At 53.2% G+C, this 267,165-nt stretch overlaps 5 protein-coding genes, 1 long non-coding RNA gene and 1 other non-coding gene across 17 annotated transcripts; 2 read left to right on the forward strand and 5 right to left on the reverse strand.

The window, feature by feature from the left end:
* Positions 1–458: 458 nt before the first annotated feature.
* Positions 459–137,956, reverse strand: SEPTIN9 (septin 9). Of its 8 annotated transcripts, XM_086762155.1 has the most exons (12): positions 137,890–137,956; positions 112,612–112,668; positions 54,773–55,432; positions 19,027–19,218; positions 15,232–15,360; positions 14,745–14,826; positions 13,763–13,900; positions 7,999–8,116; positions 5,821–5,916; positions 4,908–5,004; positions 3,425–3,476; positions 459–2,587 (listed from the first exon to the last, which is right to left on the reverse strand). In XM_086762155.1, exons 1-12 carry the CDS (start codon positions 137,909–137,911, stop codon positions 2,452–2,454), a joined length of 1,779 nt encoding a protein of 592 aa, XP_086618281.1. In that variant the 5' UTR covers positions 137,912–137,956; the 3' UTR covers positions 459–2,451. The 8 variants fall into 8 exon arrangements, with proteins under 8 accessions (XP_086618281.1, XP_086618283.1, XP_086618280.1 ...); XM_086762157.1 differs by lacking the exons at positions 112,612–112,668; positions 137,890–137,956 and adding an exon at positions 99,355–99,439; XM_086762154.1 differs by lacking the exons at positions 112,612–112,668; positions 137,890–137,956 and adding an exon at positions 98,890–99,004.
* A 30,476-nt stretch (positions 137,957–168,432) lies between these two features.
* On the reverse strand, positions 168,433–176,592 carry CD7 (CD7 molecule). The gene is made up of 5 exons (XM_010120463.2): positions 176,325–176,592; positions 174,379–174,717; positions 172,525–172,872; positions 171,080–171,186; positions 168,433–170,085 (listed from the first exon to the last, which is right to left on the reverse strand). The coding sequence occupies exons 1-5, from the start codon at positions 176,395–176,397 to the stop codon at positions 169,990–169,992; spliced, it is 963 nt and encodes a 320-aa protein (XP_010118765.2). The 5' UTR covers positions 176,398–176,592; the 3' UTR covers positions 168,433–169,989.
* A 2,463-nt stretch (positions 176,593–179,055) lies between these two features.
* LOC147598515 (uncharacterized) lies at positions 179,056–190,609 on the reverse strand. 2 transcript variants are annotated; one of them, XM_086762391.1, is made up of 6 exons: positions 190,380–190,609; positions 185,260–185,425; positions 184,324–184,641; positions 182,799–182,954; positions 181,447–181,569; positions 179,056–180,037 (listed from the first exon to the last, which is right to left on the reverse strand). In XM_086762391.1, exons 1-6 carry the CDS (start codon positions 190,395–190,397, stop codon positions 179,973–179,975), a joined length of 846 nt encoding a protein of 281 aa, XP_086618517.1. In that variant the 5' UTR covers positions 190,398–190,609; the 3' UTR covers positions 179,056–179,972. The 2 variants fall into 2 exon arrangements, with proteins under 2 accessions (XP_086618517.1, XP_086618518.1); XM_086762392.1 differs by having other exon boundaries at positions 179,056–180,203; positions 190,380–190,607.
* A 33,952-nt stretch (positions 190,610–224,561) lies between these two features.
* Positions 224,562–237,939, forward strand: ST6GALNAC1 (ST6 N-acetylgalactosaminide alpha-2,6-sialyltransferase 1). The gene is given in 9 exon segments (XM_086762651.1): positions 224,562–224,692; positions 227,845–228,478; positions 232,481–232,649; positions 233,282–233,447; positions 233,825–233,963; positions 234,346–234,449; positions 235,033–235,122; positions 236,232–236,331; positions 236,750–237,939. Coding segments are annotated over 9 exon segments (1,704 nt in total). The 3' UTR covers positions 236,921–237,939.
* A 7,408-nt stretch (positions 237,940–245,347) lies between these two features.
* ST6GALNAC2 (ST6 N-acetylgalactosaminide alpha-2,6-sialyltransferase 2) lies at positions 245,348–255,039 on the forward strand. 3 transcript variants are annotated; one of them, XM_086762295.1, is made up of 10 exons: positions 245,348–245,746; positions 250,159–250,251; positions 250,362–250,425; positions 250,994–251,168; positions 251,928–252,093; positions 252,169–252,307; positions 252,455–252,558; positions 252,713–252,796; positions 253,395–253,494; positions 253,744–255,039. In XM_086762295.1, the coding sequence occupies exons 1-10, from the start codon at positions 245,622–245,624 to the stop codon at positions 253,909–253,911; spliced, it is 1,218 nt and encodes a 405-aa protein (XP_086618421.1). In that variant the 5' UTR covers positions 245,348–245,621; the 3' UTR covers positions 253,912–255,039. The 3 variants fall into 3 exon arrangements, with proteins under 3 accessions (XP_086618421.1, XP_086618422.1, XP_086618423.1); XM_086762296.1 differs by having other exon boundaries at positions 250,362–250,419; XM_086762297.1 differs by lacking the exons at positions 253,395–253,494; positions 253,744–255,039 and adding an exon at positions 252,883–253,086.
* A 1,639-nt stretch (positions 255,040–256,678) lies between these two features.
* Positions 256,679–259,590, reverse strand: LOC147598516 (uncharacterized). The gene is made up of 4 exons (XR_015260560.1): positions 259,459–259,590; positions 258,325–258,496; positions 256,924–257,400; positions 256,679–256,768 (listed from the first exon to the last, which is right to left on the reverse strand). It is a non-coding gene; the product is annotated as an uncharacterized LOC147598516 (long non-coding RNA).
* A 26-nt stretch (positions 259,591–259,616) lies between these two features.
* Positions 259,617–259,691, reverse strand: LOC147598517 (small nucleolar RNA R38). The gene has a single exon (XR_015260581.1). It is a non-coding gene; the product is annotated as a small nucleolar RNA R38 (small nucleolar RNA).
* Positions 259,692–267,165: the final 7,474 nt, after the last annotated feature.

The following is a 267,165-nucleotide window of genomic DNA, read 5'->3' on the forward strand; positions in this document are numbered from 1 at the left end:
CCCCAGGGCATCCCCAGGGCGCGGGCACGAAGGGTTTTGATGACCATCGGCCTGCGAAGCCAAAGCCACACTCATGTGAAAGGCAAACTGGTGCCTGTCCTCGAACTGGGCGCAACCCACCTCAAACTGGGCGCAACCAAAACCACCAGCAACTGCAGGGGAAACGGCTTCACCATGAAAGCAGAGGGAGGGGACCCGCCTGATTCCCGGGGGATTCGCAAGGACAGGGGCCGTGCTGGCCCGGCCCCAGGCGCTCAGCACCAGCAGCTCCAGCACCGCAGTGCCTGGGGCAGACACCCGAGGCAGGAGGAGTTGAGGGAGACGGGAGTAAACCAAACCTCCGCCCCAAAGCGGCAGCGCAGAGCAGCTCTGGAGCTGGACGCTCCCCTCATCCCGACGAGATCCGTGCAGCAGCGGCCGTGCCGCGGCAGGGAACAGACATTTCCAAAGCAGTCTCCTTCGATTTGCATTCGAAACATTTATTTTGGGAAATACATATTAAACACTATTATTTATACAAAAATGGACTAAATTTGCCGTAATGCTTATAACCCCCCAAAGGCCGTTTTAATAGATCTGGATGAAGGTTTTTTTATTGTATTATTTTTTTTTCTTCAAAAAAAATACTCAGGTTACAAAGGAGAAAGCGGTGTGTCTTGCTTGGCCCAGCTCGAGATACCGACTAGAGGAAAAAAAAAAAAGTTTAAGATGACATTTGCAGAAGTGCCTCGCACAGGAGATTTTCCTCCCTTTCCTAGTCTCTTTTTGAACACTTGCAATATATATTTTTTTCAGTGAATACACTTTTTTGGGCTTTGTTTTTGCTAAAATATAGCAAGTCGGCAAGTAAATAGCTGTTCTTCCCCAGCAGCTCCGGCGTGCTGCTGCAGGGGGGAACACGAGTGTGGGGGCAGAGCAGTCTCCCGGCGATGCACCCCCACGGCTGCTGGGGCGGGGGGGACCCAAGTGGGGAGCCCCCGCAAAGCCTCTGCTGAGCAACGCCATCCGGGCATCCTCACCATGATCCCAACCTCCGCCTTCCCCGTGCTGAAGGCGGCTCTGGCCTGTGGACCCCATGGGGTGGGCTCTGCTGAGGCCTTCCAGCGCCCGGGGATGGGACACGCCGCCATCTGAGCACGTCCCCCTCCAAAAAAGGGCGATTTGCAGAAAGTTTTATCCCTTGGAGAGGATACGGAGACTGACGGAGCGGGCAGGGAAAGGCAAGCGGGGCCGGGGTGGGCGGCCGGACTGCAGAGATCTGCTCCAGGACCACCCAGGTGTTATTTAACCACCGACACCCTTGCAGGATCTTTTTTTTTTTTACTGGAGACTCACGGAAACGGGAGATGGATCGCGGCAGAGCCGAAGGAGCAGGGGCGGAGCGGGGGGACCGTGGGCGCAGCACCTGCCAGCGCCGCCCCAGCCTCCCCACGGCGGCAGGGCTCGGGCCGCGCAGGGACAGCAGAACAGGAGTGTGCTACGTACACACGTGTCACAGGGGATCCAAAAATAAAATTTAAAAAAAAAATAAAATAAAAATACCCAACAGCCTCCTCTGACGGAGGGAACAGCCTGATCTTCACAAGGGTCAGACGGGACAACCTGCCGCCTCCCGCCACCGCTCTGCAGAGGTTCCGCTCTCAGCCCCCTCCAGACAAACCCACTCTGAGCCTCCAGCAGAAAAACCCCACCGCACTGAGTGAGAAATAAATACACACGCGTTCCCAGGACAGCCGCCACATCTGCGGTGCAAGTGAGAGGGAAAAGGAGTCTCCACAAAGCACTGCAGACCTTTTGCGGGCTGCAAAGACAACCAAGGCCAGCCCCCGCCCATGGCAGGGTCAGTCTGAAAAGGCACTTCTCCCAAAGCAGGCGGCTCTGCCTGGCTGGGGCTCGGTGACAGGAGAGGTGACACCTAAACACTCCCAGTTTCTTGCACACAGGCAGGGTAGAGGGGTTGGGTTGGGGGCTGGCGGGCCCCGGAGGGCTGCAGCGGGCTCGGAGGAGGCAGCAGGAGACAAGGATGGCGCCGTCTTGCTCTCTTCACACCACCCGTACCTCGCTTCCAAAGGCTACGTTCACCCGAGGAACCCTTGCCTTCAACGGACGGAGAAGAGCCCCTGCACAGCGGGGCAGGTGGGGCTCCCGAGGGCACCCCGACCCCGCCAGCCCGCGGATCAGCTCCCCCGAGCTCTGCGTGGGGATGGACCCCAGCCCGGGGAGGCTGGAGCGGGGGCTGAGGAGAAAACCCGTGCCACAGAGCGGAGAGGATGAGCGGTCGCCCCGCTGCGCACGACAGAGACGGCGTCTGGTTATTTGGTCAGTTAACATTGGCAGGGGGCTGGGGGTGGGAAGAGGGACAGTGGCAGGGGATTTATATAAAAATAGAGGGGGGAGAGGGGAGAAAGAGCGAGCGTGAGCGAGCAAGGTCCTGGCTACGGAGCGAGACGGTTACATTTCGTTAGCCACCAGCTCTTTGTCGGCCACGCCATTGGAGAGCGAGCTCTGGCCCTCGTTCAGCCTCTTGACCCTGTAGGCCTCGAAGTGGATGTTGCTGGTAATATCCTTTATGTTCTGCATGTGCGTCCTGTGGGAAAGGGAGAGGGGGCGATCGCACCTCGCCGCGCATCAGCCAGCCCAGCCTCCGCCACTCCAACCCTTGCACCCCCCAACCTCTGCCTTCAAACACCCCCCCAGCCCACATTCCGCCTCCTGCTTTAACTGGTTAACGAGATCTTTGGGGGACGGGAGGGAAGCAAAGGCAGTTACGGGCAGCCAGGAGCAGAAGCCTTCGCTGGTACCAACAGCCTCTGCCTGGGTACGCGGGAGTCTCGTAACACCCACTCGTCCCGCAAACCCCTGGGAGCAGGTTTTGCAGCCCCACACAGCTCTGCCCGGAGCAGCTCGCATGTGCAGTTTATCTTACAGCCAAATTTAGGAAGAGCCCAACGTCCCCCCCCCCCCAGCAAGCCAAGGGGGCTCAGCCCCCCGTCCCCCTGTGGCAGGGACACCTCTTTGAAGAGGGACGGTGACCACTCAGACCCCCCACAGCACGATCCTGGGATGCAGGAGGGCGATGTCGTCAGACTGGGGGTAGGACCCGGGGCTGCGGAGGGATCACTGATGCCAGGAGGCCTCCCAGCGACTCGCAGGCGAGCGGGTGCCACATTGCAAGCTGCCAGCAATCCTGACCCGTCCGCAGCTCCTCTCCTCTCTTCACCCAGCACCGCAGCTCATAAAAGCCCCCTGAAGCCACGTCCTGAGTGGGGCCGCTCCTCGCAGCGGGGCTGCAGTGCTGAAGGAGGGGATGGAGGGAGGGACGGAGGAGCAGAGCGAAGTGGCTTCAAGAAGGCAGGGCTCTGCCGGTTCTCTGGGTGCCACCTGGTGCCCAAAGCCAAGAGGGCGATGGCACAGCCCCACCCACCTGATGAGGAGGTCCCGCAGGTAGGCAAACTCACAGTGTGTCGTGTTCTCCACTGGCAGGAAGAGAGAGAAACCATCAGCGTGCACCCACGGTGTGGGCATGGCGACCGCGCAGGGTACGGAGGGACCTGGGGGCTTCGCTGGCCCACTGAGGGCTGAGAGGGGGACCCACTCCCTGGGGCTACAGCGTGCAGGACGCAAGAGTCCTCTTTGCTGCTGTGAGGCTGGTGATTCCCCCAGGTACCTGCCCCAGCTCAGCATTCCCAGTCGCTTCCCACCATCTCCAACCGAACAAGGGAGCTCCCAGCAGCATCTCCCACCGTGACCCCCTCTTTGGACCAACGCAGACTTAAGGGGGCCCCAGACGGTGCAGGGAAAGGGACGGGGTGAGCTCTGCAGCGAGCGCCGGGCATGGCTCCACAGAAGTATTTCAACTGTAGCTTCGCCGCAAGCATCCTGCGACACCCCAGGCACGTCGGTGACTGCTGCCCGGGCTGCCGGTGCCGCCGAACGCCACGAGCTCTTGCTGACAACGGCTACTGTGGCTTAGCAGGGCTTGGAGCAGGCAGGAGGGAAACACCAAGGGGTGCTGCTCCACCACAATTAGTCTGACAGCTCGCAGTTTACCAGGCGTTTGTCTTTAGAGGACCAACTCACTTTGTGGTTGTTTTCCCCACCCAGCCAGGCCGTATCTGGGTCCCGGGCCCCCAAGCTGACAGCAGATGGCACACCAGAAGGTGCGCGGTTTAATGAAGCCCATTGAACGCAGTGTTCCCAAGGAGAGAGCACAAGAGGGCAGCAGAGCTTTAAAATGCAACCATGTTCCTGGCATCTTCGTTAGGCCATCCCTCAACACTGTTTTCTTATTAAAAAGATTTGTAAACAAGAGAAACCTATGAAATGAAGGGGAAGAAGACAAGAGGGGTGGCACTGGAGACCTGGCTGTCAGGGCCAGGGAAATGTGTACATGCACTGGAGCCTGGAGCCTTCATCTAACCTTTAAACCAGGAGTTAAAATGGGGGATAAAAAAGGAAGATGCCGATGGGCTGAAGATGGAAGAAGGAAGAGGTCCCACAAGGGCACCAGCCAAACGCATGGGGCAGGGTGCAGAGACCTACAGATGCCAGGGGAAAGGCTCTAATCTGGGCTCGAGACACAGAGGTGTCAGCACCACACTCGTGTGCCCTCAGACCCAGCCATCAGGCACTGAACTGTGCAACAGCAGAAGCCAGGCCACAAGAGACCCCAAGGTGTCCCCACTGGCACTCAGCAGCCCCCCCCAAGGTGCACAGAGGCCCAGGAACTCAGCGCAGGAGCATCAGTCAAGGTGTTTCCAGTCCCCAGACACCAGGGAAGGGATTTTCTTTGGAGGGGCAGGGAAGCACTACATCCACCTCAACATCTGCTGCTGGTTTTGGACCCCACCACCTTCTGCCAGGGCAGGGAAACGGGCTCAAGAGGCAGGGAAACAGGGACAAGGTACCTTCAATGGTGCCCCACTTGGTCTTCCTTCCAAGGATTCTTCTCCCATTAACCTGGTACTCCTGGTCACTGCCCACCACTGCAAACGGGATCATTTCCTGAGGAAAGAGGGAAAAAAATGATTACGTTTTCCTCCTAAAAACCAGTCAGGAAAGCAAGCTGGCCAGCAAAGTCCCCCGTCAAGCTGTTTTCAGGAGAGTTTCATGGGATGAGCTGGTGTGTCCCTGATGTTCCTGAGCACCACTGCCTGCCAAGGACTGCAGGCTACCCAGGACCGGGGCAGCAGCATCTCTCACACACGTGCCCAGTTCAAAACCACTCTAAAACCAGCCCAAAACCAGTCTGGCCCAGCACCTTGTTGGCAGGCACCAGCACGCAGCCAGGGCACAGCTATCATGGTGCTTCTCTGGGAATCACCCCCAGCACCTAGCAACCTGTGGCTCAGTCATGTCCTGACCCAAGGTGGTGTCCTGTACTTAGGAGTCCCTAAAAGACATTTTTCTTCCTTGAATTTGTCCAATCCACTCTTCTGAGCCAAAAAACTGTTAGCAAGGAATTGACAGCCAGGAAAGCAGAGCAGCCTACAGGCAAGTTCCCTCCAGTGCCGGGAGGGGGGCTGCCCCAGCCAGGGATGGGCAGGCACCGGCACTCCCTGCCCTGGGGAAGGGCAGGGGAGCACAGGAGCTCCCTGTCTGCTGGTTGCTGAGGGCACCTTTGAGGAACGGAGCTGGGGGAAGGAGCAGCGACATGGATGGGAGAGAACACCTTCCCCAGGTACTTTCCTCACCCTCCTGTCCCTGTTCCGAGCTCCAAAAATGGAGGCATTGTGCAAGAGATCCCCTCCAGGACACCACCAGCACCCAGAGCTGCAGCACCCACCCAAGCCCACCCGACCCGCAAGCCCGTGCACTAACCCTGAATTTCTCATTCACTAGCCGATCTTCAGAGTCTTCATCAAACTCCTTCTGAGGATACACGTCGATCCCATTGGCAAGAAGATCGGCCATTATCTAGGAGAGAAGAGCACAGGAACACGTCAAGGAGACACGGGCAGAGGAGCTGCACTCCCACCATGGCAGCAGCTCCCAGAGAACCCAAGAGGCTCTTGTGAGCAATGCCCAGCAGCAACATCTTCCCTCTCCATCCTGAACACTGCCCATCCTGGGGAGAGATCCATCTTTACCTGCTGCACACTACCGAGCGCTTGCTCTGGAGTCTCTGCAAGAACCTGGTGCCAAGACACGGCTCAGGCTGAGGGTGAGATGGAGTTACCTGAGCTGGGCGTTGCTTTGGGATTGAAAAAGACACTAAGAAACAGAAGCTGCACCAAGCAGCTGCCAGGCACGTAACCCAAAGTTAAGAAGCTGCTTTCTGGTGTCTGCTTAAGCTCCTTGGAAAAGGAGTCCCTGGTCCGAGGAGACAGGGACACAGACAGCTCGGAAGAGCGGCCTCTAAGGATGTTGCCTCTGTGCAAGGGGAAGAGATGCTGAAATCTGATTGCTGGGTGGAGGCTCAGCTCATGGGGAGGGTCAGCCTCCTCCAAGAAAGCTGCAGACCCAAACCCAGCCTGCGCGCCCGCTCCCATCGCTTCCCACGGCCATAAACTCCCCCACGTCAGCCCTACGTTGCAGGCTGGCCAAGGAAGCGGATCCAGCCCAGAGAACCCCCCAGCCAGCCTCCCGCTCCCCCAGCCAAACTTGCACACCGTTTTTAGGGGAACAACCCACCACAGCCGACCTCCGCAGGGCACCGGAGCCCGTTCCACCAACAGCACAGTGCTGGTGTCGACCTCGGCAGCCTGCAGCCGGCCTGGTGCTTCACCATCACCTGCCCACCCCGATCCAAACCCCAAAACCTATCCCCTCTCTGAACCAGCTACACCCGCCGACGCAGACAGGGCTCTGCTTTTTGGCAGCACGCAGGCAGGTTTCCCATTTGCACCAGCGGATCCGGAGCCGTGAGCGTAAGGAGGGTGAGCCTCCTGCAGAAGGGGCACAGCAAACGCCACGTGGCTACGCGTTCTCCCTCCGTCCGGAAGGATCTGGGGCTCTGGTTACAATCAGGAACGTAATCAGAGCTGGGGCGAGCTCGTCCCGCGCCGAGCCGGTGCAGAGCCGGCGAGCCAGGCTGTCTCCCTGTGGTCTTTCATCACGCAAGGATGGGATCAGCGGCTGAGTGCCCAGGTGACATTTTAGGTCCCAGACTGACGTGGCAGTCACAGAGCCAGCCAGCCCCCCGCAGCCACCTGGACACATGCACCTGTAACCTCTGAACGGAGCCAGCAGCCTGCAAAAGCCACTGCAGAGCGCAGATGCGGTACCACGGACTCACACCCCCAGCCTCCCGCACCGGCTCCTCACAGATCTCCGTGCAAGCAGGCCGACGCAAGGATCAGCCCAGGCTGGGTGACCTCTCGGCTCCATTTCCAGCCATCCTCTCACTCGCTGCAAAGGGAATTGCTTGCAGACTTCAGATTCAGCCCCCCAAACCCGACTGGTATTTCAGTGTCAGATCCTCCTCACAGATTTATAGCCCCTCACCGACCCCCCAAGCAGGGCATCTCCACCTCTCAGCAGCACCAGCCATACGCGCGCGGAGGAAAGCCCACGGCTCGCTGTGGATCCAGACAGCCCCTCCTCTGCTCCCCACCACGGGAATTTCGTGCCTTGCTTCCCCCATAAATCTTGCCCACACATTTTTCTCCCTGCTGCCTGCATCAGCGCATGATGCTGCACAGGATGGGTGTCCCAGCACCATCCACCTCCCAAAATAACAGCCTGAAAATAACAACAACAACAACAACAACAACAAAGGAGGCAGGAGAAACAGGCCCCAAGACTCAGAACTCGAAACTTATCCTGCACTGACAAAGATCCAAGAGAAACAGAAGGAACTGCTTGGAGCGCAGGCCTTTCCTCCGGCCACGTGGGATCGCTCCGAGCTGCAGCCGGAGGAATGTGCTGGGCTCCCGGCCAGGCGCTCGCCGTCCCGGCCCTGCCAGGGGAAGGCAGGGGAGCTGGGGAGGGGGAACGGGGCAGGAGGGGAGCGGGGACGAGAGACGGGAGCCCGGAGAAGAGCCGCCGGCCCCTTACCCTTTGCTTGAAGTAGTCCCTCTCCTCCAGCGTTAACGTGTCAGCTTTTGCGATCACGGGGACGATGTTGACCACTTTGCTCAGGCGTTTCATGAACTCGATGTCCAGCGGTCGGAGCCTGAAAAATACAGCAGAAAAAAGGGGACTCGTGCACCGCTGGCGAGGTGGGGGCTGCTGCATTCCCGGCAGAGAGGGGGCATTCGGGGACCAGACACCGAGGGGAAATCGCCTCCTTTCAGATACTACAATTAAAGACATTTTCTCAAAAGCACAACAGCACGCGCCGTCTCGGAGGCAGTTTGCAGACAAACTCTTAAACATTCCCCTTTCAGAGCACCCCGCTGTCACATGCGAACCCTCGCAACGCCCGTGAAGCGGGAGAAGGCTTTTAGCTCTGCAGGGATGCTGGGCCACAGAGGACTGTGGGAACCCGCCCGAAGCTACACGCGTCCTTGGCGAAGCCGGGATGAGAGCAGGGACGATGCCGGCTGCGGGGCCAGCCTGCCCGCGATGTACAAATCCAGCCGGGGAGAGGCCAGGGTGTGCAATCTCCTCCAGCCCCACCCCAGCTGTCACCCGTTGTCCCGGGACAGCACGACCCTCCCGTGCGGAGCCCCAGCGCAAGGCAGCACTGCAGCTTGCATCCACCGGTTGGGGTTAAACAAGGGTCTGCTAATTCTGCAGGGGCTCGCACAGCACAGAGGAGATGCTGCTGGTTCCAGAGGGCAAAAATGTCAGAAAATCTCTACGACAAAAGTCTTGGCAGAGGAAAGCCGCCGAGATTGCATAACCCCAATGATCAGCCCTCTGGGAAATCCCTCCCTGCCAAACGCTCCCGCTGACAGCACGGCTGTGACCTCCGGTGCCACGCTGCTGTGCGTCCGAGGGCTGCGGTCCAGCGGCAGACAGCGATGAGGGCGCCCAGCCGTGACCCCCCCTCGCTCCTCTGTCCTCTCCAAAGGTGTTTGTACCGCTGGGGGGTCCAAAGCCAGCTGGAGAAAACCCTCCTGGGGACACCTCCGCTTGCTGCAGGGCCCCCTCGGTGGCTCTGGAGGCGACGGGGACACGCACCCGTGCAGGACAGCGAGCAAATGTTGCCCTGAAAAGGGAACGCTGGGGGTCCCAGGGGAGGCCTGGGTACAGGAATGGCTTCAGGGCGCTCATGCAGTAAGGAGCCCTTCCCTCCGTGAAGACACAGGGATGGGGCAGGAAGGTCAACAGCAGAGCCTCAGAAGCAAAGGGACACGTCTGGCGTTCATACATCCTCACGACCAGTGGTGGCACGTGCCAGCAGAACACAACCCAACTCACCTTTGGTGAAACGGGGGCAGAGAGAGGTGACGTCACCTTTTGGAGAAGCTGTAGGCTTCAGCAGCAGAGCTGGGGCCAAGAACAAGACTTCCCCAAGGGCAGACCAGCCCTGCGCCACAAACCAGAGGCCCATGGCAACAGGGAAGAAACCAAACTAAACGGGATGGTGACTTAAAATGCCCAGGGGCAAGTAGGCACCCAGCAGCAGCCCTGCGTGGGAGAACTCGGAGCAGAGCGCTTGGGGAGAACATGGCCAAGAGAGCACCTACTGCCAACACACTCAAGCCGAACACCACCATGGTCTTCTCCAGCACTACGAAGGGCCCAGAGAACAGCGCAGAGCCAGCATGGCTCCTGCCAACCCAGCAAGAGTGACACGAGTGCCACGGGGAAGGGGCTGACCCTGCTCCTCGGCAGTCACCAGGCAGCGTCGCCATCCCACGAGGCCACCTCCGCCCAGCCCCAGCGCCAAGGGAGGGAAGTCCAGCCTTGAGACCCCCACTCAGCTCTGGCTGATCCGACATCGGCAGCCCGAGGTTGCTCCGGCGCAGCCAGCGGTAGTGGCCCAGCTGAGCCCTTCCCTGGTCAAACCCACTGCTCTCCCAGAGATCGGGCTGGAGCATGCCAGATGGACCTTCTCCTCACACGCTAACGGCACACACAGCTCAGAGCACATCATTAGCACGCAGACAAATGAGTTCCTAACAGAAACTCAGGACTCACAGATCACCATGGGCTGCAGGAAAAAAAAAAAGTTTGGCTATTAAGAAAAAAAAACACCAGAAAAGAAAAGAAAAAAAAAAAAACCACCAGGAAACCCCCATGGACACATCTAAGCAGACTCGCTGCTGGCAAACATTGTTTGGAGCTCTGCATAATGTATTTCCCAGACCTCCAAGGAAGTCATGCAGCTATGCTCCTTTCCCAGCAGACTTCTTCCCCCTCCTCTCTCTTTGCTATTTTTCAAACAATTTTTCCCCTTTAAAAGCCTCTTCCCTACTGAGACCGTGTTCCTGCCTCTCTCATCAGCTTTTCCTTCAGAGCGAAGACCAGGACGCAGATGCAGCTAACGCAGATGAATTCCCACTCAGCCAGACGTTTGAGTTCCAGCTCGACTGACCCGCAGGAGCCCCGTCCCCGAGCCCTCACCGATACTGGGAGGGTACCTGGGAGCAGGAGGCAGCACCAGAGCCAGCCCGCACGCCTGCCCGCGTCCACCAGCACCCACGCAGGCGTAGATGGGCCAGGAGAGCCCAAGGCACCTTCCACACAACTTTCTGCCCCCGTGAGCTTTGCAATCACCTCCTCTATGGTGGTCACCTCCCCTGGGCACTTCTCAGCACCATCCTGAAGAAAGGAAGCGAACCAAGGGACTGCCCAGAAGAGCAAACTGTATGTTTGTAGGGCATTGTGCAAGTTTCTAGATATTCTACCAATTCCTGCTGGTTAGTCCCCCAAAAACCTGAAGTAGTTAAAAGAAAGTGATTCTTCTCACTAATAACAAGACCTGTCGCTAGACGTCACGTTCATGAGAAGACATCAAAGGAGAATAAACGGCTTAAGGCACTCACGAGCGCAAAGGGCGTCATAACGGCCCTGCGCAGGCCCAGCCAGACACGGCCAAGGTCACCACAGGGCAGGCCCAGACCTAACTCCTCTTAAACTCCAGCTGCGATGCACAGCCCAGGACAGCAGGGATTGCTGCTCGTACCTGCGGGGACCAGTTTGGGTGTTCAACCAAGAGCAGAGTGGCGGGGCACAGGTTATCACGGCTGGGCACGTGTTACCTCTGCATCGCCTGCAGCCCCCACGCACGGACAGGATCTAAACAGAGGATTATTCCTGCAGGTTCCCTGGAAATGCTGTTACAGGAATCAAAATGCACGGCGAGCTGTGGTTATTTCCTTTTGGTCGTGTCCCAGATCAAACCAGCAGCGAGAACTTGAGCAGTGCGTTAAGCAAAGGGCAGCGAGTGCCCAGCAGCAACCCAACCCCATCACCAGGACCCGCCGGCCTGCGCGAGGGACGGCTCGCGGAGACGGCGGCGCTGGGCGCAGTCCCTCAGCCAGCAGCTCTGGTACCGGCCGAAAAGGGGCTGCGGAGGCCAGGGCGGCGTTTGAGGGTCCCCTTTCAGAGGCGAGCGGTGCTTCACAGGGCTCAGAGCTGAGATATTTATTGGGTGGCAAAGAGCCGGGCCTGCACAGCTGCAGCCAGGAGCCCGGGCCAGCACGTTACTTAGCCTACGCAAACAGGGTTTTACAGGAGTGTTACAAGAAGGACAGGGTGTGTGCGAAGGAGATGCCTGCAAAGCCTGCCCCAGCTCCCCACAAAGGGAGGCCGCAGCAGAAACTTCGCTTATTAACCCTTGAGCTGCCTGGCCGGGAGGGCCAGACTAAAACAGAGCTATGCAAAGCTCCACTCCCACTGCACTTGGTTAACTTTGCTTTTTATCTCCTCTCCTTCCCTTTTTTGCTGAAGAAAAAGCAAGCTCTCACCCAGTGACCTGTGCGGCTGCGCCACGGCTGCCTGCAGCGGCCACGCACCAGGGAAGGGACCTGGTGGGACCACGGACCACCTGCCTCGCTGGAGGCACAAACCTGCCACCAGCACTGTGTGACAGCCCCATGGCATGGCCTCCCAAACCCTTGTCCTCCAAAATGAGCACAAACCCCTGCTACCAGTGCCGCCACAGCAGCTCCACCCCGCAGGAGAGGTGGCCGCGCCATCCATTCGTCTTCACAACCACGGGCAGCACTGGGGAAAGCCCAGCCACGACGATGAGAAACATAACTTGGGCTTCACGAGGGAGCAGAAAGGAAACCCAAAGCCTGCTCGAGCTCTTGGAGAAGCAAAACTTCCCACCAACTTCTCTCTCCCCAGTGGGGTTTGTCCCCTCTCACTCACTCCTCGGCTTATCTCCATCCCGCGGCGGGAGGGGATGTGCGAGCCAGAGGCCGACTCTGACACCGGGGCAGGAAAGCGCAGCCCCCCGAGCCACAGCCGAGGAGCGAGCGCCGGCCCCAGCCGGGCTATCAGGCTACGGGGAAGGATCAGCACGGGGCTCAGCAACAATGGCCTCGCCTGGATATTGGAAACACATGTTGGTTGGAGAGAAAGAAAAAAAGCAGCTGAACTTCCACAGAATTGCTGTTAGCCAGCGGGTGAGAGAAACCAGAGCGCGCGGCAGGAGAGGCTCCGGAGGGGGACACGGGGATGGGGCTCCGCACCACCGCCACCCAGGAAGGGCGGCTGCTGCCACCCAAAACCTACACCCTCTGTGCAGGTCAGGGTTTAAGCATCAGAGGTGCTTTTGAGAGTTAAACAGCGAAAGCAATGAGAAAAAGCTGGAGAGTAGCTAATGCTGCAACACTGGGAACTGTGAGGCAGATCACGGCTGAGATAAGCGGGACCAACACGCTAGACTCACCCAAAAATGTCATCTCCCTTCAAAATGTTCTCTGCTTTATCACATTAAACCACAAACGTTTCGTCGGCCCCTCTGCTCCCAGCTGACAGCCGGTTACACAAGAAAAGCATAACTGGCCCATGCAGTCATTTTATTCCAGTGAAGGATGCATTTTTGGTCTACCCACTGACAGAAGCAAAACAAAGTCTTTTCTATTGGAATGAATCTCCACATGGGGAAGAGGAAAAGGCTGACATTAATACAGTGCTGGCGGCTTAGGTTTACTTTTGAAAACTGACCCAAAAAAATCCCTCTGCAGACAGCCAGAAGGAGAAGGAACTGACACGAGTAAAAAGGAAACTGAGGTCTCATTTTATGCTGTGATACTTTAAGTCACATTTTTCAGACACTTTAAGCGCCCCAGATATTCACTGCGGGCTACAGGACTAGGGGGAAAAAAAAAAAAAGGGAAAAAAATAGAGCAAGATCTGGGCCTTTGATGCTGACACTTGAGAAGTGCCAGAGCCAGAAGTGCTCTGCGCTGAATAAACTGAATCCCACTTGCAGACCAGTCAAACAACCTGCAAAATACCCTGAAAGGGCGAGGGCGCTTGCTCCCTTGGTAGCATGAGGAAAACCAGCTTCTCCCCTAACAACGGCAGAGGCACAGTAAAAAAAAATTCATATTCTGTTTGCAAAGGCAGCCTTTCTGTGCAATTTGAGAGCTCAGCAACTAGCATCCATCCTGGGTTGAGCACCCAAGGTGACCAAAGCAAAGCAGGCAGCTAACCAGAGCCAGGCGGGCTGTGACGGCCCCGCAGAAGAGGAAACGTCACGTTTCTCTGGGGCACAGCACCTCTGCTGCGTTACCGTGAGGGCTCCAGGCGCTACAGCCCTAGGAGGACAGCTTCATGCTCTCCTCGGGCTCCTCAGGTCCCCGGGAAACACACAGGGATCCCAAGGAGAACCCTGATGGCAGAGCTGCCCACCACCGAAGGCAGGAGAGAGAGGCCTCGAGGGTCTGCGTGAGGACGGCAAGGTACGTACGAGTGGCCCGTGGCTGGGATGAAGTATATACAGCAGTGCACCCGCGTGTCAGGGATCCGCTTCTTCCGGTTAATGTTGATTTCCTCCTGCAGGTACTTCTCGTACTGGTCGTTGATGAACTTCATGATGGGCTGCCAGCTATAGAGAGAGGAACACAGGACAGTGCGTTTGTATGAGGGATCTGGGCCACCCTGAACCTCCCACCTGGCCTGACTCTGTGAAGCAGAGCTGGCTGAGCCAGGGATGCTCAGCATCTTACAGAATCCCATAAAACAAACAAACCAACCAAAACACACTCACACGGGGAACGTTTTAGTTCCTGTCAGCTCCCATTCAGACAGCACCTGCAGGCAGCAGGGAAATCACAAGCCTCACATGCTCACCGCTTGGGAACTGCACGCACCGCAGCAGGAGGGATTTACTGGCCGGTTTAGACAAGCAAGTGCCTGAAAATCCTCTCCTCTCTCCTCCTGGACCTGGCTGCTGAGTAGGGCAGGGCCGGGAGCATCCCCTGGCTCCTCGCACGATGTCACGGCACAGGAACGAGCGGCACCAAACCCCGCGAGCCCAGCCCAGCTCGTGATGAGAAGGCTCCTGCCATAAGCCAGCCCTGCCCCGGCCCAGGGACCATCCCACACCGCCAGCCACCGTCCCGGGACGCCTGGCAGAGCTCAGCCTCCAGAGCCGCATGAGCGAGGCCCAGGGACCGGCCACGCCGGCACACAGCTGCTCCCGGCCGCAAACAAAGGTTGTCTCATGACCGGAACAGCAGGATGTTTGTGGGCTCTCACAAGGTCCAGGAGCAGCCCCGGGGAGGATGGCACCGCGCTGTCACCCACAACAACCCTGTCCCCTGCTCCCCACGGAGCATGGGTGGCACAGGACCAGGCTACGGCCCTTGGCACCAGCTCTGGGTCACGGTGCCCCAGGGCTTGGCCGCCTTCCGTCTGCACCGGTCCCTGCGGCAGCGCGTCCCGCTCACCAGTTCTCGTTGTTGATGTGGTCTCCAAAGCCCGGGGTGTCGATGACCGTCAGCTTCATGCGAACCCCCTTCTCTTCAATCTCTGAAACAAAGAGGAAAGCCCGTGCATAAGGCAAGCGTTGATGGGCACTCTGGCCAAGCCCACCCTCCCAAAATCTGCTGGAGGACTGGAGCTTGCTCCCAGAAAAGAAATGCACCTTCACAGCATCTAACAGGCACACGTGGGCCCTCCGAAGAGATGCAGCACCACATCTGCCCCGAAATGCCACCCCACTTGTCCCCTTCCCTCATAATTAAGTCAGTGCTGGTGAATAAAGAAAAAATAGCTGTTTTCTCAGCCCTGCAAGCATCTCTGGATGGTAAAAGCCCCTTCAGAGAGACGAGAGTGGAGATTTAGTGGAGGTCCATAACCCCTGCGAGCCCCTGGAGACAAACAGCAGAGCAGGACCAAAAGCCAAAGCACCAGGTGGGATCTGCAGAGCCTCACCGTGAGTGATGGATTTGATTTCAATGGTCTTGGGGATCCGCTCTTCAGAAGTCGGCTGTACAGATTTCCGGCTGATTTTGGATTTGAAGAGGGTGTTGATTAACGTGGATTTCCCCAAGCCACTCTGACCTGGAAAAGAGCAGGATAAACCAGTCAGCACTCCCTCCTTTCCGGGCTGTTTTTTCAGGGGCCAGAGGATGGGGATGCTGGCGGACTCGGCCGGCACCGGATCTGTGGGAGGGAGGGAGGGAGGGAGGAGATGCAGCTGCTCCCCTGCAGCCTCCCCAGCTCAAGGAGCTCGGGTCCATCCCAGGCAGGAGGATGCTGTGGGCAGCTGGGAGCGGGATCCAGCCGAAATCCCAGCACCCCCACAGCCAGGCAGACACTGTCGGAGACGTTTTAAGGGCTGCAGTGACGCTCAGCAGCCCTGAAGAAGGGCGCGGGGACCAGGGAACCCCAGGAAGGAGCATCCTGACACATCTGTGCCTTTGCCCTCCTGCAGCCTCCCCTCTCCAGCTCCACAGGGAAGACTTAGGAGTCTTGGCAAGCCCCGAGCCAGACAGGATGAACAGCAGCCCTGCCTCCCAGACCTCAGCCCTGGAGCATCCTCTGCCGCTTCCCGGCCGGACCGGCTTTTGCAATCGGAGCAGTTGGCTGCAAGGACCCTTTTAGGCAGGTTCAGGCCAGGAGCTCATCCGAGTCCCACAAACATCCCAGGAAGCACATCAGATTCCATAACTTCAGGAAAAAAAAAGCTTTTACAGAGAAGCGTTTTTGTGCTTTATATCCCAGATCCAAGGTTAATCCACGCAGACAGGACACCAGCATCTCTTGACGCTCCAGAGCAGGTGTCCCACAAGCTTGAAGAATCATTTTTCCAGAGCAAAGAAAACAGAGAAAGTCCTCAAAACCCAGGGAGCAGACACTTGCAGAGCAGATGGCTCACGCCTCCCGCAATCCCTGCGGAGCTCCTGCACGCACCGCGGGGGCCTCTTTGGCTCCGCTCTGCAGAGTCACGTGGCAGCCAGCTATCGCGGCGCTGCCGCCAGCACACCCCTGGCAACAGGGAGCATCTTGAAACATGAAGTCAGCAAGGATTTCACCTACGTTGTCCAGGGCCCTGACCCGTCCAGGCTGCCAAAGGCACCTGCGCATCACCTCCCGGCCAGCCCGCTCCCCGCTCAAACAGCATTTTGGAGCTGAGCTTGCAACACCACTGACAGCACGCTGCAGTCCAGGAAAGGAAAACCCCGTTCACCAGCCACTGTCACGGCTGGGCTGCAGAAGAAACACATGGATTAGGGTGGGGTCTGGCGCTCCCGGTCCTCTGCTGCCTGAAAACACATGGGGCCAAGCACAAACGGGTCTGGAGCTGCAAGCGCAGGGAGCCGAAGCGAAGCTCTCGTTGCACCGCTCATCGTGAAATGCAGCATGCGGGGAGAGGGGGAAAGCGAGGCGACACGCTGCTAGAGATCCTGGCAGCCGGTCTCTGCGCCCGTGCCTGGCCAGGCCGCTGGAGTTGGGCTGTCTGGAAAGGGAGCAGAGGTGAGAGCCGCTGGCAGCCAGGGATGCAGCGTGGCTCTGAACCGCGGCCGCAGGCTCACCTTGCCCAGCGACGGATGCGACCCGACGGCCAAACGCAGGGCAGACCCGCTCCCACCCGCCCTGGTTTGCAGCCCAGCACGTTTCCCTGGGCTGAAATCAGGCAGGGAAAGAGCAGCTGAGCCCTGCCGTGCCCAGCCAGCTCTGCTCTCCTTCTGTTCTGCACCAAACACCGAACACAGATGTGCTTTCCCATCTCCACAGCCTTAGACAGCATGGGGCTAAGCTGAGCTCAGCCTGCAGCCTCGTCTCAGAGCTCCGGTTAGGCTGGCATAACCCTTCTGAACTGGGGACCCTGATCCCCAGCGCAGAGGATTTTCAAAAAGCCCCACGGCAAGGACACGGCGCGGGCACACACCGGCAGTGGTGCCAGTTCCCAGCTCCCGTGCAGAAGCCACCTCCCTCCCTGCATTCCCCACCGGTAAAACACGGATTGCAACAATTCCAATGCAAGGACGTGTGGCTTAGACTGGATGGGAATAAAGGAGCCAAATTACTCCCCAGAAGCCTGCCCATTCCCTGGAGAAAGGCAGCAGGACGAGGGCTGGCTGCCACCTTCCAGCCTCGGCGGAGCATCCCCTCCCTGCGGGCACCCTCCCGCATCCCTCCCTGCATCTGCTGGGAGGGCCAGAGCCCGACTTGTTTATGCTGCCACGAATTCCCCAGCCTGTAAACAGTCAGCCCAGAGCCTGCCAAGGGAAAAACAATGTTTTCCAGCCGCGCTGCAGCGCAGGCTTTCATACCACACACAGCGTGCCAAGGCAGAGCTGGGCCCTCTCCTGCACATCCCTCCACATCTGCAGAGCAGAGAGCCGAGGTGCTGCTGCGGAGATCAGTGTGTGTATGAAAATGGGCAAGGCAGAGCATCAGCAGATCTCACTGGGAAGTTACAGCACATTAAGCTCTTTTACAGAATTAGCAAACTCAGGATCAGGCCCCCCCATAGCCCCAGGAAGCCCCCCAGGGCTGTGGGGGCTCCTGCCCCATGGGCATCCCCGCACAAACCTGCAGCCCTCCACAGCTCCTCGCAGGAGGGAGCAGGATGGCAAGACCCCCCACCACACACCACAGCGGTGGCCTGGCCTTTACTCTGCTCACCCCCCTGCACCTCCCCTGGGAGATCTGGGCAGGGAGAGCTGCTGCCTGCACAGCCCAGCCCCAGGCAGCACAGCCCAGTTCATGCAAGGGGCTCCACAGGGCCAGGCCAGACACTGATAGCTAGAAAAATGCAGAAAAGGCTAATTTATTTTCCCTTTTCCCCACTCTCATGGCCTCCCACGGTGCTCGCCCAGCTTTCCAGTATACGCAACATCTTGCTGGCGAGCAGCTGGTGCCATCCCTCGCACTGGGCGCGCGGACCCCCACGGCAGAGGCTGCAGCCGGAGCAGTGGCGATGCAGCCAGTGGCCTCGAGCTGAAATAGAGCTCCTTCATCCCATCCACCCTGCAGCCTCGGAAAGATAACAAGCAGAAGCTTGCAGGCAGCGGGATGTAGACGCACAGCCTTCCAGCCTTTCCTCCCTGCAGGCAGACACGCTCTGGGATGCTCTCATTCCCCCTGTGCCACACTGCACGTCCCCAAAGAAGCCACCAGTAGCAGAAGCCACTCAAGCCCAATGACCCAGCTACGCAAACCCCTCTTGCTGGTCTTTATTCCCACCAGTAAATCACACACGGCGTTTCTTCCCTGGTACTGGGTGGCGTCTGCTGTCTGAGCTGCTCAGCACAATCTCTTCAACAGAAGAAAACTCACAGGCAGGAATTTTACCCCAATTGCTGGAAATGCTAGCAGAGACCGGGGCTCTGCTATACCAGCAGCGGTGCAAACCCCTGAGCCCTGCTCAGACAGCACAGGGCTCTCAGGAGAGGGGGTAAGGGAGCTCTCTGCAAGGCTTCGGGGAGTCCCGACACCCCTCAGGACGTTCCCCTCCAGGACATGCCTATGGCAACGCGCCCCGAGGCGCAGGGAGGTGCGTGGAACCACGGGCCACGTCGCACCGCCAGCTTTAACCACAGCTGAGGGCAAGCCAGCTCCCTGGAAGAGGGGTTTGCTGATGCCTGAGGCAAGCGCCCCAGTGCTGAGTCCGAGCTGCTGCCCCTGAGGAGACTCCTGAGAGGACAAGCAGCATCCCCAGAAGAAGGAAACCAACTCGCCGAACACGCTGCGGGCAGCTGGCGCGGCAGGAGAACTCACCCACAACCATGATGTTGAACTCGAACCCCTGCTTCATGGCTTTCCGTCTCATCTGTTCCAGGATGGCGTCTATCCCCACGTAGCCGAAGTCTGCAGCCGGTTTCTCCGGCCGCGTTGGCATGGCCTGCTTGGAGGCAGCATCCCGCGGAGCGTCCGTCATGCCGGGTGCGTGGCTGGGAACTGCTTCTGGACCTGCAGAGGCAAGGAGAGGGCGGTCACGGGTGGCAGGCAGTGCCGAGCACGCCGGGATGCCGATCCGGGCACAGAATGAAAGGAGCTGCCCGTCGCACCCAAGCTGGCATAAAGCACACGTGGGCACTCAGGGCACCGGGAGGCTAAGAGGAAGGAAGCACGCAGGATCTTCCTTCACTTGTAATTACTTTAAATTTGAGAATCCCCTTTTTGACTTACTGGATTCACCCTGATCCCTGCCCACATCACCAAGCCTGCCACAGCACAGGGATGCTGCTATGGGGGAAGCAGGCACGCCAGGTCCCAGGAGCAGCCCATCTGCCACCGCGGAGCGGGACCCAGCGCTGAGAAAGTCCTCGGCACAAGTCCAGGAGTTTATTTAGCGAGTGACGAAGGCTTTTAGCAACACGGCCCTGCGCCCAGGCGCTGCCGTTAAAGGCTCACAGACCCACGCAGCCTGCCCGCTCCGTACCGCTGTAATTACAGCGCTATGCAGATTGCTGGTGGGAACGCCTCGCGGCCACGTTTCGGGGAACTGGATGGCTCCGCAGACACAGAAAAGTCCTCAGTGTCTGCTGACACGTGCCCTCCTTGAGCTCCAGCTGACGCGGCGCAGAGGCTGCTGGCCCCAGCTCGCTTCTCACCGAAAAACCAAAACCAACACGTCTGCATCAAAACGGGTCGCGCCAGACAACACCCACGCGCCCACAGAGCTCTCATGGTGCTGCTCCGATTCTGCCGACATCCGCCCCACGAACCCAAACCCTCTGACTTCCCAGAGACAGCACGCTCCTCTCTCCTGCAAGACGGCTCCAGGTCAGCAAAGCCCTTCAGGAGAAGCAAACGTACCCCTACTGCCCTGTTTAACACCTTCGTCACAAAAATTGGGGAACCATCCACTCCTCCAGATGCCAGGCAGGAGCATCGGCTGCCAGGAAGGACAAACTGCCCCCGACACGCTACCAGGCGACGCAGTCTGCTCCCACCCCGCCCCAGCTGCTCCACATTGTCCGCAGCAGATGCGGCAAATATCCACAAGGGCAGCCTGGTCCTGGCGAGCTCCCGGAGGTATCAGCTCCTCTGGCACAGGCACGGAGCGGCAGGTTTTGGCTGCAGGAACATGGCTGGTCCAAAGGGGCTCCTCCAAACACCAGCCCATCATCCTGCAGCAGCGGCAGCAGCAGCGTCAGACCGGAGCCTGCCGCGGTCTGCAAGGCGGAAGCGCTCACTTCCTGCGAGAGCAGTGCGCTTCCACATGCTCAAATACAGGCCGAGCAGAAAAAACTTATAAAAATATAAAAAGCAAACTCAGAACTGATCCCAAAGACTGTTGGGTCACTTTGAGCACTTTTTTCCAGCCCTCAATCCCGGGCTGTGCGGACCAGCATTACTCACAGAGAGCAAACGCGTCGTCGCCGGCACACACGCTGCTCCCGGGACACGCAGGGATCCAGGCTGCTGCACAGCCGGCACCGCGCTGCCACGCTGGCCTCGCAACGCCGACCGGCCCGGCGTGCCCAAGGCCTCGCCGCAGATCCCAAACTAGCCCCGTTCCAAAACGGCAGGGCCAAAAGTGGAAAAAAAAATCTCTACATACCACTAGAAAAAAAAAAAAATAATAATACTAAATGACACGGAAAATGTGCTGCCACTGGCAGCAGCGCTGGGTTATGCAATGGGTTTGACTCCTGCAGGCACCGCTTGCACGTGCGGGAGAGAACCCAAAGTTAATTTCTTTGTTAAGAAATTAAACAAATTATAGAGTCACGGAAGGGTTTGGGTGGGAAGGGACCGTTAAAGCCCACCCAGTCCAACCCCCCTGCCAGGAGCAGGGACATCTCCAACCAGATCAGGTTGCTCAGAGCCCCGGCCAACCTGGCCTTGGATGTGTCCGGGGAAATGGAGCAGAAAGCCACCTTCCCCTTGTGATAAAGGCCAGGAGCATCTCGAGCGGCCAGCAGCACGTGCAGGCACGGGCAGGGGGACGTGCAGGCAAACCTGTCCCCAGCACAGGGAGCAGATGCTACGTGCTGCCTCACCACGTTGCCTTCAGCGCGAGGAGGAGGGCTCGGGCTCCCCAGCCCCCAGCACGACAAAAGCCACAGGAAGCACGGAGCCACGGCAGGCAGCGGTTTGTCACCGGAGCACGCAGACACGCTGCCACCCAGGGTGCCACCTGGCAGCACAGCCGCTTCGGTTCACCCGCAGGGAAAAAGTGATTCAAAGGACATTTTCTTCTAGCACCTGGCTCCTGTTTGGGGAAAAATAAAATAAAAATGAATAGATTACACCTAGGAGCGTCTGCAGGACAGCAGGGACGCAGAGACACAACTGTCCCAGTGGCACCAGCAGACTCCCAAGAGAAATGCTGCAACCCAGACCTTCACTTTTCTTTCTAGCATCCCAGCACTGAACTGGTCTTTTCCTAGCAAGGACTCCAGCACCCCGCTTGGCTCCAGGGGGTTTGTGCCAGCAGAGGCAGGATGCAGCCGAGCCGCAGGAGCACAGGCACACGGGGATGCTGGGCCAGGTGGCAGGGAGCACTCCCAGCACTCGCTTGTCTAAAATAGAAAGATCCTAGAAAAAACCTGGAGCAGAAGCGGTAGCTGCCTGGGACGCGCCACGGGCGGATCCTGGACTTGTTTGACCCATCGTCCCCGTGTGGGAACGGCACCAAACCTGCGGCGCTCCCAGTGCCGGCATCGCCGAGCCGACCCTTCCAGGGGAGAGATGGATTAATAAACACCCAATACTGTCAGAAATTCCCGACTGCCACCGAGGCCCTGGCAAGAGCAGGATCAGACCTCACACACCATTGCTTCCCCAGTGCCACCGTAACGCGGCTGCTGGTCCCTCCTCCGGGGAGCACGGCTGGGGAACGCGCGGGCTGCTGACAGGGGCGGAGAGCCCGGCACCTGCAGCTCCCTCCGGCTCGCGTGTTCCTGGATAAACACGAAGCACGCGGAAACACGTGCTTGTGCCATATTTACACCCCCTCTGCCAGGGAAACCCTCTCCACGCGGGCACGGGAGGTGTTGAGACCATCAGGGCAGCACTGTGCCGAGCGGGAACAGCCCCACGGCTCCAGCCTGGCTGCCAGGCTGACTCACGACAGCTGCTCCAAAGTTGATTTTGCCAAAAACTCCGGGCTGTTGCGCTGTTAATTGATGCGCGTCAGACGAGAGCCAAATCCAACATCTGCGAAACAGCAGACGAAAGGCACCCCGCGGGGAGGGGAGCCCCGGGGAGCCCCCCGGGAGCCCCCTGCTCCTCCAGCCAGCTGGACGCCCTGCGCGGGGGCCGAGGGCTGCACTTGGCCAAACGCTGCTGGCGAGGAGCTGCCAGTGGCTTCGAAATGCTGCGATGCCACGCAGCTGCAACAACCCGGCTCGGCTGCAGGCTGGGGATGCAAACGCAGGCCGCGGGCTCGCCCGAAACCCTGAACCCTGGTGGGGTCCCTGCAGAAGACCAGGACGGGTGGGAATAACTCCCCTTCCCTCCACGCAGCAGAGGCTGGAAACACCGCGGGCTTCCAGATCTGTTGGACAGGTTCACGCGAACACGGAGAGAAGACTCGCAGCAGCAAACAGCGGCGTGTCAGGTGTGAAAACACAACTGCGTCCAAGGCAGCTGAGCATCCACAGATGTCTCCGAGGGAGCAGTGCGGCCCAGCTAACCTTTCAACTTTTGTGAACAGCAGACTTACAAACCCGTGCCTGTAGGGCGTAACAGAGACGTTTTTAGAACCGAAGAGCAAGTTTATAGTTCCTGGGTAACTACAGCCAGCGCGCGCAGCCTGCGGGCCTCTCCCCTTTGCACACCAAGCCGGTGACCACAGCTGCGGAAACAGATCCAACAAAAGCCACAGCTTTCCCTTCCGAGGGGACAGGAGGAGCCGGGAGGGAGCGAGGCAGCAAAGCCAGGCTGGACGCAAAGCCATGGTGGCCCAGGCACCGCTGCTTTCCTCGGGTGGCCAGTCAGAGCCACCGAGGGGTCGCCCGGCGCTGCAAGCAGCGGGTCCAGGCTGGTCTCGCAGGGATGCGCGGGTGCCATGAGGCACAGCTCAGTCTGAACTGGGGAGGCAGCCAGCGCCCCAGAGGGCTCAGCCTGGCACGCAGAGCCACCGCTGCAGACCCCGCAGCGCCAAACCGTACCCAGGGGATGTTTCTGTTACCCAGCTGCAACCACCTGCGCCCGGCAGGCCCAAGCTGGAGCCGGTCCCTCGCATCCCTGGGCACCAGGCTACGGTTTCAGGCGGGCTGCCAGCCCAGGCCCACCTACCAGCTGGTTACATTTCCTCCTCAGCTCGCGTTTCTACCCGAGCGCCGAAACAGCCAAGGATGCTTAACTGCACTTTGTTAGACCAAATCCACCCAGGAGCTGTCAGAGGGGCGGCCAGGTGCCTCCTGACATGCAAGATGCTCCAGGCTTTATTCACGCGGGGGGATAAATCCATTGTCAGAGATCAAACAAGGCACAGCGCAGAGCCAGGGGCACGAGCCACGGGCACGCACCACACGCAGCCGTCCCCGCTTGTCGCGTGCGCTTCCGTCCTCACCCACTGCACGCTTCCCCCTCCCCGCTCCGGAAACGGTCTGCAGCTCACAGCTCACCCCTCACTCGCTCTTTCATTTACAAGAGATGGATGCTCCAAGGCTCACCATTGCTGTTTCCCTTCCCGGCTTAACCCTTCAGCTGCTGCAGGCTCCGGCCGTGGGCGTTTCTGGGCTGGGATGCAGCGAGCTCGTCCCAGACGCCAAAGCGAGGTGCCAGCTCCGCCGGGACACAACCTCGAGCGCTCGCAAGCTGCTGCCTGCGAGCTGAGGTGCGAGTCCCTGTGCTGTGCCCCAGGTACGGCGTGAGGCCGACCACCGCCCTTCCCCGCTCAGCCACGTGCCAGCCCTTGCAGCGCAGCCGGCAGCCGTACATCCTCATTTCTGCAGCCACGTGAGGCAGCGGCTCTAAACCGCTTACAGAGACCTGCGGGGAGTTGTTACGCTGTTCTCCCCGTCTGCTCAAAAAAGTTTAAAAAGGAGGAGATGGTCATAAACAACCCCGAGTTTTGCCTGCTCTGGTCTTGCAAGCCGAGCCTCGGGCACGCGGAGGTCTCTGGCCACGCGGAGGTCTCTGGCCACGCAGCCGCAACGGTCTCCCCTCTGTAAGCGGCGTCCCTGGGAGACAGAGCGAGAGCTGACCCCACGACCAGCCCTGCCTCGCCGGGGACAGCCCTGTCACAGGGGATCTCTCCTGCACACCAACACCAGCAAAAGCTGCTCCATCAACCAGCCCTGCGCAGCAAAACCCTGACTTGGGGTGCCCACGCCCAGGGGGGTCCCAGAGCCCACCCAAAGCTGATTCCCCGGCGGGTCTTGGGGGGGGGACCCCCTCCCAACACCCTGTCCACCCTGGGCGAGGGTGTTCAGCACAGGAGGGATGTGGAGACCCTTCCCAGCCCCTGCGTGAGAGAAAGCACGGCTCGCCCCGTCACTGCTTCTCTGCAGGCCTGTGAGCTTTGAAAACAAAGGGGCAGGCAGCGCCCCGCAAACTCCGCTCGCCCAGAAAGCGCTGCAGGAGGACGGCGTCCTTCGGCAGGGCACCCGGCACGGCTGCGCGGGCCCACGCCGTGCCCCAAGCCCACGCCTGACCGGGTACCGGCTTCTGCAGCTACGGGGAAAAAAGCAAAAAATAAAAAGCACCCAGTGGCACCAGGGCTGCCAGCACCCCGAGGTACGGGGGTAACCAGTGCTCAGGGGGGACTTACATCCCGGGGATTTTAGGTTAGCTTTTTCTTTATTGGTGTTTTCTTTTCTTCACTTCTTTGGTTTTTTTTTCCTCTTTTTTCTTTTGTTTTGTTTTTGGAGGGGTAAAGAGGGGTGGGGGTTTTTTTTGTTGGTTGGTTTCTGGTTGTTTGTTTGGTTTTTTTTACGAAGGGCACCCGCGTCCCAGCCGCCCCCAGCCCCCGTTTCCGGGGGGCGGGGGCTGCCCCCCGGCCGCAGCCCGCGTTCATCCCCGCACAATGCCGGCAGCGCGGCCAGGCGCCCGCCCAACAACGGCCCCTCTCGTGGGGTGCGGGGCCGGGCGGGGGCTGCGGGACGAGCCCCCCACCCCCCGGCGCCTGGGGCCCTCCGTGGGAAGCAGCGGGACCCTCCCGCGCTCTCAGCCCCCCCCCCCCCCCCCGCAATAACTCACCCCCCAAAACGCTGCTGCCCCCTCTTTCCCTCCGCGCAGCCCCCGCCCCGCCCGCCCCCCCCAGCAACTCACCCGCGGCGGCGGCTCCGGCAGCCGGTAGCTCCCCGCCTCCTCCCGCGCTGCCCTGCGCCTCCTCCCCCATCGCCCTTCCTCCTCCTCCTCCTCCTCCTCTCGGCCCCGCCCCGGGGGGATGCCGCCTCTTCCCGGGAAGTTTGTTTCGCCCCGGGGCGGTCTCCATCCCCCAGCCGGGGGGACCCCACTCGCGGTCATTCCCGGGCCCACGCAGGAGGTGCGGGGGGGGTCGGTGCCGGGGAGTTCCGCGGGGAGTGAGCGAGGCTGGGCCCGGCCCTGCAGCCCCCCGCCATGCCAGGGCTCCGGGGTCACAGGGCCACGGCCCCTCTTGGCACCGGCCTTTTGCTTTCCAGCATCCCGAAATCCCGCGGTGGGGATGGAAGCCCGTCTCCCGTGGGCATTCACGCCGCTCTGCAGCCGTTTGACGACCCCCGGGCCGCACCTCGCATCTGCCAGCGACGAGATGGCCGCCTACGCGCCCCAGCCTGGCTGCTTTTTAAAATCACATCAATTAAGCCGAATAAAGCTATTATCCGCCTCCACCAGCCCCTCCCGCCTTCTGTCCTGACACCAGGGCTCCCCCGCCACCCCTCTCCCACCAGCGGGAAGAAGGGCCCGGCCGCAGCGGGGACGCGTGGGGGCCCAGGCCCCGGCCGGTCCTGGTGCGGGCCAAGCCCCCTCGGTGATGTTCGGTGGTGATGGCGAGAGCCCAGCAACGCCTGCACGGCCCAGGCTGCAGGGCCAAGCGCATCGGGGCTCTCCCCCCACTTCGCAGCCCCGATGTGGAGCCAGCCTGCCTCTCTGGGACCCCTGGCTCTGAGATGTCGCTGTCCCATCCTGGGATCCAGGATATTTTTTCCCCAGCTCCCTGCAGCAATCAGATCTGCATTCCCAGAGAAACGCCTGCAGGGTTAAGATGGATTTGCACATTTGCAGCTCTCAGTACCCCGAGGACTCAGTTTCCCATGCACAGCCCACAAGCCAGGGGCTACTACTGGCCCATCCTTTTTGACCTGTTATCAGCGTCACCGGCCACTGTCAGACTCCTGCTCCAGAGGCAAACCCCGCCACTGGCACCACAGCCGCCCATCCCACCGCCCATGGCTCTCACATGGCTGTCACCGTCCTTCTCCCCCTCCGGACCACCACCGGCAGCGGCAGCTCTGGTCCACCCAGCGCAGCCGCCACACGCGGGGCTGGCAGCATCCTGTCCCTGCGACGCCCAGCAAGGCTGGCACGGGCTGCTCTGGGAACGACGGGTGCTCAGGGGGGTGAGACTCGCGCCCCCCCACTTTGGCAAGTGCCACAAACACCGATTTCTGAGAAACCCCCACCCCAGCACCCAGGCAGGAAACCCAGCCTCGATCTGCTCCCGCTGCAGCTGTGCGTAGCTTTCTGCTGGATTACACCGCTTTTTATGACTTAATAAAGCTTTAACCCCTATCACTGGGCATTAGTGTTTTAATCTCCCTAATCTCCAGGAAAATCCAACTCTGGATGCCAAACTGGGCTTGCCTGAGTAGCAGCTGGGTCTGTTTGCAAGTCGCTCGCATTAGCTGGAAAAAGGCAGGGGCAGAGCCGGAAAGCAGCTCTGCAAACCTCCGTCCTGCTCGCTCAGGTGCTGTGAGTGAGAGGGAGATCTCATGCATGTGGGCTTTGCAGATGCAACCCACTCTCCTGTCCCCGTGGTTAAATTAACCACATCTGCAACGTGGCGCAGGTGCTGAGCATCCAGGACAGGGTTCACTTCACCCAAATCAAGGGGTGAACACGGGGCGCTCAGCCACGTGAACCAACGCCTCGCTCCTCGGTGTTATTTTTTCACATTGAATCATGGATGTATTTCAGTCCTGCCTGCGAACAGGATTAAAAAAAACCCAAAACAACCCTGTAGGAAAGTTCCCCCCTTGGTCACTGAAGCTCTAGAAAGACAGTTGTAGCAGGATGGGAGCTCACACTGTGTGCAAGTTGTTTTTCTGATTAATTCATAGAAAATATTTTGTTTTCAACTCATATCTCATCCTTCCCAGAAACAACCCGAGGTGGGGGAGCCAGCAGCTCCGAAGGACGATAAAGTGACATCCCTGCCCGCAAAGCAAATGACTTTGCTAACCATGCTCGTCCCTGTGAAGGCTCTCGGTGGCTTTGGGGCTCTTTGCGCAGAGCAGGCACTCACGGCGTGACAAACTGGGATCTGTTACTACAGGAGCATCTCTCCATTCCTGCCAGGAGAGCAGGGCCCTGCTGCGCTTCTTCCCCCACTGCTGGTTCCTGGCGGCAGGAGCTCGCCGGCACACGGGCAGGACCGGCCGGCGGAGGGGAAAGCAGCGTACCCCTACGGGGCAGCTCAGCAGGGGAAGGATTAAGCGACTCGCCCAGGGTCACGCAGAAAACTTACAACCGAGCCACAAACTGGATCCAATCCGCTGCTCGGAGTTTTACAAGGGGAGGTCCAGCACCAGTGCTCAGGAAGGGCTGGGAGGCAGCGGAAGGCGCAGATCACCAGTGATGGGTTCCATGGTACCGGAGTTTTGGGGAAAATCCCTGCCTCTGTCCTCTACCTTGCACCAGAAAACTGCCAGACAGCGGGGCTGCTCTCCGGCCACGCCAGCCCCGCAGCTCTCCCCACGCCGGGCTACGCTCGGCCCCTGGCCAGCACGTGCTCCAACTCCAACCACGGACCCCCGGCTTTGAGGAACAACTGAGATCTGCAGACAAAGAGCTCCACCACGACTAGCCAGCCTGGGAGGAGACTGCAGGGCTGCCACCAAACGTGTTTCACCCTAAGCTGCCCAACTCTACGAAAAATTCAAATACCTGGAGCACAGGGAGTGTGAGCAGGACGTCTTCTCTCGCAGGAATGCTGGAGGGACACTTCCAGCCTGTACTGCACCACATCAATCCCCGGCTCAAAGTGCACCGTTAGGGCTTGGTAAATAATTTTTATTGTTTTAATAGTGCAGCAGTGCTGACCACCTGCAAGTCCCCAGTGCCTGTGACGGACAGCTGGCAATCCTGCCAGCTACATTTATAATCACAGATCAATAGAAGGAAAAGCACATCCAGAGAGCTCGGCAAACCACCAGCAAGCTCGGATCTTCAGCGTCTGCTCACTTGCGCAGGGAAGGCAGGAGGCTCCTCGCTGTGCTTGAGCAATCCATCATTTTCCAGAAGGGAACGAGCTTACCTAGGAAGCCACTCCGGGGTCAGGAATATTTGCAAAAAGCAAGAAAAAACCCCACTCCTCCCAACACGCCCCCCACCTTGCAGGGGTTTGGCTGGGACAGACGCAAAGCACGCTCAGCACCTTCTAGGCAGCTCCCCCACGCCGCAGCTCCGAGCGCAGGTTTTGCTCAGCAGGGACCGTTCTGCCTTGGCACCGAAACGCTGCGGCTCCAGCGTCACCGGGGCAGCTCGGCAGATGGCCCAGCTCGGCCCTGCCGGAGGAAACGCACTTCGGCGCTGCGGCTGCTGCCTTTTCCTTCGGAGCGATCCTCATCCCTCCTCCTCAAGGGCAGGATCCGCTCCCCCAGCACCCAGACCATCGCAAAGCACAAATTGCCTTCAAAAGGGCAAAGCAAAATCCCTGTACGGCACCGTGCTGCCAGCATCCCAGAGCCCCACTCCACCCAACCCCCGTATCCCGCCCTACGAGGGCAGGGGACAGACAGGCCTTCCGTGGGGTCTTGCACACCAAGGGGCACGTCGCAGGCATCCAGCGCTCCTCCAGCGCTGCCTCTGCTTCTCCCAACCCACAGCATAGGCAAAGCGGGCTCAGCAGCAGTGGCAGAGGATGAGTTTGGTAATGGGGAATGGCACGGAGCGAAAAATTCGGCTGCCTGGGTCACCCCACAGCTCCAGCAAAGGTGCTCGCGTAGTTTAAACGCTATTTTGCCCCAAAGTGGCACCTCCCCTCCAGATGAGGAGATGCCCTGGCAATGGGAAGGGGATGCTCCAGCGCTGCCCAGGCAGTGACATCCCTGGGGGTCACAGCATCTGCTGGGGTGTCCCCAGGGTCCCAGCAGAGCTGCCGCACACAGGCTCATCGCCAGCCGGGCGATGGACAGGCGTCCGTGCACGCCGCGCATAAAGGGCCCTTCTCCGTCCTTTGTGTGCTTCCCCTTTTAAACCCACAAATTCCCTTTGGAGGTAGAGAAGAAAGAATTTAGGGCACCCTACCCTTGAAAAGAAGGAAAACTCCATTCAAGCGGCCAAGCTGCTGGGCTGTCTCCCGCAGCTTAATTAATAGCAACCCATCCCCAGCGCGCTGCTTGCAGTGCCAGCTGTCTCCTCTGATGGAGGTGCTTCTCCAGGAATAATGGTGCTTTGTGTTTTGATGGGAAAAGGTCAGGAGGATGAGGGGGAGGAGTAGGACGAGAGGGAGGGAAACGCGTTGCTTCCCAGCAGCTCCATGAGCGAGTCCCCCTCGGTCCCCATCTGTTCCTGGGGTCAGATCTGGGAGACGGTGGCACCCGGCCATCAGCCTTGGGGGGATCACATCCCAGCCCTCAGTGGAGCTGGGCAGCGAGGGGAGAATTCGGACCTGCGTTCTGCGAGCCCACAGCTGCCAGAGGCCCGGCGACCTCCTGGGGCCGGTTTGATGTGATCCAGGACCCCCGCAGGAAAATCCCTGCTCCGCTCTTATCAGGAGCCGCCCCGATAACAGCACAGCACCCACGCCGCAGGGAGCCAGCCTCAGGTCAGCCAGATCACCAGGAAGGGATGGTCCCTGCTGCAATTTGGCTTTTGCGTAAGTGAATAAGCCTCCCCGAGGCCGAGAGCCACGGGGATGAATCCAAGGTGATGCAGCAACACAGCACAGCGGAGAAAAAAAGTGAAAGGGACCCAAGCCCTGGGTGTGCGGCATGAGATGCCAGCGGCCACCAGTGCCTAGGGCACGGCAGTGAGGTCACCTTCACTTCTGCTGGGCCCTGGCAGATTGGAGCCAAGCACCAGTACCACACCAGTCTGCCTCCTCACACCCCAGGCAAAGGGACCAGCAGCTTCCCTGGAGCCACACCGGTGCCTTCAGCCTGCAATCACCCCGCCGCAGGCCGGTGGCTGAGTCCTCCAGCTCCCCTGACAAAAGGATGCTCCTGCCCCCAGCCCAGTGCCAGCGCCTGGCTGGGCACCAGCCCCCAGCGTGGCACCCCCAGCCCAGGAACATCACCGGCGCGGTCACTGCTCTCCGGGGAGCGCACAGGCAGCTCGCAGCTCTCGCCAGCTGGCCCGGCCTCTGCACTGGCTGTGATTTTTGTCCCCTCCCTGTCCTACCCACGTCTCCGCGTTCCTCCGTGCCAGCCAGGCAGCCTGGGGCTGGTCCGGCATGGAGAGGGCTCTGGTCCCAGGGCAGAACTGAGGCACATCTCCCCTTCCACCAGTTTGTCTGGGGGAATAGACAAAAAATACCAACGAAGAGCAGAAAGCAGCGTTAAGGCAGGACCTGTCCCACGTGCGTGCCAACACAGTCCCCCACCCAAGAACCAAGGCTTTGCCATTTTAGCCGGGAGTGACGCCGCTTCCACCCACAGCCGCCCGGAGAAAAGGTCCCGGTTGCTTAGCAAAGGGCCATTCATGACCAGGGTTGTGTGGGACAGGAAAGGGTTAACCCGCTGCAGCTGGGCCAGAAATATCCTCTGGGACAAAGAGAGACTTCATGTCACCCAGCGCAGAAGAAGGGGCCTTAATCCGATTCACAAAGCAAATGTGGCTTTTACAGCCCCACTCGAGCAGGCCCCTCCAGCGAGTTTCGCATCCGCAGCAAGCGTTAACCCAGTTTGGGAGGAGGCCAGGAAATGGGAAGAGAAATCACTTTTCCCAAAGCTTGTGAGAAGGGAGAGCCGGGTGGAGGCGGCAGGACCCAGGCAGTGTCCCTGCAGCAGGACACGGGGGATGCGGATGTCTCAGCCTGGCAAGGTCCCACGGCCCCAAGGCGCCCCGCTGCCAAATTCCCGTCAGGTGATGCCCGGCTGCACCCTGTGACCACTGATGGCAACGAGGGCTCAGGGGAGCCACCCGTGAGCATCCCGACGCTGCCCGGCAGTTTGGGGACCACGTCTCAGGATGACGAGGGTGAGCCAGCACAAGCCGGAGAGCTTCAGGGCGTTAACGGCAGAGCTCTGCCTCTTCCCCGCAAGGACGAGGACCCCAGGGACAAAGCCAGGGGTGCTGCTGGGAAGCAGAGGGTGCTCACACCCACTACGGATGCGGAGGAACCATCTTCGCCTTCATCTCCCAGCTGACACCCGGGCACACGTCCCACGGCGCTTTGTCCCTCCCACGGTACAGCCCCACCAGCTACGCCCCCGCAGCAAACGGGGTTTGCCAGCCTGGCCCCCCTGGCACGGCTCGTCCACCTCCCCAGCCCCACGCCATCCTGTCACCTTGAAACGCCACGCGCCCAGGCCCCATGGGGTTTTTGGACAGGCACTCCTAGGATGCCACTGAGCTGTACTTGCCACATTAACTCTTTCAGTCCAGTTTTTGTTATTATTTTTTAACAAACGGTCTAGCTTCACCCTGTACTTCTCCACAAAGCGCCTACCAAATTCTCGAGATAAATGAAATACAGTTGTACTCAGACATAAAGTCACAGCACGCAGCAGGCGTAGCCCCAGGAGAGCTGTCCTTGCCCTTCCGCGTTCCGGAGCGAAGCTCCCACACGTTACCCAAGGACCAGCATCTCCAGCCCAGGTCTCGCCCGGCCCCAGCGCAGCTTCGGCAGGGCTGGATGCGGCGTTAGGGCCACACGGAAATGGCAGTGTTTAAACCACAGGCTATAAAAATTCCACTGCGCTCAGAGAGGGGAAGTCTGGATTCCCCACGGAGCGGCATCCAGGAACTGCCGCTGCCGGGTTATTAGCCGCCACGCCATTACCCCGCCGCATCTGCACACCTCCAGTTACGGCTAGCGCATACAAGCGAGAATATACGTGCTAACGGCTGCGAGGGCAAACAGACCCAGCCCACCATCACCAAGTACCCACCAGGCCCACAGCCAGACTGGTGTTTCGCTCTCAACATGGAAAATCGCGGACCACAACTACAAAAGCACGGAAGGGTCAGGGCTCCCAGGGCCATCGCAGTCCTCCACGCACTCCAAACATGTTCTTTCTATCCTGACATGGCCTTATCCGCACTTGGGATGCCCTTACGGCAGGGCTCCTCCTGGATCCTGTATCCCACAATCTGGAGTCACACCTGGATGGCGCTTAGGGGTTCACATGTAATTGCAGTTCTTGGGGTTTTTTTTTTTTGTTTTTTTTTTTTTAAAGAGCAGTGCGTGAGCTGCCATCCATCTCGAAACCAAAGCTCAGCTGAGTGGTGCCGGCCCATGCAAATCCCCCCTCACCCAGCACAGGCCCACCCACCTCACACGGGAACTCGGTCAAGCCAACCAACGGTCGTTCACACCAGGGACCCTCAACCAGCGGCGCAAAATCTCCCACCCCAGAGCCGCACCACCGGTCTGCGCCATCTGCCGCACTCACCATCCGCGGCAGCCAGAATTCAATAAAATCCAGCAACTTGCTTAACACGAGGGATACAGACAGCCCAAGCTTGCCTGCCGCTGTAACAGGACGTTCTCGCGCTCCTCTGCTCCGTGCAAGCCCACCCTTGAAAGCAGTGGGAGTCAGCCCAGCGCGTCGCGCAGGGCACGCGGCTTCTCAGCTCACAGAGGGCTGGACGTCCGTGGCTCCACAGAGAGGTTTGGGAGCGAGACGGAGAGACCTGGGATTTACGGAAGGGCAGACGCAACACTCCGTCAGTGCCCTGCGGCCCTAAACAACGAAATCTCCGAGAAACCTCTGGGTGTATGCTGAGTACCGGCCCCGCTGCAGCCCCAGCTGCTCCCCCAGCCGGAGCTAGGTCTCAGTCCCGAAGGCGCCAGCGCAGCTCCAGCGCAGCTCCAGCGCAGCTCCAGCCGGATGCTCCTTTCCCGAACGAAGCGTGGCCGCGCCAGGGATGGATATGAAAAGCCCGCTCCCAAACCCGCCGGCACGGAGCCTCTCCCCTCGCACAGGGCCCAGCGGGTCGCGGCGCAGGAGGAGCGGAACCCCCCCGGGTTGGCTCCGTGGGGTGCGAAGCTGCGGGTGGCACGAGGGGAAGGGGGCGAGTCCCGCGGGCCCACCCCGCACACGGCCCACGCCCCACGGCGGCACGCGAGGAAAACCCCGCACCCGGCAGCTCCTGAGGATCCTCAGCCTGTGACTGAAACACGCGTGTTCCCAGTGTTCACCACCACCGTGCAAACTGCCGTCACGGGTGGCGAGAGAAGGGGAAAATAATAATAATTTTAAAAAGGGTAGGGGGGAAGCAGGCTTCCCACTGCCCGGGCGCAACGGTTTGCATGGCTACATGGCTCCGGCACGGCCACACAGCACGGGGCAAAACTGCCCACGGCACCCACGCGAGACCGGAGCGCGGCGTCACCCGGCCGCCCCCGGCCCCGCCCCGGCCCCGCCGAGCCCCCGCCGAGCCCCGCTTCCCCTCCTCCCGCCGCGGGGCCGGCCCCTGCGCGCACCCGGGACCCCCCACCCCGGGACCCCCCAGCCCCGTCCCCACGCACTCACCCGGAGCGGCCGCAGCTCCGCGCGGGGCCGGGCCGGGGCCGGAGGCGGGGGGCGGTGGGAGAGGGAGGGAGGGGGTTGGACCGGGCTGGTTCAAAAGAGCCAATTAAAGAGAAAAGCCGGGGGAGAGGCGAGTCCCGCTCCTCGTGGGCTGTCCCACGCGTGAGCACTCGCGGCGCTGCTGGGTACACCGAGCTGCCGACCCCCCCTCCAATCCCACCCCGGTGCGTGGGGGTCCCGGGGGCAAGAGCCCGGACATCTCCCCCCTGGAAGGGATCGGCCCTCCCCTGGCAGGCCCCTGGGCATCCTCAGCCCCTGCTTGGTTTGGTTTTTTTTTTGGGTGGGGGTGTCTCCAGCGCACCCCCTGCCCAGGCGGGGACACGCTGGGGCAGGAGGGGAGAGCAGGAGGCCACTTTTGGGGAGAGCAAAAGTGGGCACCGAGAGCTCAGGAACGGGTGAAGGGAGAGGAGGGTCCCCCCGTGCCCCCCATCACCCGCCGGCCCTCCTCAGTGCTCAGCAGGACAAGGGGCCATCAAAACCAGGAGGTTCCTTCCCCGGCACTTCACAACCCAGGTCCAGAGCAGGAAGGGGGGAGAGGGCCGATGCGCGCCGTCAGCCCTCCCTTACGTCACAGAAACGCGTGTCCCAGGGGAAGCGATGCAAGGGCATCTCCAGCAAAGCCCCCTCAGCCCCGCGTGTGCCGGGCCGCAGCAGCCCCTTCCCACTGCCTGCACCCCTCCGGCTGGGCCAGGGCTCCCAAATGCAGTACGGACGCTCTCTGCGGTAGCACTCTCACCCTTGCCTGGCGCGGCCAGCACCCAGGATCCCTTTCCAATGCCGGGCTGCGGGAGCTGGGCCAGGGCAGCCTGCCGACCCCCATTGTCCGGAGCACCCCGGGGCTGCTGCTGCCCCGTTTCGCTCCCGGGACCCAGCGCCGGCCGCCGTGACACCCTCTCCAGCTCCCGGCCTGCTCAGGCCCTGGCACCGACACACAGCCCAGTGCATTCCCATCCCACAGCAAACCGGAGCGGGCGGCACAGCCAGCTCGGCCTCCTCCCTTAGCGCAGGCCCCGACAAAGCGTTTCCCCGCACCGATGCCTGCATCACGCCCCTGGTATTTCTCCCTCGCTTCCTCCCCCTGCTAAGCCACCGCTCTATTTTTTCCCCTCCTCACCCTCCAAGCTCCCTCGCACCCATCACACAACACGGCTCCCAGCTCACGGGCTCCGCAACTCCCCCCTGGCAGGGCCGTGGAGACCCCAGCACAGCCCCTGCCGCGGCTTTTTACTGCCCAGAGCCGGGCAGAGCTCAGGGGGAGACTCACCCAGCCAAGGACGGGAGGAGGACAACGCACGTCGCCCCGCGTCTGCAAGAGCCAAGGATGCTTCAGCGCCTACTTCGGCTGCCGCCCCAGCACGTCTCTCCACCAGCTTCTGAAAAGTTTTGCTCAGTTCTCTTTGTAAAGGTCTCGCAGAGCGAACCCCTCCTGGCTTTCTGCCTCCCTCGCCACCGGAGATGAAAAGCAGTGGAGTTTCTCCCCGGGTAACGCGGGGAAAAGCCTCCGACATCAAAGGCACCACACGAGTTACCCCCCCCCGTCCCTCCCGTGCAGCAGCTCCCGCGGAAGCGTGGCTTAAGGAGCCAACTGCACTCAAGGCACAGTTTGGACTGTTTTTGGTCTTTTTTTAATTCTTTTTTTTTTCTTTTTTTTAAACTCTGCCACAAACTGGGGGTCGTGGGGCAAACCTGAGCCAGGCTTTGCGCTGGGGGCAACGCGAATAGCGTGGTGCCGACGGGGGCTCGCGCGCGGTCACCCGCGGAAAAGGGGGATAAAAATATTCCTTGTGTCAATCCCGTCTGCTCCTCGCCCAGCACTAAAGGAAGCCGCTCAGCATCCCGGAGCACAGACACAAGCGCCCTCCCAGATTCACAGGCGTTTCTCCGCAGCTCCGTTCCTCCGGCTGCGAAACAGAAACACCACCTCCCCCCTTGGCGAAGCTCTTTGAGATCCCCGCAGCAAAGCAGGGCGAGGGAGGGGTGTTTACCTTCCCGGGAACAGGGAGCAGCATTTACACCCAAAAGAACAGCACCGCGGCGCGAAGGGGAGAGGGAGCAGTTGCAGACGCAGCGGGAACGGCCGTGGAGTCAGACGATGAGGAGGGACCAGAAAACAACTTCAAACGCCGCAGGGATTTCAGAAAGGCAGAGGACCACATGGTTTCTTGGCCCATTTAAGAGCGTTCCTCATCCCTGCATCCCACACAGCGGTTGTTCCTGCCAGATCACCGCCTGCCCGGGCCGCCGGGTGAATTTTATTGCTGGAAGACTGAAATAAGCTTCGTTTGTGGGGGGGGCGGGAGGGCTCTGCCGGTTTACACTTGGCCGCCCTCACGCTGTGATTAATATCACCCGACGCACAGATAGCAGATGTTCGCGGGGCAGGCTGGAGCATATCCTAAATTGCACCAAGATGGAATTTTGGGGCAATTTTCAGGGAGTGCTGAGCACAGGCACTAATGGGAGAGCAGAGATTTAAACAGATATGCAAAAAAAAACCAACCCAAGAAAAAAGCAGTGGGGTTACGGTGCCGGTCACAACCCCTGGGCTGGCTGCAGTGCCAGGCGCTGCACTTGTGGTCAACAGCTCGTCTGTCATTGTGGGGGCAACTACTCCAATTCCTGTTCCTCACTGGGTCACCAGCCTCTGATTTCCACGTGTTCACGGCAAAAAACACTTCAGTTTTGCCCCTGCCTCTGCTGCTCCCCCGGAGCTGGCACCGCAACAGCGAACACCGGTAAGGCTGGACCTCGCCGTGCTGCTTCCCCAGGGTCCCGCCGCGAGCCCGCCGCAGAGCAAAGCCCCCCAGCCACGCGCCTCGCTCCATCGGCAGCTTCTCCCCACCCTACCGGGAGGAGCGCCCCGGGACATCCATTTAATTCCAACCAAATCCCACTGCGCTGGAGACGGGGCCATTCCAGCATTTTGGAAGCCACGCAGTGCCCTGCCGTAGAGCTGATCTTGATCAAGGTGACTTCTCCTGGGACGGGGAGCATCTGCGAGCAGAGCCGAGCGCGGCGGCCTGTCCATCTCCAGCGCGACACCATTCAGTGCTCTCAGAAGGGGAGCGCCTCACCATGCCGGGCGGCCGCGGGGAAGCCTCTCTGCAGCTCACCGTGGCTGCGAGCACGGCGGGGCTCCACCGCCAAATACCGAGGTCCAAGTCAGGAGGGAACGTGCTGGAGCATCTTCAGCACGGCACAGCTATGTGACGCCCAAAAACCTCACCACGGGATTTCAGAGACCTCTCTGCATGGCTTCTTCCTGCTCTGCGCCCTTCCCGCTGATCCCACACGTGGGCCACGGCTGACGTCCTCGGAAAACCAGTTCAGGCCCAGGACCTGCTGGTTTCTTCTTTCCTCCTTCGCCCAGGTTTGAGAGCTTGGAGGGGAGGTTTGGGTCGTGCTCAGGTTCCCCAGACCAGGCCACCCCCACACCTAACCACACAGAGGTGGCTGGGCTGTGGGTCACACACCAGTTCGACAGCGCTGGCTGCCGATTATGTGACTGGTGCCAGTCACCAGCACCAGTGCCACCAGGGCTGGTACCACAGGAGACAAACCAGAGGATAAACAGAGGGTCCAAGGCAGAAAAAACCAACGCTAGCCCTGCCTTCTGCCCTAGGCATGAGAAGAAGCAACGACAAAGAGCACTTCCCCTCCCTGAAGCTCCGTCATTCTCCGCTGCCGGCAGGGAAAGCGTGGGAGCGCGTGCATGTCCCTGCGTCCGGGCAGGACCCGCAGCGGCCACAAGCGTGAGAAATCCCGCGTCCTGCGGGGCTGCCTTGCTGTTTCCGCTGGAACGGTAAGGCCTGGCTGACACCTAGCGCCGGCCTGGGGGGTTCGGTAGGGCAGGAAGGAAGGGTCATCGCCCTGCCGGCTCCCAGACCCCGCTAGAAAGGATTCCACCCAAGTGAAGCCTCTCTCTGTCTCAGCGAGGCCTTTCCCACCGCAGAATCATGGTGTGCATACAAAACCATCGCTGAATCGTGAGTTTCCACTCAGAAACCAAAAGTAAAAGATCTGTTATTCACTTCTTTGAGCAAAGGTTAAATCCAGCCAAATACATCAGCTTTGGTGGACAGGACAAGCGTTTGGCAGCCAGCAGGAAGGAACGGGAACGTGGGAATTCCTCCCACGACTTGGCAACGGGCTCCTCCCCGGCACGGCAGCCCTCCGGGGTCTGCTCGCCTCCGCCAAGCTAAGAAAGCCCCTCATTCAAGCGCTCGGTAACCTCACAGGACATCCTGGAGCTCGAGGAGGAGTTTGGATGAGGGGCTGGATGGATTCAAGCTGCCTCAGTGCTGGAGAGAGAACCAGGGGAGGTGGGGCGGCAGACCTGGAGGGGAGACATCCTAACCCGCTGCCTGGAGAAACATCTCTCTTCCTACCAAACACAGAGGGTGTCCACAGCAAACCAGCTACCAAGTTGGCCGTGCTAAGCTGTAACACAACATCTGCCTGTGACGGGCTCCGTCGTGAGGTGACAGAAGAGGTGACGTTCCCAAGTCCCTCCTTTCGTACCTGGAGGCGTTAAACGAGGGAACGAGTGCGTGACGGCCCACAGCCTGTGCGTGGTCCTCTCCAGGCAGAGGCTCTCCTCAGCGCGTGTTTCTGCCCCTGCCCACGTGTACGCGGCAAGGGGACGTGCCCGGCCTCGCCCCCGCGTGCTCCCGGGAGCGGCAGGACTCGGGCAAGCTGCGGCAAGCCAAGCTCTGCGGAAGGACAGCGGGGTTTTGGGTGCAGCCACTGACGGTGTTGGACGTGCAGTGCCAGCTTCTGCCCCAGGTCCAAAACGATCACACTGGGCACCTTCAGCCAGCACCACCCCAGCACCAAGACAGGGCCTGAGGCTCTCTGAAGACCAGTAATGCCACTCAACTCCACCGGAGCTGCCAGGCCCCCAACACGGCATCCAGCCCCTTCCTCCCCTGCCCCAGTTCTCCCATTATCCCACTCCCCGTGGCAGGGCACACCTTGGGTTCTGGCGCTCTGCCAGCAGCAGGGTGATGGGGCAGTGTTGTGTTCAGAGGCACAGATGACCCAGGACATACATCCTCAAAGGTATTTAGGCACCTAATTCCAATCAGGCTGCAATGCTCTCCAAGAGACTGCAGCACACGTATCGAAGCACCAACCTGTGAGAGATGTTTAGGGGCAGACCTGCATGACCAGCGTACCAAGTGGGGGTGTCCACATACGCGTGACAGAGGCCAGGAAGGAGATGGTTGCATGTTTTGGGGAAGTGGAGATGCTGGTACCGAGTAAGCTCTCAGTGGATCATCAGGAACCATCACAGGAACTGGCGGGGAGACCGTTATCTCTAAGAAAGCACAGCTTGGCTTTAGGTGGGAACAGGAGAAACATTTATTCAGATCTGCCGTGCACGCTTGGCACGGGGTTTGTTTTTGGGGTCCATTTGTACCTGTCTGGCTTGTTATACCTAATGGCCACAGACCCGACATTGTCAGAGCAGGTCATAGTTTTTGGTCCAGTGGAAGGAGATCCCCTCACAGGACGTATTCAGAGCAACTCCCCTGGACACAAACCTGCAGGACAGTGTCCCCCCAGCCTTGTCCCCATTTCCTACAGGAACTGGAGAAGGTGGCCAGCAGATGCTCCAGACCGCAAGTCCCACCGGGTCCCCCACGAGCACCCCAGGAGAGGTGGCAGCCCCCGCTGACCCACAGCAACACGTGTCCCTGGCCCCCATGCACCGGCTGCCCCGCTCTCCACCAGCTTCCCAAACCCTCGTCTCTACACGGCCGGCACAAAGCGGGCGCCCAGCTGAGCCCCATCGCCCCGCGGAAGCAGAACGGCCCCGCCGTGAGCCAGGCACCGCGCAGAGCCGCCCTCCTCCCCAGGTGCGATCTGCAGATAAGGGCAGCGGCTTCGCTCTGAGACGCTTGCGGCCTCTTAAAGGTCACGGGCCCCGTTGGGTTTGAGGGTGTCGGTTCCGCAGGATACAGCTCTGGTTTCTGACATCCTCTCGCAGCCAAGAGCGGAGAGCGCTGCTGATCACAACACGTCCCGAGGGGCCCAGGCCCCCACTGTCCCCCCACGTCCCCGCAGCACTGGGAGCGCTCCTGGGGCACTAACCACCAGCCACGTTTTTGGTCCTGAAGGAAAAGCATCACTGAGGGCTCCAAGAACAGATCCCAGATTCAGAACTTGCGATCACTCAAGCAAGGCCTGGGGTGCAAACTTATTTGTTGGGCAAAGACCAACGGGGAAACCAGCTGTGCCTCCAGCCTCACCAGGGGAAAGCCTTCCACCGAAGAAAAGCCACGTCCTGCCAGGACACTGGGCAACTCAAGCTCCTCCAACCCCCACTATAAATCAGCTCCATCATCTAAGGGGAGGGAATTTTAGGAAACAACCCTGCTGGAGAGAAGGGCTGAGAGAAGAAGCCACCAAAACGCTCCTGTGGTCCTTTGTGGCCCTAGTGACTCATTTGCCAGCACGACCTCCACCCAAACGATGCATGAAGGACCCTGGCTCCAGCGAGGGCTCCCTGTGGGCAGGAGTAGGAGAGCGGTTATGCACTAGATGTTGCTGTGTCTACCAGAAAAGTCAGAACCCCCACAGTTCAGCACCCCGTCTTTGCCCTGTGTGCTAGTGAACAGGGACCTGCAGCCATGTCCCACCAGACTCCTCCTGGAGCCCCAGCACACAGACCCGAAGCTTCTGGAAAGCATCCTTAAAATAACCCCTCTAACAGCGCTGCAGGCTGCCAGGACCAGCAAACAGGTGAAGCTTAAGGCACAAAAAACAAGAACGCAAAGTCAAGCCATGAAAATACCCGTTTCTTCTCTTCGTCTCACAGGTTTGGTGTTTGAGGACCGAGTACCAACTTCTGACAGCTTGGCCAGGCCAACCTCTCTTGGTCTTTGCCCTTTTGAGGGCAAAGGCTGGGTGCTGGGTTTAGCCCTCGAGGGCCAGGGGCAGGTCCAGCGCAGCCGTACTCTACCTCACACGGGACAAGTGTCCCTGCCCTCTCCATCCCATCCTGTCCTCCCTGCGGGGCAGCGCACACAACGTCTGGGCAAGGCAGGATCCCAGGGTCCCACAGAGACTTCCTAAAATCCGCTCCTCGGGCCCCAGATTGCCCATTCATGTCAGATTTAAGACAAGCTGAGCGATCAGCTCTGGCCTCCCTACGGAGCCGTGGTCAGGCGAGACGAGCGCTGCCCTCTGCCCCGCACGGAGCCGTTCAATGAGCCGTGTCCAAACCTCTTCCCAAACCTCTCCCACCGCTGTGGCCCTGAGGCTCCACGTCCCTCTGTGGGAGCCGTGGGAAGGACACGTCCCGCGCGGGGACACGCTGGCCCGCGGTCGCACGGAGGGAAGGGCTGGGAGGGGGACCCTGGGGGTCAGCCAACAAGAAGAAGAAAAATAAATCAACTGCGCAGCAATTTACACAGCGGCACTCCCTCCTTCCTGCACAGCCACGTTTTCACCACAGCTGCTCGGCAGAGGCTGGGGACGCTGAATCGCCTGAAGGGCTCCAGGACACTTCTGTAGAAGGATGCTTCCTCTTCCGATGAACTCCCCATCACCTGCGCTCCCCAAGGGCACTGGGAGCGCCACGGACCCGAGGACGTTGTGTGGGTATCAGCTTCCCCGGCTCTGTCGCGAAGTTCTGCTCCAGGACGGGGCGAGCAGGACAGGGGCTCCCACCCAGCACCACCTGGGCCAGCAAAGCCTTCTCCTCCCCTCCCTGCCCTGTGCCACCCCCCTCCTGGGCCCTGCACGGTGCTGAAGCCACGCAGGCAAACGGGGATGGCTCGGAGGCAAAAAACCGTATTTCTGCCCCAAAACAGTCCCAGCATCCGCCCCTCCGGTCCTGCAGCCTCGGCGCAGCCCGACCAGCGCAGCAAGGCCAGGGCCGGGGCCGACTCGCGTGCCCCGAGCTCTGCCCAGCCCCAGAACGTTGCACAGGAGCAGCGGGCACCGCCGACACAGCGCAGGGCTGCACACGCAGCTTTCAGCCGGCTGGAACCGCGCTGGGGGTTTACACCAGCACCACCTGCCCCTTCTCCAAGTTTGCTGGCCAAGGCCTTCCCAGGGAAAAGCACCCCATGGAAAATCCTGGGTGTGCCCAGCCAAACTCCAGGCCCCACAGGCTGAGCTGCTGGGGCTTTAGAGGGGGTTACGTGCCACGGTGAAAGGCGAACACCAGCGATCGGCGTTACCGACCTCCCCGGGCACGGAGCCCCTCGCTGAGGACGGCACATCCCCGCTCCCGCCGCCCCACGCGAAGCCGTGCAGGGAGGAGACGTTTGGAGCGCAGCTTCGTGCTCCCTTCGCGGTAAACCCACCCGAGAGGGCACCCACACGCTCTGCTCCTGCTCCTGGAGCCGGAACAACGCCTCCCACAGAGACCCAGGTCCCGGCGCAGGTGTGAGGGGTCTGATTTTTCTTCCGTTACGAGGAATTTTAGGATCCTCAGTGGCTGTTAGGGGGAAGTCGGTGTGAGTGAGCTCAGACCAGCCCTGCCTGCAGCTCCGGCCTCGTCCCCCCACTGCCACCGTGGGCTCCAGCCACATGGCACAAGTACTTTTTAGGCAATTGATAACATTTTGAATACAATTACCTAAAATCTCCATGCTCCAGCCAAGAAACTGGGGTTTGGAGAAGCTTTCCATAACGGAGCAGCAACCCACAGCGAGCCGAACTACATCTGGAGATGCTACATCCAACAGTGAGCTCCGGCGAGGAGCACCCCGCTCCGCAGAACCGCTGCCCTCCCTTCCCCCTCCCTTCCCCGTACCCCCTGCACACAAACACTTGCATTTTCCTCCCACCCCTGTGCATCTGTCCCGGGCAGAGCACCAGCTGCTGTTCCCTGCCTGGCCAGGTAGATGGTGCTCAGCCGGCACAAAGCGGGAAATCATCCGCGCTGGAGGAATGCAGTTGCCTCTGACAACGGCAATAACTCAACGTGGTTTCCACCGACAGATGCCGGAGGTCCCGCTCCAGCCCCAAACAAGCGGGAGCGACTCGGATCCTGATCGTCCACTTTAGCCTTTCACCTTTCTCTTCGGGCTGGCAGGTGGTGGATAAACTGGGAGCAAACATTTCACCCAGGCCAATGCTTTCCCAGCTCTCGTTTTCTCCTGGAAATCCACTCCTCTGACACTTTGCCCCCGACACGTTTCCCACAAAACCAAAACACAGCAGAGCCCAGTGGAGCAGGAAACAATTCACCCATTTTTTTTCCCCTACAAAGCTTGGGGGAGCCTGGAGGGGCACGGGCTGCCCACCGCCTCGCCCCGGGTCGCTCTCCTCCGCGTGCCGGATGGAGGATGTCTGGCATTGCTCTGGTTCTGTTTTAATGCTCACACCGTCGCGGGAGCAGGAAGCTGAAGCCATTTCCTGCGAGGCACCGCTCTGCCCGTCAAACGTTTCCAGCCTCAGCGCAAGCCCTTCCAAAAGCAAGCCCGGCAGCTGGACATGCGAAATCAGAGGAGGAGCTTGTCACAGGAAAATTCGAGTTGTGAAACCTACCCAGCCCCGCTGCCGCAGGCAGTAGAGATACAAATTCATTTTGCACGTCTGAAATGGAGCAGAAAAAGACTCAAGACAACGTTCCCCGTGTCCCTCCCCAGGGACGCAGGCCTGCTCCCCAGCAGACGCCACAGCCACGTCCCCTTTGTCCCTGCAGCCTGTGATCCGAAGGCTTCGGCAAGCTGTCCCTGCTCCGCGCTTCCAGCGGAGCCCAAACCACGGCTTGCGTTTGCTCGCTCCTCAACCGGCCGTCCCATAGACCGCCTGCCCCACAAACAGGCTGAAATAACCCCCACGAGACCCTTCCCGCCCTTCCAAGCGGAGGGAAGCCAGACGCTCATTCCCTGAAGCTCCGCAGAACGACTCCGGGCCGTGCCAGGGCCGAGCTGGGAACCCCGCAGACCCCGGTGAGCGGAGCTCGGCCCAGCCCCACGTCACCCGCCCAGCACGGAGCAGCCACCGCTCAGCCCCATCCCTTCTCCCCCCGCCCGAGGTCTGCGGGAGGAAGGGTCCAGCCCCGCACCCCATCCCAGGGAGCCCCTTTTCCAGAGAGGACGAACCCGGCCACGCTGCCCAGGGGTGTTTGGACAGAGCAGGACCAAGGCTGAAGACTTTGGATGGAGCTGGTGCTGAGCAAGGAGCAGCCAGGACGAGGAGGGTGGCAGCGCTCTCCGTTGCACTGGCTCTGCAGGTACGGGCAGACGCAGCCGGGGATGGGGCCAGGAGGGCAGCAGAGCCAGAAGCTCTCGCTTCTTCCTCCTCTGCTCCTCTCCCTCACAACCCACGCTCCTTACCGCTTTCCTCTCCAGCCAAGCGGGAATTTGAACAAGGAGCTGGTTCCGCTGCACCGTCTGAGCTCCAGGGAGGCGCCCAGGCGTCGCCGGGAGGGGACGGCAGGGAGGTGCCACGTGGGAATGGAGCCTTGGGGCAGGAGGAGCAGGGTACACCGCTGCTGGTGACACCAGGACAGGCTTCACCACAAGAAAACCAGTCTCCCAGGGCCTGGGGAAGATGCTGGATGATGGTGGCCAAGGGGGGAGCAGACACATGGTGGCCCATCCCCTGCTGCTGTCCCTGGCTGCTCCAGCCCACGTGTCACACGTGGTTACCTACTCCCAGCTCGTCTTCTCCAGGTGACACACTCGGACACGCGGCCTTGCTACAGGGCAACAAAGCCAAGCTCCAGGGCCCACGCAAAGGCTTCTGCTTCACCGAGCTCCCACCCACGGAGCTGCTCCTTTGCAAGACTCTTCTGCCCGGGAACCAAAGCCACGAAGCAGAGAGGAAACCCCAGAGCTCCTTCGGGGCCATGCAGGAACCCTTCACCTCCCACCCTCGGGGTGCGCGTTCCTGGGCTGTAAATAAACTTCTATTTGCTACACAAAGTAGGGCAAGGAGGACCGTTTCCCCGAGGGATGGTGGGAGGAACATCAGCCTTACGGCAGGATCTCAGATTTCATCTGACTCCACAACGTGACTCCTGGAGACCTCAGTAGGAGCCACACAGGGCATGACAGCACCTCTCCTCCGGCCACATCCCACCCAAGTCCTGCTCATCTCGTTGCTTCCAGTCCCAACAGGAATCTCTCCAGGGCACAGCTCTGCCCAGCCACCCTGCACCAGGGACCACAAGGTTTGGAAAGAGCACAGCCACAGCAAATTCACATCCCACATCCCACAGAGCAACACACAACCGAGGTCCACCCTCTGCAGATAAACCATCATGGACCTAACGCTGCCCTCCAGGACCACCCGCGTCTCCCTGCTCCCCGCACTGATGCGATGCGTTACCAAAGTCTCCTCCACATTTCAGAGCGCTGAACTACCTAAAGCCTGGGCAGCGTCCCCAGCACTCAACTGCGTCCTCTTGTCTTCTCCAAGGTCACCAAAATGGGTGGGCAGGGGACCTCAGGGGCAGCACGACCCCAGGGAGGGCCTGAGCAGCCTGTGAACTCGGCCTCCCACTCCCACCCCCTTTATCTGCTCATTGGGCTGCAGGAGGAAGCGAGTTCAGCCAGAGTTTGTCTAAACAATTATGTTTCAGCAGAAAAGCTGCTCAGATCTACTCCTTTTTCCCAGGACAAATCTGGAGAACCCCAAGGTAATCTCCACTCTCCTTCTATCTGCACAAGACAGAAGGCGGGGAGAAGAACACGAGGCGAAGAGCATCCAAACACCCCACCAGTGCCTGCTCTACCCCACCAGTGCCTGCTCCACCTCCCTCAGTGTCAGCGGTCTCCACCACTCATAAATCAGGAGGCAGCGTCCATCCCCACATCTGCTCCCCACACATCCAAAGTTTGTCTTCCAAATCCTTCCCCTCCAAACCACAGATTTTTCAAATTTAGGAAGACACAGACTGAAGAGCAGAGTAGACCGGAGAAGGTTTTGATGCAGAAACCATTTGGTACCCCCCTCTCCTCCCGGACACCTGAGGACCTCTCTCTTAGCAGAGCCACTCCCGTAGGCTGGGCAGAGCAGCTTCTCCCATCCTGCACAACCCCGCTGACCAGCAATTTCCTGACCACCAGCTGAACCTGGAAGAAGAAAGGACTTGATGCAAGGACAGATCCTGAGGCATCTTGCCAAGTTGACCAGCTCCTTGTAACAGAAGAAGAAACTGGAGAGTGTAGAGGGATTCACCCAGGATGACAAGCAAGTGAAGAGCGAAGGCAGGATCCTGACCAGGCTCTCCTGCCATCCAACTTCTTGTCATCTTCTCAGTGTTCTTCTGGCTCTTGGTCCCTGAACTTACTTCCACTACAGGTGGGACTGAGTTGCCAGTGAATGCCCCAAGAAGGTCACGCAGGCAATGGAGGACAGCAACCCCTATGCCGTAACAGCCGGAGCCTGTGTTTCCGCGTACCAGAGCTGCAGAGAAGGGCTCAGAGGACACCACCACTTTGGTGCCCCAGCAGAAACCAGCACAGGCTCCCAGATCAGAGCAAACAACATGCAGAGTAAACAAAAATCCCCACCCAGGAAGCAAACACCGGCAGGGGCTCCAGGCCGAGCTGGGCAGGGCCGTTCCTGTGGTGTCCCCTTCAGATCTGCTTGTCACACACGAAACGCCCCAGGTGCGCTCATGCTGGAGGTGAAAGCAATGCCCTGCAATTTAAGGCTCGTGAGCTACTGCAAAGCTGTAGCCGTGAAAGCGCCTCTCAAGAGCTCACATACCGTTAGCTTTCACCACCGCCCCTCCTCCTGGGCACCAGGCCCTTTTGGATTCCCAACTAATTGTCCTTCCCCGAGATGTCCCCAAACTGAGCTTGTCTTTCAGAGAGGGGAGGAACATCTGTCCCATTCCACGCGCAGCAAGAGAGGAGAGGGGAGGAACAGAGCCACCATAAAAAGTTAAAGTGCCATCGACAATCATCAAAGACAGTCTGACCCACGTGCTTCAGCAGACCATCGTCCACCGTGAGCACTTTGCAGAACAGCCCGACACACGGGGAGCAGGTCTGCTGGGGGCTGCCAGGCACTCCTGACAACCAGGGGTTAGCGGCTTGCACGGCTCTGTCCTGCTGCACCGGCCCTTTTCATCTCCACCTCTGCCTCTGAAATAGCACGAGAGGGGAAAATCTGTCTCGCACAAATGGAGACACCTCAGCTGAACTGATTGCACAGGCTCTCCTTACATCCAGCAGAGAAAAACAAACCCTTTGAGGACACAGCTCACGCCAGCCTAAGGGAGACGTCCAGATGATCAGCTCAGGTGCAGACAGCTCAAGCGAACAGGGTGAACACCATGCAGGACCCATGGATGAGTCATAGAAAAAGTCCTGAAGGTTGGAAAAGGCCAACCATCGAGTCCAACCATCCACCTAACACCACCGTGCCCACTAAGCCACGTGCAAGGGATTCACCGGGGGCACTCCCTGGAAAGGTCGTTCTCACAGATGGACAAAGGTTGCCCTCACAAAGAGACAAAAGGAGGTGTGCAGCTCCCACTGAATACTTTTGTACTCTGGGAAACACCAGCCAGGGATCACGCTAGAGCTGCACCACGGAAAGCCTCTGCAGACCCACGGGCTGGTAAGGCCACCCAATTCAGATGTAACCTGGACACCACCTCTTGGGTTGAAAAGCTAAACGTAAATCCAAGGTCACGCTCACATTTGGTAGAGCATCAATACTCTTTAAACTCCAAGGTGTTGAAAGATGCTTCGTTTCAGTTATTCTTCATCCCTGTCATACAAATTGCCTCTGCTGTGCAAAAACCAACCCACTGCCTCCACACAGAAGAAACTGCAGAGAACACAAGTCAAGGAGGAGCCAAGAAACAGAGAATTCCCATGCTGTCACTCCTAAGCTGGCACAGCAACCTTGGATGGCTTGTTAAAATCATTTGCTTTTCATAAACGCAGAGACATCTGCAAAGATTTGTGGTGTGCAAAATGTTTTGGACCAACCCTTCAGTCCAGCTTGGTCTCTCAGTGTGTCCGGTACTATCGTCATGCCAAGATAAAACAGAACAACTCCAGAGAGTGAAATACTTCTGCGTGTGACCACACAGAAATCCAGGGAACTTCTATACGCAGCGACCCGTTCAGAGGACCAACAAAATGAATTGCCCAAATTCAACCAACCTGGAGGAAAGCTGCTCTCTCCCTGAGCCTGTCCTTCAAAACCTCCAACAGATGGAAGGAAAACCAGGCCCAAAGCAGCCCGAGCACAGGCTGCGGTCCAAGACCAGCTGCTTCTTCCATTTATAGCCACACTGACTCCAGCTCCGTCGCAGCGTCCTGGACAATACAAGAGTGCCTGTGCGCCTGTTTGTTTGCCGGAGGAGTAAAGAACACAACTGGCTTGCTGTCAAGTTATCTTTTTTGCTCACAACAACGTTTGATCTCCTCAAAACAAAGTTATCTCTCCAGAATCTCAATTCAGCTCCTCAAGTCCTCGCACAGTTTACAGAGCTGGCACCGCACCCAGCCTGTGGTGGCCCTTCAGCCGCTGGCCAACAGAAACATCTCAGGCAGGGACAGAGGTCTAGAAATAGTTTAGAAGAAAATGATTTCTTAACTCCAGAAGGTTCATCACCACTGCCATCGCTTCCCTCCCCCGGCAGACAGCAGAGAAGTCACAAAACGAGCGGCCAGGCCTTATGGCGGGAGATCAAAGCAAAAGCTCTGTTTTATCTTGGTCAAGATAATGAGTTTTATTTGCCTTATCAGCCTGGAGGAAGATTAACCCAAATGTAAGAAAGTCTGAAGATGCCAAAGGAGCTGATAGGAGCTGGGAGCGTGTTCCGCAGCACGACCGCCACGGGCTCCAGACGCGCAGATACCACAAGGGAAACGGAGAAACTCTTGGGTCAGGTTTGTAGACGTCACCTTTAGCCAGGGCCGCATCTCCCACCGCCTTCCAGTGTCACTCACACGGATGCAAACCCAGCGGCAGCGGGAGTGCTCACCCATGTCTCTCAGCGCGGTGAAGGCCTGGAAGGCGGTGGCTGCCCAGGTTCACAGGCACGGAGATGCAGAGCCAGGAGGGTCCCACAGCTGCACAGAGCTTGCGCCTACCACGACCAGCACAGACCCCACGAGCCTGCAGAGCCCCAACGCTCCCGGCGCCGCATGCTTGGTCACCTTCTGTCTGGAAGAGGAGGCTTTGACCTCGACAAAGACAGGTCCAGCCTCAGATGTCTCCTTCGAGGCTCAGGAAGCAGTGACACCACGCACAGCCCAGCCCACAGACCCAGCCAGTGCCAGAAGGGACCTGCCAGGCCGCTCAGCCCAGCGCCAGGAGGACTCCGCAAGCTCAGCATCCACGGGTTTGCCCTCTCCTGGTCTCAGATGACGTGGGGAGGGAAGCGGGAATCGTAACGTTTCCTATGGGAAACTGTTCCTTCACATCACGAGGCTCCACTGGGGAGATCGCTGTTTTCCTACGCGCCCTTGGGGACTTCCGACGGGGCACACGAATTCTCCATGTGACCGCACCCGGGTCTGGCTGCCCGCGCTGGGGACCCACGCGGAAGTGTGATGGTATCCGTACAAACCGTGCCCGCGCAGCCGCAGAGAGGGGGACAGGTGGATGGCACGGTGACTGGAGCTGAACGCGATGGAATGAGCTTGGGAACAGCATTCCTGTGGGGTAAAGATGTGCAGCAAAGATGTGCATCACGTTTGCACCACCTGGCCTCCGTCCCAACACCCTCAGTGCCCAAAATACACCCCAAAACGAACTGGGGGGCCTGGCAGCTCCCTGCACAGCCAGGGACAGAGCACACGGTGGGAGGAGGCAGCAGAGAGCGCCCGGCCCCCCCGCTGCCCTCCTTACGCGGGCAGAGGGCCACGCACGCAGCGTTGCGGACCAGGCGATGCGATTGCCTCCCCCGCGCACGCTCTCGCTCCTTCGTTCCAAGGGGCTGGCGCTGCAGCTCTCCGTTTTTCCAGATTATCTCATTTTTGGCACCCGAGCTCACAAGCTGGGACTCCGCGTTTCCCACTCAGCCCCTCCATTCGGGTTCTCGGGCTGTAGGGACTTTCCCGTTAAAAATCATAACGACGACGATGACCCGTAAGCCAGCCCAAACATGCCAGCTGGTTGTGAGGACCTGTTTCCCTCCAGCTCCGGTCGCTGTACAGTTACACCGCAGCGCGGCTCGGAGAGCTGGAAACCATTACTCACCGCGTCTCCTCTCAGCCCTGGCCTCCTCATCGCGGGGAGCGGCGCTGCGCTAACGGTCATCCAAATCCCTCCAAACCCCCAGCCCCACCCTCGCCGTTACCCTGGCAGGACAGCACAGAAGAAAAGTCTCCCCAAGGCTTGGGTGGCTTTGGTTCTCCATCCCTGGGTGTCCGTGGCAGGACGTAGGCCTGAAGGTGGCTGTGGGGGGGGCACTGGGCTGCAGCCCCCACCGCAGCTTCCCCAGCGCACAGCACCGGGGCCCTGGTTTCCGGATACGGCCTTTGCAAAGAGCTCGGTGGATCTGAAAGTCTTTTTTTTTTTTTTAATTTTAGCTCAACTCTAAGGGAGCCTCTAAAACAGCAAGTTCTAAAGAAAAGGCTTTCCGTAGAGCTCCAAGGCTGGAAAAAAACGAGTCAAAAAGCTGAATTGCTTCACTCTGCTGATGTCATCCTGCTTGTTCTGCAGCAAAACAGGAGGGAGGACCCTGCTGCTTTTCCCAGGGCTCGGGGCACCCTGCGTGGCCAGCCCAAAGACGGGCACCAGGCCGCAACGGGACAAAGGCTCCACAGATGCTGAAAGCTCATGGATGGTTCAGACGACTTTGCACAGCACCATGGTGGGACACGGCTGTTGAAGGGGAGGTCCAGTTTTAGCTGAAGGCTCCCATTATCCATTGTATCTGCTTTGATTTATCTAACCAAGCTCCACAGCATCCCCACAAGAAAGGGCCATGGGCAAGGAGAACCATGGCCTTACCAGTTGCCAAGAGCAGGAAAAGGAGATGAAGGCTGGAGCAGGCAGCAGAGCCACGGTGAAGAATGTGGCCTGATGGCAGCACGCCGTCCCCGAGGCCCCGGGCAATGTGATCACAGCAGCTTGTGCCAGAGACAAAAAACAATCATCAGATCAAACCGGCTTTCACTTCTCATCCCGGATCACTTCTAATCCATCGCCTGAGATCCCAGAACTGAGCCTCCACCCAAACACACACAGGTTCAGATTTGAGGGGAGCAGAGACAGGAATTACATCCACGTGGAGAATGTAAACTGTTCTGGGACCAAGGATGCCTTCCTCCCTCACCCCGACCACCACCGGGTTGGAAGGAACAAGAACAAGACGTTCAACCACACATGCACAATGCCAGTGCTGGCAACAGGAGGCACCAGAGGAAGGGGATGCTCAGGCAGGAGGTCGCAGCAGAATCAGCCACGATGGACAACGTGGCTCTATCCGAGGATCTGCCTGTCCCACGGCCAGCCTGGGATCCCTCCTGTGCAAAGGGCCGGTAGATGCCTCCAGATGGTTCATCCTCCCACAGCGATTCCCCTTGCCTCTCCTGGACAGCCTGGCTCAGCCATGGTGGAAAGGAGACCGGTGGGGCTGATCCCATGCCCACGGCTGTGGGGAATATCCCAGGCAAAGCTGCTGCTCCCGAACGAGGAAGAGGAGGGCCTGAAGCAGAAGATGTCAAGCAGCCAGGTGAGCCAGCACCCCGCCGGCTGCAGCACCAACGAGGGTCCTGGGGGCAGGACCCCGGCACCAGGTAGAGGCAGTGGGACGGCAGCCGGGGCACAGCCACCCGTCCCAGCCCCCTCCAGCGCGGCGCTACGGGGAGGAACCAGCGCCGGCCGGGCTGGCCTGGGCACCACGCACCCTGCTCACGCCTGCCCCACCAGCGCGGGGGAGGAGCGGCCCTGGCTGCCAGCTCCAACCCGGGCCCGCGCCCCACGGCCGGAGAGAACCGCTGCCCACGGCGGGACCTGGGGAGAGGGTACCCCCGCCCACAGGTGGTCATGTCTGGATGTGAAGGTTTGGTAGGTCCTATGTGGTCTCCAAGGCTGCAGGTTCACAAACAGCACTTCCCCTTACCTTTTTTTAACGTTTATTTTTAACTGCTGGGCCTCTTTCTGCCCGTTGCACATTCTCCCCTTGCTGACGCCCATGGCACAGCCCTGCTCGCGTTTCTCCGGACACTCCAACCACAGCAATCCACACCACCCGGTCACCCCACTGCACCTCCTTGTCCTAGCCGGGCAGCACAGGCCACCCCGGGGACACGACGTCCAGCCCTGCCCAGGCTGCTGGTGCGGTGGCACATCGCACCCGTGACGCGCACCCCCGTCCCATCACCAAGCGCCCGACAGCGTTAAACCCTGCGGGTATGCAGCCAACACTCCCCAGGGCACGGGGGAGGGCGGGAGAAGGACTCGCAGAGGGAGAACAGGGATGGGGAGGAACATTTCTGGCTTTTCTGCCCCACAAAGGCACCTCCCGCCCTCCTCCCACCTTGAGAGCTGCGGCTCCGGAGCAGGCTCGGCCCACGCCGCCAGCCCTGCCGCCCTCGCGAAGCTCAGCGCTGTAACCACTCCTTTCCTTTGCGATTTGCTCCCAACTGCCGAGCTCTCGGCGATCGCCCTTCTCCTCCCACCGGTCCCTTCCCGCCCAGCACGTTCTCCCGCGTGCCTTTGGCAGCGGGACGGGGGTTAAGGGCACGGCAGCTGAGCTCGGGCAGGCGGGGACTGCACGTCCCAGCACCGGGCTGAGGGCAGCTGGAGGCAGCTGCCTGCGTCCCGGCTCAGCTGTTTGCGCCAGAGAGCCACCGCACAACGGGATGGAGGGGCGTCCCGTCCCACGGGAGCATCTCTCGGGTGCCCCACGCCCCAGGAACAGCGGGAGGGAGCGGGACTTCGCCCCGCGCGTTGTCTCTGCTGCAGACATCAGGGAGCCGATGTTTTCACTTGGGGGGCTGTGGTGGGGCCAGAGCCGCAGCAGAGCTGGCGAGGTCGGCAGCACGCCTGCGCCCACCCGCAGGGCTCCCGGAGCCTCCCCAAAACTCCTCCACGGGCTTACACCACAGACAAGCAGAGATACTATCCGCCCGCCCAGCATCACCCCGGGCGGGTGTCACGGACCAAAGGGAGCAGTGCCCTGAAACGGGGTCCTGCGTGAGAGCGGCCCCGGGCCACCCCGCGTCACGGAGATGGAGGAGGCTGGAGGCAGCCAGGAAGGGGACACGGGCTCCGGCAGCGGCTCCCGGACGTCCCCTCATGCTGACACTGAGGGGGAAGGAGCCAGAGCCCTCCCTGTCCCTTCTGCGCTGTCTCCCAGCTCTCGTTCAGACTGAAAGCCCCTTTTGTCCCAGGGCAGACCCCAGACAGCTGGGCTCTCGGGTAAAACCCACTCCAGCAGCTGTCCCGGGCTCCTGGAGTCCTTCGCGACGCAGAGCCCTCCCTCTCTCTGCCGGCAGCTGGGGGATTCAGCAGCTCAGACCACCTTCTGCTCCTCATGTGCCCCATCACCCACGGCGCAGAGCTCGGGAAGAAGCCCAGAGCAGCCCAAACCCAGCCGGGTGAAGCTGAGCACCCACCCACGGGAGAAGATGGGGCTCCTGTGCACCAGGCAGCTGGGGACAGACCCAGGCTGTACCCGTCACTGGGCTGGGCCTTAGAGCTCAGCCATGCCCAGCTGGGGAGGGACTGCTCCCTGCCAGAAACACTGGTCTGCTCTTAAAACCCAGCTCAGAAACGCCACGCCTAAGCCAAGCACCACTCAGATCTTACGGGTCCAATATCAGCTCCACCACCAGCTCCTGACTTGATTTTAGGGGATGCACACGCCAAAACCCAGCCTCTGCGCAGACCCCGTCACTGCGCGTGGGGAGAGGAGATGGAGCAGAGGACCGTCGCGCGGTGGGGAGAGACGGGGGCGCGTGGTCCAGCGTCGGGACGCGCGCACCTCCCAGGTCCTGCGTTGGCCACCGCATGCCAGCCCACAACACCCGGGGAGAGAAACAGGGTGGGGCGGGGAGGTGGCGGCCTCTGACCAAGCACTGCATCCCTGGCCAGAGAGATGTGGGTGATGGGGAATGGAAAAACAGCTACAGGCCAGAAGAGGGGAAAAAAAAAAAAAAACAAACCTCCAAAACATTAGGGAGAATAAATGATGGCTGGCGGGGGAGGGAGGCTGGCTTTAATACGGGATTAATGGAAAACGAGATAGAGCTAATATAAGCCAGGGCTCCAGTTTAATAGTGGCGCTGGTCCATGATGTTATTAGACTTTGGCTCCAAGGCCAAAAAACCCTGACTCCTGCTAACGAAGAGGCGGTTTCTGCCCCACAGCCATACACACCGCCACTGAACAACAGCCCGCCACGCCACAGCCTCTCCAGCGCCTTGGGGGCTTTTCTAGATGCCACATGGGTGGGTGGGCCCGCGCACGAGGCCCGAGCTGTCAGAAGTGTTGTTTTCTGCAAGCGCTCAGGCTTTTGGCAGTTTCTTTTTATTCCCTTACAGGCTGGATGGCTGTTTTTATCCAAGCCGACAGCTCCTCCAGCCAGGATAAACCTGAGGGTAACGGCCGAGTATGCAGACACGCCTGAGCACGGGTCCCACACCGGCCTCAAAAGGCATCACCCCCGGAGCCGAAAGAGCAGCGTCCCCGCACAGGCTCCGAGCCTGCAGCGAGGGACACCAGGCACCGGCCAGCACCTCACCCAGGCAGCCCACAGCTGTACTCACCTTCTTCTCTCTTTGGTGGGCTCTCCATCAGCGTCGGCTGCGGTTTTGGCTCTGCCTGGGGAGGCTGAGGGGCCAGGGGAGGCTCCAAACTCTCCACCGGCCGTGCTGGTGGGACTGGGACCTCGGCAGCCTTGGCTACCTGAATTTCCACGCGCTTGGTGGCCACGTCGGGCACGGGAGCGTTGGCCGTCTCGGCTCTTCGCTGGGGCATCTCGGGGATCTTTGATGCCGGCGCCTCCACCCTCCGGAGAGCCGGCTCCTGGGGCTTGCCGAGGGTGATCTCAGTCCTCCTTGGGGTGGGCTCGGGGGGTTTGTGGCCCAGCACATCTGCTCTTTTGAGGCCAAACCTCGACAACCCTGAGGTGGAGTTCTCCACCTGCTTGGACGAGATGTCAATGGAGATTTCTGTTCTTCTGGACACTGGCTCAGGCAGTTTGGGTCCAGAGAGCTCCACTCTCCTCAGAGAGGGCTTGGGTGATCTTTGCCCCGTGGGGTCCGCATGTCGGGCGGGTGGCTCCAAATTTCTGGCGCCGAGTTCCTGAAACTTCTGCGTGGAGCTGGACACGGTGGACCTAAGGAGAGGGTTTGGGGTCCGTCTTTGTGGGGTGGAGGAATTTGAAGACTGATCTACCTCCTCAACCTCAAAAGATCTTTTCAGAGCTGAAAAACAAGAAAAGGAGTCCAGAATTTAGTTACCATCCACCTCAACTTCTCAACAGAGGCTTCCAGACACCGCCTGAGGCTCGTAACCCCACCCCTGCTCCTCCGCCTGGGGCTTCACAACCCTGTTTCATGCTGGTGGGGACCAAGGGCCAGGCTCTGCCTCTTCAGACACGTTACAAACCCACTAATCCGTGGAGCACGACACAGGACCCGGCAGCAGCCCGACTCCCAACGCCTCCCTTTCCCTCCTGCATCCGAAGGATGTGCAGATAAACACAGGCTTCCCGGCACCTGCTGCCAGCAAAATTCGAGTCAGGAACGTGCAAACAATCCCAGGAGAGCACCAAATCCATACACATACAGGAACAGAAACCAAGGTGGCAGCCACAGAAGCTCATATCCTTGAAAACAATCCTAGGGATCACCTGAGCCAAAGCCTGGAGTGTCTTGGAAACACTGACACGGGTCCCCGAGGCAAGGACGGGGCCAACGCGAGGCCTGAGGGACGTCCTAAAATCTAAACATCAGCATTCCCGTTTTGCCGAGAGGGAAGTCAGGAGGCAAAGAGAGACAGATGCAACACAGGACTGGACGCTCCGATTTAGGCAGGGTCCCACCTTCACTGAGCCCCGGCACCGCGCAGGACCTGCCCCCGCGCCCCCAGCTGCCGGAGAGCAGAGGCACGGGTCACCCCTGCACAACTCCAACACGTGCCCGTCATTCAGCTCTGCCCGTCCCCCTCCGCACACAGAGCTCCCTGGCCAGGCAGGCCACAGAGGAACGAAACCCCCAAATCCCCGGAGCGTGTCTAAGGAAACCTGAGACTTGTGGTTTTGTTTGGTGAAGAGGGGCCTAAGGTGGCAGCTTCTGTAGGAAACTGCTGGAAGTTTCCCCTTTGTTCAGTGGACTCGGCCGGGCCTGGGGCGGACCCGCTGCTGGCCAAGGCCGAGCCGATTGGTAGCAGAACGTTCCCTGATAACGCCTCTCCTGTAACGTATTTAAGAAGGGGAAAACAGAAGGAGAAAAAAAAAAAAAAAAAAAAAGAGAAGAGAAGAGAAGATGTGAAGACACTGAGCGGGGGCAGAGAGGGGGAAGCGCGAGCCTTGTGGGCCTTGCACCCCTCACCCTCTGGCCTCTCGCCAGGGGCCGACCGGGCCCGACTCGGCCCGGCCCGGCTGAGAGAAGTGGAGAGGAGATGAGCTGGATGATGTGAAGAGATTCTGAGAGGTGTCTGCCAGCCTGTTGTGAAGAACTTTTCTTGTGAGAGAAACGGCTGCAGACGTCGAGGTCAGTGAAGAAGGAGTGAGAGAGAGACTGCGTAGTCTGGTCCTGATCGGGGCTGAACTACGACACTGAGGGACGCTGGTGTCAGACCCCTCAGCCTGGGAGCACAAAGCATCGCCAAAAGAAGCCTCCATCTGCGCAGCGATGCTCCCGTGCCAGCTCCCTGACAATGTCCTGGCTCACGCCCGGCCGGCCACATGTCCCCCATGCAGCCCGAAGCCCAGCAGATCCCCTGCTCCGCACAGGAGCCAGCCAGGTGGAAATAAAGGCTGAACTTCACGTGAAGGGAGGGAAACCCGGAGAACTGCTGCTGGATCACATCCTGCCCACACGCCCCGTGTCCCCCTGCACCCAGGGGTGTCGGTCAGCACAGCGCTGGGGTCCCAAAGGAGCCCCCAGGAGGTGAGGCTGACCCAGCATGGTGACAGCCCCAGTGCAGTGACAGCCACGCTGCTAACAACCAGCACAAGCCTCAGTAACGAGTCCGCTCATCCTTTACATCAGCAGGACAGTATCGGCGGGATCTATCCTTTAAAGCCCGGGCTTGAGATCACACACGATACCAGGAGCCGGGGAGAGACCACAGCCTTCCCTCGTCTCCGGACGTCTGCCCACCCCAGCGTGGAGCTGGAGAAGAGCCACCACGTGGGAAGCATCTCCCCCGCTCCTCAGGGCTGCTCCAACCCCAGGGCAGGACCAGGGGGCTGGGGACCCTCCATCCCTCAGACGCATCCGTTCGGAGAGCAGCCATCTGGCGCAGCCGGCGGGACGCGGTCGGGGGGTTGTCCGCGTGGCAGGCGTCCCAGCTCCGCTCTGCCGGCAGAGCGCAAAGGCGGCCGCTGACCCCCACCACCCCCGGCTCCAGGCAGGGCAGGCAGCAGGGGCTGGGGCCAGCGGTGGCCTCGGCAGCTCCGAGGGCTCCCAGAGGGGACGGTGAGGACAGCGAGACCTTCGGGGCTGGGGACAAGCCACGCAACGGGGAGGCACGCAGGGGCCAAAGCATTAGGATTCAGGCTTTGGGCTGCTTTCCTTTTTGGGGGAAACACCAAAAACTGCTAAATACGAATGCCAGGCGGCAAAAGCCGGCAGAACCGGCGCCACAGAGGCTGGCACTGGTACCCTCCCCTGGATGCTCTGGAGCAGTGACCCAGCAAAAGCCCCTCGATGCTTGGAGACAGACACGCACCCTCGTCCCCCAGCTCCGGTGCAGACCCCGGCACGGGAACTGCCTGGAAGCAACAGGCTCGCAGCGAGGGTGTCCCGGCTGGCGTGGGCGGGGGGACACACGAGGTGATTCACTCTCGGCATGAACCGGATGGAAACGGCACCGCGGCTTCGAAAAGAGGAAAGCACCAAAGCGTGAAGTGAAACATGCACCACGTAAAACGCAGCAAGGGCTCTGCAAGGCCACTTAGCAGTGACAAAATGGTCCATTCTGCACCTCGAAATAACCAGATGCTGAGGGAAGGAGGGAGGAAGGCAGCAAAGAGAAGCAAAGATTATTTTCCTTCACGTTATCTGCTTCATCTGCCCTCCCAGCCGGGTCACCACTGGCTTGCAGAGGTGAGATGCTCTCTGCGGCAACCTCTGCCCCACGGCTGCGCTTCCACATCTCACGCACTGCGTGTCTACGACTACGTCTCAAACATCAGCACCCCCAGAACAACAAGTTTTTTTAAAAAGTGCCAAACTTGAGAGCTGTTCCAACGTGTCCGTAACTCTCAGCTCTCCAAAACAGAGCTGGAGCTCAAACTCTCCAGCACAGAATTTCTATCCTTTTCCTTCTCCATCACACCCTTAATCCAAAAAACAACAACAAAAAATAACATTTTAGTTCTTTTTTCCCCAAATTTCCAAGTTTAAAACAAGGCACCAGTCAAGCCCAGTTTGCATTTTGCAGAAAAACAAAGGCAGCAGAAGGGACAACCGGACAGGGAGCCGTTCCCCAGCCCCGAGCAAAGCCAGGAGAGATACGGGAGGACACGGCCGGGCCAGACATTGCCAGCTCCCTGAAGAACAGGATCTCCGTTTTGTCCACGTCAGGCTTGTAAAACCCGCTCGTTGCTCCTCCAGCCAGCCAGCCCAGCCTCACTTTATTCCCTTCAGCAAAGCAGCCTAACAACCTCGTGACAGGAGTGTCTGGAGGAGCAGTCCGAAAGCAAACGCTCTCAAGGAACCCGGCAGCAGGAAACACTGGTGAGCATCCTTCCATAAGGAACAGCACTCTGGAAATTTCTCAGTGCCAGGTGGTTTGGGGATTTCTTGTTGGCCCGACAACGAGCTTTGGGTACAACCAGCCCCACTGACCTCCGGGGTTCATTGCGTGAACCACCTCCATCATCCCAGCTGAGTCCCCCGCCACCTGCCGCTGCCAAAGAAATGGTGGCGCTGGTGACCAGGCGGCGGGTCACTCGACGGCAATGCTGGAGCTGCCGCACGTGGCCCGTTCTTGTCACCTCAAACCCCTCGAAGTGCCCCAAGCCCAGGGTAAATCTGCCCAACACCACCAGCATGGTCTTTCTGGAGCGCAGCCATCCCCTGCCCTTATCGAAGGGCTGGACTGCATACAACACCCAAAAACGGCTTTTCTCCAGGTCCTTCTGGGCCTCGCTGCAGAAAGGAGAAAAAGGTCAAAGCCCAGACACAAAGGGCTTCATAAAGCCTACAGCAGAGCTGCAAAACCACGGCTACAGCTGCAGGAGCCTCAAGCCATCCAGTAACACCCCTCCTGCCGGCACATTTGGCCACTGCCCTGAGTCCACCGTGGCCTGGAGACAGCCAAACAACCCACGCCCGAGAAAGGAGAGGGACAGTGCCCCACACGTCTGTGTGTCCACTCCCAAGACAGGGACCTGCAGCATGATCCGCAGGGATGCCACCTTCAGCGACGGTGGCTCCGCGTGGGACAGAGCACGGCTGCAGCTCCCCTGCCCAGCATCACCTCTCCTGCTCCCTGCACAGAGAAAAGGACCTCAGGAAGCAAAACAACTCAAAAAATAAAAAAAAAAAAAAAGGAAAGAAAAAGCTTAAAAATAGCCTGTTCTGCCCAGAGCCAAGAAAGGAAAGTAAACAGCCTCTGCTCCAGATGACACTCCTCCCGGCTTCCCGTGGGGAAGCTGCCGTATTCCTTACGGTGACGGAAGCCGAAGGCAGGGCAGCGCCGCAGGGCCCCGCACCCGCTCCCACCCACAGTGTGGGGGTCCCACACCAGCGGCCGTGGCTAACGCTCCGGGTCCCCGCACTGCTCCAGGTCCCCGTGTCCCCAGCACCCTGAGCCGAGGCATCCCTGTCCCGAGCAGCACCCGGGACCGCTGTGCTGCAGGGTTATCCCCGACAAGATGTTTTCCAGGGGATTTTCAGCGCTAGCAGGGCTTCCCCAGCCCCACCAGCAGCACCCAGTCTGCTGGCCGACGTCGGAGGCAGCTGGCAGGGAGAGGCGGAGGTGCGGAGCATCGCCCTTCCTCTTCCTCCTCTGGAGGTGGCTGAGCCCGTGGGGTGTGAGCACAAACCGGTGTCACCATCCACAAACGCTTCCTTTTAACCGATTCCCGACCAAATTGGGCAGCTCTGGGTCAATCCACCACCGCTGAGGGCAGCAGGGAAAGCCCACAGCAGGGAAAGCCCAAAATTCCCTAAAATGTGATTTCCAAGCACTTCCTTCCAGATGCGACCTCCACCCTGCCAGCCGCTGCCCACGACCCTCGCGCAGGGGCTGGGGACCACTCCCGAGGGTGCCCCTTTGGGGACCAGACCCCTGCAAAGCTCTCAAGGCAGCGGCGTTCTGTTCAGCATCACCACGCTGCGGCCTCGCTCCCCGGGGCCAGCCAGGCAGGACCAGCTTGAAAAAACACCAACGCTGATCCCGGCAGAGGAAGGAGGCACGGGCTTTCCGAGACAGCCCAACGCAGGCAGCTCTGCCGGCTGCGCGCCGCGGCGGCAGCTCCTGCAAACCTGCAGTCTTGACCCGAGCGTGGTCCCTGCTCCGGGGCAGGGAACGCACGCCTCCATCCCCGGCTCGAACAGCGCCCAAGCAAGCACAGGGCCTGAGAAGCAGCAAGATATTTACGTGCCTTCCTCTTTCGTGCTGCGGCGCTGAGGATGCCTGCTCAGCACGGCCGCTTCGTCCTCCCGGTCACTCCCCGGCCAGGCACCAGCAGGTCACACGCCACCAGTTCAAGCTGCTCTTTAGGGATCTCGCAAATTGGGAAGAGGGGGCAGAGGTCTGCATCGAATCCCAGCAGCTCATACGACAGCCAAAATTTTTTCCAGAGAAGTTGCAAGCAAGCGGCACGGCCATGGCCTCATATCTCCACGCTCCTATCCCAGACGGCAAGTCCCTCCCCGGGGGTCCCAGCCACGCCGAGGGCGCCCAGGAGGGCACTGGCTCCTGCCCAGTGGCTCCACATCTCCCAGCGGGAAGCACCGGGGTTACATGGCATGCCGTCCGCCGTCGCTCATCCCGCTCCGCAGTCCAGCTCTGGGCACCCTGTGGGACCCGGGGGGGTCAACAAGGGAACATCTGCTCCTTCCTTCTTCCCTTTTTGAACAGAACACCCCAAGTAAGAGTCGAGGGGATGCTTTAGACAAGGAAACCTCTATGCACAGAGCTCAGGAGCCCAAAATAAACAGTGAGGGACACTGGCTCTTCCAGGACCCGCTTCACAACCAGAGCCTTGGGCTCTGCCGCGGCCGCAGAGCCCAACTGCTTCCCATTAAACACCCCCTGCCTCTCACGCGGTGTCGGTAACCCGGGGGTTACATTTGCTTGCTTGCTTAAGCAGGGAAAGCTTTTCTTGGGCTTTTGGACACGTAAGAGCCGTGTGGGAGCAGGGCAGGCAGGCGCCCCGTTATCCACACCATACAATGGCACCGTTTGAGAACGCTGACTTTCCCTAAACTGCTACCAGATGGTCACCTCCTGTTCCCGGGGAGGAAAGAGGGGGAGGCTGTAAGTCTCATCTTTCAAGGAGCCCTTGGAAACCCAACACAGCATTAACCACTCACGGCCCCTAAAGCTTCCCAGACCCCTGTCACCAGGCAGCAGGATGCTCACAGCAATTTTCCGGTCCAACTCAAGTGCAAAGAGTGCATTAGCCCACGGTACCGCGGGGCCACCTGGGCTTGGCTTACCCGAACCCACCATCTGTGAGAGGGGGATGCATTTTAGTGCCCCAAAAGCTCAGTTTCAGGGACAAGCAGGATGCTCTTCATGTATCTATAGGGTGTATACACACTGTACACGAAATCTAAAGGTCCCGCAGCAGAAAGAGAAGGGAGTTACATCCCTGCTACAGGGCCAAAGCAGGAAATCTCCCTCCCCTCCTCAGCAGCAAGGTGCTCCCGACTGCAGCAAGCCCCTCCGGAGGGGCTGAGACGGGAAATTCACTGGCAGTGCGGGCAGCAAGCGATGCCACACACACTGGCAGGGCTTTGCGAGTACGCTGACAGCTCCAAAACAGCCTGGGAAATTCAGATCCTCTCTTACATCTCGGGAAATGAAGGCAGGGAACTCTAAAAGCATCTTTCCCAAAGCTGTGGATCATCCAATGTAAGAGAGAAGAGGACTCAGGATTGCCAATCCCAGCCCTGTGCTCGCACGTGGAGCCAATAAACCAATCTCACTGCACTAAACACACACACATACAGATACACGTGATGCTGATCTGCTCTTGTAGGATGACTCTCGCCAGCCCGGATCAGGCTATGAACGGTTCATGCACACAGAAATCCTTTTCTCTGACGTTACAAGCAGCATGCAAAAGGAGTTGCGATAGACTGTGTGGTCTGACACACGAATCACACGTAGAAGATGACACTGGCAGCGTGTGGTGCCTTCCCGGACCAAACAGCACCAAGAGCTGCGTTACGGAAGAAATCTGGGGATGAATGCAAGTCCAGAGCTCGGACACTAGCCAAAGCTTTTCACTCACGCACAAGTCACACAGACAGCCTGAGACCAATGCAGCAAACCCCTCACTGACCAGAAATGAACAGGCAAAAGCAAAGTCAGGACCAAGAATAGAAAAAAATAAAATCCACGTTCAGATTAATCCAAAATCCCAGCTTTCCAGTCCCTATAATGCACTTCTAGAAAGGTTTTAGCTTTGATTCTCCATTACTCTCGGGTTTATATAACCATTAACCCTCAGCAAAACGCTTCCAGATCAGACCAGTCTACTTTACATCCCTTCTACTCATTTCATACTCGCACAGAAAATCACACAGTACAGGGTTCGCAGCCCAGCAGATTGCATTACTGCTCTGCCACAGGCTCTCCGCAGCTTTCGCCTTCGGTCTGCGCTCCAGTTTCCTGTCATACGGGGAGGAGGAAGGGCAGAAATAAATCCTCTGCACCTCCCGGGGGACTGCAGATTTGGTTTGGCTCACTAATATTTCTAAAATGCCTCAAAATTATTACCCAGAAGGCAAAAGGACGACGCAGACGGTCTTGCAGACCCTGGACCAGGCTGTACCGCCCACTTTGGCGCTGGCTTGGCAGGCGCCGGAGCTGCAGCCCCCCAAAGCGGGTGCGGGAAGCTGTGCGCCGCCAGACGCCGTCCCCGTGAGTCAGGGCTCCCGACGCCCGCGCGGGGCACCTCCAACGTGACTCAGGTGGGCAACCAGCCTGGGCGACTGGGGACTCTGTGATTGAATCACAAAGTGATTACGTCTCCGCTGGAGAAGACTCGCTCAGACGGGCGGTGTTGCAACACGTTGGTTAAAAAGCTACAAAACCTGGTAAATTAGTAAAAGTGGCTACAGGAGGGACCCCGGAGCCACTCAGGTGCTGCCCACAGACTGCTGGTCTCTCTCCTGGAGGGGACCCCCAGCACCGCAATGTCAGCAGTTGCCCCAACGTCCTGACGGCTGGCAGAGAGCAGAACCCTCCTCCTTCCTCCTCCCTGTTAAACTAAGCATGCTTTAACAAAAAAAAAAAAAACAAAAAACAACCAACCAACCAACCAAAGACAAAACCCCATCCTTTTCACATTTCCCCATATTTGTACCCCCAATGACCAGCCCGAAGAAAGGCTCAAGTCCCAGCCGCAGTCCTCACCATGCTTCTCCTCTCCCAAACCAGTCCAGGTGGCCAGTGCCAGCACAATGCTGTGTGCCGATGCCCTCACCGCTAACCCTGCCGAGACTCCCGGCACTGGGACAAACTGGAGAGGACCGAACTCACCAGAAGCAAGGGGCCATACAATTTTGCGATGCTTATTCAAACTGCCACCTCTGCCGCCAGGAGGACGGCAGCACAGACTAACGTGGTCACAGTGTCCCCTGCGCTGCAGGCACGCCTGGTGTTGGTGGTACCCATGGCCAGCGTATGGCCCCAGAACTGTCTGAGGAACAGCAGCACCACATGGGGACGTCTCCACCTGAGGATGGATGCAGGTGGACAGATCACCCTGACACCCATGACGTCCCACCGTTTGGCATGCAAACCAGCCAAGAGCCAGCTGGGATGGACCCTGCGCCTGGGTCACCGCTCTGAAGATGTCCCCAGGAGCCCCAGGTGCTGAGCTCCATCCAGCAACCTCACAAAAGCAATCGCAGTAAAAGCCTGAGTCACAGCCATCAGGAGGCAAGAGCTCTCGTTAATCTGCAGGCAGCAATTCAGCCCTGTGCTGAAGGGCCCGGCAGCCCACGCCGTCCCACAAAGAACTCTCCGGATGGACCCTGGCCCTCACCAAACAGGCACATCCCCACCAGGAGCTGGGCTCAGACCCACCGACTCATTTTACAGGCTTCAAACAAGTGGAACCAGGATTTAGGGTCACCTAGCTGGTTGCCTCTGTGTCCCACCTCTAAAGGCCAAGAAGGTGCCAAAGCCACCACAGCAGCAGGAAGGAGGTCAGGAGAGGGAAAGAGCCTGGGCAATGGTCCTGCAGAAAGACATTGCCTTCAATATCAAATATCAGAGTTAGAAACATGAATATCGGCAGTGATTACGGGCTTCGAAGTCTCCGTTATTGCCCTTGGATTTATGACAAGCCCCAGCCCAGGCTTTCGCGGCTGCTGTCTGGGTCCTGGCTCCTGGGAAACCGGGCCAAGCACCTCCCTGCAAGGAAGGGCTGCAGAACAGAAAATAAACCAGCACCCAGAGAGGACACCCAGAGGGGCCAGCGCTCTCGCTGAGCAGGTTTGCTGGCATTTATTGGCCAAGAGGTGCAGACACGGTCACTCAAATGTATTGGGCATGGCCCAAAGTGTTCTAGAGCTGCTTCCTACGCATTCCAGTGCCATAAACTGCCAACAGGCAATGAGTGAAGAGTAAAGCTGGAGAACTATTATACTGTAGGTGGGCTTCTTACTAAGGGGAAGATGCTACCAAGATCCCAGAGACTGGCAAGTACTTGGAAGAGCCAGCACGGTGTACATGCTCCAAACCTTGACTCACCTCCAGGCACCAGCAGTAGTTGGCAAGGTCAAAGTAGCTGCCCCAGCCTTGGCGCAAAGACTCATCCTCTCTGTCCCTTCCCATCCAGCCACTTTTGAAAGGTTTCTTTATGATTAGTGCAGCGCCAGGCTTGCTTTGCCCAAGACTGAGCTCAGATGGACAGCAAGGGCTCGCCCATGCCAGCCAGCACTGGAAGCCCTCCATGCTGACACAGAGCCAAGGACACGCTGCTCCACACCGCAGTCGTTGCCCGTCCCCAAGGACACGCAGCCCAGCCCTCCTTGCATAAGACAACTCTAAACAACGACCTTTGGATGATCCTACATCCTAACTGGGGCCAGAGGCTATCCCCAAAGCCCAGCTCACGTGAACGGAGAGATCCACGTCCTGTTCTTCCCTTTCCCACTCCCTCAAAACCTTTTTATTCCCAAGGAACTAAATATACATAAGGAAAAAACCAACCCGCAACGGCAGGTCTCCACCGCTGCAATCAGGCAGATGAAATTTTTCCACTCTGTGCATGAAAGGCCAGTTCCGCAGGGGAAGATACAAATTCTGTTGGGGATGACACAACTCCTGCCTTCCCACCGGCACCTTTCCCTGGCTCCTGCCTCTCCCACCACACGCTGACTTGGCACAAAACTCCCAGCCACCCCATCCTGTTGTCTCAGATTCAGAAACACAGATAGGAAGAGGCGGAAAGAAAGAAAACTCTCCAAAGTGCCCGTAAAGCTCATATTTGAGGACATCAGAGGTGACCAGCTGTCACAGAGCAGCACACTACATCCACCAGCGTTGGCTCTACCCACGCTGGGCTGGTAAGAGCACCGGAAGAGATGAGGGGTCATGGTTTTAAAATAGAGGGAGGTGGATTCAGACTGGATATAAGGAAAAAATTCTTTACACTGAGGGTGGTGGAACCCTGTCCCAGGCTGCCCAGAGAGGCGGTGGATGCCCCGTCCCTGGAAACATTCCAGGCCAGGTTGGCCGGGGCTCTGAGCAACCTGATCCGGTTGGAGATGTCCCTGCTCCTTGCAGGGGGGTTGGACTGGGTGGGCTTTAATGGTCCCTTTCCACCCAAACCCTTCTGTCATTCTGTGAGTCTAAGAGACGAGCTGCAGTATAATTTCTAGGGGACAGCCCAGGAAATCCAACAATTGACGTTCAGGAGCTGTGCTTCACTCCTAGAGTGGAGATGATCCAAGAGATAATCTGAAAGATGTTTCTGCGTTTCCTTTTCCAGGCATTGAACCTCCGCACACATGGGACCGTTAGTCACAGCGCACTCATCCTGCAAACTCACAGCAGGGCTTACAGGAGGGACCCTGGATCCAAGCGAGACACTTACACAAACATGGAGCACGTCCCCTCTCCGGGGCTGTCCACCATGTTGAACTCGAGCCACATCACCCACATAACATCGCGACCATCCCTCCAGCGCAGTCCTGCTAATATTAGCAGCAGGGCTGAGTCCCAGCATCCGCAGCAGGCGGGCAGCAGCTGCTCCCGCGGCAGCAGGCACGCCAGCCCCGAGCAGCCCGGGGGACGCACCGCAGCCACGTGTCCCAGAGACATCCCGGGCATGTGCTCAAGTAAATTTTAAGGACAAGCTCATGAGATTGACGCATGTAGAAAAGCTTCTTTCTAACACAGCCCCCTCCTGAAAACAACCTGGCTGGTGGTTTTTTGGGGCTTTAATGTCCCTTAAAACCACAACACAACTTAGCACAACTCTGTACCTCCGTGAGACAAAGCCTTTGCTTGAAATACCAGAAACACCATGCGTTGAGCAGTGCAATAATTGTATGTCTGTAGGGCAAGTATCCAGTGCTGGGGAAGGAAAAAATAAAAATAAAATAACCAGAGAAGCTTTCCTATCAGCACGGCCATGTCCTAGCAGGGCTGGAGGCTCCCTGCCCTCAGCGCCCAGCTCCAGGCGACGCACAACCGCTCCGGCCAGAGCACCGCCGAGGCTCACCCACCGGCGAGCACGCACTCCCGAGGGCGCTGGGCTACGGGGAACGGGTAAATCAGGGATCAGAACCACCAAGGGAGGCTGTTTCGTGGTTTCTGCCAGAGCAAAGCTGCAAGCCCGTGTCCCCCCCAGGCCACCACGTCAAACCCCAGCACACCAGCCAGCTCCGCCTCCTACCGTCATTCACAGCTTGCACCCGCTATGACATTTTGTGTTTCAACATTACGAAGAAACGAGTCTGGCGTTGACTGACAGCACTGGCAAAGCGCGCTCCGCACCACTGCTGCCAGCTCCCCACCAGCGACTGCCAGCAAAGACACGCCTCAGTTACCCCGGGACCCTGCTCAGCAGCAGCCGCATCCCAGCGGGATGAGGGGCCGGATGGATCTCCTCTGCCTTACAACCAGGGAGCAGATCACAAGCACACCATGCTCTAAATCCTCAGCAGGAAGATGAGTAACACGTTGCGGAGTTATCTTTGGGCATCAGCACAACCAAGCAAAGCTGCGCGCAGGAACATCCGCCCTCTCCGCAGCCGAACGTCACAGACACCGACACTCCCGCATCACCCAACCCGAACAGGATCGGGATGGTTTGGGGTTTACACAACATAAACACACTGCACAAGCATCCCTCCACCAAGGCTGATTTACTGCTACAGCTTCTCTTCCCTGCTGCTCAGGGGTCTGTCTGAGACGCCGAGGAGCCGAGCGACCCACAGCCCCCTCCAAGCTTGGGAAGCGCTGCTGCAACCGCAGCCGAACCAGTCACACTTCCAAAATCCTGCCAAAATCTATAAACCCAGGAGCAGAGCTGTTATGCCCTACAAATCCTGGCAAACCACAGACCTAATCGTACTCTCCCCCGTTAGAGACGAGGAAGCTCTTGCCAGTCGAATAAATGGGATTAGTGCCCTCCCCATGGGACCTGCTGCCTTGGTATGAGGTGGACACACATATCTGGGTGCGACCATCCCCATCGCATCATCGGGCGCAAGGAAGAACGCACTCTGCTGCACTGTGTTTCCCTCTCACACATTCCTTTGACTTGGAACCCAAACTGCAACCGAGTATCTCGTACTCCTTCCCCTCCCAAAGGGCCCTGGCATTCTCCTCAGGTTCACGCAGGCTGGCAGCTCCCACGCCTTCCACAACCCAGCGGGTACAAGAAACCTGTCGGGCCCACGTCAGGGAGGGATGCTGCGAGGAAACGAGGAATGACCAGGGTGATTGGGGAGGGCAGGCGGCGTGCAAGCGGCAAGAACAAAGAGGGCTCTGGCTGCTGGGTGAGCTGGCGTTCCTGCTCCGTGGTATTTCTGGCCGATCTTTCCTGCCTGGCCGAGGGCTGCCTGGGCCTGGGATACCCACCCAGCAGACACCACCACTGCATCTCCTGCCCTACAGGCTAGAAATTAATTGCCTTGTTCTTGGGAAGCTGCTATGCAACCCAGAAAAACTAATTAAGTTGTGAAAGAGTAGCCCGGATCCCTGCTCAAGGGCAAGGCCAGACCTTCTGGCTGCAGATGCACAGAGCTTTCCCCAGCCTCTTCCTCTGCACAGGCAGGAACTGTAAAGCTCTCCATGGACTGAAAAAAAAAATAAAATATCGCACTGCAGAGTGGCTGGGTGCCACTGAGGAGCATACACAGCCCGAACAGACAGCCCGGGGGCTCACAGCGAAGTCTTTATCATATCCAAGTAGGGAATTACTCATTCTCCAGAGATCTAAATGCAGTTGGGGCAGGCGAGAGGAAAGGCTGTAATTACATCAGCACCGGGGAGCCCCGCGGTGGGGCGGCTCACCAGCCCCAAAGGACAGCGACAAAGGCGCCGTCGAACCCCGAGTGCCAAACTGGGTGTATTCGGGTCACTCTGTGTCCCAACACGCATTAGTCCCACTCTTCCTGCAGGACGTGACTCCCTGCAGCCTCCTGCTAAGCCCTCCGCTCCCAACTTCAGCCGAAGGGGCTGGGAAAAGAGGACACGGATGCAGCTAACGCTCGGGGCGAGGCCTGCAGAGACCCCGGCTCTGCCACCCGTTTCCTGCCTGACCTGGAAGGAGAACCCTCACGCTCTCAGCTTCCTCAGCTACCCAGCAGGAAAAACAGCACGGCGCTCCTTCCCAAAGGCAAGGCTGGCTTTGCCGCGAGGCGGTGAAGGCGTCCCAGCCTATAGCTGCACGCGCAGCCCCCGGATAAGCTTCCACCCCAGCCCCCAGATCGCCACTATTGCTCGGGTTTTGGTTTGTTGTTTTTTTTTTTTTAGAAACCGCTGCACGAAGCTCAGCTTGGGCGGCTGCCAGCACGCCAGAGTGCGCATTAGATGGAGCCGCTCGTCCAAAACTCGGCTGAGGAAGATGAGCTCCCCCGAGCCGATCCCTTCAGACGCAACCCCCCGCCCCTCTTCTGCCCGTCTTCAACTCTCGTACCCACCCGGCAGCAGCACGCTCCTCTTCTAGCCGCTAGCTTATCCTCTCGCCTGCAAAAGCCAGCAAAGCCAGCACACAGGGCGAAGAGCCGCAGACGCCGTGGAGAAGGCATCCCGGCCCACGCCATGGAGATGCTCCATCGCAGAGCGAGGCCGTGCTGGAGCTGGAGCTCTGCCATGGGACAACTGCAAAGCTCGCTGGGGCGAGCCGCTCCCGCCACCGACATACCCGCACCTCGGGCTCGCTACCCGCTACCCAGCTACGCCACGGTTGTGTTCGCATCCAAAATCCGGGAGTGGACAGAAGGGCCGGTGCCTGGGGTTTTCCCAGACTTTTAGTCGCGTCAGGCATAAAAACCTACACCAAGCAACTTGGGAAAGGCAGGAAAGGAAAAACATCCCATAGGATCCTGCCTTAGCGGGTAACTCCGGGGAGCAACGCTGCTCCGAACAAAAGACTCCACCGACAGCGACCGGTCCCGGGCTCCGGGGCTGCGGGCTGGCACCCCCGCCCCGTCCAGCCCTCCCCAGCCGGGCGGCCGCGACCCGCGGCCGGGCCCCGGCAGAGGCCAGGGGTCCCCCGAGCAGGGACCGGACCCCTGGGTGTGTGGGGGGGAGGGGGGGGCGGGTGTCGGATACCGGGCGGGGGGGCTCAGCCCCGCTCCGCCGCGGTGCCGGCGAGGGGCGCGGGCGGCTCGGCGCTGCCCCCCCCCCGCCATGGCGGGAACTTCTCCCGCTTTTTCCGCGGTTTAGCCCAAAAGCACACCACCCCCTCCGCCTCCCCGGGCTTAACCCCGCGGGCCACCCACCTTCGAAGTCGGAGATGATGCCCTCCAGGTGGGCGTTGACGGCCGGGTCGGCCATAGCGGGGCGCGGGGCGCTGCCCCCCGGCTCTGCGGGGCGCGGGCGGGCGGGTGCGCGCAGCCGCCGCCGCCTCCGGCCGAATGAATGGCGGAGGGCGAGCGGCTGCGGCCGCCCCCCGCCCCGGCGGGCAGCCTGCCATGCCGCCCGGCCCGGCCCAGCCCGGCCCAGCCCAACCCGGCCCGGCCCCCTCGCCGCGCACTGGCTGCTCCCCACGCCCGTCACGGCCCCCCCCCCCGCCCCGCCAGAGCCGGCCCCTCCGCGGGGCGGGGGGGAGTGGAAGGGGGCAGCCGCCGAGCCGGGCACTGTCCCCCCCGGGGCAAACGGGACGGTACAGACCCGAGCTTGTCCCGCATCCCTCCCCCCAGCACAGCGGAAAGCGGAGGCTGAGCCCCGCGCCCTGTGCCCGCGGTGAGGGGCAACAGTCCCCGAAAGGGACTGCAGCGGCGGGGTGGCACCGGCGGTGGCACCAGCACCGGTAACCCGGTCAATTTGCCCTTGTTTGGAAAGGAGCAACTCAGCCACCCTCTTCTGGTTTGGAATTTCTCAAAATCAAGCCACAGCACGAGCTGGCAGCACTGGCCCTTCGCTACCAAATCCAAGCCGCTTCTGCAGCCAGCTCCGGAAAACCACCACCCAAGCAGCCAACAGGCCGCAGAACCTGCCCCAAAGCCGAGCATGCGGCCGGGCAGGCTGGCGCTGCGCCCCACGCTGCCGCAGCTCGCTCCTCTCCGGCCAGGGCCAGCCAAGCGGGCACCAGCTCCGGCACGGACACCAGGCGAGCCCCATGGACACCAGGCGAGCCCCATAGATGCCAAGTGAGTACCAGCTCCGGCATGGATGCCAGGCAGGCACCAGCTCTGGCATCGACGCCAAGAGGGCACCAGCTCCAGCATCGATGCCAGGCAAGCACCAGCTCCAGGCATGGATGCCAGGCGAGCACCAACTCTGGGCTTCAATGCCAGATGAGCACCAGCTCCGGGCTTTGATGCCAGGTGAGCACCAACTCCAGCATCGACGCCAAGCAAACACCAGCTCCGGGCATCAACGCCAGGCAAGCACCAGCCCTGGGTATTGACGCCAGCCCCTTCCACGGCTCTGCTGCCTCCGCCCCTCTCACACCCTCTCCCTTTGTGCACCTCTCCGCTCCCTATCTGATGTTTCTCCCTTCCCGTGTTGATTCAGATCCTGCCCTCTTGACCCTCTTTTTATCCTCCCCGCCCTGTGTTTTAGTAGCATCGTTTAAAAAGCCATGATACCCGCTGAAACGTGTCCAGGCACATCAACAGGAAAAGAAGAATTAATGGGCTGGGGTTTTAGTCCACTCTGGGTGAACCATAAAGAAAAATTAAGCAAACCAGTAGTATTGTTACTGTCTGCTACTGCAGAAAGTACATGCTTCATCACTGATGTCACACTTTTAATTTTACACCTCAAAGTCTGCAAACACCACAGACTCCCCAAGAGTGTATGTGAACCAGAAAATGAAAGCAACAGCACCAATTTCCCAGAGTCAAGAAATTCCAGGTTCAAAAAAAAAAAAGTAGACTAGAAATCACTGCTGAGCTAGGGTTTCCATACTGTTAATGGCTTGAGGTTTTAACTCAAGGTAAGGCACTGCTTTAAAACACGAGAACTGCCCAAACAGTCTTGAGAATGCACCTTTACAATGGAAGTATGGTATTTTAAGGTAGATGACAGTGGTTTTCCTCCCCTTTCACAGACAGCAGGGCTCAGCTCTTTCATTTCTTGCACTCCTAGCCCTGTCAGAAACCAACACACCACAACCGTGCGGTGGGTTGCCTCGCACCTCTGCAATCGCAACACGGAAACATAAATGCCTCCTCACACGATACGCTGTCTGGAAAGCCAGCGGTGCACATCTGCCTGGCAGCCCCGTTGCCTGAACGCCACTGCCGGTTCCCAACGCCTCAGAGGAGAAGAGGAACAAACGCGGAGCTGCGGCTCTCATGCCACTGGTAGCAGGTTCCTGCCGTCCCCACATCCACGCGTGCTCCGCAGGGAGCGGTGGTGACGGCCACATTGCACAGCCTCGCACACTGGCTGACCCCCGCCGGTGGCACTGATTTTTGAAAGCAAGTGGCTTTACTTTTCTCAAGTGCTTGTATGCAGGTCACAGCCACAATCCATTTCAAGCAGGTAAAAATGTGGCTGTCAATAATTAACCAGAGTTACTGAGTGAAAAAAAAAAGCTATTTTGTTAAAAACTGGCGATGACTCCCTTGCCGGAGGAGCAGAACCCAGATCAGCCTTCTGCGAAGGCGGTTAAGCATCCTGACTCCCTGGGCACTCATCCCAAGCTGGAGAACAGGTGTAAAAGGGAACAAAATGAACCAAGCAAGACAAACTAGAAATCAATATTGTAAAAAATATGTTAAAAAGCAATAGGGTCAACCTGAGGAAGGACCGAACATCTTTTGATGTTCAGTCTCTTCAAACCCCATAAGATTCGGTGCCAGACCCCCTGCTGGGAGCTTGGTGGCACTCTCTGAACTGGGTCCCAGTGGGCGGCACTGTGATGAGGATTCTGGTTTTAGGTCAACCGGAGGCAAGATGCAGTAAACCACTAGAAAAAATCCTATTGTCTGACGGATTGCGAGTATCGAGCATCACCACGACATCCGCCGGTCTCATGAAGCTGGTGAAGAAGCTCAAAGCTCTCCAGCAGAAAGGTTTGAGGTGATCTGACTTCTTCCCAGTTCCTTGGGTCTCTCTGCATTCCCTAAGCAAAGCCGATGTTATCATCCTGGATCTAATAACAGTTTAGCAAATCAACAGGCCTAGAGGAGAGCCCTAAGAAGTGCGAAATAAAATATCCGGACTACAAGTAGGAGTTCATTTTCATTAAAACCAGCTGGTTAATATTGCACCCATGCGCACCTAAGGCAGCGAGAGGGGGAGAGGAAGGTCGAAAATCATGGCAACTAAAGAATAACAAGAACATCCAGAGCTCTAATAGTAAACATTTAAAGTAGGAAGGTATGTAAACACATAACCCAAGTGCCTGCTACGCAGAGGAGGAGCAAGCTTTCCTCCGGGGAGATAAGCCCAGACTCTCCTCTCTTGGACACTTTCTTGCACCTTCACAAGAGGTGAGACCAAGGAATAATAACAAGGAATAACACCTCCAGTCTGCACATAACAACTAAACACCAGTTCACCTGGTTTAGAAAAGGCGGGAAACTCCGCAGAGGGACACCTCCAGCCCAGAGGGATGGACAATCCCCCATCTCCCCTGGAATTTGTTTCTGGGGCTCCCCATCAGCAAGCACAGCGTGTCGTACTGCTCACCCAAATGCAGCTTCAGCATAGGCCCTGCTTTGCCCTTGTCTGATAGATGGAGGAGATGACGGACCCTGAGCCTTCTCCTGATGAAAGATCTCCCACGCTGATCACATCACCTACACTCCCTTTGATGAACTAATCAGGTTCTGCTCCTTCCCTCCTTTGTGTCAGGTATTTTCTTCCATCCTTAGTCACTTATCTGGCTTTCCTGCTCCTTTCTCCCAACTTTCCACAAGTGTTGTTGTGGGATATTTTTTTTTAAGTAAAGAGAGAGAAGTCACTTTTTGAAAGAAAGAGAGCCGATCACGTCTCTTCTATTGCTTGCCGTGCCCTTGCTTACACACCCAAGGGGCTCCCTAGCTATTTTTATTGTACCAGAGGACTCACCCTGAGCTCCTGGTTGGCTGGGACTTTCAGGATCCTGTACACAGCAACTGCTGTCCAGGACACAACCCCTGTTCCACAAACCACAGGCTGCAGGAGGATTTTAAGTAAATGACTCTCCTTGCTGTATTACAAGGAAAATATTTCTTGTTTCCTTACGAACCCCGGCCACCGAGGGCACTGACTGCCCAGCTTTTCTTCCTTCACCATCGCTGCTCTTCAGATGAGCAATAAACTTCCTGCAAAGCTGTTTTCTTGGCCTAGAAGTGATTTCCTGCCCCCGAAAAGGCAGACTGTAAAATCTGCTGATCACTTGGTGACAGATACCAAACTAAAATTAGCTTGATGCCCTGACAGCCGGCAGATGCACGAAACCTTGACTCTTGTTCCCTGGGTGCCTGCAGGCTGTGATGTACCTCTAGGGCTTCTCCAGATCCTCCACAACCTCCTCCAGCAGCAGCCAGTGCTCGTCACTGCCTCTGCCCTGACACCAGCAGCCCAAGGAAGTCATTTCAAGGAGAAAAAAAACATAAGAGAGGAAAAAAACCCAAGGAGATGGTAGGTACCGGTGTTAGAAGCTCCCTTACCGAGACAGGCTAAGGCAGAAGAGGGACTTTCCTATCCACACTCATTTTACACAGCACCGTGCAGTTTCCTTGCAAGCTGCTAAGAATGCAGTTTTTCAGGCAGATTTTCTGCCTCCCACAATCAAGGTTCTTCTGAACCCGCACAGCTCTTATCGCTCGCATGATCTGCTGCAGTCATGAGAGTCAGGCTCTGTTAGACTGGGTGGCATGAGTCACTGTGGCTACTTGAATCTTAAATTATCTCGTACACAACAGCAGGTTATTCACCCACAGCATATTCCCTTTCCTCCTCCTATTTTAATTAAAAAACAAAACTCCTTATTGATTCTGGCCTCTTCTAGAAAATGCTTTGAGACTTACTGACCAAAAGTACCACGTAGGAGCAGCTAAATATCATTATTAACCACCTCATGTGTCTACTGAGAGTCCAAACGTCTTCTCTTCCTGCTGATCACCAATGAACCATCCTTCCCAGCCTTTGCAAGTAGGAGCAGCTCGTGGGTGGAGGCTCTTGCACCATGCGATACCAACCCCCAGCATCTGCCGTGGTCCAGCATCCCCAGGGCATTGCTTCAAGCCGGAGCACAGGGCAGCATGGGCTGCACCGTCCCCTCGGCTGTTGTCAGAGGGGCAGCACCAGCGCAGGGTAAGAGGTGGTAAGAGACGCAGAACGACCCAGAGAAGGCAGACTTTGAAGGTGAAGGAATGGCGAGTCACACCTCTTCTTCCTCAGCCAAAAAAAAAAAGGCTGTTGCAATTACCTTCCCTTCAGCTCCCTGCACCTTCTGAGCTCTTGTGCTTCTGCTCCAAAAACATTTCTGCTTCCGAATCCACCAGGAAGAGGTGCAATGATCTCCACGTTACAAGTGGGGAAACCGAGGCGCGTAACAGCAATCACTCAGAAACGGGGAGGTGGCAGGGAACGAGACCAGAGCCGGCTGCGGTGCTGAGCAGTGCCGAATCTGGTCCTCGGCTCCTTGGGAAGGGCCAGGGTTAGTGGCTGGGGTCTCTGGAAGGAAAACCAGAGACACAGTTCCCATCACCTCCGCCCATGCTTTCATGTAGATGACGGAATGAATCCAGCCCTGCTGATTACTCAGGAATTGTCACAAAAGAAGGCTCTCTCCCAAGACTTTGAGCTCTTCCTGCTTCCAAAGAAGTAGGAAATGCAGTGAGGACAGCTGCACTGCACTGCTAGTCACACTTCCCCTGATTTGCAAGGAAACTAAGATCATGGGAAAAGTTAAAAAAAAAAATCAAAATAAGTTTGCTGATTTGAGATTTCTGGAAAATTAGCTGTTTTTCTTGATCAAGGAAATGTGGCCAGCTCTCATCCCATCGTAGCCGCAGAGCTACGCAGCCCCTGTTACAGATGCAGAGCCAGGCACTGTGCAGAAAGGCTCAGGTAACTTTGAAGACTGGATAAGAGAAATAGAATGAAATCTGGAAGAACAATGGAAGATCAGTACCTAAAGGGCTTTTAATAAAGCCTTTGCTCATGAAAAGTGCATCAGCACGAAGGACCTCGCCGCATCGGTGGGTCCCAGCATGACCGTGAGCCAGGGACACCATGTAGTTAACGCGAGCGTCCTCCTAAGACGTAGTAAATGAGACACTTTGAGCAGCAAAGCAGAAATCACTGGTGCTTCATCTTGAGTCATCCTGGCTGCCCAGCATCAGTCAAAGCGAGCAGAACTGAAGGTGGAGATGGGATGGGAAGAAGCACTGCACGCAGACGTGTCACAGGAGAGAGCTGCTGCGGGCAAAGAGCACCGTTGCCGAGGGAACAAAAAAACCCCAAACCAAACCCAAACGTGGTTATGGTACAAACAGGTCAATAAGAGCTGGAAATGAGAAGAAGACTTTAACAGCTAGTGATGGGAGATATAAAGGGACCACTGTGAAATCAAGGGAGCAAAAAGCCAAACAGGTTTCAAGGCGGGGCATGGCTGCTTGTAGGAAATGCAATGGGACGTGGGAAGGAATGGTCCCCAAGCCTACAGCTTCTGAGATATTCACTGCACAAACAGGGGAAACAGCAGACGTGGTGATCTGGGACAACCCTGGAGCTGAGAGGCCCCACGAGATCAAGGCTGAACTTCTCCTTAGGTTTAACTCCGTTAAGTCAGCGTGCAGAGTAGGTACCGGCTTGTTCTTGAACAGGAGAAGACAACAGGACAAGGGACTGCATCTCACGTGGTTACGCTGAGCAGGGCAAGTGGAGGACCAACATCTATCCTCTCACCCTGCTAAACTGAAAACAGAGCTGAGTCTTTCCTGCTCCTCACGCATCCAAGTTCTTCTCCCCTGCTGCCCAATGAAGCCACCTTGGGTTTATACCAGCGCTAAGGTGGGATTCAAACCAGGCACCCGGTCCCACTGCCTGCAGCAGGAAGGATGCTGCAGACTGGCACCCACCGCGCTCGGATCCAGGGGCACATGGTTGGGTGGGAGGGCACATCTCTGCCCCCTACAAACACCCTCCCACACACCCCGGGCCTCATCGACTCTGACAGGCAATTTGCTCGTTTACCCGGTGATCTGTACGCACGGGACAAGCTCACTGCAGGCCACACCGACCTCACGCCAACACCAGAGCCCGGCTTGAAACGTTTCACACCGTGCTGGTGATTCCGGCTATCGTATGCGCCAAGGGCTTGGAAAGGGAAACGCCATCTCAAGCCCGGGCCGAGCGCAAGCTCAGCCGCTGCGGTCCTGCCGGGAGGGCGGGGGGCCGGGGGTCCCCACCGCACAGGCAGAGCGGGCTGGCAGCCCCCATGCCTGGGAAGGGAAGGGAAGCACAACTCCCTGGTGTTGATGAAACAGCGGGGGATGCTCGCGGGGGAAGGAAATGGAAAGAGGATGAGGACCTGCTTCTGCCTGAACCTCACTGAGTTCACAAACCCAGTCTCATGCCCTTGTTCTTCTCATTTAGTTTCAGGAAAGTCTTTCAGACTTTCTTAAGAAACTGGGAGGTACAGTTTAGGATCCAAGCAGAAAACCAACTTAATTACTTTAATTATTTTTAAAAATATTAACTGCTAATTACTGCATTTTAATACTAAGACCAAACAGGCACAAAAGCCAGCACCGCGTGACAGTACAGATGGTTTAGTAGAAACGAGAGGCTTCAGGAACCTTGCTCCTCCGCTGATGAGTTTAACACACATGGCACAGCACGTTTCCATTGCACATCCCGTGCGGCTGGGGGTGCGTCCGACGCCAGAAAAAACCGCAGTGCCTGGACCTCGAGGCAGGGAAGGCCCCATTTCCACAGCCTGCACGCCGATGGTAGTTGCAGGGGGGAAAAAAGGGAGGCAAGGGTCAGGCAGAACGTTGAACCCCTCGGAAAGAGGCCGTTTCCATTACTGCAGACTTCCCAGCAGTCCCTAACTGGGGAGAATTTGCAGGAATAAATAAACTGGCAGCGCTACACGCATGCACTGCACTTCCAGATGTGCATGTCTCATTTCCGCGTGATGGCCGAGGCAGGGCTGGAAACTCCATCCCCGCACCGCGAGGGGAGGAGGCAGCCGCAGCACGGGCTCCCCACGCCGAGCCCACTGCCACGGGTGCAAATCCCACTCCGTCCTGCCACCCCACACGTGCACCCCCTGCACTGGGCGCTGTCCTTCACCCCTCCGGTGCTCCCATCCCTCTCCCATCACACGGGGCCGCCGGACCGCCATGGGACCCTCCCGTCCTTGCTGCAGAGCGGGGCACAAGCCGGGAGAGTGGTTTCTACAGCCGCTGCCTCCGCTGCTCTCTCAGCTGCCTGCTCACGACCTTTTCAACCCAAAACTTTCCAGTCATAAATATACCAGCTCATGGCAGAAAACTTGCTTTTCTTCTACTTCTCCCCTGCTTCTCAGAGCTGCTCCCTGCGCCAGCCCCCAGTTGTTTCTCCCCGCTCCTCCGAGATATTTCAGGCACGCAACAAAATCCGCCGCAGCACAAAGACCCCAAAACCCCGGGGAAAGGCTCGGGAAGGACCACGAGCTGCAGGTCAGGCCTCGGGAGCAGCTGTACCTCCTGATCTCCCTGCTTGCCATCAGGGGTTTTATTATTATTATTATTATTTCTTTTTGACAGAAAGCAGTTTGATAAGAACAGTTCCCACATGGAGCCGCAACCCCACACCCACTCAGCTTCCTCCCGGCAGCACGGCCGCGGCGCGGGAGCTCAGCGCTCAGCGGGAGCGGGACACAAGGGCAGGCGGAAAGGAAGGAGAGGAAGAACGAACACAATTTTCCTTTCTTTTTAAAGGCTTTGGCAAACGCCAGGGAAACTGCCAGCAGGGACGCTGAGGTGTCGGCGCAGCACCGAGCACTGCCGGCGGCTTCCCCTCGGGCTCCAGTCATCTCTCCCACTGGGAAACCAGAGCAGGGCAAAGGGGTCCACAGAAGGGTCCATGGGCACACCGGCCCTTGCTCCCCCTGACATCTCGGGTACCCAGCACCGCTGACACCGACTCAGCCTCTTCTACAGATGCAGAAGTTGCACAATTGACTTAAAAATCTGGACTTAAAAAAAAACAACCCTGATTCAATAGGAGGTTTAGGGGAATTTCCTTCCACTCCCCCTCCCTTGCACACGCTCAGCCACTTCTGCCTGCCCCAGCTCTCGCCCGTGCCCAGCCCCGCGCCCGCGGGCTCCCCGCTGCGGGGCACGTGTTCATGCTGAGGTTAAATCATGACTGCAGGAGGGACCTGACGCTGTCACTGCCGTCCTCAGGATCACCCCGCCTGCTAGAAGAGGCTGTCAACACCAAGCCTCATCGAGGGCAGGACAACACCTGGGCTTCCCCCCCATCCCTGCACCGCTTTCCAAGGGCCATCTCTCGGCACCAGCCGCAGCCAGCGCATGCAGCTGGGGGACTCTGGGGATTTCAGCCTCCAGAAACGAAAGAGGATCCAAAAAAAGAAAAAAAAATCATCTGGGAGATGTGCTGCAAGCTGGCCAAAAGCAGGGGCTGTCCAGTGTTTCCCTAAATGGGAAAGGGGCCCGTGAGCATGCCGGGGGCAGAGCACCAGCCACAGAGAGAGACGGCACCAAGCCAGGAGGGAGAGGAGGAGGTTTCCAGCGAGAAGTACGAGGGGGAGAGAAATTCCCCGCTGGCAATCCCCCAACGAACAGGACAGTAAACCGCTGGGGATGGGCTGAGTTCAGGGGTCCTGCAATCGGGTGAAACTCAGAGATGCTCCAGCAGCACCCGCGTTGCCAGCTGCTGCGGGACACACCCCTTCCCTAGGCAGTCATACAAAGCATCTCGCTGCAGGCTGCCAGGCAATTAGCTCTGCCACTCACGTTTCTAAACGAGGACAGCGGAGTCCAAATGTCCTGAACGAGCAGCGCTGGGTCTGCTCCCTCGTACTGACATGCTGGGCTGGGCTAACCCCGCTCGCACGCAGCCTGTCCTCTGCGTGCACCCATACCCCTGCCGCCAAGGGAAAGGGGAAGTGGCCAAACTCTCCTTCCGACAAGACGTGGCCGCTGCCGTTGCACCAAGCCACGCCACAGTAAGAAGTTCGCATGGTGTTCATTGCCGTTATCGCTTCTGCCATCTCCAGACTCCAGGCAGGCTGTCTCCGCTCGCCACCCCACCTTGCACGCTCCCCGGTGAGCTCAGCCTCACCCCGCTGACTTTTTGTTAATAACCCATCTTAATTTGCAGTGCTAGCACCTATAGTAACCACATCAGGTCAGGGAGCGTTGGACTAGATGTTCCACCAGTGGAATTCAACGGCCTTTGTTTAGGAGAAGTTAAAATAAGGTAGAAACACAATCTGAAGTGTTTTTCCTTATAAAGGAACGACAGGAGGTAAGTGCTGCGTGTGTTAACATCAGCCTTTCTCCTTCTGCAGGGACTGGCAGTGTCTGTAAGCTCCAGGGATATTGTTATTCCAGCCAAGAAATCCCAGGGCAGACCAACACAGCCGTGTTTATGTTAGCACAGGGGAGTAAACTGCCAGACCTGAGCTCTGCCTTCTACCTCCAGCCTCCAGTACTCCCAGTTTGGTTGCTTTAAGGACCAGACAGCATTCCTGAGAGCCAAATAAAACTGCCCTGCCGCCTCCATCTAGTGCCCGGGTCCCGAGGGAGCAGAAACACGTGCCTCCACGTATCACCAACACCCTCCCACAAGAAGGACCCTTAGCCACTTTGCAGACGCATGCCGTTGCCACCAGCCCCAGCCCTCCGGCTGCAGGCCTGCGCATCCGGGGGCATCTCATCTGCAGCTTCGGCTCCACTTCTCTAGGCGGTTTCCAAACAAGTCTTCTCCGCAACACTCGCTTGTAACTCGATAGAGCGTTGCCTGCCAGCTGGAGGACGGACAGCTATTTCACACACCGCAGAGACGTGCTAACAGCCCGAGCAGCGCTGGGCGCTCGCCCAGACCCAAGGACTGCGACCCGATGCAGAAGCAGGGCTGGGCTGTCCCCGTCCTTGCCATCCCTGCCACAGCCCGGGCACCCAGCGAGGTCTGCGAGCGCGATGGCAGAGGCATGCTTTCCTGCAGCTCTGGTGAGCTAGGCATCGTGAAAGCAGCTAGAGGATGCTTTGCACGTAAGCAGTCAATTACTTGGAGAAAGAGGTGCCCACTTGATTGCTTGCCAGCCTGCAGACAGATTTAAGACACACAGGAATTGAACCTCCGGTCCAGATATCACTGCGGCCAAGCAGGCCACCTCCTTTCCTGGCCTCAGGGAGAGCCCCTGGCAGCACAATAAAAGGAGTATTTAGTAAAGCTACACACTGGCTTGAAAAAAAAACTGGAGGATGATGAGCCATTTTGCAGCCAAGCTTCACATAAACACGTTGATAATGATGTTCGCATCAGAGCTGCAGACGAATGGGGCTGCGCGGCAACAGCAGGCCTCTCTGTCTGCCTCAAGAAAGCCCCTTTCTTGCAACGCACATGTTTAATCCCCGATCTGTGTCTGCTGCCAGCCACGTTCATACCAAAATCTGCTCACCTCATCTATCTTCTGTATATCCACAGATCGAGGTGAAGCGGGAGCACAGGCACAATTGCAGGGCTCACTCGCAAATTCCCCTCTGTTCTCTGCTGTCCTGCTCTTCGGTGAAACCTCCGTCCTGCCTTCGTTAAACACCTTCAACAGAGCTTAACCCACAGATGGGGGCCAATGGGTCACACAGCCACAGCACCCTCACGTCAGATGTGGCTAAAAGCATCAGCATTTCGTAGCTTAGATGAGGCCCATCTGAATCAAACCCTTGCACACAAAGACCCATTTTTCCACCCTCTCCAGGGGACACATCTGTGCCCCGCTGTCTCTCAGGGCAGAGAGGCTGGGGGACATCCTAGCACTGACAGCGTTGCCCCATGCTCACAGAGACCCTCCTGCACACCACATCCCCTCTGCGCCTCTTGGAGAAAGGCTGTCCCAGCTCTGCTCTGCAGACCAGGAACAGCCTCACCAACCCCGCCAAGCTGCTCATTCCCTGAGATACGAACACAACGGCATGAGATCATCCTTGGTCTGCTGAGGATGACATTCGGTTCGGGACACTTGGATTCACTTTTAGTCATGTTGGTGCAGGCCCAGAATAAAGCCTGCAGCCTTGTCTCTGTTGGATCCATCCTGACTTGGCTGTCACTTCGATTTGCATCGCTCAGCAGCTTTGCTGATCGCTTGAGAAAATGCAGGTTTGTGTGGCTCATCTCCACAGCCATCCTGACTGAAGATTGATGAGCTCCTGGTCCCTGAGCTCAGTCAACTGTGTGTTGCCTACAGTCAGCATCACAACTGCACAAGAACATAGACACGCTCGCCCTGGCCGAGGAGATGACAACGTCAGCAGAAGTCAAACTCCTGTAAATGCCCTTGTGAAGACACTCCACTGAATTCAAAGAAACAACCCTTGCTCCTCAGTTATTGCTGCCACTGCTGGCCAGCTACAACCTGCCAGGATTTTTACGGCCATTGCTGTGCAATAACAAACATTTTATTAAAACTACGGAGCGAGCACTCCACAGCCGCCTTCCACAGCGATGAGCTGGGATCCCGGCACAGTACAAGCTCTGCAAAGCCTTCCCTTCTCGCTTGCAAGGCACAGAAGCGTGGGAGTTGAACAAGGATCAGTATTATCCACTAAACCACAGGATCAGCTTGCAGGAACTGGCAGACTGGATTGCTTCCAGTCTCTAAAGAAGGCAAAAAGTCCAGCCCAGTTCTCGCATGCCAGATATCTTGAGCATCTGCAGACTTGAGAATGCGAAGACAACCCATGCCCGTCCGCAAAACCGGGCGGTCTCCCTCTGCGCATCCTTAGCAATGCGTATTACTCACAGACAGAGTGGTTCTATCAAACAATTCTCTTTATTTTCCTGAATTAGGCATTAAAAAAGCATTTTGAATGCAGTGCTTTCTTTCTGCTTCTAGCTAATAGAGAGAAAAGCTGGCAAAACTCAAGGAAGGCTCACAAAAGAACAAAGTGAAGTAAAAACTTCATCTTATAAGGAATCAGGGACTGGAACCAGCCGCAGCCTCTCCCCATAAGGCACAGCCCAAGGTTTGCCAGGGAAGGTCTGACTGGAGGTTGCATTACGTGGCGGAACGGTGGTCAGCAGCAGATGAACTGGGCATCTCCGAGGGGGAAACACCCCGAGCCAGACATGGGTCTAGATGCCTCACACCATCTTGGGCTTCCTGAAAAGTTTCCCATCCCAAACACAGGGACTTCTTTGCATCCCATTACCGCTCTTGATCTTCTACTTGATGATAACTCTTCTGTTCCCCCACATCCAAAGAGAGACTGGATGGCTGTCTGTCTTCTATCGCAAGGGATCCCCCAGCCCACACCAGACACCAAGGGTGAATTTCCAGCCCCAGCAGTTAGACCTGTTAGGCATTTACAGAATTACTGGGTCTGTGTTTCCTGAGGGAGCTGCGCAGCTCTCCTGGAGCTGCGGCACTGGAAGGTCCCGTAGGAGCAGCTGCAGCATCATTCAGCAAGCTTCCCAGAGCTCAGTTCTGAGGACAACAGAATGTCCTGGCCTGGCAGTGGAAGAGCCCCACCATGCATTATCTGTGCTTTTGCTTCCGCTCCCCTCTGACCTTCACACCCCAAGCTGGAGGCTCCTTGCAGCCAAGCCTGCAGCGAGCGCTTTCGCAGCTTGAGCCAAGAGAAGTCCCTGTGGATCACAGCCCGTTGCTGCATTTGTTGTCAGAAAAGCAGAGTGTGTCAGAAATCAGTAGAAGGGCAACGGACTGTTATTTATGATCCAGATTTATTGCTGCTCTCCTTCACCAGAGCCCCTGGAAATCCCAAGTGCCCTGGGTTCAAGGCAAACCCACTACACACAGCTCCCCAAATCCCCCCCTTCTGCCTCTCCGCTGTCCCGCTCCACCCGGTCCTCAGGAGCTCCCAGAGGTGTGGCATCCTCCTGTGCCTGCCAGCACGGAAATAAACCTCAACTCCTCCGCCTTCCTAGAGAGAAAAACCCGATCGTGGTGCTGCAGGCCGTGCAGGTCCAGCTCCTGCTACGGAACCTGTGGAAAGTTGCGTCTGCAGGAGGGGGTTAGGAAGGCACAAGGAGGTGAGGAACTTCAGCAGAGCCACACAAGCAAGTCAAAACTCCTGAGGATGACCTTCGCTGTGCAGGCACCCCAGCCTTGCTGGCTTGAGCCTCTCGCTGTGCCTGAATCGGCTCCCAACAACTTCTTCAGCAGCAGGCACCGGGCTGACCTGCAGCCACAGCACGCGCCCCACAGCGGGATCCCCACGGCTTCGCTCTGCCCGAGGTGGCTCCCATCCCGCCCCGCCATCGCGGGGCTGGCGAAGCTCGTGGTGCAGCCCCGCGGCTTGCGAGGGGCTGTCAGCAGTTTGCGGATGGCATGTCCCGGCCCCATCTGTGAAACGGGGATGTTTATGTAACCCAAGTAAAACGCCAGCGCAGCAGGATTGCGAGGGAATACGCTCTTGGCTGCTGGAGTTCGTGGAGTTCGCAGACCATGTGACTCGAGAATCTGCCCTTAACTCTTAAAACCCAGAGGGCAACTTCCTATCTAAGGGAAAACAGCAAAGTCCTTGCAATGTCAGATATTCCTGTTCACAACAACAGATCCAGCTGATGAGCGAGGTATTCCATCCAAATGGCTGCTTCCAGCGCTTCCGGAGAAAGACCAGCTCCCTGCAGAGCAAACGCTGCGTCTCTGCTGGAAACACCAGGTTTGTCGGTTGTTTTTGAAGCCGTTTCTTTTCCAGGCCAGGAAAAGGACTGAAAAGCAGCCTGGCTTTATTGTTTAGGTTCATGCAATGTGAATGAGAGGGCTATGAAAGGATGCTTTTGATGGGTTATTTTGATGATGGATCTGACGTATCTGCTCAAAAAAAATATCATGCTCACTTGTGAGCAGAGTCAGCCTCAGCGAGCAGCTTCACAGATACCAGCAGCCCTTGACGTTCATTCGCCTTCCTAAAGACAAGAAAAAGACTCATGCCACCCGAGAGGCAACGAAGGGACAAGTCAGGGACCTGGAGGCCAAAATCTGAAGTGATCACAGGAAAACACGTGGCAGTCCCCAGAAGCTGAGGACCTCGCAGAGAGGAGGCACACAGGGTCCAGGTGGAGCTGGTGCCCCCGAGCTTCCTGCACCATCTCCGCTCAGGCTGCCACACTCCGTGCATCCCACAGGTACCGCTCACCTACAGGGTTTAACTGATTCCTATTTCCTGTTCAAGCAGAGGAGGAAGCGTGAGAGACAGCTCCATTAACTCAAACGGCTTCTCCCAGGCAGCCAGAGGCAGTGAGGGAATGGTCCTGCTTCTGCCGGTCCTTCCCGGCCATGCGGGACCACGCATCGGCTCCCGAGGGATGCAGGTATGGAGCTTGGAGAAGCAGCAACCTGAATTTCAACTCCAAACACAGTGTGAACTTCTGCTAACGTTCTGGTAACTTCTGCCCCCTAAAGCTGTTACACTGCCTCTGGATTTTAAGCCAGCAGCAGCGAAATTTGACGGTAAAAGTTTATGCTTCGGATACATTTGTATGTCAACGGCTAGCACTTTTTATTTCATGGGAAATCTGTCAGCAGAACGTCCTGAGCACAGCCAAGGTGCCTTCGAGCAGTACGTCTGGCACAGAACCGGATTTCCCACCATTTATGCTGTGCAACGCTCGCTGCTGCCAGGGCACCAAGGGCGCAGAGCAGAAACGGGGCTGGTGGCCACCGGGAGAATGCGCAGCCTGGTACAAGGGGAGTTTATCCAAGAAAAGGAGTAAGTTGCTCACAGGGTCTGGCAGATGAGCAAGGCCTGGGCGAGCAGGCAAGCCTGGGCTTCACCAGAGATGGAGCGGGGTCTGGTCTCTGCTCTCCTGCAAGAGGAAACACCGTACGCAGCGAGAGGAGGGGGAGGAAGGCATGGAGCCAAGGAAGGGAGAGCTCAGACTGAATCCCCACCCCTTCTGCTGCAAAGCCCTCCCAGTATCCCTCCCTCTGCCTCCCAGGTCCTTTTCTCCAAAAGGCTCCATCTTCTCTTCCCCCAGGCCTGCACTGCTCCTGCCCATGAAGTTGCCTTGCAGCCCTTCAGCCTCCTCAACTGAAGCACCGCTGCATCGCCTGCCCTTGCACATCCCCTTCCTCCACCCCTCGGTCCCCGCACCGCTGGCCGTCCCCTTCTTGCCTTCGTGCAGGGCAAGAGTACGTTTCCTCTCCAGATGCACACCAAGGACCCCCTCTCCGGGCAGCCTTGAGACAGCGAGGGGGCTGCAGAGCAGCACCAGAAGCAAGTAGAGGACACCAGAGGTGGCTCTGAACCAGTCTGGGGATGAACTATGAGAGAAAAGGCCAGGTTTAGCAACCAGCTTCAGAACAGCGCCAGGCGCACGGGTGGATCCGAGCCAAACAAAGGCCAATGCCACGACACACCTCTTTGGAGCAAAGCATCCAAACCAGGTATCTCAGCCAACACCAAGGGCACTACCCAAGATCCAGCAACGCGTCCCATGTTCTCACAGCACCACCAGCAAGTAGCCCAAGCACAGAGCCCAGCACCACCAGTTACACCAGTCTGCTGGAAAAAAAAAGCTGATGAGCAATGGGGAGAGCGCCCTGGAGCCCAACCGGCACTTGAACAGGTTGCTCCAGTGGGCGTCCCAAAGGGTGAAGAGGTACAAGAGGAGGAACCAGGAACAGTCTTTCCACACGGAAACGACGCCTGCGGCACTTAGCTCTCACCGCAGAGGGAGCGGGGAGGGAAGGGTTTCCTGGTTCGTGGCCAGTGCTGCTGTTCCTCTTGTGGAGGATGTGCCTTCCCCAGGGTGTGTTTCAACTGAGAGCACGAGACACACCATTTCCACAGTTCACTTTCCCTCTCCACCCACTGGGAATTTTTCACAGTTTCTGGGAAAAATAAAAAAAAAAACCTCACACCTCAAAACACAACCAACCAACTGCTCACCTGCCATTTCCAGCAGGGCCCCCTTCCCTGGAGAGCAGCTGGCAATGCAGATGTCCACCAGCCCTTTTTATGCAGCTGAAGTTGGGTTCAGTCAATTCTCCACTTGAACCTTTGGAAATCCAAGGGAGGAATGACATGGTAAATATTTTAGGTGCTGAAGACCACCTCTTCCCTGGCCCAACGGTTCATCTGCCCTCAGGGTTAGCTGCTTTGCCTCTCTCTTGATAAATCAGCGAACACAAACACCAGCCCTCCTGGTGAGCCTTTCCGTAGCAGCGGCTCTCGCCCTGTTGCTCCAAGTGCCATCAATCTTGCGGAGCCCAGAGAAGCCACAGGGGAGAAGGAAAGCAATAAAGCAAAACCGCTAAATGCTTCATGGTCGGAGAGGGGAATCAAGGGGACAAACTGGGGGAAACGGCAGGCCCACACCACGAGAGCATCGTCGTCTCAGGGGTAGAGGGGGCAATGTTTGAGGGCTTTGATTGGCTGAGAGAGCTGGGGCTGTTCAGCCTGGAGAAGAGGAGGCTCCGGGGAGACCTGAGAGCGGCTCCCAGTGCCCAAAGGGGGCTGCAGGAAAGGTGGGGAGAGACTCTTCAGCAGGGCCTGGTGTGACAGGACAAGGGGCAATGGTTTTAAAATAGAGGGAGGTAGATTTAGATTAGATATGAGGAAAAAATTTTTTACACTGAGGGTGGTGGAGCCCTGTCCCAGGTTGCCCAGAGAGGTGGTGGATGCCCCATCCCTGGAAACATTCCAGGCCAGGTTGGACGGGGCTCTGAGCAACCAGATCTGGTTGGACTAGATGACCTTTGAAGGTCCCTTCCAACCCAAACCATTCAGTGTTTCTATGATTCTATGATCTAGCTGAAGGTCATCAGCAGAAGACAGCAGGGCAGGAGGAGCAGGTTTATGTCCCCTTCGCTCTCCCTGGGGAACAGAGGAGAATCAGATGGCTCTTGGTACTGAGCAGAGCAGGGAGGAGCCCCCTCCAGAGAAAGCTGCCTGCACTTGCCAGGCCTGCGGTGACTAAGGGCTGGACATCCCGGCCTGGGAATAAATCCCATATTCTCACTCTCTGGCTTGTGCTCCCCAGCAGAGATGGATCCAGTGAGAACGATTCGTGTCTCCAGCCTGATGTTCAGCTATTCCCCAGCCCCACGTCTCGGATCAACACCAGCCATTTCCTCCACCCCACCGGAAGCCTCATCCCACCCCATCCCATCCCATCCCATCCCATCCCATCCCATCCCATCCCATCCCATCCCATCCCATCCCATCCCTGCCCCGCACGGCACTGCTACTGTCTCAAAGGGGTCGAATTCCCGGCTTTGTCATGACAAACCCCTCGCAAGCAGAGGATCCCGAGGTGCCTATGAAAAGCGGAAAGTATCTGCCTCATTTTCCATATAGGAAGTCAGAGCACACGTGTTAAATGATTTACGCAAGAATACAGAGCGATTTAGTGGAAGAGCAGGAAAAGGCCTCCAGCAGCCCAGCTTCTCACTGCCACAATCATTCCCTCCCAGCGCCGCTTAAATCCTGACTCACTGGTAAATACAAGCTGTGCCAAAAAGCGGATCTGTTTAGGAGAGGGGCACCCAGATGCTTTTAGCAACGTAGTGAGAAATACCTAACCATTTTCCCCTGAATAAAATCCCTCCATACACGCACGTATCGGAATTTACTGACATCCTCAGCAGTTATTTGCCTTTTTATGGCAGCCCCTTGCCTGCTTTTGGAGGTGAAATCCAAGCCAGTGGGCACAGGAAGCTCCCTGGGAGATCAGCCCGTGCTGGGCAGGGGGTGGGCGATGGGACCGCGGGCAGAGGTTTGGGGCAGGGGACACCATCACCTCCCAGCACCAGCTGGCCGCCTCCAGTCCCCCTGAGCCAGGGTTTGGCAGGGAAAGAGGCAGCACCCAGTGCATCCCCTCCCCTCCTGCCCGGGGTGGGAGCCGGCGGACAGCCCCCTGCCCCTGGGAGCACGGCACACATCCAGGCATCTCAGCTTCCAAAGGCTCTGCATCCCTGCCCTGTCCTGGATCCAGGGGTCCCACAGGCTGTCACATCCCTGCCTGGCCCAGGGGCACCCCGTTCCCAGCCCTGATGCACCCCTGGGGACAGGGATGAGTCACTGGGAGTCAAAGAGATGTAAGACTGAAGCCTCTGGGGATGATGACATCCATCCTTAGCCCACTGGAAACTGGTGACCAAGATCACTGGGATACAGCTGCTGACAACCTGACTGGAAACGTGGGATTTGCAAAGTCAGTCCAGGGGCCCCTATCATGCAGCCCCAGCAGGTACATACTTCTCAGAGGCATTCAGGTGGTCAGTGGAGACAGCCAAGATGCTTTTTATGCAGGGATCCCCTCCACATATGTGCTAAAAAAGCATCAAGGAGTTCCTGGAGCTCTCTTTACAGTGTATGGGCTTGCAAAGGCCAGCTGAAGCGCTTTAAAAAGCCTCTTCTCTCTCCTTTACAGGCAGTGTAGTCAAGGAAACAGGTCTCCGGACTGGGAACTGGGAGATGTGAGGCTGATGACTTGTCCAGTCCCAGGCATTCACTCCATCTCTGTACAAGTCATCAGGACCTCAGCTCCAGCTACACTCACAGCAGGCATCGCCCAAAAACGCTGACCGGAGCTGGGGTCCCTACAGCGCTGCCACAGCAACATCAGTGACAGGGCGGTCCACACAAAGCACTCCTGGGCAGGAGAAAGCACCACCATGGTCTGGGACGAGCCTCCCAAGCCAGGATTCCCGCTAGGCCAGGCAGCAGGGGACCGGCAGTATGATGCTCTGTGTTTCCAGCACTGCTTGGATGAGAAGATCTTGAAAGCTCTTTGCTTACAGACTGAGCAGAGCCAGGGACCAGCTGGTGCAACAGCTGATGGACTGGTCAGCACCAGATGCTTCTAAGGAAGGTGCAGAGATACAGACCTTCACATGGGGCCAGGCTGCTCCCCTGATCTCCAGTAGGGACCTGCCCAAACCTCAAAGTCCATGTGAATATCTCAGAGACAGCAAAATGGAAGGAGCCCATGCCTTGCTGTAGCACAGCACAGGGACAAAATCCCAGACCCGGGCACCGTAAGCAGCCTTACTCGCACCACTGTGCGGCTCTGCCCAGCACAGTCTGATGGTGAAGCAGAAACAGGCCCTGGGCTCAGAGCCTGGGGCTTAGTCCTGATCCAGGCTTCTCAACCTGCAGTTTCACACCACTGATTCCTCAGTAGCTGCTTTCCAGCTTCCTAGGTGTTCCTCAAAGCAAGCATCCCTGCCAAGCACTCAGGACTTTAACTCTTTCAATTCATCCTGCTAAACCACCCAGAGGGACTCAAACGCACACTGCCCTTGACCAAGGCTCCGGATTCATCACAGATGCTCAGCCACTGCGTCCCTCCACCCCCTGTATGCTGGGCAGGTCCCACCACTGCAAGGGATCAGCCGTTCAAAAAAACACCCAGCACCTACCGAGCGCATGCCCTGGCCCCGAAAACCCCCACATCAGCCTCCCTCCTCATCTTCAAGTCTTGCCCACATCACCAAAGCCCCTGCTCCAGCACCATGACTAAGGACTTGAAGCACGTAGCCCTGGAAAGAAAAAGCATCTGAAACTAATAAAAAAAAGCACATCTTGCACTCATCAGGACGGAGAGCAGAGCATTGCATGCAGGCAAGCAACGCCAGCTGGCAGGGGGTGGGCTGCCAGCACGGGGCTGTCAGAGGCCTATGCAGATGCTGCCCCAGGTTGGGGAGCCGTGGAGGGGGAGTCCAGCATGCGGGGAGTCAAGCGGAGAGGAATTTCTGAACATATGGACCAGCACCTCCATCAGCAGCCACGCCAGAGGGTGCCCACGCTGCTGTGCCTTGACCCCACTTCTCCAAACCCAGCGGGATTTTTGAAGAATCAACATTTCCAACAACAAGAGAATCAAAATATGAGTATTTCTCCGCTCCAGTGCTCCAGAGATCAAACTTGGTTGTCTTGATGGTATGATTTAATTTTCCAGATCAGACAGCCAGGAGAGGAACGCAAACAAACCTTTACTTCCACAGCTTCAAGCGACAATGTTCCTGCCAGTTCGTGGTCAAAGCAGCGACCTGGAGATGCTGCAGAGCTAACGGCGAGCTCCCCCACAAATCCTGCATCAAAGCTATCACACTTATCACTCCTCAGATTGGTTTCACCGGAAGTCAGAATGTGCCCCAAGAACGACTGCTTTAGTTTAAGGTGTCTGGTAACAACGTAACCACAGAATTCATACAGACCTGTTTGTGTAGAGCCAATGTCACGTGGACGCAGACCACGCCAAGGAAGAGGAAAAAAAAATTACATCTTCATTTTGATAAAATAAAGACTTTTTTACAGCGAGATCAATCACTGGAACAGCCTCCCCAGGGACATGGTAGAGTCCCCATCACTGAAGTTTTCAAGATGCCATTGAACATAGCGCAAGATAATCTCATCCAGGCTCCCTTTGAAAGGGATTCCCTTTTGAAAGGCTGGACCAGGTGATCTTTGGAGGTCCCTTCCACCCTGGGCTCTTCTACGATTCTATGAAAAAACGCACTTTCAGGTTTATTGCCTGCTTATTCCTTGTAAAACAAATGCATTTTATTCACCTGTAAAATCATCCTCCCCCAAGCCACAGACCAGAGCTGTTTATAGGTCTCTAGCAACACTCTTGGCGTCAGCGTCCCATCGCTCTTTGGAACGTTACACTGAAGGGCTATGTCACCCCACCTGCCCCTCAAACAGCAGCTCCCTCCAGCAGCAACGGCTCACGTGTCAGGGACACCACACCCGGGTGCCAGCGCAGGACAAAAATACAACAGCAGCCACCTGAGGTGCTAGAGGAGAGGCAGAGAGGGAACCACATCCCACCCAGAGGCCACCTCGGGGAAATCAATTTTCAGTGTTGGTGCTTAGGAAGGAAGCTGCCCTCGCAAATAGCAGTCGTTGGGAAGAAGCAGCAGGCACAGCCCAAGAAACTCAGTGTAAAGGGGTTGTTGTCCACGGACATCAGCTAAGCGTGTACGTAAAGGACGCTGTCTCCATCGGCTGTTCAGAGCAGCCATCACACACTAGTAGTCTGGGTGGAACAGCTTCAGATCCCACACACACACATCTGTTTTAGAATCACAGAATGGTTTGGGTGGGAAGGTGTAAGGGTCGGTCAGAAAACCAGTATCGAAAACCAGTATTGTCTCAACCTTGTCATCGAGGACTTCCAGGCGGACTATGGACTTGATCTGGCCTAAAAGTTAGGCTCACAACTTGACATGAGTTGCTGTGAGCAGCCTGCCTGAGATGCAGTTGTTTTTTTTTTCCTCCTGGGAACAAAACGGAGCGGTTATGGACAAGGCCGACTCTGGCCTAACAACAAAATGTACAACATCCTTGAAGCGGCAGACAGAGTGGCGCAGAGGTGCCACGGCTCATCCCTGTTGTCAAAACTGGCAGAGATAACCGTGCAGCTGCTATCGAGGAGGATGAATCACAACTGCTGTCTCAAAAACAACGGTGAGAAAGTGTCCTTTAACGGAACTTTGCTAATTATAATGTACAAAAAAAAAATACTTCTATCCTAAGGGCCGAGAGCAGGCGGAGATCCCCGAAGTAAGGAGGAGCAAGGTTTGCCACTTGGCATAAAAGGTCGACCCCTAACAACGAGACCCCCGAAGAGCTCTCCCCACCAAGGATCGACATCGACATCAATCGTGAGGACCGGCAGGACGCTGCCTGGACCTGGGACCATAGGGACGCCTTGGACCCGCGGTGGTAGCTATTATCTTCTTTTTTTTTCCCCTTCCCTATCTTTACTTTTCCTTTTCACTCCCTTTCACCTATTGCACGCCGCTTTACGGGCAAAATAATAAAGTTTGTGCTGTTTGATTGAAACCAACCCCTTTGGCGTGTTCACCGTAATTTTGCACTTCGAGATCGCATTAAAAGGACCATCACGAGTCCCGAGTGGGCCGTGACAGAAGGGACCGTTAAAGCCCACCTAGTCCAACCCCCCTGCCAGGAGCAGGGACATCTCCAACCAGATCAGGTTGCTCAGAGCCCCGGCCAACCTGGCCTGGAATGTTTCCAGGGATGGGGCATCCACCACCTCTCTGGGCAACCTGGGCCAGTGCTCCACCACCCTCAGTGTAAAACATTTCTTCCTTATGTCCAGTCTGAATCTCCCTCCCTCTATTTTAAAACCATGACCCCTCGTCCTGTCACAGCAGGCCCTGCTGAAGAGTCTCTCCCCACCTTCCCTGCAGCCCCCTTTGGGCACTGGGAGCCGCTCTCAGGTCTCCCCGGAGCCTCCTCTTCTCCAGGCTGAACAGCCCCAGCTCTCTCAGCCTGGCCTCACAGCAGAGCTGCTCCAGCCCTCTCAGCATCTGCGTGGCCTCCTCTGGACCCTCCCCAACAGCTCCACGTCCTTCTGATGTTGGGGGCTCCAGAGCTGGACACAGCGCTGCAGGGGGGTCTCACCAGAGCAGAGCAGAGGGGCAGGATCCCCTCCCTCGACTGCTGCCACGCTGCTGGAGATGCAGCCCAGGATGCCGTTGGCCTTCTGGGCCGCAAGGGCACATTGCCGGCTCATGTTGAGCTTCTCATCCACCATCACCCCCAAGTCCTCCCCCTCAGGGCTGCTCTCCATCCATTCTCCACCCAGCCTGGATTTGTGCCTGGGATTGCCACAACCCAGGTGCAGGACCTTGCACTTGGCCTGGTTGAACTTCATGAGGTTGGCACGGGCCCACCTCTCCAGCCTGTCCAGGTCCCTCTGGATGCCATCCCTCCCCTCCAGCGTGTCGATGGCACCACACAGCTTGGTGTCATCGGTGAACTTGCTGAGGGTGCACTCTATCCCACTGTCCATGTCGCTGACTGAGACGTTTAGAGACTCACAACTCCCTTTGCTGCAGTGTCAGAACAGCTTCGCGTTCCCAGCTCCACCTCTGAGCTCCCCCACGCAGGCAGGCACTGCTGCGATCCCCGCTTTGCCTACGGACAGCCTCAGTGCAGAGACCCGAACACCAAAAATCCAAAAATCAAAGGGGATGGGAGCACAAATGCCTTTTCCCAAAACCTTACACAAAATCTGGGGCAGAGCAAGAAATTTCACCTCAATTTTCTTCGGTGTAAGTCTGCTCCTAAAGCGGGACTCGCTGCCCGTCAGGACCTGCCCAACCGCCCGTACGGTGCCAGGGTCGGGCCACAGAGCCCTGAGCCCGACTACAGCGCGCGCAGCATCAGGCATGGCTGCTCTCTAACCAAACACTCTGTCCATCAGTTACAGCTGCAAGTACCGCGTGGAGAAGCCAACGGGACATCAATATTGGGCTTCTGAGGTCATTAAGGCAACAGAAGACATGTGTTGACCCAGACATACTTCCCTAACTACGTACTTGCTCCTAGTCAGCATTATGGTATGCTGGACCTTGGAAGTGCCCTGACTTGCATGAGAAACGTCCTCCCTCACCCCAGCAGCATGGGAATGGGAGGCTCCGAGCCGTCCGGCAAAGCACAAAGCAGGAGAGCAGGCAGCAAAGGAGCTCCTGCCACGGGGTTAGCCAAGCTCAGGAGAGTGGTGTCGAGACGCGTTACCTGTGCTGTCAGGCGAGAGATGAGTTGTGCCTCAGCGGGGTTGTATTTAATGGGGATGAGCAGAAATTCCAGCAGGTTTAAGAGCAGACGTCAGGAAATGGATAATGCTTCATACCTCAACATGGCTCAGACAACTGCGGGAATGCATCCGCTGGCCAGGCAGCCGAGAGCGGGCTGGGAGCCGCACGGAGCACGCTGCGAACGCAGCCAACTGAGAGGCAACCGCGCAGCCTCGGGAAACCCAAACCCTTCCCTGGTAGGGGGCCTGCGCGGACCTACTGTTAAATGAGCCAAAACCCACCGCCGCAACGGATCACTACAGGGCACCTCGGATGAAGGTAAACGCTCGGGCAAGAAACTCGGGTGAGAAACTGCGGGCAGTTTCTACAGCGCATAGCACTCCAGCCCACGGCCTCACGGAACAGGGCATCGCACGCTGCAGCAACGACGGGGGTCAGCACCAGGCAGGGACATGGACAGCAGAAGCGGAGCTAAGGACAGGCCAACAGCCACCAGCAAAGGCAGGACGGGCGGGAAGGTGTCCCGGGTGCCAGGGCTGGATGGACGCAGTGGGATGGAACAGGATGCAGAACCATCCAGACTATAAGTGCCCCATCTGATGTGCCATGCGAGCGATGTGCTGCCAGCCAGAGAAAAAAGAAAAATGCCTAGTAAAAGGTGTCTAGCTGTGAGAACACCACTGGAGAGAAACATGGCAGGCTTTCATCTGCCATTTCCTCGGAATAACAGGGACACTGAGAGACCTGGGACAGAAAAAATAGCTGGAGCGACTGGAAACAACCCCAACCCCTCTGCCCTGCTACAGCCATTTTAAAGATGAACTTCTGTGAAGAAAAGTGAAGAAACAAGCACTTTGCCTCCCAGAAACCCTTCACACCTCCAGCATTCACCTAAAGGGTCCCTGCTGTCCTTTCCCGCTGCCCAGCGGTGCTTCCCGGGCGGCTGAGGACCCTGCGGATGCGCTGCCTCCACGCAGCCACTCCCTGCGCAGGCTCCCAGAGCTGCACACCGCGAACAGGGGCCATCTCCTCGCTGCTCCAGTCGTGTAGGCGCGCAGATGTACAAAACCATGTTACGCTCTGTACGAATACGCACACACAAACATAGCCAGAGTGGATTTAAATCTAACTGAAAAATTACGAATGATCGCCGACGGGTTAATAAATGATTCATCCTTCTGCTGGAGCTGAGCAGCTTGCCTTCCAGCACCCACAGCACTCAGCTGCCCGCTGCTGGGCCCTGCCTAACACATGCCACTCATCCCAGTCAGGTGTTACAGCTACGACTCATCATTTGTTAACTCAAAAAAATCTCATTTCACAGTGCAATTTTAAAGGTGACGTTAATAATCTACCTGGCAGATCAGACCTCCTCACCCGTCAGGGTTGCACCCATCCTGTCACCCCATCATCACCATAACAGAACCCCCACTGCCCAGGGTGCTGTGGGCCCGTCCTTTCCTTTTAACAAGAGGTGAAGGGCCCCATGGCATCAGGGATTAAAGCTTTGTGGAAAGATCTGGACGAGCCAAGAGAGGCGATTGCTGGGGAAAGAAAGACAGGAGAGCCATCTCCAGGCCGCTGCCACCAAAGCAAGCAGAGCAGAGCAGAGCAGCAGAGGTGAGGAACACAGCAGCCCCAAAAACAGCTCCCTGGCCCCAGAACCGTGGGGGAAGGATCCCTGGAAACAAAATAATTTAGAGCTAAGGCTTTTCTTTTTGTGTGGTATTAGGTTGCAGAAATCTGTGGGAGATGGTTTAACCAGACGAAAAGGGACCAGCAGATGATATGAGATTGTGTTTCTTGTACCAGCACCCACAGGCACCCCTGAGACTGGTACCTCGTTACAGAGACCAAGGAAGACCCTCACTGCCGGCAGTGATCCAGTCGCAGAGCTCCAGCATCACCTCGCACCTCTGACGCCTTCCCCCGAAGCACGAGGTGCCTGTCATCCTCAGAGAGAGGATCCCGCAGCGGGGACACCGCTCTGCACAGGAACGCCTGAGCTCCCCCCAGGCAGAGGAGACCCCGTGGGACATGCCGAGCTCCAGCAGCTGTGGGGAAGAAGCCCTCCAAGAAGAGGCCAGGCCCAATTCCCACCAGCCCTGGGGTGCCCTCGCCCCATATGGCAGCCCCACACTCCGCTCGGAGTCAGCCATTCCCACCCACAGCAGACTATTAATTAAAAGCATGTTTAGGGCCAGAGCAGTGACGGGATGTGGCCCCCAGCGCTGCACGGATCTGCTTTCATCTGAGTCATCTTTCGGTTAGTCACCAAAGCCAGGGCCCTGCGGCCGCTGCCCCGTCCCATCACTGGCTGCAGCAGGGCGGGGGGCCTGGGCCAGGCTGAGCTCTGCCCCGGCTCCTCTCCTCCACCAGCGTGGCAGCGCCAGCACCCGCGACCCCGTGAGACCCCCAGGGACACCGGCTGGCACAGCATGCACGTGCCGGCAGCCGCAGGACCACTGTGAGTCGAGCGGCTCGCCCTGTGAATCCGTGCGGGACCTGGGAGGCGACGGCGTGACCCAGCGATGTGGTCACTGTTGTGCACAGAATGTCCTGGAGCCCAGTTTTCCTCTGCCCCCACGCAGGGGTTTTGCATCCCCTCTGCCGCTGCCCCGCTGAGCGGCTTACCCTGCCTGCACTGACCCTTCCAAGCCAGGGTCTGAGGGGAAGACTCAACACCAGCCCTTCTACCACCTACTCCTCCATCCCAGATTTCATGCCGGAGCCGCGGATCAGAAACGCTGCAGAGCTGGCATGCACAGCTCCGGGGTCCCGTGGAGCACACAGCCCACCCTGTGCTCACGCGAGGGCAGGGTGGGTTGTGCTCAGCATCCCACACCAAGCCCCAGCACCGCTGGTCGCCTGCACTCTTCTTCCCCATTACGCGTCCCTGGGTGCTGCGCGCCTCGGGAGCAGGCGATGGTCAGCCTGGGTATGAGGGCTCTGGGCTTCTCACAGCAGCTGAAGGCAATGTGCAGCTCAAAGGCTGAGAAAAACCCACCTTTGAGACTCTTCCAGAACAAAGAGCCGCGGATCACACCACTAGGGAGTCCCCTGGCTCACCAGTGACCCTCTGCAGAGCCCCCCATCACCTCTGTGCGGAGGACGGCGGATGTAACAGGAGATGTGAACGGCCGAGCCACAGTGGGACCAAGCTGTCCCTGCGCAGCGGAGGCCTGCATGCAGCAGCAGAGGCCATCCAGCCCCAAGCCCTGCACCGCTGAAACACCCACCGGGCTCTGAGCTTCCAGTGGCTCTCAGGAACGCCTGGAAGTGGCTCAAACCTGAGGAGAAAGCAGGGATGAGAAGATGCCATCTGTGCTCTTCAGAGATCTGAGGAGCAAAGGATGCTCCTGCAGGTAAGCCCTCGCCCAGGGCACCGGGTGCTCCCAGCACGTCCCCAGACGGGGCCCTGCAGGTCTGGCATGGGCCAACCATGGGAGCAGCTTTCTCTGGCCGCGGTTTCGCTCCACCCTGGCTTGAGCGTTTCCTCTCATCCCTGTGGTTTCTCTCCCAGAGCCAATGCCCAGCAGCCGGCTGGGAACACCCAGGAGAAGAGGCCTGGCACTGCCCGGGGCTGTGTGCCGGAGGGCAGCGAGCTGCACCGCGCCACGCGGGGCGGGAGGAGGGAAACCACCGTGGGGCTGCAGCATGATTTCGGCACAGACACCCCCTCCCTCACCTTCCCTCTTTGATCCGGGCTGTCCGGTTCACGCATGCAGAGAGCGAGCCTCGCGGGCGATGCCACGCCGCCTGTCCCCTCTCCCCACAAACAGCCGCGGTCGCAGCCATCCCAGATGCAGCTTGCTCCCACATCGCTCCCCGATGGCTCGGCGTACGTGGGAGCAGCTTTGGGAACCGCTCAGACATGCACCATTAGCCAGGATTTGCAGGGAAGCTGGGGAATTAAATGGAGTTATTCATTCCTCCGCTTACCACCCTCCATCCTCCCCCCAACCCGAAGGCCCCGACGCGTGGCCAGCGAGGCGAAGCACACGCTGGGTCACCGGCCACCGGCTCCGGTATTCCGTGAGGAACGGCGGCGGGACACGCAGGCAGCTCCTGCCCAGCCAGGCAGGATGGGAGGGCAGAAGCCAGGGGAAGATACTTTGGCAAGCAGAGCAAGCTCAACCACAACACACACACGCGAACTCAGGAGCCAACCTTCAGAGCTGAAATGCGTCTCCATGCCAAGAGCTCGGCTGTTTTCCTCCCTCTTCCCGGCTCGCAGCTCTGAGCTAACAGGCTCAGCATTCATCCCCTCGCGCCGCGCGGCACATGGGAGCAGAGGCGGGGGGAGAGAGGCTCAAATGAAATCCAGACCTAGAAAGCAGTTTCTTTTTCCCCCCTGCTTCCCCCTTCACGCCCCCCCCCAAACCCCCTCCCCCGCCCCGGCTTCTGCTGGAACCACCTTCTGTCTAGAGGGCTCAGGAGGATGGGAAAGGAAAAAAAAAAGAAAAAGTAATGCAGAAAGGAAGTGTTGCAAAAAAAAAAAAAAAAAGAAAGAAATAAAGGAATCAGCTGAAATCCACCCGGAGCGGGGCTGTTTCTCCTCTTAAAGTGCAGAAGCTGCTGGAAAGGTAGGAGGGCAGAGGCAGAACAGAACATACGAAAAGATCAACAGCCTACCTGAAATCCGGTCCCTCTCCATTACTACGGGATATATTTAGCATCCGCGTGTCACGGCCGTCCCTTTTTTCGGTGGCGTCCCCTTCTTTCCCCCACTCTCCCTCCCTCCTTGCCTCCTCCTCCTCCTCTTCCAAAAAAAGCTCTTTGTCTGGTCTAATTTCTTCAATCTGTTGCAATCATGAATGCATCCAAATTACCACATTTCCATGTGCTGATCATATGTTTGTGCCCCAAACTGAAGTAGCTTTGTCTCTTTGAAATGAGAAGGAAGAGCGAGAGAGGAATAGAAAGGAGGAAGAAAAAAGAAAAAGGGGGTGCATGACCCAAAAAATCCCGTAACTCCCCAAAATGCTCCAGCAGGCACAGGGAAACTGGAAATCCCGAGTCCTCTGTAAAGCAGTCTTAAAGCTACAGCACGCGAGTGTCCAGGGGAACGCTCCAGCCTCCACAGCTCCCTCTTAACATCCACAGGAGATGCTGAAGGAACTTGGCTCCTCGCAACGACAGAGCGAACAACTCATCCAGCTTCTCAAATCTCTCCCTGCTTCCCCAGTCCTATTTTCCTGCTATTTCCTCTATCCCCTCCTCCTTTCTTGGCTCCGGCATTTTAAAAGCGCACAGATCCCGCGTGTTTCCCCCACCCTGCCAGGTCTGAAGTTTCGATTCATGCATAAACTATTCGGGCTGATGAAGGCTGACTTCATTCCCAGCACAGCATCATGGGCCGCCGCTGCCGCTGCGATGAGGCGGGACCCCAGCGCCGTGCGTGTTTACTCGCCCCGCGCAACTCGCCGGAGAGCTTCACCGCCGGCCCTGGCACCAAGCCCCCGCCTCGCCTTCCTCCCCTCCGGAAAGCGGCGATAAGGGGAGGATTTCTGCAGCCAGCTGGAAAGCGATAGTGAAAGTCTCTGCCCCGGGCAGAATCCCTTGGTCTCCTCCTTGGCTGCGGAGTGGAGGTGGGACTGGAGAGCCGTTTTCCTTTCCCGCGATGCCAGGGCACAGGGGTACAGAGGGAGCGGGGCAGCCCTGCAGAGCCGGTTGTCAGATCCTCCTCTCCCCGGCCGGGACGGAGGGATGCGCGGCTGCAGCTGGGCCGGCCCATTCGGAAACTTCCACTTGGCCGAGGGCCAGGGCAGGCAGCAGGGACGCCATGTTAGCACCTCCGCCGAGACGCTGCCCGCGCCGCCCCGCACGACCCTCCCGCCTCATCGGCTGCCGGTTCCCATTGACGGCGCGGAGCCCGAGTGGCCCAGCCGGCCGCGGGGGCACGGCCTCCGTCCCCAGAGCTGGCCCACGAGCTGTTCCTCCCACCGACAGACGCTAGCCCGGCAGGCACGGCTGCTGCGCAGGCCAGGTGCGCTGGCAGGGCCCTCGCGTGCTCAGCACGGCACGCGTGATGCTTTTTGCCCCAAAATGCTCACAGTTCACGTGGAAAATCACAAGTGTGATAGCTGTGAAGGAGCCTGGCACTTCCCCCCACGGCACGGGCAGGAGGAGGTGATGTTTCCCATCTGGATGAATGAACTTCCAAGGAAAGACTCCAGGCGCTGCTGGGACCTTTGGACAGCTGGGACCTACCTTGCATTGCTTCTCAACATGAAAAATCCCAGCAAACGTGCGCATTTCCCCATCCAGTGGCTGATGGGGAGTCACTGGCACCAAAGCAGAGGGAGGGACATCGCTAACGCCAAGCGACGGGGTCAGGTCACCACTCCCACTGCACCAGAGATGGTGGTGGGAGGCAGTTCAAGGATGGTTCATCCGTTAGGGAAGCTTCTCTCCCATTCCCAGTGGGCTATTCCCTGGGCAGGCAGGTTTAGATTCCTTCCCAAATTCCTGTTCTTTCTCTGTTTGCCATTAAAGCTCTGTATGTTCCCGCTGCCAGTGCCCAAGGCACTAGAGAGGAGACAATAAGCAATGTTTTCCCAGGCTCAGACCAAAACCACGTTTCCTGCCCGAGACCTCGAAGGTGCTGAGCACAAAGCAAGGACCCAGGGGAGCTGCACAGCCCCACGCAGTGCGAAACCCAGTCCCCTACCTCCACCAAGCAGCCTTTATTGCCACGCTCCTCACGCTGGAGAGGAAGGGAAAAGCTCAGGGGAAGTGTCAAGAAAGGAAGAAGGTGAATAGAAAGGAAGAAGGGATGGGGACAGCACAAGTTTGCAGACTTTAACCCATGAGGATCCAGGTGATCAGGAGGGACAAAGCAAAGGCATCATTTCTCTTAGGGCAGATCACCACGGGGGACTCCGGGAAGTGAATCCAAACAGTGATTAATGCAATCGAACTTTACATTCATAAAACCTCCAGGCAGATGCTCTCATTCAGACTTCAAGTCCTCAAGCAGATGTTAATGGATTCACTTCGAAGGTGCAGTTGCGTGCACTGCACGCGTTCGAAGCAGTGCTCAGAAAGTGCTCCTGCCATCGCCCCCAGTAGCAGTGGCACTGGGGCGTCTGCGTTTGAGAGGGATGGGTGCTCGGCCGCGCCGTGCCCGGGATGCCAACACCGAAGTCTGGTCCCTTCGGAGGTGCGGTTCCAGAGACCTGCATGCTACAGGGCTGGGGTCCCCCATCCTCCTTGGGTTTTGAGCAGCTCACCAGGCGCCTGTTTAAATGGGTACTTGGCAGTCTGTGCACCGTGCAAGTCTACAGAGAAAGAGAAAACAAATTGCACTTGCTAATACCCCCATTAAAAGGGCTGGGGGGGTAGCCAAGCACATCTAGGGTTTGGGAAGGGGACAAAGGAGACTCTCCCCTGGCTGGGGCTGTTTGCTGGAGGTTCAAGACCCCCCCAGGGCTGCCTTTTGGCAGAGCCAGGAGGAGAGGGAAGAGACAAGAGTACCTTTTAGGAAACCCCCGCTATCTGCTGTAAAGATAAACCCCATTTCCATTTGCAAACAAGAAGCCGGAACAAAACAGGGGCCTTGCTCCGCCGCTGCCCCGCTGGCACGGGGGTGCACCCGCTCTCCCTCGCCCCACCTTGCAGGTTTAAACATTCCCGGGAGCGGCAGCCAGCAGGAAGCACTGCCAGGTGCAGAGAAAGCTAGGAAGGAAATCACAAAAAAAAGAAAGTAAACCAAAGCCTGCTCCAGGCTCAGTTTGAATTTTCTCTCTCCCTCCTCTTTCCTAGGCTGACCCGGCAATGGCCAAGCCCTTTGCTGAGCAACAAGCTGCTTGCTGCGCATGAACACGTAGATGAGCAGGGAAGGTGCTGTGAAAACAGCAGAAGCTCACCCCTGACCGTGGACACGTCAGAGCCTGGGACACCGGTGGGCAGCCGGGAGGGGACTCAGGCCTATGGCACCATCGCAGCCGCAGTGCCTGCATGCATTCAGGTCGATGCCATTTGCAATTCCTCATCTCTAGGTTTACGCTGCGATTGCGTTCCTGTGGCATTGCATCTGACAGAACTGTTATTTTCTTTTCTCCCAGGTTCCCAGAGCCACAGCTGGCCACTTCCACCACGCTTTTAGCAAACCAGCCAGGTATCACCTCACAACCCCAGCCCTGCCGCGGAGCGAGCTGGAAGGGATGAACGCTGCAAGCCCGTGCAGGGATCAGAGGTTCAAAGTGCGTTGACAAAGGTGCTGGGAAGCAGCCAGAGCAGCCAAAGCCCTCCAGGGCCTGGAGAGGCAGGAAAAATGGGGATTCAACTGGTTCTTTCACCAGCTCAGCTATGTGCAGCGCTGGCGAGCTGGGAGGAGGGTGCAAAGGGGAGTGCAGCGCGGCGGAGCGGAGCATACCTACATCACATTGTGTGCAGTGAGACATTTTCACATGGGGAAATACAGGCCCAAACGCAAACAGTGCCATCCATTATATTCCCTCTGTGCCATTTACCTCCAAGCTGGCCCAGCCAGCAGCTGACAGTATCCGAGGCTCCGCTGACTGCCCCGAGAACCTTTCATTTACATTTATATGAGCTTTGAGGATGGGGAAGAAAGAAAATGCTGCTAAAATTCTCCTTTTCATTTAAAAAAAAAAAAAACAACAAAAACTCCAAACAAGCCAGGGAGATGCCCCTCTGTTCAAGGGAGGTATTTATCCTCTGAATGCCGCTGCCCTGCTCTTTGCCAGCTACTTTTTCTTTGCCTCCCCACTCCTCCATCCCCCTCCCCCAGCTGGGCAGGCATGGAGCTGCCCTGCCCTGGACCGCAGCTCATGGTTGCTCCACATCTGCTGCCAAGCGCTATTTTGACCCTTCCTGATCATTTCTTATGAAAACCTGTGTTTGTTCAACACAGGGGAACACAGATCCTCCCGAGCTACTCCTGTTCCCAAGCCAAAGACCGTGCCCAGGCCGCAGGGCTCATCGCAGCCCAGAGCGTGTATGGCAGCTGCCACAGGGGATGGCTGAGACAGCAGCAGCGCATCTCCCCTCACGCCCCGAGCCCTCACAGTGCCCTGAGATGATGCCCACGAGTCTCCCTCTGTTCACCCTGTCCCGTGGAGGGATGTATCTTTAAGGAGAGCCCCTGTCCAGGCTGTCCTCCACGCTGGCTCTCAACCTCTCTGCCTGAAAGCCTCAAACTGCCGGAAATCCCTTGCATATCCTCCCCAGGCTTTCTGCTGGCGCTTTCACACTCATGTGCTGCAGTACGAATAGCAGCTGGCAGCGCAAAGCGAAAGGCGAGGCAGGAGGACTGGATGCTCGCCCTCCCGGGAGAGCACAAGGCGTCTCAGATAAACCTTAACTCTTCCACCATCCTGCACTTACGTTTTCCTTCCCGGACTCCTCCCTGCCATCAGTTTTGCCTTCTCAACGTGTTGTCTCCCCCAGCTCACTTCTCGAGTCCCCAAAACAGGGGGGTTATCCTGTACCGGGAGGTCTGTGGTCCTTCCCCACCCAGCAGTTGCTGGGGGAAAGCCGAGTTCCCGGTGGCATTACTGCATTTGCTCTTCTTTCGAACGCCAGCCCTTTGCTCTGCGCCTCGGCAGGTCACTGCAACAGCTCCCACCTGGCAGAAGGAGCCATCGAGGAGCAAAGTCTTCAAGAGAGCGACCACCCCAGGTCTCAGCAGGCAGGTTAAAGGAAGGAAGATCGCACCAAGCCCTGCAAACACCTTTGGGAGGTGTCTGTCTTTTTCTTCTGGGCTTATTAAATAAGATGGGGCATAGTTTGCATTGCACACCGCTCCCCTCCACCGTCCTCAGACCACCTTGCCCCAAGGAGCTGCAGACCCACCCCAGCAAGTCCAGCTCCCGGCACCTCGCTGGTGCTACAGCCGGCTGAAAAGCTGCACGGCTTCTGGGCACGTTACACCTGGGCAGTGCGGGCTTGTGGAAAGCAACGCTCTGCTCCTGCGTGTTGAAGCAGCTTCCCTGGTGCTGAGGGCAGACCTCATCCCATGACAGACCTGCTGAGATCTTTGTTTCACCTTCCTTAGGAAAGCAGCGCGTAAACACAGGGACTTTCAAAATATTGCTGTCTGTGGAGCAATGACAGGCAAGGGGCTCTCTTGCACGGATTTCACTCTGTTACTGTGCTGCGACCCAACGGAGAGATGCTGCCTTGGTGTGATGCAGCTGGAGGACACCCCTGTTGCCTCCTGATTGCTGAAGAAGGGCCAGTCCACTGAGGGAGAGAAAACGCTCCAGAACTGGGTAGCAGATTCTATTTGCATTTAGCAGCAGAATCATTCAGACCTGGACGCTTCTGAACATCATGACATGCTTTGACCAGAAATTAAACTACAAAAAATGCAAGCCCAGCAGGGACTGCTCCACAGAGTCAGTCAATCGAGAACACCTCTTGCTACTGGTGCTTTCCTTTGACTTCGTGCATTGCTTTCATGGCTACCAAAATTTAGGCAGAGAGGCTTCACGCTTTGCAGGTCAGCCCTGAACATCTACAATGCTTTATCCACTAGCCCAGCCGCAGAGTTGCCTCACAAAGAAGTCATCTCTCTGCAACAAAGGGCATGAAAAGCTGAGCTCCTGTCTCTCTTGCAGTTCCAGACACAAGATAAATATAGCAAGGAGTAAATCGGTGCTCTCTGCCTAAGGTACAATTAGGGGGTTTGGTAAACACTAGCCACCGCCGGATGCGCCGGCCTCGCAGGCTCAGAGGATGCCTGTGGTGGGCAGCCGGGGCTCGGGAATTTGCCTCTGTCCACGTGATGAGGGACACCAGACTCGGAGGGGAAGAGGGAAAGTTGAGCAGCCACAAGCTGCTCTGCCAACAAGCCCAAGAGCAATTTGCAAACTGACATTTCAGCAACAAAAAGATGGAGAAAATAAACAGTCATGGATTCAACCAAGAGAAATGTGACCACACACAGCTGCTGAGGTAACCACCACTGCGTGAGCTAGCACATACAGACCAGGTCGAGACACACCAGCCCTCCTTCCTCCATCGTTTTGTTTTTCCCCTGTTCCTGAGAGGAAGGGTGCCAGACCCCCACTCACACTTCCATAGCTGTCCCACTCCTCCAGTGCCCGTTGACGCTTTGGCTGGAAGCGTGTCCTTTCACTCCCACCAGCCCCAGGAGGGCTCCTCCCCACCTGCTCCATCAGCTCCTGTGTGGGCACCTCGGGTCAGCCCCATCCCAGCACAGCCATTGCCCTCGCAGGATGCGGCTGGGGCTGCAGAGGTGATAACAAATATATTTCTCTCTCTTCCTCCACACTCTTCTAGAGGACTGTTTTGTTGTTTGTTTTTTTTCCCTCCATCCTTCACAATGTGCTGAGACAAATTAGATAAAACCATCTTCCACTGTCATTGCCCTTCCCTGCTTTCCTGCCTCCTCTCAGCTGTGGCTGACATGAGTCTCTCTTGAAAGGGCCTCAGAAGCTTACTCCAGAGACGGCTGGTCCCAAGGCGATAACCGACCTCGCTCAAGGACCAGGATCACTGCTCCTGTCCTGGAGGAGCTGCACTCCGCACTTCTCCATCTCCTTTCCTCTGGGGAACCCTGTGGATTTCATCAGCACTTATTGTAGAATCACAGAAGGGTTTGGGTGGGAAGGGACCATTAAAGCCCACCCAGTCCAACCCCCCTGCCAGGAGCAGGGACATCTCCAACCAGATCAGGTTGCTCACAGCCCCGGCCAACCTGGCCTGGAATGTTTCCAGGGATGGGGCATCCACCGCCTCTCTGGGCAACCTGGGACAGTGCTCCACCACCCTCAGGGTAAAAAATTTCTTCCTTATGTCCAGTCTGGATCCACCTCCCTCTATTTTAAAACCATGACCCCTCGTCCTGTCACACCAGGCCCTGCTGAAGAGTTTCTCCCCACCTTTCCTGCAGCCCAATTTAGGCACTGGGAGGCTGCTCTCAGGTCTCCCCGGAGCCTCCTCTTCTCCAGGCTGAACCAGAACAAGCCCCAGCTCTCTCAGCTGGTCACAGGTATTGTAAAGCCACAGGCTGACAAGCCAGTGCTCAGCACATCCCCTCCACAGCGAACAGGCCCACGGCACCTATCACTATTATTTAATTTCATGGCTGTGCACACAAGTGCCTGCGCTCCCTCATTCGCTGCAAGTAATGCGCATCTCTGCTCGAAGCACGTGGGAGCCCACAGGACGCTCCCAGGCAGCCTGAAGTCCACGTGTCCGCGTTATGCAAGCGCCGTCCTCATGCGTCCCTGCAGAAAACCGAGCACCTGAACTGAGAGCAGCCTTGTCCCGTTAACTTCTTGTTGCCTGGAGTTGGGATTTCCTGCAGAGCTGCAATTGTGGACCCGCGCTGCTGCAGAGGGGACCCTCCAGGCTGGCTGGTGACCAAGCCTCACCCTTTGCTGCTTCGCCCTCATGATGAGAATGATCAAGAGGACCCATGTTGAACAAGGGCTTGTCACGAGGGAGCCCAAGAAGAGCGGTGTGCATGCATGGGGATGCTCGCTGGCACGGAGGTCCACGCAGCTGGGGTGACTGGTGTGGTGCTTGAAACAAAGGGGAATAGAGGCTGCCCAAATAAATTCCAATGACCTCATCCAAGGACACATCCAAAGCAATGAGGCTGCAACCACAAGTCTCTCGTTAACCATTCCACTGCTCCACCAAGGTGAAAGGCATCGTCTGTGCTAAAAACATTGCGCTGCAAAGAGGAGATGTGCATCCCCACAGCTTCCAGCTGGACCAGAAGTGACTGCATCCCAGTGCGCCAACAGGAAGCTAAAACAGGATGCAGTAAAAGTCAGGATAATCTGAAGGACTGGACCAAGGTTTACAGGAGGGGTTCTCAAACTCTGTTTCCTCAGATATCACAACTGCACGCAGAGGGCTGTGCTGCGGTGGGGGTACCCGTGCCTGAGCTGCAGACATGTGACAGTTCTGGCAGCACTTCCCTAGGGGAAAAAACCTCAAAAACCTAATGGAGCCTATAGCACTGGGAATTAGCTTATGTAACAGCGATCATGTACGCTCAACTTGGCTTTTGACATTTCTTTTGTTTATTTCCACTGTTCTGGTTAACCTGCAACTTCACATAAACCAGTTTCTAAAGTTGTTCTCTTACAGACTCCAGGCAGGAGAGGGTCCTCAGGACAAGGTACTAAACAGATGGAAACAGCAAGATCCACTGCCTCACCTACCTTTAACTCACTGCACTAATTTGGAGCATCCCAAACCAGTGAGCCCCGCTGAAATCCTGTTGACCTTGTTGAAGTGATATGCCCAAAGCTGCATGTGCTCAGCTCTTCCACCCACCCGGCCACATGTCTTTCCAGTTCAGTGTCCATGGGGAAGGATCCCCAGATTCACAGGCAATGCACAGCTCTCAGGTTCTCTGCTGCTCTGTCTTCCCCGACTGTGAAATGGGAACATCAAGAGCTATTAAAGGGAAAATGCAAGGCTTAACAAGGGAAAAGCAAAATAAGACAAGAACTATCTCTGCACATCTTGTTGAAATTTTCATGTAAGACTCTATTCTCCCCACTTTTATTAACCCCAGCTACCAGCTCTGACAGAGACCTGGTGGCAACACAGTGCCACGATGGCCAATGTGGTCCTAGAGCTCGTGTCCTGAGCAAAAGCTCACGGGCCCACACCACGACCAGCATCTTTGAACCATCTCACTTGCCCTACACCTCCAGCCCATGCCTGTCCACTCGCTGTGGCTTCTGGCCTCTCTGTCTACCGCTGTCAACCTAGATAGTGGACAAGGGGCTGAAGCTGGCACAAACACCAAACAGCTGGGTATGGGACTCCCTCCGCTTTACACCCAAGAGTATTTGGGCAGTACAAGACAAACTGCCTTGACAAAGGCTTCGTTATGTCACTGAGTGCCCCTTTCTAATGCAGCCCAGAGAGCTGGCCTTCAGCTTCATGCCTCTCTAAATTATGCCCTACGCTTCCAAAAAGCACCGAGACAAGTTGTGGTTGATCCTCCGCCAACTGCTGATGATGCAGAAGCGGGGCCGCTCGCACCCTGTCTTTTTTGGATGGAAAAGCAGCGCCTGCCCCGGGCTGCCGCCGGCCCTGGCAGCCTGCCCCTGCTGCGCTCGGGCCGGCTCCAGGCAGCCGTGCGGCTGGACAAAGGCTGGAACGGGAAAGCTGAGGCACCTGCTCCCCTCCCACCCCTTTGGGAGCTCTCAGGAACAAAGCACCTGACCCACTAACAGCACTGGCGCAGGAGCAGTTCTACTGCGACACAACTGGAAGGCATCCTCCTCCCTGCGTTCACTAACACAGAAAAAAACGTGCTGGTGTAGCTACATTAGCGAACTCTACCTTTTTTCTGGACCCTCCTACATTATCCCTGCCAGGGAAGTTCCTTCCTCTTAGCAAAATCTGAGTTGTAGGCTGGAAACAAATCAAAGCGCAGAGCGCAGCTGGCTGCCCGAGAGGAATACGATGCTGGTTTCTTCCACTCCAACTGCTCTGGGGCTGTTTTCTGGCCGGCTCGGGAACACCTCGCTGCTGCGGATGGCGGATGTCAGCACATATTTCTCTCTTTCAAATTCACCAGGTACAGTTGTAGGAAAATGAAGTGGGAGTAACTTCCCTGACACGCTCTTCTTAACTCTGCAAAAATATTGCCCTAGGCTACCCACAGCAGGTGGTGGTGACACGTTAGGGGCCACGGTCCCGAACTGCAGCCTTTTATAAAGGGCTTCCTCCCACTCCCCTCCTCTTCTCTGCCTGTGTCCAACGGCATATTGAACAGAGCCTCCAAACCTCCAAACTCGATCTCATGGGCAGGGTCTCACGTCCTAACTGAGAGGGGATGGTGCCAAGCCCCAGACATCTTCTTTGTCTTTCCAGCCCGCCAGACAAGGCCCTTCCAGCCCCCAATCTCAGGCTGCGCCCCAGGACGGTGCTGCTGTCCAGGGAGCCACAGCCCCCAGCCCGCTCGCTGCCGATCTGTGATGGGTGAGGACCAATAGCACCAGCGATGCTGCGGAAAGGGAGCCAGCGGTGAGCCCAGCACCCCGTGTCTTCCACTGAATGGGTGCTGGTGACGTTTAGCTCAGCACCTCCAGGGTGCTGGACATCAGAAGTGGCTTCTGCACCCATCATTGTGGCATCTCCTCATGCAGCCAGAGCCCCGCTGTGAGATGCTTGGACGCTGTCACAATCTGACATCTCCCAACTTCCCAGGGCACTCCTCAGGTATGCATGATCTTAACTCCACTTCTGCAGCCAAAGAAAACCAAACTGAGACAAAGCATAGGATCCACATATCCCTAAACATAGCTACCTAAAGAAATCATGGTCCTCGATAATCCTATGGGGACATGGGTTCCTCCAAGAAGCTTACTATTCCCATCCTCAATAAGTGCTCTCAGACATTTCTGATAGACTCCAGCTCTCTCCATTTACCAGTCCAGATGAGTCCCACCTCACTGGCGTACCTGGGACTAGGCAGCAGGCCTGTATGAAACAAAAACTGAAGCTCCAAAGCCTCAGAGTTGCTGCTCACCGAGCGATGCTGGGTGCCGCTGCCATATAACCACTTTCAAGGGGACAAGAAAAATAGAGAGGAGTCACAGAATAAGGTTTCCAAAAGAGGCCAACCTCAGATCTCCAGGTTCCTGCCATCACCACATGCCCCAGGCCAGTATGTAGTGTGCAGACGATTGCGTAGCTCCCAAGATTTGGTGGCTGTGGAAATGCATGTCATCCCCTTCTGTGTTTAGGGTGGCAGAGAGCCCAAAGCAACCCCCTTCTGCAATGCTTCACTTACAACCACTGCTCAGTCATCCCAGTCCCAATTTGTCTTTTACAGGAGTAAAAGCTTCTGGATGCAAGGCCAGATGTGCAGACGGCAAAATTTGGCCCTGAAACGAGGGGAAATCGAGCTCCAGTTATATGGAGCCATAAATATTTACTGCAATGTAAACCCGAGCACTGAGCTGTCCATTTGATTTTAACTTGAAAAAAAAATATTAAAATTTAAAAGGTCTCTCACCAGCAAAGTGGAAAAGTATATAATTAGAGTCTAAAGAAAACAAGCTTCAACAAACGTGCCGTGTCTTTCCATAGCCATTCTCTACATGCCAGTTACCTTTGGCGCTGCACCAGTTCCCCTTTCTGTCCTCCCACACACGTACATGCAAGCGCGCGGTGCCAGGGCTGAGGCCGCGGCTTTGTTTTTGCACATGCAGAAGGTAAACACGCACTTCGGTTCAAAACTACCAGCTCTGCGCTGGTGGCCGGGTTCTGCAGCATCACTTTTGAAACGCAGCTCAGTTCTTCCAGGCCGAACGATCGCTGCCACCAGGCTTTCGTGCTCAGACCAATGCTGCGAGACCCCACGCTAAACTATCACTCAGCACATTTTTCCTGCCATCCGACGTTAGCTGGCGGTGCAGTGGCCCCTCTGACCACGCTGACATCCTCCCACCGATACCTCACAGCGTCAGGGTAGGAGATGGCGACTGCGAAGCTCCAGATGCAAAGTGGCAAGTGTCGCAGCGGCAGGACAGCGTCACGGCGTGCCACGTCCCCCGATATCCTTGTCCGTGCCGTAAGGTGAATACCTGTCCCCGCGCCCACCGCTAGCGTCTGACGGGAGCCGGGCAGGCCGTGTCGCAGCTCCCAGGCGCACCGAGGCGCACGCTTAACCGGATGCCTGTGACTAATCCCTATTCCACATGTGCTGATGCCTCGGGACAGCACAACGCTGAGGCCACCGCTGCAGGAAGGCACTCCGAGGGTGGCTTTCTGCTCCCACCCACGCAGAGGGAAAAGCTGAACGCAACTGTTTTGATAAGGACATCTGGGAGCTGGGACAGGATCCGAGGACTGAGAAGATGAATTGAAATAGCAAATCCAGCCCGGAGGGAGCGACTATGAGTGACAGAGAGACAAGGAGACGGCAGCGGGTGAAACCCAGCGTGGCCAGAACAGCGTGTCGAGGGGGCAAGCGGGGTTCTTGGGGGTACAGGCGGACTGCAGCAAGCAGCACAACTGTCACATCCCAGAGAGCAAGGAGGCAGTGCTAAGGGAAGGTCACGCAGCTGCTTCCCACAGGGGTTAGGGCCGCAGGGCAGCACAGGTCCATCGGCGGGGCTAGCAGAGCCAACAAAGGACCACCAAAGGGAAAAGCCCAGAAACAGGCTGTCTCAGCTTCCTTTTGAGTATTTTGGATGAGAAAAGTGAAATTTTCTACTCCCGGGGGACAATTAGGGTCAGGCCAATGCAGGTAGGCACCAGGGACGTGTCCCTGTCCCTGGGCAGACCTGAGCAGAGTCGCGCAGACACAAGCAGAGTGCAGGGGCTTGGGTACTCACAAGAGATTTCTACTTCCCGAGGCTGGAAAACACCTTTTTTGAGAAAGAAACCCTCCCACCTGCTTCCTTCCGAATCAGAAACAGCTTCAGAAACATTAAGCTGCAATTAGGAGTGTAAATTCAGTCACAAGCACACATAATCCATAAATCTCCACATCCAATAAAAAATAATAGCTAAGGAGAGTACGAAAGAGCTGCTAATTACTAAAGCTGTATTTCAACCTCAGGCTGCTTTCTGCCGCCCTGTGTGAGACCCCTGGAACTGAGATGGGGCTTTCTAATTATTCTCTCTGGGTCCATTATTCAGTAAGTAATTAATCTTTGATTTTATATTGCTCTTTTTTTTTTTAATAACATATATACTGCTATCTTTTTTTATATATACTGCTCACTCTCTACAGCAGAGAGAGCTCTGCAATGATCAGCAGCCAGCTTTGCCTTCCCAACCATGGCCACTGGACAGCAGGCAGGAGATGTTATTTCTGAGAGCTATGTCTTGCATTCTCTCTTTTTTTTTTTTTCCTTAATTTTTTTTATTGGATGAGAAGTTTCAAAGAGAGAAATTGATGCAACTTACTTGGACTTGTCTGGTCACTGAGTCTCCGAAGTCTCCCGCTGGAGGTCCGGGTGATTCCTAAAGCAAGCAGAAGACAGGAATGGGCCAAGGGAGTTCATGTGAATACGGCGTATGTGGAGCAATCTCCCAGCTATGACTCCACACCTGCTATGCTCAATCATCTCTGCGACTGAGGGAATAACACGTTATTTTAAACAGAAAAACACCTGAAGAAAGACCTCCATCATTCCCTGAAGCTGTCAAACGTTATTATTCAAATGTCTCAAACCCACAAATGTATTTAGGGTTTCCAGAAACACCAGAGAGAACTTTTGATGTCATTAAGTGGGACATGCACCTTCACCTCTTGCTCCAGGATATTTTATCCTAGAAAGAAGTGCAGCACTTCCCGAGACAGGTTTCCTCGCTGAGAGAGGAAAACAGAGGAATTGAAGGACAAGCACATGCCCTGCACTGGCAAAGAGCTCAGCATAAAGGCTCCTGCAAAGAAACCGCTTCCCAGAGGTGCCTGGCCTCTCCTGCCAGCTCAGCCACGAGGCCAGCGGTGCCTCCTCCATCCCGCATCACAGGACAGCAAAGCGTCACCACTTTCTGGGTAGATGGCACACGGCATCCTGGGAACACGTTGTATACAAGAACACTGCCACAGGGTTAGGCTGAAACACGGGATGCATCGCGGGTTCTAGGCATGTGCTAAGCCAGAACACAGCCATCCAGATGTTGGGCTAATGGTGCTGCATCTTTTTTTGTAATGAAAAAGTATTCACCATACTCATTGGGGTAGCACACTGGTAATTCACATGCACTGTGCTGGAGAAAGATATGTGGACATCTGTCCTGGTTTCAGCTGGGATGGAGCTAATTTTCTTCCTGGTAGCTGCTGTGTTTGGGATTTAGTATGTGATTTAGTATGTGAAGAATGTTGATAATGCACTGATGTTGTTAGTTGTTGCCAAGAGATGAAGGACTTTTCCAGCTTCCCAGGTTTTGCTAACATTCAGGTGCAAGAAGCTGGGAGGGTTATAGCCAGTACAGTTGGCCCAAACTGGCCAGAGGAAGTATTCCATACCACGGAGGTCATGCTCAGTAGATAAGGGGGGTTGGCTGGTGAGCAGTGCGCTCTCTCTGTCTCTCGCTGCTTGGGATCGTTCCGAGATCACTCAGTTCCATTCAGTGATTGCTGCTTGGGAGGGGCTGTATCGGTCACTGACTGGTGAGAAATGGTGCTGTCCTAGTAAACTATCTTTATTTTGACTCAAGGGTTTTTGTTTCTTTCTGATTCTCTCCCTCATCCCCTCTGGGATGGGAAGGGTGAGCAAGCAGCTGCGTGGTACTCGGTTGCTGACTGGAGTTAAACCACAACAACATCTCAACCCACTCTACATCATACGTTACTTTGAAAGACAAAACCCAGACAGACTTGTCTCCTCCATTCCCATACCCATTTCAGAAAGTAATCAGTAACTCCCAGCTGCCTGCCTTCCTCCCAGACTCCAGGCAACATTTCTAATCCATCAGTAACTCATTTAATTTCTCCGCTGTCCCAGTTGCCTATTTGTGAAGTGGTGATTGCCACAACATTCATTTCCCAGGGATGCTGAAAAACTCAGCAAGAACCAGAATTCACCTCAGCAAGCCTTTGGTTAAAACCTAGCCATAGGCAGTTTAGTCGGTTAGTGCCTCGGTTTCTCTTTTCTCAGTAAAATAAAAGCGGACACGCTAAACGCAGTGAACAGCCTCATGTGGCATGCTGCACTTTGAAACCACCCCAAATGCCACAATTTCCCAACACAGGGATTCCGGCAGCTCCTCAGTCTCTGGCGGGTCCTGCTGGAGGAACAACAGCTCCAGGATGGACCATTGCCTCAGACACAAGATGTTGGAACTGCCAAGCTCCAGAATGGAACCACAGAGGCTCCTCAGCTCAATACAAACCCTGCCTGAGCACACCAGTATTTTGAACTGGGATTTCTACCCTGGAACAGGTAAAAAACTCTTAGATTTGGGGAGTGATGATTTTGTTTAATTATATTGCTTAAACTATTTTATCATCATCTACCAGATCTCTGTTGGACAATAAGCAAAGGGTTAGCACCAATTTAAGCTGCAGAACATGCCCAAACTGTGATTTGTAACATAGCTGCAACCTTACAAACCTTCTCAGCTGGAAGAGTGCATCATGCAAAAAAAAGAAAAAAAAAAAGGAAAACATATAAAAGGCAAGAAAGTTTTCATACCAGTGAGCCCTGGGATGGAGGGAGGGAAAGGAAAAAACCTGCCTGGCAACTTGTCATGGAAAAAGTGTCTCACGCAGAAGCCTCTGCCTACATACGCATGTGTGTGTGCATTTCTCTCTCCCTTTCCTTTTCCGATATAAAAAGCCTCTGTGCCTACACCATTATGTGGCTGAACCACGGGGCTGGTCCCAGGGAGACGACGGTGCTGCCGGACCAGGGCAGGGCAGCGCAGCCAGAGCCCCGGCCAGCACCGCCCCGCACCATCCCCAAGAGAAGGGCTGATGTTTCTCGGAGCTTGTGCACTATAACCAGCACTATAACCAGCACTATAAATTTTAAACATATTGTTTTTTCTATTAAACGCAGTCCCTGATTTTTTTCCATAATTATTTTCTCCCCTCCAAATGTCAACTGTTTCTTTGGACACTACCAAAGCACGAAAAGGCGTATTTCCTCCGCTCTGAGTTTCACGTCGCACTTCTTCAGCCGCAAGAGCAGGCGGGTCCTGGCCGGGCTCCTTGCACAGAACCAACACCTCTGCCCTGCCTGCGTGCGAGCATTGTGCGGTGTTGACATCTGCCTTTCATAATTGCTCAAAACCCAGAGAAAAACGTCCCTTATGGGTGGCACACTGCAGATATGCAGCCATGCTGAGCCAGTTAAACACATCCTTTAATGTTCAAAGCCTTCATTCAGTCTGCGGCAAAGCGGCGGAAGCAGAGCAAGGAGCGTACAAGCTTGGACAGGATCGCATGTAGGAAATCGCCTTTATTCCCTTCAGAGACGGCTCCGGCGGAAAAACACACACAGGGCTTGGAATATCCAACGCGGCACGGCCATCGGAGCGTTCCCGTCCTGGCTGAGCCCATACCTTCTACGCAAACATTTTGGAGAATTTGCTTATCTGTCCTGCCTCAAAGGTTTTCTCTGGGGATCTATAATTATTATTCACAGCCAAGGTAACGCCAACAGTGGACAAGCTGCATTGATCTGCTCTGTATTGGAGAAAGGAATTTTTTCTGACGGCTGTTGCTTTGAGCCCTGTTAACAACATTAATAATACATAATAACGCTGTTATCCCCTTTCAACAAAAGGGAAAATAAGGCGCAAACAAGCAGTTTGCACAGGCTGCCCAACCCCATAACAGCAAATCTGGAAGGAGAAGGGAACGCTGTGGAGTCCAAGCCAAGCTTGCTGGCCGTGATGCCCCACTGCCCGCCACCAAGGGAGGATCCAGACACAGTCCTGGAAAGCAGATAACCGGCAGGGAAAGCTGGCAGCCTGGCAAGACAGAAGGGAAGATCTGTCAAAAGAAAAAAAAAAACAAAACAAAACAAACAAAAAAAAAACCCGAGAAAGCAACAGCTAAAAATATGCTGCTCTGAACACGCTGCCAGGAAGTCAACAGTGTGGGCAGGAGCAGAGAGCATCGGCACGCTGAGCGCGTTCTGGGGTTACCTCTATTTATAGCCTGGAAGCAGCAGGGTGAGCCCCAGCTTTGGGCTGTGAAATGAAAATCAAAGGTTTCCACCCCAGACACGGTGTCTGTGAGTCCTCCCTCTTAACGCAGCTCAGATGCCCTCAAGCCATGCCATAAATTTGTTGTGGTGCACTGGACTAAGAAACATAATGAAATATGCTTTATTTAGCTGAAACTAGGAATGCTTCCCGGCATCCCCAGCGGAATGACTGCAAAATGGAAGAGTCCAACAGTTAAAACCAGTCAATCCAAGAACAGTTCATTCAGCCCAGCGGATGTGCCGCAGCAGGACAAAGTTATGGCATTCCCAGAGCTCGCCCTCACCTTGGCTCGCTGGTCGAGCAATATTTTTCACGTTTCATAATCAACGACTAATTCTCTCCAGATCCACAGGTCGGGGCCATATGGCGCAGCAGAAAGGCAGCAGCACCGAAGGCACGGGAGACTTGACTGGGGTCTCCTTCGCAGCTGCTGCAGCCAAGAATTGCTCCAGCCGGGTTGTGTCAGTGCAAGCGAGATCCCGGCCAGGCTCACATCTAAATCACTCCCTCCAGATCATATTGGGCCAAATGTTCTACTATTTTGTGCTTCTTGTAGCTGCTGATACAACACACCATGGATGTAAAATATTCCAGTATTGAAACAGGAGTGTTTTCCAGCCACTTGCCGTGATGCAGAGGATGCAGACGTGGTGCAGGACAGCAGGAAGAATGAATCCATCGTGCCTCGAGAAACCATCCTTGCTACAGGGTGACTCTTCCGGTTGACTTTTGGTGAATCTGAACCTCGGGCTAACAAGGGAACCACCAGAGATGTTCAACTCCAATACAGTCAACATGTACGTTCTCCACAACACATCAGAGTTTTTGCATGATACACCCCAAACGTTTTATGTATGCATATAACAGCAATGAGACAGGCCACTTAAGATTTATTTTCTCCTCACAGTAAGCAGTCCATGCCACTACACTCATACCACGTAAAAATCAAAAGAACAAATAAGCAATTTCCATTATCAAGAGAAACCATGTGGTGATGACAAACAATGGAGGATGTAACCCAGGAACTTGCTGTCTCTACACAGTCCAGAAAAAACAAACAAACAAACAAAAAACCCAAACCAAACAAAGGTCTTATTGGAAAGGGACGGGCCAAAACCAGCAGGAGACATCCCACACTGTGCTGCAGTCAGCAAAGCAGCACCAGCTCATCCGAGCAGCCAGCGTGACCCTTGCTTCTGTTAAACATTTACTAGTGGGTCCGAGATCAGATCATTCAGCTTCCCTCTTCACCCAGCACGAAGGCAGCAGGGTGTTCAGACAGCTCTGGAGACACGTCTCCATCCAAGACCAGTTTTCTCCTACGGACATTTCCGCACTCCTGGCTCCCCAGAGCTCTCTCCTGGAGCATACAGGTCTGGGCCACGTCACGGAGCCATCCCCAGACTCCACCAACTTTGGCACTGGGATGGTGGAAGACCTCCCAGCAAAACAACACTTGGGAGGTATCGACAGCACCTAAACAACACCGGCATTTTAGAGCTGGCTCCAGGACCTGCACCAGCAGCCAGTCCTACCCCCTCTCATCCATCCTGCCCTCTCTGTCTCCTCAGGCCATCCCCGCTGTCTGCTATGGAGGACATACGATGGAGGATGTCACTTTGTTTGCCCTGCAGGAGATGCAGAGCTGGCACAGGTACCAGTGCAGGCTCCTGGGACAGGGGTTTCCATTCCCTTTTAGGACGTGCATGTCCATCGCAACGCTCTTAGGACCTCTTCAAGACCAGACAGGGTGTGAAAACCATCTCACTTTATCTGCTTCACAGGTAACATTCTGAGAGTGGGCAAGAGAACCACCTTCCCTGGCAGCCATATCTCATCCTGCTCCACACAGATGAGCTAAAAGCTCCCTAGATAAAACGGCTGGAGAAGACTTCATCAGCAGCAAGGCCTGGAGCTGCTAACAGAGGCAGGATAACCCACACACGGTTTGATCACAACCACCGCCTCGGTGGCTTCTCCAACACACCAGGCCAGCTGCCAGAGACCGAACTGCCAAGTTTTAACGCTGACATAGGACATCACCTTCAGAGGCAGAGCCCTGCACGCGGAGCTGTGGGTAGCGCTGGAGACAGCTGGGGCACAGGGGCTCTGGAGAAGGCGAGGACAGCAAGGGAGAGACACCTCTTTGCAGAGCAGCAAAGGAAGAAGAATCTCTATTGCTTCAAGCCCAAGTCCAATGAACCGCACAATTACAACTTCACTTCCATTGACTTGAAATCCACTTGCAACATTAACCTCAAAAGGAATATGTTAAAAAAAAAATTTAAAAAAGGAAAAAAATCATGTTCACTTCCAGCACTAATGAGAAACACGCATTGAAGAATAAAAGATACTTTTCCAGATTCTGTGTAACAGAGACTCTTTACAAAGAGGGAGAAAAAAAACAAACCTTCAACCCGTGTGCATGTTTCATTCCAGATCAAATACCTCTGGCAGCAAAGTGAGCTTTCACTGGGATGGAGGGATGCTGACGGAATGGAGGGATGCTGTTCCCAAGAGGCACCGATTATGGACTCGGGAGCAGGCCGCTGCCTTCTCCAACACAGCTACCACCACACGGGTGGACCAACAAGCTGGACGTGTCTACGTGGAAGGCTAAGCGTAGACCATACAGCCTAAGCAACACCAACCATTTCACTTGTGTGGGAGCTGCACCAGACAACACCGCCAATCAGCACAGCACGACTCACACGAGTGGAGCCACGAGTTCACACACAGAAAGAACCCAGCCTCAGCCTGGATTACAGATAACCCTCGAGAAAACCACAGGAAAATCGGCATTAGCAAGACGTATATATTCCTACCACAATGTTACACTTCCAGTAGGTGCCAAATGCATTTTACACTAAAAAAAATGCTCCAGAAGATTGTGCTAACAATAAGAGGCAGCAAGAATAAAGTCTTGATTTTTCCAACGTTAGAAAGGCTTCCCCAAGCCAAGCAGTGCCCTGCCCAGAGCTCCTGGCCACAGCACAGGGCTGAGTAAGGCAGAGGGACCCACCTTGCATATGGTTGTGGAAGACAACGGGGGACCCAGCACCATAAACTTTGCTCAACTTCAGGCTTTGATTCAAGATTTTAAGTCAAATTAAATCACAGTAACTTTCAGGAAATCAGGTGGTGCATTCATAGAGTTCAAGGCCAGAAAATTGCCTTGACTGACCTGCAAAACCCTCACCACACATTTTTATCTGTCATCCTGAATTCAAGCTTGTGCTTGAACAAAGTCTTGGCTTTTCAGAGACATTCAATGTCAAGATTAAAACATTGCAGTGACCTCAAGCGCTTTGGCAAGTTGCTCAGTAGTTCAAATGGCCTTCAAAGAGGGCAGAGACCTGTGTGTTTATTCTGAGGTGAGACAACTCAATGCTCAGATCTTCACTTGATAGAAATAACAAGATCATTTCACCGCTCTTTGTGATCGTCTGTTCTTTACTGCCCACAAATTCCTCACAGCTGATAGTCATTCCGAGATACGCTGGACAATCATGAAAGCACACCAAAAAAAAATTAGCACAAGCAGTTTTTCACATGAAAAAGCATGTTAGTCATCATCTGTGATCCTTCTGGTTAGAGTTTCAGTAATGTGGCCGGGCAGCGGAGGGGACGCCACGTCACCACGCTGACACATCGGATGACTCGTACAAACCAGTATTTATAATGCAAGCATCCCCACAAATTGGAAGGGACTGGAAAAACAGACCTTTTGTACGCACTGTCAGTTTTGGTGGTTTATGCGATTCTTTCCCTTAGCAGCAGGAGGGAAGGGAAAAGAATTTATAAAGGAACAGAAAACGGTTCCTGTGAGGCTGTACTGATGGCGAACGGGCCTGGTAACTACTGTCAAGTCTAAAATCACTTCCAGTTCACTGTGGAGGCTAAGCAGATTTCCAGAGAGATTTTGTCCCTCTATGTTTACCCTGTCTTCACCACACTCCTCGTTTGCTCACAGGCCTGAGCTTCTGAAATCCAAGAGAGAAGCAGCAGGATCTAAGAGGGACAATGAGCAGTGTCCTCGTGGCTTTTTCACTGACCAACGGGGTTCTTCAAGGATATGCCACAGAGGACAGAAAGCCACCGTGACAGCAGCTTGGATCTGTTCCCATCTGCTTCTGCAGAACCTGCGGCGTCCCAGCCGAGACGGACAGGAGGGAAGGCATCTGAACTCATCCGAGCTGTGGCCTTGCTCAGAGAAGGAAATAACCAAACCCTTACATTAACCAGCTGCCACAAGAACTTCAGCAAGCTAGAAATGTGTTAGTTAATCATTAATGGCACAAGAGTCCCCAGGAGCCAGGATGGACACGCGAGCAGGCTCAGCATGCAGAGCACTATGCAAACAAAGAACAAAACTGGTCACTGCTCATCCTTTGCCTTCCAAAAACCCCAAACGTTTCCAGCATCCAGACTCACGAGCGCACCTAACTGTCCCAGGTTCATCTGGCAACGGCCGCGGCTTAGTTGGAGAAAACCACTGTCAGATTTGAAGGAGGGGAAAGGAATTTTAAAACTGCAATGTGGTATTTCCATATGGATCAAATACTCCCCAAACACCCGCGGCTCCGCTCCCCGCAGGCCTGTAATGCTCTGGCTCTGACCACACCGGAGAACTCCTGGTGCAAACTTCCCAGCCCAGCATCTGGCTCTCTGCTGCACTCTGACACGCGGCACAGCTTCAGCACACCAAGCAGCAATGTGTTACTTCAGAGAAAAAAAATAGAAATCATCCTTAGTTAGATTTTAAATCCATTCCTTGCCGCCTTCTCGTAACCTCAATGCAATCCAAATTTTATTTTTCCACCACAGCGTTTGCTCAGTGACCACTCACCGCTCCCCGGCTCGTTCCGGATACGCAGAACTCCCAAACCCCTGTTTCAGAGGGTCCCCCCGCAACAAACACCACTGGATTTATCACCATCCCCCGCAAGCCTGGGGCTGCCACCAGGATGTAACACAGACCCCTTCTGCTTGCCAGGCTCTGAAAGGCAAATGTTGATTTTTCCCAGAGAGGGATGGGGATGTGTAAAGAAAAAAAGCTGAGAAAAACAAGGCAGAGGCTCACTAGGCAAAGGGCTGTGGGTGACAAAGGGCTGTGGGTGACAAAGGGCAGAGGTTGAGGGTCCTCCCAAGCCTGGGTGACCCACCAGGCTCCTTGGTGGAGGTGAGCCAGCGCCTGTAGCACCCAGGACACCCAGAACAGACCTGGCCTCTTCAGACTCCCCAGCCTGAGCAAGCAACTCCTCATCCACAGCTGGAGGAGATAAGGGGCAGTCTTTGGTTTTGAGACCACTGTCTGACTCTGAAGAGACTGCGAAGGGAAAAATTCAGCCAGTGATTTTCCTTAGATGCAAACATGCAAGTCCAATCTCACGCCAGACTCCTGACAAAGCACCCTTTTCCTCCACTCCGTACGACAGATGATCCACTGCAGCCACATAACATCCGGTCGAGGGAACCAGCAGCAGGTAAAGAGGCAGCCAAGTGACCACACTTGCTAAATCCCATTCCCTCCCTAGCCAGAAACTCAGACACACAGGGCCAAAATTCACAGACTGGCCATTTGATTGAGAATAGATAATCCTGGAGAAGCATTAAGCTCAAGGAGATGATGGTCACTTCTCTCTCTGCATCGAACCTCCACACAAATGTACTTTGGGCTACAAACACCACCTGGAGCCCTTCAATCTGAGCATCCCTAGTGTGGCGGCAACCTGAACATGCACACTTTGCAGTCATCTGTTCGTACAACGATGAGTCTGAATGGCTTTAGGAGCAGCCCTGTGACCCTGGTATTTTGCAGAATTGCCCAGAAGTCAGAAAGCCCAAGGTCCAAGCTGCAGTTCAGAAACCTGCTCCCTGGGCAGCCCTACACAAGAAATTTAAGCTCGGAATCGCAGCTGCCCCCTCGGGACATCAAACATCCACGTTCTAACATTTGTCATTACCCCCGGTTCCAGGCACACCCTGACTCTCCGCTCATTTGGGGCTAACCCGCCCTGCGAAGCCGCTGCGCTGGGCAGCTGGGGAGGACCGGCTCGGCGGTGGGCGCAAAGCCATCTGCGGATGGAGGAGCCAGGAACTGCTCAGCTGCCACCACAGTTCAACCACAACTCACAGCACGTAACTCCCCTCCTCCACATATCCTTCTCTCTGCCTGTAAATGAGGTGCTAAGCACTTCCCCTCTTACAGGAGCAGGAGGGATGTATTATTTAATGTTTCTACATATTAGCTGTACTGTAAGGAATGATGCAGGCACTATCTATAGATTACTGAGATAATGTCTGCTGTCCTTAAACATCAGGAAAGAAGGGAAGCTACAATTTGAGACTACGATGAAGCCCTAGACCCATGCAATTGAGAGTTTTCTCCTGTGAAGTCTGCCCCAGAAGTAGCCAAGGCAATCCAGTTCCATAAGCTAGTAACATTCCTTGAATGTTTTTCCTTGCATCTTACAATTATATTTAATAGTGGCTGCAGCAGGGAAATTGGAATAGAAGAGAACTTCAGCCAATTTTTAGGACGTATTTGAGTGCCTAACATTGCAGACCAGCTCACACTAGTTTGCAAAAGTGCCTCTGCAAACTGCAGTGTAAATCTCTTTAGCCATCTCTATCTTGAGAGGGCCTAAATACATCTCAAAAACATCGATTCCACACTTACCGTTCTCTTCCATCTCCAAGTCAGAGGGACTGCCCACAATCCCAAAGCCAGCTACACAAGCAGCTTAGGGCTGTATCTACAATTGACACTAATATTAAATTTCCTGTGAGCGTCCCCTCTCTCCCATGAGGCATTTAAAGACATTTAAAGGAGGACCAGGTTCTCAGAAGCACCCACTGCCCGTGCTGAGCCCCAGAATGTCTGCTGTGTCCTGCTCCTGCACATCAGAGGAGTAAGGCATCCAGCACAACAGCACTAAATTAATTTAAAAACGAGATGTAGAACCAACACAAGCGGTAATATCTTATTGCCTTACCCTTTTCAGTCTTTGTGAGGGACAAAATAATTCTAGACCCAACACCTACCTTTCTGCCAAACTATGCTCTCAACAGTCAGCTCTGCAGAGGGGCAGCAGGAAAATTAAGAATAGATTCATTTTAACAAGCCCCAGCTGCAGGAACCACCACTACTTGTTACTACTCCATGATTACATGCTCTTCTCCCTGGGTACCAGGCTGTCCCAGCGCAGCTCGTTCCTCTGATGGGCTTCTGCAGCTGCCAGCACAGGAAAGGTGAAGCACCTGGCAGCACCAGACAGCCGGCCCTGGCTAAAGGCGGAGTGAAATCACTCCTGGCACAGGTGAGAACCATCCCAAAGCAGGGAGCACTGCCTGCAGCCTCTGAGGAAGCTTTCCTCTCTCAAAAGAGGGCTCACACAAGGAGACAAAGCCTATTCTGTCGGTCTGGCTGAAAGGCGGCATTGTACGTGGGACACGGCACGCTCGGTTCTGGCCCAATCCAGAACCCCTCCCTCGAGTCACTCACCCCAAATACAAAAGGTCAACCACCACTAAGAAAATCCTTGCAAAAAAAAAAAAAGGCAATTGCTGCTGTTTCTGTAACAAACACCCAGGTACGCACAGGACTGAGACCTGCTGTGTGCTAGTGTGGGTTCTCCCTGGGAAGCTCAGCCTGCGACTGCTGAGCAACCCAAACCTCCGTGCACCGACCCCAGCACCGCACGAGAAAAAATGCCCAACACGGTGAAGCTGACTGACCTGCACCTTACGCTGTAACGAACCACACCGTGTGTGACCTGCCACAGGCACAAACAGGCCACACCTGAAAGGTTTTCCTCCATCTGGAGGCTCAGGTCACTTCTGATGACCCCTACACCACCATCAGAGCTTATCAGACAAGCTGACCTTTTGTGAATGGCATCTTTCATGGTCAGAGCACTCCAAGACCTCTTGTCCAGAGGGGATCAGTGACACTGCCATGTCCCTCCAGCCCAAACCTGCCCCGACCCTTTGTTCCCCCATCAGGAGCATCCCCCAGGCAGGAACCTCCCTCCCCTGTCTAGAGCTGTGGGATCCACGAGGGGCCAAGGGAGGACGCCTTGGGGGGTGCCAAAATTCCAGCCTTATCTCCAGAGGCTGAGATCATGGGCAGAAAATGTTTCTGTGTTGTCTCAGCAAGCTTCCTGCTGGCACTCCTCTTCCTCCCCACAAAAGCACCTCCGTGAACAGTTTTGGAGCCAGAGAAGAATGTTCACTGGTGCAGACTAAATGTATTTACTGCTTCTGAGACATCGGACCTGCAACGGTGCCTGTCCTCAGGGTGACCCAGCTGTGTCCCGAGCGGGTCAGGGGAGGCAGCCCCAGCCGCGCAGAGGGATGCTGCCACTTCTGAAAGCTGCCAGTGCACCCAGCAGTCGCTCGCTCACCGCTGCTGCAAACTGGAGGCTGCCTGCTTTAGCACCTGTGAAGGAAGGATGCCCACTATTTTGGAGACCTCTGGTTATTGTCCTAAGGCCTGGATTTGACTCTGCTCTGCCACAGATACCCACCAGCCTCAAGGCAGCACCCGCCCGAGCGTTGGCACATTTGAAGTCCGTGCAGGAGCCCCAGACACCCTCCACAGGCCCTGCAGCATCCTGAGATGGAGGTGGGAGACAGGGTGACTCATCTGCCAGCTCCTGGCTGGAGAGAGGCTGCAGGGACCAGATCTCGCTCAAAGAGCTGCTTTTAGATGGCTCAGCTTAGGCAAAATTAAATTCCACCTTGTTTCTCCAGGCCTCAGTCCTCTGTCGAAGGTGACATTAGCTCTCTCCAAGCTCAAAGATCAATGTCTGAAAGGCTGAAGATGCTTACAGGAACAGGAAGCGCTTTGGTTATCTGCACGGCCGTTAGACACGGAGCAGGAGTCGGGATATCTGATTATATCCCAGCCTGGCCGCACAAACTGAATGAAGCAGCTTGTTCCTCTGCAGATCAGTTTCCCCAGGCAAAAAAAAAGGCATAAGTGTATGTCTTTCAGAGAGAATTTCACTTGGGAAGGCTTTGGGAGCACAGGAGAAAAGGTGATGTTTATCCACAAAGTGCATGCCCTGGAGAAGTCCAAAGCCCCTCCGCAGGGCACTGCATGGAGGGGAGGCACGGCCAGGCAGCCCCGTGCTCTGGGGGAGGTGAGAAACGTCTATGTCCCTCTCCAGAGGGAGTTGTCACCACTCATGCCAAGCTTCCTGAACGTAAACAAAGCATTGACCTCCAGGGCTCCTGGGCATCTGTCACCATCAGGCTATTCCACAGGAAAGTGAAATTAAAAAAAAAAAACCCAGAGCTGAAACAGTGTATAATCTTGCAAAGATTATGATTGCATGATTTGAAAAGCAGAAGAGGCTGTTAAGCCCCCAAAGCAGAGGTCTCTGCTTGGTTTAGAGTCTTATTTTGCCCATAATCTACAGGCAACAGGGCTTGGACGCTTCCAGGATGTTTTGAGGGACTACGCCAAGGCAGGTTTTAATCCAAAGCCGGATCTCCCAGCTGTTTTGACCTAAGGATACATCATTCATTAACCATCAGAAATGGGAAATAGAGAAGTTATAAAAGATGAAGATGAACTCAAATGGCAATGAAATGCCAGTATGTTACAGAATATTAGAATTCAAATTAATCCTGATACACTGGAAATGAGCAATAAATGAACAGCAAACCTGAATAGGATGCAATGCGGTTCAGCAAGGACCAGTGCAAAGGTCTAATCTATGTACGAGACTCCCTCAAGTCAGTGGTTGCAGGAGGTTCATATCCTGTGTGGGCTGAATCACCACATTTTACCACCATTGACTATGGAAATAGCTCAGGGTGACAGCTGCTCCAGGCAGGTGCTTGCAGAGAGGTGGGATGGAGCTGACTGCAAATGGAGGTGTGGAAGGCCCGCTGTCAGAGCCCTGTAAATGAGACTGCCAGCGGCACCCAGGCTCAGCCCCGGGAGAAGCTCACCTGGTAGAAGATGTGGATTAGACCATTCCCTTTGCAAAGCTGTGCACTGCATCCTCGGCGTGAAAAGCCAGCAGGTGCCAGGCAGAGCAGCTCTGCTTCGAAAGCCTGTTTGCACTGAACTAGCTTATCTACCTGGGGTCCCACCGTGCCCTCAGGATGCCCTCCTGCGTAAGGAGCCAGGACAGACCAGCTACATGACAAAAGCCAGAAAACCTTCCCAGGCACGGCCAGCCTCGCAGACAGCCTCGCAGACAGCAGTGCTCCCATCGGATCTGCGCAGCCGACTGCTGCGAGCGCAGAGGGAGCAGCAGAGCTGCGCGGGAACACCCGGAGAACCCCCACCTCTCCGGGTCAACAGGAGGTTTTCCAGGCTGGGTTAACGAGCCATGACCATGCCTTGAAGCTGTGCGTACCTTGGAACAGGGCAAGGCGCTGCACACCACCTGCTCCAGCCCCACACGACAGCCAGGTATTTGCTGAGAGAGAAATGCAAACAAACCCACCCTGGCAAGCGCCATTCTCTCCTAGAAATTCAAACAAGGTCATCTCCAGAGAGAGCGCAGGAGAGCACGGAGCAGTCCTGGGTACAGTCGCTGCCCCAGTGCCTACGCGGGCATCCCACGAGGAGCTGCTGAGGTGGAAGAAGAAAAGTCAGTGGGTATCTGAGCAGCCTACTCTCCACATGCAGTCACAGTTTATCGCCGTACCGAGCACGGGATGAGTATTTTTAACACTGCCTCTTCTCCTTTTCTGACCTGCTGCTCTATATCTGGTGACGCCTTTTGCAACAAACTACATAGATTTTAAAAGAATATGCAACTTCTGGTCCTGAGTGCACCTGACCGGAGAAACCAGTGTGGTTTTTCCCTGTGGTCATCATTTCTGCTGTCCCGCTGAGAGGAGCTAAAACCCCACATGCACTGAGGTGCTCTGAAGGAGGTACGATTCCACGCAATAGGGGCTGGGGTCTGACTGACGAGTACAGAGCCCTGTGCCCTCTACCTATGCTGTGATCACACAAGGGAAGCTGCGAAGGCTGCAAACTGTTTGCGGCTGCTGCGCCGTTTGTGGGACAGGTGAGTTCCTATGCAGATGTCGGCCCTCACTGTGAAGCATTCACAGAGCAGAAATTATCAATAAAAATTTCTTTCTGTAGTCATGAGAACTCATACTACCCCTCAGACTATTTATAACAACATTTATAAAGAAATGCAATTGTAAAATAATTCAAGGTTACTTGTACAGCTCTTACCTTCTCAGAGTCTATCACAGCTCTCTTCCAGCGTACCTCCCAGTATGCACCAGCACAACTTCCGGCTATTCTAACTCATCCTAGCACATAACCCTCTGAAGAAATTGTTTCCTGTCTTGACGTTTTCTCTTGCATCCTTACAAGATTTGATGCTTTATACCCTTCCCCGTCCAGAGCTGACCAGCTTTGGCCCAGAAGCACGTGGAACCTGGTTCACCTCCTGCCCCCATCTTCCTCATCTTCTGTGCGTGTTGGGAGAGCACTGCAGAAATGCTCAAAATATCTTCTGGGGTGTCTGAGGAGGAAACATGCTCAGTTTATCAGCCCTTGCTCTTGCTTTTCCATGTTCCTGTACTGGTCTCTTCCCACCAGTCTCCACCCGTGCACGTGCTCTGCCAGCACAGCTTCTGTTTTCCCACCCGCTGACCCACGCTCCCGTGTACCCCTGACCTGCAGGAAACACTTCTCACCCCTCTATGCCTCCCAGTAGCAGTCTATCCATCAGAGGGAGGGGCGCTGGACACAGAAACGACTCCCCAGGGTCAGGAACGAGGACATGCTTTACTTTTACCCAGGCCCAAGGTCCCACCTTGCCAGGGCTGCGTGACTCTGCCCTGCTCCAGCCATACAGCTCCTTGCTTCCCGGTGTCCGGAGCCGCTAACACTTCTCCCGTGTTACAAACTCACTCTGCCAACAGCAGCCGAGCTGTCCACCAAGGAACAGGAGCAGCCTGTAAAAGGGTCTAACACGGATCCTGCAATAATAAGTACCCAGCACATTGACACAGGAGGCTTTTCTGGCCTCTATGCATTCCCAGGGGCTCCCATACTCATATATTCACAGCCCAAAGGACATAAAAGGCGCAGTAAGATCTGAACGTTAATCCAGACACATATTATGAAACAACTTTTTACTATTCCCCCTCCACTACGGCTCAACCGCAAGGCTCTGACTTTTCCCACAATGCTTAAAAACTTATCAAAGTCAAACAAAACCAAACCAAAACAAAAACCTTCGGTCACAGACATCCTCCTCCCCTCTCCCCACTGCATACACACTATCCGAAAAGCCTGACATGTATTTTAGAACATTGATGCTCGATGCCGATTTCCTAGAGAGCAACTGGTAGGCGAAGGAGCATGGGGAGCAGAGCAGCGGAGTCAGGTCTGCAACCTCCGCAGATGGATCAGCCTCACAAGGGCTGAGCTCATCTTCCCCGAGATTAAATCATCACTCCCAACATCAACTGCAGGAATCAGCTGTCAGATTATTTCACATCATTGTTGGGAGGTTTATCCGACAAAAAAACCACTCCGGAAAATAAATCACAGCCTCATGCCGCAGCTGGCGAGCAGGACGGGAGAGACCACCCAAGCCATGACAATCCCAACAACCCGCAGCACGAACCACCTCTCCAGCACCCAGATGTGGGACTTGCCAACTGCAGCATCTCACAGCAATTTGGAAAAGCGTTTACAGATGCAGATGTAGTTGAATGACAATTAACATCAAAGGGCAATTAGCTACAGCAACGTTAGTCCTTCAGGCTGCGTAAGTCTGAACTGTCCAGTAAATACTCCACAGCTCTGAGTCATCATCTATCTGCTAAAAAAAATATTTCAAAAGAGGCATTTGAAATCCAAGGGTAGGATGTGGTGGGTTTGATACAGTTTGGGCACAACTCAAACTCATGTTTCTCAGTATCATGCCCAATTCGATAAAACACGCTCTTAAACACAAAGGCAGGGCACCAAAGCGGAAAAGGCCCTTCACGTGGCAGGTAGGGCTGCAGGAGCACGGAATAAAGGTCTCATTTTCAGGATTTCCTGGTGCTTCTAGCAATTGACCTTAGATAAAAGCAACACAGCATACGTGACTTCTTTTATCACTAAGATATTGAAAACCAGCGAGGTTGGAGACATTCCCAGAAGCAAATCCTGGGGCGAGGAGGATTACAGGACTGGCAACAATCTCGATTTTCAGTGCTTCAACTTAAATTCTGTGCGGGCAATGAAACAGGTTTCATCCTCAGTTCTACTGATTTTAAAATACATATATTTTGCTTTTAAGTTTAAAAATTAAGTGAAAGTCCTCTTGGAAGGAGAACGGAAGCTGACTATTAGGAGAAGAAGGCAGCTGCAGAGTGCTGGTGGCTGGCAGCCCCCAGTCACAGAACTGGGCAGACTGGGAGCTCCCTGCCAGCCAGTGGGCAACACTTGGTCTTCTGCATCCCAGAGCTGAACAAACAAACCCTCCAGCCTCACTAACCCAGTTCTTCATCGACCTTAAACTCACTGGAACAAACCCCTGCCACCTCCCTGCTCCGTCATGCACACGGCCTTTGTCCTGACTTGTAACGCGCCCAGATCTGCTCTTTTTCTTGGTAGTTTTTCTTGGTGCGTGTCCAGGCACTTACAGCTCAGCCACTGAGTCATTTGGCTCGGTAGTAACTGCTGAGGGCACCTTGTCCTCGGTGCCTTTGTTCTGGCCGTTATGTAAAGCTGCAGGCAATCCCCATCTCCCTCGATAACACCAAAACGCAAGCAAACTCGCACCCAGGGGCTGCTCTTGAGGATCAGGACTAGGACGTGCTCCCCAGGTACACGCACTCAGAGTTTCCCTGCCACCACTGCCATAGCCTGCGGACTCCGGACGAGCTGAGGGAACGACCGAGTGTCAGGGACCCTCTGCGTCCCCAGCAGCTGCTTTGGGTTCAGCCCCACAAGTCCCTGGGTGCTGAGCTCTTCCAAAAAGGAGCGGGTTCCTCTGCAGAGCATCCCTTGGCAAGTGCTCTCTCCCTCTGGGAATCGGAGCCCAGGCTCCATCACTCCCTCGCTCCCTAGAATAGCAATACTCCCACACCAGGAAATCGTGGACTTTCTGGAGCATTACTGTGACCTTTTTGATTTCCATTATGCCTTTAGCTGTCTCCTCCCTCTACACTCCTTCTCTAAACAAATCTCAGAGTGTTTCCTGTAAATAATACTCATCTGGCATGGACAAAGGAAAAAAAAAAAATAGAAAAAAAAAAAACAACCCTTTTGCTACTAGTTCCAGCTTGCAGTCATCCCCCCAGTTCAACTCCCAACTGCTTGACCTGGGAGCCTCAAAAGCAGCAGACTTTTGTGTGTTTGAGGGAAATGAAGGGGACAGGTACTACATGCCCTGGGCACCAGATTCAAACCTGCCCTCACTGAAATAAAAAGTTGTGGAGGTAACTTATATCATGCCTCAGACCGCTGTAACGCGGTGATCAGGGTTAAAGCTTGGGCAAGAACTTCACCACGAGCCCCTTCCTGCCCAGCACCGCCAGCTATTTGCACAAACATCACCAGACGAAACTCGCCCATCCTCCTGGTGCTGTCCCACGCTGGTGCCAGCCTCTGCTCTAGAGACACCAGAATCCCACCAAGCTCTGCGAGAGGCCGTTTCACCTCTGACGGTGGAAGCGGCCTTACAAGCACAAAGCTGGGATTCCCTTTTGGGCTCTGACAGAGGGGGTGCCCCATCTCACCGCAGCTGCAAAGAAGGTCTGCAAGCTTGCGCTATTACCTGAATAACGAGTTACGCAGAAGGAAGCCGCTTCCCAAGCAGCAGGGGACCCTCCTCTTAAACATAACCCTTTAAAGGGTGCTTCGAACTGTCCTTGTCACTGGTAAGTCATCGCAGGCCAGTGTGGGAACAGGCTGACTCACCAGTGACTGTGCCGCCACTCTCCCACCGCTTGCAGCGTGCGATTTCCATGGGGAACGAGGGCTGCGCGAGCACAGCTGCTCTTCCTCAGGACACTGGGACCGGAGGGAGGGAAGCTCCCTGATGTGTTGTTAGAACACTGCCACGGCCAGTTAGCACCCCTCCTAGGAACAGGTGGGTCCCAGCCTCTCCCACATGCCAACGGGGACCGTACACAAAGCAAGCAAGGACTTCGCATGTCTCTCTGACAAGTTAAATCTTCACAAATGGCTGCAATACAAAGTCCCCTCCTCTTCTTTGTCCTGGATTTGGATCCCACCTTATGCTGAAAAACCCACAGCACCTCATGATTCTGAGCCCACAGCAGAAACCCACAGCAAAACCCACAGCATCGTGATTCTGGCCCCTCTGCTCCGCTCTGGTGAGACCCCCCCCTGCAACGCTGTGTCCAGCTCTGGAGCCCCCAACATCAGGAGGACGTGGAGCTGTTGGAGAGGGTCCAGAGGAGGCCACGCAGATGCTCAGAGGGCTGGAGCAGCTCTGCTGTGAGGCCAGGCTGAGAGAGCTGGGGCTGTTCAGCCTGGAGAAGAGGAGGCTCCGGGGAGACCTGAGAGCGGCTCCCAGTGCCCAAAGGGGGCTGCAGGGAAGGTGGGGAGAGACTCTTCAGCAGGGCCTGGTGTGACAGGACGAGGGACAATGGTTTTAAAATAGAGGGAGGGAGATTCAGACTGGACATAAGGAAGAAATTTTTTACCCTGAGGGTGGTGGAGCACTGTCCCAGGTTGCCCAGAGAGGCGGTGGATGCCCCATCCCTGGAAACATTCCAGGCCAGGCTGGCCGGGGCTGTGAGCAACCTGATCTGGTTGGAGATGTCCCTGCTCCTGGCAGGGGGGTTGGACTGGGTGGGCTTTAACAGTCCCTTCCCATCCAAACCCTTCTGTGACTCTATGACTCTTGTCTAGAAGGGGACAGGTTAGCCTCTCGCAAAAAAAACCCCACACCCGCTCTCTGGTAACCCGCAGCACCGCTTCCGGGAGGAATCTCCCCACCTCACAGCAAGCGGGCAGGCAGTTCTTCTCAGTGGCACGTGGCACCACTTCTCCTTGCTCACCCCAGGTTTTGGGGGAGTGGATAATCACCCTGCCGGGCCCCACATGGCTTTTGGTTATTTTCTGCATATGTCTGCATGTTGCGGTTTCTTATTTGGCTTTCTCCACAGGCTGGATTCCCTTGCTTCTCCAAACTATTTCCTAACACATGTTGGGATGTTTTGCTACCTGAAGCAAAGCTCTACCACTGCCCGCACACGCCAGCCAAACCTGGCAACGGCAGAGCACCCAACAAACTCATCACGCAGATCCTGCCACCCCAGCACACCGTGGCACTGCTACAGGAGAAATTTTCGTGTAACAAGATTCCATCAATCATCATGAGCCATCAGAAACATGTGACGGCAGCATGCGTTGACATCCATGGCAATATATTCTGTCAGCAGGCAAGTAAAATATAACAATTGTGCCTTTTGATTGGACATCCCACGGTCCCACCTCATTTTTTGCAGCAAGGAAGCACAGAGGTAAGCTTGCCAGGACTGATGCCAGCAGCCATCAACAACTCTTGAGATCTGCTAAGCCAGAGAAGCAGACTGTGAGGCTCTGAAGGCAGCTGGGAACGACTGGTCTAAGGAGCAGGGTGCTTTCATCCATCAAAAACTCCAACAATTTGTAGCACTCTAGGAAAATTACAGGCTTTGCTACTACAGGAGAGGTCAGGAATGTTAAATCTAATTCTCCAAAGCACACCTTTTTCATTTTAAAAGTAATGTACAGAATTTTGAAAGGTTTTCAGCTGTTAACCACACAGCACAAGCCTGGGCAATGCTGCCTCTCGGGCGCGGCATTGGCCTGGGAGCACGGTCTGCGACGCTGCCCAGAGGCCTTCTCCTCTGCCACCCATCATACACCAGGCATCAAGAAATTCAGAGACGTGGCAAGGGAAGGACGTGCATATTTTCACTCTGCATCCCTGCAGCACGCAGGGCAATGGTACCCAGTCCCTCTGGGAACAGCTCAAACAACAGATCCGGGGCAGCAGCCAGCTGGAATGTCGAAGGCCGCATCCAGTCGTGCATGCAGCGACGGGGAGGTGACTCGGACAGAGCAGGGAACAGCATGATGCGATAGACCTTGCCATGGACTTTTGCTATCAAGCAGCTTTCACGTGGATCCAAATGGTGCAGGTCATCCATGCAGCTGGCCAAGCCAACCTGCAGCCCTTTCCGCACGTTGAAAACAAGACGCAGAGCCCTTTGTCCGCACACCAGCCTCCTGCTATTCTTGGATCACCAAGAAACAAGTTCATTTTGCAGTCCTTGTTATTTTCCTTCCTGCTACTTCAATAACAGCAGGTAACACAATGCCAACACAAAACCACATCGTGCAAAACTCCCACAGCCTCGGGCAAGGTACTGGGGCAGTTCACCCCACAAGGGCACGGCCAGCACCGTCATTCCTCCTCTTCCCTCTACCCCGGGTTCCATCCCCGTGGCTCCGGTGACAGCTCCGTCCCACCAAACAGTGAGGGCACGGGGTGAAACAGAAACCTGCCACTTCTGGGTACAGTAGATTTTTCTATTTTTTTCTGCCCTGCTGTTTTGCAGAAGCCTTCCTGAAGGCTGATGCCTTTCCTTACTCCACCACCTCCTTGCACAAGCACTGCACGGCTGTGCCGGGACTGCTGCATCTCTTCATTGACCCGTTTGTTATGGCAAAACTGCCGAGCGCTTCGGTCTCAAGCCGCAGAGGCCAAAACTGACTTGCAGCAGAGACACCGTGGCCACGCGTTGGCACATCAGGCACAGGCAGGGCTGTTTCACATGGAGACAGCCAGCGGAGATGGGGCAGTGGGAGAGGTCACTGGTCTGAGCTGGCGGAGGCATTGCATGCACTGAATTCAGGTTTTGAGCAATGGGTTTGAACAGTCACAGGCTGAGGATCCAGCTTCTTGTGGTTGATTGCAAATCAGTACAATAATTTATTTTTTTTTTAATGACAGCTTGTTGGCCCAGCAATACAAGCTTTGGGGAATAAGAGCTAGCTGCGATTTTGAGCTGAAAAAAATTGACTTTTTTATTTCAAAACAAACTATTTTTAATTTCTGTTCAAAACTACAAGCTAAAATTAAATGAATATTTTTGTTGTATCTGAGTAATATTTTTTCCTTGATCCTGCCATTTGGCCAGTGAACTAAATACTAAAAATAAAATTTTAAAAGTCAACTCTGTTCATTTTTCCACAGCTTAGACCAACACAATGCCAGCTAACTGACAGGAGATAAGTCCGGTTCAGGAGAGGACAACGGGGCTCTGCAAACACCAGGTCATCTCCGCCTCACCCAGCCACGCTTACGACAGCGAGGTTAAAAGCCACGGAGGGAATCACCCTGGGCCTCTCTCGCGCAGCATCACCCTGAAAAAGATTGAGTCTCAGTTTTTTCAGGCCATCTCAGAAAATCAGGGATGTCCCGTAGCCCCCTCAACGGGCAGTGCCCATCCAGATGAGCCCTCGATCCTCATGTTGTTTCTCCCTACTTGCCTAAGCGATAAATTAGGAGTCCACGGTTTAGGTAAGGGTGGCTCACACACAACCACGGCGCAGGTACGGTAATTAGGGCAATCCTTACTTCAGGGCATGCCAACATCTTACCACCTAAACCTGAAACTGCAAATGGTCCCCCAGCCAGAACAATTTGCACCATCCTCTAAAATACCTATAAATCATCCTGTCATTTATCACAAATCCTGCCTATTGCTACTTTGGCCCTGCAATTGTGCTTGAGTAGTGGAAAACAAGAATTGAAAAATCCTTAAAAAAACAGTATTCCAGGAGAAGTAAAACATCTGAGAAAAAAGAAAAACAAAAAAAAACTTTCCTTGCCTTAAGCATCTGAAATAATAGACATCCCTAAAGCAAACACGTAAGAGCTGGCTCCAATAGCGGTTATTGCTCATGTTTAACTTGCTGTGTAAAATCCCCTTTTCACTCTCTCCCCTCCTCCTACCACACTGTGCCAGGAAGTTCCAGGAAAAAAAAAAATAAATAAAAAAAATTGGTACTGGGCTGAGCCACATGTGCCCATGGCTACGGCACAAAGGTCTGGGCCTCTGTGCTGGTAAGAGGTAAAGCATCCCATGGCAAACTCTTCATCCCCACCACACCTACTGGCACGCACTCAAAAGTCAGAGCAGATGGGTAATGATTTCCCTGAAGTGCTTTAAAAAAGGTAAATCCTGCCTGAGGTGGGGAGCAGCCTGGAACAGGAGAGCAATACGGCAGTGTCGCTGTGTTCACGGCGTGGGGAGCTGGAGCTTCAGCCCCCGGATGTCAAGCGGGACCCCCCAGCTGGGCTCAGCAGGACCCCAGCCCATAGGACAGATCCAGAACACACCAGGGAGGAGCAAACGAGGCCAGCAACAAGGGATGCTCCTTAACCTCAAAAAGGGCTCAGAAGATGCTTATTGTTTCCTTTTGTCATCATTTTTGGGAGATCCTCAGCCAAGCCCTGTGCTTCCAGGCCATCGGAGGCTGTCAGCAACGCACCTGGGAAGCGCCGTCTTTGCAAAGCCATTTTGTCACCCCACCAGTTTCTCGGGCAGCAGACAGCTCAGAGGCTCTGCAGCGCTCTGTACATCTTACTCATGCCTTGGAGAAGTGATTCGGATTCCCAGTAGAATTCCCCAGCACAAGTTACCATCGCTGTCCTCCAATCTGTAAACCCACCACGTTTGTGGGACAAGGAGGGCCGGCCCTGCCCCGTGCAGAGGCGGCAGCTCTCCGAAGGCAGTCTCCCCGGCGCGGGGGTGATTCATCCAGCGCCTTTCTGCCCGATGAATCAGCGAGAGGCCAGGCCAGGCGCAGCCCAGCCCGTCCGGGAGCTGCAACGCTGGCAGCCAAGCCTTTGCCAACGAGAGCTGCTCAGAAGGGCTGCCCGCACGTTCTGCGAGCTTAGGGGTGCTCACAGCACAATTATCCTGTTGCTTCAGTGTAGTGCATCCCAGCTAGTGTAATTCTGTTCATTTTCCTTAAATAACTGCCCCATCCCAAGGGAAATCTCAAGGCAAACCAAGTGTTTCCAAAATACAACTGCAGTTCATTTTGAACTAAAGGTACTGACCAGTACCGCAAAGGGAAGGCGGGTTTGGACGCTGACCAGACACATCCACCACGTCAGGCACTTCGCAGTGCCACAGCTTCGCTCCAGCGCAAGGAAGGCAATTAAGGACCACTCGGCCTCGTTGTCAAAAGTCATAATCGCAGGTCACGCAGAACTGCCAGCTCTGCCTGAGGACAGCCGGTTAGCTCCAGACCCGTTCTTGCACCGCTCCTGTCTGCTCCAGGGCTGTTTTAGCAACGGTCTGCAGCTCAGGAGGCCTGTACAAATAACAGGCTTCCCTACGCACAACATTAATGGCCACTTTAATCCATTACAACGTGCTAATAATCATGCTTAGGGCTTTCTCAGGTTCCCAACACATAAGCCCTAAATAAAACCTCCCTGGCAGTCCATTTAGCAACAGTAATGAGAGAAGAGAAATGGGCAAGAGAGAAATGTTCCTAATTAATTTTAACAATAAACAGACAGCAGCATCATGCGGGGAATTTTCCGAGGGAAGATCAGCCCTCAGCTCCTGTGGCTCATGAGCTCAGGCAGAGTCCAGTTGGCCATGACGTGGCTCGAGCGACTCGCGGCACGGCAACTGCCCTCACCACCCCGGCGGCGCAGCCAGACGCGTGACTCGGGACGCGAGGAGGGGGCCAGCAGGATGACACCACGTCCCTGGAGCTGCGAGGGTGAAGAGAGGGCAGAAACCAGGCTTACATGGGGTCAGGAGCTGGAGCTGAGCAGAAGTCAGCTGGGGAGCAAAGCCACACACCTGGAGCAGCTGCCAGAGGCACCAGGGCTTTACAGGGCGAGAAATGGACCTTTTGTGGGAGCCGTGTCTGTTCTATCATGCGCCAGGCACTTCTCGGGACCGCTGGCAGGATTTCACAGCTCGGAGGAATTACTTCAGTCACGGCTGCCTGCTCCCTCGTTAGCTGGGGAGGAAGGAGCCTGCGGGAGCCTGCGAGAACGGAGGGCACAGAGCCCTCGCCCCGAGATAGGACCAGGAAAGCCAGGGCAGGGAGCAGGGAGAGGGGAGCCCCGCAGCGTTAGAGGATCCCCTCTTCCAGCCCTGATTTGGAAGCCCCTCCACCCGACGGCAATCGGTGTCGCACACACCACTGTTTTGTTTTAATTTCAAGCTGCCGCTCAGCACTGCACTCACCCCGTGCCGGCACAGGTACCTTCTGAAAAACAAGCTCCGTGCCACCAGCACCAAGTTTCGCCTGGAACAAGCTGCCTTCCTGGATTTGTTTTGCTTTTCAGCCTTTTCCACTGATCATCAGGGTTTGTTTATGCGCAGGGAAACAGCCGCTCAGAGCCGCTTGGAGGGAGAAGTTGTGCAAGTTGTACTTTGGGGGTTTTATAACCTTTTTCTGTTCCCAGTACAGACACACAGGGAGAGAGCCAAGAGGAGAGAGAGGCAGCGGGGCAGCCGCTTGCTCACCTGAATACGAGGATTTCTTCATGCCGCCGCTTTGAGCCGGGACATGAGCGGGACCAGCTGGGCGAGGCGTCGGGGCAAGCTGTCCCTGGGGTGCCGTGCCGTGGGCGCGATCCTTTTGTTGGTGCGAGCACAGACGGGGAGGGGACGCACGCTCTCCACATCCACACGCGTGGCTCCGAGCGAGGGGCAGCCCAGCGCTCCCATTAATTAGCGCACACCTTTCCTCATCTCACACACGGTTATGGGCTGTTCCAACTCTCCGGGAGCTGGCAGGGGTTGAGCGAGGCTCAGCCTTCCCGCCGGCGGCACATTATCCCCTCGGAAAACAAACAGTCCCCGAGGATTACTGCTGCTAACTCCCAGCCCTGGAAATCCCAGTGTATCTAGCCAGAGAGGCAGAGGGAAGGGAAGGAATTTCTTCCCTCCATCCCAGCTCACCCCACAGCTTTGATACAGCCCTTCGCTGCCCAAGCGGCTCAGGTCAGGCAGTTTCCAGTTCAAAGTGCGTTACCGGCCCGCCAGCAGCCCGCAGTGCAAACACCCCTCTCCTCTTCAAACCCACACGTAAAGGGCTCTCTCAAGGCTGCAAGTTGAGCAAAATGCTTGTGCAGGCTCACAGCACCGGGAGAGCCACTTGAGAGCGGTTACGCGCTGCTCGGGGAGGATGTGGGGAGCCACGTCCCCCATAACCAGTGCCCCCAAAGCACCAGGATCGGGCATCTCCCCCAGGTTACTGGGAAGAGGATGCTCCATTTTAATATTCCTTACGTGCCCCGGCACGTGGGTCTGCCGGGAGAGCAGACGTGCTCCTGATCACCCCCTCGTGAAACGCACACGGGACACTGAGTTATGCAAAAGCAATAAGCTGGGGGGCATTATGAACACAGAGAGGAGGAAAGGGCAGGGGAAGCCCAGCTGTGGCTGAAGGCAGCGAAGCACAGGAGCCTGACCTGCTGCAGGAAGGACCGGGCTGATGGCTGGAAAGGTTTCCAAGCCACTCGGGCGAGTCGCCCACGTGAAGGTGCAGAGCGCAAGCCCCGTCCACATGAGAAACTTCCGCCAGCTCAACAGCGCGAGTGCAGTCAGCAAGGGTTTGTTTGCTTTTGGCCTTTTAGACTTTTCCACAGCAGGAGAAATAGGGTCTGCCCGCCCCCCCAGCCTGGCATCGCACGGGGACAGAGGGTGAGAGAAGATGAGCTGGATTAAGATGATACAGCCCCATCGTATTTGTTACCATTTCTCAGCCTTCGATTATCGCCTCTGCAAAAGATATGGAAAAAAGGATTGTCTGAGCCTCTCTCAGGCTTTAGTGCAAAATTTGACGAGCTAGCTGAAGTGGCGGGGGGATTCAGTGCTAAGCAGCCAGACTTTGCACTGGAATGGCGCAGGAGCACCCGTGTGTTCCCAGGTTCGTAGCAGCAACAATTCCACCCACTGCCGCCCGACCACGCTGCGGTCTCGGGCACAGAGGTGTTCGCAAAAAACTCTGTCATTGAGAAAACTCCTGAACCACCAAAGCTTTGTTGCTTCAGCAAACACGCACCTAAGCCCACAGTAACAAAGCATTACGCTTCCCACAAGTGCTTTCGAGATCATTAGTCACAATTGATGGAGGAGAAACAATAGCACAAGGGCTTGCCCCACCTCGTACACCAAGCAAGGGCAAAGTCAGGAGCAGGACCCGCTCCCGAACGCTAATCCCCCGGCTCTGCTCTCACCCGCATCTCTGATGGGCACAACAGGGATACACTTTACAGAAGATCAAAAAACAACTTTCTGTTCTCACATATGGCTATATGAGCATGTGTGCCTGATTAAGTGTGTGCTCACATGTGCACATGTGTGTGATTCTTGGTACAGATCCGCATGTCTGCATGATTACGTGTGCCAAGCGTGCCTGCGCCTTTGCAGGGCTGCGGGTGAGCAGCATGTTGGGAGCCATGGCCAGGGGACAGCCATCTGATCAGCTTGACTACACAAATACAGACAGCAAATTGTGGAGCCGGCTTTCTACCGCAGGGCCAAACAAACACGATGAGACAGAAAATGGCTGAAGGGATTTTTTTTTTTCTGAAATGCTGTCTGACAAAGAATCCTTTTCTTTGGCTGCCCAGCCTCAGAATTACCCAGAGAATCAGTCTCTTGGCTCAGAAGGGCAGGTTAATGTTTAATACAATACAGAGCCCACAGGCTGCAAATAGGTAAGGCATTTATAGCTTTTTTTTTTTTCCCCTCTTTCATAAGATTACTGAGGGACTTCATTGTTCCTGAAACTGAGGGATTCAGGCTGCTGGCTCAGCCCAGCCGCAGCACAGGCAGGCACCGTGTGAGCCTCATGCAGCCAGCCCTGCCAAAACGGCTCAGCTCTGACCCGCCGCACGCACCCGTCCTGCCACAGCCTGGCCATCCCCTCTGCCAAGCGCATCCCTCCCCAGCAGCACGGTGCTGGCAGAGGAGCAGAGCCAGCCTCTTTTCAGACAGGCCGTGTCAACCTCGCTTGTCTCCATCTCACGATGCCCAACCCCATGCGCACAGCAGTGATCTTTTTCGAGGGGCGAGCGTGGTAGGCTCCTCTGAGCCCACCAAGGCTGCAGATGCTGCAGCTCCCAGCCATGATGCCCTCAGCAGCTGGTTCTTCACAGCTTAGCCCGCAACACGTGTTGGAGTTTCATGGCAGGCATGAAAAGCATCTTCTGCAAGTGGTATGTGCTGCCTCTGCCCCAGCAGCATCCTCCAGGCAAGCACGTTCCCCAGCATGTGGGGGTGCTGCACAGAGATACACAGTCTCTCAGAATAAACACAATACAGCAATCAGAGGAGCAAGAGGGATGAGCACCACCAGCTACGTACAGTGGGCTGGGGCAGGGAGCCAGAGGCCCAGGAAAGGATCAAGGTGAGGGAGAGACTTGGGGAGAGAGCAGCACCAAGTACTGCAGTAAGGCGGGGGATGAGCCTCCTGGGGAAAAAAAAAAAAACAAAAAAAAAAACCACCCCACAAAACAAAAACCAAAACATACACTCTTATGGACTAGCACAAAGCTAGACATTCAGGTATGCCAAGCTGTGTAATTGCATCTCTCAACTGACGCATTCAACCTCTCAGACCAAGTTTCTTGTCTTGCAAGAGGGGAGGAAGGCTGAGCTCTCCCAGGGAGAGGTGTGGGGAGGCTGGAAGTTACTCAGCGCCTGGTAGGCAAACCTGGCTGTTAAGGCAGAGAGCAGAGCTCCCCAGGTGACCAGAAACAAGGATAAGCAGGAATTTATGCTGCAAAGACCTGCCAGTAAGCAACAGAGCCGGCCTGAGCCTCCTCTTCAGGGAACAGTCTCTCTGACTGATTTAGGGGAAGAAACTCGGGTGTCAGGACTATAAACCACCCACATCCCTCTCTGCAGCTCTGTTTGGTTTACATAGGATCCTCCAGGCTCCTGTTCCCTGACCAAATGCTCTTTTGTGGCTGCAAGGCTGGAGAGAGGATGCAAAGTTTTCCACCCTGCTCTGCACCAGCAACGTCCTGCCCAGCACGGGGAGGCAGCGGCCAAACTGGGCATGAGGCGAGTGGTGGCACTGCACCCCAGCCAGAGAGATCGCTGCGAAAACCCTGCCAAACCCAGCTTGGAGAACCTCTGGATTCAAGGAAAAGGAAGCAGGAGGGGAAGGAGATCACATAGAAGATGAGACCTTTTGGCCAAGAAAGGGCTACCCTCACTGCCCAGCGCCTGTGATCACCTGGGCAGGCACAAAGGGTGGCTTCTGGTGCTGCTGCATGCGCAGCGGGGCCTGACTCACCCTGCATGCTTTGAGAAGTCCAACAGCTGGGATGCCCTAAGTCAGCAGGGAGAGCCGGGCGGTTCAGCCAGCCCACTGACTCCATCCACCGCAGCAGGCAGGGCTCTGCGCCAGCGGGCTGGGTCAAGGCAAAGTTCAGTCCGTGCTCCGCGCCCTTTGCTGGGCACAATTCCCATCGTTGGTGCCCAGGACAGCAAGCTGCTTTGCGAGAAAGGACAAGAGCCAATCAACCAGCACTGGACGCTTGCAGCACTGGCAGAATCTGCCCCCCTTTCTGCCACCCTCTTGAGGAAATCAAAATATGACAGCCCCTCTGATCGCTCTCCCTTTCCCCTGCAGCTCACACAATGTGCTGGCTGTGCCACAGTTAATCCTCACAATGCCCTGGTTACTTAAGTTCATCATTATCCTCATTTAGTTATTAAAAAAAATAAACAGATTTTTATTTTTAATGGCTCTGAGAAAGGGCCGCCCAAGCTGGAATTAAAACTCAGGGCTGTCAAACTCGTTACTCCTAACTACACAGCTGCAGACGTGTTGGGTCAGCCAGCTCTGAGCTCGGTGGAGCCTGCCTTGTACAAACATACCTGCTGAGATCTTGGAGAGGGAGATGGAAATCAGTTGGATGATCAAAGTTCCTGATGAGGTTCCTGGATAATACAGGCTTTGCAGAGGGCTGGAGGACGGATGGGCAGTGACCTGGAACCACTTCCCCCAGCACTTGGGGCAGATTCAGCAGAATTTACATCCAAGGAGCCTCCGGGCCCTGACTTTGTCAGTAGGCACGCATAAATCCTGCAGCTGCTTTTACGGAGCAGCCTGGTTCTCCAGCTTGCAGTGAGGAAATACGGGCTAAGTTTATGAAACACATTTGGGGTGATCTGTTATTCACAAGCAACAAAATCAGTGAATCACGGAGATGTGGCAGTCAGGTGTGCATGAGAAGAGCTCAGATCCACATTGACAGAGAATCTCCTATTTGAAATTATGGCTGAGATCTCAATTAAATCCATGTAACTTAACAATTTACCTGTCCCCAGTGTCCCTGGGGCAGTGTGTTCACTGGTGAGTCCCTGTGTGGCCCAATGCACGTGCAAACCTGCTTGCCAAACCCAGGAAGACGAAACGCAAAGCACAGCAGTGACATCAGCCATCACCACAGCGACGATTCACCATATTCCAGTCCAGAGCCACATTCTTCTTGCCTCTGGCCAGGATTTAATGCAGCTCTCCTCTTCCCTGCTGCACAATAGGCAAACACAGATGTTCACTCTCTCAGCATCAATTCACAATGCTCAGATACAGGAGGCAAGGCAGCTGTGTTGATCTGAAGCCTCATACATTAGCTTTCTGCTTTTTCCGGGGACTGATTCACTTGGTGAGGACACAGCACAGCTACCAACTGCCAGACGCTCTCTGTGGTCTTAGGTGCATACGGTTAAGAGGTAAATTATTTAGCAGTGTGTTTCCTCACTCCTTTCCCTGTGATTCCATCTGACAATGAAGCACCAAAGACCCACAGCATTACAGTATCATCATAGATGGTCTGATGGTCCTGCTGTTCTCTTCTTTGGGCTGGTGGTTATGGTGAGGAAGCAAATAACTTAATGAAGCAATTACTCAAATGAAATCAGCAGGTTTTGTTCTTTTCTTCTGCCTTAATTACGAGGAACCAGGAAGAATGTGCAATTACTCAAGGCAGATTTTCATTTCCAAAGAAGATAACATCTGCTCAACCACAAGGTACATCAGATGGCCATTTTCTTAGAAGAGCCTCTCCCATGGTTAGAGAAGGGAATGCTTCAGCCTGAAATTAAAGTTGAAAAGTGTGTGAGCAGACAATAAAAGAAAAATTAAAGGTAGTAGTCAATGCCCATTCAATAGAAGGGCAATCCCTGAATGTAAGGGAAGTTTGAATGAAAGGTCATAAGTGTTTTCCATTTTGAACAGTTCCAGTCTCTGAAAACAAAACTCTTCAAGGTGCTTCATGAGCTGACCCACATGAATACCCCCCTTTAACAATCATTGTAAAATCCTTGGGCTACTTTCAGAAATGCCAGCTTAGCACTTCTGAAACTAGCTGCAAGTTTGAAAACCAAAAACAGGTCAAAGTCAAACTCTCAACTCCCTCAAAGCTTAATCCATTTTTCCCAAATATCCAACCCTGTTTTATGGCTTTTATGGTCTCAGTTTTAGCTGAAATTACAGGAATGAAGCAACAACCACAGCTTTGCATCAACCATGTCCTTCCAAAGTGGCATGGAAGACATCCGAATCTCACTTGCAACCAAGTGGGAATATCACTGTTTTTTATCCAAACATCATACTCCAAGTGCCTGCCCTTGGCCAGACTGGATTGTCAGGTCCATTTGCACAAGTGCAATTCAGAGAAGTGAACAGACATCCGTGGGGAGGGAGAAAAGATGGAACGGAGGCAGAGTGCTGGAGCTCCAAACAGCCAGGCTTACTGGTCCTGCCGCACTGGAGGGAGGCACAGAAAGTGTGGGACGACGCTGCTGCAGCAGAGAGGGACAGCACGGCGCCTATCCTGACCCCTCCGCAACAGCAGCCAGCCTGCCTGCAGACTCGAGCATGTGCCAAGCAATCAGCCAAGCGCGACTGTTTTGCTGCTGTTGTAACTGCTTGTGTTTAGAGACATCCATGGGTACCTGGGGAACTGTACAACCGCGCTTAAAGCTATGCTTAACTCTGCCTGCCGCGATTTCCAAATCCATCTCTGAATGCAATTCCCAGTCCTGCAAGCGTGATTCAGAGCATATTTGCAAATGCATGAACTTACACGTTTGCTTCCCGTATTTCCGAGCGTGTAAGAGGCACACGGTGCCCCTTCCCCCTGACAGCTCGTAAGGGAAAGGCAGACTCGGATGCAGAGGGGGCTCTGCCTGTTGCTGGGGGGAAGACACTGGACTGGAGCCATGGGGCCTGCTGGAACTGCAAAAGGGGAGCAAGGAACTGGAAAAAAGAATCTACAACAATAAAAGAACCCACAGAAAATGTGGATAAAGGAAAACCACACAAGGATCAACAAGAGTCTGCCTATAATCACTACCAAAGCAATTACAGAATTAGGGAAGATTTATAACAGACTGAAGAGCTGGATACTTGGCACATGAAATGGAAAAGCTGTAAGGAGGGAATTCTGTATGCTGGCACTGGGCTCAGGAGCCACGAGTGGTGCAGCCTCAGCAATTCTGCCCTATACAGAGCAAACGGAGCAGTGTTTTGGACATCTTTTCTTGTACCTCTCAACTTCCAGCTATAATTTAGTCCAGCCATCAACTCCAAGTTTTAAAAACCAAAACAAACAAAATTTATTTATGGAGAATGTTGAAAAAAGATGAAGAGTGATTAATAATAGCCACCGTTTCCTTAGTGTTCTAACACAGTGCAGCTTCTAGCCAGCACTGGCAGCTCTTCTGGGAGGAAATTACTATTATCCCACTTTACAGGTGGGGAAACTGAGACACAAAAGGGCTACAGAAAGCAGCTGGTTTAACCCAGATCCAGAGTTATAGTCCTGGATTATTATTATTATTATACAGATAACTCCCAGTATTCCTGGAAACTGATGCAGGTTTATCTGTGACACGCTGCCAGCGAGCGTTAGCCATCACTTGTTTCTCCACCTTGCTTGCTAAGGGCAGAATTCCACTGTTATTTTCTCTTTTCTTTCACTGGCATGGCTTCATTTCTTATTGTTCTTTATCTTCCATCTATATCATTTACTTCTGAATTTAAAAGGATGATTTTGCCGTTAGCTAGCAGCAACTAAAATACCTGTACAATACTTAGGGCAGCAGACAGAGCAGCCTCTCAAAACCCGTACACTCATTTCCAGTCAACTCACACCTGAACAAGCCCTAAGCCTAGAAGTCCAAGATTTCCAAATGAGTTAGGTACAAATACCTTTGGAAATCTCCAGAAAGGCCCAGGAGATTTTTCCCATTGGCAGCAAAAGGTGCAAATTTAACAGGCAGGGGAGCTGCAACAGGCAGTGGCTTTAAAAGGTAAAAAAAAATCAGCTTCACCCAAAGCTGAGCAGTGCCAGTACTGAAGCAGCCAGGGCTGCTCCAAGCTGATCAATCACAATGAATCATCGCTTCAAGAGACAAGCACGGAGCTCATTAAACAGTGAAACAAGCCTGCTGCAGTTCAGCAGGTAGCAGCATGACTGGGCTGTGTAACGTACCCACCTCAACGAGGGAGGCTCGGGAGGGAGCGCGTATCGGCCACGGTCGGCAAGAGCCTCGTGCTGCCCGGGTCCGCCAAGTCCCCCCCGGGACAGTCGCAGGCTCACTGCAGGGAATCATTCTAGAGCCTAAATACGTATTTTCACCTTACATGTTTCTTAAAAATACTGTAACTTTTACAAACTGTGGCAATTTTTTAGTGCTGACACTTACATTTTGCAGGCAGTTCCTGTAATGGCAGCACCGGTGATAAATTAAGTAAAAACAGTTGTGCTGTGCAAAGCTGCCTTTCTTCTTACTGAGAAAGGGACAAGGATAGCGTTAAGAGCAACTAAGAAAAGAGCTGGAGTTTGATTTTAGTCCTGTACAAACGCGCAGGAGGTGCAAAGCGGCATTGGGAAATTGCTGCCCCAGAACAGCGCAGGACTCGGGCCTCCCTGCAGCCGAAACCAGCCAGGCAGCATCAGCAGCTCCTGACTGCTGTCAGTGTTTTAGTGCTTTTTGGAGCTTTAAAGAGTCATCTAGGGCTCTCGCTAGAGCATGAATGGTTTCCTAATAGAAGTGATTTCAGAGTCTGGAGCGGTTTCAGGAGGAGCTTGCTGAGCCGGCTGTGCCAGGAGCTATGCGAATGTAGCAGCAAGGAATGCGCTCTCCCTCCTCAGCCCCCCGCACAGCTCCGCTGCTCCCGAGACCAGGCCATGCCAAACGGATCAGAAAAGTCAGTTGTCATCCAGAAACCCCAGGGGGATCTGGCCTCTGTTTCCATACAGGATGCAAAGGGAAACTCTGCAGAGCAGCTGGAGAACTGGTCACCTGCTGACAGGGTCGCAGCACAAGCAAACCCTCGTCTCACCCGTGGCCGAAGGAACACATCTCTGCTCCAAGGAGAAGGAAAAACCAGGAACTATAAAAGGGATATGGTATAAGCCCTAGTGCAAAAGCCTTCCTGCTGTTGTTACATTTTAATAACTCATACTTCCGAGCAGAGCGGGGCTGAGCGCTGCCTGCCAGGACTGCGAACAATGGCACCAGCCAGCCCCCGCGGAGGTTCCTCATTCATCGCTCGCCCAGCAAGCTCCCAGCCTGGCCCACGGCCCCGCTCTCCTCCCAGGCTCGGCAGTCTGGCACAGCAGCCGCCTTCATGCAATTGTTCCCCTGCCTGACAGATTAATTTTCGCTCAGGTTTTTGTTACTGCCTTGCCCTCTCGTGGCTGGCCCGTAGATCAGACACATGAACTGTGGTCTCCATCCCCAACAGAGCCAGAGCTTTAATCCTTTTAACTCTGCAGCCAGTATTGCACGCTCCTCCTCCTCTGATGAGGGGGTGTGTGTGTTGAAGTCAACTACAAATGTTGATTTTTTTGTCTTTGCTTTTCCTTCCTTATTAAGAGAAAAAGTTCAGAAAGTAACAAGACATGCATTCACCTGGCAACAGCCTTCAGCCATCGCTTTTCTGAGCGTATTACATCTGAATCCTGAGGATAAACGCTTTCTTGGTGTGGAGAAGAGTAGTGGAAAGGAACAGTTTAAATAAACTGCTCAACTTCAGGGTACCGCACATTTCAATATTTACTCGCTGATCTGAGCCCCAATGGATACAATTATCCTTTCCCCTGCCTTCAGGCAATTCAAGAGTAGCGAAAATAAAGATCTGCTAGGTAAATAATTCCTTCTGAGGCACTCATCAGATTCTGATCTCACCAGGATGTACCTACAGCCATCTGCTGTGGCAGACACCACAATTCTTACCCGTGCTGGTTTGTCTTTGTGGCCACATGAGTTTTCCCAAGGAGTCAAACCTTGGGTTGTTCATTCTGACCCAAAATACAGGCTTTTGTGCAAATTTTTTACCAGTCGATAAATGGAGCTATTGCTGATAATATTTCCATTTCTATAGGCACTTAAATCATGCAGAAATATGGGAAAGTCAGCTAGCAGTGTGGTGCCTGTCTTTACAGAGGTTGAGCGTAAATCTGGCTGATCACTGTCCACAAATCTGAAGCTATGCACAAGGAAAGAATACGTGGTGTAAACATATTGCTTCTTCCACTAAAGCCAAAGCATTTAAAAATTATTCTGACCAGCAGCATATGTCCAGTGCCTCACAGCTCACCACTCTGACTCAAGTACGAGAGCCCCGTTCTTTCAGCAACACGGTGGCAATCCATTCCTTTCGGATTTCAAGGAGTAAAATTGTCTTGCTGCTGAGCCATGCCCATTTCATTGACACTTCAACTTATCTAACCACAAAAGCAGCTTGGGCAATGACAAATTACACTGTTTATACAAATATCATTTCTGGAAAAGCCTATTTCTTCCAAGAAACCACGAGCGCTTGCAGACCTGTTCTTTTACAGAGAGGAAGAAAGCCAATGCAAAAGCGGCGCACGTGGCTACCAGTTATAATTGAAATCATTTTAATAATTCATGCCTCATTACCTTGCCACATGGCAGTTCAAAGACCATCTCCTAATCCTTTAACCCTTTTTTCCTGTGTCCTTTGGTTTCGTTTCTTAGTTTAATCAGTGAAGAAACAAAATGGGGAATGCTCATCAGCACTTGCCCATGGGAACGAAGCCCAAAGGGGGCTGGTGCATCTTAATCCCTTTCCTCCTGCCCTTCTAGTTTTTCTGATGTGATCCATCACTGTCAGCTGAAACAGCAAAGAACTCAGTAAACTACCCATTATATACCCCAAACTGTTGGCTGGAGCTGGATTTGCTTTATGATGTGTCTAGGTACCATAGCGCTAAGGGCAGCGGGACTCGTTATTTAGCAGCTTTATGGCCAGTTAAGAATTGCTGGAAGCTGCAGAGTTCACATTGCATCCTTTATCCTGGGAGAGCTCTTTTTCCAGCTCTAAATTGTCCTCTGGATAGTCAGTCCCACGGCTGTGCCCTTTCTCATTAGGCAGAATTAAATTTTGTAAGTCATAGGAAAAAAGGAGTATTTTTTTTAATGGTTTTGAAGGCTTCTTGTTGCTCCCTTCACCATTTAGGGAGCTAACACCTGATATCTATCGACTCTTTCTGTCCTGCATGGGGAGATTGCAAACAAGAAAGTAAGGCATAAATTATTTATGGCTGCAAGTACAGTCCTGTTCACTTAAGGAAATAACCTTGTAAAAACACACTGATTTTAAGCACAGTGTGTATTTACACACAGGAGGTGTCCCTCCTTCGGAAGCTTATGTGTATGAGGGAGACCAAACTGTATATGCAAACATGCATCAACACGTGCAAAATAATAGCACCAACCTAAGATTTCAACACCAGAAATGCCAACAACAGCAGAGACTATCATTTATAACTCGTTACTCAATATGTTCCAGCAAGCAGATACATGGAGCTATAGATAACTGACTGATAGCCTCACAAAAGCTGTAACGCAGGGAACACTGCAATCTCTGTGCCCTTAGCACCTCACCTACAGCACACTCCACCCAGCCCACTCCAGTCTGCCTGCTGCAGAACCATGTGCCTCCCAGCACAGTATAGAATCATAGAATGGTTAGAGTGGGAAGGGACCTTCAAAGGTCATCTAGTCCAACCCCCCTGCAAGGAGCAGGGACATTTCCGACTAGATCAGGTTGCTCAGAGCCTCATCCAACCCGGCCTTGAACGTTTCATAAACCCTGTCTCGTTAGCAGCTAGCCAGCAGACAAGTTCCTCTCTGCCCCAGGTCCCATCCGCATCTCCACAAAGGCACGTGGCAGGCTTCAGAAGAGCCAATGGCACAGAAGGTGACAGTGCCCTCAAACTCCAGCAGAAGGAAAAGCATTTGTGCTCACTGATTTTGAGATAGCACAGTCTCCTGAGACACAAATCTTGGTCAGCTGGCAGCCAAGCCAAAGCAAGGTCACCTGGTCACCTTGGGGGACTTTTCAAATAAACACAGAACTTGAGCCTCAGGTGATGGGAGCCTGCAGAGCTCTAGTGACACTAGAAGAGGAGATTTACACCAGCTGATCCATGGTATTTTAAGCCTATCCCTGTTTGTCTGTTGAGCATACAGCTGTTCCCAAGTCCTTGCTGCACAAGGTAGAAGGTGGTTGACCATCCTACTTCCTCTTTCTATGAAGAGAAGTTGCTGTGCCTTTGGGTGGTCTGGATTTGAGTGGGTCGGGAGTCCCCCATGCCTTTTCCCAGGATGGATGAATACCTACCAAGCAAAGTGACCTTTACAAGGAACTTATTAGGCAGCCTGAGCAGCACTCCAGAAGCTACGTTACCTGTGGAGCCCTGAAACAAGATCTACTGACATATCGCTCTACCTGCAGGGTGGGGACAAAGGTGATCAAACACAGGTTTCTTTCATGAATAAGCTTTGAGCTGAAGCAATCTCTCTTCACTTAACAGGAAAATTATGAGTACAATTAGTGTGACCCATGAAAAGCTGCTTTGGTAAGGTGCTGCCCACAGGCAGGATGCTCAGCTGAAGAGGCCACTTCAACCTTTAGACCCCATCCAACATGTCACACTCCTCTTCTCAAATGTTGCAGAACCAAGATGATCAGGTGGGTATTTGCCTTCAGAGTACTAACAAGAATTCTTAATTCCCCTTTTTATCACTACTCACAATAACAAGCACTGCCCAGTGACAAAAATATGTTAAGATTTTCAAGCACCATCAAGTTGGATTTTCCAGTTTGTAGAAAAGTAAAACTAAAGGTCACAGTCATCATTCCAGCTGTCTCCTTACTCAAAGCAGAGTGCTTTGTAGTAGAGTTTGGCCCCATTTCTAATCAGCATTCAGTACTGGAGAGCCTGGGGATCTTCTGGTCTGGGCAAAGGGCCAGAAAGTGATTCTGAACAGAAAAAGTAAGCAAAGTCCATTCTAATTTCACTGAGCAAACCAGGTGGAATACAAAAATAAGTCAATTAAAACACAAAGCCCTAGTTCAGTTCTATAGCATTCTTTCCACTGTAACAACACTAGCAATTAGTTACAGTAAAACAGGCGAGAGAACTGATCTTTACTTTGGTTGTGTTCTTTTAAGAAGGATATTAAGAAGTTTCTCTGTGTCTCAGAGAAACTGTTTCCAACATGTAGCATAACTCACACAGAGGATGAAAAAGGAGTTGTAGATCACGGAAGGGATCGCAGCAGAAGTCCCTCTCTGCATGCATGGGGAGGTGCCAAAGCCCTTTTCTGAACTGCCGTGAAAGATTATCTGCTCCCAAATTCACCCTCCCTCTCAGAGCTGGCTGCTGATCTCTTCTCACAACTCCCAGGCACATCGCACCCTTCATCCAGCTCTCTGTAGCTGAATCACCTCCAGCTCGTCCCTTCCAAAACCACGTTTGTCTTTTAAAGGACCCCAAGCATTATCCAGTTCAACGTGAAGACAAAGCTGACCATTTCTCTCCTCCCTCCCTGGCTACCCCAGCCAGCTACACTGCCAACTTCCAACACATCCTGACCATATATTTAGTCTCCTGTAATTTGCTTCGCATTGCCTCATGCGGGTTCCAAGAGCAGGGATTACATACCCAGTGAGGCGTCCAGCGCTCTCTGTAAAAGCCTGGGCTTTCAGAGATTTGACTCATCACGCTGCTGCTGCCAGAGGTTGAGACCGCCTGGTCTGGGACACCACTGCAAGTCAGAGCAGCCCAACAGCAACTCAGAGGGACAAAAATCCACATCTGTCTGTACTGACAGGGTGTACAGAGCAGGGTAAGAATGAACATTTTCCTTGTTCAAGGATGGGACCGATGCTGTGAGCACACTGCCCTTGGCAGCCATACTTGCTGTCCTCCAAAATGAATGCCCTGAACAGGGCACAGTCATGGGCCCTTTGTGGCATAGGGTCTGAGACACGAGGAGTCACCAGAAAGTCCTTAAGATAGCAACAAAAGCCTCCCCAAAACCCCCAGATTTTCAACTCAGGCTCCTTCACTGGTGTTAGTTTATAAGGAAAGATTGGATTGGGGTACATGGTTGGACAGAAAATGGTTGGAGGCAAATGGCTGTCACTGGTGTCAGGCACCTTCTCCTAAGAGATCCAACTCCTTTCATTTCTTCTCCTAAGGGATCCAGCCCCTCTCATTTCTTCACCTATAAAGGGGCCAGAACCTGGCTGTAACTGAACATCTGATAATTATCCCAAAGGACTCCTATTCTGCTTCTGGGACAACCAATGTCTCCAGTCCAAGCATGGAGGTAAAACCGCTTAGACCAAAGCTAGACCAAAGCAGATCAGTAGTCTTGAAGAATCACCTGCAGTGACCCACCACAGAGTAGATGTGCACCATGGCTTGAGAGCAGGCCCTGGGAGATGGGCGGATGGCAGACCAGGGTGGTGGTCCACCAGCATTTGGCATTCCCTTTCTGGATACTTCAGAGCAGCAGACAGGATTTAACACACACCTCCAAAGCTGGGCATGAGTCACTTCCCAAGAAGTGACTGTTTCAGAGCTGTATCCTCTCTCCAAGATACAAATGGACTGGAATTCAGAAGCAGAGCCATCATTGCTCCCGGAACCAGCACACCACAGATGAGACTGGCTTGGGGAAAGCAGGATCTGATGTGCAGGAGCAGGATGCGATATGCTGAAGTTAGCTCTTCTCTCAACAATGCTCCATACGCTACCAGGAATTGCAGTCCCTGCCTGGGGCTGGAACAGTTTCATTTGCTCTGTGCTTCTCAGGCATTGAAAGGTGGCGCAGTCCGCGACGGGGATTCAGGCGTTGGTGCACTGCAGGCAAAAGACGTACGCGCTGTAGAAATGGCTACGACCCAACAGAGGAATGGCAACAGCTTGCAACTGTGAAAGTACGTGAGGGAAGGGGCCTTCACAAGGGTCTTGGCCATGCGAGGAAACCCTGGAATAATTGCTATCGGTTGGATTGAGTTCTGCAGTTCCCAGGCTGAGGGTCCGCTCAGAGATGAGCAGTAGCTCAGAGGCAGCATGTCCTAGCGTACCCCTGCTCCAGAGCGTCCTCCAGCACCAGCCCACCGTGTCAGGCAGAGCAAGGCCAGCCCCGCCAGATGAGAAGAAAACCGAACACGGTTATTTCCTCTCTGGAGCACCTTCCCCGGCGAGCCTGCTCGCCCCACCGCACCGGCAGACAGATAACCGAGGAAATACCTCCCTCTCGTGTCCGAGCCGGAGGCAGCACAAAATGCTTCCAACGGGGAAGGAGGGATTTGTGTTCAGAGTCTACAAGTTGTAAGAGGTGAAAAACACCGATTCCGCGGAGCCAAGTCAAATACCATGGAAATTAAGCAACCTTGCACATGAGCCCAGCACAGAGATCTTCAGAGTTGATGTTTGCTCCTGCCAGGCGCCCAGCACCGGTCATGACTGTGGGAAAGAATCAGTGCAGAGGAAATAAATACCAATCGCTCTGTCATTACCAGTTAGGCTGTTACCGAAATCTGTTAGTCTGGTGTGTCTCCCACCTGCTACATTTCTGTGCTTTGCTTCCAACAACCCAAGACTCTGCGTGTGCCAGGTAGAAGCTGCACAAGAGGTGAACGCACAGGGGAACTTGTCAAGCTGCAGCCCACTAACCGATCCTTGGTTAAAACTGTTCATCTGCCACTCACCTCTCCCTTCGGATATGAGCTGTCATCGCTAACCACAGCTTCCGCTCCTTCACATTCTTACTCCATCCTTCACCCTTGGCAAATGGCTGTCCGCATCCATGATTTGAGTGAGGTGAACCTTTGAGAAGGTGTTCCTGCTCTGTAGGCCCAGGGCTGTTCCTCGTGGGCTTTGCAGGGGGATGGCATCTCTCCAGCAACAACTGCCACCAGCCACCGGACTCACCTTGCGCTGGTTCCTAGGTAACACTGGCACTGTTCATGCACATCTCACACGATCATGAAGGCTTCTGCCTGTGGTTTTATTTTTTTTTGGTTTGAGGTTTTTCATTTTCCTTTTGTCCATGGACACTTCTATATGCTTTTTCTATCACACTAAGTATGACAGTGACACTTCAGGGAGAGTTACCACACCTTCCGATGTGCTGGGCTGCTTCTTTTGGTTTAGTCTGCTTGCTAGTAGCCAGTGTAAAAATATTTCCTACTGCCCCATCCAGGATAGCTTTCTAATTCCAGGAATGCACAAGATGCCATCTCCATTTCACCTCAAGATGCCATCTCCACTTCACTTCACCTCCCCTCGGCATAATTCTGTCCATCTCCTACAACTACTTACAAAGCAACAAACACACAAGCAGTTTAGCTTGGAAAAAAGTGATAAATAGCAGTAAAATGGCCTACTGCCGGAGTGAGATCTGCAACACGTATGTCGTTCAGATTTAATCAGAATGTTAATATGCATTAAATGGTGTTTGGGAATTGCAGATGTATTTAATACAAGGGGATTTGCATATCTACCACTGAGTTTTTAATCCTTGATAAATGTGTAGAATAATCAATTATTCAATGAACATACAAGAGTGTGCTGATTAAATCTCAATTATAAAGGCAAGTCTTACCCACTCTATTTATTATGACTGTTCTCCCAGCATGCCCTAATTAAGCCATATTTGATTATAGGGTGAAAAACATTTATTGCAGATATTGTGGCTCTGTAATTGATGCATATCTGTGTCCTGGCTGTTAAGCTCTAATAAACACATTTTAAACAGCTAATTATTTAATTAACAACAGTCTCTTCCAATCTCAGTGTAAAGCAGACTGGAGTCCTTTCATGGAAGCCCTAATAGGGATGAAACCACAGGAAGCTGCTGCTTTGTTTTCACCCCTCTCCCCCACGTGCTGGTGTTGCTGGGATGCTTCCAGCTCCACCACCACCACTTTCAGAAGAGACTCTGCTGCCTGGGCTGGGATCCCCCAGTCCGAACTGGGATCTGCAGCATGGACATCTACATCTGAACTGATTGTTGGTCTGTTACAGTCCAGGGAAAGGCATGAACTGTAGGAGGGGATGCTGTGTTTTATTCTGTTAGAGACATCCAGCTCCTAGGGGTTTTTTTGTTGCAAGCATCCTGCTGCTTCTGCAGGCTCTGAAAGCAGCCTGAGATGTGCACTTCTCCATGGTAGACAACTGAAGGTCAGCAAGATGAGGCCTGCCTGAAGTGTTTTTATATCACTTGTTTAGTCATGGTTTTGAACTCTATGTTTTTTCACCCATTTCTTGAAAGGTTGTCAAAACACCCTAGGTCAAGCTACTTCTAGCCACTAATTGGCCCATGGCATAATCAGCAGGGGTGTGCTGTTCCCCACCTCCAGCATAGATCAAGACAGATGAAAGCAAGGAGCATTTCTAACTCTTCCATGGCAGGAGCCCTGTTGCATGCGGAAGCTTTGGCAGCTTTTGGACATCACCACATCACGTGTCTTAAGGTTAGTTTCAGCCCTCAGTACAACAACTTGAAACGTTGCTCAAAAGTGAAAACTTCCGCAGTGCGCCCAGGATTTGTTTGTTTTCCTCCAACTATGAGAGTTGAACTCTTTTTCCTTGCTGAGACCCTTGTACCAGAAAAGCTACTACATAACCAGTTATAGAAAATGGAAAGGAAGTAATCCGGACAAACTTTCCCTACATATACACACCTATCCACACCACCAGCTCCCAACCAAATACCCGCACAGGGCAGACACATTGTAAGGGGAGATTAAATGACAGCTGCTGAAGCTCAGCAGCTCTGACTCTGGTGCTTGTCTGCAAGACTTGAAGATTTGTAGTTCAGTCTGCTAAGCTGCTGTCTTTTGCTTTGGGTTTAAAATAAGCATGGCTCTAATAGTTTTCATTTTTTTCAGATCAAAACATTCAACCTGCTCTAACTACCCAATGTTAAAAGCACTTGAGTAGCTCATACTTCAGTTTACCAAATGCATCAATAAGGTAAGATTTGCTCATGCAAAACCAGTGGGCTACAATTGCAGGAAATTCAAACATAAACAGATGAAGTTAGAAAATTTTTTGCTAAGAACCAAGGAAACAACCCAAGGGCTCCTCAGAGCAGTCTGCAAAGCAAGTCTGCCTGCCTTTCCCAGGTGGGATTCCTCATAACAAGTGATATTTGAAAGTATTTAATAATCCATCTGTCTCCTACCAGAGAATTATCTGCTTCAGTTTTTTTTTTTTTTTCCCCTCCCCTAGAAGCCAGAAATGGTGAATGTTTGCAAGAAACTTCTGAAAAGGAGGGTGTCAAGCACCTTGCGCAGTCCCAGCCGAAGCCAGTCTATGTCCTCCAGAACCAGCCTGCCCAGGCTGCGTTCAGAACAGGGGCTGGGTCTCTCATTTGGTGTGTTCAGTAACAAGCGCTGATAACCCTGATACAACGCTGTCTTACTCCACCAAATTCAGCACATAGGATCTGCACACAAGTCTATACATTGCTCAAAGATACCGTTCCAGCCACGTTGTGCCACAGAGAACACAAGAGAGATAACAACAGCCTGAGCTGCTTGGATATATGGGTGCTCTAGCTGTTTCTCCTCATGTCAGACATCCTGGTGTGGCTGCTAATAAGTAATCAAGCATGACAGGTGAGTTAACCTCTTCAGGAACTCTGTAAAGTATCAAAACTAACTGTATTATCATGTTCTCAATACCTTTGGGGTCATCTGCTGTCTGCCCCTAAATCCAAGTTTTGGGGCAGCTAACAGCACATGTACCTTTCAAAGGAAGGGAAGCATCCTCAGTCTGTTTGAGCAGCAAGTCAGGTGCTTCACAACCTCTGAAAAATCAGGCACTGTAACATATCAAACCAAAATTTTGTGTGTAAAACAAAGGACTGAATGCTAATAGTTTAAAAATCTATTCAAATTGACTCAATATTGTCTGTTTTGTTACAGTATTTCAGAAAGAATTACTCAAAGGAGAACACTCTCACATTTTTACCCTGTGGGAGTATACAGAAGCAGCAACAATCTATTACACACTGGGATTCAATGCAGGCCCTTTGGGGTAAGGCAAATATTGAAAAGAAATTCAGCTACCTGCATCACCCACTCATGACTGATGGTCAAACCGCAGAGATTTCTCTTGAGTGGGTTCATCTGTTTTCAGTTGTGAGGATATTTTTCCTGGGAGGAAGACTCCAAGTTAAAGATCTATCATTAAGACTAATCTTCAAAAGAATTTTAATGAAGCAGAAATCCTAAATGTAGAAAATTAAAGAGACTTCTGGTTTATCCCTGGTATCTAAATCCTGCAGGCAACATGAAAGTCACTGAAATACTTCTAAGCCTGAATAATGCAAAATGTACAGATGAAAATCTTCCTCTGATGAATATTTGATAGGAACAGGCTCAGGACAGAAGGTGGAGAACACGCCTTTGCACCCACATGGGTCTGTATGTACAGGCAGAGGGCTCTAGAGATTTAGACGCTGCCGCTGATGCACAGGAGCACAACTGTCAGCTGCTGTTTGCATTGCCTGGCCCTCCTCCTCACTGTGGTGTTCACTGGCGGGTGAATTGGGCTGTCCCTCAACCCTGTTTGCCTATCCAGCCCTTCCACGGGATGCATTTACCTGCTCTATCTTAAACTGCTTTAGGAATTACATTTTCTCATTAAGCACAAATTGCACATCAATAATATCCCTCTCAGAAGAACTATTTTGTGTGGCTACCAGCCCTACACAAGATTTATTATGAGTCTCTCTCCTCAGGCAGCAGTAGCTTCAAGGTCCCCTGTTCTGGGCCAAACCCTACCACTGTCGGGTTTATCACTGTAGGGTTTTAGGGTAGTAGCACCTACTACTCAGAGCAGAGTAGTTTTGTTTGCCTGGCACTCCTAGTTACATGCTCTATCTTGAGCACAGCTCAATATCAGCTCAGACAAGTGACAAGGAAATTGAGCTCAGCATAGACTTTATGAATTATGCCACCAGCAGGAGCCTTCAGGAACAGGCTGGGCACTTTCCTCCTGGGATGGTCCAGCCCTAGACACAGCTAGTTAATTCTTGTAGTAGAGATGGACTAGGTGACCTCTGGGAGTCCTTTCTAGCCCTACACTTCTGCTTTAGCATCCTTCAAGATGCCTCTTCCCATGCTTTACTAACACCCAATGTCTTTCTCCTTATGGAGAGAGGACATATTCTTAACATATGTCCACGTTCTTAACAAGCCAGAGGGATCCCTCCCTCAGTAATGGGCAAGCCCAGAGAGGGGGCAAGTGGTGTCTCAAGCCAAGCATAGGAACAGATATTAATAAAAATCTTTGTACTGTTATACCCTCAAACACCAATATGTGATCAAGGGTTTTCCTGTTAAGTACTGATGCCAACTCCTACTGTAATATTCACCATTTAAAGTTTTTTAAACATGCTTTCACAGATCGGAAAAAAAAAAGCAAAAAGTGAAACCATTTGAGACCACAGAGTATTAAATATGGATTTCCTTCTCATAGCCTCTGGTATTTCCTTTTCCTCACAGCAATAACCTCGTCCTCCTTTCTCCTCAGCTGGCCAGGCTTTTTGACAGTGTTAAAGGCGGCTTTAACTGCACATTTTGTAGTAAATTGAAGCATGTCAGAACTGAAACTTGTTGTTCTTGTGGTTCTTGAAGACATATCCTGTTTTGTTTGCAAAGGAAATGAGGACCACAAAAGCAAGGAGGGAAAGATTAAAGAATAAAAACGCAGCTTCCAACTTTCATGAACTGAACTAGCTGCTGAGGAAATACATTGCCAACACAAACATGGAAGAATTCACAACGCGGTGTCTAGTTGCTCAGGCACTGCGAGTCCCTGCCTTTTTGGTCACAGGCTTGCAGCTTAGTTTAAAAAGGGTAAAATGATCTTGGGGGCTAATTTAGACACCCGTTAGACAAAGGACAGTCACAGAGAATCAGCACATGCATCAGGGAGGGGATGACAGCCGATATGCTGGATGCAAATTGCCGCATCTAAGGCAGCAGCTAAGCCGCAGCAGAGCTGCAGAAGGTTATGGTGTCACCTCATTCCCTCGCAGCCTGGCTGAGACCCCTGCCAGGGTAAACAGGACGCAGGCTCAGACCCACACGGGCTGCTGGGGTTGCTGGAGACAATGGGCAAGTACAGCACCGTCTTCCAACCAGCACCACGCTGGTACCCCTTCCTCGGGATGAACGGCACCTTCATTCGCTGCCTTCTCCATGCAGCTCAGGGACGGCAGCTATAAACATCTCTCACTCTTTCCAGGATGTCTTTGCACTAGCAAACTATCACAATTAATTCAGCCTCAAAATTTAATTGTATATCTGCTCACATGAGCTCATTTCGCACATCGTTTAACACAGCAGATTAGCACACAGAGCTTGGCTGTTTCTCTGAGACCAAGCTTCCACTGGAATACAGCTACAGAGCTTCACGCACCTCTCTAATCGGGCTGTGCCCCATAACCACCACAGCCTGCCCCAAGGGTACAAGAAGTCAGCTATTTTCATAGAATCATAGAATGGTTAGTGTTGGAAAGGACCATTAAAGCCCATCCAGTCCAACCCCCCTGCCAGGAGCAGGGACATCTCCAACCAGATCAGGTTGCTCAGAGCCCCGGCCAACCTGGCCTGGAATGTTTCCAGGGATGGGGCATCCACCACCTCTCTGGGCAACCTGGGACAGTGCTTTACAAACCTCATAGTAAAAAATTTTTTCCTAATATCCAATCTAAATCTACCTCCCTCTATTTTAAAACCATCACCCCTCATCCTGTCACAACAGGCCCTGCTGAACAGTCTCCCCCGACTCTACCACTATTTCTAACCTAGAGTTATGGGACCTGTGCTTCCTAGAAAGCTATCCAAAACCACAGAAGGAAACATAGGACAGGACTAGAGGACATTTTTCTGAAACTTTTATAGTGTAGCTGTAGAACCAACAAGAACAACACAGCACTTACCTAAAAATCCTGGCTACTAGCTCAAACAAAGCAGCCCCTTCCCCTTCTGCCCCTCTTTTGTTCTGTGAATCCCTGTGCCCCTAAGGAAGCCTCAGCTGCACCTCATTACCTGGCCAGTTAAACTGCAAGGAACCTTAATGGGGAATTATTTCCTGCCTCCTGCTGCTCTGGAATGGGCTCTGTACCCAGCTGTGTAGTGCAGGGAAATGAGGGGCGCTTAAAGGGGAATAGATGTACAGCTGAGCACGCTTAAAATTGACTATGAAACAGTTACTTCACCCAGCAACGGACCTTTCAAAACTGATAATGTGTTGACCAAGCAGATACAAATATGAGCACGTTGGTCCTTATATAACTCAGGCTGAACAGAATTCAAGAATTTCTTTCATATGAGTGTGTTAGCCTGAACCTCGGGATGAGCAACCAGCTGGGCGAGTTGACAGCTGGCAGAATTCCCCCCAAACCATGAGTGTCACATCACAGCTCAGAGTGACTGGTACAGTCTGTGGTCAGCAGAAGTCCAGGGCTGGCAGGCAGAAAGCACAGCAGATCAATGCACAAGTGTAGCTGCAGAAAAGTTAATTGCAAAGCTTTTAAATGAACTGAGTATTGGATGACATTTTCCATCTCAGATTATTCATCTACTGAGTTGTGGGCTTGTACCTGAAAGTACCCAGCACTGCAATGAACATCCCTACTTCCCATATAACCCTTCAAACTTAATTGTTGAATATCTTTGAGTCTAGCAGATGGACAGCTATTCCTGTAGGAGCATGAGTACCTGAAGCAAGTCTATCTAGACTTGTGCAAGGCATTTGACACTGTCCTGCACAACATCCTTCTCTCGAAACTGGAGAGACGTGGATTTGACAGATGGACCACTCAGTGGATAAGAAATTGGCTGATGGCTGCACTCAAAGAGTTGTGGTCAATGGCTTGATGTCCAGATGGTGACTGATGACGAGTAGTGTTCCTGAGGTATTGGAACCAGCGCTGTTCAACATCTTTGTCAGGACATGGACAGTGGGATAGAGTCACCCTCAGCAAGTTCGCTGATGACATCAAGCTGTGTGGTGCGGTCAACACACTGGAGAGGAGGAATGGCATCCAGAGGGATCTGGACAGGCTAGAGAGGTGGGCCCGTGCCAACCTCATGGAGTTCAACCAGGCCAAGTGCAAGGTCCTGCACGTGGGTCGTGGCAATCCCAGGCACAAATCCAGGCTGGGGAATGGATGAGAGCAGCCCTGAGGGGAAGGACTTGGGGATGCTGAGGGATGAGAAGCTCAACATGAGCCGGCAATGCGCCCTTGCAGCCCACAAAGTCAACCCCATCCTGGGCTGCATCCACAGCAGCGTGGCAGCAGTTGAGGGAGGGGATTCTGCCCCTCTGCTCTGCTCTGGTGAGACCTCACCTGCAGTGCTGCGTCCAGCTCTGAAGCCCCCAACATCAGAAGGATGTGGACCTGCTGGAGCAAGACCAGACTGGGATCTCATGGTTCTGCATCATGCAGAGTGCATCTGCACAGCACTTGAGACACATGGCTTTAACCTAGCCAGCTCAGGCACTGATAACAACACAGATGGGGCATGCTGGAGCTCAGCGCATCCAGCTGCCAGTGGATTTATGCAGGATCTGTACAAATGCCAAGCCTTGTGAAAGGCACCACTGCTGTGTCAGCAGTAGAGCACTTCTAACCGACATGTCTACATGAACTTCATGCTGCAATGCTGAGATACCCTGCAGTACCCTGCCTGCCATACCCACATAAGCCCTAAGCACAATAATGTTTGGGAAGTGGTCTAACTGGGCAGTCTCCGAGCCCAGAAGGAAGCTGGGGCTGCGGCAGCCAGACTGCTGCTAACATCTGACCTTGCAGTACACAGAGCAGAGATGTACAAGTGTAATGTAGAAATGCCCAAATAAAGTGATGTGGCCTGGGAGCTGAAAGGCTCTTTCTCTTGGCAGGATACATCAGTGTCATAAATACCATATGGCAGATCTCCATTCAAATACTGGAGGTGTTATTTGGGGTAAAGAAATCACATCAAAAGAGAAAAATCTCAGATCAGATCATTTGTGACAGACATTGCAAGGTCTCCACCTGATGATACCTTTTGGAGACAGATTTTACAGTCTCCAGTCAGCCACTTACAGCATGCCACTGGCACACGCGGGAAGTTCTGCTGCAAAAAAAAAAAAAAAAAAAAAAACAGGCACAGTGTAAATCAGGAGGTGCTTTCTCATTCCTGGTCTTTGTGCTAGGACGATGAGCTCAAAGATTGAAAATCAAACCCTTTAAATGTGAAGAGATTAAAGTGATGCCAGCTCACAGTTGAACAGGTTTGGTTGTCACATCATCCTCCTCTACTTCATTCCGTATAATAACAGAACAGAAATATGAAGTATGTGTTCATGTTGGTAGGTTTGCATGATATACAGAAAGGAAAACTCCTTTACTGCCTGATTCAGCCTCTGACTTGCTGCGTGGCCTTGGTGCAGTTGCATCAGCTATCGAGTGCCTCAGCTTCTCTTCTTTAAACTGGAAAAAGAAGACAACTCAATTGGTTAATGAATGCATAACCATAGAATCACAGAAGGGTTTGGGTGGGAAGGGACTGTTAAAGCCCACCCAGTTCAACCCCCCTGCCAGGAGCATGGACATCTCCAACCAGATCAGGTTGCTCACAGCCCCGGCCAACCTGGCCTGGAATGTTTCCAGGGATGGGGCATCCACCACCTCTCTGGGCAACCTGGGACAGTGCTCCACCACCCTCAGCGTAAAAAAATTTTTGCTAATATCCAGTATCTGGATCTACCTCCCTCTATTTTAAAACGATTACCCCTTGTCCTGTCACACCAGGCCCTGCTGAAGAGTTTCTCCCCACCTTTCCTGCAGCCCCCTTGAGGCACTGGGAGGCCGCTCTAAGGTCTCCCCGGAGCCTACTCTTCTCCAGGCTGAACAGCCCCAGCTCTCTCAGCCTGTCCTCACAGGAGCGGTGCTCCAGGCCCCTTATATCATCTTTGTGGCCTCCTCTGAACCCTCTCCAACTGGTCCATGTCCTTCTGATGTTGAGGGCTCCAGAACTGGATCCAGTGCTGCAGGTGGGGTCTCACCAGAGCGGAGCAGAGGGGCAGAATCCCCTCCCTCGACCTGCTGCCACGCTGCTGGGGATGCAGCCCAGGATGCCGTTGGCCTTCTGGGCTGCCAGCACGCATCGTCGGCTCATATTGAGCTTCCCATCCACCATCACTCCCAAGTCCTTCTCCTCAGGGCTGCTCTTGATCCATTCTCCACCCAACCTGGATTTGTGCCTGGGATTGCCACGACCCACGAGCAGGACCTTGCACGTAATGCTCTAGGCAGATCAAGCCCTACTCAAATACTGGCCATTGGCAGTAGGACTCCAGCTCTGCCCGAACTGCAGGAGCTATCAGAGCTGAATGTGGCTGTGGTAGGCCTGCGAGGCCTGTTAGTATGTTCATGAAGTTCTTTATTACAATCTGAACCCTGTGCTTGATATATGTTAGTAAACCACAAGGAGAACATTGTCGATGCAGGCTGGTCTTGGGCCAGCAAGGAACTGTTTCCACTGGCTAACTAACTGACCTAACGGCCACAGCCAGCTGTAACACCCGGCATAACGTGGGACAGTGACAGCGAGGGACTGCAGGCCAGGTCACTGGCTGATGACGGTTCGCAGAAGGACTAGGGAGGCTGTGTTCCATGAGCTTATGCACCTGAGTCTTTCTGCTCTGCAGAAGCAGACAGCCCTTCCTACCACAAAGGAACCACAGTCTTCTGCCACAGTGGCATCACGAGTCCATCTCTCAGGACGGTGATAAGCCAGACCATTGAGCAGCCTGCTCGCTAGCAGTGCTGAGCGGCAGATAGAAAGATAACACCTCTAGCGTCCCTGCAGCAGCCAGACTTCTGTGTCTTTACCACAAAGACCAGAACTATTTTTTGGAGGTGTGAGAGCAGCCTAAGAGAAGCTAGCTGAAGAAAGCATGCTATTAATCAATGTAATTATTTTTATTATGATTATTTCTTCCTCTCTTTCTGTCCCACCACATTGGTGCCCTAAGGTCCAAGCGTTAGAGCTTGCCATTGAATAACTAGCACTGAAAGAACAGCTCATCTCTGCCTCGAGCCAAAGGTGACCATAATGGTGAGATTTACCAACAAAAGAACCCGAAGGACAACACGCATCCTTTTGAGGATGGATCCCTCCTGGTTCTCCTAATTCTGAACAAGTCCAAAAGTTGCAAAGCCTCAGCTCAGGCTGTTCATTTGGGTTTGTCTGTGAGCAGAAAACCTCCTAGAAGCTCTCCTGTATTTCCTGTTTTGGTTGAAATATAAATATAATTATCTATTTCTGCGTGCAACAACTTTATTTCCAAAACAACCTCTGCAAGGGAGGAGCACGTAGCTCTCTGAAGAAGGCCTCTGTTTTTAATTTTAGCCTTGGCAGTTATCAAGAATGGTAGTTTCCTCACCTGCAGTGTAGACACGTACATGCAGTTTTTGTCAATGGCTTTTTTGAAACCCTGAACTGGTTTTCATTTTCAAAAGTAAGTTTTGCTTCCAAAAGCTGTTCTAGTTTAGTCGCTGACTGCCACTACCTTCAGGAGACTCTCTACAAAAGCTTGCAGGACGAGCATCACAGTGTATGAGAAGCAGAGAGGCAGCGAAACCCACAGGGATGTTATAAAGTGTTGCTGAAATAAGTCTGTTTTCACAGAAGTCACAGACATTTGGGCAAAATGCCATCTCACCAGCAACGCTTAAAAACCAGATGAGAGCACAGCTATAGACCTTAAATGTCATTCACCCACAAGCTTGCTGTCAATTATGGCTCTGACCAAAGAGACCAAAGATAATATAGTGCAGGTACAAACCATGAGCAGAAACCTGGCCTTTGTTGTTTCTCAGAAGGCTGGTGTAAGAGTTGTAAAGCAGGATGTGTAAAGAAAGAGCACCCCAAAAACCAAAGCGCTGTCTTTTTTTTTTTTTTTTGTCATATCAGGGCAGAGTAATAAATTCTGCCATCTGAGAACAAAATGATTACTCCTATTGATAAAGCATTACGTGTACAAGTAGCCCCAGAGTAAGCTTTTACAACCTGTATGGGAAAGGCCTGTGTAATTTAGCCTTCCATGTCTTAACGGATTTGTGGATGCAATACTGGCTCCTGAACCCCAGAGCTCAGCCAGATTCCTTGAAGAAACAAACATAGAGTTTTCTGTTGTGTTAAGAGATGGACCAAATGTCTCAGGGTGGCATGAACTGCTGAGAGAAGTTATCTTAGAGGCTTCCCAGAGAGTTACTAATTACTGTTACTAATTCACACAAAGAATAAGAAAGCATCTTCGACTCAGCATCTGCAATGTTTAGATATTATTCTCATCACCGTCAGGTGTACCAGAATATAGCAGTCCATTTCTAACACTTCAGGTGTTTATCTTCTCTGGGGACATGGACATCTTCTCTGGGGAGAGTTTCAGAAATATTCAGAAATATGCAGCCAATTGTTGCAATCAAATACTGCCCAAAAGCAAAATAATGGTTTTTGTGAAGCAGCTGCACAGGAAGCTATTAGCATGATCCAGAGAGTTCATTCAGCCCCAGCAGCAGTTTATTTATACATAGTGGAGTCACCTCTCATCCTCAAGCTGGATAGATAATCTACTCGTACAAGATAAATGATGACAACACTGTAAAATTTTAATGTTAGGAAAAAGTGTTTTATTCACTCTGATCAATATTTAGGCTAGTTGCTTTATTTCACTTTCTTGAATTAAAAAAAAAAGTGTCATTTAGAATCATAGAATGGTTAGGGTTGGAAGGGACCTTCTAAGGTCATCTAGTCCAACCCCCTGCAAGGAGCAGGGACAATTTCTTAATATTAAGCCACTTTTCTGCATGTGAGGATATTGTAGACAAGGTAGGATGCTCTGGCTGTATGCTGGAGTTAAGACCAGTAATGTTCTATCAGTGACTTACCAAAAAGTAAGTTAAAACCTGTTGAGATTTCAAGGGGAATTTGGAAGATTTCTTCCCTGCTGCACGTAGCCGGTATCCAGTCATTACTGAAGCATTGAAAATAGTGTTAAAACCGTGCAGGAGAACACAAATATTCTTAAAATTAGATGTTGAGCAGAATTCATTAACTAGAGCAGAAGCATATTAGCTAAAGATGTCAGATTTTAAAAAAGCACCAAGAAGGGATTTTCAGCACTTCAGAGCTCCAAACTGTGTGAGAACCAAACCTTTGAACTACCGGAAAAAAACCTGCATGTTTTCAACTTGACTGTAAGCTGACTGCTAATGATGCAATGATGCATGATTCCGAGTTGAGTTTACAAAACATTCAAAAAGAAACTAAATGCCTTGAAAAACAAGTCCTTACAAAAGATTGTATGCTGTGAATGGAAATTTTTTTTTCACTAACACAGGGACCTTGAGAAATCACCAGTCAGTAGCTTGTCTTCACCAGAACCAGCAATGCTTGCAAGTCTCATACATGAGTTATATGCTGGCTGGTCTCCTCACTTTTGCAAATAACCAAAAATAATTTCTTATGAGTCCTCCCAAGAACTCAGCCCAGACCACTCCATAGAGCCTTGGCACCCCAAGTCACTTCTGACATGGCTTGTACCTTGCTGCCATGTTTTCTCAGCTTCTGACACACGGTCCTTGCTCGGCTGCCTCGGCTTTCTCCATCCCTGTTCAGTAAACCCTGACACTAGAGCTGCAGTTCTGCTCCCTGGCCCAAGGCTGCTTTGCTCCCAGCTGCAGTTTCTGTCATTTAGCCCTTGAAACAGGGCAGGGGAGCTTGCTAATACCTTGACACCGTTCTCACTGCTGGGGGTCCTGGTCCTGTCTTGAAGCCTTATAATGTGCTTTCCACCTCTCCTCGAAAATTGTGTCCCTTCCCCTTGCAGGGAGAGGAGACAGACGAGCAGCAAAGGCAACAGGACAAGCCTCAAGCACTTCTGTCCTCAGGTCTGGAGATGAAAAGTTCCTTTTGCTTGCCTTTCAGGGAAGCTCTGAGGCCATGCTGCATCTTAGAACTCCCCCTGACCCCCTCGAACACCCAAATATCGAACCCCTTCCTCTGACACTCTTGAGCTAATTCCCCCAGCAGTTCTCTTCAAGAAGTCCATTCACCACTGCTTGGGTTAATTGTGGGGTCGATTCTCTAGCCCTCTACTACACAGCTACAACTCATAAAATGTCTCACTATATGTAATTTTCCTCAGCTAGGCGGCTTTTTTTTAACGCCAAGCCAAAACCACCTCCACTACTGTTTCCTCTCATAGCTTGGGGGTTTTTTCCACACTTGTGCTCATGTTTGCACAGTACTATTGCTACAGAAAGCCGAACACCAGTTTGCTCACCTCAGACCTCGGTACAACATCTCTTTGGGAGTATTGCCCTTTCCTACTAAACCTGCACCATTTTTCAGAAATGAAATCGTGACCAAAAGTTGAGTGCCAACACTTTAGTTCCTAGATCAGGATCTAATTTGTCAGATCTTCTCTGGCTCTGCATCCGCCCCTGAGCCGGGCTTGTCCAGGGACAAAGGCAGAAATGGCCCAGATGCTGTGGGGGACATTCAGACGCAGTCTGCTCAGTCCTGCTGCCATCACTTGGCAAAGGGTCAGTGCTGCCTTGCCCGGGAAGGGACCAGTGTGGCTGTAGCTTCACACCCTGGCCTGCCCCAGCAGAAGTGGACGCTGTGGTGACAACATGGCCACGAGCTGCCCCTGGCCGCCCCTCCTGCAGTGGGTCTGTGCAGCCCCGGGCCTGCAGGCACCATGCCGGCTCTGGTGGGATGTCCTCCCTGCATCATGCTGTGAGGAAAGCTGTTCCTCAGTGAAGAGCGGCCCTGGAAGGATCCTGAGCAGCTCTGGGGCATTGAGGAGAGGGTCCTGAGATGCATCTTAACAAGAGGCTGCAAATCATCCCTCAGGGTCTGCTCTGGTCCAGTCTCTTCAGAGCCAGGGACTCCCACCCGACCCCAGGTGGCATTGTCCTCCTCTCCAGGGATCTCCTGGGGGGAAGCCCTACACAGCCAGGGGAGCAGCGGGGCTGGTGATGCTCCCAGGGCACCCAGTCTGTGGCCTGCCCATGCCATGGCTGCGACAGGGCCTCCCATTACCACGGCAACAGGGCCTGCTGCAAGTGCATGAGGGGATGTGGGACCCCAACGAAGGGACATGGGCCCCACTGGGGCCATGCTGATGGGGACGTTAGACAGCTGCAACAGTGGTGAGGTGCCGTCTCCTGCTCCAGATTTGGTGAGCCCCATGGCTCACAGTCCTTGTGACAATCCTTGTGACAGCAAGGTGCTATTTGAAGGATGGGCCAAGCTTCACCTGCGTCGCCTGCTTCTTACTCATCTCCATTTGAGTATTCCCATTCTTCAGGAATTTTATCTTAGCCAGTCCTGATCTGGTTGAAGATATTCCTGCTCCTTGCAGGGGGCTTAGACTGGATGGGCTTTAACAGTCCATTCCCACCCAAACCATCCGGTGACTATGATTCTATATACATCATTTGAAGCGTTCTTTGATATTTTCTTCAGTGATTAGGTTTAAAACAAACAAAAAAAAAACAAAACACCCACATGTAGATTATGTAAATAAAGTGGAAAATAGCTATTGTGTTGTCTATTGAGGTGCTGTTAGGAGCAAGTCATACTGCATTTTGCACAAAGCCTTTGAATCACTTTATTTAAAAAATAACAGCAACAAAGCGGTAAAAGAAACAGCCCGTTCCATAACTAGCATGCATTTACAAGATTCATGAAATAGCCTTTAATACATGTATAAAAATATCGAGCAACTGTACAAAGACTGGATCACAAACATCATTTTATCCAGGTACAGCCATGTGAAGATTGCAGGGCCTGCAATCAACAGGCACCTCTCTGCTCAGCGGGTAAGCCCACCCCTCCACCAGCCACCCAAGGCTGGCGCACAGCATTTCGCCAGCGACGTGTGCGGGGAAACGGCCTCTCCCAAGTGGCAGGCTTGGCTCGGCAAGCTGAGACCTGGGCCTAATCCCTTAAAAAACTAAACAAATACATCAGTAAAGAAAAGTTCTAGTCTCAGCCTGTCCCCAGAAACCACAGCCGGCCCCATCAGTCCTGCCTCGTAACAGGGCCAGCTGATAATCCTCTGAGTATGCAGGATTGCTGACTTTCCACAGCAGACCCAGCTCTGCAAAACCAAAACACCTCTAGAGGAAGCTGAAGCCCTTCTTTAGCTAGGGGAGGGTTAAGTTCATCATAGCAACCTCTTCTAAGCCATTACTAAACCAAATTTATTTTCTACTTGACTGATGTGAGTTTTTCTCCCTCATTAAGAGTGATTTTGGATCAGACTCACTCCTGCCCTGACTGGAATGCAGGCTTTATCCCACATTAGCTCACCTTGTACTGTACAGTGTAGAGTTGTTGACTCGGAGAAAAGCATTCTCCTATGTAGACATCTGGAGTCTGAGACAACACCGGCATGTCACAAATATTCCTGCTGGCCGACAAAGCCATCACGCCCCCAGTTGAGTTATTTTGCATGTCAGCCACGTCCATACGCACACCAGTCATGCCAGCATCTCTGTCAAAGGCAGGAATTTAACATCTAGACTTGGTTGCATTTTTGTGGGACCATTATGGTCTTTGAATAGGTAAGCCCATACATATCTAGCACTTCACTTGTAATGCAGCCTGCCACAAAGTTTCTGAATCCTCTTCAGAAGAGATTTCTTTGTTGGAACTATTGAGGAGCTTTATCTACCTGAGCTCTTAGGCAGACCCACGAGGATTCATAAGAGAACATGCAAGCACATACAGATCTATTGCATATTATTAAATATGCCTGATGCAGTCTTTCTGAGCACTTACAGAAGTTCAGAACCAGACCTTTCAATCTATCCCACCTTCTCTGAAAGTGTTATTTATCTATCAAAGAAATGAGCCCATACTTTGCATCTAGCCAAATGTATAGTCCAAGAATACTACTTTCCACACTACACTGCTACCACACGGGCTGGGGACTTGCATTTCTCTATATTTTCTATACAATAAGAAAAAAAAAAGATATTTCACAAGTGATCAAAAAAGCAGAAACAGCTTTGGAAATTAAGCAGGTTTTTTCTTTCCACTGAAGAAGGTGGATGACCGTATTTTCAGCTCAGCTACTGCATCAGGTTGCTAAGGCAGCTCTCAGAGACCTGCAAAGGACTGGTTGAGCTATGCACGGTCCCAGCTGGCAGAAGCTTAGTTGACAATTAACTGTTGTCTTTGCTCAAGGTCTTACGTATAGAACTGTAAGACATATCTTCATATATGGTAGTTGGGGCTTTTTTCATGAAATATTTCTTTATCTGCAAAGCAAAGCAAATAATCGTTCAGAACAGAGCTTGGAAAGACCTCGGCCAAAGCAGGAGTCAATTTACGTCCATCTGTTTGAAGTGGAAATGTTTTTAAAATTCCTCTCATAACCCAATTAGGTCTAAGAAGATTAGGTGGAAATTGTCCTATTATTTAACTTATTTAACCTATTTGTTTAACTTTCTATTGTCAGTCTGATGTAATTTCACTGAAAGCTCTTTCGAGTTGGATGTAACTGTGGCCCCAACATAAATGATGCTTATCCTTAGTTTGTTACTGATAACACAAGGGACCGGTTCCCACAGGGGCTGCCTGGTTTTGCCAGAATGGTGTTATACTGCCAGTTTTCAGCAGTACTGAAGCCATATGTGGAGAGAGCCTGGCCTGTGAACCATACATTGTTAATTTTGAGTAATCTGTATGGAGCAGAAGGATCTATCAGAGACAAATAGTTTCTGAGCACTGAATGTAAATAATCCCAATAAAGGAAAAATTTATTGGTCATCTTTTTTTTCTAGGCCAGGACAAAATTGTCCTACAGCTACTTTCAGACGTTAGGCTATTTCATGATGTTTTGTTGTCCTTGCGTCCCCCTCCAAACATTCTCTTACATTTATTACAAGATTAGTGTATACAGCTCCATTCCCAATTGACAAAAAACAGCAACAACAAAAAAAAAAGAACCAAGACAGAATAGTGAGGTGCTCTGTTCAGAAAATACATGCAATGCATGGCTGTGTTGTTGGCTGCGAGGCTTCCTTGAGGTTTGTTATCATAAAACAAACAATATCTCATTTACTAAGAGTTCCAGAAACATCAGAAGACAGTCTTCGCTGCCAAGAGTTTACAACTGCGAGACATTAAACGAGGGCAAAGAGGAGACAACAAAAAGCCGTAATTCCTTAGGTTTATCAAATGCTTGCCTGACTCAGTCACTGTTTACAAATAATCTCAAAGGCAGCTTTGGCACAGTGACCGCATACTTACATTGACACAGCGGAAGGCGCAGCAGACCAGCGCGGCAAACAGTAGCACTGCCACGGTGGTAAGAGCATAGATGCCCCAGGAACTATTCCTGCAATCTTCCTCCACTTCTGCATGTGAAATGATATCATTATTATTATTAACATGAAGAGGTAGAATTCTATTTTTATTATGAAAAAAATTATTTACTGGTCAGAAGGAAATCAGCTATCAAGAGTGTGCCACGCAGCCCCATTGGCCATCCCGTGAGTATTCTCACTCTCACTGGCATTCCCTGTGCTCTTCTGGAGGCTGGTGATGGCCGCGGGTGGCACGCAAAGGGTCAGCGAGGAGCACTCTGCAAGGGCGATAGCTTCCATACCACTGGTCAGAAGTAGGACTACATGCTCATAATGGAACAGAAAAAGTTCTACTGCTGTCCTACAGCAATACAGAGGGCTTCGTATAACGGCTCGGTTTATCAGGCTGTAAGCAGCACAGATGGAAACAGGTGGCTGCTGCGATCTGAAGTACATACACCAAGCAGAAGGGTGCTAGCTGAAGGAGTTTCTGTTCTCTAAAACCTCAATGCATCCATATCTGAGCAACACAGCATCTGGTAATCACCCTGCTGCTTCCATGTGCAGCTGTCATTTTCCCCAGCTCAGGTCACTGGGTTGTTGCACCAGTTATGGCTAGCGGAACAGAACGAAACCAGTCTTCTTTGCAGACTGCAGATGGATCCTTTGAAACTCTTAAGGCCTGTGTAAACCTTAATTACCCAAAGATCTCATCAAAGCCTGATGCACAGGGCTAAATTGCACTGCTAAGATCAAAATCAAGCACTCTATCGCAGGTTTTTTTCTTCATCTTAGCAAATCGTTACAACATCATCCTGCAGGAAAAAAAACCCAAAAAACTGTCTTTGGAACATATGCTCATGGTGTGCTGTGTATAATAACGGTGTGTGAGATCATGTCTGTTACTATCTGTAGTGCTTTAAGTGAACGCCTGAGGACTTGTTCTGCACTCCCCATCGTTGCCTATTTTTAAACACAAAGACTATAGGGAATGGTTTCTAAAAAACATTTATGTCACATTAAGGTCAAAGAACTGATGCTAAAAGTACTGATTGATTTCCTAAAACTCTCAGATTACTCAGAGATGCACTGAAGTGTTTGTTGTCTGATTTTTGACCTTTTTTTTTTTTTTTTTTTTAAAGTTTTCTCTTTTAGAATTCCCCTCTGGTTGCACAAGGCAGGTGGAAACACGGTGCCTGTGTCTGTGCCCCAGTACAACACAGTGCAGAGGCAGCTGACTACCCTCTCCAAACTTTCCCAGACAACAGAAGTCTAGCCGTGGATTAGTGCTCTACCTGTCCTGACTGAAGGTCTGCAAGCTTTTAGCCCACCTTTTGTTTTAGCATATGCCTATAGTTATTTATGATTAAACAAGCAAGAGGATTGTACCTTTAACCAGCATCATGGTGCCATTTCTGTTCGCAGAGAGGAAAGTGGCATTTTTCACCACCCCAGCACAAACATATATACCACTGTCGTTTTTCTGTAGGTTATGTAGAGTTATCACTATTCTCTTTTCTTCCTTGGAATACTCCAAGCGGTTAGCAAACGCAGGAGAAATAGTTGAAGCATTCTGACTTGAAACATGTAACACTCTCTCTGGTTGCACGTGAGTCTTGAGCAAGAAGATCCCATCATCTCCATGTGAGCCTTTCAATGCACAGGTGATGGTGACAGACTGACCCTGCTGAGGGTTCGCATAGAGTGGTGACTGTTCAACCACACCATTGGTTTTTCCTAAAAACAAGAGAGATTAATGGCTGCCACATACTTAAGACAGTGCATTTTCACTGGAAAGCAAATGCAGACGTCAAAGACAGAAAGAATAGATCATAGAAATTTAGATTAAATGATTTTTTGAAAAGGCTAACTTTATGGGCGCCTTGAGAAGAAAGATACATGTCAGTACACCCTGGCACGTTTTCCTGCCCCAGGATCAGAAAGCAGGACTGACCAAACAGGTTTATCTGGCTCCACCTGCCAAAAAAATACATATACTGAACTCTTCTAAAGGAATACAGCTTCATCAGTTTGTCCTTGAGACATGGATCATTGCTTGCTTTCTCAAGCGAGATTAAGCCATGGAAAGATCTGGGAACTATTGGTCTGCAGGAAATCACACAACGCAGGTGCCATCAGTGTTGGAAATGGTCTTCAAAAAGTAGTTATTACCTGCTTGCTGTCCAGCTGGGAAGACATTTCACTGAGCTCCTCTGAGAACAGGCCCTGTTCCTTTTGATATTATCATTAACATGAATGAGGGAATGAAGACAGAGCTTTTCACATTTGTACAAAAGATAATCCTGGGAAGGCTGCAAGCATTTCAGAGAAGAGGATCAGAGTCGGAGTTATAAGGTAATTTAATAAAATAATTTGGAGAAACGTACATAACAAGATGGAATTCATTTGAGAAAAGACAGTAAAGAAGTTTGAAAAGAGAAGCCTAAGAAAAGACATGATAAGTCTTCGTAGCTATAAATGACCATTACTGACCCAGCTATCAATGAGGTTTTGCATGCCTTGGGGACAGGAAAGGAAGAAAACTGTAATTTTTGGTAAAGATGTTTCAGGTTAGATGGTCTCATCAGAAGGGTAGGTACATAGAGGAATAAGCTGCCAAAGAATATTGTGAACTCAACCATCTTCTTATAAAAAAAAAAAAAAAAGACAGAAAAATTATTCTTCCCATAAACAGAAATGACTGCCAAAAGGAGCAACTCTGCCTGTTCATCAACTGTTTGTTAAGAGAAAAAAACCCCACATCACTTTATCCACTGATGCCCAACTTGCAAACCCTGCCTAGCATCCGTTTCCCAATTATTATCAATTTGTCATTTAAGATTAAATAGGAAAAAAAAAAGAGAGAGAGATTTGCAAAAACCACTACAAAAAGAGGCTCATTGCGTTGCTAGTTATTGATAAAGATTTGACTGTTTTGGAAAGAGCCCTCACTGTTTCCAAACTGCTGCAGCATCCTGTGAATCATGTGAAAAGCTGTAGCTAGAATTAAGTTAGTCATGAAGCGATGTACCAGGGGTTTTCTTGGTACTGTTCTATCTAACGTGTTTTCTTCATCTTTTCAGGGAACAGTCCCACACCTTCCTTCAAATCAGTTCATCACCGGAGCAGACATGAGTAAAGCCCTGTCAGACTCTCCCTCCCATCGTGCTTTCTTCCAGCCTTTGATTTAAAATACATATCAGTATTTATTAATTCATGACATGAAAGGGGGAATTGCAGTACCTTTCACCAATACTATGGTTGTCGTCCCATTCAGCTTTGCGTGATGGCCTTTGTGTTTAACAAACTTAGTGCACAGGTAGATATTGGAATCAGATTCCCGTACATTGTGCAGGGTTATCCTGAGATCCCCTCCTTTCTCTGAATAGTTGATGCGATTAGCCAAAGCAGGAAGGATATATGAAGTATTCTGCTTGGAAACATATATCACATTGACCAGCCGTATGGTAGCTGTCAAGTACATTCCCAGTTCATGTTCTGAACTTTTAATTGAGCAAGTTATGCTGATGGAGTCTCCTTCCCAAACACTGATAATGTCTGTTGACTGTTCATTTTCTTCACCTAAAAATAAGAAATGCAATTGAAATTATAATATCAGAGTTCTTGATCTGTTATCAAAATAGTTTTCAAAAATCACCACTCCATCAACAGAACAGCTCTGTAAGATTGGACCTTAGTCTTGCTATCCTGCATAAATCATCTCTTGGCTGTCCTGAAACCTATGGTGCCTTTTATTCCCATTGACCTGTGCAATTCAACGCCTCCCCAAAGCTTAAAAGGCCTTGGCAAAAAAAGTGGCTTCTGTCACTCATACAAAAAGTTCAGTCTGCCCTGCATATTCCTATTAGTTCTCAAAACACAAGCTTCATGGAACTCAGCCCCATAATTGGAGCTGGTTGAGGATCGAAATCTGGAATTCAAAGGGATCAAAAAAATGGCAGAGAATGGAAAAAAAAAAGAATACAGACTTTTTTAAAAAGGAGGTTTTAGCAATATCAAGAAAATGGATAATGTAGCCTCTTCAGAAGAGAACTGCAGTGGTGTAACTGCAGCCTATACTAGGAAACAAAGGCATAAAAATATATAATGAGACCCTCTGAGTTCTCTGCCAAACTCAAAGTGAAAAGAAACTGAACAGTAAGTACTTATGTAATGAGTAGCAAGGAATAGAGGTATAAAATGGGGAACACCTAAAATAAATCACATTACAAGCAAGGGAAGAAAAATTCAGTATAGAGTATTGCATATCTAGGACAAACATAGTATAGAAAGAAGATGGAGAAGCACAGAGCACTCAGCCTCTAGAAGCAGGGAAGGAAAGCCCAGGAAATTCATTGGCATCAGCCTAAAATCAGTATTTCTAAGCTAACCCACACTTATGTGTTCTAAGAACTCAAGCAGCTAATGAGAAGCAGCCACAGCCCATCAATTGTTTTCTCCAAAAGATCAGGATAGAAGTTCAAGAGTTAAACTATATTTGCAGAAATCAGTATTGACTCCGTAACAGCCACTAACTGAAGAATCACAAAAACACTCAAAATAAATACTCCTACCAGCTTCACTGCATCTTCCTTTTAGATATATCAAGTTACGGAAAATATTTTTCCATTCTCCAATTTATGGAAAATATTTTTTTCTCAAGTCACCATCCTTTCTAGTTATTGCCAATGGTCATGGGGGAATAAAGGGCTGACTGTTCGGAGACATCTCTTTCCTCAGAGATTCACACTTTTCTTCAAGTGTGCCTCCAGCTTTTACTCTCAATAGCTACAACAATATTCAGCAATAGGTATTTAGAGTAAGGTTTTATTACACTTTCAATAATTATATCCCTAGTAAATATCAATATTCAATTTCATTTTTCATATTCATGTCAGCCTTAAAGATACAGATACAGTTCATGTTGAATTACGCAGAAGACAACTGACACTCTTTCTACAGAGTGTGATTTCTGTGTAGAAAAGTTCTGAGCACAATAATTTTTCTTTTTTTTTTTTTTTTCTAAAAACCCATTCTGTCATTTCAGAGAATGTTTATCAAAGTTGCATCTGATTTTGTTAATGGTGAACTTGCTAGGAACCCGTTTGAGACAATAGACTAAGGGAGAAAAAGAGAAAGGAAAGAAAATATTGATACGTGAAATGTAAGAGCATCTATGTTGTACGTACCATTCTGGCCAGGGAAGCACGGGAGAAGCAGAAGAAAAAGACATGCAGCTGGGAGATTTGATATCCACAGCATTTTCAAAGGTCTTTGGAGTTGTTCTTTATGAATTAAAGACCTGAAGAAAGGGTTGTATGCCACAAGTTGGCCTGTTTTCTTCCAGCTACATCAGTTGTCTACTAACAGAAGTTACCAGCTTACTTCTTTTGCCTTAGTGTAACAAAGAATTTGACAGAGGGAGAAAAGAGATTTCTTTGAGAGGTGTATCTTCGTTTTGACTTCACACTTGCAACGCCCATGGTTTCCTACTACTGAACAACCCCCAACCTCGAGGGCAGAATTAGAAATAGTCTCTGTGGTAAGCACCTACCTTTGCTTTACAGTCAGCTGAGAAAAGGTAGGCTCACAGTTGCTCTTTACAGTGCCAAAGTCAGGCAATTATCTTCCTGTTGTGGCCTTAGTGGAAACGTAGGCGCTCGGTACAATCAATTCAGTCTGTGAGCGTTCCCACAGGCTCAGCAGGCTGCCTGGTTGGTGGCTGCAAATGCAAAAGTCTTGGCTTTGTGAGGAGCAAGTGGATGAGAGATGCTCCATTACTTCAGGTAAACCTTAATTTATTATACAAAGCCTGCTGCCAAAACTGCAGGTTTGATCTGCATCTTGGCCATGATAATGTGCATAATTCCAAGCAACAGCATGGTATGTTCCTCTCACCTGCCTCCTGGCTTCACATTTAGTATGACATTGTGTAGAGGCTGTGGTACACAAGAGCTGCTCACCACCAGCTAAAGGGAATCTCAGCTACAATTCACATGTAGCTCCTGCTCCCTCCCTGGCTTGATGAAAAACTCTTCTTGCAGGCACTGATCTCTGTGTGAATACACAGGGAGAGGGGGTGCTCCCAAAGAGTTTCCTCAATGCTTGAAAGCTTAGAAATTCCATCAATTATTGTAAAGAAAGTGGAGCTCAGGCAGGTTGTGAAATGAGCTTCCACTTAGCCCCCCAAAGGCTCGCTGCTGGATACAAAAGGAGATGCCAGGAGAGATCTCTTATTCCCTGCCTGTGCTTTTGCAATGTTTAAGAAGTGAATCATGACAACGCTACTGGATTATAAGCTTGGGAATTCTGTGATGGTTAAGGAGATGAACATACCAAATAACAATATGATCAACCCAGGGTCACCTAACAAATAGCCACTTTTTAAGTTGATGTTTTATTGTGATGAGTACAATAACACAAAATGAAAAAAAAAATCATTAAAATGAAATGAGAGCTCTCAAATTATGGCATCTGGTGATTCAGACTGCTTAGTATCTTTGGTCATTTTCTAGTTCATAAAGAAATATTTGCCTCTATTTGTATATTGCAAATAAACACAATCCAGTTGCTTAGATTAAATACTGTAGATTTCCAAAGCTATTTATTAGTTTTTCCTGAGATGTCAGCTGATTGGCATCTACCACCACAACATAACTCAGGAGGAGCAAAGTGAAGCTTTTATACCGAAAACACAGTGCCAGACATTGATTTGAACGCTATACACACAGATTTCTCCACACATATACATAGATACATTTGTTTTTCTCATTAAAAGACCACACTTGTGTGAACTGCCATGGCTTTCAGTTTTAAGACAGTATTTTTGTAGGTGTAGGAAAACAACGGGTACATCCCTGGGAGTCTCCAGGAGCACAGCATCCAGCTTGATTGCACAAACTGGAGCATGTGGCGCTTCCTCAAAGGCGCCCACAGCAGTGACTTCTAACAGAGAAAGAGAACCAAAAGCAACACCAGTGGGGTCAAAGAGCAAAAGGTCCATGCCCGATCCAAGTGCTCTGTTCCCAGGCTATAGCAGCAGACATTTTATTGCCTCAAAAATAGATGGCTTTTATCCCAAACAAACGTCTTCCTCTCTCCTTTCAAACAATGCTCTACTCTATTTAAAGCTTACAGACGTCCCGTTCTGGGAAAAAAAAAAAACAAACCAGGAACTGCAATTGTGCTAAGGCAGTGTAGGAAAAGGAAAAGTCTTTTTCCTTCTCCCCTAAATCCTTGCACAGTCTGGACTCTTTACAGGTAACCTTAGCTTTGGCTTAGTGAATAAACATATTACAACATTCATCATGATATAACAAAGTTCACAACGGGACCAGTCAAAATGAGATACTCAGTAAATACCTAAAAGCCTTTGAATCGCTGGGGATTGCCATCCCTTAACGAAGTTTTGACTGCATTCCACCACATTAAAATGGAAAAGACAAAATTCAACATATCAGCTGAGAGAAACAGCTGTCTTAGATCTCCATGAGTGTAAAGCCCTCACTGGGGAGGGGGAAGAAAAACAAAATAAAGAAAAAAAAATAATAATAATGCCATAACAGCACTAGTCTCCTATGCCAAACAAGAGCCAAATGTAAGCTCAGAGGCTTTTCTGTATTTCTAAAATAATTTAATAACATTTTTGGCTGTCTTTCATGATGGACTTTTCCCTTTAGATTTGATTGTAGCAAATTTCACAAGTCCCACAGCATCATACACCCTTTGATATTTCCTGCTGAAAGTTTCAGCTACATGTTTACAGGTAATTCAACCATACAAAAATGATTCAGCAAATATTCATCCCGTTTAATGGATCCACTTTTGCAATTGTGCTGCTGATGACTGATTTTTGCTCCAAAGCCTGATATTACTTTACATCTAATGCAAACTTTGGAGGATTTCTTCAAATCAAGTATGAATGATAAATCATTTGACGTGCCACCTGCAAACTATCAGCTGGGGATCCCTGAAGTGCTGCAGTCACAGACTGTTGACATGCAGGATACCCAAACCTGTCTTCAGATGCAGAAATGTTGCAGTCTTTTCCAGTAAGGAAACAGAGCAGGTACATTAATATGCTTTCCTGTCCACTGCAGTTACTGTGTCCCACACTAAGATTGCCAGTTTTATGACCTAGTTTGTCAGGGAGATTGATATAATACCTCTGTTCATCCTGGGAAGTGGCGCAATGCCATTTCGAAGGGAGCTGGATAGAGCCCTCTCGTCCACCCTTGCACAGCAGCAAGCACGCAGAGGAGATGCCCTCAACCCACAGATGGATGCAGAATCAAATGTCTGCTCAAAAGGCCAAACCCCTCTAACTTAACAAAGCACTCACCCATACAAAGTGCTTTTCTGGATCTAGAGACCACCTGGGAGTTTAAAAAAAAAAGAACTATGGCTGTGCTATTGCATTACAAAATGGAAGACATGCAGAGAGCATCTGCCTCAGGGTTCAGCACATCCTTCCTGAGCACACATACTGTTCTCTGAAGAGTTTCAGATGAACTGATAGTTTTAATCATGAAAACTGTTGAAAGAATTCAGCCAGTTTAAACCTGTGCTGCTGAGCCAGCCCCACATCTTGCAATGACTGCTGTCCTCAGCGAAGAACCAGGAGAGGATGGGAGATCCACGGAGCTTCTCATGTTGCTCGTGAGCACCTGGAGCTGGATGACTGTGGCAATCACAGTCCTCAGTGAACACATGGATTTGGTGAAGGTACATCTGTGAAAACTACCACAAGGTCTCGTATAAAATGAGTGCTGTTTCTTCAGCTGAGCGCTGTGCATCATCGCTGAGGAATATGCCGCTGGCATAGAGGCCTGGTTTTCTCATTTATAGATTTTTTTTCCAAAGAGGTGTGAGGTTTTCCATGTCAGGAGCTCCTCTGGTTTTTCTAACAGTTGCAGAATTGAAAGAAAAATATCTGTGAGGCCACAAAAGGCACAGATTGCTTCAAATTAGAATTATAATCCAACTGCTTGTACTGAGGCTTGGAGATCTGGAGCGTGAAGTCCTCAGGGCAGCTATGATGTCCCATCTGCTACTGGACTACTCTTGCTCTGAAAGGTGAAAGGATTACAGCTTCACTGCCCATCCAGCTCATGGCGCCTTTGTGGAAACGCTGCCCTGGCTGCTGTGGCCCATCAGCCTTTGCTGTAGAGGGGCTCCAGGACAGACCCAAACCATCCCCGAGCAGTACACCACAGGGCAGGACCTCAGGAGAGCCACTGATGGGGATTTTTTTTACTTCTCACACCAATATATCTATGAATGTGTCTTAATTACACAGCTGCAGTGAGACTACTGTTGTGCTGTTTCTACTGAGTTTTGCAACCACTTGTGCAGCTCATTTTTCAGAGGCAGCTTTGTGTTTTATCTAACTGTAGGTGTTCAAACATCTCTGCTTGTTAACATGGGTCTCCTTCAGAGTTACCAGAGAGAAACTGGCAGCTTCGCATGGTAATTCATCTGTTTCATCTCAGAACCACTTTAAGGTGAGATGAATCATCTTCTCAAGACAGCTATTTCTCTCCATTCTAGAGAGTGTTTTGTCCACAAATCCCCACCACACATGGCAGGTGTGATACTCTGCCACGTGACAGCACAGTTCCACTCAAAGTTCTATATTCTGTTGTAGTACAACTATTTCTGAAGTTAAGAGGTGGCTTAATATTATCAGACTTTAAGAACACTGCACCGGGCTGTCAAGGAGGAGGGAATTGCAGAGAGCGATACCAAGGAAGCGATATTTCCAGAAGATTTTATATACATGGCTCCCTATTTATTCCATAAGTCTATCCCAGCCCTTTCCATGTATATTAGTTTGCAAAACAAACTTCCTCCTTGGATGTATTTAGGAAAATATTCTTTCTTAAATTAAAACTTGCTTTTTAGTGGGCAGAGCTGTGAGTGGGGACCATCCACCTCTGCGGCGGTTGTTCAGCAGTCTCCTGGGCTGGGATATGTCTCTGCAGTCTTACAGCCTGGACTATTCCAAGGAACTGGATCCCACTGAGTGTGGGATTGCACAGTACTTGGCTGTACCACTGTAGCAGCGAGGAAATTTATTCTGTGCTTATTTTTCATAATAAAAAATAAAAAGCTGACTAGGGACAATGCCATGGCACGAAATGCAGAGGTGGAGTTCATATGAGCTGTTAGCCCAGCCTATTACTTAGCCACCTCACAAACCGCATTATGGAAATGAGATCCAGAAACAAAACCCTGTACGCTTTTTCGACTACCAGCACAGCCTGTAAGGCATGTTACCCATAGGAAATATAACGTTTTGTCAGACCGTACCTTGACCATTTTGTTTCCGTCGAACATAATACATGGTCAGCACTACTACACAGACCACCAACATCAGTAGTGGGATCAGGAAGCCAAGGCTGCTCTTTTTGCTGATCAAAAATTGAGGATTATCTGCAGAGTAGAAAATTAAAGAGTCCAAGTGAATCAAACAGGTGTGCCAAGAAATAAACCCGCCTCACAAGCACCAGCTAGGAAGAATTGTGCCTTGTGCTTCTGCAATGTACCCTGCAAAAGCTGATAATGAGAGAGGGAACTGATGAACGAGAGAGTAGCCTCTGGTTTAGGATATCTTGATGAAGATACCTGTAACCAAAAAAATGACTATCAGTGTTTGAAGCTAATCCTGGACTCTCCACCACAACAGATTCCTTTGAATATCTATCTCATCTGAAATAACCACAACAAGAGGCGAGAGACCTTTTATCCTGAAAATGGAAGACTGTCAATAGTTCTAGAAAGTCTTCTAGTGACCTTACTATTTTTAGCCAGTTTTTCTGCTAGAACTAGACATGCAGTAAGCAGAAAATAAAAGCTGGAAGAATGTTTTTGAGAGCAGGATCATGGTGTCTGAATAGTGTACATTTCAGAAACAAGGATCTGGTAAGGACAAGACATTCCGATAGGTAATATATCCTTAATGAAGGGTTCAAAGGCCACTAAGGAAATCCACTTTGACCATTTTTTAAATACCTCAATGCACAGGAATTTAAACATACAAAGATCTAGAAAGGTTATTTTGATACTGGTCCAATTTGGAAGAGAAATAATAGAATCGTCTAGCACAAATTCAAAAATTACCGAAGAAAAATCTCAAAAAGTCCCAAACAACACAGCAAAAAGTGAAGAGCCATACCCCTACTGAGGACTCTCCCAGAAAAGGATAAATAGCCCTTACTTGACTCAAGCAAAGACAGTCTTGTTTGTCCACAACCTAAGGAAGATGACAGGGATGTCTACAGTGAAAAAAAAAGTGGATATAAAAATAACTGTGTGTGACAAACACTCCTCTTAGACTGGAGGTAAAGTCTCATTTATAATGTACTGGGAAGTGGAATTCTTGGAGACTTGTTGCCCACCCATTACGTACTGCCTTCTCTCAGCATCCCCGTGTCTACAGCTATATAGCTACAGTTATGGAACCTGTACCTATATATTTCCAGGACTTGGCACTTGCGCTGGCTAGGGGAAAGTCTGAGCTTGGCTGGCTACAGCATGTGTGGGTCCAAGGTATGAAGGTACAGTACATGCACCCCCCTCCATATAAAATTCTGTTCACATCTGGGCTGCATGGGTAAAACTCTCTCAAAGCAAAGGGCAAGCAAACACACAAAGAGATTAACCTGGATTTCCCTCCTCAGTGATGTCGGCCGTTGATTTTCCAGTTTTCTCATCTGGCATTTTAGTGTAGCACTTCAGGGGGAGTTTGGTCACTGAGAGGTTTATCTCTGCTGCACAGCAAGTATTCGTGATGTTACCCCTCACATTTTCTGAGGAAGCTGAAAGATAAAAGTTTTATTAATAAATGTGTCATTTATAAGATCTTCAGTCAATGGTTAAAGGGGTTAATATGTTAAAAAAGTAGATCCTTCATGTACCAAAAAAAAAAATTGAGATTGCCAGAGTCATATTTAATTCACCAACTGTTCAAATCAACCAGTCATCATTTAGATTTTCTTCTCACTAAAGCTGATGAACTGTTCTATGAACCAGTAATGGAAATCTTCACATTTGAAGAAGGTAAAACAAGTTTTCATGCGTAATTAAGAACACCAAAACATTTGTAAAAAGCTTATTACCTTTTTGCATTTAAATGCTATTCAAATAATAATTATGACAACATTTTGCACCTTCCATTTACCCACATGAACCAAAGACGAGGAACAAGCAAGACCAGCAGCTGTATAAATCTCAGAGACCCCAGTGTGCATCTCCCGCCTAGTCTGGATGCTGCTGTGCCATTATATAACTTATTCCTCTTCTAAGAAGTGGGAAATGTAAACGCCATTATTTTGAAAACTCCTTCCTACCTACACATCCCACACTCAGCACATCCACCTGTTGCCGTCTCAAGGGTAACCCCTCCAGACATCTATGTCTACAGCTATTTCCAGTTTTCACTATGGACATTTCGGTGTCGTTCAGGCTTTACACAGTGGTAACAGCATGTAGATATTTTGCAGCGGTAAGCATAAATTCAGGAGAGAAATGGTTTACAGTGGTCAGAAATTAAATACACAAGAAATTGTTAGGCTGAACAAAAGCATATGTAGGTTGAGGATTTTTTCTTGTTTTCTTTTGTCAGCAACAAGATTAGAAATGCTGCTCTAAGTCTAACAAGAGGGGTGATGAAAGCTGCTCTCAGAGAATCATCCACAGCCAGGAGGGCAAAGCCAAATATATATTCAGTTGGATGTTAGCTGGTGAAATGTCATTGACTTGGATGGAGTTGAACTAAGTTACACCACTGCAACTTGATCCATCATGAAGATTTGCCCTCTTGGAGCCACTTGCTACATGTACTGACAGGCATTTTTCCCTCTGAGTTTGACAGTATTATGAGAAAGCTGGAAGGCTTTCCTGGTTATTTACTGAATTGTAGAGAAGAGCAGCACAGAATGGCTCTTCAGGATCAGAATAACAAATTTATCTGAATCTCTACTAGGGTAGTTTTAAGTAGTGTTTGACTTAACAGAATTTAATTTATTTTTGTGAACGACTTAATAACACTTATTCACAAAATAAACTCATTTTGACAAGTTAATTTACTCTTTAACCTCACTGTCTGCCCAAATATACAACAGTTCAGTTGCATAACCAGAAACACGTTTTCCATACACTGATGGCCAGGCTCCCAGTAGAGCATACCTCCAGAATTCACGATGCCACATGATTCTCCTATTCCCGTGGCTTTCTCCCAGACGATGCCATAAATTCCTTCAGGAAAAGTATTTTCTTGATGAAGGCACATAATGATGTGCGTTTCATTGTTCGCCAACTGAATTATTTTACTTGAAAGTATCACCTTCTCCTCTTGTATTTCAAGAATTTTTTCAAAGCCTGTGTAACTGGATGATTCACATATGTTGCTCTTACAGCCTTTACAGTGGTAGACGGACACATTTATTTTGCCAAAGGAAGAGCCTTGTGTTCCCTCAGCAGGGTAGCCACTAGGCAGGGCAATATCTAAATGAGAAAACAAAGAAAAATTATTTTCTACCAGTTCTCTCCCCAGACTTTTAGTGTTAGAGAATGGGATGAGTTTTGGTGGTGAGCCATCCATTCTTATTTTCTTTCCTTCCAAAACTCCTTGGCACAATCCTATCAGGTATATCTCCAGCAGACACCCAAACCCCAGGACAAATGAAGTTAACAGCTGAGCTGCCAGACTACATGCAGCTGGACGCAGTGTCCCAGGTCACCGCCACTGATTCAGTCCAGCATTCCTGCGGGCAACAGCTTTACAGCCAAGCCAAAACACACCAGCAGCCTGGCCGGAGCATGCTAGGGCTGAGAGCTGACAAAGGGGGTTTACTCTTTCCGACTGCTCTGGTAAAGAGCCAGTCGTTTGAAGGGGACTTGCCCCATCTGGCTTCAGACAGATCCAAAAAGTCACCCCTCCCAGGTTCAGCAATTGTAACAGGTCAAATGAACCAACCTTTGCCTTCTTAATTTCTTTTCTCACCTTAGTAGTTTTGTGGTCTTAGTTTTAACTGGACACAACTGAGCTTTCTAATATCAGTTTCAAAGTTTTTAGCTACTGACATGCAGTGAAAAGCAATGAGATCAAATGAGAAGACTCACTTGGATGGGGAGCTGCAACAGTCAGAAGCAGGACACATAACTGCTTGAAGTGGGGAGAGTCCATCGGGCTGCCCCGGGCGCTCAGCTCCAGCAGTGTTGGATGCTCTCTCCTCGAACCTCCACGATCCCAGGACAGGCTCACCAGGCTCCTCCCTCCCTCATCTCCCTGTTTGCACACAACATGCAGCATTCAGCATACATTATCTCTTTCTTATTATCTTTCTCCAGTCAAAAAGAAAACAACTTCCAAGCCAAGTGCTACAAAGCTGCTTCTAGCCAAGATAGCTGGAATACAGGCGAAGAAACATTCATACTGCTCAGCTGCTACTGCACTCTGAGATGGCTTTTCACATGCCAGACTCTCACTCCTTTCCATCTCTGGGCAATCACAGCAGCAGAAGACGCATGGTCTTTCTGCAGGGAAAGGGAAATCCCTCCTCAGGCTGTTGGGCAGGAGGCTCCATGCCCAGGTCCTCCAGAATCCTCAAAGCAGTGGCCCTGCACACATCACTCTGCAGTACATGCAACAAATAACATCTTGACTCACTGTCACGTCCAAAACACACAAAAAAATAGACAAGGAAGATGTTTTGAGCTGAATGAGTGTTTTGCTTGACCAAAGATGAAATATTTGCTGTCAAATTGAATTATCTTTTTAATTTAGAAGACTTGATGGAAAACATCTGCTCAAATTAAACAAACAAACAAAAAAAAATTAGTATTTCTTTTCAAAAAATGCCTTAGGTTTAGTCAGAAATTCAGCTTCAATCATTTCAATGAAACTGTCATGAATTTGTGAAATATGTTTTAGTTTCACTTTCCAAAGGAGAAAAAAAAAAATCTGGAAAATTCACCTAACTTTTCTCACTAGTCTAGCTCTGGAAAACACAGACTGCTTTGGCCTTCAGAGCTTTTCCTTCAGAGCTTTCATTAAAACAACTTTTTTTTTTTGGTATGTCACTATCTGAGAAGTGCCTTGAGGAAGTTTCCAAATGCATTAACTCTTCAGCGGAAGTTCACAATTACACGGCTCTCATGATCCGTGCTAGTCTAGAGCTGCTGAGAGTCCCAGTCCGATTCCCAGAAATAGATGAGACAAGAGGAACACAACTCGCCAAGGGAGCCCGTTCCAGCTGCTGACAGGAGGCAATCTTTGAGACCATCTGCAAAATTTCGTGTGGAATAAAATTTGAGGCCCCTCCACAGTGGCCCAAATTCTCAACACCCCACGCAGGGCCCAAGCCCAGTAGATACCGGATGGAGCAGAGGTCCTGGAGCTGCTCCATGTGCACCCACAAAGGTGTGATCCCTCCACTCCCACTTCACACCACACAAGGGACCAATTCTTCCATTTTATGCACAGTGCTCCTTCTCACCTATACCATCTTGCAAGAATTTCTTCATGCCTCACCAAGTATAACACCACTCAGAGCATCAAATGAGCACACCATCTTTTCTTATCCTCTTTCCATACATCTAAAAATAGTTCCTATATTTTTTATTTTGGGTGCGTGGGTTTTTTTCAAAAACAGATCAATCAGGACTATTTCACACATCACTTTACCCTGTTAGCAAAGCACCAGCTAACAATGTCTTTCCTCCACTCCTCTCCAGGTGAGCAGAGTGCCAAGGGACTGCCGTCAGCCTTAGAATCACAGAATTATTTAGGCTAGAAGAGACCCTTAAAATCAAGTCCAACCCTTAACCTAACACTGCCACTAAACTATGTCTCTAAGTGCCACATCTACATGTCTTTTAAATACCTCCAGAGTATTATCATAGAATGGTTTGGGTGGGAAGGGAGCATTAAAGCCCACCCAGTCCAACCCCCTGCCAGGAGCAGGGACATCTCCAACCACATCAGGTTGCTCAGAGCCCCGGCCAACCTGGCCTGGAATGTTTCCAGGGATGGGGCATCCACCACCTCTCTGGGCAACCTGGGACAGTGCTCCACCACCCTCAGAGTAAAAAATTTCTTCCTTATGTCCAGTCTGAATCTGCCTCCCTCTATTTTAAACCCATGTCCTGTCACACCAGGCCCTGCTGAAGAGTTTCTCCCCATCTTTCCTGCACCCCCCTTTAGGCACTGGGAGCCGCTCTCAGGTCTCCCCGGAGCCTCCTCTTCTCCAGGCTGAACAGCCCCAGCTCTCCCAGCCTGGCCTCACAGCAGAGCTGCTCCAGCCCTCTCAGCATCTGCGTGGCCTCCTCTGGACCCTCTCCAACAGCTCCACGTCCTCCTGATGTTGGGGGCTCCAGAGCTGGACGCAGCGCTGCAGGTGGGGTCTCACCAGAGCGGAGCAGAGGGGGAGAATCCCCTCCCTCGACTGCTGGCCACGCTTCTCTTGATGCAGCCCAGGATGCCGTTGGCTTTCTGGGCACAAGGGCGCATTGCTGGCTCATGTTGAGCTTCTCGTCCACCAGCACCACCAAGTCCCTCTTCTCAGGGCTGCTCTCGATCCATTCTCTGCCCAGCCTGGATTTCTGCCTGTATATACACCTCCTTGTCCTCCGCAGAGTGTGTTCAGCAGCATGATGTAGTCCTCACAGACCAGCTGCAGCACATCTGGCAGTTATTTGCCCAGAGGTTAAGGACAATAACTGTTTGGGTTTTTTTTTTCCCCAGTAGTTTTCAGCCTGAGTGACTGTCCTCATTCATTCTGACTTCTCTTCTCTTTTGTAGTCTTCTTGCCTCATCTCATTCTACTCAAAGGACATCTCCCTTCCTCTTCTCTCTGGTGACATTCCTTCCCACTGTGTGAGGGATTTCAGTGCTGGTCCGTGTAGGGCCACAGTGGGAAATTACAAGCTGCACACAGCTGTGAGAACGTGACCTTGGAGAGGGGGCCAGGAGGGCTGTTATTGAGTAGGATGTTGCTGCTATCTGGGAACCGCTGTTAGCCAGCGGGACACGTACTTGGCAGCCTTGCTGCATGCGCTGGCCCCGCGTGGACCGACACCGGGTCAGTACTCTGCCACTGAATCTGCTGAGGGGATAAACAGAGGCGGCTCGGAGCGGAGGGAGAGAGAAAGAACCCAGCGCTCACTCTACGAACAACAGGGGAGGCCCTGAAGGTGCTGCGCCTGCCTCCCTTCTCTGCTCTGACCCCGCTGATCATCATCCTCCTGCTCGGCAGTGTCTCCAGCTTAGTTGGGGTGGTGAGACTCTCACAAAGGGAAAACAATACGCTGGTAACTGCTTGTGCTAGGAGCTGTAACTGCTTATGCAAGGCTATAACAGAGCAATAAATACTGTTGTGCTTTCAAATATCATATGCTGGGTGAAGTTTGTGCATAGGAATCCTACGAACCAGTTACACCCACTCCCCACCTTCTCTTAATTTTGAAGAGCCAGAACACGTCCACCAGATCTCTGCCCCCATCCACTGGGTCTTACAATCCTCTTTTTTGGCAGGTTTCCGAGAGCTGTCTTGGCCACCTGCCATCATACTTCAACAATAAAACACTTACATCAAAAATGAAACATGCTCTTTGAATAGAAAAATATTTTTTCATCAGGTTTTTTTGCCTGCTTGCCTTTCTTTTCAAGGCAATACAAACCTCCACTTTTCAGAGCTACAGAAGTTGTCCACACAGCTGTAACAAAGCAAAGTCAGGCCCTTAGAGAGGACCAGCTGCAAGTAGAAGATGAGTAAAGTAGCAACCAAGAGGATCTGGAGCTCCTTCACAAAGCACCAATCATTCACACCCAGCTAAAGAGCCTTTCCCCAGGTCAGACCTGACCCAACAAACAAGCCAACCTGAGATCACTGGCAGGAGGAAGTGGATTTACCCAGAAATGGAAAGTTGTAGAGCCCTAACAAGGGCTTTTGGTTTTGTTTTTGAAAGGAACTGTTTGAGTAAAAATCACAACCTGAAACTCTCCTGCTTTTCCTTCTCCCATAACGTCATAGCAATCACAACACAATAAACAACTCCAGTGTTCACCAAGACAAGAACATAAGGCAGTCATGAACACAACAGCATCATTTCCACCAGAGGAGAGGTCCTCTCTCAAAGTGAAAAGCCAACGAGCTGGAATATTCTGGTTAGACACCTGCTTTTTCCTCCTCCAGCACACTTAAACCAGCTGCCTCCCTTTCCAGTGCACATCCTCAGGCTCAGGGACCCCCTGCTCCAGCACAGCTCAGCTGAGGCTGCCACTGCAGTGGGGACCCCCATGGGGACAAGTGCAGAGCGGCGGCAGGGAGGTCACCCAATGTCCCAGCCAGAGAGCAGGGCTGCTGCCTTGGGATTTAGACGTGCTTCCCTCTGAAGAAAATACTGTTGGAGGAAGTAAAGAGGCACCAAAACAAAAACCAAAGAACTTCAGAAGATCCTACAGATTTTTATTTTCTACTCTAAGTTCTTTGCTGGAAAAGGAGTAGAATTTATGTGAGAGCTAATTTTTGGTTTACTTTCAGTAATGGTTTCACCTTGGTCTGCTGAATATCACTCAACAAGCTTTTGCAATTTAAAATAAATAAATGAAGTCATGGGAGATGATAAAGCAGAGCAGTAGCCACAGAGAAAATAACACACAATCAGCTCCAGCATGGGTGACAACTTCTCATTGCGAAGGAAGAGAGCTGCCAAGATTTCCACCACAACCCTCCTGGCAAATGATCCTTTATTTGCAAATACAACAGGATGGCAATTTTGGAAAAGGAGATATTAGCAAAAGATGCTAAGGAGCTATGGGGGGGGGGGGGTAATTAGATGTGGAAAAAATTATTTGGGAATTACGTGAAGATGAAAACGTTGTAAAAAGATTTATTCTGTTGCTTCTGTGGTCACTCACACTTTTCTATAAGTGCACCGCGCAATGAAGCTGCGGGGTTTTTGCATTCACACGAGCAAGGTGAAAGCTGCGCAGAACGGCATGCGAGTTTGCAGTCAGGGCTGTAAAAGGTGACGGTGTTTATTTGGCAAGATCACGCGCACAAGTAACACACATTCTTCCTTACAGAGAAAATGTGAAATGTGCTACTCATTTCCCTTCTGCCGCAGGCTTTCTTAGCGCCCGATTCGAAACATCTACTTAAAAAGAGGAAACTGCAACAATTTGTAAGAGAAAAGACTGGCTGTAAGACAGGACACCTTAACGAATACAGCGCCAGTACCTCAAAAGCTGTTTGCATCCGAGGAAGCCTCCGTGCCCCTTCCCTTCTCCGTGCGCCCCAGCAGCCTTCCCAGCTCCCCGTTCATTCAGCGCCTCTTCGAGCCCTGCACAGGCGATGGAGGAGCCAGACAGATCCCAGAGAAAGACAAACACTGGCTTCTCCCTTCTTTAAAAAGCAACTGGATTTTCACTTTCACTTCTCATGGAGCACAGAGCACATAACACAAACAAGGTAATTCCGCACTGCTGCACATGAGTCCACAGCTGGAAAGCTGTGGGGGGAAAAAAAATTAAAAAAAAAAAAAATCACACAGGGATCAGTGCTGCAAGCTACTCTGCCAAACACATGTGCTTCAGCAGCACTTCTGCTGTCTGACTGACTTTGTGCCCACCACGTAACCCGGCACGAGCAGCCAGGGCCAGACGGCGAAGAGCCTGCACAGCCCTCCGTACAAAGAAACCCAATTCCCAGACTTTGCTACCCGGGTAAAACAACGCTCGTTGACCTTCACAGAGCACTTTGAGATTGACACTACAGGTATTCATTTTTCAATGGGGCACTTCTACATTTGCCCTTTAATAGAGAAAGTGTTATTTATTAGCTCTGACCACGGCATGAAGGCTTCAAGGACCTGTTCTGCAGTACTTTACACACCTGGGGTCTGCTGTGCTTCAGTTTCTCTCATCTGCAGGGACTCAGAGGGCTGGTGGGAGGCTCCTTCAAACAGTGCCTTCCTTATTTCCCTTACCTTGTACCCTTCCTACAGGTAGGGCCCACGACAGGCTCCGAGGATCACCTCCAGCACGTGTATAAGACTTCTAGAGCTCTGGAGGAGAAGCTGAATATTGACATCAGCCAGTCAAGCTGTGTACGCATCACTTTTCCGGAATGAAACACAAGGTGATGCAGCCACTCTCTCAGTAGATCCCAGAACTGTAATTTTTTCATTACATTTTTTCGTGTGACACCCTGGCTCTCAGCACTGGTTTAACAGCTATTTCACAGTGAGCTTGTGTTAAAAACAAATGTTTGTGGCATTCACAAATAGTCCAGACTGCCAAATTCACACATACTAAAAGAAAACAGGATTTAAAAAAAAAAAGCCACTATCTGTGGCTAGCCACAGCCATTTCTTGCCTGTCCTTCTATTTACAGGGGGGAGTTTTGCAATGCTGGAAGACATCTGTAGGCTCAGCAGGGAGCACCCTATTCCAAGTAAATATGAGGGTGAGGAGCGGGAACATTCCTTATCCCTACGCTGTCTGCTTGGAGGCTGCAGCTGGAAGTAGATGCTCCAGTGATCAGGCTCAGGGAAAAGCAAAGGAAGGTCCCAGCTGATGGGGCTCAGCACGGACACAATGCAAGAGCATCCTCAAAGCTGCGTTATCATGGCAGCTGCAAGATTTCCCTTTCTGTGTTCCCCTTCACCTACCTGCTCTCCAATCCCAGGAGAAGAACCTTGCCCAGACTTCCTCTCATCTGATTCATTTTCATAGTTTTTCCTTCATCAGGGATGCATCTACCTGAGCTCTCACATTTTGTGTCTGCACAGGCTCGATTCGGGTTTTCCAGAAGGCCTTTCCCTTTCTGACACGACAAGCATTTACCCCAAGCCCATTCATGATGCTTTTTACACTACTTGCTAAGGTGCTTGGCAAATTATGTTCTTCTTCCTCAGACATTTTAAAGACAGGAGAAAAGTGTAGGATTTTTTTAGGGGGAAAAAAATAGGATTTCAGTATTCAAATTGCTCCGAGGTGGATGGCTAAATATGTCACTGAATGTGCAACAGACTTATTCAAAAGCTGTGAACAGATCAGTAAATAAGATTTGCTGTTTATTGGAAAAGTGGAAAGACACTGACTCCAGTATAATCCCTATGCCACCAAAGTCTTTCCAAAGTGAAATAAGGAGAAACATGACAATGTCCTCCACAGTTAACTCCAGGAAGGGATACAGTTGTCTTACCCTTGTAGGCGTCAAACAATTTTCTATTCAAGCTTACATTCAGTCTGCTGAGGACTGTATCATAGAGAGGAGAAAAGGAGGTAAGAGGATGATACACTCTGCCCGAAGGCTGTCCATCCAGCATCTTTAAATCATGCAATCCCAGTCAGCAAACCAAAGTACTCCAATGCAACGTACAGACCTCAGAAGCTTTATCCATAACAACATTGAAACAAGCATTTTGAGAACTAACTGACCATAAAGCAAGAGGTTTTTTTCATGTAACTGTGAGATTAAATCAACAAAACCACCAATACTACACAAATTAGAGATAAGAAGCAAATCTGAATGACAGCAAGGGACAAGGGGTGCTGTGCTTTCCGTCATCTTTGTTGGGAGCCCTAAGTTTGCACATCCTTCCGCACTCATGGCTTCCTGACTGGTTCAAACAAACACAAAATAAGAGAGAGCCAGAAAAAAAAAACTATAATTCGCCACCCTGAAAGAGTTAATTTTCCAGGCAGAACTTAAGGTCTTGCAGTGGCACAAGAAATCATGTTGGGCATGACTGCCTACTCAGAAAGAAACCTTTCTCAGATCAGTATTTGGTTCTCACAGCCATGAGTGTGTTGAAGTAGTCAGAAACCACCACACAAAACAGAGCAAAGACTTCTCTGCTCCTTCTGAGCAGCTCATACCACATTCATAAGAAAAAAGGCCATAGGTTAACCCAGCAGCTCTCTAGAAACAAGAAGTGACAACGAGCTATCAGGAAGCTGTTGCAAAAAGCCAGTCCCAGTCCAGCTGTACAGCCTCTGTTGGAGATCTTTCATTTCCTCAAGGATAAGGCTCTCCCTGTTCCTCCTTCTCCTGGCTTCAGCAGGTATGGAGTTAATTTTCCTCTCAGTAGCCGGTGTGTTTTGGATTTCTGATGTGAAGAATGTTGATAAACACCCTGATGTTATGAGTTTTTAATGAGCCCAAGCACACTGTCCAGCTTTCCAGGTCTCACTGATGCACAGGTGCAGGAAGCTGAGAGGGATACAGAGAGAATAATTGACCCAAACTGGCCAAGGAGAGTGCTCCATGCCATAAACATCACGCTCAGTATGCGTGGGGGTTGCCCGTGGGGGAGCATTACTCTCTCTGCCTTGCTGCTCGGTTTTGTTTCTGTGATAGCTGCTCAGGACGGGCTGTATCAGCTGTTGGGGCATTGGGTGATAAGAAAGCATGCGTTGTTCATTTTATATATTTTAATATCCTTATATTCTGTTATTATTGTCATTTTCCTTTGCTATTCTAATAAACTGGCTTCATGTCAACCCACAAGGTTTCCTTTCTTCCCAGTTCTCTCCCCCATGCCTCTGGGGAGTGGGAAACTGTGTGGTGACCAGGGCTAAACCACCACACTCCTAAACACGCTGTGCTCTGACAAAAGCGTGCAAGACCAGCTGTGCAACATGGTTTTCACACGTTTAAGATTTCCTTGTCTACGAGTCTGGGGAGGAGGGCCACCCATCCATTAACGGTTCAAAATAAGCTGCTGTGACAGTTTTTAGGAGAAGTGCCATCCGCCCTGCCCTGCACAGCAGAGCTAGATAGGGCTACTAGACATGAAAGAGGGGTCAGATATCTGCAGGGCTGTAAGAGAGCTGAACTGATGAAATTATATACCATAGGACACACAGCCAGTACTAAAGAGCTTTTAGTGCACAAAATACCCACCTGCTGTCATACAGCTTGCCCTGGAAGCTGTGATTTTGCCTGTGGCAAATCAGTTTTTGTCTCAAAAACCCAGGGGAAGTCAAAGAAGTGGTGTGGCATTCAGGGGACGTGGCAGAACTGACAGCACAGGAGGAGAACCCCATGGAGCTGGTCTGGGAATTGATAGCCAAAACCTACTGCGAGGTCTGTGTAGGTGGCTGAGACCAAAGAGCCACACGGTACCGAAGGGTAAACAGCACCTCTCTTTAGATTAGAAGAGTGAGGAGCCTCATCTCCAAACCAGGGAACAGTCAGGAGACAGACCAAAATCCACTCTGCAACCTGCTACTAAGAAGTAGCTTCAGGGAGAGTCATTCTGGTCTTTGTTCCCAACGCCCATATAAACAGACCCAGACAAAACCAGGAAGTGGTTTTAAGTCCATTTTCATAATGAACAACTAAATCATGGCTCCTTTGTTATTTTTAAGTCCGGAACGCAGAAAATGGCTTTAATTTCCACCCTCCTCAGAAACCCTTCCTATCAAAGTGATTTCTGAGAAAGCAAAACCCATAGCCAGAAGCAGCTGGCTCAGGGGGAGGCAATGGCTGCTCTGCTCTACCTCCTGGTGCTCCTGGCGTGGCTGGAAGAGACAGCGTAATCCCCTCTTTGCCCCTCCAAAACAGGACTAAGCATCTTCTCTGCTCAATGCACGGTCAGAACACATCTATACGGGAAAGGCTGCAGACTTTACCATGGGTGGGACTGCACCTGCACACACTGCTGGGTACGGGCAGAGCTCACGTAAGGCCCCCGGCAGCAGACCTCTCTAACAAACTCTCCCATCCGGCCCATCACACATTGCACCCCTCCCCGCCACCTCAAACGGCCTGGTGTTCCTCACTGAGATATAACTTGCCATTATAGAAAAAAAACAGGTCTGACAGGGCAGCCTTCAGGTTAATGAGTTAAAGAATGTAAAAGCAGCCCTGTGTGTGATACTTATCCTGAGGGCACGGCACTACCCGTACTCTGACATGCTGATAAGGGACACCTTGCTGACCCAAAACCTCTACCTAGGAGCGGGCAGAACAGCGACAGAAGTTTCAGCTGCTGCTACTGCCACACGCAGCCTGCATCCCATGTACTGCAGCACACAGCATCTCCATTAGGAGACCACAGCCCCTCTGTCCCCCAGGAATCCATACCTACCCTCCTTCTCCAGTATTTCACCTGCTGGTCCCATTTCCAGGTTGCAAGTGATCTCAAAGAACGGCCAGAACAAGGGAAGGAGAAACACACTACAGCTTCCAAGCTGAACCACCCTGTGTTTCAAGAACAACCCCTGAGCCATGTCCGCTGTCGTGCTCCGCTGCCCGTCTCAGCTACGACCTTATGGAAACTGGAAGACAAGTGCATGTACTAGTGTCAGAGTGGAAAGCACAGAGCTTTCTCAATCCTTTGGCTGCTCTGAACAAGAGCAGTCCCTTTGCATCCACCACATCCCCCAGCTGCAAGGCACTCAGGGTGAGCCCTTTTACTCATTAGACAATAATTTTTTTTTTTAAGGGAACTAGTAATGGTTATTTCTAATCTCCACATCTTTGCCAAAAGGGCCACTGACAAAAAGAGTTGGCCAGTACTCTTTAAACATGTTTTAATGTGCAATGAAAATAGCACAAGGGAACAAGTCGTAGCTAAGGAACATCGTAAAGGTGCACATTGGGGTTTTTTTTGGAGCTCTGGAGAAGGGAGTGGTTTGAGGAACTGTTAACAGAGCTAAACTCCTCACCAAACCCAGCCTGCCTGAATAGCGGCTACGTGCAAGTTCTAGTGCAAGCTGTCAGTGCAAAAAAATACCAATATTGTCATAATCTGACTCAAAGTTTTAATTTTTCTTTTGATTTGATTCATTTTTCACAGGAAAAAAAAAGTTAGTTTCAAATTGCAACAATTTGGTAATACCCTGGCACACAAGAGGCACTTCAGATTAGCCTCTTACCAAGGGCCACAATATTGAGTTCCCCTTGCCCTGTTTTCATTTTCAGTGTTCCCTGTGAGTGACACCCAGTTCCTCAAACACCTGCTTTCTACAAGCACAGAACAGAAGTTTGGAGGAGACATATGCTGCCTACACTAAAATTTCCAGGAACAGGCAAATAACTTCAGTATCTAAGAACTGTTTTGAGAAGTTTATTTTAGCTTACATAGATAAAGCTTGCACTGCATCTTTAAACTATAAATTAAGTACTTGATAAATTAAGAATTTTTTTTCTGTTTATGTCTTCAAGGAGGAATTTCCCCTTCTCTTAGTCACCCAGAAATATGCTTTCAGAATTGCTTTTTCTTTGTGGGCTGCAAAACCTTCTTGTCTTGCATGACAAGAAACCTTCTGGAAATAAGATCACAAATAATATACCATCTATCTGCTAAAGCATTTGTAAAACCTCTCGAGTAACTTAGCCCCCCTGAAAACCAAGCTACACAGTCTCTCACTCACTGCCCCCACCCTCCAGTGGGACAGGGAGGAGAATTGGTAAAGAAAAGAAGGCAAAACTTGTGGGTTGAGATTTAAAAAAAGTTTACAAGAACAACAGAAGAAAAGAAAACAGAGATAGAAAACAAATAAACAAAAACCCCATAACAGAAAACACTTAAGAAAGGAATATCCAGTACCATAGCTCATGGTAGATCCTGACATCCAGCTCCCTCCCCTCAGCACCATCCCCACTTTATGTACTGAGCATGGTGGGACATGGTGTGGAACAGCCCTTGGGCTAATTTGGGTAAACTATCCCAGCTCTTGGCTAATTAGTAACCTATCTCAGCTGTGTCCCCAGCCACAGGTGCCACCAGCTCCAGCTCCTCTCCCAGCTCAGGTGCAAATTATCTAGCCAGAACCAGGACAGTATCTCTGACAGCTGACCATCAGCCCACTCCTTCATATCCACTGATTTCTGTTTAAGGCAAAATTTTCAAGTTCCTTACACAATTTTGACCTCAAGGTCCAACCAACTTGCAGACAACTAACTTGATGGATGAAGGACAGCGTTGTATTCTGCTTTACTGATGTCACTACCATCGGGGTCCTTACGAGACTGTATTTATACTGCAGTAATCCTAGCAGCTCTGCTCCTGAATGAGTCTTCTTTTGACTTCCAAGAGAGAACCTCCAACAAGAACTTTCTCCTATGGCAAAGGAATCTTCTACTTTGATCCATCACAAAACTCCTTTCCTTTAATCCAAAAAGAAAACAGCCCAGAACATAAACATTAACTTTAGCCAGAACTCTACCCAGAAACTCAACATGAGAAATGAACCAGAAGACACAAAATTAAAATCAAGTTCTATGAACACAGAAGAACCTAGAGTTTTTCTAGGCACGTGCATGTCTACAAGTAGCATTTTGGGCTTCTATTCCTTTTTGCTTCAAATAACTATTACCTGGGGTTTTTATTTATCTTATTTCATGTTCCAGGAAATTGAGAGAGTAATAATAAGCCCCAGGAGGGGCTAGGTCTCAGCATTAACAGTCATTGTCCTATTACATCATTGGCACCAGTGTGCTTTGGACTGGTTTTGGTTTCCAGTTCTTACTTACCTCCACTTTCATTCTTGCAAGGGACTTCCCTGCTAATCTGTTAAGTCAGGAAAATAGCACATGAACTAATTTATGGCTGAAACATAATGAGAATGGGAAACAAAACCACAATTGTTTATGACAATCAATGTAGATCTTTACTACTAGGTCAGGCATCATATACAGCTGTGAACACAAGGAAACATGAAGCTTTATCTGGAAAAACTGCCTTACAAAATTGAGTGTACACAATGAGCTTTGCTCAGAAGAATGGGAAGAGATACTACGAAGAAAAACAGCTGTCGTATCTCTTGGCACTGGTGGCTTACTGCAGCAGAAACCAATGAAACTATCCCAGACACTGCCAGCAGAAGGAGTTTTTGTAGGTTAGTCTAAGAACCGCATTGTGAACTTCAGACGGCTATTAATTTTAGTTAATATACTGAGTTTTAAAAACCTTTATTAAAACACCAGAATTCATCCCTGATGCGAGTTCAGTGCTTTAAAAAGAAATACAGTGCTTGATTCTTCACCAAGTGGGCAACTGAGCAAAGATTCACCAGATGCATCTCCCTGAGGTTTCCGTATCACCTTATTACCAGTTTCTGTCTTTCCAGTTCTGTATCCACAGATGGTGCATTGTTCAGTGTTTACACCACATCCATACTGGGAGATCCCCTTGTGTGAAGCTGCCTGCAGATGCCCCGTGAGCCAGTCCCTATGTCAAGGGCATTGCATGTGAAGCAGAAGGTAGACCAAGGTCAAGAATGAGGAGAGATTATCTTCTTAACCCCACAGATAGATGGATTGTAGCCATAATTTTGATCCTGTTTTGACTTCAAGGCCATGGTCAGCAACAGAGATGTATGCTGCAACCTTAGGGGGCCAGCTACTCTACAGGAGGAGCTACTCTTCGTTGCTGTACAGGACAGCACAGGGATCCCCCTCACACCAGGTACAGCTCTGGATGCCATATAAACCTTCAGCCTTGTTAGTTCCCTAACAGTTTCACCAGCTTTGTGACTTTTGATGCAAGATGCTGTGAACAAGCATGGAAATGGTGTGATGTCTCCCGCTCCAGAAGACCAGAGGGTGCTGGATGAGTCAGTGGGGCTTCATCTTGATATTGTGAAACTTCCTTCAACAACATTACCCAACATCAGAAAGCCGTTGGAAGGTGCAAACTAAGGTGGTCTTGAACATCACAAGTGTGCTGGTTTCATTTAGTGGGGGGCTACAGTGGCAGCTTCTGTAAGAAGCTTCTAAAAGTTTCCCCTTTGTTCAGTGGACTCGGCCGGGCCTAGGGCGGACCCGCTGCTGGCCAGGACTGAGCCAATTGGTAGCAGAATGTTCCCTGATAACGCATCTGCAATAACATACTTAAGAAGGGAGAAAAAAAAAAAATAAAGAGGAAGAAGAAGTGAAGAAGCTGAACAGGGGCAGAGGGGGAGGCACAAGACTTGTGGGCCTTACGGCCCTCACCCTCGGCCCGGCCCGGCTGCAAGGAACGAAGAGGAGATGAGATGTGAGGAGACCCTGAGAGGCGTCTGCCTGCCTGTTTTGAAGGATTTCTGTGAGAGGAACGGCTGCAGACCCCAGGGTCAGTGCAGAAGGAGGGGGAGCAGTAATGCTGCTCCCGGCCAGAATTCCCCTGCAGCCCGTGGTGCAGCCCATGGTGAGGCCGGCTGTGCCCCTGCAGCCCGGGGAGCCCACGGAGGAGCAGAGATCCCCCTGCAGCCCAGGGAGCCCACGGAGGGGCAGAGATCCCCCTGCAGCCCGGGGAGGACCCCACGCCGGGGCAGGCGGGTGCCTGAAGGAGGCTGTGGCCCGTGGAGGGCCCGCTGGGGCAGCCGTTCCGGAGGGACTGCACCCCGTGGAAGAGATGACCCACGCCGGAGCAGTTTCACGAAGGACTGCAGCCCATGGGAGGGACCCCACGCTGGAGCAGGGGAGGAATGTGAGGAGTTCTTCCCCTGAGGAGGAAGCAGCGGCATGAAACAATGTGTGATGGACACCCTCATCCCGCCTGTGCCGCTCAGCGGGGGAAGGAGGTGGAGATAATTGAACATAAAGTTAAGCCCAGGAGGAAGGAGGGGTGGGGGAAAGTTGTTTTTGTTCTCTTCCTTTACTTTGGTTTTATTATTAATAGTAAACAAATAGTTTTCCCCAAGTCTGTTTTGCCTGTAACGGTACCTTTAAGGATTTCTCCCTGTCCTTATCTCAAACCTCGAGCCTTTTTTATTACCTCTCCCTGTTCTCTCGGAGGGTGCGGAGAGTGAGAGAGAGACCACGTACCTTGGTCCCGAGCGGGGCTGAACTACGACAACAGGGCAGCAGGAACCACGGCAAGGTTTGCTTGCCAGGCCTGTGCCACTGCTGCCAGGAGCTTGCCCATGCCCAGCACACATGCAGCCACACAGAGATGCTGCCAAACCACCCTTGCCCGTCTGCACAAGGTCTCTTCCACCAACTTCCACCAAGAACCTTAGAGAAACTGCAGGGACTAGCAGTGGCCTGGAAAATATTCACATTCTTCACACGTTTTTTTACAGACCTGAATCATACTCTTACTAGCATTCAAATTCACTGCAGAATGGCGCAATTGCCTCTTTGGCCTACCCTAGTATCAAGTAGCTTCTCTTATGATTTTTTGTTTGTTTGTTTAAGAAAAGTGACGGGAGACTTATTTTTAAGCTTGCATGAAAACTGCTCTCCCTACACGCCAAGCTCACGTGCTACTTGTGCTTCTGCTTTGTTTCACTGTCGTCCTCTTTAGAGCTGCAGATGTTGGCTGAATCAGGTTGAAACAGTAATCTCGCCACATCTGGGGAGACAGCAAGTCAGAATAAAGCAGCTCTCTTCTGTAGCTGAGTCTTGTTTGTACCAGCCAGTACCAGCACTTGGAACGTTCCTGGATGGGCAGCAAACAGGAGACGTATCTGCAATTGTGAACCTGTAACCTTTTAGGAGAAACACTACCCTCTTCCGAGAAACCATGCACCCTGAGCATCCAGTGGGTCGGGTTTTGACTGGGGCCACAGCTACAGCACAATTAACACCCAACAGCATCTCAGAGGTCAGAATAAAATGGAGCAGAGAGCCAAAACATTTCCAGCTTTGCAGACACACCCACAGCCAACACCACTATAGACAAAGTAATCTGAGCAAATTAATACATTAAAAGAGAATTCAAAGCTTTTTGTGAAAGCAAACTGAAAGAACTTAATGGAATTTTAATTGGTTAGTATCAAATCTAGCTATTACAAATTTCCCTTTAATAACAGAAATCAAGGACTATATAAGAGAAACTGCAATTAAAATCCAGGATTTGTTCCATGGTTACTTTCATAGAATCATAGAATCATAGAATGGTTAGGGTTGGAAGGGACCTTCAAAGGTCATCTAGTCCAACCCCCCTGCAAGGAGCAGGGACATCCCCGACTAGATCAGGTTGCTCAGAGCCTCATCCAGCCTGGCCTTGGACGTTTCCAGGGATGGGGCTTCCACCACCTTTCTGGGCAACCTGTTCCAGTGTTCTATAACTCGCATTGTGAAAAATTTTTTCCTAATTTCTAATCTAAATCTCCCCCCTACTATTTTAAAACCATTACTCCTTGTCTTATTGCAACAGGCCCTACTAAACAGCCTCTCCCCATCTTTCTTGTAGGCCCCCTTGAGGTACTGGAAGACCGCTATCAGGTCTCCCCGGAGCCTCCTCTTCTCCAGGCTGAACAGCCCCAGCTCTCTCAGCCTGGCCTCACAGCAGAGCTGCTCCAGCCCTTTTATCATCTTTGTGGCCCTCCTCTGGACTTTCTCCAACTGGTCCATGTCCTTCTTGTGTTGGGGGCTCCAGAACTGGACACAATATTCCCAGGTGGGGTCTCACCAGGGCAGAGTAGAGGGGGAGAATCACCTCCCTTGACCTGCTGGCCACGCTCCTCTTGATGCAACCCAGGATGCGGTTGGCCTTCTGGGCCGCAAGGGCACATTGCCTGCTCATGTTGAGCTTCTCGTCCACCAGCACTCCCAAGTCCTTCCCCTCAGGGCTGCTCTCAATCCATTCTCTGCCCAGCCTGGATTTGTGCCTGGGATTGCCATGACTCAGGTGCAGGACCTTGCACTTGGCCTGGTTGAACTTCATGAGGCTGGCACAGGCCCACCTCTCCAGCCTGTCAAGGTCCCTCTGGATGGCATCCCTCCCCTCCAGCGTGTCGACAGCACCACACAACTTGGTGTCATCGGCGAACTTGCTGAGGGTGCACTCTATCCCACTGTCCATGTCCTGACAAAGATGTTGAACAGGGCCGGGCCCAACACGGACCCCTGAGGGATGCCACTCGTGACCGGTCTCCACATGGACATTGAGCCGTTGACCACCACTCTCTGAGTGCGGCCATCCACTTTCATTTCTCCCTGAAAAAAACATCATGGTGATCCTAACTACTCTTTTTTCTTCACTGCTAAACAGGCCATAAGGAAATCTCTCTTCTGAAAAATCTGATGTCTGAGACCATGAGCCAAAGCACACAAGTTGCTTTTCCTTCAGTACAGATTTTTAGATACACTAAAAAGCATAGTTTGCCACAAACTAAAATGGAGATAAAATAGATGGAAGGACCATCAGTGTTCCTGACGCAGGAGTCAACACACACTTCTCCAATCTCATCTGCCTGGCTGTAAGACTGAGGACAGTATTTGGTGGTTATTGAAGTTCAGTCCTATCCTTTTGGATCACAGGTGTGTAATTACCATGTAATTAGAACTGAAAAGATTAATAAAGGCAACATTTTTAAAAAGATTTTTTAATATTAAGCCTCAGTGATAAAGCTCCAGTGACAAGCCCATCCCAAGGGGCAAAGCTCCCCACAGTGGTAACCAACTGATACTTTCAGGAAAGAGATTTCGAGCGGTTTTGAAGGCCGCACTGAGCAGTGTGGGCACACCATGGTCCCCACTCTGCAAACCCAGAAACCACGTGAAGAGGAAGGCCGTGTCTCAGTTCATAAGGTACTGTCCACAACCATCTGTGGTCCATGCATCACTTTGCCTTTGGATTCTGATACAAATTCATTCCCTCTGAGACAAAAAGGTATTAACAGCTGGGCTCCTTCCTTGTGTCTCCCTTCCTTTACCTGTAGAGTGAACTCTGAGGTTTATGTTCCTGCCCTATGGCCGAAGTGACCTTCTCGTTAGCAGTCATATCAACCTCTTCATGGTTTCTGCGTGCCTGCTCTCCTCACTTACTGTTTTGAGTCCTGGCATGAACAGAAGGGAGATCCCAGCTTTCCCCCCAGTCAGTCGATGTTCTAACACAGCTGTGTTTGGTGAGCCTCGCGCATCACCAGGAAAGGTGCCTGCATCCACTGACGCATTCTTAAAAGAGGGAGCTTAAACACCTGCAGTCACATCCTACCCCCTAGCCTTTCCTCCATGACTCCAGGCGTTTAGGAAGCAGAAGTTTGTCCATCTCCTCCCACCTCTGTTTTTTTTCAGAGGAGCTGCTCAGTTTGCTTTTGTGGAGATCCTCTAACTGCCAGGAAGCAGATTAAAGCAAAACCATGGCACTGCTCCATTTTTTACCAGCTTAGACACCCAGTTCCCATATTTCAAAGACTCACCATGTACCTTCCTCTTGTGACCAGCTCAGCAATCTGCTGGTATTGCTTAGATCCCTCGCTGCGAAGAGCAACTTCTGGAGGCACGTACCTGTGCCAAAGCATCCTCAGCACTCCAATACAGCACATTTCCTCCTCATTTGCTGCATCTTGCTGCAGCTGGCAATTTATTTTCTCACCAGCCTTTCCTCTTCCCCGGGAACTGGGGAGAAACCCATTCCTGAGAAGGACAGTTTTGAGATCTGCCTCTTCTCAGATGGAAAAGATCAAGAATCCAGTTTCATAAGCAGATTCAGGTGATTGTGGGTTTTTTTAATTGGTTTTGTGGAAAATTTTTTTGTTTGGGGATTTTTGTTTTTTTTTTAAAATCTGTATTACTTCTTGCACAATGGCGGCAAGTCACAGCTCAGCTTTACAATAAAATGAGCACTTCTGTGGAAAACTCTGCTGCCGCTGGCACCACAGGAATGGGGTTGGAAAACTTCAGGGCCTGTAAGCAGAGGGTATGAATGAGGTTAAAGCTTACTGCTTTCTCTTTTTTTTTTTTTTTTTTTTTTTTTTGGGTGGAAAGGAGGCAAATCAAACTACCAAAGTACTTTTTAACTATCAGCAAGTGCAGTACAAGGTTCCAACAGCGATCTGAAGAGTGGCTGACTCTGCTCCTTTCCCTCTTCCCTACAAGCCTAGGTAGCTCCACAGAGCCATAAGCCCTCTTCCTGGACCTGGCCATCCCTTTTGCACATGCAATGACCTTTCCAAGTCCCTCACCATCACCAGACAGCACACAGCCACCCTGTGCAGCGCAACCTGCAGCTGGTCACAAGCAGCAGTCCCGGCTCGACGCAGCTTTGGCTGCACCTCAGAAAAGCAATGCCTCCTCCCGGTCCATAGTCCGCTCTGTCCCTGAAGCTGGTGTTTATTCGTACTTTGTCCCTGCTTTCATCACATGGATCACAGATCGAAAGGTCCCGATGAGTTAACTGCGTTTGCAAATTGTGCTCTGAGAAGAAAGCAGTGTTCGTGGAAGGCTTTACGTGCCTGGTCTTCCCTGAGCACCGCACGCTGACCCCTTGTCATTGGAGAGGTGGATGATGAGCCTCGGGAGACACAATTTCAGGGATTTTTAGCAGACATCATACACAAATGATCAGCCTTCAGGTTAATCACAGTGCTGCAAAAGAGCTGCTGCCCCTTAGGTGCATCTGCCAACAATGTGGTTTGGTCTTACAGTCACAGTTCAGGACTGAAGCTTCTGTATTAGAAAAATACTCCAATGCTAGGTCATTTGTCTACCATTACAGTCTTATGTTCCAGGCTCAGGGCATTAAATTAGAGCAGTTTTCTTTAAAAAAAAACCAAAACATCCCGTCTTTTTCTGGCAGGTGTGCTGGCACTGGTTGAGACACCATGAAATCATCACATGCATAAAGTTGAACTAACATCACTCTTCAGTGCTTTCCTTTCTTACATCTACTTTTTTTTTCTCCCCGCCTACTCTTAGCTTTAGTCCAAGCTGCTTCCTTCTTTCCAAAATTCCTAGATGCCTTGGCTCAGGCTTTTCTACTTTTTTTTTTTTTCCTCACGTCAAAAGATTGTTTAATTGAGACACCACAAATAAATGGAGCATGACTCAGAAGGCAGGCAGAGGAAACTGCCCCTTCTGCAAGCGGGTGCTGAGAAAGTACAAACGTTTTTAGGGCAGCCAGCAGCATCCCGTTGATAAGCAGAGCACACTAGGCCCAACTTGGCCCAGCCCGGCTGCAAGAAGTGGAGAGGAAATGTGAAGAGAACCTGAGAGGTGTCTGCCTGCCTGTTGTGAAAGATTTCTTGTGAAAGGAATGTTACCCTAGAGAAGTACATCATGAAAAGCCACAGTCAGAGGTGGAACCGACAATGCACCTCTCCCGTGGCCGTGCCACCAGGCAGCCAGATGACATCGGGCTGCCGATAACAGAGAACCACGCGCCACAGCAGGGCTATAGCTCAGCCCCAAGTCACTGGAACAGGGAGTGCTCCAGAAAAACCCATTGTGTTTTCTCTCCCTCTCACCCCTGCCCAGTTCATTTCTCTTACTTCTCAATGTTTGCTTTCTCTGCAACACCAGCACTTTAGATTGCTTTCAAGTGAGTGGCTGCAGCGCAGATTTACAGGCTGTGTTGTTGCCACAGCGTCTGAGCGCAGGGAAGGTGAGCTCTCCCCTTGTGCCCAGGACCACTGTTGAGTACTGCCGCAGAAACTGTAAGCGTCTCGGCCATCCAGACTTGTCCCATGAGGCTGCACCCCTGCCCGCTCAATTCAAGGAGGTTATTTCCAGGCTGTGACGGGTGCAGGTTTGGTGCAGGCTCCGGAGGAGGTAAAGGCCTGAGCCGTAGCCCAAGAACTCCTCTGGTTTCAATCTGTTCTCTGAAAACTTGCAGAGGAGCGGAGTGGCACCGTGAGCATCAATGCATGAGAGCTTGGAACGCTGATCATGTGTTTGACACATGAATAGCTGGTGACTTTTCCAAGACTCATTTAACAAAGAAAACTGTGAGTACAAGTGGTCTCATGCATATCTTTCCCGTCGCATGTAATTCAACTATGAGCCAACCACTTTACTCCATAAATACAACAGCCTAAGAGAGCCTTCTTCAAGGCAGCGCGGCTGCACGGTGGCGATCTCCCCTTGAGCTGGGATGCCCCTCACGGTTGCTCCTCGAGGCAGAGAGATGTTTCAGCAATGACAGATCTTTGGCAAGCGACCGTGCATAACCCTGTAGAAGGAGAACTCTGATTTTGCCTTGGTAACTTTGATTGCATGCTGAATTTACTCTAGTGCAACATTACACAAACTGCGCATGTATGATCCCTAGGCATAAACCACCGACCAAGGCTGAGGCCACGTCCACACCTAGCCGCACCTAGACTTCTCTCTGAGAAGGAATTCAGAAAGCAAGGGGGTCCACTCTGAACCTCTGACTCCGTGGAGGGCCCTCCCTACCCTCTGCATCTTCGGTCTCTCTCTGTGAATAATTCTAACTCGGGTGTAACTCAGTTTTCCTTTGTATGCTCTTCCATGCAGTAGTTAATAGAGTGAACCTTGCCACTGAACTTTAAGTCGCATGTTTACAACATCACATTAAAGCCACTTTTGCTAACACCTTTGACAGCGGTTCTTTAAGTGTCTAAATCTCCCATTCGCAACACATGCCCAGTCTGGATCCTGCTCAGGAGCACGACTTCCACAAGCTCACTCTTTCTTCCCCTGCCAAGAGGAAAATTTAACCTCTCTGCTTTTTGTTGGAGCCTATGACAACTCGACAGCCTTATTTGAGCACTTCTTGGAAAAGTCACTATTGAAGAACATTTGCAACTAGCCCCATCCTCCTCCATCTATTCATTGTATCCTGAACTGTAGAGACAAGGTTTAATTAAGCGCATATGTGGTTCTCTTTGCTTTACCACTGCCCCACAACTGGATGTGATACATGCAGCCAAACTAAAGTTGAATCCAGCTAACTAACTCGATGACGGATCTAAATACAGGCGTCTTGCTGCCACGAGCTGTGCTAGTTCCTAAGAACTGCTGACATGGTGATGGCATACAAAAGCAGCTGAGAGACCATTTTTCATTCTCTAGGAGAGCTGGACTCGTGCATTTTGGACCATAACTGAAGGCACTTCCAGTATGAGTCAGACAGCAAAGATAGGTCAGTGTAGGGGTAAAAGAAATTAAAACTAGTAACAGTGAAAAATGCATGGCAAAATGCAGGAGGTAGCTAAGACAGAAGATCTGCCCATGAATAAGCCCGTGAATAAGCCATGACTCTCTCTGCCCATTGCAGTACAGTCACTTCAGGGGGACTGGGGTCGGCACGGGGTTTGAGAGGGGCTGTTGCCTCCCTATGTCTTGCTCTGCACTGAGATATCTCTCCAGAAGTCCCTGGACAAAACACCTCTTCCTCAATCACTGCTAGCAAAAAACATCTAGGGACACGCTACAGCCTCTGGAACTCTTCCTTGTGTAACTCATACTTCACATCTGGCCCCATTACTCTTAATTTGGCTGTTTATAAGAACAGGGTTCACTTGTGATGCGGATTTCACTCTCAGAGGAAATTATGTCAGCCCTGGCACAAGAGACAGGGGATTTTGTGCTACTTCCTTGACCTTCCATCTCACACAGGAGTCCAATGATCCAAGGAATTCTCATGCTTCTCTGAGATATCACCACTGCTTCCAGCAAGAAATGAAGAACCAGTTAATGTTTCCCTTTCCATATTGATATCCCAAAGGCTTAATGGTTTAATGATACAGACATGTGACCTTTTAACACCATTGGGCCTGCTTTCTGCTCTACTACTACACAGATTTCATCAGTTTCAAGAATCTGGAGATTTTTAACCCTTTCTCTTTAAAAGGGATGTTTAATCACAAGTCTGTGACTTTATTATCTTTACTGTACACTGAGGAGACAGGAGCTGTCCATCCCACCACAGCCCAAGCCCCCTGACAGCCGTTGCAGACGCCAGCCTCAGGAGTCAGGTGGGGAACACCATGCTGTGCTGTCCCCTGACACTGCGAGGAACTTCCACATCCCCTCCAGTACGGTTCCCCTACAGACACTGTCTGCAGCAAGGCTCATTGGTCCCCAGCCCCAGGCCTGGCAGAAAAACTAAGAAGAAAATCCCTTTCCACTGGGTTTCCCTCTCTGGTGGGCTCTGGGCTGTGCTCACCCCCTGCTTTCCCAGCTGGGCCAACCTGGCATTGGAGTCTCCCTTCCAGCCATGGAGCAACTTCAGTTCACAGTGCAAAAGGATCTTGCAATGGCTATGTAGATGCCAACACTGTTTCGGAAGCATCAGGGCAGATCTCGGTGCCATCAGGATGAGAGGTCCCAGCAAAAGACTGCCTGTGTTTCAAGAGTGAGGCAGCTGTGCCAACAGGAGAACCTCTCTTACAGATACATCCCAAGAAAAGAGTTGTCTCTAGAGTTGTTTTCCAGCTTAAATGCCTATCAGACCTCCAGGTCTCATTATTTCCTCCACATTTTTTAACTCCTCAGAGAAGAATCACACTCCCCTTCTCTACTGAGCTTGCACCACAAGGAAATCTTCACATGGAGAGATGCAGAGGAGAGAAGAGGCCCCATGATGTCGTTCATGAACCACAAATTCCTCCACAAAAAAATACCATTCCAAAAACAGCCATCATTCCAACACAGCTTCTGGACACTACAGGCCACACCAGGAAGGGAGAGGACACATTCTTCCATCTTCACAAATTAAGCACAACCTCAGATTTACTGGCTTTATGAGTTTCCTCCTTTCTAGATAACCTTCATCCTTGGGTGATATCATCCTTTCTCATCTATAGAAAAAACCATGCTATTTATCTGATGTGGAAGATAGTTCCCAGAACAGCTGGGTCTTGAGATATTACGTCTACAAAGTGTTAACAGCCTACACTCAGCCACCATCCCCCCGCGAGCCCCACTAGAGCAGCAAGGCCATGACTGACTTAGATGAAGGGGAGCATGGAGATCTTCCTTGAACAGAGCATATGGAACAGGTCACTGTTTTCCAGCTGAGGTCCCACTGCCTGGAGTATCCACTTGACTTATCACAGTCACGTTTAGTTTGAGATCTCTTACAACACCCAGTTCTTGCAGAGCTGCCATCAGCAAGTCACTCCCTAACTCAAAACGACACAGTTGCTTATTCAGATGCTGCCGACAGACGCAGGACTGTACCCACAAATGCCAGGCAGACTGCGACTTAACGGCCACCTCTGCCGCTTGGACCAGGTACGCCAGAGAACATCCCAAGTGAGGTGAGTTCCCAGCTAACACATACCACGGGGTCCAAACGTGCTGCTGCCCAGACGGGCCTTAGGGAGCTTCCACAATGCTATCTTCCACTCAGTGAGGGAAATCCACTGCCGAATTAATCATAGACTTGTCCGTAAAATTATTAGAAACATCATCTAAATAGCAGTTTGTAAGATTTCAGGATTCTGCTTCTCCCATCTTGTTTCAAGACAATGGGAGAAGGATGCCTCCCATCATCAGCTTTGTCATGTGACATTTAGTAATGTTTGTGCTTCTTACACAGAAGATGAATCTTGACATTTGAACAACATTCTTGGACAGATGACAGGAGAGCTATTCTGGTTTATTTTTTATTGCTAAAAAGATAAGACATTGTTTAAAAGGGAGCAAGCGATGAACGGAGCACATTTCCTGGTCAATGGCACCTGGCGTATGCCAACTGTCAAGAAAGCCTTTACTCAGAGAGGCAGTGAAAACCCTGCAGAACCTTTCCTTCTCGAAATACGTCCTCTGCCTTGGTTAACTGCATGTGGAATGTCTGAACAAGGCATTTTGGCCTAGGCTCCCCAGTGCTGGTGTGTACGTCAACCAGTGCATACACATCTGCCACGAAGGGAAATCGCCTCCGAGTCCAACTTACTCATGGTAAAAGGAAACGCTTAAACATCAGGAGGGTTTGATTTTGTGTACAATACGGATAAAACCATTATCTTGCAATTAAAACAATGCATTCAATTCAGTAAAAGGAGATTCCATTCCCCGTGACTTGTTTGATTGTATTTTCATGGAATCATAGAATTGCTTAGGTTGGAAAAGATCTTTCAGATCACTGAGCCCAATCGATGACGTAACACTGACAAGTCCACCACGAAACCAGGCCCCTAGCCAGCACATCTGCTCGTCTTTTAAACACTGCCAGGGATGGTGACTCGTCCCCTTCCCTGGGCAGCCTGCTCTCGTGCTTCTGAATCTGCTTGAAGCATCACATGCAGGAACTGCAAAAAGGATGTGTTTCATTGGGAAAGACGATGAAATTCAAACAAAGGGATTGTTGATGGAGGGGAGGGATGCCATCCGGAGGGACCTGGACAGGCTGGAGAGGTGGGCCCGTGCCAACCTCATGGAGCTCAACCAGGCCAAGGGCAAGGTCCTGCACCTGGGTCGTGGCAATCCCAGGCACAAATCCAGGCTGGGCGGGGAATGGATGAGAGCAGCCCTGAGGGGGAGGACTTGGGAGTGCTGGTGGATGAGAAGCTCAACATGAGCAGGCAATGCGCCCTTGTGCCCAGAAGGCCAACGGCATCCTGGGCTGCATCTCCAGCAGCGTGGCAGCAGTCGAGGGAGGGGATCCTGCCCCTCTGCTCCGCTCTGGTGAGACCCCCCCTGCAGCGCTGCGTCCAGCTCTGGAGCCCCCAACATCAGGAGGACGTGGAGCTGTTGGAGAGGGTCCAGAGGAGGCCACGCAGATGCTCAGAGGGCTGGAGCAGCTCTGCTGTGAGGCCAGGCTGGGAGAGCTGGGGCTGTTCAGCCTGGAGAAGAGGAGGCTCCGGGGAGACCTGAGAGCGGCTCCCAGTGCCCAAAGGGGGCTGCAGGGAAGGTGGGGAGAGACTCTTCAGTAAGGCCTGGTGTGACAGGACGAGGGGTCATGGTTTTAAAATAGAGGGAGGGAGATTCAGACTGGACATAAGGAAGAAATTCTTTACCCTGAGGGTGGTGGAGCACTGTCCCAGGTTGCCCAGAGAGGCGGTGGATGCCCCATCCCTGGAAACATTCCAGGCCAGGTTGGCCGGGGCTCTGAGCAACCTGATCTGGTTGGAGATGTCCCTGCTCCTGGCAGGGGGGTTGGACTGGGTGGGCTTTAACAGTCCCTTCCAACTCTAACCATTCTATGATACAGCAGTGTCTGCTGCCTTCTGTTTGCACCGTGACTGGTGTTTTGTTCTCCTTCCCTGTAATATCACTAAAGCTTTTCTCACAAAGGTGAGTTTTTATGGGGATCTTGACATGTTGCAGGAATGTGATCTTTTTTGCGAGTGCTCTCCAAATGTCTGGTGAAGCAGCAGAGATTCTGATCTGTGAGTGTGTGTTCAGGCTGAGGTAGGGAAGCAGCGCTAGATGGTGAGAATTCCAAAAGATAAGCTCAGGAGATGAGGATGGAGTCCTAGCACCGTGGATGTGAATCTGGCGTTCTGCTGGGATGGGAACAGAGCAAAACATGGAAATCTTTGTGATTTTTTAATTATTTTTTTTTTTAAACTTGTGCATCAAACACATACGGTCACTGGATCCCAGCCAACAACTCTGGAGTAGCTGTGCGACACTCCTTTTGCTAAAAGGGAAAATCTGGTGGCTGAAATGTTTTCTTAATTCCCAAAGGAGGTCAGGAACGCCGTCATCGAGATTCGTGTGAGCCGTGGTGTGATCAGCTGTTGGGAATGCTGTGTCCTGCTCGCATTTGTTAATGCTGAATTGTGTTGGGAACAATAAACTCGCCAAGAGGAGGTATTGCGTAGTTTGTTTCGTCTTCGTTTGTCTCAAGGCACGGCAGTAATTGGTCTTGTTTGCTGTGAGAGGGCGGTGTCAGGCCTGCTCTGGGGATTGCGACTGTTTTCGTGCTTTACACCAAATTGTCGGGGTGCCGCTGCAGAAGGAGATGAAACAGCCAGCCAACGTCGTCCTGGGGAATCCGGAGTAGTCTCCACACATCTCCAAAATTGGCAGTGCTAACCGTGCCAGACCCGGCGGGGAGCTTGCGAGCCTTCTCCGTGTGCTGACGCGGGGACTCCCCGCAGGGCGGCTGGCGGTGGGGTGTCCAGCGGTAAAATCCAGGGCGAGGTGTGAGCAGCCCTTGCCTCTGCTGGGGGCCATTTTTCCGCCGCTGCAGCGGTTCAGAGATCGCAGCCCCGGTGCAGGGAAGGGTAGCGCTGGGACAGAGGCGCTGCGGCGTGATTCGCCGCTTCCCTTTGAAGAACGGGAAGAAAGTTTATGCGCTGCATTTCCTGTAGATAACTGCAGGCGAACGTGAGGTGGTGGGAGAGGAGAGGCGAGTGCTGGTTACCCGCTGGATGGTGCTGTTGTTGTGTACGAACAGCAGAGGTCCTGCGCAGCTCCGGCTGGCGGCCTCGAGTGCTGTTTGCTGGAGGGAGCCAAGGAGGGTGCCCGGCGCTTCCCTCCTCACCGGATCTCTCGCGAAGCCTGCGTGGTGTGATCCCCCCGGTGTTCAGCATTCCCGGGGCTGGCTAAACTTCACTCATGACTACGGATGGGAAAACTCAGATTCTCTGAGCCATTTCTGACCAGAATTTTTCTAAAAAATCTCACTTAAAACTTCCCTCAATCCCCAGCCCCCAAGAGTTAGGGGTTGTCTCACCTGTGGGATGAGTATTCATCGGCTCAGCCAAGTGCAGTAACCGAGCTGGGATCTGCTGGAGGAAAGGCTTGTTTTCACTCTGTGGTTTTAGTTCTTTGTGGGGAAGAGGGGACGCGTTCCTCTGATGAAACCGCCTTTCCAGAGGCCAGGGCTTGAGTTTTAATTTGCCTGCCAAAGTATCAGCTAGCGTAGCATCAGATAAGGTCTGAAGTAGGTATTTGTGCCTTATTTAACATTGTTCTAATGTCCTTGTAACTTTTTATTGTATTGTTTTATAACTCTCTTAAAGATATAACTGCGATTCTTAAGAAGGAGAGGACTTTGTGGGTCATTGCTTCTGTAATTTCTCTTCCTTGTCAACACTATTACAGGCTTTTATTGGAAAGGAAACAAGGAATAGTAGCTTGTGTGGTGAGAGAAATTGTTTTGCAAGCTCTGCCTCTGACTCAGTTGTTGGAATTCTGCTGCTGGTAGTTGATGGAAGCAGAAATTAATGCAATATGCTGGGTTTAAGGAAATGGGAGGGTGGTAAAGGAAACGGTGAAGGTGTTGAATTTGTAGTAAGTGAAGATGGATGGATTGGTTCAGTAACTCCTGAAAGGTGATACTTTGAATTTTTTGTGCCTTCCAGTGGCACAGGACTGGCTGTCGGCTTCTTTCCGTTTCCGTTTACCCCAAACTCTGGCAGCAGAGGAGAACTTTGCAGAGAAAACTGCATTCTGCTGGCAGTAGATGTCTCTGACGACCGTTGCTGGTCTGTGGAGTACAGGCAGAAAACCCCTGTGCGGTGGCGCTGGTTCGGCGCAGACCGTTATGTTCGGTGTCACTGGGTGCCCGTGTTCCTGCAGCAGCCGTGTCTGAGCTGATCGAGAGCTGAGCCGGTGGGATGCCTTCTTTGGGGGGGGGGGGGCGGGGCTAACTAGGGTCTGGACACTGGCTGCTACAAATGGGGGGAAGCAGAGGTGAGAAGAGATGGTGTCTTCGAGGATGCCAGTGGTTCATACACGAAGCAGGTCCTGACTTCAGATGACCAGTATCAGATTCACGCCTTAATTTCTCATCTTATTGTAACCTGCTTGGACTCGGTAGCGGTTCCCTGTTGAAGTACAGAGTCTTTCTAATCCCTCCCGCCGTTCCCTTTGTGTGGAGCGTGTCCTTTCATGTCAGCAAGGACCATTTAAAAATCCAGCTGTTACATTTTGGAGGAGAAACATTACAGCCCAGCAGCTAGTGGAGATGATCGTGACCTTTTGAGGGAAGAGGGACTTACTGAAAATGTCACTGGGTGGATAAACCAGGGCTGCCTGGGGAAGCAGATCTGCAGGGAGGTGGAATGACTGGCTGCCTAGGCTTGTCCCAGCATCTAACATCTGTCCGAAAAGTTAGAGCTCTGTCTTTTGCAAACTGGAGGAGCTCCAGTTTCTGGATGGCTCTAAGATACGGTCTGCGTGTGGTCAGAGTGGCTGGGAGAGACTCGCACCTGCTGGTCTCTGAACTTTCTGTTTGTTTTGGCTTTTGGTTAAAGATCTCTGTGTTTCTGCACTTCAGTTTTGATTAGCCCAGGTAGCTGTTGTCTGTTCCTCTTCCATGGTCTTTGTTCTCTTTGTTTTGCCCCTGTGATGTGAAGCTCTTGGATGAGTTGCGCATTAGCAATAGAAAGACCAGTGGAAACCGGATGGAGAAAATAGAAACCCCAGCTTTTCTGTGCTGAAATTTTCACACCCACACACTTAAATCAACTTTGTCGTGGTGAAGTTTGACTTCTGGCACGAGCAAGAAGACTTCTATTTTAGGCAGCGCTGCATGAAAATTGCAGGTTGGGCATTGCCGGTTCTTTCTCCTGCGTGGGCTAGGTTTGGACGGGATTTCTGTGCCTCATCCACGGCCCTTGTGGCAGGGTGGAGCTGTATGGCCTTAGGGGAGTACAACTGTGTGTGGACCCAGCGACCTTGAGACAGGGGCAGGGGCATTCTGAAAACTTGTTTTTAGGGGGTGATCTTATATTCCAGCTATTTTCAAGCAGCAGCACCCGAGAGTGTAAGGCCTCAGTCCTTTACTCTCGTTCTGTGTGTAGACCATCAACAACCCCACCATTGCACTGTTAAAATGGGAGTGCTGCGAGTGGGTTGGTGAGATGGTTCCCTAAAATGTCCCGAGGAAATTGCGTACTCTCCTACACACCTCCGGTGTTTTTTGGGTTTTTGTAAACTCCTGTCAGCACCATTGATGTGGGAAATTTCCTGTTTGGCAGATTTCACACACCGTTCAGGCAGCTGGCAGATCCAGCAGTGCTTTGTGCTGCCCTCGAGATCTGCGAGGGACTCTGATCTCAAGCTTTCCCTTCCCTGTATGTGCTCTCACAGATGAACATCCGTACTGGAGAGCAAAGTTAGGGGAGAAAATCTGATGTTAATGTGACTGAGAATGTAACTTATGGCAGCAGAAGGGAATTCCTGTGTGACACAAAGTCATAAAAACAAAACCCTGCACCAGTGCCTCTCAGACCTGTGCGCTGACCTGAGGAAACACTTCCTGGGAAGCTGTCACCACTGAAATGTTCTGCCTGGGACACAGTGCAGTTGTGGCTGTGAAGATCTTGCTGACTGTGGTGTTAACAAGCGGTTTCCTGTTCTGAGGGCTGAGAACTGGTGCAGACAGAATTTGGGATGGTCCCTCTCCTCTTGCACTTTGCAGTTTCACCTGCAGCTCAGCAGTGGTCTGGGCAGGGATGCTGCAGGTTTATGGGAAGCCCCTTAATCCCTGCTGAGCTGCCAGTGGAGCTGCTCCACTGCCGGTAGGGGGAGCGGCGTCTTTATCACTGCGAAACTTTGGGTGCCCAGGCAGAGGAGAGGGTGGACCTGCATCTGGTACCTTTATACCGTTTTCCAGCAGAAGTGCTGTCTTGGGAGACCCCTTCTGTTCCTAGGCTCCATCATGACAAAGGTGTGTCTTCGCAGCCGAGCGACACTGCCGGTCTGGGTGGGATCCCATGTGGCTGTGGGACCATCACCTGCTCTTTCTGGCTCCCACCACCCTCTTTGTCAGCCTCTCCTATGGCCTTTTGTGGCAAATGATTTCTCAGTAATTATCCTTGTTTGTGTGTGGATATTCTGTACCCAGGAATGATCTACATTGTGCCTGACAGTTTGGTAATATTTGTACTGGCAAGCCCGTGACAATGGTGGTGATGTCCCTGCTCACCTTTCTGCAACAAGAGGTGAGGCAGACACCCTCTTGCTGATCGTACCTAAGTATGGTGGGCTTTGCCCTGCCGTGCAGACCCTCGGGGTTAGGATCTGGGAGCCCAAGACTGACCCACCGCATTGCCCCGAGCTGGGAGAGCTTGTGGTGGTGGTGGTAATGGCAGGGTTCTGTCCCCGCAGCCTGGGGAACCATCAGCGCGTGGTGGGATAGCAGAGCTGTGATCCGAGACCCCCTTGAACGAACCTTCTTTCCTTCTCTCTCTGAAGCAATCTACCAGAGGACAGGACACTGCATTAGCTGCCTGTCTCATGTTCTTGATTCTTTTTCCTTCTTTGTGAGCACAAAATAACTGTTGGCATTGACAGGTGTGTTATTTACAGTTGTGTTTCGGTGCACGTAGAAAGGGGTGGCGTTAGGATGGTCTGTTGTTCTGCTGAGCTCTTCATGCATCAATTCCACTCAACAATTGCAGTGTTGAAACAAAATCTGTCACTGGGCTCTGCTCTGAGTCAAGCTAGGTTAGTGAAACTGGTGGCCAGGGGTTTGCAGGCGTGAGTGCGACTCGGTTTGGCCTGCAGGAAACCCCCTGTTGGTGGCCACCAAGCCTGGCTTGATTTTGGCGTTTCAGGTGCTGTTGGCAGGGTGGGCAGTAGAACAGGTATCTGTGACGGAGCACGTCTGACCCAGAGTCCCCAGCACAAGATCAGGCAGCTGTAAGGTACCGTTTTTGTTCACTTTCCAGACGAGGGTGCACTGCACAGTTCGTAGCAGATAAACTTGTGCCTGGGGTATGTACAGCAAACGGCCTTTGTCGTGAAGCATGCGCTATTGATTTATGTATAAATGGAACTGCAGTCTTCTGGTTTGCTTGAAGCTGTAAGGAGGCCAGACCTTGCCCAATGCCGCTGTTAAAGGAGCAAGAGGCTAGCCGAGTACTGCGTTTCCAGGGAACGGAACAGCTGAAGGAACTGGCCTTCTGGAGAAACTGTCTTGCAATTCAGCTGCAGTCCCTAGGCAATAACTTGTTTTACAAGATAACAGAGAACCCAAAGACTAAACACATGACAAGATGGGAAATTATTTTTTTCCTGGATAGATTAGATAGCAAAGCACGTGAAATTCCACAAGTGAAATGCAACCTCTTTATCTTGAAAGACAAAGAGGCAATGTGCATTTTGTAGATGTGAGATAAAGCTAATTCTCAAATCAAATTCTATTATAGGGAGGACCTGAACTTCCATCCATGAAACAGTGCTGTTGTTTTAATGTGTTTGTGGAGGACTTTACATATCCAAATGTTTTTAATAGATTGACCTCCAGAGCAGCAGTGAAATACTGTGGCAGTGGCAAAACAAAATCACCCACCTTGGACTTGTGAGCTGCCAGGGCGGTGTGGCTTCAGCCATCAGGGTTCCAAGGACATTGTGGCGGAGCCACCAGTGCCGAGATGAAGCTGAAAACAAAAAGATATCCACGTAGCACTGGGCAAAAGCAGGACTGTTGGCTCCATTCTGGTTAAATTCTCATGTGATTAACTGCCTTTTATTGCTCTGTCTCCTTTCTGTTTATTTCAGAGGCCTTCTGTCTGGAAAAGTGTGTGGTGCTGTAGCATGACTCATCACACTCCTCTCAGCAATGAGTGCCTTTCAGTATCAACTGAAAGAAACACAGTAAGGTAATTTGCAAGTGCTTTAGGATAAATTAAATAAAGTTTATAAACCCAAGGGCTGGTTATTTGCTCTTGGATTCTCAGAGTGCTTCACCATGTGGTTTCACAGGAAGAGTAATTTTCCTCAGTCCGTATTTTTCTACAGAGCTCATGGTGTCCTCTTGCTCTTGATTGTTTTGTCCATTTACTCTTAAGATACTAATTATTTTATTTAACTGGGCTTGTGTTTACTTACGGTTACAATATCAAGGGGTAAATATGAACTCAAACATTGACCAAGCTGAAAGGTGGGGTGGAGCAAAGATGATGGTCAGTGGAGCGTGACGCAGTGGTGCAGATTGCGTAGGGAGAGGGAGGGAAACCTCAAGTGCTGAAAGATAATTTAGCCCCAGCTGACATCTGCTTGGGATCAAAGGGCTGGTTTGGATATCAGTGAAGGTTGGAGCTGCATGAGATGACCTTTCAGGATGTCTCTTCCAGCCTTGGTTGCTGTGGCTCTGCAGTGTAACTCATTCCAGATGAATGGGCGTTGTCTCAGCGCAAAATGCACACTACAGAGGAGAGAGCTAGCAAACATTAACACAAGGGCTGGACACCATCTGAATTTGACATCATCACGTTAACAACACAGCTTAGACTGTTCCTGTTGTAGGCCTGATCATTCTCATTTGATAACTAAAAATGGGACACAAGGCTTGAGGTGCAAGCTGCAGAGTCAGGAACAAACACACTCAGTGTATGTCCTGCCTGACTTCTCTGTGCCATGCTTTTCACTAGAGTGCCACCCTTCTTTAGGAAGGGAGGAGATGAATAGTGTCATTGCACAGCATTGTTAGAAACAGACTGATCCCCTCCGCCCCAGCTGAGACTGCAACAGCAGTGTCCTTCCTGGAGATCTAAGGTCTGTGAGACAAACCTCGATTGAACGGATGCTAAGCAGCTCCCAGGGAACAGGGAGAGAATGGCATGCCCTTCCTGAGCACAAGGGTCGCACGTTTCCACTACAACAGCGCAGTGTGCTGCTCTCCTGCCCAGCTGTTACTTTGCCTGGTGTTTGCCCAGTATGAGGTTGGTAGGTGTTGTGCAGCTGAGGTGGCAAAGAATTACCTTCTCTCATGGCTGGCAAGTGTCTGTCGGGTTAATAGGAGGAGGATGGAGACAAGTAGCACAGGACCTTCTATGTGTCTAAATAAAGCAGAAGAACTGTTAAACAGAAGACAGTAGACAGAAGAGAAGGAAAGCATGTGATTTCCAGCAGTCAATCCATCTTGCTTCTCACAGAACCCTGGGGCTGTGCTACTCTTGCAGCTAAAAGTGTGCCTGCCATTCTCCGATACATCTGTCAGGAACAGAGAGGAAGGCACTGCGAGGCCACATGACTTATACCACTCAAGAAGCGGGCTTGCATCTTGCATTCCTGTAGCACTTTTCACCTCAAAGGATGCCAAATGGCACATTTGTCCTGCCAGATGTCGAGAGGGATGGCTTCTGATGTTAAGTCAGTGGGAAGAGTATGGGAAAGACCTTTAGCAAGAAATATTTCACTTCTGGCTCTGAAATTAGTAGACCCCTGCACAGATGTGATTCTGTAATTCATATCTGTGCAGAGCCTGAATTTTGCAGCCAGATGTGAAGTGCTGAGATAATATGCCTGTATTTTTTGCCAGGGGTACGGAGACAGATTTGGGCTTTGTGATTCTTGTGTTTCCCTCTCTGGAGCAGTGGAGGGTCCTGGAATGCTCTTGTTCCTGGCAGCTGTGAGGGACAGGAGCTAGAGAGGCTGCTTTTCTGATGGGGGGCCAGCTAGCCGTGAGCTTAATAAATTACCTCCTCACCTGTCTGTAGTACTGCCCTGCTTTCTTGGAGGAACAGCTCTCTGAGAGATTCGTATTCAAGGAACAGAATATTTTCTGCCTTTCCATCAAATAGATTTTAAAGGGAGGAAAAAAACCCACAATCTAAATCAGTCCTTGAAGTGGTGTCAGTTTTGTCTCTCTGTCTGTCAGCTCCCTGGTGATATGCTAGGCTTCCTGCTGGGGTGGCACAAACAAAAGGCTGTTGAAGGAGGCATTTGGAGAAAGGAGCCCTGGTTCTTTCCAGCCTGTGTAACTCCAGCTGAGATTTCCAGCCATTGTTGCTGGGAGTGTATTTTTCTGGGTTTTTTTTTTTAACTCTCTCCAGTGAAGTGTCTCATCAGTCTTCTCAGCTTTGTGTATCTGAGAAAGGAGTGCCGGGACCAGAGTCATTTCGGTGTGCAGCTTGAGCGGGATGAGGTGAATGGTGAAGAGCTCAAGGAGCGAAAAAGTGGTGTGATGGAAGACTTGGTCTGCTTCACTCAGTACAGGGAGGTTAACAGCTGCAGCTGTGGCCGTAGGGAATTTGCTCGGTGGTTGTTGTGCTTGCAGAAAGAACTAAAGCAAGTTCCAGTGACCAGAGGCTGTAGTCTGACCAAATTCTGAGAATTTATAGCCCATCTCCCAATGATTGCTCCAGGCAAGGACTTTCCCTGGTGCATGGGAGCTGGCTGGAGGAGCCTGCCTGTGTTCCTGTTACTGTGTGGGAAAGGGTGAAATATTCCAGCTTAGACCCATGTCATCTGCTGTTACAACATGGATTCAAGGTAGTTTCGTTACTGGAGCGTTAGCTGGGTAAGGCTGGATGCCAAGCAGACAGAACAGCACTAACAAAAAAACCAACAAGTTTTCCATTCTCTGCAGCTCTACTGTGTTGACCCTGAGGAGGCGCTTGCTAGCATTCCACCATGGAAGCGCTGTCTCTTTCTCCCCTGAGGCATTTCAGCCTGCAGAGAATGAAGCGCAGTTGGCTCACTAAGCTGTTCATCACCTCTGGGCGCAGCTCTCTGAGGCTTCGCTCTGTGACAGAACTCTGGGTGTTCTTGCAAGTGCAGCAGGAGAAGAGGTGAGGGCTTTGCCCCGATAAATACTGTTATCTCTGGGTGTTTGTTCAGTGTTTTTGAGAGAAGGTTTGGCACAGAGGAGAAGTGACTTGCTGGAAAATGGCCAGTGAGTGTGGAATTAAGGCAAGCTTGGGAGTTGCTGAGCTATTGGTTTTGTTTGGTGAAAGCAAGACAAACAGCTGTGCAGAGTTTGGTCTGGTAATTTCTTCCCCCTCTGGATTCCCAGTCTGAAAGCTTGTGCTTCTGAGGGTGACTACTGAACTGGGAGGGGAAGAACCTAACATTTCCAAGCTAAGCCTTTGCTACCGCACAGGCATAACCACTGAGTCAGGCAATGTCATTCTTTTTCTCTCCCAGTTCTAACTTGCTCAGTTCTTAGATCATCAAGTAATACTGTGAACAGGTCTAAACATCCCCAGCTTCATTAGCAGGTCCTTATTCCATAGACTTCCAGTCAAGTACTGGTTTTGCTGTGTTGTGGACATCACTGAAAGACAAATTTGTCCTACAGTGAAGCTTGATCAATTTGTAGAACAACTCTGTCCTTAAAGCACGTCTTGTGATGCCCTGATTCCCAGCCAGAGCCGTGGGAAGTGGAAAGCACACAGGGCACAGGCAAGTACGGAAGATTTGATACACAGCCCTCCGGAGAGCATGCATGCAGGTAAATTGTTACTCTAGCTGACATCCACAACACACAAAGCTTAGGATCTAATGGAGATAAAATGTGTTTATGAAAAATATGCCTTTTATCTGTCCAGGTTGTAACTCAGGATGTAATTAAGTGGATGTGGAACTAAGCAGACTGTTAGAGATGGTAAAGGGCTAACAGAAAACCATCTTCACTTAATGGTCTCAGGTGGAGTTTGCTTAAAAAAAAAAACAAAAAAACCCACAAAGAAGGTCTTGTTTTAACAGTGGGGAAGAATGGAAGAACTTCTGGTGTAGGCATTCACGTTGGTAGCTGGACACAGTGAACATGGAGCAGCAGTACTGGGCTTGGAGTCCCTACGCTGTGAGAGAAGCAGCATCTCCTGGGGTGGCAGGTGGAACTGCCAGAGAAACATGCAGAACCTCTCATGTGGAAAGGGAGGCTGGCATCTGGCCCGTGGCTCTTGAGAGGTTGCCAGCCCCTGTGTTAGGTGCAGTCTTTGCTTATTATCTCCCTGTCTGTTGGCTGGGAGCCCTGTGTATCCCAGGAATCATACTTACAGAGCTTTGGAAGGGAGCAGCTCTGCTCTTGGCCTCAGTTTTCACCAGGCCATCCCTGAGGAGTTACTGTACATCCCCATTTCCCAATCTCACTCCATATTTGAGCCACCCAGCCTGGCTGCCTGAGCTCTGACAGACTGAATTCAGTGGTGGAGGTGGAGGATGAGGAAATAATACTGAAAGGCAGTACTTTGATGGGTTTTTTTAGGTTTTCTTTTCTTACACCAAGAAGGTGAAAAGCTGTGTGTTTTGTGTAGCAAGCCTGCTTTTGGCTAACGTGTTTGCCAGAGATTTGGATATCCCCCCAAGCACAGTCTTTCCTGAACATGGAGTACTGCAGACATGTTCTCCACAATTGCCAGCACAGTTTCTTAAAAGCAAAGAAAGCTGTCTTTTTTTTTTTTTTTCTAGTTAGAGGAATCTTGCTATCCCTTTGGCTCTTGGTTTTGCAGTATTGTTACATGGAGGAAGTTGAAGGAAAATGTTTGTCCCAATTTCCCTTTGGGACCCTGTTAACAAAAAAAAAGCCTTGTAGTCACACACAAGCAGCTTCTTCCGCGCAGTATTCCTGAAGGTGCGTAGGGTTTGGAAGAGGATGGCAAAAATGAAGCCGCTGCTGTGTGGGCCATATCAGTGCTACAGGACTGATACTCGTTCCTGTAAGGATGTCCTGTTGGAGATCTTGTGGGCACAGAGTTGCTACTTGCCTGCTGCATACCCGCACCTGTAGCCCACCGCTCGAGAATTGCCTGGAGCTAATGAGGGCTGCCCAGGGAGATGTAGTTCTTTTAAATTCTACCACTAGCCACAGACTCAAATCCATCCATGTCATGTTTTAGTGGTAAACTGACAGAGGTATCATTTCCTGGCCACTCAGTGATCCCTGTGAAGTGATGAGGCAAGAGTTCAAAAGCCAAAAGTAAAAGACCTTGGCTGATCCCTTTCTCAGTGCCTGTAATTGTTCAACAGGTCGCCTTTGACCCTAGGCCTGGTTTGAGCAATAGCAAAGTGTTTTGCTGTAGATGGAGGCAGGGTTATACCCTGGACTAGCAACCTCCCTCATGTTTCCTCAAGGGCTTTTCAAACCTGTGTTATTGTTTCATTTTTCTCTCCTAGGTCCTCTGAAAACAGATGTCTTGCACAGAGAAAGTAACTTGTCAGGAAGTATGGACGATGAAGAAATGCAGCTACTGCTGAGCGGTGTACAGGGAATCCTTGAAGCTTTTTGCTGCGATGTGTGGAGGGGTACAGGGTAGGCGTGAAACCTGTTGACTGACTTTCCTGTGACTTAGAGCAGACATCTGCAGTTCTCTGTGTATTCAGTAACAGTGTGAGCTCAGAAGCTCTCAGCTTCTGAGATTTGTGGTGTTGTCAACAAAAGCTTTTTTTGTTATAGCTGAGCTCCAGTTTTTATAAGAGTTGTGCAAAAGCAGCCTATGTTGTAAGGAGCAATATGGCCATTTCCCCTTGAACTGTTAGGGTTAATATTTAACACTTCCCCATGAGTTAAAGTAGCCCTTTGCTGTAGCATGTAAAACCACATCTCTGGAACAGGTAAGCGTTTCTCTGGCTGTGGTGTTCATCTCTGCTAATCTTTCTGGTGGTGGGGAGATGGATTCTGGACTGCCAAAGTTCAATCTCCAGGCAGACTGCTGATTTTCATGAAGAGGAGAGGATGAAATTGTGGAACTTGGAATGGGGAGAGAGATTGTCGGGTGCTGCATGTCAATGGGAAGCAACATATCCCAGATCTGGATATGTTCATTGCTCAGATCAAGTGTAGTGTAAACCCCTAGGGTTGTGGCAGGGATTCATAACCCTGGGAGCATTTAATGTGCACATGGCGTTAGTGAAGCTTTGTTTCAACTGTCACCATTGATGAGCAAAGCCTGGTTGTACTGTACAAAACCCAAATGACCAGGGTCCCCCTAAGGGCACTAGTGTAGAGGGCAGTTGTCTGTCTGTCTGTGATGACATGATTCACAGACACAAGAAATTTGAAGTATATTTTGGTGGAATAAAAATTCAGATCTATTAGATGCTCCCTTGAAACCAACTGAATTTCAAGCTGCTGTCCTGTGGGGGTCTCCAGGGTGATCTAGTTCTTTTAAATTCTACAACTAGCCACAGACTCAAATCCATCCATGTCATGTTTTAGTGGTAAACTGACATAGTTATCATTTCCTGGCCACTCAGTGATCCCTGTGAAGTGATGAGGCAAGAGTTCAAAAGCCAGAAGTAAAAGACCAGTCCTAGAGTTGGTGCTGGAGGAAGCCTGACTGAGAGCTCACAAAGAGCAGCTGAAGAGTGTGTATTGCTGCTGTCTGTACAAGCAGAGGTGGCACACTCCTGAGCCAGCTTGGGAACCTGAGCAAGCCTGCGTGACAAGTTTGTCAGCAATAGCAGGGTTAGATTGTAATGGAGTTGGCACCTTTCAGACAAGTGAAATGCTGGATTGAAGTTTTTCCAGTTGCACTAAAGGCAGATCAGCTTTATTAGACAGGGTAACTCTAAGCCCTGTCCTGTAATGCTTTACCCAAGCGCTGATCTGCCTTTCAACACAAACTCCTTTATTCTAGAGTGGATTTGCAAGGAGTGTTACTTTGATTTGTTTCAAAGCAATTGCAAGGTAAAATGGATGTGTAACTAGCCATCAGCTTTTGGGGGCAGCGGTTGCTTCTGAATCGGAGCTACAAGCAAGTACTGTGTGAGGAAGAAAAAGATCTGTTTATGGCTGTGCCCAGAATCTTGCCTGAGCCCTTGGGCAACTGGTGGTCTGAAAGCTAATTTATTTGACTGTGACTGTAGCTAGTTCCGTAATTCACACAGTGTTCCCAGTGATGCTTCCACCAGATCAGAGGTAAAGGGTTACACCGGACTAACCTCCTTAAGGAATGTATAGAGAACTTCCATTGTTTGCAGTAGAAGGTGTTTCTTTCCCCACTCTGTGTTGCAATAAGCTTAGGATGATAAATGGGAACAGTGGAAAGCTGCTGTCTTGTCTGAAGAATTGAATTTGTGTGCGGAGTGTCCCTGAATGTTGGGAGAGAGGGTGTGCATGTTCTTGTAGGGAAATCCAGAGAGAAGGCCAGCCCACTCGTTCAACACACCTTTGGAAAGCACCTCTGGGCAGCAGAGCCTCTGTCGCTCTCAGGCATGTGGTTTTTCAGGAGAAGGCTTCCTAAAATTCCCAGAGCCCTCATTTGTCTCATTGTTTTAATACACTTTTGCATCTTCGTTGCTAATTTAAGCCCCATGTTTGGCTTCTTGAAGACAAGGATTTTCAGGTAAGAAACCTGCTTCCTTGTGATGTGCACTGTCTGCATAGAGTGCCTGTGCTCGCTTTCTTTCTCTATCTCTCTGTCTTTTTACCATGAAACTTGCACTTTTGATCTGAGTGAGATGACTACTTTGCTTTAGCAGACCATGTTGTATACAATCAGAGCACTGTGTTGGAAGATCCAGTCCAAAACTTGCTCCTGCTGGATCGCTGGTTTCCAGTCTTTCCTTGTGCAGCTGTTTGAGAAAGCGGCTTTTGCTTTAATGCTGCCTGTTTCCATACTTGGGCACTGCATAGTGTTTGCTTTTCCCGGTGGCTCCCAGAAGGACCGTGTTCAGCCCTAGTCCAGGTTGCATTGCTGGACATTGGATTGCGGTGGGGTACCTTTGAATTTATAGTGAGTTCAGCATCTGATTCCTCATACAAATACGCTGCACACTGGGAAACCAATGTCATGCAGACATGATCAATATATATATTATTTTTTTATATCAGTGATCAAGTGGATCCTACAGGAATAGGTGTGGAGGGAATTGCAGTGTTGACTGCCGTAAAATATCTCCAGCATTGTTGGCAGGAAGCACTGTCCCTTGCATGAGCACAGCAGATATCTGAGCCTTTCTCACCACGAGCATGGCTCACTTACCTGTTGGTGCCCTGTGCTGTGTGTAGGAAGCACTGCTCCCCACCTCCCCACCAGCCCTCATATGGTCCCAGCGCTCCCAGTGAGCTCATCTGGCTTGTTGTGGTGGGATTAGTTTTCAGGTGGGCCTCTGAGGGCTGATGCTTTGGGGGCAGGCAGGAGGGGTGAGGCTGGAACACCTACATCTCTTCTGGAGGTGGCACGAGTTTAGCTCAGCTTCAGTGACTTGAGACCAGACCTTGAGGACCGCTGTCAGTTTGGAGAGGTCAGGATCTGCGCAAGAGAGGCAGGGAGAAGGAAAAGGTCTGGAGAAGTGAAGTGAGTTGTCCTTGATCACAGCCCGTCAGTGGCAGAGCTGAGACAAAAGCTGGCTCTCCGTGCCCAGCTGCTGGAAGCCATTTCATTCTGCCTTAGTTTCGGATAATGGAAATGTCCATATTTTTGCAACTTAAGTAAAACACAACTAGGCGTGAGATGTGTGTGGTTGTCTGTGTATCGGTTCTGTTTCCGTACCTTTATATGCATTGTAAAATACACAAAGCATCATTTTCATGGCTTTATCCTCTATTTGTCCTAGGCCTTGTAAATGGAGAGGAAAATGACAGTAAATGTCACTGAGCTTCGGCAGTTGCTTGCCAGCTGGACTCTAGAGCCTGAAATTTGATGAGCTGCTTTGACCGGTTGTCTGGATTTAAAACGCTGATCAGGAGAGCCGGGTCCTGTGTAGGCACGAGCACCTGGCCATGTGGGTCTGACTGCAGGGAGCAAAGTTTTGGATGTGAAGGGCCCTCAGGTTTACATTTTGGTCTCTGTATGTTTGGCACAGTATTTGAAATTAAAGTGTAATAGAGCTGGGGTGGAATCTGTGCCCTGCAAGACAGCGAGTATGGAGTCTGGTGTGGGGGCCAGTTTGTCATCCTGTCCTGTTTCATTTGTCCTCTTCCCTTTAAATTCAAAATTTTTAAACATATCTCTGGATGACTTTCTGTTGTATTTTTAAGTTTTAAGATCTGCTTGAGCTACCTTACCCAATTTATCTTTACTTAGAGTGTATATACAACCCTCCCTCTTGGTAGGCAGCGAACAGTAACACGAGTTTACGCATGGAGCGCTGTGATGGAAAGCAGCTGCTGCGTACTTGGTTGAAACTGGCTAATGATGATGACGAGAGGTAGAGGAAGAGCTCATAGGCCATTTACCACAGCCTCTTTTTCTTAGAAATAGTGCTGGAAACGTTCAAGTATTTATCTGACAAAATTATTTTTAAAAACTTCCTTAGTTGATAATTTCCTAATCACTTTAATGAACGCCGTACCACTCTCAGGCTTCGGCAGCACTTGAGCCATTATCTGCGGCCTGCTATCTGCAGAGGTGCTTTTTTCCCATTTATCACCTCGGAAGCAATCCACAGCTCTCCGAAAGAAGTGCGTCAGAAGGGTGAGCGCTGAGTGTGAAGTCAGACTGCCACAACTGTGCTGCTTTATCCTGAAAAGCTTCGCTGTACATAAAAGCTCAGCTGCAGAAATCTTTCACTGTCGTTTTCCTGTTCCACCCTCCAGCCATGTGCAGATAAGAAAGAATGTTTGGGACAAACCCCCACCACTTCTGCCCTGCTTTTTTTTTTTTTTTTTTTCTGAGTTTCAGCCCAGTCTTGCTGCAGGTGGCTCTTCCTGCTGTTGACAGCTGTGTCCTCCTGTGCTGTCCTTGTACCTGCCTGTGCTTCTCAATCAGACAACGGGGCAGCTGCAGTATTAGAGGCAACTGCTGAAAATGCAGAGATTTTACATTTTTAAGCTTCAGCATGTATTTTAAGAGCTTCAAAGTGCCCGTCTTAAGACGGGTACCTGGCGAGTGCTGTGTGATGCTGTTGCATTAGCTGGCTAAGGGGGACAAGGAGAGGAAAAAGTGCCTGTGCCCCCAAATGCTCAAGAAATCATGTACAGTAAAGGAGTGAGTTTCAGCTGTTATTAGACTTCCTGACTGAGTTCTGGAAGATCTTCATGCTCTGTCGCTGAAGCACTTGACTCTGCTGGCAAAGAGGAGAGCCAGATGGCTGCCTTTGTGATGTATGCCATGTCCTGAGCTCAGGATCTCCAAAACAGTCCTGCAGTGCTCTGGGGACATTGCCAGGGGTCCTGCCCAGGCAGGGCAAAGCTGTTTGGTGCTGGTTTGCACACAGCCACACTGCCAGCATGGACGATTCATCAGCCAAGTGCTGAAGAGGAGTGCGAGGCCTCTGGGGTTTGCTCAGTGGGGATATAAGCGGAATTCAGGCCAGAATGGTGTGGGAAGTTGAATAACACTGGTGGTGAAGTTAAAAATGAAATGGAATTCATACAGCATCCTGCAGAAACTGTGTGGGAGTTGCCAAGACGAGTCCTCTGAGCGCGGTGGTCATGTGCAGTGGTTGCTCTGAAGCACAGAGAGGCTCAGAGTCAGGAGCACTAGAAATGGGCTGGAAGGTGTTCAGTGGAAGGTGTGTGTGATGTGTCTGCTTTTCCTTTGATTGCATTCAGGCAACCGAGCATTTTCCAGCGTGCCCCAGGTGTGCTGCAAGTGGACACCCAAGAACAACAGGGCTTAAGCCGTTCTGATAACGGGAACTCAAGGAGCTTTTTAAAGGTGACGCTGGGGAGAGACATCACAAGGCTCGAACAAGATACGGTTGGAAGGGCGCCGAGATGGGAAGGAAAGGAGGAGCAGAAGAAAATGACGGCACCAGTTGTGAGGGTGGAGGAAGCCAAAGACAACATGACTGTGAAACCACCCCCCAGGTTCAAGGGAATCAAGAAGACAACAGTGAAAACAGCCCCTAGGGTGCAGGGAAACAAGGAGAAAACAACAATGAGACCAGCCCCACGGGTGGAGGAAGCCAAGGAAAAGACAGTAGTGAAATCACTTCCAAGGCTGCACGGAGCCAAGGAGAAGGCAACATTGAAACCATCCTCTGGGGTGAAGGGAGTTCATGAGAACAACCTATTCAAAGACCAAAGAAAGCAGAAAGAGCCTCTTGCATCAATGAAAACTGTAAGACCTGTTCAGGCTGCTGCAGTGACACAAAAGAGGAAACTGAGGGCTGCTGACTTCAAGTCTGAGCCACGGTGGGATTTTGAGGACAAGTACCTGCAGGACAGCTCATCTCCATCATCGGTAGGTGTGATGGCTGTGTGTGTTCACCAAGAATTGTACCTCCCTGTTGACCTCCTTGTCTACTGTCCCCTGGCCATGCATGCCCTTTGCAGTCGAGGATGATCTCCAAGCTGGTAGGTCAACTCACTGGTATATGCAGGTGCTGCTGGAACCCAGAGAGGCAGGCCTGTATGTACGACCCAATTAGCCTGACCAGTCCTCCACCATGCTCCAGTGTGAGTCCTTACTGCAATTGCCTGCATTTCCATGGGTTCCTTTGAAAGTCAGCCCAAGCAGCCCTTTCTGGAGCTCAGGTGCATCAGAAGCTTGGGGGAAATCTCTCTCCTTCCGGCTGTGCTACAAGGTGATCCCACTCTTAGGTGCCTCGATGGGGGGACTGAGGCACACGATGCAGCGCAGATGTTCCCTGTGATGTGGCACCCTGAGGTAAGTTAGGTCACGCTTAGTCCTGTGATGCCTGTGGGCAGGCGTTAGGTGTCTGGTGATGTCAGTCAGTCAGGTAAATGTCAGTCTTCATCCTGTTTCTCACCCAGTCTCTTGGGACACTGAACATTTGCATTCCTGTGAAGACTCGGGTTTACAGTCTCCAGATTTGCCTTGATCTTTGTTTTATGCAGCCCAGCTAACAAAAACAAGCAGGGTCATGGTGAGGGAACAGGAGTCAGAATGCCTCTGTGTGCTGGTTCACCCAAGCACACATGTACCGAAGCAGGTCAGAAGCTTGGGCAGTGGTGACGCTTGAGCTGTGCTAAGGTGTGAAGAATGACGCTGGCAGTGATGGTGGGCAGGATCTCAGTGCGCAGGAATGGAGGCTTTGTTAGTTGCTTGTATTAAAGTCAAAATAAGGTCAAAGAAGAAGGGTTAGATGAGGATTGACAAATGTGTACCTGTCTGCTTTGGAGACAGCGGGGTGGGGACTGTTCCCGTTTTTAAGGTTTTCTGTCAATATTGGCGAAAATTCAAGTATGTGCATGTGAGCCTCATTTGAGAAATGATGGTTAAAACGTAACCTTTTTTACTGTTCTTGTGGTTTATTATCAACAAGAGGAGAGTCTTTTCCAGGTGTGGCCAATTCACCTTTTCCACCCTGCATGGAGACGCCCATAGTGAGCACGCAGATTCATTCCCCATGCCGAGCTCCACAGCTGAGATGGTCCCAGCACGCTGGGTTGCTATCTAGGATTTTCTTGCTTTGCATTGAACCAGATCTGGCTTTTAACAAGTCTTGCTGTGTTCCTCTTTAAATAGGAACAACTGTAGGCCTCGTCAGCACAGGTGAAGTATTTTGGTAGAGGTGAAGATGAGAATCTCAGATGATACTGTTGTACCCATCAAAGCAGTAGCACTTGCCCAGCTACAGCTTCAAAGTTTTCTTACAGATCCTGTTTGGGAGTGTTGTTCTATAGGTTAGTGCTGATCACCTCTGCCTGTGTAGGGGATATTGCTGATGTGATCTTCCAAAACCCTAGGTCTGGTGCCCACCATCAGATTGTCTTAACAGCCATGGAATTGAAAGCCTGTCTTTTTCTTTTGTTTTGTGCTGAATTCTTGTTTTGACCGTATTTTTGACCTTTCCTTTGTAACTATGAGGGTTTGGACCTGATTTAAATGAACTTTGAGCATCTCATAATTACTTGGGTGCAGGAACAAGGCCTTTAAGAAAGTCATAAACTATAGCAAAGTTCTCGTCAAGCAGGTGGGGCAGGTTGTGGTGCACAGTACTGTCTCTGTCTGCCATCTTATGCTGGTAACTCCTTGTGAAGCTTACCCAGAGCAGTTTTCCCTGGCACCCCTGTGGCTGGAAGGCTTGGACAGGCGGGTCACATTCTCTAGAGTGAGGAAGGTCTTTATGCATGGGTGTAAGTGACCTTTACACGCTGCACAGGGAGGAGGGGAGGTGTGGGCAGGAGCGCCTGTTCTAGGTCAGTGATCTAGATGAGCCATTTGCCTGTTTAAAGTCTCAGTGCCGCAATCTTCCACCATTGCCGTGGGAATGTAGATGTTGCTCCAGGGAACTGTGAGGGCTGCAGGCACCATGTCGTTCTGGTCAGACATCTCTTGGTGGAGCAGGGGCTGCTCTTGAAAAATTTAACCCCCTTCCCCAACCCCATGGTGCCCAGGATGCCCTGAGAGACATGCAGAGAGCAGAGGTAGATTAACTGGGCCAATAAAAAGTCCTAGGAGAAATTTTATTGTTTTGATGTTTTATTTTTGAATCTCTCTTCATTGTGGTATTGTGATACTGTTCCCCGTTGCCCATTTTGGCAGTGTGAGCCATTCTTTTGCTGATGGGATGTGCTCTTCAGCGTGGCATTGAGCCACTTGAGAGGAGTAGCTGGCCCCAAAGATATCTCTGTTATCCAAAGATCTGTGACTATTAAATGCAGAAATTGGCTGTTAAATGCTTGAGCTAATACACTGGCCCAGCCTTACTGCGTCACAGCAGAAGGGCCTGGCAGATGATCCCATCTGTGGTGCAGGCTGTGCACTTCTTCCTGGGCTTCCTGTGGTCTCCAGGCACCCAGAATACAAATGGGAGTGGGCAAATTACGTGGCTAAGAGCGTGTATGCCACATGAGACGGTGCCTTACCCCTCCTGCCCAGTGTTACAGCCTGTAGACAAAGTGGGGTTAGGTCACAGCACGTGCAGCCATCTCAGAACTGCGGAGCAGGAGCTGGCAGAGAAATCTCAGACAACAGTTCACAGCAGGAAGCTGAGAACATCCTCCACTGAGCTGAGGCTGCAGAGCGTCTGCGTGTGCAGAACAGCTGAGACAGTGCAGAAAACTCTTCCTCAGTATGCAAAAGAGGAGAAAATGCGCACAGAAGGGTCTTCAGTGAAGATGTGCATACAGACATCACATGTTGAGTCTCGCTCCCAAACCTGGTCTCTAATTCTACAGAGAGAGGGAGAGAAGCACTCCCACCTCCCTCATTTCCTACCTGATCAGACTTTTCTGTAGTTCCTCCGGTACTGACCCAGTCTAGCTGTGGAGGCACAACAAGTACCAAGCGTTGGACAGTACGAAGTACAGCTTGAGCAGGAAGGGAATGTCCCTGTCTCTGGATGTGAAATATGCTACAAGTGAAATGATGCCAACATGAAACTCTCCACAATGTTCTTCTCATTGCACTCTTGTTGTGATAGGCAGAGTGAGGCTGTCCCTAGGCTGTGACCGGATTGTCATCCTCACCTGTAGCAGAGAGCCCAGCTCAGCTGCGGAGCACATAGCAAGGCTTTGGCAATGCAGTCTGGTCGTTGCCGGGGACCTGCAGGTCCACTTGGTCTCCTGTGTTTTGTCCTTCACTGGGTATGTGGGGAAGATGTCTAAGAAAGTAGAGCCCAAGTGGACTCAGCGGTAAATCCAGCGCAGTGGAGTTGTTTGCTCTCCATCTGCACGCACAGCCTAACCCTTGCCAGCTGCAAGGAGACCCCTCGAGGACAAGCTGGCTTGGATTCCCGTCTCAGCCACGTGCTTCTCTGGGATTCATGTATGGCGTCAAACAAGTGGTTTACACACTTTTTCTTATCTTTAAAGGGAGTGGTAATGGTGATCTGATCTCGCATGTTCCTCAGTGTGTTTGCTGCAGTGCACTCTGAGGCCAGGACCCTGTGAGGTGTGCTGCCAACAGGGATGGTTAGCCTTATTTGGTACATTTAGGTTAGACTTATTTCAGGTATTAATTTGCAGGAGGTAATGAGATGCAAAGCCAGTAAAACGTGAGCATCACAGACCTGTTGTTCTGAAGAGGAAAGTTTCAGAGACTTGGAGTCACTCAGGCTTCCTTGTAGGTGACTTTCCACCAGCTAGTGGATGTAGTGCTGAAATTATGCCTCATGTTCACGATGATGGCGACACTGAGGGGCATAGATGATGTACCACTGGAATTTCTGTACTTCTTTCCAGTAGTCTCACACACCGGCACAGAAGCCCTGGCACTCAGTCACGCCTATCAGTTTCCTGATAGGCAGTCCTTATTGCTTTCTTTTTGTTTTTCAAGACCTGCTCTGAATCAGTGAAGGCCAAAGCTGCCAAGTCTGACTGGCTGCGAGATCTTTTCCTGCCCAACATCATGCTCTTCACGGACAAGAGATACTTCAATGGCAGTGAGTGGGACCGCCTGGAGCATTTTGCACCTCCGTTTGGCTTCATGGAGCTGAACTATTCACGTGAGTTGCTCAGGGCATGTCAGGATGGGACCATCTAACTCCCAACTTATGCCTAGTAGCTGGAGGTTTGCAGCATCTCCCTGTCACAGGCATCAGGCTAGGTGAATGTGCTGGTTTTGGCTGGGATAGAGTTAATTTTCTTCACAGTAGCTAGTATGGGCCTGTGTTACCCACCTCCCCCACCCCCCCCCCCCCCCCCAAGGAGTAGGCTGGAGGTACACAAGAAGTTGGGAGGGAACACAGCCAGGACAGCTGACCCCCACTGACAAAGGATATTCCACACCATGTGACGTCCTGCATATAAAGCTTGGGGAAGAGAAAGGAAGGAGGGGACACCTGCCTGCTGATGGGAAGTAGTGCATCAATTCCTTGTTTTGCTTTGCCTGTGTGCGTGGCTTTTGCTTTGTCCATTAAACTGTCTTTATCTCAACCCATGAGTTTTCTCACTTTTACCCTTCCCATTCTCTTGCCGCCATCCCGTGGAGGGGGGGCAGGGAGTGAGCAAGTGGCTGTGTGGTGCTTAGTTGCCGGCTGTGGTTAAACTATCACAGTGGGTCTTGTGGTGGAAGCTGTGGTGGTTTCATTGTGTCCATCCCGAAGACTCTTGATGCTCCACCATATTTGTTTCACAGTGGTGGAAGAGGTCATGTCCCTGCTGCCCCCGAATCCCCACCAGCAGCTGCTCCTGGCGAACAGCACCATGCCAACCTGCATCAGCTGTGCTGTTGTGGGGAATGGAGGAATACTGAATAACTCTGGGATGGGCCAGGAGATTGACTCCCATGACTATGTCTTCCGGTAAGGCGGGCTTCCTTCTTAGAAGATACACAACTAGGTTATTCTGGCTAGCAGATAATTATGGCTGGCTAACTTCACCTCTTTGAGTATTGCACTGACTGCCCAGTGCCAAAATGACTGATGGCAGGAGGAGATGGAAAACCAAAAAGGAACCGGAGAGTTCGTAAACATACAGGAAGAGCCTGGCTTCACAGATGAGCCATGAAGAGCCATCTCCACAGCAGGGGCTCTCCTGCAGATCAAGAGGTGTAGCTCAAAATGGGCCTGATCCTCCCTTCCTCCAGACCAGCGCTGTCTGTTCCTGTTATAAACATGGATGCAAGGGTTTTCAGTGGTCACCTGCTAACTCTGCTCCTCCGTTTGGTTTCCTTGGCCAGGGTGAGCGGGGCTGTAATCAAAGGTTAAGAAAAAGATGTGGGAACCAAAACCTCCTTTTATGGATTCACAGCCTACTCCCTGGTGTCCTCTCTCCAGATCTTGGGACACAGAGGGTTCAGCCGCATCCCACAGGGAGAAGTAAGTCAGGTCCATGCTGTATGCGTGCACCGCTTTCCTGGGATGCTGTTTGTCTGTCGCCTTCCGTTCTGATCTTGCCGTGCATGAGGAGCAAAGGCGTTAGCTAACACTTCAGCATTACTCTTACTGCGGGAACCTGCGCTGGCTTGGCTTGGAGTGAGCGTTCGTGGTGGCAAGCTGTGTCAGTCCTACTCCATCCTTCTGGCAGGTAGAAGCAGCTGCACATCAAATATTATCTCCGTTCTGCTTCTCTGGGATAGTTAAAAGCTGCAGACCAAAGATGTGTGCTCAAGAAACTCAGTGAGCCTAGACGCCTGCTTGCTTTTTGTTTTTAAAGGATGTATCTCTTGTGCTCTTCATTAATGCTCACTTGTGTTCTTAGCACGTCAGGTACATTCACTTCCTCGAGGGAGCTAGAGACTATGAGTGGCTGAAGGCTCTTCTGCTGAACAAGGACATCAGGAAAGGATTCTTGAACCACTACGGGTAAAACAAACTGGCCCCACCTCCACACCCTTCAGTGTGGAGCACTCTGTTGTGCCATTTTCCTTTCCACAGTGCTCAGCCCTGCTGAGGTGCAGGCCAGGGTAAAGCCAGGTTAAAGCCTCCCACCCCAGCACATTTGTCTGGAGAGATGTCGTGGTTTCCCCGCAGCTCTGAGCACTGCTGTAACCAGTACACCTCCTTCCCAGACATAGCTGATTTCAATGGTGTGTGGCCAGAGCTTGGAGAAAGCTTTGTGGTCCTCTAGGATGAACACATGCTGTTGTCTGGTCTGGTGTCTGTACACGGTGGCCTGCTCATGGATGAAGGCCTGGCTTCACCAGTTCTTGTCTGTACACACACCTACGCTTTTGATATCCCTGTCTCCTGTTGTTGCCTCTCCTCCCTGATCTCTTCCTCTGCAGTGCACACAGGTTGTGGAGACTTTGCCAAACTCTGGGAAACGTTGCAGAATAACTTCAGTGTTTGTGGTTCTTCTCTTATCGCCAAGTACATCAGGGCTGGTGCTTTCCAGCCGTGATGAAATGTAGGAGCTTGTCCTGAGTCCCCCCTTTCCTGTCCTTAGGCAGAGGCCCCGCGAGAGATTTGGTGAAGATTTCACAATGGACAGATACCTGGTGGTTCACCCTGATTTCCTCAGATACATGAAAAACAGGTGAGCTGGGGGTTTTGCTCTAACGGGCTTGCCTTTTCTGTCCAGCACCATCTCTGTCTGTCGCTGGACTCTCTCCTCCCAGCTCAGTCCCTTGTGACTGCACTTCAGCCACACCAGCAGACTGGGGGTAAGCTTCACCTGCGTGCAGTCAGTTAGAATTCTCCGTGGTGCTGCGGTGGGTGGATGTCCAGCATCTGTGAGCTGGAGAAGCAACAGCCATGGGACAGTTTGGCTTTCTGCATCCAGAAGAGGTTCTGGCAACTTTAGATACGGGAAGAATGTGGCTAAAGTGCCAAAATAGTTCTTCTAGTTCAGGACCAGCCTTTCATGCTCCCCGTTGCTTAGCACCTTGGAGGAAGGCTCTGTAACACCGCTTCTCTCCTGAGATCCCTTCTTGACTCGTTTGTACTCTCAGGCATGGAAATAGGTACTTCCTCAGTCTCCCATTTGCCTGGCCTGGCTGCTCCTCTTTGTCTCTCTGATCCTTTTCACAAGCCTGCTGGACACTGTCACGGTAAGATCTGCCAGTCGTGGGCTGCACGTGACCAAGAGACGCAGGAAGAGCAGCTCCTGTTGTGCCGTGCTTTGGCTGTGTTTGCCCTTCGGTCTCCTTGAGAGCTGAGTTGTGCCTTCTCTGAGGGAAGGCAAATGCAGTGCCAGATGGCTTGCACCTCCCTGCTCATTATGCCATCTCCCCTCTGACTTGGGTCCTTTCCAAGACCAAGAGGGCTCGAATGCTTTTTTTTTTCCTGGTGTGGACTCCTACCTTCCTAACAGCTGCTGGCATAAAACACTGCAGCTCCTAGCAGGTTTTCTGACCCTTCTCTGCACCTTTCCTATGGCTCATTTCACTCCTAAACGTGGATGTGGAGTAGGATGTAACAGGGAGCCTCAAAGCCACTCCTGTGCTGCAAGGCAGAGGACAGATTTAAGAGTAGCCTTTAGCATTCTAGATCCTTTAATCCACCCCTTCTTTAGCCCCACTGCCTCAGGACCTACCACTTCTGCAAGGAGGGAAGGTTGCACACGGGCCACAGGGGGACAAGGTGTGCCCAGCTTGAACCACCACACCCAGCAACTGCTCTGTGCTTTCTTCTCTCCTGCTGCAGGTTTTTAAAATCTAAAAGTCTGGAAAAGCCCTACTGGCGGCTGTACAGACCCACAACGGGGGCCTTCCTGCTGCTGACTGCGCTCCATCTCTGCGACCAGGTAAGGCCGGGATGGTTCTCCCGTACAGCACTGTCCAGATGGGGGAACGGGGTAACAGGGCAGAGCAGGGGTGGCTCCAGCCCTGCCTGCTATCTGCCTTGAGGGTATTTATGGGGGGTTGTCAGCTGTGGAGGAGCAGATTGAAGACAGGAGAAAGAGCCCCAAAGCAGTTCACGTAGAGGTTGTGAAGCCTGCTGTGGCCTGAGAGCCGTCCTGCCTCCCAGGGAGGCAGTGAGAGGACAGCAGGCTCTCTGGAACCAAGCTTCGTAATCTTCCAAACCCCCATGCAGGGTCACCCAGAAGAGCCCTGACTGGCATCCCTGTCCTGTGCTCCTTCCCGTTTGGGAACTGTGTCCTGTATTTCACTCAGTTCCCTGCCCTTGGTACATCTCCCCAGCGAGCCCTCCATCTTTCCCAGGTGAGCGCCTATGGCTACATCACGGAGGGTCACGAGAAGTACTCGGATCACTACTATGACAAGCACTGGAAACGTCTGATTTTCTACACTAACCACGACTTCAACCTGGAGAAGCAGGTGTGGAAAAAGCTTCATGACGAGAATATCATGAAGCTTTACCAGAGATCCTGATTGTGTGGCAGGGGCCATTGCCTGGGAAATCTCACCAACACCTCACTGGAATGGAAGAGGACCACCAGAGCCAAGGCTAGCTCTGGACTTCCAGGCTCATTTCATCCCTGCAAAGATATTTCCCTCCTTCAGCACCTCTATTCTCTCACAACATTTCTACAAATGTGCAAATGCTGCAGACCAGGAGAACAGCAAGAAAATGCAGCATGCCAACAAAGAAGTCCCGTCTGGCTGTGCTGTAAGACTGCTGCTGATGGTTGTAGGCCCTGGTACTGGGAGAGAAGAATCCAGGATGGATCCAGATAGCGTATGGTCCAGTGTCCTGCATCTTTATCCAGGTTTTTTTCTCTTTGCAAGGAGATGTTCCTCAGGCTGGGCTACTTCTGTTCTGGGTGGAGCCTCTCTGTTAGTGGTGCCCGTCTTGGAGCTGGGTGTGTTGTCTAAGCAAATTCCCTCAGCAGCCAGTGGGTGGAAGTGGCCACACAGATCCTGTCTCAGGTTGACTTGATTCCTGGAGGTGCTGCTCTCATTCTCCTCGTTGTAGATAAAAAGGATGGGCTGGACACTTCCAGGTGACAAATCTGAGAGAGGGTGAGTCTCACTGCTGCTTCGCAGTGTGGCCTCATTGTGACACATCTGAAGGAGCACCACCATCAGCTCCAGGGCAGGTAATGCTCTCTGTGGTGCAGCAGCCATGCTGGACTTGGTGCCTCTTGCTCTGGGGCTGCCCTGGCTGCAGGACATGCGAACGTCGTGTCGCGGTCCTGGTGTGCCAGCTCCCTGCTGAGCTGGGCTGTGGCACACTTGGCTCCCAGCTGTGCCAGGCGCGCCGTGTTTGCCTTCCGGCCAGGGGAGGCGGGAGCTCTCCAAGTCCAGCGGTGGCTGCCATCCGTCCTCGCTGCTGGCTGCAGCGCTTGTCCCCCATCGTGCTGAGAGGGGCCCGGCTGCAGCCAGCAAGCCTGCAGCGTGTTGGCCTTCTGAACAGGGTTTTGTGAGCAAAATAAATGGCACTGCTTTGACCAGGCTGGTTTTTCACGGCAGCCCTGTGGGATGTGGTTATTTAGTGTGCGTCTAAGACAGCTGCCTAAAGGCTGAGACAGCGGACACTGAGGCCAAGGAAGGGCAGGAAGGGGTGTTGATGAGAACCCCGCTGTCTGCAGGAGCTGTGTGCTGTGGGCACACCTGAGCATCCCCTGCTTGCTCACCACCTCTCGCAGGCCAGGGATCAGAGCTGGCCAGACACCTCCCTGAGGAAGTGGGTAACACCTGGCGAGTGTGTCCTTGGCCCAGCAGCTGTTCTCCAGGTGTATCAGATGCTGGAGACAAACGTGTGAGGGCTGGTGTCCCCATGGCACCACACAGGCAAAAAGCCACTTCCGATATCCAGGCAGGTCCAGTGCACCTCCCCAGGCTCATCAGGCCCTGGATTGGGGCCAGGCTGCACGCTGGCTGGTCCCAGTGGACCTGCTGTGGCTGTGAGTGGCTTTCCTTTTGTGCAGTGTTTCTGCTGGGGGCAGTGACATCTCCAGGGACCCCCGGGCTCCGAGGGAGGCATTTCAGTGTGGATTGTCAGCAGGGTTTGTCAGGCCTCATTTCCTTTGTCCCTTCTTTGCGCTGTAGAGAGGCCAAGCAGTTTGTTGTGTCTCAGTAAGCTTGTTTGCAAAGGACAGCCCCCCACTGAAATCTAAATGAAGAGTCTAGCTTATCTGGGAGAACGTGGAGCCTGCGTTGGCTACTCTGCCCGTACAAACCCCGCAGTGCCCGTGCGAGCGGGAAGTTCTCTGAAATGCACTGTGCCTCCGTTGGGAATGATATATGTATCCCCACATGAACCCCAGAGCTGTGGGAGCTGTTGTGGGCTTTGCAGCAGACCAGAAATCCTTCCTGAGCAGCAACACCCTCCCCGTGAAGGGGGAGCCCGAGGGAGACTACTCACCCTCCAGACCTGACCGAGGACAAACTCCTGCACCCAGAGCTCTGGACCCTGCTGGACATCTCAGCCCTCGCAGTGGCTGGGCACAGCTGGTGTCCCCTGGCCCCGGCCCTGCCGGCTCTCCCTGCCCAGCATTCGCTCGGCCGGGCTCTTGACGGGCAGTGAGGCGGCTTTGTTCCTTGCCGGTATGTCTGGGCCGTACGGAATTGCTGCAGGTTGCTTAGTGACCAGCTCCACACGGGTATTCTTCCTGCCTGAATAGGGCTTTTCTCTTCCCAAGAAGTTGGAAGAAGTTTCTCTTAGACCCTTCCCTTCCCCCTCCTCCTCTTTTGTTTCCCTCTCTGGGAAGCAGGATGGGGCTGAGTCCCACCGAGCAAGGGGACTGTGGTGTGTAAGGAGGCTTTGGGGATGGGCTGGTGCTCCCCAGCCTGCGCTTTTCCCCGGCACCTGGCTCCTGTGTGCGGCTGAGGCTTCCCAGAGTCATGGGAAAGAAACTTCCCGGGATGCTTTCCCCTCCAGGTGCTCCTGTTGGCACAGCTGAGGTAGTTTGGTGTTACCAGGGATGACCTTGGCTGGAGAAGGCCCTTTGCTGTGGTCTGGAGTTTCCCATGTCCTCTCTGGCCCCAGAAAAGCAGCTCTGACTGTTCAGGGCGTGGGCGAGTTCCCCACCTGGGTGCATGTCCCGGGGCGAAGGCGGCAATGCCGGGCTGTGCCGGAGCAGCCCCAGCCTCCCCAGCGTGGCTGAACAGTCAGTGCCATGGTGCAGGGCCCCCCAAATGTCCCCATCCAGGTCCTCGGGACCCGCAGGCCAGCAGGCTTGTCCCAGTGCCGCTGGGTGGCAGCTCCGGTCAGGGACCTGTCAGCACCCTGCGGTGGCTGGCACATCCAGGTTTGGCACAGGCGTGGAGGCAGCGCACGCGGAGGGGCCGACAGCGGGATCAGGTCTGGGGTTGGGAGAGCTGCCTCGGACACAGCGGCTCCTCATGTGTGCACACGATAGCCAGTGCCAGCGCCCAGCAGCGTCTTTCCCTGCTGCCAGCGGGGAGCTGCGGGATCTGCCAGATTTAAACAGAGATGTCTGATTTGAGAAAGAAATACACAACCGTGCTTCAACGTGCCTGGAACCTGCCGCAGAGCCCTGCTTCTTTGCAAAGCCATGAGTAAGCCGTTAGTACAGCTGTGCCTGTGTCCCCCCTGGACTCCTCAGGACTTAACAGCCTCTGAATATCCCCTGCCAGCTGTGGGAAACAACCCACTTGTCACCCAGAAGCTCTTGCAATGCCACCTTCCTGGCAGGGCTTTGAATGTTTGTTTGGTTTCCACTTCTTCCCTTTTTGCAGTGACTGCTCACCTGTCTGGCAGGAGCAGTGACCGCGTCCTGCTGCATGTTCGCGGGCACGTAGCTCCTCACTGGGGCCACAGAGGGGGACGGGGATGGGGACTGGCTGGGCTGGGGGACAGGGATGCCTCTCGGGGACACGCAGGCAGTGCTGAGCCCACATTGTCCCCACTCCTGCGCAGCCCAACTGTGCTCTCCGGGGCCTGAAAGGAGGAGGGACGAGATGGGTGCTGCACGGTGTCCTGGGGCTTCGGGTGCCTGCAGGTGCTGGCACCCATGACCCGACCCAAGCAGGTACTGGGGGGAGGCACTGCGTGTGTCACACAGAGCTCCAGGGCAGCCCCGTGCCATGGTGGCACATCAGATTGTCACTCCCGCCTCTCTTCTTGCCAGGCGAGAAACTGAGGCACAGGGCGGGCAGGGCTGGATGCCGGGCCCTGGCTTCCCCGCACGGAGCAGGTTCTTCTGCCGGATGCGTTGCTCTCAAGCAGCCATGGCTGACCGGTCGCTGCGGGAGTGTAGCAGAGGTATGTGCTGGCTCTAGGTCAGCACAAACCCTCTATGCTGTGAATTACCAGAGCTATTTCTGTTCCCCAAGTGGAGAGAGGCCTGGGGCAGGCCCTCAGTGCACGCGGGTGGGGGGCTTAGCTCCCCTCACCTCCCCTGTGTGGAACTTCTCTCTGTGTTGGGGATGTGGCAGCAGGGAAATCCAGTTGGACCAGAAAAACTATTGATAAGAGAGGAGGGAGAACAAGATAAAGGAGCCAGCCCAGGGCTTTGTTGTGCAAAAAGCACCAGATGACCTCCCCTGCAGGGAGCCCTGGTCCCTGGGTGTGGGGCAGGGCCCTGCGGGCAAACGGCTCCTGGGGGTGCAGCAGCCCCCGCTTCCCGTGCCAGAGGGCTCGGGCGGCCTGGGCTTCTCCGCCAGGCTGGGCAGCGGGGCCCTGGATGCTGCAGGGCTTTCCAGCTTGGCCTGACCCAGCCTTCGGGCTGGTAAATCCTGGAGATACGCTTGCTGAGTCCTGGGAACATCCCGAGGCTCCCTCCATCCCTCCGATGGCAGCCGTGCCACATAGGGTGGGTGAAACAAAGAATCATAGAGTCACAGAAGGGTTTGGGTGGGAAGGGACTGTTAAAGCCCACCCAGTCCAACCCCCCTGCCAGGAGCAGGGACATCTCCAACCAGATGAGGTTGCTCAGAGCCCCGGCCAACCTGGCCTGGAATGTTTCCAGGGATGGGGCATCCACCGCCTCTCTGGGCAACCTGGGCCAGTGTTGAAGTACTTTTGTTTCATGGGGACCGCACAGGCGAATGTGGTGTCCCTGGTGTCCCTCTCCCCAGATTTGGGTGACCAAGCCTGGCCCAACCTCTGAGCTGCATGGCTTTGAGGCTCCCCTGTTTCGGCAGACCTCAGGGACGCCTGCCCTGCTGAGAACGGGGCAGGCTCAGTCCATGTCTGCCCTGCCCAGGCCAGAGCAGCCAAGGGAGGGAGGCAGTTGTTTGTGTTGTGTCGCTCTGATTTCTGTGTTTCCCAGCTCGGCACCCCTCCGGGGCATAACCCGGAGCCTCGCAGGTTGCCTCATGCCCAGCGGAGACCGGATGGCCTTCAGACTGTGTGTTTGGCTTATCTCGGCCCCTGTCAACGGTCCAGGGCTGACCAACAGCGCTGCCATGCGCAGACATCTCTGCGATAAGAGCTGGGCTTGGCCCCGGCGACACCGAGGGGAGCGAGCCAACGTAAGCCACGTACTTGGCACCACAGCGGTGGTCCTGACCTACCACCTCAGCCCACGGCTCGTCCCCGCAACCTTCCTGCCTTTGCGAGGAGCAGGAGGGGACTGAAGGCTGTGTTTCCCCGGTGGGCCATGTCCTGCCAGGCGGGGTGTATCGGCTCGATTTCACTGTGCAGCAGCACCCCTCAGCCCCTCGCCCGCAGCGCGGGGTTGTGCGCAAGGTGGATGGGTAGAGCCCAGCGCTCGGAGCTGCAGCCGCCGTGGGGCCACAATGGGCACAGCCCTGAGCATCGCTGGTCCCGCAGCCGAGCGCTGCCACCACGCTGCCATCACCTGGCGTGGCATCCCTCCCCCGTGGGGCACCCTCCGTGCGGTCACTGCCGCACTCACCCCCTGGCTTTGGTTGCCGTAACACCTGAAAATCCGAGCGAAGTCCATCGGGGAGCATCCCCGGTAGTGCCCAGGCAGCGCGGGTGCAGGCAGGGCTTGGCCGGACCCCGTTTGTGGGGGGAGAGGAGGTCTGGCCAAGGCCCGCTCGCTGCTCTCCCCACCCCCCAGGAAGGGGCTCTGCGTCAGCCTCCGGAGACATCTGCTGATGAATTTTTCATTATGGGATGGCCTTCCCTCCGCAGGCAGCCATATGGCCCCCGTGCTCCCCAGCTGGGCTGACGCAGCAGCGTGTTCCTGGGTTCAGGGAAATTTCCTATGAGCAGATTTTTGGCACTTTCTTAAGTGCACCTCTGACCTGTGCTGAAAAAACTGGGATATGTAAATCCTCCAGGAGATCTTTGGAGATCTTTTTCTCCCAGCTGAACAGTTCATCGTAGCAAAGACCACAAGACTTCCCTCCTCCAAGCCACGGCCAGCAGCCAGCTGGTGCAAACTGTGCTGGTTTTCCTCCCGCTCTCCAGCCGTGTGGATGGCTTGGGTTTTGTTTCCAAGAAGTAATCACTGGAATAAAAAGCCCAGGCTAAAAATGATACTTGCTGGTTTTCACTGTAATTTCTTTTGTGTTCCCTTTCTAATCTTTGTTTGGCAGCTATCATCTTAAGAGGGTTTCACACTTCTTTAACTCCTAAATAAGCACCACTTAATTTGGGGGCATGGGCCAAATTGCACTTTAGCACAAAAAGCAAGTAGAGCAGATGAAGAACTGTGTATCATTTTCACCCCTTTGAAAAAAAAAACAAAACAAAACAGTAGAGAGCCAGATATCATGGAAAGAGAGAGAGGAGAGCGATGTGAAGAAACCAGCTCCTCCATCGCTCTTGGCGAATGCACCGAGGCCGTCGCTCGCTCACCAGCGTTTCCATAATTGGGCCGTCAATGTGTCCGGATGGCAAATTCCTGACTTTGCCAGGGTCACTCGCTCCAGCCCACCGGTTGTCCACCTCCAGGGCAGAGCCTTGCCGTGTCCTTTGTGACTTACTAGAACAAGTTGGTAATAATTAGCTGTGATTAACGAAGGGCCAGAGCCAGGAGCTCATGCGCCGAGGCGCCAGGTCGCAGCGAGCAGATCCGTCGGGTTGGAGCGAACAAGGGCATCAATCCCTGAGTCTCACACCAGGTGGGGATGAGCTCCAGGTTGGGGGACCTTTGAGCAGGACCCCAGGCTCTTGTCCTCCCCTCTGCTGGCCCTGAGTCTTCTAGACAATGCCAAACCCGCCTGCCACAGCTCCCCAGCCCCTGCACAACGGCGGGGCTTGTTCCCTGTGAGTATTCTTTAAAATCAGCCCGGCCGCCATCCCCCCGTGGTGACCCAGGTCCAGTGTCCACTCTCCCAGTGGGACAGAGCCAGCGCTGCCACCGCTGCCAGCCTCGGGTCGCAGACCTGCTCCCATGTTCACACCGGGACATGGCCACCGATGCAACCTGGCACTTTGTGGATGCCGGCACGGTGATGCCCTGCACAGCCAGAATTCCCAGAGGACCAGGGCTGGCAGCTGGGAGACTTGGAGTAATGCAAGCAAATGGAGGCTGAAGGAAACTCTATGAAATTATTTTTGCATTACCTTCCTTTGAACAAGCGGCTTCATTGGAAATGCGCCTGGGCAGGCAGGAGGGGAAGTGGAGTGCGGCTGGGTCTGGGGGGACAAGAAGTGGTGGGGAAAAGACAGCCAGGAACACAGCAGCGTGGGGGGTGCGTGGGCGGGACGTCGGAACCGGTGGGGTTTGGCCCCAGGACTCTGGGTCTGAATAATAACAGCGGGTGCTTGCGGAGCGGCTGGAGGTGGGTGACACGCTGGGGTGACACATCGGGGGTGCTCGGGCACAGGGCTGAGGGTTTGGCTGGAGCAGGGCCCACCATGACACTGCTCCCCGGCACTGCTGGCTTCCTAAAAATCCAGCCTGCCAGAAATCAATGCAGATCGACCTGAACTGCTTGTTTTCTGCACCGAGTCCCTTCCCCCGTGGTAACAAACATTTTGGTGTGCATATCCCTTAGGTCACCAGGCTGTTTGCTTTGTTTAGGTGATTTTAACAAAAGCAGTCTCAAAATATTCTTTCAAGAAAGAAACTGAAGCACTTCCCTTCCAAAAATGTCAAAATGCTTCATTCGGATTTCCCCACAAACCTCCCAAACCCGTTTTTCCTTTCCCCAGCCCAAAGTCTTTGTCGATCTCGGGCACAAAGCCCTGAACGGTTTTGTTTGCTGCAAAGCCGCGTTGGGAGGGAGCGATTCAGCTGGAAAGCAGGCAGTGTCCCCCCACTGCTCCCCTTTTGCACCACATTGGCTCCCACAGCACGGGGTCTGCCTGCGAGCGGCTCGGGGTGGGTACGTGCTGTGGTGCTGCCATAGAATGACAGAAGGGTTCGGGTGGGAAGGGAGCGTTAAAGCCCACCCAGCCCAACCCCCTGCCAGGAGCAGGGACATCTCCAACCGGATCAGGTTGCTCAGAGCCCCGGCCAACCTGGCCTGGAATGTTTCCAGGGATGGGGCATCCACCACCTCTCTGGGGAAGCTGGGCCAGGGTTCCATCACCCTCAGGGTAAAAAATTCCTTCCTCCTATCCAGTCTGAATCACCTCCTTCCAGTTTAAAACCATTACCCCTCGTCCTGTCAGGCGCCCCAGCCCGGCTTCACTTCGGAGCCCGGGGTTCCTGGTGAACTTGCAATAACCAGGCGATGCCTCCGACGCTCGGTGGCGGCTGCCCCGTGGGGTGGCCGGGTGCTGGCGTGGGCTACGCGTGCTGGCGGCGGTGAAGCAGCCAGTGCCGAGAGCGCGCGTTTGAGCCAAATAAGAAAGTTACAGAAAGAGGGAAGCTCCGCGCTTTGTGAGCTGTAGGTGGGTGGCATGAAAAGGAGGCAAAAAAAAAAAAAAAAAAAAAAAGAGCGCATTTCTCCGTGAGTCTGAGTAAATGTTTAATTCTCAGCTCGGAGAAAAAGCAGCTCAAAAGTGCTTTTTTTTTTTCTCAAGTCTGAACCAGTCAGCCTGGTGCCTCCTCCCCCCGGCTCACGCCCTCCCTCCCGCCGCTCCGGAGGAATATCCCAGTCTGCTCCAAGGTGCAGCCGGGCACCCGGGGCAGGACGGAGCCGGGGCTGCAGCCGCGTCCGCACCCGGCGGGTGGGAGAGCGGAGCGGCAGGGAAGTTTGCGGGCCCTCGCCCGGCGGGACGGCGGCGGGAGGGGCGCGGGCAGCCCTGGCTCCCACGCCCTCGCTCGCCCACGCCAGTGCAACGGCTGACGCGCCCGGGATGGGGTCCCCGCACTGGAAACGGCTCTGCTTTTTGGTCCTGGCGGGTTTGACATCCTCGCTGCTCCTCTACGGCCACTACTACGCGACGGTGGAGTCGCCCACCAGCCAGAGGATCCTGGCCAGGTAAGGGGCGTGGGAGGCAGGGATGTGAAATCCCAGTACCACGCACTGGGAAGGGGGAACTGGGGTGCCGATGTGGACCCCTCACTGCAGCTTATCCCGGTTGTGCTCCCGCTTTTTGCCTGGTTTGAAAAATGCGCTTGCAGCAGGGCTCTGCCCCCCCACCCCGAGGTGTTCTCGGCGCCGCGTCCTGCCCACGGCCACCAGCCCACGCGTGCCCAGAGCGGGACCCCGGGGGGCTGCAGGGGTCCCCGCGTGGGTTCAGCCCATCGCGGTGCAAAGAAACAATTGCTGGATCCGGGGCCGGCTGAGGGTGCTCAGCCCCCGGCAGCAGCCGCCCAAGACCCTCTGCCAGCCCCGCGTCCCCCCTGGGCTGATTTAGGATGGGAGCCGGCTGGTGATCCCGGGGGGGGCGGTTTGGCCCCCGTGGAGCCGCACTGATCCCCCCCCCCGCCCCGCCACTGCAGGGACAGGCACGGCTGCCCCGGCGCTGCCCCCCACCTCCTGCAAACTCCTAGGGGCTACATTTCCCAAAATGCAGGAGTTTGCATCTCCCGCTTTGCGGTCACGTCTGCCTTCCTCGCGCCCTCCACGCTCCCCAAGCCTCTTCTCGAGTCTCCCCGAGGGTGCGGGGGAGCCCGCACAGCGCTTGGCCTGCGGGACCGGCCGCCCTCCTCTCCTGCGAGCCTCAGGGAAGGCGCCGGGGGAGCGACACGAGCGTCCCTCAGCTCCGCGCTGGGTGCTCTTGGGTGTCGGGGGTGCGGCGGTGTCCCGCTGCCCGGGCGCCGCCGGGAGCGGAGGATGCTGCGGGGGCCGGAGCTGGTGCAGCTGAGCGCAGCCGGCTTTGCGCTGCGAGTTGCTGGGGATGCGGCTGGCTGGGCTGCCCGGGGGTCCCGACGCTCTCCCGTCCCCCAGCCGGGAGCCGGGGGCTCTCCTTGCCCCGTCCCGCCCTGCCCAGGGCTGAGGTCCCCCCTCGTGCCAGGCTGGCACAGCAGAAGTGTCCCCAGCAGCCGGGGCAGGGCTTTGCCATCTCCCGTGCTGGGCGAGCAGCGGTCACGGCGCGGTGCTCGGGGTGCGGAGCAGCTCCCCGCAGAGCTCCATGTCTGCGAGAGGGGAAACAGGCCGGTGAGGGCGGCAGAACGCGCCCAGGGACTGCACCGAACTGGGAATGGAGACCAGCCGTGCGCTGGCACAGGGTCCGTGGCCCGTCCTGGGAGCAGGGTGCGCAGGAGACCCGTGAGATGGGCGCTGGGAGCGGGTTCCCCCACCGCAGGGCAGGGCGCAGGGGACTCAGGCCCTGCCGAACCCCTGCCCCAGCCGCGCTCCTGCCCCGCAGCTGCCGGGACCGAGGGTCCGCTCGTCCGGGCGCGGTAACAGGGACCTGACCTGCGCTCCCAGCCTCTCCTGGAGTTTTCCTCTTTCCCAGCTGCTAAAGCTGGGGCCAAACCCGAGCGAGTCCTGCTGCTCCGATTCCTGTATTTACAAACACGCCGCCCCGTCATCGCCGCCTGTCCAGCCTGAACCGCGCGCCCGGAGGAACCGGTGCTGCCCTGCCGATGGATGCGGGGCTGAGCCGGGACGTGAAACCGGGACAGCCGGTGCTTCGCACGGTTGACGTGCCGTCGCACACCGCGCGCTTCCCGCTCTGCTTGCCCTCGGGGCAGAAAGGGAGAAAGGGGGGTGTTCCCGCACCAGCACAGGCAGCCACGTTTCGGCAGGGAGGTTGGTGTGAGCGGGATCTCCACGCAGACTTTCGGAGGGAGGAAGCCGACCACCCTCGGCCGACGCTGGCTGCTGCTGGCACCAAATCACCTGGGGGCCAGGTACCCGTGGCAGTGCTGGGTCCCCCTCCAGCTCAGCTCAAAGCTGGTGGTGAGGACCCAGCGGAGATGGGTGAAATGTCCCCGTCCCCACAGAGAGCCGGCCACCCTGCGGTCAGTGGTGCTGCAGGGAGCCGAATCCCTGGACCCCTCAGGTTCCGCTCCTGCTCCCTGCCCGGCCATCTCTGAAATCCCGCCGGCGAGCTGCCGGCACCGCTTGTGGCTTTGTTATTGGGGCAGACGGGATGAGCGTGGAGCTCTGCGCAGCTTCGCTGCGCCACACTGGCTCTGCGCCAGGGGAAGATGCTTTCTGGAGCTTGGCCCTTTGCGGTGGGATGCAGCAAACGCCTTCCAAGAGCGGGTTCGCGCTGCTGCCCCGGCTCCCTCAAACGGCTCTGCGGGGCCCTGGGAGTGTTTGCTGAAGATAAGGCCGGAGTGTGCGCTCACAACACGTTATCTTCCGGAAAGGGGGGGTGGCCGCAGACCAGAGACGTCATATTTGTGAATGCCATGGTGGTGAGCGAGCGCGCCCAGGCTTGGCTGGCTCCGCCGCTGCGGCTGGTGCCTGGGCAGCCATGGGCCACTCCTTCCCCAGAGCCCCATTGTGCATCGCCGGGCCCGTGGAGGGTTGTCATCTTCTGAGTCAACCAAGCATCACGAGGTGCTTCGCCACATCCTGGCAGATGACGTCAAAGCGTTTGGCTCCCCGACGCACTGCTGAGCTGCCGTCTGGTGTGGGGTTGCCCAGCCACCCCACGCCCTGCCCAGTGGGGTTTGTGCAGCGGCAACAGCCAGGACAGCTGCCGTGATGCTGGGACACCAGCACCCACAGCTGGGATGTGAGGGCAGGGAGGTGCTGACACTGGGATTGTGTTCATCAGCTCAGCACAAGGCAAAGAGGAGGCTCCGGGGAGACCTTGCAGCGGCCTTTCAGTGTTTAAAGGGGGCTACAGGAAAGATGGGGAGGGACTTTTGACAAGGACATGGAGTGATAGGACGAGGGGTAATGGTTTTAAACTGGCAGAGGGTAGATTTAGATGAGATCTAAGGAAGAAATTCTTCTCTGTGAGGGTGATAAGGCACTGGCCCAGGTTGCCCAGAGAGGTGGTGGATGCCCCATCCCTCGCAGTGTTCAAATCCCCATCCACAGGGCTCCGAGCGACCTGGGCTGGTTGGAGATGTCCCTGCTCCTGACAGCGGGGTTGGACTGGGTGGGCTTTAACACTCCCTTCCCACCCAAACCCTTCCATGATTTTATGATGAAATCCTGGAAGAAGTGACAAGCAAGTGCCACGCACTGTGTCTGACCACGGGTGGAGGTGGGTCCCAGCTCCCACCAAAGGTTGGCAGGAGCCAACCTGCCTGGCTGCCTGCGCCCACCTCCCTCCCTGATCATCTCTGGGATGATCCTCAGGGATGAGCTGGTGGCTACGCTGTGCCTGACCCCTCTCCCGGCTCCAGAGCCAGCCCCAGTGTCAGCACTTCTGCACTGTCGGCAGCAGGACGGCTCTTTGCCGTGTTTGGAGGGCAGGATGTGGCCACGGAGCAGAGCTACACTGAGGACCTTGCCCTGGTCTGAAGCGTGCGTTTCAAATGGTGGGGGCTCTGCGGGGCAGCAGCTCTTGCTGGGGAGCTGCCTTTTTATGGGACACCCAGGCAAGATGCACCAGCTTGATTTTAAAAAGGGCTGTGGGTGCTGGTAGTGTTGACAGGGGCCGTGGCGGGGACAGAAAGCCAATGCCCGCTGCGTCAGCGGGGAGGCAGAGCTCCGCTCCCCACCTGCCTCTACCTGTGCCCGGCCCGAGCGCAGATCCCGTAACAAGGGGCCCTTGTCTCCTCCACAAACCCCCGCTTCTGGCCGGGGCACCTGCCGCCCCGGCTGGCGGCGGCGCCGGGGGGCTCTGAAGGGCCCTTCTGTGTGGGGATGAATGGGAGCCTGTTCCCCTCCGGTGGGCTCCTGCCTGCCAGGCTGCGACCCTGCCCGGCCCCGAGCCCCGTGTTCCCCCCCTCCGTGGGGGGCCGGCTCGGCCCTGCCTGGCCCCGGGGGCTCAGAACACCCCGAGATGCTGGGAATGCGGCCCCCAGCACTAAATGAAGGATCAGGCCATGCCCCGGCTGGCCCCGTGGCAGAGGGGGGGTCCTGCATACCCCGAAAGCCTCCAGATCCCAGTTGCCAATTGCTTCTCCAGTGTAGCAACTGAAAGTGTCTTGCCGGCCTGCCCAGCCTGTCCCAGCCCCATCCCCCTCGGGCTCGGGAAGGGTGGGATGGTGGGAAGAGCTGGGGAGGCCTTGGCGGGGTCCCCCCAAGGCTGCAGGCTGGGCTGGGGGTGGGTTTTGGTATGTGGGGGTCCGGGAGGTGGGACCCACTGGGGGACAGTGGCTGCTTTCTGTGTGATCCCAGCATTTCGCAGGGCTGTAGCTCCCCACTTGCAGAGACGGGCGCAGAGGTGGGGTGGGGGGCACAGGCGGCGGTGGAGGGCAGCGGAGCGGGGGTGACGTGGTCCTGCCCCGTGGCTCTCGCCGGCTGTAGGGTGTCGGGGCGCGGCGGCTTGGTGTCCCCTCCCCGGTTGAGCCCCCACCGGTTTCTCCTTGCAGCCTGCTGCAGCCGGAGCCGCAGGTGCTGGCAGCGCCGGGGACGTCGCGCGGGGCCGGCAGCCACAGAGGGGCCCTCGGAGGCGGCCAGGAGAGGTAAGGGGGGAAGGGGCGCGCGGTGGTCCCGGCACGAGCTGGGAGCCCGCAGTGGGGATCCCCCGTGCCTGAGTGATGGATTTCTAACTCCGCTCTTTCCCCGTTTCCAGCGGGAAGTCCTTCAAGCTTTCCACCTCGCTGGAGGAGCCCGAGCCCAGCAGCCAGCAGGTAACGGTGAGCACTGCACGGATGGCGTCCCAGAGCCGCCCCGCGCCAGTGTTTGTCGGTTGAAGGTCTGGGTGGGGAAGCTGAGGAGCAGCAGCATCTTCTGGAGGGGGTTTGTGCACGTGCATGGAGCACCAACCTCCTCCGGCCCTGCACATGGGTGTCCCCAGGCAATTCCCCAATGTTGGAGCCGGGATCACTTGCTCCCTCCAACCCCATGACACCTGGGCCACCAGCCCGGGCTGGAGACTGGTGAGGATGGATGCGGGCTCTGGGAGGCACCGGGGCTGTTCTCCTACAGCAAAGGCCCTTAGCGGGGCGCCCGCACCGGAAGCTGCCGAGTCTTTCACAGGCGACTCCATAAGCCCTGGGCCTCCCAGCCCCGGTGAGCTGGGTGCCAACAGGGAGTCTGCGGCAGGAAACCGAAGCAGGGGGCAGAGCCTGGCTCACCCAGCAGAACCTGTGATGGACAGGGATCTGTTCTTGGGTTTGTCCTCTCCTCGGTGCCCGCTGAGGGGTGGGGATGTCGGAGGTAGACCCAGGCTGGGGACTGAGGCGATGTCCTCCTCCCTACCAGCCGAGCACGTGCCTGCGCTCCGTGGCGGCCAGAGCAAAGGCAGACCCCAAGTTTGGGGAGATCTTCCGCTTCGACGCCCCTGTGCTGATGTGGGACCAGCACTTCACCCCGGAGACCTGGGACAGGCTGAAGAGACGACACGTCCCCTACGGCTGGCAAGGCTTGTCCCACGCAGGTACGGACCCCACCGCCATGGGGGCGGCAGCAGACGGGGCAAGGGGGGCGGTGGGAGGGTGTGGGGCAGCTCGAGGGACCCAGGGAGCCCGGCAGACGGGACTGAAGACATGGGGCAGGCAGAGGAGCCCTACAGAGGAGCCACGGGGTGGGAGGGACAGCTTTGCAAACGCCGCTTGCTGCGTCTTGTGACATTTTCCCCGAATAAAAGCCCCAGTGTGTGTGTGATTATGAACTGGGGCCGGGGGAGCTTGGACAACCCGCTCCATTGTTCTGGATGGAGATTATTTCCCTTCCTGCCCCAAACCCACTCTGCTCTCCCTGGCAGTCGCCGGCTTCAGTCCCTGGGCTGGGAAGCGCTGGGACGGCGTGGGGGAGCGAACCGGTGGCAGCTGCAAGGAGATGTTGTCAGGAGGGGACACGGCCAGCACGGGCAGCAGCACCCGCAGCGCTGGGGCTGGAGATGGCCGGACACGGCCCCATGCCTTGCACAGCCTCAGGCGGCCGCTGTTTGGAGCCCAGGAAGGGCTGCGAGGGGGGACACCAAGGCTAGGAGAGGAGGACCGGCTGGTGTCCCCCCAGCCCACCTGTAGACCCCTCTCGGCACGAGGATGGCATGAGCTTTCTCGTGTGCTGCTCCTGGATGTGCTCCCGCGCAAGCTTGTCTGTGCCTGCTGTTGCACGCCGCAGCGCGTGTGTGCTCACGAGGGCTGGTGCAGAGCTTTTCCTCGCTGACCAGCCCCATCCTGCTCCATTCCAGTGGTGGGCAGCACCCTCCGGCTCCTCAACACCTCCTCCAACAGACGCCTCTTCGACAGGGACACTTTCCCTGGGGGCTGTGTCCGCTGCGCCGTGGTGGGCAACGGCGGCATCCTCAACGGCTCGCGGCAGGGCAAGGCGATCGATGCGCACGACCTGGTCTTCAGGTGCGGACGAGTGCTGGGCGGGATGGGGCCATGGGTGCTGGGGAAAGGCCAGGTCTGGACATATTTTTCCCACAGGCTCAATGGTGCCGTGATCAAAGGCTTTGAGGAGGACGTGGGGACCAAGATCTCCTTCTACGGCTTCACGGTGAACACCATGAAGAACTCCCTCATCGCCTACGAGGAGTATGGCTTCACCCAGATACCCCAGGCCAAGGTGAGATCCCGAGGGCTTGTTGGGGACATGATCCCAAAGTGTCCCTCGAGGCTTGGCTTGCCCCCCAAACCTTCTCCCCATCTGAGGAGCCCTCAGTCCTCTCCCTGGTGTGGGCAGTGTCCCAAAGCGTCTGTGTCCCTGCTGCAGGATCTGAGGTACATCTTCATCCCCTCGGATGTCCGTGACTACCTCATGCTGAAGTCGGCCATCCAGGGCAGCCCAGTCCCTGAGGGCTCGGACAAGGGGGACAAGTGAGTAGCCCCCAAGCCCCCCAGCACCTTCGGTGATGCACTGCAGGGAGCACGACTTGCCTGCCCTCACCCTGCGCCTGTCCCTGGTGGGGTGAACCCCACGTAGCGCCAGGACTCCTGTGACGCGAGTTCTGCCCTTCTCACCCCGCCACAGGCCACAGAAGTATTTTGGACCAGAGGCGTCCCCCGAGAAGTTCAAGCTGCTGCACCCGGATTTCTTGCAGTACCTGACAGCCAGGTGAGGATGATGAGGACCACGGCTGCTGCCCAGCTCTGCTCCAGGCTGGGCTCAGACTGCCTGCCTCCAGCCACTGCTCTCTCCAGTATAGACCAGTGGCTGCCCAGCCAGCATCCCAGTTCTGCCCAGTCACTGGAACCACCTCTACTCTGCTCTCTGCAGACAAGGCAGAGGCATCTCTCCCCTGCCATTCTTCTTCACCGCAGCACAGCTCACACCCCCTCCTGCACCTCCCTGTGCTCACCTGGCCTCCCGTTTCCCAAAATAAATTAAATTTTCACCTGGTCTAACAAGGCAGAGGCAGGGCCCGAAGAGATTGGCTTTTCCTGCCTTTCATGACAGCAGGTGCCTGAGTTGGGGTGATGTCAAACAGCAGAAAGGTGCCTTTTAGCAACCTGCAACAAACAAGCTGAACCTTAGTAGCAGCCATCAGAGAATCCACATGAGCCCTGCATTTCACTCAGTGCTCCTGCCTTACCGAGCAGCGGTGTCACTGAGCACGTGGTGGGGGCTGGACGGGCGCTGGGTGCTGCTGGGTGTGGTGCTGGGGGCCGCGGTGCCACGTCAGCCCCCCCCAACCAGCCGCGTCCACCGGCAGGCTCCTGCGGTCGGAGCTCCTGAACTCGCAGTACGGCTCGCTCTACATGCCCAGCACCGGCGCCCTCATGCTCCTCACCGCGCTGCACACCTGCGACCAGGTAAGGGGCCACAGGGCCACCTTCCCCCAGGGACAAGGGGATCCCCCGCTTCGGCTGCTGGGGCTCCTCAAGAGCTGCTGCGAGGCTCCTGGTGGGGACCGGCGTGTCCTGGTGGCTGTCCTGCATGTGCCACCCCCTGTCCTAGGTGTGCCACCCCTGTCTTACATGTGCCACCCCTTGTCCATGGCCCACCCGAGGTGGAGCCCATACCCCATCCTTCATCTCTCTGTCCCACCTCCCTCCCCGCAGGTCAGCGCCTATGGGTTCATCACCACCAACTACGAGCGGTTCTCGGACCACTACTACGAGCTGGAGAAGAAACCGCTGGTGTTTTACGCCAACCACGATATGATGCTGGAGGCGGCGCTGTGGAGGAGCCTGCACCGAGCAGGGATCATGACCCTCTACCAGCGGTGAGGCCGGTGGTTGCCCACGGGGGCAAGTCCAAGGACTCCTGCGGCTCTTCTCCTTCCTGAAGGCCACCTCCTCCCTCCCGAGGGCTCTCCGCAGCTGGCCAGCCCGCCCAAGGAGCAGACCCGGGCACCGCAGCCAGCGGTGGGGTGATGGAAAGGGGCAAGGCGAAGGTGGCAGAGAAATGATGCATTTCCTCGGGGAGCTCTGGCAATGTTTTGTGGCTCAATGCAATCAGCCGTGGCCTTTGGGGCACCAAGAAGCACCACGGCATGTGGCTGTGACCTCCCAGCCCCACGAACGCGGCTGCGGGGCAGCAGTGGCCTGTGGAGCACAGGAGGAGGATGCTGGAGATGCGTACGTGCGGCAGCCTCTGGCTGGAAAACGCCCTTCACCGTGCCATCGCGCTCCAGCTCAAATGCTGGTCACCGTGGTGGGACCACAACAGGCACGATGGACCCCTGGGCTGCAGGCTAGCTCGCCTGGCTGACAGGACGGTGGTGTGTTTCGAGACCTCCCTCCCAGACTGCAGAAAGCCCCAACTCCAGCCAGCTCTGGGTTGACGTGCACCGCTTTGCAGAAGCGTTTGCCTCCGTGATCGGGGGAAGGACAGCAGCTCGGCTGCCCCCTCCCGTGACAAACGCAGCGTGCTCCGTCATGTTCCCCTTCTCCAGGTCACGGTGGTTTCAAACAAGGATCTTAAAAGCCATAAGCTGAGGGCAGGGTTACCGCATCTCCGCTGGGCCCCCACGAACAGCTGGCCCCTGAGCACCCTGCGAGCTGGCCTGCAGCCACGCGCGCGGCAGCTGGGTTGTTGGGTTCTCCTTGCACGGGGCCCATGGTGTCCTGGGAATGCTCTGAGAAGGCAGCCCCATGCCAGGTGGGGTAGGGATCCTGCTAGCTTCTCGGGCCAATCTAAGCAATCATCACACTCTCTGATATTTTTCCTCCCCCAAAAAAACGAGGGAGGTGAAGGTCTTCAGCCACCCCACAGAAGCCAGCGCTGCCAAGGAAGACCCGCCGGTGGTGGCCAAGGGCTGAGGCAGCACGGGGGACGGCAGAGGGAGCGGTGTAATCAGAGACACTTTCCCACTTTGTGTAATTACATAAACGTTGAAGGATTGTTTTCTTTTATGCCTGTTTCTGTTTTGTCAAACGAGGTGGGGGTAAGACCCCCCTCCCTCCCGCAGCAGGAGCTGTAGCATGCGTGGAGCGAGCCTTCGACTGGGGACCAGCCCAGAGGCAGGGACGGGGAGGGGAGCGGGGTTAAACCCTGGAGACCCGCAGCCAGCCGTGCCGGAGCCCCGGGAACAGCTCCGAGCGCAGCCTTCATCCGCTCAGGATGCCGTTACGTCAGCTGGGGAGGAACAGTTTACTGCAGAGCAGGCAAGAGACAGCCCCTCTGCGCGCCAGGGAACCCCAAAACCCCCTCGCGCTCACAGCGGGCCGCTCTCAGCCAGCTCAAGCGGGCACGGATTAGTCTGTAAGCCTGTTTCACATGTAACCTCCAGCTTGGAGCCCGCCTTGCGTTCCAGCTCCCACATTCACCTTTGTTCGCGCCAGACCCACCTCACGATGTACCAGGGCAGCCTGCTAGGCCTGTTTGTTACCCACCAGCACTCAGCAAAACCTCCTCCAGGACAAGCAGCAGCCTGATCCTCACATCACCTCACCAAGACAGCAGCAAAACCTCCTCCACCCAGCCCTGGCCGAGCCTCAGCACGGCCCGCTAACTCCGAACACGGCCATCGGCACCTTCGCACACAGGGCAAAAGGAACGGGTTTGGAAACAGTGCTGTCACAGTGCCGCACCTGCCAGGAGCCCCATCCAGCCCGGGCAGAGCCGTCCGTGCAGGTCAGGAACACACAGCCTGCTCTCCCAGCCCACAACGGGAGGTGCTACAGCCAAGCATGTAGCCCACCCCTGCAGTTAAGCACACTTCATTTTGAGGGCTCACCAGACAAGGAACCTGCCCCCCACTTCTCCCCACTTCATAGAATCACAGAGTGGTTAGGGTTGGAAGGGACCTTCAGAGGTCATCCAGTCCAACCCCCCTGCAAGGAGCAGGGACATCCCTGACTAGATCAGGTTGCTCAGAGCCTCATCCAGCCTGGCCTTGGACGTTTCCAGGGATGGGGCGTCCACCACCTTTCTGGGCAACCTGGGACAGTGCTCTGTAACTTGCATTGTAAAAATTTTTTTCCTAATTTCCAATCTAAATCTACCCCCTACTATTTTAAAACCATGACCCCTCGTCCTGTCACACCAGGCCCTGCTGAAGAGTCTCTCCCCACCTTCCCTGCAGCCCCCTTTAGCACTGGGAGCCGCTCTCAGGTCTCCCCGGAGCCTCCTCTGCTCCAGGCTGAACAGCCCCAGCTCTCTCAGCCTGGCCTCACAGCAGAGCTGCTCCAGCCCTCTCAGCATCTGCGTGGCCTCCTCTGGACCTTCTCCAGCTGGTCCATGTCCTTCTCGTGTTGGGGGCTCCAGAACTGGACACGCTTCCAAGCGGACCACAGGAAGCATTTCTGTCCCTAGCCCTAGCTCAGCCATAAGCAGTTTTGTTGGAGTTACCGTGAGCTGCTCTCCTTCAGCGCTCAGCAGCTGCAGACACTGAAGGCTCTGGGTGTCAGGCAGCAGCAGGTTTTGCTATGAAGGGAAAGCTCACAGCTGCTTCAATTTCAGAAAGCGTTTTAACCCCAAATCCTTCCTACCTGCTCAACACCGTTTCTGTTCAAGTAGATAACCTTTAAAAAAACCCAAACAGACAAAAAATAACTCCCAAGATTTTCCATAACTTTATTCTGGAACAGAAGCCAGCAGGAAACCACTTCTTCCTCCAGCCAGCTGCCTGCAGATCAGGTCCTGGTGGAAGAAAGACCACGGCAAAGCAACTGCCAGCTGAGGAGTTCCTGATCCGCACTTTCATCGAGAGCACAGCTCTCAGGAGACAAAAACTTTCTCCCCTCCAGCCAATGGCCCTTGTACCCAAATCCTCTTTGGCTGTCCTGGGAACTCACCCGTGACGCGGCTGCCACGGCCACTGAGCAGCGAGGAGCCCACAGTTAGGCGCAGGTGGCCATTTCACACCGTTCTGAACGACACAGCAGCGGCCATTCGCAAGGCCCACTCCAGAACAGCCTTCCTTCCGGAGCTGGGAGACACCACAAAGCAACGCCGTGACTGCTTCCCTAACGACGTTTGTTCTGAAACAATTCCTGCCCCTCTCTACTCCCAAAGCACTGAGTGCTTTTAGTTTTCCTGTTTATCATCAGGCTGCCTCTTTGCGTTCCTCCCCTTACTCCTTGGAAGCCAAAAGCCCGAGGTGCTCTCCGCAGTGCCTGCTCTGACTCGGAACACAGCTGTACTGACAGGCAACCAGCGTGGCTGCTGCTTGTGGCACCGCTCCCTCCTCTCTGACACGCCAACCTTGGTCTCTTAACGAAGTCCACTGTTGTCAAGTTTGCCGGTCCAGGTTGTCAGTGAATGTTATTGATCTGCAAACAAGTACAAATCCTGTTAAATAAAATGGGAACTAATTTAGCAGAATGCAGCTGTCGGCTACCCAGAGACAAAGTGTTGTTACAGCGTGTGTGTTCAGTGACTGTACATCAGGCGAGATAAAATGCATTTCTTATCTGCCCTTCAAGCTGCCGCTGTGCCTCACTGTTTGGATAAGCGACTTAAAAGCTCTTCACAGACCTAAACTCTGCTATGACAACAGCGGCCAGTGCTCAGACTCCCCGTACTGAGCCTTGCTGTACCTGGCCCAGGTTGCCCAGAGAGGCGGTGGATGCCCCGTCCCTGGAAACATTCCAGGCCAGGTTGGCCGGGGCTGTGAGCAACCTGATCCGGTTGGAGATGTCCCTGCTCCTGGCAGGGGGGTTGGACTGGGTGGGCTTTAACGCTCCCTTCCCACCCAAATCAGTCTGTGATTCCATCTGGGCTCCGGAGAGCTGGCTACTGAAGAGCCTGCGTGTATGGGACCATGCTTGTGCTGCAGTTGCACATCGCAAGGGCAGGAGGAAAGGGAAGAGACGCTGCCTTTGCCCTGCCGGTGCCGCTCGCGTCATCCGAGTCTTCGCAAGGGGTGGGAGAGCTGCGCAGGGGACACACGTGAGCCTCAGGGGACAGTTGTTTCTCCCTCACAGCTGGGCTGTCAGACAGGGATAACAGCACATCACAGGCTCAGTTCTCCTGCCCATGGCGACAGGAACTCCCCAGGCTCTACAAACTTACACGCAGACACCCAGATGCCGACATGCTGATGACCAGCGTTTCTCCTGCTGACTCGTGTTTTCCCTGATAAGCCTTCAAAGACCAGGCATTCTGCTCAGCAGGTGAGTCATGCTGCCTACAGATCTGACATATAATTAATAAATCAAAAACGAGCAGCATGCAATACTGAAGCACTCTCTTACCAGCTTGAAGCCCAGCTTAGCAGCTGCCCTCTTGCTGAAGCTGTCTGTGGGCAACGGTACCAGCCCAGGATTCCGCAGGACGATTTCCTCCCAAATACAGGTTGCATTGAACACTGTTAGCAACAGCACTTTGAACAGAGTTTGTCCTCCACTCATTTCTTCTCCATCCCTTCTGAAAAAACAGAGCAAGAATTAAAGACAGTAAGTTTTCTGTTCAGTGGCAAGCAATTTGTATCTCACAAACATAGCACAAGAGAAAGCTGCCCTTCGGAGACAAAGGGACATGTCTGCCACTGAGTTGTCTCACTCAGATACAAGAAACCTTGGTAGATGGATGCTGTTTAAATCCTTGCTTAGGAAAAAACCAACCACCAGCTCTGAGACTTTCGTGGTTTAGACCCTTTTTAGCTATTTCAAGCAGACATCCTCCTCATCATCACAGAGAAACACCTTAATCAGACTCCCTCTTTGCAGACAAGAAGAATCCATTCATCCAGGACGTAAATTGTCTACAGGTTTACCTTGAGAAACGCCTTCAAGCAGACCCAAGACAGACACATCCTTTCTGGGGAAGGATTTTTCAGGGTGTGTCCTTTCCAGGGTGACCTTTTTGGTGTACGTGAACCGCACCTCCCCACCCCCAGCAACCTGATGCAAGTTTGAAACTGTCCCAGTGCACCTCCAGGTAGGCAAACAGAACAATTATTCTTTCACGAGGTCTATTTCTGTGACAAACACAGTTATGAGACGAGCTGTGTCAAGCGTCTCCATAACAGGCTGTCATCCAATCCCTTCTCCTCCTAATCCCTTCTCCCCTTGCTCATCTTTGACCACGCTGACAAGCAGGTGCTCTGCTGGGCACCAACAGCAGTAAAATTGCCATTCATTCTCTGCTGCCTTTCAGCTTGTGCTCCACAGTAGCAAAGGGCTGCACACTCAGGTGGCAGCTGCAACAAAGCTACAGCCTTGATTGGCTTAATTACATTAATCAAGCCATTGGGCTTTTATATCTCCTCCTAGCAGCCCCAGGGGCACAGAAGAATATCATCTGACACAGCAGAATGAGTCCTACTTCCATAGCCCAGCAAGAGGAGAAAAGTAGAGTATGACAAGACAGATGCTGCTGTTTCTCACCATTGTGTAGCTGGTGCAGGTTTACTGTCAGTCCAGCGAAGGAATCAGCTTTCCAGGCAGGTGTTTTTACCCGGGCTCGACACCACGCTCTGCGGCAGAGGAAGGGGGCAGAGTTAGTTCAGGTAACAGACCATTCTCTTACCTTTGTGCCTTCAATGCTGAGCCTCAGAGTTATGCTTCCACAGAGGAAAGATCAATTTCAGACAGGGATAACTTTATCATCACTAGCTCAGCTTCCAGAGCAGCTAAAAACTGGACCATGCAGGGCTATCCCAAAACTCCAGCCCGTTCCTGGCTCTGGTTAGCGTGCTCCTCACCCAGGCAGCAGCCTCGTGGGTACAACTCGCTCCACGGACCGCCCCCCCTTCTGCGTGGGTACGCAGTCAAGTGCAACGGGTAACGTGGGCTCAGCCTGCTAAACCTCCCCGCTTGCCGAGACAAGCCCTGCTCACAGCCAAGCCCCGGTACTGCCCTGACGGCAACGCTCAGGCTGGGCTGTACCAGCTGCTGCATTAAATCCTCTCCCACAGGCGCTGCTAGGAGGGAATTGGTACAAGCGCTGCCAAAATCTGCAAGCCTAGGCCAGGCCGCAGTGCTAGGAGCATCCCCGCACGGAGAGGCCGGAGCCCGGCCAGGCGGCGAGCAGGAGCCGCGGGGCCCAGCGCAGCGAGGCCTTGCCGCCCTCCACCATGGCGGGGGGGGGGGGGCACCATTCCGTCCTCTCAGTCGGACATCGAGGCCCCGCCGCACCCTCAGAGGCAGCCTCAGCGGCGCGCAAGAGTGCCCCGCTCGCCCTCCCGCTGTCCCGCGCCCCTCGCAGCCGCCGTGCCCGCGGATGGCAGCCGATGGCGGCCCGCCTCACTCACCAGCCCGGCCCCGCCGCCATGCCGGCCCCATCCGGGCGCGCAGAGGGAGGAGGTCGCGCCCCGCCCGCCGAGCGCTACGAGCGGCGCGGGGGCTGCTGGGAGATGTAGTCCCGTACCGCCCGCCCCGCGGCTTGGTCCGGGCTGTGGCCGTGGGTGTCCGGGGGGGCAGCGGGGCCGGCTCCCGCACTGCACCCCGTGTCTGCCCGGTGGAGAAATGAGAGGGAAACCAAAGACCTCAGCGCGGGTAATTTAGCTGTAGGGCGAGGGCTGACTCTTCCTCGGCCGAGGGCTGTGCGGCCGGTGCAGGGAGGCCGTGGTGGGGTCGGCGATACGGGTGCCTGAGCCGGAGCTGGGCCTGGGCCCCACCGCAGGGCTGCTGCACCCTCACACCGCTCGTTAATGGCATTTATTCGTTCTTCGTCTGCCCTCTTTGCTAGGGAGACGTGCGCGGTTGTGCTGAGCACGCTAAATGCTTCAAAATGCTTCCTACTCGTGTAAGAAGGGGCAGACTTCAAAAAGAGTGATTAGCTGGAGATTGGGGATTAGTCAGAGGTTAGTTAGTAAATATGTGTGCTGTGATTTGAATATTTGATGCTTACAGTGTGCACTGATTGTGGTTGGCTGTTAAAACCTGCTATGAAATCTATAGGATCCTGTTTAGCTTATGAACAATACCAAAGTGCAAACAGAACTGGAGGAGGAAAAAAAAGAACAGCTAATAGCCATTTTCTTGTGCAAAAGCCTTATCTGCCTTTGTGGGGAAAAGCTCTGGTGACTGGAAACGGACAGCAGACAAACCTGAGTCGGAAAGCGGAGGACTCTGAGTAGAGATGAAAGCCCTGCATTTAACCAGTGTCACCCCAGAAATGTCTGGGAAGTGGGGATTCACAGTCCCTCGGGGTGTTGGAATTGAAGATGTGCTCATGGAAAGCTGCCTGGGTCCCCACAGCTTCCTACGTTGGCGTTGCACAGCGTGGCCAACTCGTCTGTTGTCTGACCTGGCCGCCTGCGCTGCCGGGTGTGTGGAGACACCACCCCGTGTTATCCTGGAGAGCAGAGTGAGCTGGAGGGAAGTGCTGCTGGGGGACTCGCTGTCTCCCTGCATTCCCTCCGTCAGCGGGGAGATGGTTCACTCCAGGAACCCTTCTCTGGGCAAGGTGGTCAGTTCCCAGGGTGACTTCATGTTTATTTTTACTGCCTGGATCCTCCTGGCCTTGTTCATCTTTTAGAACCTGATGTGTTGGTTTTTGTTTTGTTTTGTTTTGTTTTTTCAAATTTAACCTGATTTGTTAACCTTTGCTTTCCAGAATGGCCTATGTTGTTTCTTAAAAGTCTCTGTTGAAAAGAAGGCTGTCAAGAGATGCCAACATGCTGCTAAAAATAAGCAGCTTCCAACGTAAGTGGCTGACTACGAGGTCTTCCCCAGCCCTCCGTGCCCCCGCTCTCTGCGGAAGCCTAGCAGGTCGCCCTGGCAGGTTGGGCAGGAGCACGGTGGCAGCAGCCTGCAGTGAGTCCCATGCTCTGGGGTGAGGACGTGAGAGCTTCAGCGTCTCGCTGCCCCGCAGGAGCCTGTTGCGCGGGTGCTTGGCCTGGTGGGAAGGCAGACGGTGATACGGAACAGCAGTGATTAACGCAGCCTTCATTGCAGTGGCCTTTGCTCTGTGAAGATGTGGCTGGCAATCTGCCTGACTACTTTTAGCTTTCTGAATAAGCAAACACATAAACCCCTGCAGCTAGAATTAGCCCTTCAAGTCCCCAAGGGACATAAGGTTTTTAAAATGAAGCAAAGCAACTGAAATCCCTGCCTTGTGCAGAGTTCAGATCCTGGAGGGAGAGAAGACATAGACTCGGATGTGCTGAGAGCTTTGCCACCATCTTAATTTTTGGGTGGAAGCTGCTCGGACCATATGCTCTACTTGTGCCTAGAAATGGAGAAGCTCTACCAGGTACCAAGTAATGAACTGCCTCAACAATTAAAAGCTCCGGAGAATGCCATGAGCTAAGTGTGCAGTACATTGTCTGTAATTATTGATGGTTGCAGTGCATAGATGATGTTTCCAACCTTATTTTAGAGGCAGAACAAAGACGTTGGGTGAAGAGAGATGGTCATCACCTCGCCCATGCTCTCCTAAATCTCTGCAGCTTCGCCTGTGTGGGACTTCATCAAGTTTCCTCAGCTCTTCCCTTTAGAGGGCGTCCATGTCACACGCATCTTCGGCGGGCAACCTTCGCCCGGGAGCTGCAGTACACGGCACAGCCTCCCAGGGGTCAGCAGAACATGGTGGCTCTTCCAAAGCGCCTGTGAACCCAGGGATGCGAAGGAACTTACGGTCTGGTCTGAACAGTTCTGGGTGAACATATTCTCCGTCGTCCGGCAGTTGCAATCCCACTCCCAAAGGCAATTTGGACGTAATTTTGACCGATTTCCTGTGGCTAGTCTCCATCAGTTACGGTATTTTCTTACTCCAGTCATTGAAAGGACTTCTGCTTGTGTTGCACAAGTAAGGAAAGCTGTTCAAAGGGCATGGAGATCTTCTACACATGAATGTTCCGGGGCTGCTCTCAACTTCCTAACAGAGGATCTGGAGAGGATCGCTTCCTCCAGCAAATCATAGGCCATGTTAAGCCTCCATCTTTCTGCTTTCTCCAGGTGCTTCATTGTCCTGCAAAGCCACAGCATTACCCTCGGCAGAGAAGCCTGAGCTCTGCTGTAGGGTGTTTGGTTATCCCTAGAGCAGACGACAGGAGAACGGGCAGAATATGTGACAGAGGAGGGAAAGACAGAAAGACAAACAGAAATCAGTGACAGAACCTCTCCAACTTCAGCTGGGCTTTGATCCCACGCTTAGATTGAAGGACAAGGTCTCCTCCCAGTTTCCCACCCATTTCCCCTCTTGGCTGCCTGTAATTCCCTGCAGGGAGAAACTCTCCATGTTTACTGACAGAAATTTGGTTTCCTCTTGATTTCCCCCTCTGCCTGCCCCCGTCCCACCCGGCAGACAGAGTTCCACAAAGCCTGGAGAAACAAAGCATCCGTTCATTCAGAGACGCCCTGCTGTGGTTATCATCTTCGACATATGGCCGGGGGAAGCAACCAGGGTATGTGAACGCATTAAAAAGCGAGTCCCCCATCGCTAACTGCATCTGGCAGGCACCAGCCCCCCGCACAGCTCGAGTGTACGGAGCCCAGGGAGACGCTGAGGTGCAGGGGGTGGCTGGATCAATGTTTGTCTCTGTTACATACACCGTGAGTGCAGCAGTGCACAAGGAACATCCCTGGGTGTATGGCTGGAGATCAGCACCTGAAATACCAGCAAGCAGACTTCTGAGAGACAAGATCTGTAGTGGGTTTTTTTTAAAAAAAAAAAGCCTGCCATGAGGTCCCAAATCCTGGTGTCTGCTGCTTGAAATCGGTCCCAAGCAATACCAGCAAGGCCCTTTGGAGCTCAGCAGCAGACAGAAGCAACATCTTCCCACACAGGACAAAGAAAACATCCTTCCCTTCTCCCAGCAGCAAAGCTCTCAAGCCTCCATTAAATGTTAAATAGACGCTTAAACCCATTCCGCCTCAGCGTGCCCCGTGTGCTTAGGTAGAGTTTTAGTAGGGTCAGAAATGCTCTGCTGTAACTGGGGCCTGTCTGTTCGTACACAGAATAACAAGAGCTTTATCTTTACAGAATATCTGAGCAACGAGGGGATGGACTTTCTGGGAGCATGGGAGTATCTGCAGGCAGGGCTATGGTGTGAATCTCCGCAGGTGGAGAAGAGAAAATGTTCCCCTTTCTCCTCCGATGATGCTGAAGAGCAGAAAAAAATGGCAACTTCAGCCGCTCGGCTGTTCTTCCCCCTTCTTCCCCTTTCCTCATCTGATTTTGGGCACAGTGCAACAAAACCGGTCTTAAGATACTGTCTGGAAGTGCAGGAAATGGAGCTTGAGGAGATTGTGTCAGGGGAACGGAGATAAGCTGATCAACCGACTTGATCGCTTCGGGTCTGGTGGCCTAGCTAGGCAAAGTGACCATCTTGTCAGAGCTAGCCAGATTGCTTTCACAGCTTCGTTCCTTGGAGGAGCCGATCAGAACAGAGAGCACACAACAAATTGTTCCCGTTGCAGTGCACGCACGGATAAATCCTGGGGCCAGGCATATGCACTTGTTGAACAATAGCAGTAGGAATCAGCTTCTTCATGGACGAATATGTTCAATTAAAACGTATATCCTCAGAGCATGCCCAGAGACAGATGGGTACAGCTACGCAAACACCCTCAAAGATGGCAGGACAAACTTAGCACTGTAAAGCTAGTGAAACCAGGAGTAAAATTTCCATCACAGAAGGTCTTCAAGGCCAAGCTGGCTAAGCAGTTGCTGGGAACAGAGAGTTGACCTTGCTTTGGGCAAAGAGATGGAGCCTCTCTCTTTTCTGTGTCAGCCTGAGAGATTAAAGGCATGGTAAGCAGAAAGGGAGTGAGTTGGTATAAAAATATCTAGGCGATATTAATGAGGAACTTCTCAGGTCCTCTTTTGTCACAAGCAGTATTTCTGCTTGCCTGGATTACTCGGCCAACCAGCCGTTGATTCAGTCCACCCGATCTGCACTGTCGTCTAAGCAGCATTTCATCTGCCAGGCTTAGGACAAGAAATGTGCTAGGAGCAGGCAAGCATGTTCTTGTGAGTAATTAGCATAAGCTGCACTGAGGTCAAGCAATTGTGTCAAAGCACAATATGAATCGCCAATATTTCTTCCCACTGAAGACTGAAAATTGGGAATTGCAAATGCCGTATCTCGGTTTCACCTCTTGCTTCCCATCGTTTATAGCAGAGGGAGGAGATAATTGTTTTGAAGGGCTTTTAAGAATGGCATCTCTGCTACTTTCAGTGCTTAGTGGGAAGGAACGTGTTTAAATGGTGAAAGTCATGTTATTTCAGGACCTGTTAGGTCACTTTTCTTGCCCTTATGCAGGGCAAGTAGGCCACATGCCTCGTTTGACCAAGTCCAAAGTGGTAAACTGAGGTCTCACTAGGTGACAGAGGGCAGTTGGTTAAAGACCTGCAGTTATTCCTCCTGCTGTCTGTAAAAAGATTTGTTGAGGGCAGCCTCCGGGTGACATCGTCTTGAAGGAGCCCTGCTGCAGGCCATCAGGCCAAGGGCCGTCCAGACTGATGTCCTTTTTCCAGGAGATGTCCAAAACGGATGCTTAGGGAAGTGCAAGAGTGGGGTGATTACGTATGATACATCTCCCAGTCCCCACCAGCCATTTGAGGGGTGTGAACTTCGAGAGCCAGATGTCGGTTCAGTGCCTCCGCTAACGGATTTTCTCTAGAGTGGAGATTTCAGTAGCTTTCTTTTCCATGACCTTGTCCAGTCTCCCTGTGAACCTGTAACAGCCATTCCCTCCTGTGGGGAGGACTTGCACAGGTCAGCCCATGCTGCCAGAAGGACCAGCTTCCTTTCGTTTGTTCTGTGTCTGGCCCCCGTTAGTTTTGCTTGATGGTCCCAAGTTCTTGAACAGGAAGAGATCAGGAATGGTCCTTCCTACCCACTGTGTCTGTGTGGGCAGAACTTCTGGATCTGCTTATCCTTCCCATCTTGTCAGGCTCCGCAGTCTGGTCTCTTCAGAATAGATCAAAGAGCGAGGGTAGCATTGTTTTAAACCACTGGTTTCCTACAGAATGCGATCTATCCACTTGCAGATGGCTTTGATGGTCTTTAAAGCCTCCCAAGGATTAGCCCACGGTTGGCTGTATAAACATTTTCTCTGTCCCACATCCTGCTTCCACAGCGTGGCTCATACTCACTTCTCTGTCCTCTCACACAGTCCAAACATCCTGCAAAAAGCCTCCAGCTCTCCGCGGCAGCCTTCCTCACTCGCTTTCCCCCCAACCTCCCCAGCCCCTGCCAGCTTGCAAATAAAACTCAATAAAACCCAGCACAACTCCCAAATTCTTGGAGACCTGCCCACGACGGAGAGACTCGTGTGCCTTTCTTTCTGATTTAGCTACCAACTCATGTTCGGCTGCTTCGCTCTTGACCTAGTGCTCCTGCTGTTGTGTTGGGGTCGGTCTGTCTTCAGCCATCTCTCCCCCTGCACATTTCGAGTGCTCTCCGTTCTCCCCTCAGCTGTCGTCTCCAGCAGCCTTGCTGCTGAAGGAGGTGGGCGGGAGAGCGCGCACCGTGGGAGATGGCTGATCTTCCAGAGCGCTCCTGCTTGGGGATGGGAGAACGCAGCCGCTGCGGCGTCCTCCTCCACCTCTCCTCGCCGCGTCAGGGGGAGAAAGCCCCACCGCGGCTGCCCGGCACGTACGTGTGCACCCGCTCTGCGGCTTGGGGAGCGCTGGTGGGGGGCTGCGTGGTGGGAGCTGGACGCGCACCCCTTTATCTAGCAAACCAAGGGCTGTGCTCGCTGGCACTTCTCCTCCACAGACACACCGTAGAGAACAGGGAGCTGCTGTGGCTCACCGTCTCTGGGTAAGCCCCTTCCCCGGCAGCTGGTGGGGGCATGACTGGGGCTTTGGGGGGTCGTGGGGATTCCTTCTGCCAGACCAGCTGTGGGGCAGGGAAACTGAGGTGGGGTAACCAGCACAGCGTGGGTGGTACTGTCCCAACCCACAGCACCTGATTTACCAGAAGTTGTGTGTGAAGTGCTGCTGACTGGGAGCAGCTGGTAAAAGAGTGAAAACAACCCCCCCCCTCCCAAATCATTATTTAAACAGTATAAAGATCTCTATAAATGTTTAAAACAACAACACAGTTGGGAGGGGAAGGAGGAAAGACAAACAAGTTTGCTGTTTCAGCTTTGCAGAAACAGATCTTAATTTCTGGCAGGGTTTTATTCACCCAGAGG

This window comes from Chlamydotis macqueenii, chromosome 18, assembly GCF_036417535.1.
Source record: "Chlamydotis macqueenii isolate bChlMac1 chromosome 18, bChlMac1.mat, whole genome shotgun sequence".
NCBI classification, from domain to species: domain Eukaryota; kingdom Metazoa; phylum Chordata; class Aves; order Otidiformes; family Otididae; genus Chlamydotis; species Chlamydotis macqueenii.

Coding starts and splice junctions, on each gene's coding strand:
- SEPTIN9 (XM_086762154.1), bottom strand. CDS start 98,983: ATGAATGCTGAGCCTGTTAGCTCAGAGCTGCGAGCCGGGAAGAGGGAG. Junction 13,901..14,744: donor CACATCAACAACGAGAACTG/GTGAGCGGGACG, acceptor CTCTCTCTATAG/CTGGCAGCCCATCATGAAGT. Junction 5,005..5,820: donor TAGTGAATGAGAAATTCAGG/GTTAGTGCACGG, acceptor CTCTTTCCTCAG/GAAATGATCCCGTTTGCAGT.
- CD7 (XM_010120463.2), bottom strand. CDS start 176,397: ATGCTGTGGATATCAAATCTCCCAGCTGCATGTCTTTTTCTTCTGCTT. Junction 172,873..174,378: donor AACCATAGTATTGGTGAAAG/GTACTGCAATTC, acceptor TCTTGTTTTTAG/GAAAAACCAATGGTGTGGTT. Junction 171,187..172,524: donor CACCATGATGCTGGTTAAAG/GTACAATCCTCT, acceptor TTTCACATGCAG/AAGTGGAGGAAGATTGCAGG.
- LOC147598515 (XM_086762391.1), bottom strand. Junction 182,955..184,323: donor TGGCATCGTGAATTCTGGAG/GTATGCTCTACT, acceptor TTTATCTTTCAG/CTTCCTCAGAAAATGTGAGG. Junction 180,038..181,446: donor ACGGAAACAAAATGGTCAAG/GTACGGTCTGAC, acceptor TGCAACTGTTAG/AAAAACCAGAGGAGCTCCTG.
- ST6GALNAC2 (XM_086762295.1), top strand. CDS start 245,622: ATGGGGTCCCCGCACTGGAAACGGCTCTGCTTTTTGGTCCTGGCGGGT. Junction 245,747..250,158: donor AGCCAGAGGATCCTGGCCAG/GTAAGGGGCGTG, acceptor TTCTCCTTGCAG/CCTGCTGCAGCCGGAGCCGC. Junction 252,094..252,168: donor GCGCACGACCTGGTCTTCAG/GTGCGGACGAGT, acceptor TTTTTCCCACAG/GCTCAATGGTGCCGTGATCA.